Genomic DNA, 283,723 nt, shown 5'->3' with positions numbered 1-283,723 from the left:
CAGGGATTGAATTTGGGACCTTTGGCATGCAAAGCCAGTGCTCTACCACTGAACCACAGCCCTTCCCTAATAAAATTCACAAAGGTGAACTTTAAATTCCTGATTTCTCTTCTCATCATCCCTCTCACTTCCTGCTACCCAGGGAACTGAAACCAGAATAACTGTCAGACTGTAAGGATGCCAGTTGTTCACATATGCTGGAAATAATTCTGCTGGGGATTTATGAGCTAACCGATTCTAATGTTTTTGTAAGCCACACTGAATACCTTCAATGCTGTTTAAAAATCATTTGAATAAATAAAGAATGGGTATGGTTTGGGTCAGATCTTGATTAGTGAAGTTTTGACCACATCTCTGGCAGATGCTCACATAAAGTCATTAGACTGAAGTACACATTGAAATAAAGGTTTTAAAGTGATATAGAAAACAGTGAGCCGAGTGTACAGTCCTTGTTTCTGTTTTTGTCAGGAAATCTCTGAAAAACTAGCAGATTAAAAAAAAGGAAGGCACACAGTTAACACTATACTCTTAAACTGTTTTACTAGAATATCATCCTACTCAAATGTACCAGGATTTGTTCCTGGCAGGTGTACTAAAGATAGGCTGATACAAATTCGAATTCAAGGCTAATGAAAAATGAAGTAATGACATTCAGGCCTAGCCATCAGAACTGTTCTGAGTACCCAGGAAATCCTCCAGCATATGTCAAGTGGGAAATGGTAGCACCTAAATAGATACATCGTATTAAAGAAAAAATGGTCTTTTAATGCTTATTGGCATCTTCTCCTAGACCCCGGTACCTGTATCTACAGAGATATTTACTCTTCACAAGTTTGCTCATATTTGGCCATTGTGCAAGCATCATCTGGCAATATGGTGCAGGCATAAAGCTTTCCACTGACCTTCAACACATCGTATGCAAGGAGCTGCACTATTCAAATGAAGCCGAGAAAGGCAGATAGTGTCTTCCTTATTTGTTTCCCGGTGCAATACATTTCCCATTAGGCACACTGAAATAGATTGTCAGCATTTGTATGAATGAGAACAAATGTTCAGAGGGGGGGCATGTTTTACTAATGTATAGGAGTGCATGTGTTCATCAGTAAAACACCTCTATACAAGAGTCTGGATTCAGTCATATGTTCAGTGACATCAGGAATTGTTGATTTGGGGTTGTTGTTGTTTTTGCAATGTGGTAACAGTATACACATGCACACCAATAACATGGAAGAATACAAATTAAACGAAAGCTGTGGGCAACAACATGTGCCTGAATTCTGGAATTAAACTTTGAACTTCTAAGTAAACAGTAAGGTAGAATGGAATACAGGTACAAAATAAACCCGGACTGATAAAGAAACAGAACTAGACACTGTCCTTCAGTGTTACTACTCTGAAGATGCCTGCCACAGTTGCTGGCGAAACGTCAGGAAAGAAAATTCCAAGACCACGGTTACACAGCCCGGATAACCTACAAGAACCAATGAACTCTGACCGTGAAAGCCTTCGACAATATTTTGAAACAGAACTAGAGATTTCCTCTCCTCTCTCCTTATACCCTAGGTTTCTACGGCTCTTTCTTGGATATTCTTCCTTTGCCATTGGAGCTAGCACACAAACAGCACCACCTACCAGCCTATCTAGAAAACTACTGGGGCATTTCGGGGCTCACATGGCTCAAATATGTATTCAGTACCGCAAACATTCAGAAATCAGTTATCTTATACCTGACTGGCTCACACCAACCTGAAGCAGCTGGAGTCTTTGGAACAAATAATTCATCAGAAGGAGGCCATTACCATTAGTCACACTGATGACCGATTGCACCATTAACTTAAGCAAACCTCACGAACAACATATGCTCTATTTTCCTTTCATCTGTGATTATTGCAGCCAAAGGTACTTGGTAAGTGAAAGTACAATATGGGCATATCCCTGCTTGGGAAGGGCAAACTAAAGGGTTTGGGGGCAAAAACGCATGTCGCTTTATCCTCCTTTATTCCCTGTTTCAGCCAGGATTCAGCCAGGATCGAATGCATGCATTTTTGCCGAACATGCATTCGATCCTGGCTGAATCCTGGCTGAAACGGAATAAAGCGACCATGCGTTTTTGACCTTTGTTTGTTTGTTTTACATGGTTTGGGCACCATTGTTGTGCCTAACCCAGAGCAATCCTTCTTGAGCCAATTTCCTCTGCCTAGGGGCAGGACTCTGCAAAAGTATAATTTACACAATGTTGGTTGCTATGTAAATATAATGGATAAACTAAATGATACATTGGAAGATGTGTTTGTATTTCTTGGTATAAAGCATCAAAGGAGAGCCCTGATTCAGATTGGGCCCTGATCTCTTGAATCTGCTATTTGTCTTATTGGGGGTAACATACAGGCTGCCTGAATGGTTCTTTTATGTTTCCCCCAATGTTTCAAACAAAAACTTGGGGGAGGGGAGGAGGCAGTGTGAGGTCCCAGAAAAAGTGTAAAATCCCCTTAGCCTTGTGCCACAGCCCCTGTGTCTCTCTATACCATACTTTTATCCTGCCCTTCTTCCAAGGATCTCTGTGTGGCATATATGTTTTCTCCATTTTATTCTCATAGGACCCTGGTTAGTCTGAGAGTGTGTGGCTGGCCCAAGATCACTCAATGAGCTTCATGGCTGGATGGATGTTTGTGTCCGGGCTCACAGATTCCAGCCCAACTACCTGACACTCCTGGTTGTTCCGCCTACCAAGCTACTGATTCAGGCACTGATGGGCACAGTGGCCAGACAGGCTACACTACTATTGAATCACATCTATAGACAAACAAGACAGAAAACTTGTAAAGGTAACATGAGTTCTTAATTTCATAATCTGCACACCAAGATCTGGGTAAAACAGCATGCAAATCCATTTTCAGTTCTGCTTTTGTGCTCTGATTTGATTGTGAACAATAAAACTGCTTCACCATCTAAAAAGCAAAGGCTGACTTATTACTCAATGATGCTGCAAAATAAATCTGTCTCAACCATAATTAAAAGCCAGTTACATCCACACAGCCGCTGCAATGAACTCTAAATACATGGCATACAGGAAACAAATGTTTTATCGATTTCTTAGAGATCTCCAGTAAGCCATAGCCACTCCAGCATTCTGGAGAGGGGGAGGGGTGTTAGCCAAGGCATCCTCAGGGGGACCCCATGAATTTGGAGGAGGGAGTGTGCACTAATATATTCTGTCATGCACCTTTGATGCTTCTAGGTGCTCATAAAAGTCACATTAGTGGTGTTTACAAAACAGTTATTTTGCTTTTGGTTCATTTCTTGACATGGTTTGGTTTCATTGTGCTTATTATTAACAGTTGAATCCTAAACAGAGTTACACCGAAGACAATCAGCTTAAAAGGGTGCAACTTTGCTTCAGATTACTCTGTAGAGCAGTGGTTCCCAAAAATTTTGGGCCACCACCCCCTTGGTTCCGCAAACTCAACCCCAGCACCCCCTACCCTGTCCTATAAAAAGCATTATTCAAAATAGGGGTTTGCATGACACACTAAAGAAGATAATAACCATAAAATTTCAAAACAGTAACAATTGATTGCACATCTATTCAAAATCAAATTAAAACTTTTTAGTTGAAATTTATTCAACAAAACTGATGAACTTGATCCAGTGGTACCAGCTCTTCAAAGTCTGGAAAATAATTCTGATAGTTTCCACCAAATTTGCCAGCATGGTATCATAGCTTGATCTATTGTAAATTAGTGAACAACACAGTTGAAGGGGCCTGCATCTAACACCCCCTGCTGCCCCCTTGCCTCTTAGTGCCCCCCTAAGGTAATCCCACTACCCCCCACGGGGTGGTACTGCTCACTTTGGGAACCACTGCTGTAGAGCTATTATAGTTATTCCATTCATTTTTCATTTCCATTGATTTTAATGGGAAGTACATTTCTACCTGTAATTTTCTTTTATAAACAGAATGGCCAGAAGTAGTTAAGGCAATCCAAGAAAGCAGGTGGCAAGCAGAACAGACTCAAATAGTATGGTGGGGGTAGTTGTAAAAATAAATAAGCAATGTCATTGGATAGGCACCATGTTGAGCAGCAAAATGAAACCATCTCTGAACCATGGATAGGACTTGGTGAGGGTACAACATCAAGCACCACCAACCACCTCTGCTGCCCACTCTGTGACATTAGTGTGCGAGTTCTTCCTTCTTTCTCTTTCATTATGGCAGAACTACACATTTTATATATCCTGTGATCCTGTGATCTCCCCCCCCTTTTTTTAGAAAAAAAAACTGAGTCAGGTTGTGTCTGTTGGGCATTGTAATTGGTTTGTGTACTACTGAGTGAAATACACATACATTGTTGTGACAAGATGGCAAATGAGGCTGATGGCTGGGGCGAGGGTTAGAGGAGAAATTCGTTTTTGTCTTTAGAAAAAGAAGAGTTGGTTTTTGTATGCCGATTTTCTCTCCCTTTTTAAGGAGAATCAAGCCAGCTTACAATCTCCTTCCTTCCAGTAGTTGGCCACTGTGTGAACAGACTGCTGGACTTGATGGACCTTGGTCTGATTCATCATGGCTTTTCATAGGTTTTTATGTTACCCCCCTTCCATCCTTTTACCACAGCTGGACCTGTTTTTCAAAAATGACTCTGAATCAACATGTTCCACTGTCTGACCTATGATTCCCAAGCCAGGTGTACCTGCTTAGCCTGACTGGGCCTTCTGATGTTCAAGTTAACCCCTAGGCGGAATGAGGGTGCAGTTGCATCATAAGGGGTCTTCCTTCTGACATGTGTAAGCCATCAGCCCTGAAAATATCACATCAAAGTGAGGCCAGAAGGAATAATTGTTGATTTGAAATAGGTAAGCAAAACTGATTTTTTAAATTACTAGGCTGAATTAATTTTCAAGAGCCTCTTGAGCAGAGGATGGAAATACACAACTATAGTTGATATAGTAGCTTCGTTATGTGTTCAAGACATAGGAGTCTACCTACCAACACCCTGACTCTGCACTGTTCTGCACTGCTGCAAACTCTGTCAGTGTTAGCCATGACCAGCAGTGTCCAGAACTAATATCAGCCCCATGGAAGCCCCAGGAGTGATATGAGGAGAAGGAAACAGACCCAATTGATAGTGGTTTGTTGGAACTGGCCTAAAAAGAGGCAGAAGGCTAGCTAAATGAGAGAGGCGTACTGGTAAGTGGCAAGGGAAGACAGAACCCCTGCATCTACCTCAAATCCTGGGAAACACTGGCTGTCTTGGCTATGGAGCAATTGGGGTAGCTGCCCCAGAGATCACACTGTGGGGAAACCCAGGGACATATAAGGCCATTGAGGTCACCATGGAAAATCCCAATGGGCTGTTGCCTCTCCCTGAGCCCTCCTCCCACCTAGAGATTACCCCCCCAGCCCCCATCTCTCCATGGGTGCTCATCTGGCCAGGAGATATGTGCATATTTTCTTGAAATACATACTGCATATTTACTGGTACAATGACTGTTTGCGTAAAAAATAATAGGAGAAGGGCCCAAGTAGACAATCAAAATGTAAGTAATGCTTGAAGTCAAAGTATTGTTTACACTGAGCACAGACCAATGTATAGATAAAACAGCAAAGGAACATCCCACCAAATTTTGGTTTCAAAAGCTGCATTACAGAAAAAACCTGGAAACTGGAAGTATTAAAAGTATAAAATTCAGATTGAAAGGCTTGAGAGTCCTGCAGTAGCACACAGGAAACTGGAAGCCCAGTCATCTGGTGTTATCTGCTGTCAAGTAGATTGGTCAATTGCGTGAGAGATGTGGCAACTTTTCTCTTTATAGTGTCAAGGAAAAATTAAATTTCATTTCCCCTTCTTAAAAGTTTGAATGGTAGATGAGTAGCCGATGGCTATTAAATCTAGGGGAAAGGAAAGATTGAAAGACTGTATTTTAAGCCCTAATTGGAATGCAAAGAAGGAATCAATCAAAATAGTTAAAAACTATTGAATATTATAACAACGTGTTGCGTACGCATACATACACACATATTCATACACATGGTAAGGCCAGAATTATATAAGTTCAAGAAGCCTTTTAGTAAAGATAAAAACTATAGTTTTCTTTCCATTTGATGGCTTAGCAGAGAGGTTTAAACCCCAGCCACTTGTAATTCACCAGCAATATACAATAGGCTCTAGCTGAAGGCACTATAAAACTTGTTTATGAGCACTCAGAGAGTAAAAACATTGAGTTTTATTTTAAATTGTGCAGAAGTGTCAGCTTATAAACTCAAGGTCTGAGTCTGTGTTGCCTCACTGACTATGGAATCACTTGAAATACACAGAAAATATGTTGAACCACATTAAATTGTGTGTTTTCTCGCACACTGAAGGGGCTCAGATAAACCCTCAGGTGAGTGTATGGGAGCTCTTTCCCCCACCTGTCAGCCGCCCCACTGCTGGGGTTTAAAATGACACCAGCAACGGCATTGTTATTGGGATGCTTGGCCAACTTCTGGTTCGTGTTCTGCACACTGTTGTGAGCTGGGAGCTGACTTTTTGTATGGCAAAAGAACATGAGAAGAGCCCTGCTGGATCAGTCCATCAAACCAAGCATCCTGTTTCACACAGTGTCCAACCAATTACCCTGGAGAGCCAAAGAACACAATATAGAGTCTTTCCCCTGATGCTGCATCCCAGCACTAGTATTTAGAGATTTGCCGCCTCTGTGTATGGAGGTTCCCTTAACTCTGTTTCAACCAGTTCAAACCCCATCAGCATCAGGCTGTTTGTTCATGATGATTATGGATAAGACTGGTTGCTAAGCTCATGTGCTCCTGCTTTCTCCCCTCCCTCTTTCCATTGCATATGTAGGGAAGAAACCAACTTGTCCAAGCATATGAATCCAGACATCATGGCAAATGGGAGATTGAGGCAATGTTTTCCAATGCCCTTGGTCATGTGGAGTCAGAACAGAAGAGTGAAAAGCCCTTCCCCCCGCTCTTTCTGCTGATGAAAGCGAGTTGGGAGGGAAAACAGAATAAACAAGCACTTTTAAAGGTGAGGTCCAATGTACATCCATTTGAGAGTGCAGGATGAAAGTTACTTCCACTCATGGAACAGAGCTTTCTTGCCTCCTGTCTCCTCCCTGAGCTCCCCAAAATGATGCTTCTTGGGGTCAGGGCTCCTTCAGGAACAGCATGAGTAGAAATTGAGAATCTGCAATGGGGGAGGGGTGGAATCAGCAAAAATTGCCACCACCTTCCACAGGTGGAGAACAGCCCATTGATCCAACCCCCAGTCTTTTGCTGGGCCACCGTTTGTCTTACAAGCAAGCAAGCGATCTGTGGCAGGCTGTGAGCAGCTTTATAACACAGCGGTACTACTTCCTGCTGCATTAAGTTTCATTCTATACACACCTTCAGGCCACTGAGTGTCAGGAACCATGAAACTGTTGTGATCAATGCATTTAAACATGATCCACTCCTGCGTTTCACTCTAGAGGTTTGACTCCATTTACAAATTGATACACCTAATACTTCATTTGCCCTCCTTTTTGCTAACTGTTCCCTTTCTGCGTCTGCAAAAGACTGTGTGAAAGGCAGCACATGTCATTATAACAAGTTAGGATGTAGGAATGGGAGCCCCAGGCAGAGCTGCTAAATGCAGTCAAACGCTACCCATGATTGATCTGCCTGCTTTTTAGTTTTAGAAAGTGCTCTCAAGTATTAAATCCTCCTGATTTCTAGGAGGGAGGTAATAAAATTAAGTGTAATCAAAGCAGCAATGCCGGAGATCAGCTGGGGGGAGGAATGTGAGGAGGGTTGTGGATAGAGTGAGAATGAGTTTTGGAGTTAATCTATCCAAACTGGAAGTTTTGGATTAGGCAGACTGTAAATTATGTAAATAAATAAATATGAATATCTGTCCAGTCCAAACAATATCTATTCATAAATACCCTAACTGCTTAGAATCCAACAAGGGTCATTTATTAATTTATTTGAGTGCTTCATTATCTGGTTTCAGGTTCCCAGCAATGGGCAGTGAAAAGGCAGTGACTGACACAGGCATCATCCAACCAAAACAGTTAGCCAATCTTCCTGCTAAAAAGGATTGTTCCAGCTTGTGTGTTTGTGCAGGCTTTTTATTTTATTCTCATTACTTTGGGAGGACTTGGGGCGATTTTCATTCTCTTGTGCTGCACTTTGTACACAGGGTCAAAGAAGAAGAGTTGGTTTTTAAATGCCAACTTTCTCTACCACTTAAGGGAGACTCATACCGGCTTACAATCACTTTCCCTTCCCCACAACAGACACCTTGTGAGGAAGGTGAGGCTGAGAGAGCTCTAAGAAAGCTGTGACTAGTACAAGGTCACCCAGCTGGCTTCGTGTGTAGGAGTGGGGAAACAAATCCAGTTCACCAGATTAGCCTCCGCCCCTCATGTGGAGGAGTGGGGAATCAAACCCCGTTCTCCAGATCAGAGTCCACCGCTCCAAAGGCTTTGCCTGCACATGTACTACTCATAGGGCATTCTCCAAATGGGATCATGATGAAGCTGCATCCAAGTGAGGGGAGGAAGCTATGCTGTCTTGAAGGGAAAGAAGGGGGACCCAGCAGAGCTGAACACCTCCTCATTAGTCATCACCTCTCCAAATATCAATCAAATGGCCAACTTACTTGACCATGTGCAAACCGGAAAGCAAAATTGGGTCAACCGTTTCAGCTGAGGGCTGGTTACCATAGTGAGTGGGGATATCCCTGGCTAAATTATCTTTTCTCAGAGGCATGGATACAATGAAGCACCATAGCATTTTGCAGAAGTAGATCTTTTGGTTTTAGAGGGGGGGGGACAGAGAGAGAGAGAGGCCCAAATCCTATGCTTTGACTTTAAAATCCCCAAACTATGCAGAGGTATTGGCACCAGGAGGACATGCGACTCATAGTTATCCCTGATGCCACTGTGTGAATACTTGTGCCCAGTCTCTGCTATGCTGTATAAATGAGGTTGAAGTAGGGTTGCCAGCTGTGGGTTGGGAAATACCTGGAGATTTTGGGGGTGGAGACTGAGGAGGGAGAGGTTTGGGGAGGGGAGGGACTTCAATGCCATAGATGTCCAATTGCCAAAGCCGCCATTTTCTCTAGGGGAACTGATCTCTATTGGCTAGAGATCAGTTGTAACAGCAGGTGATCTCCAGCCACTACCTGGAGGCTGGCAACCCTAGGCTGAAGGCAAGGTTAATGATGGCTCTTTAATGGCTGTTAATGAACTAACTTCATATTTTTACATTTGTAAATTGATCAACACTGTTCCATCTAATGAATCAGTAAAGCTATGGAGCAGGCTCCTCCTAAGTACTTGGAAGTTTCAAGTCCTGCTGATTAACATAAGCAGTTTCAAGTCCCGCTGATTTCAATCAAAGATATATTAGCTAATTTTTTACTTTCCCATTGGAGGAATCACTCCAGTTTTAAATGATCAGAAAGTGATCAACGGCTGTAAGACCATATTGTGTATTCTGGTAAAATCAGAAGAACAGGTTTCTGTGTAAAAGTCTCTAGATGCAGTAGTCACATGTCATAAGCATATTGTATAAATGGCAGCTCATGCCAATAGTTATAAAGGAAGGCTCAGGAAGTAAGGCTGGTTCCATTCTACTAGTTTAGTCTAGATCTGCCATGATTTGTTTCCTCATGTTTTATGGACAATTCATAAAAGGTTGAGGATGCCCTGGTCAACCCACTGTACTCCACAGATTTCCTGTGGGTTTTTTCCCCCCTGTATATTTTTCAGATCTGATTTGTTGCAACGGGGAGAGGGACTTTTGCAGCCCCAGACTGTTCCATGTGGACAGCCATAGAGGCATTCCATAGCTGCCACTTTGGTCATTTATGCAGGGGTACTTGAACTCTCCTTCGCCTCCTGTCTTACTCGGTTGTTCCTTGGAATTCTGCACATGTTTTCCATCCATTAGAAATGACCTCGCTGCCAGCCCTCGCAATGTCTGGGTCTTCCCATTCCTCTGTTAACCCGACTCTTCAGCCCAGCTGAAATCTCCATGCAGAAGGCAAAACATGGGCCACAGATAGTTTGGCATCTCACAGCCAATCACAAGCAGCATGTAAAGAGGTGGGGATTCAAACGCTTCCTTGGGACTCTTTATGAGAAAAAAGAAAGGCTTTTTAAAACCGAGGGTTTGATTTCTCCCCTCCCCTTTCTTTCAGATGGCTTTGTTTTTTGTTCTTAAAATGCTTTTTTATGTGGCAGTTGGGTTTTGGAGTGGGTAATCTTCTCTAACAGTGAGAACTGCAAAGTAAGCCAATTACAAAGCAGCATTTAAAGGGGTGGGACTAGATTTGAGCTTGGAGACTGCAGGTGTAGAAATTCCCAACTGGAAAATGTGGGTCCAGCCAGCAATGAACCTCAGGTAAAACTCCCAAGCATAAATAACCTTTTAAATCCTTCTCCTTCCAACCTAATTAGTTACTTTGGCTGACCATTTCTCTAGTAAAGAAATGGTTAATTAACAGCTGTTATTTGGGAGCAACGGAAGAACCTTTTTTCAACTTTAGAACAAGAACAGTCAATTATCTTTTGTTTTCATGTTTTGTCACTGTTATTTTGTAGTTGTGTTATAATGGTAAACAAATAAAACTAAGTACAATAAAATGATAAGCAGTGATTCTGGCTTGCTACAAAGTTAGAAAACAACTACTTAATGCCCTCTTCCCCACACATAAGCTGATAATTAACCTTTCCTGGAAGAGAACAGGAATTAAATAGGCTAAAAACAAATAAAAGAAAAATGCAGGGAGAAGTTCTTTATTCAAGGGGATTTACTTCTAAGTAGCCATATCATTTGAACTTGCCCTGATTTTCTTTCTTTCTTTCTTTCTTTCTTTCTTTCTTTCTTTCTTTCTTTCTTTCTTTCTTTCTTTCTTTCTTTCTTTCTTTCTTTCTTTCTTTCTTTCTTTCTTTCTTTCTTTCTTTCTCCAACTTATATCCTGCCCCCTGTTCAAGCAGGGAATATTGATCTATATTCAATGCTGTGTGGAATCCTCATTTCATTTCCGCTTGCACCTTAACATGGGAACAGGATGATTCAGCCACGCAAAAGGGTCATTGTGCGGAACCACTCTTTGATTCTAAGGAACTAAAGGCCAAACTAGACACAATGATGTTTTAATCTAGACCTTTTCCAAACAGAAAGGCGGGGTTTTTAGCTCTAATGTTCAAAGCAAAAGAGGCACAAGGAGTGATGAATGCAGAGCCTTTCCTCTCACACACATCTCAACTCTCCCTCACCCACAAGTTTCATTCTCTGAGTGCTTTTTTCCTCAACAAACCTACACACTAGACATGTTCAGCTGGCAGAAAAGTAGTTAGAGAAGTGGGCTGCGAGAAGGGCACAGACGTGGAGAGAGTTTGGTGTTTTGTTTAAACCTACACACTCCTTTTGCTTCTAAAATTGAACCCCCCACAACATCATCTTTATGATTCGAACACAATGAACTGAGGCCATGATAACTAGTTTGGTCTTCTTTTCAGACAACAGACTTTCATCTGCTTTCAAAGAAAAGAGTTTTGGGGAGTGCGCCTCATTTTGAAAAGTGGAAATACTTCCTTGCTAGAAAACCTCCCAATACAGTATATTCTTCCAGCTACCATTGAGTTCTGTACTTCCTAATCAATTGGGATAGTGTGTCCATCTCTCCATTTAAATAATGTCACACATGAACAGAAGGCAACAGTTTACTGCTTTTGCCATTATCGGCCTCCTGTGCTGAGTTTTGGGAATCCCATATGAGACCAGAATATTGGAACATGGTAGCATATTGCACCATGTTTTACAGTCCCCAAACTGTTACAGCAGCCAATAGTGGCCACATTTCTGAGTTTCCCCTCAGGCATGCTTTCAGTGTATGCTCTCAATTTGGTCTCCACAATCTTTTTAATTAGGCAGCTAAGTGCCCATAAAATTTGTAAAACCCCACAGAATACCAAAACCCGATCACAGAACATGACGTTTATATATCCTGCCTAGTATATGGCAAGCTGCCATCTGTCCTTCTCCAGTGTCACGCCCCCCCCCCGGCCTGCTCTTTTAAAACACTGTGTTATCTTGAGTTGAGTATAATTTGTTCTACAAGGGTGGGGGGGCCTCCTTTGGCCATTGCTCTTTCTACAGAAACCTTCCTACTGCGTATTCGGTTCAGAATCTGAGTTGTCGTATCAGTGTTTGGTAGTTTGGCTTTATCAGTTGGTATAAGGGTGTTCTGCTGCTGCCGGATGAATCATAGACTCTGTTGCCTTTCTGTGTCTCTGACCTTGAAGCGTAGTATTTCAGATGGTCACTTGAGCTGCCTCCCTGTGTGATAAATAGACAACTATGAACATCTCAAAATTGTTTCCATTTCCGTTCTACAAAAAACACAATTTATGAGAATGAGCTCCTCCTCTGCCGAACTCTGGAAAACTACATAGGATTGTCCATAAACACTATGATCCCCCAAAGTCTGAAGCTGCAAAAGTCTAATTTGTAAGAGGTAATAAACATCTCGCCAATCTGGAACGTTTATTTAAAAACCAATATTGCAATATTGCCATAATATAGAAGTAGATATCATTTATTACATCTGTTTAGTACCAGACCTGAGCTTGCTTTAGATATGCAAAGCTTGACAACTCCTTGGAATGCAGCTGTCCATCACAGAGGGATGGACATAAATAACATGAATGAAAGAAGAGGGGAGTTCTAGTTTAGGGGAGAAGAGGGGAGTTCTAGTTTAGACAGAAAAATCTGTAGTAGATCAAAAGGTCATTGGAAGGGTACCTTGGTGACAGCAGTAGCATAATTACATTAATTAAAACGTCATAACGCAATCTTTGCATTCCTGAGGCATAAAGCAACTGTGTATACCATGCAGCAAACACATCTGTAAAGATCTGTAAATTGTGAAAGAAGCTATGTTAAATCACATATCACTTTTACTGGCATAGAGAAATATTGTGCAGAGGAGGTTCCTAAGCAATTCCATTTGATTAGCATGGCCTTTATAGCTTTATCAAAGTAGAATGGTAAGAAGACAGGGGGAACCAGCAATCATTATGCTCCCCCCAGAACCAAAGAGGCATTTCCAGAAGTTTACAACGGAATCACCAGGTTGGATCAGTGTGACCAGAAAGGAAAATGTACTATCATTAGGACAGCAGTTACAATAACACACAGCACTTTAATAAAAAAAAATTAAAATAACCATATTCATTTGGAGCATTGGAATGTGCAACAAACAGTTCAAATGATTTCATTTAATTTGATGTCAGAAGAAATACTTGTGCTATGTCTGTTGCACACAGAAAAGGTAATGGGGACACAATCCTTTTCAGTTAGCACAAGCAGATAATGAGGAGTCGTTTTAGTGCTTCTGTTTGTGCAAGGACTGTTGTGCAGAAATCTTTTGTGGGATCCACCCCAATATCACCAACAATTACTTCCTTGCCCGTGACTTAGCATTCCATTTCTACTTCTCCATCACTTTAGGTAATCTTCATCTCATATATTCATTGAGAACAACTCCCACTCTTTAGATGCAGTTGCACAGCACAAAAATACCACTACCAAATCTGTGAGACTTAGGCCTTTTATGCATGTGTTGTTTTTGTTGCTCTCTCAATGTACAGTAGTTCCAGTTGAATTCTCAAAGCACTATAAACAGGGGCTCCCCCCCAAAAAAAAAGAAATTCCTGGAGTAATCAGAGTAAATTATGCAGCAAAAATCTGGAGCTTCTGAATTAATGAGGGGGTGTCACAAATGTCATCATCGTTTACGCAGCTTGCCATACACCCTTTTGTTGTTCACACATGTGCTCTAGATTGCTAGATTGGCTGTAGTGTTTTTTTGAAATATGCACACAGACACGTTGTTAGGGGTGCCTGGGTGGCGTTGGTGCAAACAAAAACAATGGCATTCTTGCCTATCCTCAAGAAGACAAGTATAAGGGGAGTGTGACAAATTAGCCCAGCTCTGTTTGATCCCGCCAAGGTCTGAAATTGACCAACACTCACTGCAAAACTGACCAAATAAGCAGCCACATGGATCATTTGTTATTATTCCAGTGTTATATCACTAGTCCTGCCCTTGCAAACAAAAAAAATATCTGTTTGATCTGGCCGAGGTGTGAAAGTGACTAACACTCGCTGTAAAATTGACCAAATAGTATTCCGGCACTCACAAACAAACAAACATGGCTTAAAGGGGAGAGGCTGGATGAGGGGGAAAGAGAAGCAAGAATGGGCATGGGGAGAAAAACACAAATTGAGAAGTATGCACAGGACCAGCTTTCAATCTGGGATCGAGGCAGACTTTAAACTTGGGCTAAAACAGCATCCAGAAATCATGGGGAAAATGTGAGGGGAAAGTGAGGTGACTTCTGAAGGTTGGAGAAAATGTGCATAATGAAAACAATGCCCCAAAGTTGTCGGGGGGGGGGGGTTGATGGCAACAGAAGCAGCCCATGCATAAAAGGCACAGAATTCTCCTACTGAGGCTCCAGCGTCTTGATTTGTGGGTTATTTCCTTCCATCATCGGGTAGGCAGGACCAATTCTTTTGACTTCCTGTCTCCCCCTGGTGGGAAATAGCCTGCAAACCCCAGTTCCGTCCTGCCTCAGAAGGGTACGCAGGTCGTAAGCACAGCTCTGTGCTTGCTCAGCTTAAGTTAGCCTTTCAGGTTTTCTACCGTAGCTCCTTATCGATTTGTGTTTTTTGTCTGTTTGTTTGTAATATCCTACTGTTTGGGTGTTCCCTCCCTCCCTCATTGCCGTCCCTCGTTTCCCTTGTGAGATTGAGTGAATAGGAGCCCCGGTGTTAATCCCGGAGATTCCTATGGCAAACGCCTCAGAGGAGAGGGAGGATGGCCTCCTCTCAGTCTCGGACTACCAGCTGGTCCAGCCTACTCCGAAGAAGTCCGAGACGCCCACTCCCAATGCCCACAATGTTGGTGCCTTAGGGGGTAGGGATTTGGAAGGCTCAGCGCAGAGTGCGGATGATGCGCCAAAAAAAAAAAAAAGGCACGAAAAGCCGCCTTTGAAAAGTCGCAACGAGCTTACACGGCGTAAAAAGAAAGCGCTGTCACAGAGTGGGGGGGCATGTCGAGAGCCGGGAAAAAGGATCCCGTCTACTCGCTGCATGCAATCTCGCCTAGTTAGGGGCTACTCAAAGGAGGTAGTGATCACCATCTTAGTGGCTTGCAGACCCTCCGCTTGACTCATATACAATGCGTCGTGGAAAGCATTTGTCCGATGGGCCAGATGGAAGAAGGTAGACCCACTCCATCCGGGCATTCAGAGGGTACTGATTTTTTCTTTACAGGAAGGCCTACAGCTTAAACTTTTAGCCTCAACCTTAAGGAGACAGATAGCAGCGATGGCCACAGTTATTCCAGAACTGGATAGGGTACCTATTTCCAGGCACCAGCACGTCATCTCCTTTTTTTTCAAGGGTGTCTCTCAGACTCAACCACCGGTTATACATCGTTTTCCCTCATGGAACCTCAGTTTGGTCCTTAGAGCCCTCACAAAGGCTTCATTCGAGCCCATATGTACCATAGACATGAAGTTCCTTCAGATGACGGTCCTTTTCCAGATTGCAATCACGTCTGTGCGTCGGGTTTCCGAAATCAGAGTTCTGTCCATTCGTGAAGGTTTATGTACCTTCTATAAGGACAAAGTGGTTCTGATACCAGACCCTACCTTTACTCGAAAGATAAGTTCTCCCTTTCACAGGTCGCAGGAAATCAACCTACCTTCCTTTTGTCCTAAGCCATCAGGATCAAAGGAACAGGCCTGGCTTACCTTAGATTTACGTAGGGCTCTACATATATACTTAGACAGAACCGCTGACATCTGTCAGACTGATTATATGTTTATTGGTATCAGCAATCCCAGTAAGGGCAAAAGGATGTCGGCAGCATCTATTAGTCATACCCTTAGACTCTGCATCATACAGGCATATAAGGCCTAGGGAGTTATAGCACCACAGGGAATAACTGCTCACTCCCTGCATAGAGCGGCCTCATCAGCGGCCTTCGATAGACAGGCCCCGGTTGAAGAAATTTGCAAAGCCGCTACCGGGGCATCTATTTCTACCTTCGTTAAACATTATAGGGTTAACACGTGGGCATCGGCTCAAGCGGCCTTTGGCCGTAGAGTTCTTCAGCACGTGGTGGAATAGGGTGCTCTACCCACCCAGTTGGGAGCTCTTGGAGGTCCCACAAATCAAGACGCTGGAGCCTCAGTAGGAGAATGGAGCATTGTTTACTCACCGTGAATGCTCCTTCTCTCCTGAGGCGAAGGCGTCTTGCCCACCCGGCACAGGTTAGAATTCTTAGTTAAGGCGGAAACGTTAAGGTCAAGGTTCTGGAAAAAAATTTCGAGTTAGGTTCCTGAGATGACCGTTTTCAACCAGTTCAGTCCTCCTTGGTCTTATTACTGTGGTTGTTGTCGTCAATTATGTTTACATGATTTTTATCAAGGAGCTTCATTCCTGTTGATAGCTAGGCAAGACTGTAACTGAGGTTTTGCAGGCTATTTCCCACCAGGGGGAGACAGGAAGTCAAAAGAATTGGTCCTGCCTACCCGATGATGGAAGGAAATAACCCACAAATCAAGACGCCTTCGCCTCCGGAGAGAAGGAGCATTCACGGTGAGTAAACAATGCTCCATTCTTATTGTTGGGGCTGCTGTATTATTTAAGCAGCAGCCTATTTCTGTTACACTCATTTCCCTAAATGGAAGAATTTTCACCTACCTTATTAGTTCCAAATCATCTTGTACTGTGAGCAACTCTCCCATCAGGCAGAGAAGAAAAATATTCTCCCATAATTACTCAGGTTTATCATGATTATCATTGCCACCATCGCCTGCAGAAGGATTTTTGTTTCCTGCACAAAAGAAAGTGGTTAGACATTATTCAGGTCCCTGCATGAGTAAAGAGAAGTGGAACTGAATGAATAAATAAATAAATAAATAATGAAGGCATTCCCCACACACACACAAATAAAAAGCCTGCTTCATTTTAGAAGAACAGGAAGAGTTCTTATTTGTTTGTTTTTAAAACAATTATAGAAAGAATGCAGTGATTTGTGTCAAAACAATATTTAAAAATCATTAGAAATGCCCTGGGAGTCAGATCACTTCACCAGCTCAAGTGCAATCCACTGAGAATTGCTCCTGCATAGTCTCCATTCATTTCAGTAGGGCCCACGCAACAACCCTGCAGAAGCCCCAGTGAAGTGAATGGTGCTTGTACAGCAATTCTTTCTGAGGTTACATCCTCAAACTGTACAGCTTAGGTTTTCAGTTCCATATTCCATTTAGGTCACCTCAGTTGACAAAACATTAAACATAGGTAGGTTCACATCTAGGGTTGCCAACCTCCAGGTACTAGCTGGAGATCTGCTGCTATTGCAACTGATCTCCAGCCGATAGAGATCAGTTCCCCTGGAGGAAATGGCCGCTTTGGCAATTGGACTCTATGGCATAGAAGGCCCTCCCCTCCCCAAACCCCACCCTCCTCAGGCTCTGCCCCAAAAACCTCTCACCGGTGGTGAAGAGGGACCTGACAACCCTATTCACATCCCTACTCTGCCATGGAAGCTTGGTGGGTGGCGTGGATCAGTCACATATTCTCCGCCTATCCTACCTCACAGGGTTGCTGTGAGTATAAAATGAAGGAGAGGAGAACGATGTAAGCTGCTTTGGGTCCCGGTTGGGGAGGAAAGTGGAGTATAAATGAAGTAAATAAATAAAATCATTAAAGACATCTAAAGTTTATTTATGACCCTCAATATTTCTGCTTGCATAGAGACCCCTTCCCCCACTTTAGTATTGTCCTTAGGTAACCAGAATCTTGAACAGCTCAGCTTCCACTTTACAAGAAAATAGCTCAGCTTTCATTTTCTGAGAAACAATTGTCTAGTCCTTTTTACTGCAAAGATAAGCTTAAAATATCTTGAGAATCTATAGTCATATTTTTGAAATTGGTTAGTGGGTGGTTGTTTCAGGAAGTTTCCTAGCAATCGGGAAGTAAAGCTCTAGTGCTCTACATAGGCTGTTTTCTCTCCCTTTCCGAGCAGCAGAAACTTGATTAGTCGTGAAAAAGAACCAAATGTGTGCATATTTAATTGTTGCAAATTTTGAGTAACGTTGAATTATATTTTTCTCACTTCCAGGGGTATGGGAGATCTATTAAAGACTGAGACAAGAGCACTTTTGCAAGATGGAAAGCCCACGTATGTTGCCTTGAGCTTGGGGTTGCCATGTCTACTCTGTTCCTATTCAGTGCAACAGCTCATATACTCTTACAAATGCTGCCACCATCAGGTATGTGGATATTCTAGGGCAGCAGGGGCGGGGCGAAATCTTCTGATTTAAACAGATAAATCTTTTTTCACTCAACCTTGCCCACTCAAATTTACTACAGCCCTGCTCCCACATACCTTTAGTACATGCAGGTCCAATGAACCCCAGCACAGCATTTTGGGGTGGTCAGAGGGGGACTCTACCTTCCTTTTTCTCCCACTCCCAGGAGAGAAGCTGGTAAAATGTAATCTCTACTGTATAAGCACACCTGATCCTTGAATTAAGCATTACACAGACATCCTTTCTGTTAATCTCATAAGAACCCAAAAGTAATTGTTTGCATATTATTCCTCAAGAGGTTACCCCCCCTTTTTTTTTGAACTGGCATTTCCTGTAATTTGATTGTAAAAATTAGATTCTACAATCAAATTATTATCTACATTCTCTCCCAAGTTAACAATATTCACACAAGGCACCAATACTGTGAGAGGTTCAAATGCATTTAATGCATACTTATGTGAAATCTGCACCACCTTTTAATTGTACTCCATTCTAAAAGCAGCAAAGGTAGATCTGTCCCAAGGTGTTGGTTTATTCCATTTTATGCCAATTAGATCAGCCTTGTAAGGACGGTTCTAGACTTCATGATTGACGTTCTGAGAATCAGTCTCTTGTGATCCATACGTTCATGCTGATTTTGGCTCATGCACAAAGACTGTGAGGATCCACAAGGATAGACAATCTGATGTCAAAACTGCAACTGTAGCGCTCTCTCTCTCTCTCTCTCTCTCTCTCTCTCTCTCTCTCTCTCTCTCTCTCTCTCTCTCTCTCTCTCTCTCTCTCTCTCTCTCTCTCTCTCTCTCTGGCCGCCATCTGACTTATGGCAACCCCTAGCAGGGTTTTCAAGGCAAGAGATGTTCAGAGGTAGTTTGCCATTGCCTGCCTCCACATTACAACCCTAGTATTCCCTGGAGGTCTCCCATCCAAAAAGTGCCAGGGTCGACAGTGCTTAGCTTCTGAGATCTGATGAGATCAGGCTAGCCTAGGGCTATTCAGATCAGGGCAGCTCTAACCCCCGCCCCCAAATGGAAGTATCATTGAGCTGCTTTCTTATCCATGCTACTGTCACTAATCAGAACAATCTCTGAAAACATCATCAAATTGGTTCAATCTGGATTAAGAAAGGCATACTTCCTAGTTTTATTTCTTTCCCTAGTTATTTCTGAATGGACTGTTTCTCCTGGTAGAAGGACTGTTCATGTACCACACAGGATTTTTCTATACTGAATCAAATTCTTTAAGGTTCTTGTAGGTTATCCGGGCTGTGTAACCGTGGTCTTGGAATTTTCTTTCCTGACGTTTCGCCAGCAACTGTGGCAGGCATCTTCAGAGTAGTAACACTGAAGGACAGTGTCTCTCTTAAATTCTTTAAGGTTACAATGGATAAGTAAATTATCGTCTGATCCACTGCTTTTAAAAATTGATCTTTGTATTTAGAATTTTCATACAAATCAATAAATAAAGTGTAAACAAAAAACAACAACACCCTGAAAGCAAAACAAACTAAATAAAGTTAGAACTTTTACAATCAAACTTTAAAGGTAGATTAAAATATCCTTTGAACAAAGTTGGTCACATATCATTGTATTATCAATCGGATCTTTATGTGCAGCCTAAGTTACTGCCTTCAGACTATCATAAAAGTTGCCACACTAGCACCTTCAATTCCATTGTCTGCCCATATTAAACAACAAGATATAGTGTGTTCTCTTTATCTTCACATTTTTATTATTTTTTAAAAGACCATCCCCCCTCAAATTTCTGCAGCAGATTTGTATCCTGTGTAATGGCTGTTTAGTACTCTGTCAAATAAATCACAAAACACACCAGGTTTATGTTAAGTTTTATGTTGCTTTTCTGGCATCTGTAGCATACAAGACAGATAGCTCCAGCTGAACACTGTTCCGTCACAAGCGCCTTTGAGTGGCTGATCTTAGATCTTTAACATGAGCCATTAAGCACATGGTTCATCCTTCGGAACAGCGACTAGCATTGCCAGTGGGAGGATTTGCAAGGTAAAAACATCTTTGTTATGGTAGGAATATGGCTGGGTTGAAGGACTGAAAGCTCAGGGTGGACTATATTCTGAAGTTCCAAACATGGCTCAGGGCTGCAAAGAGCTACAGTGTACATTGCAATAGGATATGGTGCAAAAACCACAACAACCCCAAAACAAAAAAACAAAAAACTTGAAGCAAGCAGAATCAGGAAGATGTCAGCTCTCCTTATCCTGTGTCTGTAGGCTGGTATGAAAAGGTGGAGTGAGAGAGAAATGAAGGCATACCAGGTTGGATGATGGGCTTAGCAACACCTCTCAATAGACAGGTGTGTGCCGCAGCCTTCCTGTAGTTAAATCTTTTGCAGCTATAGAAAGGTTTCTAAAAAACAATTGATGCTAAAAATCACACCAAACACTACCAGGAAGTCAGAGCATCTGGCGTTTACTCTGCCTTCCATGTGCCCATATGGGCTGCGGTGCAGAACCACACTAAAAGTAAAATAAATTAAAATGCATTTGCTGAATGGAGAATGGTTCCAGCTTCACATGCCCTCAATCTGACTTTGTCCCCCTGAGTTTTGTACCCCCTGTGTCGCCCTCTCAGCAGCCCTGACATCGCTTACTAAGACAGTAAAAGAAGCCAAATAGGAATGTGTGTGCTTGGACAGAGCATGTATGTGCATTATTTTGTGACCGGGGTGGGGGGGAGATAGTCACAGCACACTCCTTCATCCTCTAAGCTGACCCCTCAAGAAATTATTCTGAGGTAGCCCCATGTCTTTAACGTCTGCACCACTACACTTTTCTTCAGAGCTTCAACTTGCAATGCCTCCGTAACCTCTGATCCATTAAAAAAAAAAAACGAATAACAACAGCAACAATTCTTTTTTAAAGACTTGAAGGAGGTAGGACAACGGTTTCATTTCAAGTCATTCGCATGTTTACTCTCCTGTTTTCACTACAGACTCTCACCAAACTGCTTTTCACAGAAACTTGTAAAAACGTTTGATGAAAGACTGTATGAATGTGTGATGGCATTGCCTCACCACTCTATGGAAAACTACCACTGTACCCATCCTAGGGTTGCCAACCTCCAGGTATTAGCTGGAGACCTCCTGCTATTACAACTCATCTCCAGCAAACAGAGAAAATGGCCGCTTTGGCAATTGGACTCTATGGCACTGAATTCCATTTGAGCAACTACTGCTAACCTAGCTACTTCATCACAAAATTATCATAATATCATACTACAAATATTATTTTAGGTTGAACATTCGCACAGTATACATACCTTTGAGGTTCAGAATGATTTTCTCTTTTGGTTCAGAACGCAAAGCTATGTCAAACATCTGATAGATGGCCCAGAGAGAAACTGGGCTGTTTATGCTATTCTTGTTCCTAGGGTAAGCACATTTTAATTCTAAAAAGGAAAATGTGCATATGTCAGTGATACTATGCTAGTGTTTTTAGTGTTGTCACTAAAATTTAACAACAAGTAAAAAGCTCATGTTTTCAGTGCAATTACACTAAAAATCACTGATGTAGGAAATGTGATGGATTCACACAAGGCTGTTTATACAGTTTCTTTTTATTTATTTTTTTAAGTACTAAAATAATTGAAGAAACTCTTGATGATGGTCAAGTCCAAAGCCTTCATAGGATACAGCAGGTAAGGGATCAGTCACTAGTAACTCAAAATAGTCATGCATTAGTTGTAACTATACTACAATTACACCCTGGTGCACATCGGTACACAAGTTTTCTAAAACTGTTGACACTTTGATCTAGCACTGAACAATAAGACTACATACTGCATTGCTAAGATGTTTCATTTGAGAGCCAGTCTTGGGCTATAGATACATTTTTGACAAGGGAGAAACATTCAAACTGAATGTTTTCTTTTGTTTGAAAAACCAAGCATCACTTAAATGGCTCATGACATACACACTGAAGAGGCACTCAAAAAAGAATTGTGATTATACAGCTTTTCATTTTCCTACATCGTTTGTGTGCACAGCCTTGATGGTAAAACTTTTCAAGACAACAAATCACTGATTATAACTTGTCTTTATTGTGTCGGAGCCAGATATTTAAAGAGGGATTAAACATACTGTTTAGCTACTCCCTTGCATTCTACACTGTTCCAGATGGAGTGCTTGCATTTCCTTTGCAGTGATGCTAGCATAATTAAGTAATAAGATCTCAATAAGCAGCACTTTTCTAGGACATATTCAAAGAGGCAGAGAAGATCTAGTGGTCATCCTGTCCATACATTAATCTTGACCACTGTAGTTGCCTAATGCCTAATTTGGAAACACTCAAGTTCTTCCTGCAGCAATCTACATATTTCCATGGAAGATATATTTCTGAACTATACTGACTGGATAAAGTTCTTGGGCAATAGCATAAATAAACAAACAAACAAACAAACAAACGTCCAGTTTTATCAAAAGTCGTGGGTAAATCATAAAATGATACAGGACTGGTGGGAAAATGGTGTTTTTGTGTTTCCTAATATCCCGTTTTATTGTTAGGCAACTAAATTGGGGTGCTTACCTGATTGGTACACAATACACAGTTACAGAGTTGCAGAGTTTGTTCAGTCAATTTACCGTGCAATCTTAAGCAGTGTCACACCTTTCTAAGCCATTGACCTAGATGCACCGTCAGTTTACTTTGGGTAGGTAGAGAAGAAATGCCACTTCAAATGGGTACCAAATACCATTGGATAAACCAAGTGATGCAAGAGTCTTAGGGCCAAGCTCCTCTCTTTATGTTCTCATCTGAGATTTCATGGAAAATGTGATTCAATCTAAGGTAGGCCTTTCCACTTACAGCTGATGCACTGAGATTTTCAACAACATAACTTCTACTTCCCCATTGATTAACTTAAGCTTATTCACCCTTATCCAGTCCATTACTGAATTGCACGTGTTCAGTGTTGTCACCTGAGAAGATGAAAAGGAGAAATACAGTAGATGTTATCTGATTATTAATAACAGTGCACCCAATAACTCTGGCTGACCTCCCGTAGCAGTATCATATATATGTGGGTAAATGTCACTAATAGAATGGATCTCTTAGAAACCTGGGGTGAACTGGCCCTTTTACTTACTGGATACGTATCCAGTTACCTGTTGATCTGAAAGGCAGCTGGTGGCGAAGAGTGAGCTGAGCCCAGCACATTTGCATCACCACAGGGGATGTTTGGTTCTATCACAGCAGCTATGAGGACAAAAGACACACGTACCCAATGCTTCCTCCCCCAGCGTGGTGTAGTGGTTAAGACTGGTGGACTCTAATCTGGAGAACCAGTTCGTTTCCCCACTCCCACACATGAAGCCAGCTGGGTGACCTTGGGCTAGTCACAGTTCTCTTAGAGCTCTCTCAGCCTCACCTACCTGTTGTGGGGAGAGGAAGGGAAGGAGATTGTTTGCCGGTTTGATTCTCCTTAAAAGGTAGAGAAAGTCGGCATATAAAAACCAACACTTCTTCACTACCACTGGCCAGGTCCAAGTCAAGTGGCCTCTGTATGGAGGGTGCTCAACTTAAACTTGGCCAGCAGTATTACAAGAGGTGGTGGTGGGCAAGTCTAAGTCTATTGTCACTGCTTGCTATGTGGAAGCTGACAGGCCCCTAGAGGCTGATTAGCTGAGCTTATTCCTGGACCCCTTTAAAATCGCTATCCACTCTTGTGAAAAACCTACAGAAAAATTCTCAGAAACTACTCCTGGAATCTGACTGTCCCCTCACCAATGATAGCAACCAGTGCAAAATAATCCCCTTCTGTGAGGCATTCTATACCCCCTCTTTGTCTCTTGTGATACTGGTTATCTACCAAGGCAGCCTCCATCTCAAAATCAAATTGAAAACCCAACTGAAATGCATGAAGCGACCATATGAGTAAGACCATTAGTCTATCAAGATCACCATTGTCAACTCTGACTGGAAGTGACAGCATCTCAGGTAGGGTCTTTCACATCACTTACTACCTGATTCTTTTAACAGGAGATGACAGGGATTGAACCTAAGATGTTCTGCATGCAGAGCAGATGCTCTACCACTGAGCCACAGTTCCTCCCCTGATAAGCAGCTTCATCCAAGAACACTTGGAGCTGGCCAGCAACCACCTTCTTGATCATTTAACCCCCATAGTAAAATTAAAGACCGTCCTACAATTATTTAGGTCAGCCAGATATAAATTTTTTTAAAGAGAGGCTTATACAGTTTCTTCAGGACATCCTTTGAAAATGAACAATTTATTATTAGGTTGACACAGCTAGCCAGTTTGAACTGTTTAAATATAGTTACCCATGAAGGATCCTGGGGGCAATTCATATCACAAACCTACCCAAATGCCTTGACTGAATCTTCAAGTAAAATCAACCCAAACTCATTTAAGCAATGGTGACTGATGGTTGACCCAGAGCTCTCAGACAGAGAATTAATAACGAAAGGCCCATCTAAGTCTGGTTGTTAGCAATAGCCCCTCTGAACAACCATTTGAAGTTATATAGTGTTGGCATAAAATAAGAATTTTTTACTACCATGAAATGGGCTTCTGGCAGTGCATTCATAAGACATTACACCCTGCAAAGCTCCTTGACTTAAATGTAATTAGGTTGAGAATTACAATGTAAATGGGCTCAGAACCATGAACTACCATGAACAACTGGATTGGGCTTAAGCCTTCTTCTGCCACTCATGCTATAGTTGCCATCTCTACTGTTTCTTTTCCAACAGATCCCTATAGAAGTAGGGAGAGTCTTCAGATCTACAGGCTGGAAGAAAACATCTAGTAGCAATGGTGTGGACAGCCACAGCCCTGTTTCAAAAATCAGCCAGGATTTCACCTGGGGAGTCTGTCAATTTGGCTGTAAATTCCTGGAAGACCATTGTCTATGGGGTGGACTGTCTGAATCATAGAATCATTCTATGGGGTGGACTGTCTGAATCATAGGGACCACCAGGGTCATCTAGTCCAACCCCCTGCACAATGCAGGAAATTCCGAACTAACCCCCCCACACCCCCAGTGACCCATACTTTATGCCCAGAAGATGGCCAAGGTGCCCTCCCTCTCATAATCTGCCTAAGGTCATAGAATCAGCATTGCTGACAGATGGCCATCTAGACTCTTCTTAAAAACCTCTAGGGAAGGAGAGCTTACCACCTCCCAAGGAAGCCTGTTCCACTGAGAAACTGCTCTAACTGTTAATTCTTCCTAATGTCTAGACGGAAACTCTTTTGATTTAATTTCAACCCGTTGGTTCTGGTCTGACCTTCTGGAGCAACAGAAAACAACTCGGCACCCTCCTCTATATGACAGCCCCTCAAATACTTGAAGATGGTTATCATATCCCCTTTTTCAGGCTAAACATATCTTCTCTTCTTCAGGCTAAACATACCCAGCTCCTTCAACCTTTCCTCATAGGACTTAGACCTGCCCCCCACATTTGTGGAAGTTCATTTCATGTGGAAATTACAATTTTACAAAACAATTACATTATTTTGTGACCCCATTTTTTTAAAGGACTACTTCTAGTTTCTAATACTCTAGTAATTGCTCCACATAATAGTGACAAATATCAGCAAAGATATTGAAAGTTATTTGAGATTACTAATTTGATATGGTACTTGATGTGATACATCCTTGAATGGTGTGTTTTCTTTTTTCATTGACATGATTGGTAAAAACTTTAATACATTACAGACATGACTGGAATCACCACACATACTGTACAAGTAGGATGATGGAGTTGAACCATGATGTAGTGGTCAGCATACTAAAAAAAAATCAGCCTGCTCACCATGTCAAAGTGATCATCATGTTCCACTCTTGTTGCCTCTTTGTATGTTGGAGAAGTTCTATACCAGCAGTAGTTGGTGAAGGAGTGTGGCATATAAACTACTTTATCAATGATCTAGTGTGAGTACATTACCTGGTTAGCATGGGTTTTCAGAACAAATTAGGCTCTAACATTTATATTAATATGAATTATATTAATATTGAGAAAGATGAGGTAAGAAAGATAAGATAAGTAAGTCAAAGGCCCTCGGACTGTTTGCCAGCTGCCCATTGTCAGCCATTGCTATTATTAAAGATCTCTCCCTAATCATCTCTGCTGTCGTAAAGATTCTCCATTTCTGACAAGACATTTCTGTCACCTCTAAACAAAAGTCTGCTTTGCTTCCTTTTTTAGTGAGGCCCTATTGGCAATCTGGTCATGTTCATTGGTCTCCAAAACAAAAACTATTCACTTCTGTGCAGTGTGTGCCAACTGGAAGAAGGAGCAGGGTTGAAAAATAGGTCAAGTCAGTTGGGAGGGGAACACTTCTCTGATACTTTAGGTTCTGAAAGCACAATCCTTTCCCAAAGTTTTTTGGGATAGGAGGATAAATAGGATCTAATAATATTCAATAATATCCATGAAATATACTGATTTAAAAGAATCATTACTGTGTATTAACCAAATCAGCTAGCTCTAATTACTTTCTTGCTGGCTGAAAGAAGCCAAACACACTGGCCAACACAAAATATGAAATAGGCCCAAAGCGTTTTGTTTTGCCCTTTGATTCGTTCCTATGTGTACCTGCCTGGCTCAGACTTTATTTTCTCTTACTTGAGGCTAATAAAGTTCTCTTCTTATAAGAAGAACAAGTAACCAAGGGGTCAAATTCATATCCAGAGGCTCACCACACATTCATTACGCTATTGCAAACCTCTTATTCTGTTCTGGAAAAGTGGCATTTCCTATTAAACACTGACATTTGGAAGTATGAACCATTAGTTTTTTTATTTGATGGTTAAGTAAATAAATGACATTAAGCCTTTCCCCTTAGTTGCATTTGTTTCTGAGGAAATATTTCAGAAAGCAATCACTGGTCCAGGGATGTACCCTTTCCCTCGAACTTTCTGGGGGAAAGATGAAAAGTTGGCCATGAGTTAATTAAAGCAAGTGACAATGAGTGCAACCAACCAAGCAGTGTTTCTTTAAAATGTTCCTTTATTTAAGTGAATGAATGGCGTTTGCAGTAGAGTGTCACAAAGGGTGACATTTTTGTACAGGGGAATTTAACCACAGGAGGAGGAGTTGTCCACGTGATTACCTTTGTTTATAAATGCACCACTCTATGTTAATATAGAGGTACACCCACATGAAATTCTTTTTGTAGTTACAAAGCAGCCAAGTATTATGGTCACAGAAAAAAGAAGAAGGATAACAGTTTAGGAATGAGTATGTGATGGAGGCAATGCTCAACCTCTGAAGGTTGAAAGGCAGCTACCTGAGGCAGGACATATTCTGTTGTAGCAACTCCTGTGTCAAACTATGTTGTAGGTATCTGGTGAAGGGAGCTTTGACTCTTGAAAGCTTATATCTTGGAAATCTTGTTGGTCTTTAAATGCTACTGGATACAAATGTTGCTCTTCCATCTGTCAAATCTGTCACATCTTTATCCCACCCTTTCTCCAAAAAGCTGGTGGGGGGGAGTCAGGTCTCCTGTGACTATCACCCCAATTCACCACTGGTGTTTCACAGGCTAGTAGGGCGGAAATGGGAGGCATGCAAGCTTCATGTTGGTATGCAATATCACTTCTATCAAAAAACCTAGATGTGATGTCATCACGTTGGCAAATCCTCGAGCGTTGACCTGATGTGATGATGTCATGTCCTGTTTTTCACCAGAAGTTATGTTGCACACTGGCATGATGTTGGTGCACCTTCCCCCCTCCCCAATTCCTCCAGGCAGAAACCCTAGCTCAGAGTGACATATATGGCTATACCCTGCCCCTCTGCTTTCCTATTCCCAGTCTAAACAACCTCCCATGAACTCCCTCCCGGCACCTGCTCTCCCAGCATTCGGCAGGTACACTCCACTGTATGATCCCTTTCCCCACATGGCCTTCTGTGATAGCTAGTCAGAAAACAGAACCTTTATTGGCATTAACAGTAACAAAACAAACATGTAATTCTGTGATAGCTAAGATTTCTCATTCTCATTTGGCTCTGGATGATTGATTCATTGGCATTGCTGTGTTATTTTTTATCACTACTGCTTTAGTATTTTGTGTGTGCTGTCATTATTGATCTTATTGTACACTATTGGATTTATGGCATTGATCAGATTTAGATTTGTACATATTTGATTTTATTTGTTTGTTACCTATGAGCTGCCACATGGACTTTTTTTATAAGGTGTCATAAACATGTTTCAATAACTCAATAAAGTATGAGGAGAATAGTACAGCTGAGTTTGTGGGAGGTAGTGTAAGGGAATGCACAGGTAAAAGTACTAGACAGAGGTTCCCATTTCTAACCCAACTGTGTCTGGGATACTTACATGCAAATTCAGACCTTTGGAGAACATAGAACTTAACTGACAGTCAATGGGATTTTCTTTTTGCTATGCAATTACCGTATATACTCGCGTATAAGCTGAGTTTTTCAGCCCAAAAAAAGGGCTGAAAAAGCAGGCCTCGGCTTATACACGGGTCAATACGGGAGGGGAGGGGAGGGGGGAGGAGGGAGGAGGCAACTTACCGCCACCGCCATCGCCGCCGCCACCGCTGCCGGGCCCATGCGGCTTCCCCCGGCCAGGAGTGCCCTGTGAGGGCCTCCTGCGGCCGCTCCAAGCCTGCGTGGCGGCCGCCGCCGGTCGCGCCTGCCTCCCCCCGCCCTGGAAGGGCTGGGGGAAGCCTGCTGCGGCCGCTCCAAGGCCACGCAGCCGCCGCCACCGGGCGCGCCTGGCTTCCCCCGCCCTGGAAGGGCCGGGGGAAGCCTGCTGCCGGGCGCTCCCGCCTCCCCCCGCCCTGGAAGGGCCGGGGGAAGACTCCTGCAGCCGCTCCAAGGCCGCGTGGCCGCCGCCGGGCACGCCTGGCTCCCCCCGCCCTGGAAGCCTCCTGCGGGGGGCCCGCCGCCACCACCACCGCCTTCGCCGGGAGCCCTGTCAGGTAAGCCTGCGGGGGAGGGGAGGGGTTATAAGCCGACCCTCGGCTTATACGCGGGTGCCTAATTTTTCCCCATTTTTGGGGAGAAATTAGGCACCTCGGCTTATACGCGGTCGGCTTATACATGGGTATATACGGTAAAATCAACACCTAAAGCAGCATCTCACTGATACAATACAAAATGTGCCATGGCATCCAATGAAACTTAGTATTTTTATTTATTTATATAGTTAAAAAAATACTCTGTATGGCTAAATATCTAAATATTGCTCTGCTTCTTTTACTATTGCAGGATAGGTCTTTTAAGAATGCCACCACGTGCAGTACATTAATAAAGCTTACAGAGACCCAGGAGAAAGCAACCTGCCAAGGATGAAGGGAACTAATCTGCATATTTTTATTTAAGTGGCTTTCAGTTCAATCAGATTACACTATTTATTCTGTAAAAGGCAAAAATAGGAATGTATATTACTTTGTGCCTTGTAATGGAGAATCATGGGATATGAAGAATCGGTGTTTCCCGCCCTTAAAGGATATACTCGCACGAAAAAGAGAAGGGAGGTAGTGCTGGTTAATGTTTTGTTATCAGTATTGATGCTGTCCTGTGACTTTTAAATGAAAAAAAAGCAGCTGAAATTGTCAAAATGGTATCTTGTGTTATAGAGAACTAGGAGATTGTCCTCTTTTTTTCTTAGAGCACTGATATCCTATGTTTTGCTTTTTGAGACAAGGAAAGACTACGAAATTTGACTAGGAACCAGTCTGTTTGAGGAACCAATTTTACCGTAGGAAATGAAGTCTACTCTCATGATCAAGACAAGATGGCTTCTAAGGAATTGGAATATTGTCAGCTGCAGATTTCTGGAGTAGTAATGAGAGGGTCAGCAACACATGCCAGGTTGTTCTTAGAATTAGAGTAATCCCTGTTTGCATTATCTGTAGTTGACCAATGTGAAGGAGAAGAGTTGGTTTTTATATGCCGACTTTCTCTACCACTTTAGGGAGACTCAAACCAGCTTACAATCACCTTCCCTTCCCCTCCCCACAACAGACACCCTGCAAGGTAGGTGGGGCTGAGAGAGCTCTAAGAGAACTGTGACTGGCCCATGGTCACCCAGCTGGCTTCATGTGTAGGAGTGGGGAAACAAATCCAGTCCACCAGATTAGCCTCCGCCGCTCATGTGAAGGAGTGGGTAATCGAACCTGGTCTCCAGATCAGACTCTACCGCTCCAAACCACTGCTCTTAACCACTATGCCACGCTGGCTCTCAAAAACCTGAGAGATGATACTAACCCATTCAGGTGAATGTGTTGGCTGTCTATATCTTTAAAAGACTGTGTTGTGTTACCCAAATGGGTCCTTGTGCCAGGACTGGCATATTAAAATCCAGGACATGGATTCCAGGGTAGGGATCATTTGTGTCCAGTTTATATAGAGTTTCCAGTCTGATACAATAAGTCTTCCTGGGAAGGAAAGAAAGAAGGGGACAGATATTTAACCAGAAAGTAAATTTTATTGGCGTTCCAAGTTACAGAATACAAAAGGGGCAGCAAAAGGGTGGCAGAATAACACAGAGAGACAGATGTATTATTTATTGTTGATGTATTAAATTGGGTTGTTCCATTTTTTAAATCACAATAATGAGGAAACATGACAAGGAACAAAACAAGAGAAAGAAACTGGACTATTAAATGGCAATACAATACAGTAGCAATTTGCTTGTGGCAATGCAATAAAACCATTCACTTTTTCACAATTTTAGTGTTCTGTTCTATTACTTTAAGCTAATACCCAATTAAAGTTATTTATGACACAAACTGTTCCTTCCATGTGACTAGTCCAGAGAAAACAACCCAGAGAGAAGAAACAGGTGTGGAGTGTCCCAAAAAAGGACCAAAAAGATGAGAACGAATGAGCATGGGTTCTTGAAGGTTATCCAGGCTATGTGACGGTCGTCTTGGTATTTTCTTTCCTGACCACGGTCACACAGCCCGGATAACCTGCAAGAACTGATGAACTCTGACCGTGAAAGCCTTCGACAATATTTTGAATGAGCATGGATTTTAGGGTAGGAAGGGAACAAGTCCTCAGCTAGAGCAGGATGCTATGGGGCAAAGTTGGTTAGCTGTAAGGCTAGTTGGCTGAGAATGGGAAACAGAAAGGAAGAGGCAAGGAAGCAGATAGAAAGACATGGAGCATCAACTCAGGAAGGAAAGCAGAATGGGAGAGAGAAAAATGTTCTGTTTTGAAGATAAAGACTAGTGGTTTCAGTTTTAGTAGTGATGAAGGCTCTGGAGCAGAACCAGCCACAAGCACCTGGGTTTAAATAGGCAGGAATATGAGCAGCAATGCTGTTTTGACATCAGTGCAGAAATAGTATCTGTGATGAAATTGGGCCAGAATTTCAGGATCCAGCTGCCTGTTGGTGGAATTTGGGATGCAACATCTTGGGGTAACATTTGGTTTACCTTTAGTTAATGTTGCATATCGTAAACCATCTGTTAATTATCTTTTCTTTGTCTATATGTATGAGCAGGAACAAGTAGGGACTGGTACAGGTAGTGTGGCCATGTTACAGTAGCATCGGAATTCTAGATGGGCAAATATTCAAGTGAAATCATTTCAGTCCAAATGAAAAGTGGTACAGTGACTGTGAAGCTCAATCTGTGTAATACCAGTAAAACATTTCAAGATGATAGAGTTGCTTTTTCTTAAACAACCACAACCATCTCCACCACCAGTTTAATTCAAGGGAATCTATGTCACTGTACTTTGTGTAGAACTGAATTTCTCAAGATCTGAGATCACGTTGAATTACTCTGAAGATGAAACTTTTAACATGTGAAGTGCAAACTATGATTCTAAAAGCATCTGTAGTTTGCAAATGACCCTATTTTCTCTCTGGCTCATTTGGCTTTTAGAGAAAACCAATGCTCATAATGAGCTAGAACAAGTTGTTTACACTAGAAACAAATTTGTTCAATGAATGCTGCATGTTTTCACTTAATAGGCTGACTGCAAAAAGTCACAATTTTTCCATAGATATATTTATGTAATTGTCTATTTTCTCATTAAATTCTTCATTGTACTAAATGTGGTTTGGTAGTATGCCTGAGGACCATTGCAAAATTCTTAGTCCTTTGCCCAGCAAGAATTGTTTAGAACTGTAGCCAGAAATGTGGAGCTGATGTCGGGGGTGGGGGAGGAGGGACTGTCGGTGCTTACAGCCAGAACCAAAATACAAATAATGACATGTGTAAAGTGGTACATGCACTTCTTTAGTAGAAACAGGGAGCAATTCTAAGCAAGTCTACTCAAAAGTACCATTTTATTTAATGAGGTTTACTCTCAGGAAAGTGTTCTGAGGATTGCAGCCATAAAGTTATTTAATTGAATTAAATATTCCTAAAAGTGCTTTGTGCTTGTCAAAGATGCCTTTGTACTTACTGGGCAGACCACAGGAGCCAGATACTGATTTTCATCTCACTTGGCAGTCGGGCAAAATATTGTTTGTGCATTTTCCCTTACACTGCTGTAAGGAACATGGATGAAAATTTAGTATTTTATTTGAGAGAAAACTGAATATTCAGGGAAGGGGTGTGGAATATCTCTGATGGTGCAGGTACTCATACTCAATGACTATGGCCCTATTGGTCAGCATAGGAGAAGGCAAAGCACACCATTTGAGCCTATTCAAATTTGAACTGTTTTCAAAGATTGCAGGGATGGGGATGGGGAGATTTTCTGTAAATGAAGTCTTCTTTACTTTGTGAAAGGAAACTACTGACCACAACAAAGAAGGATGGCAAATGCAGAGTTTTCTGTGAAAGGTAAATAAAGTTTATTGTCAGTCAGTCACTATCAGTCCAGGCTACTTACACCGACGTTAGTGGCCCCAACGTCGGTGGGAAGGCCCGGATGCTGGTCTCCAGGTGCTGCCACAGCAGTGTTGCACCAGGATGCTGCTGGGGCCTTCCGCCAGAGACCCACTGGCGTAAAGGCCCGTGCCGGCATTCCGGGGGGCGTTCCCAGGGCAGGCCAGGGGGAGGAGCTGCCATTAGCAGGCGAAGCCTCACTTTTATCAATGGGGCGAAAAGCCCCATTTTAAGAGAAAAGCCTTTCAAAGGTTTTTTTCTGAGCTGCTGGTGGCCATGGAATGGCTTAGAAGGCGCCACAGTGGTGCCTCCTTCCCGCCGTCCCTGTCCGCCAGCAGCTCAGGAATGTGCTGTCATTGTTGGTATATCTCACTACTTTCCCTGTCCTCCACTGTCAGTTCCTCCTAGACTTTGCCCAGCAATTTTTTCTAGAAAATTTAACAATTAGTGGAGCTTTTCCTATTATAAAACATTTTTGAATAGATATATAAATGAAATTCTAATTTATCTCTTGAATTCCATAGAATTCTCGCTCAGAGGGAGAAGGGCATCTTCATTATGGGTGTTTCCTTTTCCTCTTATCTCGGGAGGCAGGAACCACATATTTAAATTTTTCTGACCTCTGAGGGTAAACGCCCCCTTGTGATCAGTTCTATTTCCTGCCTTGAACGGGAGAGCAGCCTTCTAGCAGCTCTCTGCTACAGAAATAATAGAGAAACCTTAACCTTACTTATTAGACCTAAAAATATTCTTATTTTAACAAACCTAAACTTAACCTAACTAATCTACTACTCAATTCTATTTACTGTCTTAATTTTCTGCCTATTCTCCTCAGAAGGGTCTTTTCCCGCCAAAAAAAAAAAAAGGGCGGATCGGCATCAGGACAGCTATATAGCGCCTGCCAATTTAGACCCTAGCCTGCTAGTGGCCTTACCACTACAATTAGATGAACCCTCGGACAGTCACTCTGGTGACCTGAGGACCAAAACTCAAAAGGGAAAGGCAAAAGCGGCAAGAACGGCGCAGGCAAGTACAAACGGCTTGGCTCGACCGCTAACAAGCGCGCCAAATGCCTGCTGCAAAACGCACGCTGCTCTGCCGCGCCTGAAAGACGCGACTGCCAGATCGCAACAGAAAGCGGCCGGGAGAAAACAGCGGCGGTAGCCGCTCCTCCCACACAGCATGAACGGGGGAAATGAAGGAGGCTGGCGGCTCGCCTTTTTGCCTCGCCCGCCGTGCTCCGTCCTTAGGCGGCTCGCCTATTGTTATTCAAGGACGGGAAGCAGCGGGAAGCAGCCAGGAGAACACAGCGGCTATAGCCACTTCTCCCACACTGCACAAACGGGGAAAATGAAGGAGGCTGGCGGCTCGCCTTTTTGCCTCGCAATGCTCCGTCCTCAGGCGGCTCGCCTATTATTATTCAAGGACGGGAAGCATCAACGGAGACATCGACTGCCGGTAAGGTGACCTCGCCCCCCCCCCTCATAGATGCAGCCTGTTTTACTCCTGTAAGAGCAGAGCTCTCCGCCCTGATTAAAAACGCCTTCTCAGATGGCTTAAGGGCAGTACAACCTCCTTATCCTGCCCCATCCATACAGGGATCGTAGGGATCACACCCTCCAGCACCACAAACAGTAATCTGATTGCTAAAAGGGCAGAATATCAGCCAAAGCAGGGGAACGGCTGTGGCTCAGTGGCAGAGCGTCGGTTTGGCATGCAGAGGGCCAGTTCTGGTAGTAGGTGATGTGGAAGACTTCTGCCTGAGATCATGGTGAGCCGATCACCAGTCCAAGTAGTACCAAGAGAGTACGTGCTGGCCAGCCTAAGCAGCGCTGAAAGCTAATTCACGGTCACAAAATTGCCAATTGGTACCCAGACTGTCTATAGTATTTAACGCAGAACATTTCCTTCTGCATTGGCATAAAAACCTAGCTACTCTTGATCTCTCAGAGGACTCAGAGTGGGAGAAAAGACTCCAGATAGGTTTGTGCCAGCGCTTGATTATTTCTAACTCTGTTGAAAGCAGAGCGGGAGAAACCAATGGCACCCATACAATGCTCCACAGCCTCTAGGAAGCCTTTATATTTGGTTTATCGGTGCTTCTAAAATTCTAAAAGTGCCTTCAGTAGAATCACCTGTCACTGCCTTCACTCCTTCAACCTTGTTACATGGCCTTGCCATGATTAGGGACCCTACAGATAGGAAGGCAGAGTTAGCAGGCATAAATGCTCAGAGGCCTTGGCACTCACTATCAAGCGCTTCTATCACATCTGCCCTAGTATACAGAGCGGCAATAATTTGGACTAGGAAGTTATATCAACTTTTTCCACAGGAAGAAAGAAACGCCTTTACAGGAGTACCCATGTTTTTGAGAGTGGTATTCTTTCTAACTGATTCGAACTTCGATACCATGCCATATGCAGCTAGGACACTAGCCGCAGCATCAGATGCCAGAAGGGCATCCATGTTTTGTTTTTTTGAGAGTGGTATCCTTCCAGCTGATTCTACCTTAGATACCATGTCATCCATGTTTTCGAGAGTGGTATTCTTTCTGGCTGATTCCTCCTTAGATAACATGTCATATGCAGCTAGAACACTAGCCACAGCCTCAGCTGCCAGAAAGGCTCTCTGGGTATGCCCCTGGCAAGCGGAGTATATAGATCAAAATTGGTTATTATGGGCTTCCTGTATCAGGGAAAGACCTTGCTTGGAGACAATTTGGTCCCCATATCAGTGGAGACCAAAGACAAGTTTCTACGCAAGGAATCCAAGGGATCACTCCCTCTATGTCCTTTCGTGCATACCACATACTTCAAAGATACAGACCTGATCAACCTAGAAACCACCGGAACCAGAAAATTTAACAATTAGTGGAGCTTTTCCTATTATAAAACATTTTTGAATAGATATATAAATGAAATTCTAATTTATCTCTTGAATTCCATAGAATTCACAGATACATTAGTGGATGTAGGTTTCTGGGGATACTATATTTTCTGTCCAACAAATCCTGTCTCATTAAAATTCCCTTTGATTGTAATGTGAATAGCATCAGACTGATGCATGCATTTAGCCCTTCCAGACTGGCTGCTCTGGGAACACAGAGAAATTGTAGAACTCGGATGGTGAATTTCTCAATACATTTTGACAAGAAAAATATCTTGAAAAGCAAGGGGCTTTTTTCTCTCTGGCATTTTATCAAAGTCAAGGTTTCTTGAAAAGGCATATTCTTGATATAAGTATACACCCAGGTTAAATTGAAGAAAAATGTAGATCTTTTTTAAAAAATGTGTATTTGTTTTACTTGTGACAAGTTAAAGAACTGAATGCTGAAAATGTGTTTATTTCAGTGACACATAATTATGTACTTCTAGTTTGCACTGTCTGTTTTAAATTACTTTATGCAAATCTCATTTTCAAGGATTATACGGAGAGCAGAAGTGAAATTATCTTATGTATACATAATTATACTAACTTCCATTCCTAATGATGATTTGTAGACCCTATGAACACATTTATTTAGGGAAAGCAAAGAAGTTTGTCTATTTGTCACCTATCAATCCTCCTCAGAAAATAGTGATATCAAAAAGCTGCACAAATAAAAAGTTGCAGGTTGCAGTTTCACAATTTTTGTTAGTTTGGTTGGCTAATGAGTGAAAGGGAAAAACCCCTCTACATATGCAATTTAGCTAATGAGTTTTTAGGCATCGAGGGATTTGCAATGTGATTGCCTTACATGGAGAATGCATGGGGTGGGGTGGTATTTTTTGGTCTACTAATTAATGAAACAAAAATGTCATCCCTGAGCTAGAAAGTTGCAGAGATTAATACCCGGAAGATAGAAGTCAGCATTGGATTTGGGGTTTTCTCTGGGTAGAACCCACAACAGAATCTTGGTAGCCAGCAAATTTGGCTGTGGGTACTCCTTTCACTCCAACCTTACTAGGACCTGTCCAGAAACCCTTAGGTTCATGTTGCATGAATCAGGCTCTTCCACCAATCTTGGTATCCCAAGCTATTTTTTAAAGGGGGAGGAGCAGAGCCTACTCCATATTTGTAGGCCACAGCCCCTGAGGAGGCCCTGGATGTTTCTGCATAAACATAGTGTATCCAGGATTTCATGGTAACAGCAGGATAATACAACCCTGAACAATCCCAGCAATTCAAGGCAACGTTTACCCCATCTTACACTTGACAGGCTGTAAATTGTCCCTGTGAAGAGGAGCCAGGTCTTAGTGCATCAGCTTGCATACAGAGTGCCCAGGTTCAATCACTGGCATCTCTAAAGGGATCTTGGATAACTACTGTGCAAAACACCTTTATTTCCCTGAGTGCACAGAGAGCTGCTTCCAGTTAGAGTAGATAATATTGAGGCAATGGGTTAGCTCAGGATAAGGCAGCATCACATGTACATGGTAAGTTCTTCTTTCCACGTGAAAAAAGAATAGAAAGTCAACTTGTGTGTGTATGTGCCATCAAGTTGTTTCCAATTTATGATGACTCTATTAATTAATGTCCTCCAAAACATCCTATAATTAAGCCAGCATGGTGTAGTGGTTAAGAGTGGTGGTTTGGAGCGGTGGACTCTAATCTGGAGAACCGGGTTTGCTTCTCCACTCCTCTACATGAGCAGTGGATGCTAATATGGTGAACTGGGTTGGTTTCCCCACTCTTCCTCATGAAGCCAACTGGGTGACCTTGGGCTAGTCACAGCTCTCTTAAGAGCTCTCTCAGCCTCACCTACCTCACAGGGTGTCTGTTGTGGGGAGGGGAAGGTGATTGTAAGCCAGGTTGATTCTTCCTTAAGTGGTAGAGAAAGTCGGCATACTCTTCTTCTTCTTAACAGCCCTGTTCAGGTCTTGCATTCTGAAGCCATGGCTTCCTTTATTGAGTCCAACAATCTCATGCTGGGTCTTCCCCTTTTACTGCTGCCTTCAAATTTCCCTAGCAACATTGTCTTTTCCAGTGAGTTTTGCCTTCTCATGATGTAACCTCAGTTTGATCATGTTGGCTTGTGTAGGTTAGATGGCTTGTATTTATCTGCTAATTGGCAGACCACTAATATTTGAGAAGGAGGGTGAGGTGCTTCCGCCTTCCACTCACTCAAAAAGAGCCTTCACTGCCCCCATGATAGGGAATGGACACAGAAGCATTTAATTTATAAAGATTTCCCCTTCCAATTATAATATGCGGTATCATTCCTTACCTCTCATTTTTCCTTTGGTTTCCTGAAACTTGATGCACAAAAGATAGACTGATGCTTACAGATGCTGCAACCACTGAATCCCCTCCACTCCAGCAAAACTTGCAACTCCTGATCCAAAACTGCTTGCATGCAGTGGAAAAGCTCCTAATAATTATTTGAAAGGACTGTGACTCAGGCCCTCAAGAGAGGCAGAAGAGGTTGTTCTCTCTTGTCCTTTCATGTAGGCATTCAACTTGGCAGCATTCCGATTCATTTTACCTTTGCCAAATTAAATTATTCATTGGGCTAAATCTTTCTCCCTGGGGGTCCTTTCATAACTGAACACGGGAACCTGTGATTGAATTAATCCCCCTGCTTGTGAAGGCATAAAGGCGTTGCCATGGGGAAAATCCCAACTTCCCATCTCACTCCCCTCTCCTAATTGGCTGCAGAAAAGGAGCAAAGAATCTGAGCACCAGTCTAGAGTGTCCAGATGGGAATAACCACAGAATAATTACTTCAGAGACAATTGCTGGAAGAGAAAGGATATTACAACATATACCTCATGCAATGGGAAACCAGAGAAAAGCAGGATGGGAATAGAACAGGGGTGGGGAACATCAGGCCCGGGGGCCGTTTAAGGCCCGCGAAACCATTTGGTCTGGCCCTTCGTGAGTCCTGGCAGATCTCTAGCTCAGAAGGATCTAAGACTGGTGATCCGCCCCTTCCCACAGACAGGAATAGCCTCTATTCAAGGCGGATGTGAATTTGTTTTGCCAAGAAAAGGAACCTTTTTTCCCCCTTGCAGAAGAGTCCTTAGCTATGGAGCTGCTAGGACCGCCCAAGAAACTGTGTTATCCCTTTCCCACCCGGGCCATGGAGAAACGTATTCCCTCTGTACTGTAAGAGGGCTGGGGGCAGAAGTGGCGACAATGGAGGGGTTAAAGGAGGCAGGGCCAGAATGCACGGGGGGAGGGGGGAGAGTTCTTAGCTAGTGTGTCCTCATTTCATCCCTGCAGGCAGAGGTAGCAGGAGCTGGCTGTAGAATCCGGCCTGACCATGCAAAGTAGGAGCAACTCTGGCGTGTGGCTGGACAGCTACACCCAGCTGGTGCAACAAACCATCCTGTGCCACCAGGTGGGTGAGTGTGCCACTGGTTGGATGCCTGCTTGCCCACGCGCAAGGGGTGTGTGTCATCTGGGGCAGCTGCCTGCTTGGGGCTTGGTCAGCTAATTTTTAAGTTGATAATTTTGTATGGCCCGCGAATGATGTTATAAATATCCAAATGGCCCTTGGCGGAAAAAAGGTTCCCCACCCCTGGAATAGAACCTCAAACCCCCAGATCAAACAGTAGTCAACCTGTTTTTGGCCCAAGTGCCAAAAAATGCAAACAAAAGTTGGGAGGGGATGAGGATTTCTGAGGGCTGTAGACATGCTCGGAGCAAGAAAAGTCCCAGTGGTGCAGTCAGCATCTCAGGGATTTGCCTTGGACTTGAATGGTGGATGTGCATGTCTGAGAGTGATGATAGGCATAAGCCATACCTATTGCCTTCTCCCACATCACTGACCCCAGCAGCACTGTCCATGCTTCTGTTGCTTGGGCAGAGATCTGGCCCTAGGTACCAAACAAAATGTACGGAGTGCCACTGTCAGCATGTTTACAAGGGCTGCCTACCTCCACCCTAGATTATACAGAAATGCAGAAGCATCTAGGAGTGGAAACTGTGGGCCTAGAATACCTGTCTCTAGACAGGTTTTCACAAGCATGACCAAATAATCACAGAGATACCGACCACACTGTGGCTGGTTTAACACAAGGGAGCTATTGGAGTGATAGAGAACACCACCCCAGGTCAGCATCAAGCACTTTTGTATTTATTGCTAAGGGCAGAGAATTCCCCCTATTGTTTCTGAGGGCAAGAGGCAGTTATAGGAAGTTGGCTTTCTTTCAATTCATTCACCTGAGATGGTATAGACAAACTTTTCCTAAAGATGTACGAGACATCAGACAAGGAATGTGTACTGTTATCTCAGCCAATTGCTGATAGCTTCCAGGGCAAGAGTTTGAATGCTCTGTGACTGTGATCTAACATGATCTACGAAAGAAAGTGTTGGAATTGTACCAGGGAGACCCATATTCAAATTCTTGCTCGGCCATGACACTCCTTGCATGTCCACTGACCAGGCACTGTTTTTCAGCCTTATTTCAAGGCAGTGTGAGAACAATATATGGAGATGACGGAGAGGTGATATGATAGCCATCTTCAAGTATATGAAGGACTGTCATATAGAGGATGATACAGAGTTGTTTTCTGTAGCCAGTGTGGTATAGTAGTTAAAAGCGGTGTAGTGGTTAAGAGTGGTGGTTTGGAGCATTGGACTCTGATCTGGAGAACCAGGTTCGATTCCCCACTCCTCCACATGAGCGGCGGAGGCTAATCTGGTGAACTGGATTTGTTTCCCCACTCCTACACATGAAGCTGGGTGACATTGGGCTAGTCACAGCTCTCTCAGCCTCACCTACTTCACAGGGTGTCTGTTGTGGGGTGGGGAAGGGAAGGTGATTGTAAGCTGGTTTGATTCTTCCTTAAGTGGTAGAGAAAGTCGGCATATAAAAACCAACTCTTCTTCTTCCTCTTCTTCTGTTGCCCCAGAAGGTTGGACCAGAATCAACAGATTGAAATTAAATCAAAACAGTATTTGGCTAAACATTAGGAAGAACTTCCTGACAGAGCGATTCCTCAGTGAAACAGGCTTCCTGGGGGGTGGGGGTGCTCTCCTTCTTTGGAAATTGTTAAGCAGAGGCTAGATGGCCATCTGACAGCAAGGCTGATTCTGTGCACTCAGGCAGATCATGAAAGGGAAGGCAGGAAGGAATAAGTCAGTGCTGTGGCCCTTTCTTACATGCCCAGGGAAATGCCAATCACCACTTTGGAGTCAGGAAGGGATTTTCCTCCAGGCCAGATTGGCCAAGAATCCTGGAGGTTTTTGCCTTCCTCTGGGCATAGAGCAGGAGTCACTGGGAAAGTGGGGGTGGGGGAGGTAGTTGTCAATTCCCTGCACTGTGCAAGGGGTCAGACTAGATTACCCTTTAGGTCCCTTCCAGCTTCTGTTTCTGTGGGACAGAACTATGTGTGCTGCTCTGACTTCCTTAAAAGAAGGACAGGATCATATTTAAAATATGACTTAATACTTCTTTTCTGATACTGTGAGGTAGTGCAGTACTAACACCAACTGGCCACTCTTGTAGGATAAACCAGCTTCTGATGGGAATTCACAATTGCTGTCTGATTATTCTGGATATTTTCCTTTGTTTGGGGAACTGACTGTCTTACTGTCATGTATCTTCCATATTACATGAGCTGCATTATTGCTCCTTGATTCACAGTAAGTGAGAACAAGAGGAATGTCTGAATCAAGCATAAATACAACTTTGATATGCCAAGGTGACACCAAATTGGGAGGAGTATCAAACATCCCAGAAGATATAGAATTCAATGAGATCTGAACACACTGGAAAAGTGTGTGAATTTTATGTGAATAAAATGCAATTCAACAAGAATAAGTGCAGAGTTCTACATCTGGGAAACAAAAATGAGAAGCACGCATACTGGATGGGTGATACACTTCTGGGCTGCAGTGTTTGTGAACAAGATCTTGGGGTATGGGTGGACTCCAAACTAAATATGAGCAGTAAATGTAAAGCAGTGGCAAAAAAGGCTAATGTGGTCTTGGGGTGTATCAACGTAGGCATAACATCCAGATTGTTAGATGTCATAGTCTTGCTGTACACTGTATTGGTCAGGCCACACTTGGAGTACTGTGTGCAGTTCTGGAGGCCTCACTTCAAAAAGGATATGGACAGAATGGAGTGGGTGCAAAGGAGAGCGATGAGGATGCTCATGGGGCCTGCAGACCAAGCCCTACAAAGAAAGGCTGAAGGACTTGGGAATGATCAGTCTGGAGAAGAGAAGGTTGAGTGGGGACAGGATTGCCGTCTTTAAGTATTTGCGAATCTGCACTTATAGGAGGGCAGGGAACTGTTCCTGTTAGTAGCAGAGGATACAATTCACAATAATGAGTATAAATTATGGGCAGAAAGGTACCAGCGGGATACTAGGAGTTTTTTTTACAGTCAGGGTACTTCAGGAGTGGAATCAGCTGCCTATGGAGGTGGTGGCTTCCCCTTATTGGCAGTCTTCAAGCAGCAAACAAATCTCTGTCACGTAGTACCCTCTGTCTGGAAGTATTATTTGTTAATGATTTCTAACACATATCTCTTTAAATTAAATTACCCATATTCAGGTAATTCACCAGGGAAAGTTCCAAATCACATACAACTTAGACTTCAACTGTTTACATTTATAATTGAAACAGAAAACTTACAAATGACACAGCACACAGTTAATACAGTGGTAGTCACAAACAAATACACAAAAAGCTAATTCCACAGGTAGTGTTCTGTATTACAGATGGTGCTCTGTATAGTACACAATCAAACCACAAGTCAAATAATATATTTCAAAATAAATTCATTCATTCATTAACCTTTAATAGGCATAGTTCAAAAGACATCTCGTACAAATTCTCACAATCAAAATCAAATCACACCAACCCAAGATGAACAAACCAGGGCCCCTATCAGGCTCAGAATTATACAGAATATATAAAATACAAATAAATATGCAATATATAAAATACACCGCATTATTGAAATTAAGCAAAAGGTTAAAATAATCTGCCCATCCAGCCGGACTGTGATATAATACAATAAACAATAATAGTCGTAATCATTGACCATTCACTAGATACACCAAAAATAAATTCCAAATATAATGTATACTCTTATTACCTATAGATAGGTGGCAGCCAGAGACAGAGCTTTTTCAGTGGTGGTGTCAGACAAAGGTGTCAGACAAAGATGTATTTTATTTCCCATCTCTTCAATCTAGATGCAGGACGTTTCATAAAGAAAACTGGATTAGATTGAGATGAAGTGATGGAATGAACATTAACAATTTCAGATATGTAGATGATACGTTACTGGCAGAAAACAGGGAAGAGTTGAAATGACCGCTGATGAAGGTCAAAGCAGAAAGTGCCAAAGCAGGATTACAGATGAACATCAAGGTGACAAAAGTTAATCACCAACGGAGGATTTAGACAACTTCAAGGTTGATGATGAAGAAACTGAAATTGTTCAAAATGGTCTATTCCTTGGCTGCATCATTAACCAAAGGAGACTGCAACCAATAAATTAGAAGGAAATTGAGACTGGGAAGGGCAGTTACGAAGGCAGTAGAAAATATTCTTAAGTGTAAGGATGTGTCACTGGTGATCAAGATCTAGATAATTCATGCCATCGTATTCTGCATTGTGCTGTGACCTGGATAGCCCAAGGTTAGCCTGATCTCGTCAGATCTCAGAAGCTAACCAGGGTCAGCCCTGGTTAGTAGTGGGATGGGAGACCACCAAGAAGTACCAGGGCCATGACATGTAGGCACCAACGGCAAACATCTCTTGCCTTGAAAACCCCATGGGATTGCCATAAATCAACTGTGACTGGACTGCAGAAAAAAAAGTATTCCCCATTACTATGCATGGGTGTGAAAGTTGGACAATGAATAAAGCTGACAGGGAGAAAGTTTATTCATTTGAAATGTAGTGTTGGAGGAGAGTTTTACGGATACCATGGACTGCCAAAAAGACAAATAAGTGATCTCTAGATCATTAACCAAAAGAGAGGCTGCAACCAAGAAATTAGAAGGAGATTGAGATTGAGAAGAGCAGTTACGAAGGCACTAGAAAATATTCTTAAGTGTAAGGATGGGTCACTGGTGACCAAGATCTAGATAATTCATGCCATCATATTCCATATTGTGCCCTGCCCCGTGGTGCAGAGTGGTAAGCTGCAGTACTGCAGTCCAAGTTCTGCTCACGACCTGAGTTTGATCCCAACAGAAGTTGGTTTCAGGTAGCTGGCTCAAGGTTGACTTAGCCCAGTGGTCGGCAAACCGCGGCTCGCAAGCCGCATGCGGCTCTTTGGGCCCTTGAGTGCGGCTCTGGAAACCCAAACGTTTCTGAGGAGGAGAAAGAGGCGTGCGGCCCCCCCCCCACCAAAAGTTGACCACGAAACCTCTCCTCACTGCCCCATTTCGGGTTTATTCCCCCCCATGAAAGGGGCGGTGTGTGAGGTAAAGTGCCCTCCTCCCCCCTCCCCCTTTCCCTCCTTTCACAGTGCGGCCGGGTTTTGCATGCGGCGCTTGAGGGCCGGCGGCGCCAAGGTGGGCAGCAGCAGCCAATCAGCGGGCAGGATTTTTCGCGCTGGTTTTGGCTGGCGGAGGAGGCCGAGGTGTTGAGGAGGGGCGGACGGGCGGACAGCAGGCCGGCTGGGGAGGGAAGGAAGGAGCCCAGGCGGCGGCGGCGAGGAGGAGGAGGTCGGGACCGGGGAGGGGGGAAGCCATGTTTGATTCATGCACATTTTCCCCATCCAGATTCTCAAAACTCTGTACAGGGGGTTATTGGCCATTTATGAATGGGAGGTTTTGCCTTGGATTTGCCACTCAGATGTACATTTTCCCCATCCAGATTCTCAAAACTCAACAATAAGCCCCCCTGCAGAATTTTGAGAATGCAGATGGGGAAAATGTACAGTGTTTGTCAGTCATTGTCATGATTTAATTTTATGGATACCTTACTTACAATTTAATGTTTATCAATAAATAAGATCACTATTAAGTATGATATCAAGTTTTATTCAGTGTACCTATAGTTTAATAAAGACTTAAAATTTTAATTAAAGTTTATTAAGTTAATAAACAGTACCTACCGATATAGTTTAAGTTTAAGAAATTTGGCTCTCAAAAGAAATCTCAATCGTTGTACTGTTGATATTTGGCTCTGTTGACTAATGAGTTTGCCGACCACTGACTTAGCCTAACATCTGAGGTCGGTCAAATGAGTACCCAGCTTGCTGGGGGTAAAGGGAAGATGACTGGGGAAGGCACTGGCAAACCACCCCGCAAACAAAGTCTGCCTAGTAAACGTTGGGATATGATGTCACCCCATGGGTCAGGAATGACCCGGTGCTTGCACAGGGGACCTTTACCTTTTTAGATCAAATCAAGCCTGAACTCTCCCTAGAAGCTAAAATAACTAAACTGAGGCTATTGTACTGGTCACATTATGAGAAGAGTCACTGGAAAGACAATAATGCTAGGAAAAGTCAAAGGCAGCAGGAAAAGAGGCAGACCCAACATGAGATGAATAGTCTCTATAAAGAAAGCCATGGCGATGGCCGTCAGTTTGCAAGACTTGAGCAAGGCTGTTAACGACAGGATGTTTTGGAGGTCATTCATTGTCACCAGACAATGGTCACCAGAAGGGACTGGATTGTATTAAACACACGCACAATTCAGCTTTGGAATACCTTCTCTCTGGAAGCTTACTTGGCACCTGCCTTATTTTCTTTCAGGCGTCAGGCCAAAACGTTTCCACGTGCCCAGGCTTGAACAGTGGGTTTACATTATTTTTAGAGTCCGCCGCGACCCCAGGACTGTTCTATGAATATTGTTTTTGGCCGCTAAATGTTTCATGCTGTTCTGACGCTCCGGCTGGGGTTGCGATGGTTTATTGCAATGGTAATTTTATGCGATTTTGATCATCCCATTGTCTCGCCCATGGTACTGTGTCTCCAGCAGGTCCCCTGAGAGCAGGCGCGCCCGCGTTTTGAACCCAACGAGCACGGCTCCCACGGGATGGCCTGCCCAACGAAGTCCCGCTGGATCAAGCGGGCCTCCCTGCGGAGTGAAACGCGCACCGGACGGGGAGCGCCCTCGCCGCGGACGCACGCGCCCTTTCGGCCTTTTCTCCCGGACAGGCGCTCCAGGCGCTGAGCGGAGCCCCCCCCGCCTCGCCCCCCATCACGCGCCCGGGCCCCGTCCGGCCAAGCGTCCCGGGGAGCCTGTGGCCAAAGGCGAGCCGCTCCTCTGCGCTCGCTCTCTCTGGCGCGCGCGCCCCCCGCCACAATCAGCCACGCGCCGCCTCGGCGTCCGGCCCCCTCGGCCGAAGAAGCCCCGCCCCCCGCCCCCCGCCCCCCGCCCCCTGCCTGGGCGCCCTCTCAGCCCCTAACAATAGTCGTCCTCCCCTCCAGCGCCCCTTCGAGTCCCCCCTCCGCCTCGCTGCTGGGCACCTGCCGGCCATTTCCAGCCGCCTCCCCCCTCTCCCCTCTGCCGCCTCCCCCGCCGTCTCCCGCCTTCCCTGCTCACAAGCCCCCTTCATAGGCTCTCCTCGGCCCGCCACGCGCGCCTCTGCCCCGCCCCTCCCCGCCACACGCCCACCCACCCACCCCCCGAGCCGAGGGGCGCAGTCGGGTGGGCGGCGGAGGCTTGGCTCGGGGTCCCGCCTGCCCTCCGCGTCGCCTTCCCCGGGGCTGGGGGGCGGGGGGTCCCTCGAACAAAGGGAAGGGGGCGGCGGCTGCGAGCGCGCGGGGCGAGGCGAGGCGAGGGGAGGGGGCGGCCGGCCGCGGGGGGCTGGGTCCGGATGCGGCGCGCGGCGGCTTGAGGGGGACGCGGCGCTGCCACCATGGGCTGCTGCACCGGCCGCTGCACTCTGATCTTCCTCTGCACGCTGCAGTTGGTGAGTGGCTGCCCTCGGCGAAGTGGCCGGGGAAGGGAAGGGGACCTCCCCCCCCCCCGCGTCCCGGTCCCTGTGCCTGCTGACCCCCCTCCGCGCCCCTCGGGCATGGCCAACTCTTCTGCAGTTGTTCCTTTCTCACTGCCCAGAGCCGCCTCCACCTAACGGGCACTGGGCGGCTGGGGCTCCGTGGCAGAGCGCCTGCTTGGCATGCGGAAGGTCCCGGGTTCAATCCCCGGCATCTCCAGCCAAAGGGACCGGGCAAGTAGGCGATGGGAAAGACCTCAGCCCGAGAGCCGCTGCCCGTCTGGGTAGGCAGTACTGACTTTGATGGGCCAAGGGGTCTGGTTCGGTAGAAGGCAGGTTCGTTCATGGGTTTGCTTAGGGGAGGGGCTGCGGCTCAGTGGTAGAGCCTCCGCTTGGCATGCGGAAGGTCCCAGGTTCAATCCCCGGCATCTCCGGTTAAAGGGACTAGGCGGGTAGGTGATGGGAAAGACCCCTGCCTGAGACCCTGGAGAGCCGCTTCCAGTCAGAGTAGGCAATAGTGAGTTGAATGGACCAAGGGTCTGTCTGATTCAGTGGAAGGCAGCTTCATGGGTTCACGTGACAGTGCTCTCTGAGAGCGGAGGGTCCCTCTCACCTTGGAGGCATTAGCAACTGCCCCTGGGCACAGGTGATCCCAGGAGTGAATGAAGCTGCTGGCGACCTTTCCTTCGGTACAGTCTGTCTGCTGTGTGAAATCTCCCATCTCCAGGAGAGCAGCTGCAGAGGATGAGGGACGGAGACCCTCCCACACAAGAGGGGCTAGGGGAGTCTCAAGTGGATTGATGCTTGATTTTTGTCACAGCTCTCTAAGGATTAATCCCCCAATAGGGAGTCTGTTTTGCAGCTGGCTTCCCCTTTCCTCTTAGGAGCTAGAAATGTGAGGATCTAGTGCCTGTTTTTTAATGTTCGCTACCCAGTGTGGAGCAGGAGCTTAGGTGTAAGGAACAGTAGAAGCAGAAAAGCCACTGCATGTTTCTCATGAAAACAACATGTTACCCTTTCATGTTCAGAGCAAGGACAGATTAGTTTCTTATTCTGATTAAAGTTGTGAATGTGCATTTAAAAGAAAAGCTAATTGTGGCTGATGCAAAGTGTGTTCTTTTTCTGGATGATCATGTGCTCCCAGGGAATAAAAGGGCTCTGGGGTGATGCTCAGTTCTTCTCTTTAGTCTCTTGTGTATTGTTGAAGGTTCTCTATGCCTGCCAGTTCTCTTGGACTTTGAAGGTAGACTCCTGTCCTGGGTTTTAGTTCAAGGCAGCTTAAATATATCTTGTGGTGTGAGGAAGAGGTTTCGTGCTCCCCCCCAATGTGCTTAAATCAGATATTTAAATTTTACTCAGTTCTGTGGAAACCACTCTTATTTGCATTGTCTCTGCTTGGCAGCTGGGTGCTATAACTGCTTGGTGATCAATATGAGGTCAAAGTGTTCAGACAGCACTGAGGATCTGGTAATGAGGGTAATGCTGCCTTTTAAAAATGAGTTCAGGATTACTAGGTGAAATCTTAACTCTACTCAGACAATTTGTTTTCCTGCCAAAGTAGCATTTTATAGCATACATTTTAAAAATGGCATATTTTTGCAGCACATTGTGTGGAACTCTGCTCTTTATTTTCCAGTCATTTTCTTATCTTTGAGAGTCACTGACTTGTTTCCATCAAATGCAGGGGTGGGGAGGGGAGAAGAGAGGTTTGAATTGAAAAAAGCAGACATTTTTCTGGGTACTCCGTTGGGAGGAAAGCACAGTTTTTGTTCTAAATAAATCTTTGCTGGGTCTGCATGGCCAAAAGGTTGTAGTGCTGTGGGTTGCCAGATCAACTCCTACTCTGAGTAAATACATATGTATGCATGTCTCATTTAATTTCTACATTATTGAGTTTTCATTGTGTAGTATAGTTAGTATAATTGCTTCCATGAAAGTAATTGTTAGAAGATTTAATTCCTAGCAGGATATTTAAAAGAGCGTTGTTCCGTTGGGGTTTGTCTATATTTGTTCGCTTAATTCATTTATACCCCGTCTTTCTCCCTAACCTGCCTTTCTCATTGAGACCCAAGGGGGACTACACTGTGTAGAACAATACACTCAGATAGCCTGAGATATCTAATAAACAATGCAATAGGACTAAGATTACAAGAAAAAATTAGAGAGAGTGCAAAAACGAATCAAACATATGTCATTATAGACCATTATTGTCCTTTCTATGGATTCATGACGAGTCATGATCTGGTTTACCTGTTGGTTGCAGGGCCAGGAAGGGGGAAACAATACTCAAAGGTTGGTGTTGAATATGATATATTTGGGATTAAATTGCCAAAAAAGCAGTAGCTGGATCTGTTTAGAGCAGTTATGTCAAAATGTAACATAGGAATGGGTGACATCTGCTAAGGACATGCAACAAAAGTGTGAGGAGTTCACTAGCCCTGAGAAAACCTTTCCAACATGACTTCTTATCAGTTAACTCCAACTATTCCCTCAATCAAAGGGAAGGGAGTCCCTGGGTCCAATGCTATGCCTTTTCTGATTCTTATTATTTAGGATTATTTTTACAATTCCGTTAATAGACTTTGACTTGAGGGGCTGACTTGGTCAGATCCACAAAAGACCTGTTTTGGAATAGGCTCAGTGATATAATAGCATGGAATTTAAAGGCACTTCAAGACTGGTGTGAGCTTATAGTTTCTGAGCTCCTCCTCCCTGCCTATTTTGTATAGCAGCTTTTCTTAAAATTATCAAGGTGTTTCCAGAAATAATCCTAAGAAGCTGGTGATAAAGCCCTAGCCTCAGCTTGGCCTGCAAAATCTATCTTTATTATAAAGTGATCTGTATTTTTAAGGCTGTCCACCTCCTCTCTATAGCTCTTGTAAAGCTAGTTTTATTGTGTGTGTGCGCGCGTGTGTTTTCGGTGAGTGAAAATATTACATAGTTACACATTAATCAAATACCAACACTTCTGCACAGGTGGGTCCCCCCCACACACAACAGATTATACTTGGGATTCACAAGCCGAATGTGATCCAATCAGATCCAAAGGTGGTACAATCCGCAAGGTAGAAGTTGCACTGTAGGGGCACAAAGCCTACGCACAGTTGTGCCTTCTCCAAAGGTGGTATTTCATAAACTTGTGGTTTGTCACTGAATTGCCCATCAGGAAGACTGGAAAACCTCCAAATAGACATACGAGTATGCTAGGAGCAACCATCAGATAGCCTAAACCAGTCATTCATGTTTAATTGTCTCGTATTTTGTCTTAGCTGCTCTGAGTTCCTCTTCAGGTATTATGCTTAGTTGGCAGAGTAATCAACTGAGCATTAAAAGGTGATAAGATAGTCTAATGAGGAACATGTGGGTAGTTTGTACTTTCCATTGAATAAAGGCTTTCTTGCACACTGATTTTTACCTGGCTGAAGATCTCTACTAATTACGACATTCAGTTCTAGTTTTCTTCATCTCGCTGGTATAACAGAAAGAATAAAAAGTGAAACAGGCAATTTTTTTTTTTAAAAAAAATTGTAACTCAGCTCTGACAGTTGCAGTGGAAGTATATACTGTTCTGTTGGATTTCTTGGTAGCTATAAGGACTGTAAGTACTACTGAATGTGAATAGCCCCCATAATATGTAGAAGGTTGCATATAAAATTCTTCAGAAACCTACTGTATTTTATAACAGGCTCATCAAATGATTGAACAGCTTTCAAAACTGGTGCTAACTTAACAACTTCTCTCTATTCTAATAATACTTACATTATTTAATGCCCACTGTCAAATTCCATGCCCACTGTCAAATTCCACATCATTTTAGTAACCAGTGAATTCCAATCAAGACAAATGCTTTTAGAGGGGCATGCTTTCGTTTAAACCAATAAAACTATAGTACCTATATGTTTGGAAACTAACAGTGCATTCCTGAGTGGAATGCCTGCGCTGGGCTTAGGAGGCAACGCAGCGGCGAAACCTCTGCCCAGTCCAAAAAAACCGTGCAACCCTCATAGGGTTGCACTGGAGATACGCCACCTAAAAGGTGGCGTATCTCGGGGGAGGGGGGGAAGGGGGAGCTCCTGAACTGAAATGGCTCAGGAGGCCGTCTACTGGTGGCCCCTCCCCCTGGCCGGTGGCATAACGCCCCGGGAACACCTTCCAGGACGCCGTTATGCCCCAGGAATGCCTCCCGGGTTGCCGCCGTGGCCTTTGCCGGCATGTGGACGCCAGTGGTGCTGCCGCTGCAGCAGCTGGAGACTGGCGGGCGGCCCTGCATGCCGGCGCTGGGGCCACAAACCCCAGTGTGCGCCTCCCAGATGCCGGCGTGGGCCCTTGCGTTGGCGTGGGCCTTCGCCGGCCTCCTGACAACTTTGGTGCAGGCTGCCGGCGCGGCTCAGAAATGGGCTGTAAATTTTGATCTGGTAGCAACCACTTGTAAAGAGCCCAGGATATTTTTAGAGAAGAAACTAGTTAGGGTATTGAATTGATGTTTGCTGAAATTGTCACCACTATGTATGTATTGCTGGAGATCTGGGGTTGCCAGGTCCCTCTTCTCCACCAGCAGGAGGTTTTTGGGGCAGAGCCTGAGGAGGGTGGGGTTTGGGGAGGGGAGGGACTTCAATGCCATAGAGTCCAATTGCCAAAGTGGCCATTTTCTCCAGGTGAGCTGATCTCTGTCAGCTGGAGATCGGTTGTAATATCAGGAGATCTCCAGGTAGTACCTGGTGCTTGGCAACCCTTCCATTTCTCCCATCACTGACTTTAGTAAATCACCAAACTACAGGGTAACAAAAACCAAATCACTTCCTTTGCTATCCTCATGGATGCCAAAAAGAAATGGTATTTGCGAACAAATGATTTATTTGTGCTTGAGGAAAGAAAGCCCCACTCTACCAGGAAAACATCAGAACTTTCGAAAACAGTTTCAGCCTAATCCTGTGCAAGTTTGCTTAGAAGCAAGTCCCACTGAGTTGAGTGGCATGGGTAGTTCTACTAAGCGTGCTTAACGTTGCAGTCTTAGGACAACACTAGATATTTGCTGAAAGTTTGATTGCTGCCCAAAACAGCAACCATGCAATTGCTTATCTCTCTCCCTCCATAAGATATAGTTTGTGTCATGACATTGCAACATAGCTGTGCTTTCCCACCCTTATTCCTTACTGCTGGCTACTATGCGGGGGGGGGAGGGGAGAAAAATGTGACGAGGTACATGGCTATGGCTCAGTGTTGAGCAATTTGCTTTGTGTGCAGAAGGTCCCAGGTTCAATACCTGGTTTCTCTAGTTGAAAGGATTGGGTAACAGGTGATGTGAAAGACCTCTGCCTGAGACTCTGGAGAGCTGCTGCCAGACAGAGCAGGCAACACTGACCTTGATAGGCCAATGGTCTGACTTGGTATAAGGTAGCTTCATGAGTTCAAGTTATAAAAAAAACTTCATACATGGAGGGAGGGTTGTGCACAGTTGCTGTTTTCTGTGGCAGCATTGTATTTAGTGTAATAGCTACTAGTTTAGTCCTCTTAAATTAAAAAGTAGGTTTCCCTATTATAAATGAAACAAAACACATGGGCAAGCATAGGAGGAGAACTCTCTGAAAACTCTAGACTTTTATATGATGGTGAAAAGTATAGTCACCAGCTGATGTTTAGGAGCTGGTGTGGTGTAGTGGTTACGGAGTTGGACTGGGAGCTGGAAGATCCAGATTTGAATCCCCTCTCTGCAATTTAAGTTTGCTAGGTGACCTTGGGCCAGTCACACTTTCTCAGCCTGACCTACCTCATCAGGTTGTTGTGAGGATAAAATGGAGGCAAGGAGAATGATGTAAGTCACTTTGGTGTTCATTAGGGAGAAAGGTGGGGTTTAAATGAAGTAAGTAAATAAATAGATAGGTAGTTAACCATTCTCTTTAAAGTCAGAATTGCCGGTTGTATGTTGTGCCATATGGTTTGTGCCAGTTGCAGCTCCCTTCACAAATGTATGTTTCAGAAATGGTCTCTGTATGTAAGTCAGTGCTGTGTAGGTTTGTTTGTTGTCTGGAACTGAACATCTTTCAGGCCAAGTTTAAGAAGTTTCATTTCCCTCTTGGGATGTGTTGTTTATAGTTTCTGTATTTTGAGTGCCTACTCTAAAATAGAAAACAATGGTTATGTTGATATATAATGGTTTAATAATTTCCTTGCCACATTCATATCTGTTTCCCATCGTTTCCTATGTCTGTTTCCCATTGTGATTATTTCCAGATGCATGTGGGGAAAAGAGAATCCGAGGTTGTTGGGAGGTGGAATCAGGATTTGAAAACAGCTCTGAACCATGTATTTTTTAACTGTAGTTTTTTAATTTCTTTATATGTACATATTTGGGGAGATTTGATGGTTTGTATGGATAAAAATGACATTACTGTTTTGACATAATCAAGGTGTGCGTGTTTTATAATAACGTGTCAGAATCTGGTTTGTGGCTCAGAGCTGGTGTTAATCCGAGTGTCACTATCCATATTGTGACTTGAACACACATGAACACATGAAGCTGCCTTATACTGAATCAGACCCTTGGTCCATCCAAGTCAGTATTGTCTACTCAGACTGGCAGCGGCTCTCCAGGGTCTCAGGCAGGGGTCTTTCACATCACCTACCTGCCTAGTCCCTTTAACTGGAGATGCCAGGGACTGAACCTGGGACCTTCTGCATGCCAAGCAGAGGCTCTACCACTGAGCCACGGCCCCTCCCCATGGCCCCTTTGAAGAAGCTAGATCAGAAATCAAGACTCAGAGGCAGAATGGCAAATTGAAGACCTTTATCAAAAGAACAGAGTTGCCAGCTGGTGCCAGCCGTCAGGTGACATTTCCAGGCACGATTGGATTGCTGAAAAATGTTTAAAAAAGAAAAAAGTGCAAGAGTAAGTGGAATGCACCTGGAAAAAGAAACTGTAATTATGTAACAGCCTGGAAGTTTCAAGCACAGGCAAACAGAAGGAATGTGTCCTACAGTTTGACATATCAATAACACAGAGTAGAATACGGAGGTATTTCCCAGGCGTGCACAAATGTCTGTTGGTCTCAATAGCCTGCTATTATTCATGGCGAACACCTTTTGTTCCTCCTAGTATGAATTCTCTGGCAAATGAAGAGGTGAGGCCTTATCTTTTTTTGTGCTTGGTTGTGAAAAAACAGCAGAAGTCTTTCCCACTGCTTAGAAGAGACTCTTGCTGTTTTGTCATTCCTCCATACCCTCTGTTCACATATGACCCCAGCCAAGGAGATCTGATCACCAAAAGGCCAGCATTATGATTTCTCTTGGCAATCTGGCAAGTGGATCTGTAGATGGTTGTGTCTTTCTGTTCACCAGCTGTAGCTTGTCGCATAAATGTGCCCTGTTTCCTGTTAGGTGTTGAGCATAGGCCAGGAGTTGCACTGGCTAATGACACTCTTGGTTCAGTTAGAGTGGCCTGAGGAGGGAGTTAAGGAGGGGCTCAATGGACAACCGTATGTTTTGCATGCAGAGGGTCCGGCTTCAGTCCTTTCCATCAAAGGATCTCAGGTAATGAGTAGTTTGCCTGGAAAACGGGAACCACTGCGAGTCACAATTAGATGTTACTGAGCTAGATGTACGAATAGTCCAGTCTGGTACAAGACCGCTTAGTGTGTTCATATCAGGTACGTAAGAATACTGAAGACAAGTTGTTTGTCTGCTCCACACCATGTCCCGATGTGAATAGATTTTCGTTCTCATCTATTTGCTGGTCAATATTATGGATCATATCTAACATCTCAGAGACGTTTCATGGTGAGTTTGAATACATATTCAGGTTTTTCTTAAAATAGACCCTCTAGGTAAAAAATATTAGAAAATATTCAGATATTGATTTTTTGGACAATCAAGAGTTCAGGTTCAGAAGTTTCATATGGAGATAGTTAGCACAGACTAGTTATCTTGTGACATTATCTGATGTGTATGAGATTAAGGATACCTGGGGTGTGCCAGCTGCTCTTGCTCACAAGTTGCTAGTGAACTTGTGGCCCCATCGCTGAAGGGGCGAAGGGATGTCAAGGTGGAAACCCCCACTACTCAAAGAACACGCAATGACAACAGACAACCTTCTGGAAAGAAAATGGCCACAACTTTACTGGTTACAGTAGCTTTCAGAGTTTTGGCACAGCATGAGGCAACGGATCCTAGCATCAGCCAACCCGTCTGCTGGGATGGGGGCTAGGGCTGCAATCCTGAAGGGAGGGGGGGTTGAAGCTCTTCAGGAGCCGGCGTGACCCTGTGCTGGCGTAGGTGCTGCCTTATCACTGAATAAAGTGGCACCTACACTGGTGCAGGGGCAAACACACCGGTACCTGAAAGCCATGTTGCTTTGTGGGGCTCCGCAGCTGTGCTGCTATGCCAGCAGTGAAATTTCGGAAGTGGGGGCCTGCGCCAGTATGGGGGAGAGTTCCCGGGGCACTCCTGGGGGTGGAGTTGCCTCTGGGCAGCTTCTTAACACCTTTGGATCCAGGAACGCCTCCTTCAGCTGCAGTGTTGCCATGCCACCTTTTTGGTGGTGTAGCCTCGCTGTTTGCTATGGGGGCATTTTTAAAGTGTTTTTATTTTATTTTCAGCGGCAAGGAAGCCTTTGTGGAGGTGGTGCAGCTGTGTCGCTCCTGGTCACTGTGGGTCTACCCCTCCCTTAGGGGTAGCAGATAGTGGCATCTTGACTGAATGATTTCTGATAAAGCCCCACCCTCCTTCCAAATTACTATGCGGAGTGGTGGTAGAAAGTGCTGCCAAGTTACAGTTGACTTATGGCAACCCCGTAGGGTTTCCAAGGCAAGAGATGTCCAGAGGCAGTTTGCTTGCCTTGGCGTAGCAACTCCAGACTTCCTTGGTGTTCCCCCCCCCCAAGTTTTAACCAGGGCCAACCCTGCTTAGCTTTTGAGATCTGATGGGATTGGGCAACCCTGGATTTTAAGTTCTCTTGTTTCTGGAATTTCAGCCTGGAATTCTCCCTGTGTGTGCGTGTATGCATGCATACATTTCTCCATTATAAACCTAGTTTGAATACTAAAGTCTTTCAACTCTTTGAATTTTTTTTTAAAGTTCTTAGTCTCTATCTAATGTTAGTCATGAGTAAGTCTTGCTGGAACCAGTGGAACATGTAAGCTGCAACTATTAAGTCCTTCTGGGCCAACATTTTTGTTTTCTACTTCAGTACTGTTTTGGGTGGCTAAGAATGTGCTGACAGTGATAGGAGGAGAAGCTAACCTTTTACCCTGTACTGTTTTCCATATCGAAGTTGCTCCCAAGCCGCAGTTGGGTCTCTGGGGAGAAATACAAATGCCTGCTACAGTTACTTGGATGCATCTCTAGATATGTAGACTGGTTCTCAGCCTGCTGTGTGAACCAAACCTCCAGTATCCCATAGAATAGAATGTTCAGGATGTGTTAGCTCCAGCAGAAGTAAGTTTTTCAAGCAGACACAAAGCTTCATCAGACCAGAGTCTTTCCATGCATGGGGCTAGAGATGAGAAGACTGGGGGAGGGGACTGGAAAAAAAATCAGGAACATCCCCCCTTTCCTCCCAAGAACTACCACACTGTGGGGGGGGGGGGAACTCCCATGAAATATTTTCTGTTACAGAATGAATAAAATGCTTTTTAAAGCAAGATTCCCCCCCCATTCAAAATGTATAGTATTAAAAAATCTGAGGATTTTCTCCATTTTTCCAGTGGAAAATGATCAGGAAATTTTGAGGAGCGCTGAAAAAAATTCTTATACTGTAGACATATACAACATTTTCAGTATTTTTTGTTTAAATGTAAATTACTTTGGCAATAATTAATATGCTATCATGAGTTTAATGATAATACATTATTAAAGAGTTTGATATTTTCAGTGCTACAGTGTTTACCTTAATATCCAGACATGCTGGCAGTTCTGCCTACTGTGATTCTATGAAAAAGTCTCTGTCCAAATACTACAGAATTTGTATTCTGCCATCAACTTTTATTTTCCCTACCTCTCAGGTGGTAAAAAGATAAGGATAACTGCTGTGTTAACATATGGTACAGCAATTTGCAACTTTCTCAAGTATTGGGTATACTTGCAAGTTGTTTTTTTAAAGAATGGTACAGCAGTTTGCAACTTTCTCAAGTATTGGGTATACTTGCAAGTTGTTTTTTTAAAGAAAATGAAGATAGTTATATTGTTCAATTCCATTTATGCCAAATCATACAATTTTGTACACTAACTTATAATCAATGTATTTTATGTTGCTCAATCAATAAAAAATAGGTTTGATAGGGAAGTAAGTATTGCATATAGTTTAATTCCCGCCCAAATTTAAGCTTCCTCCCCAAGAAATGTTTCTAATGGTTTCAAAGTTTCCAGAAATTTTACATCTCTACATGAGACTCCCAATCATAGCTATCTCAGTGTAGCATACATTATGCAGTAGAAGTTTATCTTTGAGGCTACAATGCATTTTACAAAATGTTTATGTTTTGGTTTCACATTTTGCATTGGACAAATGTCAGTTTATTAAGAATGTACTGATAGAAGAGACTTCATGAATCCAGTAACGTAAAAACCAGATAAATATAACAGATACTTGTTGTGGGCCAATGAATCACAAGACCATTCTACTAGATAAAAATTTCCCTGTGTGTAGAGAAAAGAAGTGCAAACATTGGTGTAAGGGGTGAATTGATTAATAGTACTGACAAATGTAATGATTACAGGAATTAGTCTGTTGTTTTAATTAAGGGAAGCAGGTGCTGTGGTTCATTATGAGCTCAATTTCACTGACGTAGATTAGTATTTTCGTGGGAGCACTTCTTAGTGAAATGACCCCTTCACTCACATGTTTTCCGGGGTAGGTTTTTCTCTTTATTGTTACTTGACTAATTACAGGTGTATGTGGTATTGTAATTGGCTTAAAGGTGGGTGTGGGCTGAAACTAGTGGGATCATTCTAAGATGAATGCCAGGTCAACCACATTTGTACAGAGTCAAAAAGTTCAGATTTTGTGTATTTGTGAATTATTTAATTCAGTAATTATAGTGATTCTTATGTGGGATTGCAGCTATCAGAGTCACCAGTTTAGTTACTGAAGCACATGTTGTTGGTGACATAGTTCTTGGTTTGAACTGTTGTTGCATGGTGTGGTCAATTTGTTCATGGTTTTCATGTTTGATGAAACAGTCTGCAATCCGTGACTGTCATTCTTCCCAATAATACTCAGTGGTCTCTGTGATTCATTTGGGAAGGATGCAAACACTAAGTTATCTTACAGTCATATTTCTATTTATTTTGCTGTTTATTTTACTTCATTCATACCCTTCCTTTCATGAGGGCCCAAAGTGCCTTACATTGTTCTTTGCTCCTCCGTTTTATCCTTGTAAGAGCCCTCTGAGGTAGGTTAGGCTGAGAGTGTGTGTGTGACTGGCCCATGGTCACCCAGCAAACGTCTGTGGCAGAGTGGGGGTTCAAAACTGTGTCCCCAGATCCTAGTCTAACCACTACAACAAATACTGTACTAGCTTTCAAGTAGAGAAGAACATAAAGATTGTCTATGTTCTCCTAATTATTATTTGGCATATAAAAAAAAGTTTTGATTCTGAGCAAATGCTGTTCTGTGTCATTTCAAGGTTTGTATGGTAATAGAAAATTCCAAGTTATTGTCTTCCTACATAGTAGGTTATGCGGAGGCAGGCATTGGCAAACCAACTTTCAACGTCTTTTTGCCTTGAAAACCCCACCGGGGTCACCATAAATCAGATGTGACTTGATGGGGGGAAAACGGTAAGTTAAGGGTTTTGAGATGAATGAAGGAACTAAAGGGAAGATGTGAAAGATTCAGGTGAAGACTACGAAGGATTTGGCCCAAAGAAGATTGTTTAGGTCCTGTTGAAGTGCCCAACTCTTTTATCATTAATCCAATTGTATTTTCCGCTCCTGTGAATCAAGTTCTGATCAAGAATCTTGTAGACAAGTTGTCGGGTTTCATGCTATCTTGAACCACTGCTTAGCCTCTATCAGGGGGTGTAATACTTTTGTTACTCAATCATACTTACCTAGAAGTAATGTTCCTTAGTGAAGCAGCTGTAGTGCACATTGTGTTACCTGAAGTCATAAAAATACTTTAGGATATAGGATGTTGCCAGTTGATGCTGTAATTGCCACATAAAAGGAAATCGCTTGCTAAACATAAAATCAGCTTTCCAAACAGATGTCTGTATTAAAAATTTTTGAGTTTTGTTAAGAAAACAAGCAATTAGATTAAAAGAGGGAATGAAATTAAGTGTTAGTGGCATTCTCAGGTGAATGTATCCAAGCCAACCCAAAACTCCTCTGACAGCCCTGTTTTGAATACTTCCCCCTCCCCTCTGTAACAGTTGCCTGATAGCCTGACATCAGTTACAGTTTCCCTGCCTTTGGAAGCAGAAGTCAATGATGTGGAAGAGGAGCCCATTGCTTTAGAAGTATTTGGGTCTAGAATTCAAAGGAAAACAAATGCTAAGGAATTTTATCATATTAATATTCTATATGAGTGAGCCTTCAGATAAATTTTAGATGTAATCAATGTAGTTTAAAGTGTACCATTTTCAGGAAGGTTAGAATTATGTGCTGCTTCTGTTACTATGAATTTCAGTTCCCGAATAGACCAATGCTGGAGGCAATATCACAGTATTTAGAGTAATCTCTCCCCCCCCCTTCTCCCTTCTGTGTCCGCAGCGAAATCTTTCTGAGCTCTCTAAGAATCTATATCTTATAGCAGTTTCTATCAAAGGACACAAACCTCCTGCAAAGTACCATTTGGACCATTTTCCCATACTATCATTTTCCCATCCAGGGCAAAGGTTTGTGTCTCTTCTGCCTTTGCGTGAAAGAGAAAGAACAGAGAAGCTGCTGTAGAAGCTTTAAGAGGAAGGGTAAGAAAGTGGTTACTGTAGTACTGGAGGAGGGCCAGAGAGCTACTTTTAATTGCTTGGAGAGTGATTGATCACTTCCAGGTGACCTTCTGCCCACCCGTGTTCCAAGGGGAACTCTTGTTTTTAAAGAGCACAAAACAGGTTCAGAAGAACTGAATACTTCCTGGTACATGTTCAGCTCTTTACTTGAAATAGCAGAAGATGATAGAATGTCCAGTATCTCTTAGAAGGTTTTAGGATAAGGCCATAATGACTGCAACCATGTCGTTGAATGTGTTATGTAAGTGCACACACTATCAGGTATGACTATCAGATGAAGTCATTGAACCATTAGGAGGCCAAGCCGAAAAAAAGCACTCCCCCCCCCCCACAATCTAAAAATGTTATGGTTGAGAATACACACATAGAGGTATCCTTAGGGGATTTTTTCTTTCACACATTAATCTGACAGCCCTACTGTCTACCATTTCACTACTACAGTAGTTGCACTTTGTAATGTTTCACAGATATTGACACCATACTGAGTATCTTGGGTCATCTATTATTAACATGTAAGCAATATTGCAAGACTAAAATTGTATTCTCATTATTGATACTACTTTTAACGTTTCAGCTTTTGAAAGATGCAGGCCTGGCTTTGCTGTGTTTTTGTTTCTTTGCAACGAGAGCGAATGTCAGAACCTGCAGGCTGTCCTTCACGATGTATTAAAGGCAAGCTAGCTATCGATTTCCTAAAAACATCTCAGATTTTGAACCTATCCTGTCAAGTAATCACATATGCTTCTAACTGGTTATTTTAAGTTTACATTCTTCAAAAAAATATTCAGCACCCAACTGTGGAAATTGTACTGCTTTACAATAAACCAAAAGTGGGGAGAAGTTTATTCTTCTGCTGTCACCAAGTATATAGCAGCCATGGGTCTGAGCACTTATATCCAGGATTTGCACTGAAGAGTATTAGGCTGCATTCTTGTTTCATTAAAGGTATTTATGAGGCTTCTGGATGTTCTTCCATAGGAAGCTCCATGTCAATGACTGTACTGCATGAGGGAATGGTGACTATGTTGATTTCTTCAAGACTCGATTGTCAGTAAACTTCCACCATCCCTGAGAGGTAATTCTCCAGGTTATTAAGGTGATCGTACACATTACAGCAGTCACAGGGAATTACCGCACTGCAAAAGCATTTCCAGAGGCCTTTCAATGCATGGCCATGGCATAAGAATCCATTCTTGTATCCTCACTGTCAGCATGATGGAAAACTGTGCCAAGGTTATTACTTTTGGCTGTTCACATTTATAGCTAGCCATTGACACTGGTTCAGGGAGTGGTTGGGCTAAGCCAGATGTGTATTTATTTATTTAATTTTTTCTGTCTTATGTTATGTCCTCAGACTAATTGAAACTATTATGTTGTGGGGACAGAAAGTGTATCAATCCAATAAACATATAAATAAAAATATTTTAAAAACATGCAGATTAAGAAGAAGAGGAGTTGGTTTTTATACCTTGTTTTTCTCTGCTGTAAGGAGTCTCAAAGTGGCTTACAGTTGCCTTCCCTTCCCCTCCCCACAACAAGCACCTTGTGAGGTAGGTGGGACTGAGAGAGATCTGAGACAACTGTGACTAGCCCAAGGTCACCCAGCAGGCTTCATGTGGAGGAGTGAGGAATTGAACCTGGTTCTCCAGATTAGATCCCACTGTTCTTAACAACTACACCACACTTGGGTCTCAATTAAAATGCACACACTACAAAATTAGAAGCACAGAGAATTATAAACACATTGAATAAAAGGTGTGATGACTGGCATTTTATGAGTGAGCTCCCAGTTAGTTTTCCTTATCAGTTCAGATTGAGGACAGAGATATGGGCAGAGGAAGCTTTAACCCTTCCCCTGCAATAGTTTCCTGACCTGAAACAGCCCTGTGGAGCTGCTTGCTATTGTCTTATGAGACTATGTAAGAATACACAAGAGAAGGCAGCATGGTATAGCCTGGTCTCATCAGATCTTGGAAGCTAAGCGGGGTCAACCCTGGTTAGTATTTGGATGGGAGACCACCAACGAATACCAGGTTTGCTATGTAGAGGAAGGCACTGGCAAACCACCTCTGTTAGTCTCTTGCCTTGAAAACACCATAAGGGGTCGCCATAAGTTGGCTGTGACTTGACGGCACTTTACACACACAATAATGCACATGTACAAATTGATCTGGACAACTTAGCAGTTATTAACAGACACTGAGTAGTAAATCATACAGAGATACCAAAATAGTAAGCCTCAATTCAGAAATGTCAAATTTGCTTTTAAGTTAGAGATGGTGGTAGCAGCTGTGGAATAATGGTGTATGTGCACAGTTGTATTCCCCCCACCCAGTCGGACACATTTTAGCTGTTCAGGTACAGTCGAATGGTGTGGTGAATGTTCAGCTCTCATCATTGCAACTTGCAATCAGAACACGAGCAGGTGATTAAACATCCTTGATAAATGAAATCAGTTCTCCATCACAGTGGCTTACTTTGCAATGCAGACAGCTACTTTTATACAGACCTACTCTTTCTATTATAGGTATTTTATGTACCAGTCAGAATCAGACTGGATTGTGTGACACCAAAGTCTCATGCTAACCATGAGATGTTTTTTCCCATTCTTTTCAGCATTTCTTTCTGAGTGCTTCTAAAACGTTGATGATAGCTGGCCCTTAGGCGAACATTCCCATGCTCCATTAGCACAATGAGTTGCCTTTTAGAAGAATCTAGCAACAATATTATGCCTACTTGTTTACAGGCTGAAGGAACATGAAAAACGGTGTAGTTTTCCTTAGGAACCCACCCACCCCCAGTGCTTATACAAATCAAATCATGTTCGATTTTCTGCTATGATAAAAATCCATGGAGTTCTGCTTATAAGCAGTGCTGGATCTACATTTTTGAAGGGGGCAAGAGGAAAAAATGGTGCCCCCATATATATTTATTTATACAAACACACACACACATGTATATAATCAATGTTTATAATATACATAAACAACAACTCTTAAATGATAGAATAAATTGTGTTGATTTCTATTAAATGTTAATGAATAATTGCATTTTGAAATGTGGTAGAGAATTCACTATGATGGAGGAAATTTAAACTCCAATGGAGGGAGCCCGCTACCCAAATAAACAAAACCGATTCACATTCTTTATTCTAGAAAAACTACAACGTTTATTGGTTAGCCAAGGCAAGTGTAAACTATAAAATAATTATATTTATTACAAGGTGTACACTATAAATTTGTTAAAAACACAGGGCCTGGAATACAGGCTACATATAAAAGAAGAAGTTGGTTTTTATATTCCGATTTTCTCTACCACTTAAGGAAGAATCAAATTGGCTTACAATCACCTTCCCTTCCCCTCCCCACAACAGACACCCTGTGAGGAAGGTGAGGCTGAGAGAGCGCCAAGAAAACTGTGACTAGCTCAAGGTCACCCAGCTGGCTTCATGTGTAGTAGTTACAAAACCTCATACACAGTTGATATACATTTGATATAAGTGACCAAAACAGAACCATACATGTTTCAGCCTGAATAGGCCTTCCTCAGTGGTCATAAATACATAATTATTAAAAACTCATCCGGAAGTGAACCTTATGAGGTGAACCTTATCTTATATCCTAAGAGGCCTGATATAAACTTTTAACCCAAACATTAGGCCTTGCCACATGGAAAATTGCTCACACAACAGCCTGGTATAAACTATCAATATTTCCGAATGTTCGTACATCAACTAGTGATATTGGCCCTATAATTGCTTCCTTATAAGTTATAAGACACCCAATCTTCATCTTTAAACTTCACTGAACAAATCTAGATAGTTTATGCAACAAAAGCAACAAAAAAAATAACTTGTTTCCCCTGCCCCCAAATGGTTAGTAAAATCGTTTAAGGGAGGACAGGATTATAAAGATGGAGTACAGTAAGCAATACTGCATTTATTTTAATGAGCAAATTGTTTTATTTGTTTTATACAGTGGGAGCCCATGGAGTCGCTGCACTTGGCAGTTTTACAGTTCAGAGCTTTTTGTATCCATTGAAGAATGTTTGTTTGGCACATAGTCATGGTGTCTGAGTAGTGTTAATAAAAATTCAAAATGATAAATTCTGAGGGGGGCCTACATGGTTCTTTCTATACAACATTTTATTCTTGCAACAGCCCTGTCAAATACATTATGCTCAGAGAGAGAGTGTCCACAAAGTTACCTGGCACGATTCCTGGGACCTTGATTTCCACTGGCCTAGTCCAGGCAAGGCCATATCTGACTTTTGAGTAAACGCTGATTACACAGTTAAATGAGACAATGACTCTCAGTATCCATGATCCAGGTTTTTCCTTCCTGTATGGTAGAGCACGAGTCATGAAACCCAGTTGTGGGAAGCAGCAATCTTGGAACAAAAGAAATACAGGTTGTGAAGGGAGAAAGCAAAGGGAAAGATTTCAACACCAGAAACCCCCTTCTCTATCACTCACAGAGCTTTCATATGTTACTAATGTACAGATCTGACTTCAACAGGAAGAGAAATTTTTCTGCCTTGGCCAGTCCATTTCTTTTCCAGTATTTTCTCCTTCACCTTTATCCAAACCTTCGTTCTAGCCTTCTGCGTGCTCTACTTATTTGTGAGGGGTTTAGGTGTGGAATCTGAATGATCTTATAGTGTTTTTTTTTAAGTCCTTGGGTCCGAAGCCAAAGGAGACAGTCAAAAGTTTTTTGTTTGTTTTTTAAATGAGCCACCATAATATACACAGGTTTCAATCTACACTTTGCCATGGAAGCTTGATGGATGACTTTGGGCCATGTACATGCAGATGATTGATAAGGAAGGAAGTATGGGCTGCTGAGTTTCTTGAGATAGCACATTTGTATTATGATAATTGAAAAGGCCATCTACTTAAGATACATGATTGCTATGGTTTTGCATTTATGCAGCTTTAACTTCACTGCTTTATAAATATTAATGAATTAATCCTTCCATATCTCTGTTAAGCAAGTAAACATAACTATCCTTTTTATAGATTAGAAGATTGAGGTAGAGTTGTATATTTCCTAAAGCCACATTTGATGCTGACATCATAGTTGGAAACTAGGATTTATTACTTGCTTATATAAAGGGAACATACTCATCAATACATCTAATTCTCAATGTGGCCCAATTTGTGGATACTTAAATCCAGAGACTGGAGCCATGAACAAACAAGAAGGATCTTTTGACAAACCTGAATATCCCTTGATTTGCAGAAAAATCTGAAATTTAGAAAAAAATACACTGGTAGGTTTACCCCCCCCCCCAATATAGAAGCAGCACCTGTAGCTTTAAGACAAACAGTGGCCATTGTTAGGCAACCATAAATGTAATGCCAGCCTTCAAGCTAGGGTTGCCAGGTCTCCACTCACCTTTGGCAAGAGGTTTCTGTTTAGATCTTGTGTGCGCGCGCCAATGCGGCACTTTCGGTTGTAAACCGGAAGTGCCGCCTCACAAGGAGCCTTAGACCACTCAAACTCTTAGTTGTAAACCACCTCTCAAGGAGCCTTAGACCGCTCAAACTCTTAGTTGTAAACCAGAAGTGCCACGTCGGCGCTCGTGTGCACGATTGCCTTTCAGCCCTCAACTGGTCGACGGGTAGAGGGGCACATTACTGGAGGTTTGCTCGCCACCAGTGGGCATCTAGCAACCCTACTTCAAGCATTGGTTTCAGTCAATTAAAGGCAGGGGAGAGGGCAGGGCTCTTTTGGCTTTTGAGGGAGGACTCACGGGCCAGGCCTGGTAGCAACCACTGCCAAGCAACTTGATGCTAAGCAACTTGCATGACTCACTCCAGCACAGCTGCTTCTTGCTGTTCATCAGCAGCTACCCCATGAATGCTAGTGTATGTTAGAGTTTCAGTCTAGAATCCCCACTCTGCTGTGGAAGCTCACTGGGTGACCTTGGTCCAATTACCCATTCTCAGCCAAACCTACATCACAGCTAGGGTTGCCAGGTCCTTCTTCGCAACCTGTGGGAGGTTTTTGGGGCGGAGCCTGAGGAGGGCTGAGTTTGGAGAGGGGAGGGACTTCAATGTCATAGAGTCCAATTGCCAAAGCGGCCATTTTCACCAGGTGATCTGGTCTCTATTGGCTGGAAATCAGTTGTAATAGCAGGAGATCGCCACCTAGTACCTGGAGGATGGCAACCCTAATCACAGTGTTGTTGTGATGATAAAATGGAGGAGAGGAGAATGAAGTAAGCTGATTTGGGTGTCCATGTGGAGAAAGGCATGTTATAAACCAAGTAAATAAAAAATAAAGATAGCTGAAGATGGACAGATAAAAGGCAGGTAGGTTGGTGGGTGGGATGGAGAGCAGGGAAACGGGACTGGCAGGAGAAGGGAAAAGGAAATAGTGTGGGAGGAGAAAATAAATTGCTCTCTGCAAGTCCTTGTGGGTCCCCCACTTGTCAACGCCTATTATGGAGATGTAGCTGACAATGATCTGGTGTGAATGAACCCTCCTTTTAAAGAATTTATGGCTTGGTTTGCTGTGGCTCTTGTGATCTAGCTAGATCTGCTTTGCATTTCCCTTTCATCTTTCAGAATAGTAACATTTCTAAGTTGATGCAGCATTCTTTCCTAGTGTGTTTAAAAAGCCATTTGTAGGTTCCTTGTTAGAGCTGCTGGAAAACTGTGGTAGGGAAAACTGTGGTGTTGGCACACCTGAATGCATGCGCATGGTCACAAGGCCATGAGGACTGTAATTTCATCCAGTGTGTAAAAATGTAAGCTGTTCATATTTAGAAAAGCTGCTCCTCCCACAAAAATATGCACAGAATATATGTTGTGGTTTACAAAACCAGAAAACACATTAGTCCTGTAAATTGGGTGCCATGCACCAGTCTAAAGACAATGATGGTACATACTGATTGCAGTCGTGATATAAACTACAGTATCTGAATACAGTTTGCAAGGCAGTATACGCAAGTGTCCCTAACCTGGATGGCCCAGGCTAGCCTGATCTCGTCAGATCTCAGAAGCTAAGCAGGGTCAGCCCTGGTTAGTATTTGGATGGGAGACCACCAAGGAATACCAGGGTTGCTGTGCAGAGGAAGGCACTGGCAAACCACCTCTGTTAGTCTGTTAGTCTCTTGCCATGAAAACCCCAGAAAGGGGTCGCCATAAGTCGGCTGCAACTTGACGGCACTTCATACACACACACACACACACGCATATGCAAGTGTAAGGTCCTGTATCTTACCCAGCAGTCCAGAGTTGCTAAATTTAGCAGGGATGGCAAAGAAGGGAAAGGCATCAACTTACTTTATTCTATTCTAATGTATTTAACATAGGAGTTTACATGCTAATTATTTGGTTGACACAATACTGCCTGTTTTGAGGCCTTTAGTCCCAAAATGTCAACATTAAATGTTTATTTCATTTGGTGACATGTTTGGTAATGAAGTCATAGTTATTTGTAACATCTACATGTGAAAACTTACATAGCTGCCCTGAGCCCGGCTTTGGCTGGGGAGGGCAGGGTAAAAGCTCAATAAAAATAAATATAATATACTTCAGAAAAATCTATGGCAAAGATCCAAGGATCTGTGTCATGGGTTGTAAATGCACCAGTAACTTCTGAGACTTGCAGCCCAATCCTAACGGGGGAGAAGATAGGAGCCGGTGTGACCTCAGCACCGGAGTTAGTGCCACTTGCGCCAGCCAAACTGGCATTAATGCAGGCGCTGGGCACCTTACACTGGCTGTGGGGAGCCGCGTGGCAGTGTGAGCTGTAGGTGCCGGCACAGTCTTGCTGGCAGCGTTGTCCCGGTGCAAGGGATCACACTGGTGTCAAAGGGGTCGTTCCCTACCACACTCTGAAGCCATAGCTAGCTTAAATTTATGTGTATCAGCTAGACTTCTTTGATTGTCTGGAGACCTGTGCTGCTGATCTGTTCTCTAAAATAGCCTGTAAATGAATAAATCTTCTTTGTTATTTACATACAACTCTTGTGTCAGTGATCTCGATGTTCTTCTTGCTCACTGTAATGTATGCAGGTGGAAGCAAGGCTCATGTTGAGCTTGAAGCTGTCCCCAGGCTCCTTCGCATGTGTTTCTTATTGGACTATAGCCGCCCAATCACGGACTTGGCTTCGCCTGCGTTCTCATTGGACTATGGACCACAACTGCTCAATCACAGACTTGGGGGGCGTGGCTCTGGGTGGTTAGGATTGGCATATAAATCGGGGGGTCATGTGCTTACAGTTCAGTTCCATTCAGTTGAGTAAAGCAGCACAGTTCAGTAGAGTTCCAGTTCAGTCCAGTCCTAGGTTGTCAATAAAGCAGTTGTTGTTGGAACTCTGACTCTGGCCTCGTGTATCACCCACATATATATAACACTAACCACAGAATGTATTTCATGGCAGAGAACATAAAGCCTACTTGCTACTGTAAGAACATCTTATAACTGAGGAAAAGATTTACCATTCAAAACAAACCTGGTTCCCCCAAATCATAAGAAGCTGTGTGAGTCCCCTCAGTTGGTAGAGAAGGCCTGTTGCAGATACTATGAATTCCAAGGTCATGACATAAATGACTCCCTGATACATGTTGCAGTGTGTACATCAGTCTTTTCACAAATCTTGTACATATATATGAAATCTATTCAAGGAAGAAATACATTTGCACACAGGCTTAAGAAAAGTCTTCTGGGATACACCAGGTTTAATACAATCTGGCATGGTTTTCATAACCTAGTTCTTCTTTAAACACTACTCATATGAAATGTTTGTGTATAAAGATCAAGGATTTTGCTTTGCTCACTTAATTTTGTGTCTTGGTGTTTTGGCAAACATTAATCTGTTCTTTGTTTTTCTGACATTTTGTATGGCATTTTCCAAGCATTTAATGTTCTGGATGTATCTTTCTTACACAATGAAGTGTGACAACTTTTGAACTACTAAAGAGAATTAGTGGATCTTGCTGGAGGGATGAATCTTTTCCCTCAATCAAATGTCTATATGATCCTGTGAAAGAAAGCACTTTAGTTAGCTAAATATGAGAGTTGTTCTCATTCATTGTTAATTTAAAGGCTAAAGGTATCAATTATTGCTTTATTGCTATTCCAGCTAAAGTGGAATACTGTTGAGTTTTCATAAGGACAACACTGACCATTTTTGAAAGGACAAAACATACAGGTGATATGGATGATATTTGTGGCAGGGTGATATACTTAGGACTCTTGTTTTTCAAATGTTTGAGATGGAAGACTACAATTTGAGAGGAATGATATAAATGGGTTCTGTTAAGGATTCCTTATTGCTACAGTTTTCTGGGTTTCTTGAGGATGGGAAGGAGATCTCATGTTGGTTAAATGTTGTCAGGTTTGTAGCACTGTAATGTTCTTAGGCCCTGACCTGGATAGTGCAGGGTTCCTATGCAGAGTCAGGCAATGGCAAACCACCTCTGAATGTCTCATGCCTTGAAAACCCTATGGGGTTGCCATAATTCAGCTGAGACTTGATGGCACTTTCCACCACCAACTTTCTTGATATTTCATATCCATGACTTTATGACAGAAAAAGGACAATAAAAAAACCTATGTAGAGATTATAATTTCTTATGACTTTTGTTATAAGTGACACTTGGATCCTAGAATGGAAATGTTTTTAAATGAAATGCTAGGTGCAGACCAAATGTGTACAAATATGTGTTATTCACTGGTTGAAATGTTGTCTGTTTGAGTAAATGTGCTCTGATATATGTTAACCAGTAGTTGAGTTAATGTTTCCTTGGAAAGCAGCTGTAGTCTGTAATGACTAATTCTGTGACAATTAAGATGAAATGTGAGAAACTGCCGAATTATCTTTGAAGCAACATAATAAAATTGGACCACAATTTCTTGTGAGGAGTAGATCTTTTCATTTTAATTTGCGGAAGTTATCACAAGCCCCATGAAATATAGTCTCTTTCCCTGCAGATCTAATTTCTAGCTTGCTCAGCCCTGACTTCATGCATTTTTAATAGGACCCAAACAAAAAATGAAATTAGGTTTTTGGAGAAACCTAACTATATTTCAAAGCACCCTAGTGAGCTTTCACAGTAGGGATCATTGTGTTTAATTGCAGGAGAGATTGCCTCAAAATTATGGCTATTTTTCAGGATTAGTAGGTTAATGTGTCAAGGAACCCTGAAATAAAAATTTTATAGAACCAAATACACAATCTTGCATTTTATACTGATGATGGTCCTTTCAAAGTTAAGTATAGGTTTTGTTATGTAGAATACTGGGGTCAGAGAAAAAGTGGAATCTCCATCCCAAAAAAGGATCCCAAATACCTTGTTGAGTGATTTGTAGTAGAGCATTGAAGAAGAAGAGGAGGAGGAGTTGGTTTTTATATGCCGACTTTCTCTGCCACTTAAGGGAGACTCAAACTGGCGTACAATCACCTTTCCCTTCCCCTCCCCACAACAGACACCCTGTGAGGTAGATGAGGCTGAGAGAGTTCTAACAGAGCTGTAACTTGCCCAGCTGGCTTCATGTTTAGGAGTGGGGAAACAAATCCAGTTCACCAGATTAGCCTCCACCGCTCATGTGGAGGAGTGGGGAATCAAACCCGGTTCTCCAGATCAGAGTCCACCGCTCCAAATCACCGCTCTTAACCATTCCATCACGCTGGGAGACCCAAGTTTGAATCCCCAGTCTGCCACAGGAGCTTTGGCTTAACGTACCTCACAGGGATGATGTAAGGTGAAATGGAGAAGGGGAGAATGTTTTAAGCCACTTTGGGTCCCCATTGGGGAGAAAAGTGGGATATAAATGTAGTAAAGAAATAAGTTCTGTGCTATCATGATCACTCAGTAAAGCTTAAGGAATAGAACTTTCTTACTTCTTCCTGTTCTGTGCTTCCTCCAACAACTCTCCAAAACGTTACCCTTGGGTCTGGGAATCCTCAGTCCTAGGTGTCATGTCAGAGTCTGCAATAGGAGGACATAAATATGTCCTCACCATGATTTGGGTGAGATTTGGATTCAATGCCCAGTGATGGTAAGTAGAAACACTGAATATCAGTTTGTGAGGAGAAGTGGTAACAAACCAATGCCACCTTCTTGCTGCGCTTGTTAATGTCCAGAGACATTTGCTGGGCTAAATTGAGTATGCTGCTATGAAGCACCCCCCTTTCAACCACTTCAATATCCCACTCTCTCAGCCTGACTGTATATGCTGAGGGAAAAGCATTAGCCTGAGTGTATTCGTGAGGAGATTATTTTCCTTCTCCTCCAGTCCCACACCAGTATTTACCTCAGAGAGAAATATGACTTAAACAGACAAAACCCTAGTGACAGTCCCTGTCTTGTCCTCTCCTGGTTGGCAGCTCCCAGTGACGCTGCTCACTTGTGGGTAAATAGCGGGTGGCAAGGAGCATCACGCAGCCTGTCCTGTCTTGATGGCGGTGGAGAGGAAGTGAGAGCACCATGACAAGGAGCAGCCTGGGTGGATCAGGGAGGCCAAGTCCTTGCTGCCGTGCCCTTTTCAGGGTGGTAGATTGCCAGTGTCTGTGGAGACTCTTGCTCAACCATGAGCACCAGGCAATCTGTATTCTTTAAAGAGACAGAAGGTAGGCAGGTACAGTTTGGTGGTGCAATAACAGATTCTTTTTAAAGCAAATATTCTTTTTGTTTTCATGCTCTCAAAGGGTACAGCAAACACTTGTTTTTCCTGTAGGTAAATGAAGATATTAATGCTGAAGCCAATAGTGAGTTTTTGATTGACAGTTGATTGCCCTTTTTCGCTAGGTATGTAATTATTTCAGTGGTGGTGGGAGAAAGGGTGTTAAGTGTGGTGTGTTGGATATAAATTACAATGTCTTAAAGTCTTTACTGGAAAAATTCTAATGAGTGCCAACAATTACGTATGTTGATTCTAAAGCACAAATAGCTAAAACAATGTCTGACTAATGTTTTTGAACTCTCATGCATAGCATGTTAATTGCAGAGACCAGTGCAAATTATTTATGCTCAAGTCACTTACCTTACTAGTGTGGGATGGATACAGATTGTTTAATTTGTATGACTTTTAACCTACAGTAACTTTAAGGTAAGTATTTTTGATATCAGAAAAAAAGCAGAGAAAAAGAGGTAATTTGGTTATTTGCTAATGGCTAGATTTACCTTTACTGATTAGGAAGGCAACAAGTAACTGATAAAGGCCACAGTCTAAAAATAAGACAAAAAGACAATGAAATGCACAAAATATGGTTTGTCTTGTGTGTAGACTGAGTTTTGGTTCTTTGGTATAGAACCAAGTATTGAACTCTACACACACACCCATTTGTAGGGTGGAGATGATATAGAACCAAGTATTGAACTCTACAACCCCCAATTTTGCAAGAAAATGATTTTATCTAATAAAATAGTTCCTCCTCAGTATGAAGTTGATTGATATTTATGTCAGCTTGATGACTCAGAGATTTCTGCAAGCAGAAAAGAATAAATTTTAATTTCATATGGCTTCTTAATGCATGGTATTGGAAAACGATATACTGTGAGTAAATTTTAAGCAACAGTAGAGGAATATTTTCAGACAAGGCTGAAAAAGAGAAATTGGCTCACTAGCACAAGAAAAGGAGTATTGAATTTCAAATGAGTCAGCAGGAGGTAAAAGAATAGGGATTCCCTGAACTGGAAGAAGAATCAGGAAAAAGAAGGGCAAGAGAGAGGTAAGCAGAAGATTGATGCAAAAGGAGGGAGAAATATATATATATATATATATATATTGGGGGAAAGGAGACTTGCTTATTCAGTAGTAGTTACTACATGCTTATTATTCACACTGAATCTATTTCAGTGTTGTGAGAAAGGAATAGCAATTCAGATTCAGTCTTTTGACTCTCAGCTGAAAAAACAGTTGGTGCCCGAATAGGGCTGCCAGCCTCCAGGTAGGGGCTGGGTCTCTCCCAGAATTGCAATTGATTACTCTAGACTACATAAATCTCTTGTTATTTATTTATTTAAAACTTTTATTCCTTTTCTCCTGGAGAAAATGGTTGCTTTAAAAGGTGGACTGCATGGCACTATACCCTAGCACAGGGGTCGGCAAACCATGGCTCGCGAGCCGCATGCGGCTCTTTGGCCCGTTGGGTGCGACTCTTCGAACTTAGTTCGGAGCCCCTGCTCTTGCGCCTGCTCGTGCCGGCAGCCAGGCTGCAGAGCCGGTGCACCTGAAAGAGAGAGAGAGAGAGTGAGCACGAGAGAGCAGGCGAGCGGGCGCGCTGTCTCTCCCCCCCCCGTGGAGAATGGCCGGGTGCCCCTTTCCCTTGCCCTCAATGGTTGGGAGGCTAAAGCCTCCCCTCTGGCCGCGCGATTGCTGGGCAGGCGGCTCAGCGGTTCCTGGCCCGCCCCACCCGCCTATCAGCTGTTGGGCGGGGCGGGCTTCCTTTGGCGGCGCGTCCCTGGCAGCGGCGCTGGGCTGCGGCGCCCCGTCTTCTGCGGCGCCAACTCCATTCCCCCGTCGTCTTCTGGGCCTGCGGGTCCCTGTAGGGAAGAGGCACACTTTGGAACCAGCAGGGGCTTGTCTGGTAAGTGGAGGATGGCGGGAAAGCCCCAGGGCGCAGGGTGGGGGCCCCGACCCAGGACACACGTAATGGTACAACTCGGGGTCGTCTGCTGAAGCTGGAGGGTGGGAGATTCAAAACTGATAAAAGGAAGTATTTCTTCACACAACGTGTGGTTAAATGGTGGGACTCCCTGCCCCAGGAGGTGGTGATGGCTGCTAACTTGGAGGGCTTTAAGAGGGGAGTGGACCTGTTCATGGAGGAGAGGGCTATCCATGGCTACTAATCCAAATGGATACTAGTCATGATGCATGCCTATTCTCTCCAGGAACAGAGGAGCAGGCCTATTATATCAGGTGCTATGGAACGCAGGCAGGACAATGATGCTGCAATGGTCTTATTTGTGGGCTTCCTGGAGGCACCTGGTTGGCCTTTGTGGGAACAGACTGCTGGACCTGAAGGGCCTTGGTCTTATCCAGCACTGCCTTTCTTATGTTCTCATGTGTTTACTGCGTCTGTGAATCTAGAGAAAAGTTTACTCACATTGTTCACATTAAGTGTTTGTCAGTCATTGTCATGATTTAATTTTATGGATACCTTACTTACTTTTTTCCCTCCTCAGAGGCCATGTCTACCCACTGGCTTTCTTGGCGGTAGACCTGGCCTCCGGCTGAGTCCCATTGGGAGGCCAGGTCTACCAATTGGCTTCTATGGGCCTCCGGAGGCCAGGTCTACTGCCAAGAAAGCCAATGGGTAGACCTGGCCTCCCAATGGGACTCAGCCGGAGGCCAGGTCTACCAATAGGCTTTTATGGTGGTAGACCAGGCCTCCAGGCGAGGACTCCGGACGGGGAGGGGGAAATGGCAGGGACTTACAATTTAATTTTTATCAATAAATAAAATCACTATTAAGTATGATATCAAGTTTTATTCTGTGTACCTATAGTTTAATTAAGACTTAAAACTTTAATTAAAGTTTATTAAGTTAATAAACAGGGTACCTACCTATATAGTTTAAGAAATTTGGCTCTCAAAAGAAATCTCAATCGTTGTACTGTTGATATTTGGCTCTTTTGACTAATGAGTTTGCTAACCCCTGGCCTAGAGCAGTGGTAGAGAACCTATGGCACGCGTGCCGGAGAGGGCACTCAGAGCCCTCTCTGTGGGCACGCGCTCGGCCGCCCCAGCACAGAGTTCACCTGAGTTAGTTACTAGAAAGCCAGAATGACGCGGGGCTGGGCTGCTCCCCTCCCCCTCTTCACGCGCGCCTGACGGCATTTCTCACATCACCCGCCCCTCTGCCCAGCAGCCCAATGGGAGCGCTTCCTTCCTCCCCTGTCACATGTGGCAGGGTGGCTCACATGCTGAGCGGCTCACATGCGGCGTGAGGGTGATGGCAGCCTGTTGAGTCTGTGGCGAAGGTGATTCCCGTGGTGGGGTTGGAAAGGAGCTAGGCTGGAGGGGAGCATAGCTCACAGCGTGGCATAGCTGGAGTGGAGCAGAGCGCTCGGGCCACAGCGCGGGCTTTGCGGCGCCTCCCACCTTTCAGTGAAATCCCCTACTAAAAGAGGAACACCCACTTACCCGAGGCTGAGCAAGTCACATTAAATGCTCAAGTATAGTGTGGTGGACAACAAAAATGATTATTTTTGTTTTGTAAATTGTAGCTGAATAGTTTGCTTACATCTTTTCCTTTCTTCCTGAAGTGGTTAAAACAGACCATATCCAATAGATAGCAGGAAATACGATCCTCTTGTTGTCGCATACCATAATTATTTGATATATGCCTACTATCTTGCAGAAGAGAAAAAGAGCTCTATTCTGCATGTGTTAGCTGAATATGCTTAAGTTACTGAGATGTAAGTTAACCAAAGTGCTTCTACTTAACCAAAGTTGTAGAAAGTAAATTAAACTCAGAAATGTTTAGTGGAAGGCAGCTGAGTTGTGAAAGCATCAATCCCTTTGAAAACGTACCCGACAATAACCAAAAGTTATGATCCCCCGGGAGCCTCTTAATGCACTCATGTCTTTTACACTAGCTTGGGGAAAAAGACATTGGAAACATTGCATTTTCCTTTTAAAATAAAGCACCAACAGCTTTGTTTATGAGTTCATATCTGTCACAGGAACAAATTTGTTTGGGTTTATAGGGAGCTTTTTTTTCCTGTTTGCAAACCAAGCCCTGATAATTGTTCCCTTGAAATCAACAGAGGACTACTATAACTGTACATAATCAACTATTAATTCAAAAGATATTTTTTCCAAAATGATATAATTTGAAGATAATTAATAATTATTTTTTTCACTGGTGACACATTAACTGCTCATTATCTCCTCCCATTGTGTATTGATCTATCTATTATGGCTGGGGCTTCCATTCTTAAGCTGGGGTGGGGAGAATGCTTATCAATTACACCCATGAGTCTGGATTTATTGGAACAGTTAAATGACATTTAATGCACTAGATCTCGGAAACAGTGCCAGCAGACAAACCTGTTATTATACTAATGGAGTTTTTGAACTGCACAGCACTAAGCTCAGCATTATCTTCTAAAGTATTTTCAAACTCATTGACAGTTAAACACCTCCTGAATTGTGTACATTTCTGATTTGTTTGCTTAATAGGCCTACGGATTCAGACATTGTTTTCTTTTATTTCCAACTCAGCTTAAATGTTTTAAGATAGGCATGAACAAACCAATTGAGCAGTAAAGATATCACTAGAATCTTCTGTCAGTGTGTGTTTGGGAGGGGATGTGTTCAAAAATCTTGGAAAGCTGTAGAACAAGTCAGAAATGAGTCTTGGGGCGGGGAAGAAAGGTGATAGCTCAGTGTCTTTTCAGCTGGAGACAACTTGTAGTGGATTCCTGTTCAGCGCTATTCCAGTGTAAGCCCGTTGATTTAAGTGGGCTTAAAGTGGAGTAACTACATACAGGATTGCACAGTCAGTATCAGGCCATTGACTTGGATAGATCAAGGCTAAGTTGAAAGCTAAAGAGCCAGGTTGCAAATGCTTCTCCATCGTGAAATAGTCACTTGATGCTTGATGGTCAAGTGACTCCAGTGTGTGAGAAGTGGTCTTCTCTGAATTCCAGGCACTTAAAGGCCACCACCAGTGTGTGCAGCAATCACACTGAATTTTTACTGAAGTAAGTGTCAGAAATCCCCAGGAGCCAGTGTGGTATATGTCATAATGGGGACTTGAAAGGATCTTCTTGGTCCCCCAAAGAGGTCTGTGCCCACTCTACCCCTGCAAAAAAGAAATCAGGGACAGCACCAGACAGTGAAACATCAAGACGTGACACACAATCTTAAAACCAATGAAAATTACCCATATTCCATTAATACCACCCAACTGAATACATAAATTACCTGTGGAACTCACTACCACAAGGCTTGATAATAACTGCTATAAGACAGTTTTTTTAAAAAAAAGTTTTAAACACATCCGTGTCAACTAGTTATGACAACTAATTGAAGCAATATCTCTCTGAACCCCAGATATGTATTTGCCCTGCCTGTGAGTGTCCATGGATATTTTTTTCTGGCCAGTTTGGCAACAGGATGTTGACTCAGATGGACTTTATTTATTCATTTACTTCATTTGTACCCCAACTTTCTCCCCAATTGTGACCCACAGTGGCTTACTTTGTTCTCCTGTCTTTCATTTTACCCTCACACTGTGAGGTAGGTTAGGCTGGGAGTGTTACGACAGGCCCAATTTCACCCAGCAAGCATCCATGTCAGAGTGGAAATTCAAACCTGGGTCTCCCAGATCCTACTTCGCTCTAACCACCACCTGATCCAGCAGGGCAGTCTGCATACTAAGGAGCTCGTACCAGAACAGGATGAATGAGCGATCATGAGCACCACACTGCCTATTTCATGTATGCTAGAATATGTATGTTACTATCTATGTGCTAAATGTTGTTCCATGCGTAGAAGTCAGATGGTTACTGCTCAAGAGTATTTCCATCAGTGTCAATATTTTCCCAGTTTTTATGACAAAAAAATAAATGATTCCAATGGCAGGATAAGAAATTATCTTAATCCATAACAAGGAACACGTGACCATATACATTAGACAAATAAGAGAACTCATCTAGTTTATTACATTACTAATCTTCTTCGAGTTAATGAGAGCCAGAGTGGTGTAGTGGTTAAGAGCGGTGGTTTGGAGTGGTGGACTCTGATCTGGAGAACAGGGTTCAATTCCCCACTTCTCCACATGAGCGGCGGACGCTAATCTGGTGAACCGGGTTGGTTTCCCCACTCTTACACATGAAGCCAGCTGGGTGATCTTGGGCTAGTCACAGCTCTCTTAGAGCTCTCTCAGCCCCACCTACTTCACAGAGTGTCTGTTGTGGGAGGGGAAGGGAAGGTGATTGTAAGCTGGTTTGATTCTGCCTTAAGTGGTAGAGAAAGTAGGCATATAAAAATCAACTCTTCTTCCTCTTCTTCCTCCATATTTTTAAGTATCTAGGGTTGGGCAATTTCGACCTTCTGAATTATGTTACTTCTATGTTGCATACCAGCAATGGATTGAATAAACCATTTTCTTTATGCCACCTGTTCTTACATTATTGGGATCTTGTTGATTCTCTATTCTCTATCCAACTGTTATAAAGGTAAACAGACAATAAAATTGAAAGATGTAACTTTCTCTGTGTAGAAAGCATATGTACAGGAAAAAAGAGACATAATTTTAAAACAATTGTGAAATATCTTAGGTAGCATTTTCCCCACTTGACACTTTTTTCAGACAGTGTAACATTAGACTAATGCTTGAATTACTTTCCAGGGGTGATTTCATGCTCCCTGAATATACCTTGGAAATGGATTGGTCAGAATATAAATTTTAAAAGGAACAGAATAGCAGATTAAATACACAGCTTCTTGTTTAGGAGCAAGCTGACCACTACTCCACATTTTTCAGCAGTGAATGTCCCTTTCTGTTCTGTAGATCGTGGCATCACAGCCAGGCATTTGCCGTTCCCCAGCACTTGATGAGTTCTGTTTGTTTGCTCTTCAAATCCAGGGAGGCAGCTGAACACCTTTGCCCCAACACATGATGGGTTTGTTGTATATGGCCTCAAAGCAGTGTGCTGTGAATACCAATGTCAACTACACAGAGGACTGGCAAGTGAAGTCTCAATGGCATGATTTAGTGACACAGGTTTAGCTATGTAAATTTTGCAAAATCTAGTTAGAGGCTCAACTTGCCATTGGGAAAAAAAATCACATAGTAAGTCTTCTGGGACTTGGCTGTCTGTCATTGAGGTTTCACTGGGTATAGGAAGCAGGAAATAGGTGTGTTCCCATTGTCACCGCAGGTGAGGAATCTTGGGGCTGGACAGGACTGGTGACTGCATGGCTCATTTTCATTGTGAGTGTTAAGTGAGCCCCCCCTCTCTGGCAATCTTCAACAGCTGCTGGACGAACACTTGTCAAGGATGCTGTGATTCTCTGTGTGACACATCCTTACACTTAAGAATATTTTCTTGCTCCATCATGGTTGCCCTTCCCAGTCTCAAGCTCCTTCTGATTTCTTGGTTGCAGTCTCCCTTTTGGTTGATGATTGTGAGGATCCGTCCCCTCGGGCCCCGCCTCTTAGCCCCGCGGCCTGGCCGGCTTGACTTGGAGAGGGCTTCCTTTGGCCTCAGAATGGGCCTCCTGAGAGGATTTCCTTTCCTCCTCTTCAACCCACGGTCCGTTCCTGCTCGTCTGAGCCACACCAGCTCCAGGGACGCCCGGCACCGCTTCCTCCCTGGCCTTCCACCCCCTCCCCGTCATATAGCCAGCCAGGCCCTCCGGGGTTCCACCCCTTTCCCACCTCCCCTCCTGTCTGACAGGGGCTCCACCAATCAGCCCCTGGCAGCTCCGTCCATCCGCCCTCCCCCTCAGGAGGGCTGCGGCCCCGCCCCAGCTGATCGGCGGCTCGTGCTGTGCCGCTCCCGCTCCTGTCCCTTCGCCCCTCCGGCCCTTCCCCGCCCGGCTCCTCCTCTGCCGGGGGACTTCGCCCCAGTGCCTGGGCCGGCGGAGGCGTCGCCCCGCAAACCCTGCCAATACCGTGCGGCGTTGCCGAGTCGCTCGGCCCCAGCCCTCCCGGCCAGGCCGGCAGTTCTCCCAGGGCTCCCGCGGGCTGTGGCACTGTCGGCCCTGCCCCCTTTTCCCCATCCGGCTTCGTCTCCTCCTGCCCGGTAAGTGCGCCGCCGGGCAGTCCCGCGCCTGGGGCTAGTCTGGGCGCGGGACAATGATGGAGCCAAGGAATAGAAAACCTTTAACAATTTCAGTTTCTTAATTGTCAACCTTGAAGTGTGTAATTCCCCAGTAGTTTTTAACTTTTATCTTCATGATGTTCAGCCATAATCCTGTTTTGGCACTTTCTGCTTTAAACTTCATTAGTAGTCATTTCAAGTCTTCACTGTTTTTTGCCAGTAATGTGATGTCATCTGCATATCGCAAATTGTTAATATTCCTTCCACACATTTTCGCCCCACATTCATCTCAATCTACTCCAGCTTTTTTTATGATATGTTCTGCATATAGGTTGAAGTGATAGGGAGATAAAGGTCATCCTTATCTGACACCTTTATCACTTGGAAACCATTCTGTTGCTACATATTCTGTTCTACCAGTAACCTCTTGTTCAGAGTACAGATTGTGCATCAAAACAATCAGATGTTGTGGCACACCCATTTCTTTTAAAACTAGCCATAACTTTTTATGATCCACACAGTCAAAAGCTTTGGTATAATCTATGCCAACTTCTGGAATTACAACTGATCTACACACTATAGAGATCAGCTCCCCTGGAGAAAACGGCAGATTTGGAGGGCACACTCATTGGCAACAACTCCCTGCTGTATTCCCAAGAAAACACTGAATTTGGCGCCTGTTTATATTTCTGGCAATTGGCGTTGCCAACCTCCAGGTACTAGCTGGAGATCTGCTGCTATTACAACTGATTTCCAGCCAATAGAAATCAGTTCACCTGGAGAAAATGGCCGCTTTGGCAATTGGACTCTATGGCATTGAAGTCCCTCCCCTCCCCAAAGCCCGCCCTCCTCAGGCTCTGCCCCCAAAACCACCTGCCAGTGGCAAAGAGGAACCTGGCAACCCTACTGACAACACAAAATCTGGAAGGAAGTTTGGCTGAGACACAGTTCATGAGTATTTGTAGAATGAGCTCAGAAGTTTGAAAAACAGTATAAAGTAGCCTTTTCACAACCTGGTTCTCCCCCCACCCATCTATTTATGCATCATTTTCAGGCTACTAGTGTTGAATCATAGTCTTGGTAAGGATAAGGAAAGCATTTCTTCAGAGAAGTAATTGTTATCTTAGCAGGGGATAAGTTTAGAAACAAATTATGCTTTTTGATTTTGTAAAATAGCACCGTCTATACTTAATTTTCATAGAAAGCCAAAAATATCTTATTTCAGTTTTAGAAATTAGAAACAGGTTTTCACAGCCAGAGATTGCCTTATAATTGCCCTGAGTCCCGTATATTAGACTGCAGGTCAAACGGAAACTTGTGTAAGTTTAGGAGCCTCTTGAGTTTGTTGTTATTTTGAAAGATAAGAAATAAATTTCTACTTATTTAAAATAGAAGGTAAGCAGGTGCCCAATGCCAAAAGACAGCAGAACATGTCATATAACAAATGTGAGTGCAGTGGATAGTAATACTTCCCTCAGCACACTGATAAAGCATGAATGCGTACATATATGAAATCCCTTAATTGGATTTTGGCCCTTGGTACTTCATATCAGGAAATATCTTGTCCTTATTGCTGGGTGGGGATGGGGAATATACAGCTTAGTCTGTTTAAGGCATTGTCACCTGTGCATTGGTGAACAGCGACCCTCGTGTACAGCCACTTATTTGTTTATGCAGTGTGTATGCTGCCTCTCCAAGAGCAGCTCACAACAGAAACAATAAAACAAAACCAATGAACATAACAAAACAGTCAGTAAAATAAATCATGCAATAAAACAAGTCAATAAAAACAGCCAAGTTGGTAGAATACATGAATAAAAACAGATCAATAAAAGCATGCCAATAAAACATGTCAAGCCAATTAAAAAGAGCCGGAGCATAAAAGCACATAATACAAATAGAACAGTCTAAAATGATATTAATAAAACTGGCCTCAGGTTATGGAACTGTCAATAAAACAACTAGAAAGAAATCCCTTAGTTAAAAGCCTGGGTAAAGAGAAATGTTTTAGACTAACCCATAAAAGAAAGTATTGCAGCTGTTGGGTGAGCTTCAAGGGGAAAATATTCCACAGACAAGGTGCACCATTGAAAAAGACTTGTCTCTGATTACCCAGCGCTTTGCCTCTGAAGGCCAAACATGAGAGTGATTGTAAATACAAAAAACAACTCTATTATATATACAATAAAATTAAAAATGTAAAGAACCTACACTAAGAACCTAAGAACTTATTTCCCAGAGAGTAAAACACACCACACGAGTGAGGGATTGCACCTTGTTAGAGGGAAAAGGGAGGAAATTGGGAAGTTTCAGGGAGGAGCGTACAACCTTAAATCAGAGGGCTTGAGGTCTGAAGAGGTCCAGGGATCAATGCAGCGGAGGTCCAAGGAGCAGAGTGAGGAGCCGGCAAAGAAAGGAGAAAAACCTGCAGAAGGCACCACGGGTTCTCAGAGTTGTAACTAGCAGAGTTCCTGACCAGAGATCTGAGGAATGGTTTGTTGGGGCATGGGGTCCTTCTTTTATGGACAGAAGATTGGGCCAAGACAAGAAGTTTGAATCATACTGGCAGGTTTAAAGTTAACTGCTGTTATACTTTGGGGGCAAATAAAAGTACCTTGATACGGCTATTTTGAGCCAGCTCTGCATGGGCACAAATGAGATTAAGGATGGAGGGCAACTTAAAGACTTAAGGGCCTTCCTTGGTTGAGTCACTGACCTTGGGCTGGGCAGACACCTCCGGGGTGTGTGAGGGTATTGAGTTATGTCTTCAGCATTGAAAAGTCTTTTGTTCTTGAGAAAGATATACCATGAGCCGGGGAAGATTGTATGTAACCTGTTTTAATTCCAGCAACACCCGATCTCTTTCCTGGGACTCTCCTGTGTCACAGCTGAACCCAGGTCCCTTTCTGAGAGTCCCCAAATTTCAGATCCCCAGAAGTTAGGCTCTAAAAGGGGGTGCCTATTAAAACAACTAAGTCTGAAAGACAATGGGGGAATCTTCTTTCTAAGGGGTCTTGGCTGGAGAAGGGACGGTGTCCTTAAAAAAGGCAGACATACTTTCCTGACTGGGAATATACATTTGTGGCAATTTAGCCCATCTCAGAATGGTGGTTTATTCTTTTTGTTTTCTAGCGTCTCTTTAAAGGGAGAGCTGAACAAATAGATGAGAAAATAGAACAAGAAGGCTGTTACATCTTCTAGATATTATGAAGAGATTTTCAAAAGACACATTTTTACAGAAGCAACTGGATCTGTGTTGTCAATCTATGACCTATATAAATTATAAACAACTTGCAGGAACAAAGGCTTCCCCCCCCCTTCTTTCTTTTTTTCTTCCTCTCTTTAGTCATTCACAGTTGGAATTAACTGTGGAGAGCCCATTTTAAATAAGGGCTAACATATCTTACAGAAGTCACTAGCGGCCAAGTTTGGGAAACATGTAGTTGAAACTAATTAATGTGTTTCTTGTCAATACCCTGAAGACTTGAAGGTGGTAGTTTGATAATTACTGTTCTTCATATTTATAGAGAAAGTGGAGATGATTAGAAATGCTGCAGCACTATGCAGGTCAATTGTGTGCCATCATTAGTGCCGTTTAATGCATTTTAATAGTAGCTGATAAAGTGCAAAGTGCTATGTAAGCCAAAAGTAGGTGTTTTAGTCTATTATGCGTTAAATGTGCAGGCAGAAATAGACCCACGTTTACATTTTTTATCACCTTGTTGCAGTACCAAGGCTTGTTCATACATGAAGGCAGACCAAATAGTTCTTTGGGATGGTGCTTCTGCTGATGCCAGCAGCCCTTAATGTTGAGGTAACTTACATTTATGCAAGGCCAATTGACACACCAGGCTCAGGCAGTGAAGTCAAGAGGAAAGAGGAGTTTAATCTTTTTTGCTGAAGGCTGCTGATCCCATTAAAGGTTTTTTTGTTGTGGTGGTTCATTTCAGCTTATATGAGCCATTGGTACTAATTCACCCCACTTGTTGTGATACTGGAGGCCTTGTGATGTTGAAAGGCTTATGGTGTAGTGGTTAGCGATTCAGACTATGATCTGGGAGACCTAAATTAGAATCCCCACTCTGCTGTGGATTTCCCCTGGGTGATTTTGGGTCAGTCGCACACACTCAGCTTAATCTAGCTCACAGGGTTGTTGTGAAGATAAAATGGAGAAGAGGAAAATGGTGTAAGCTGCTTTGGGTCCCCACTGGGGGGGTATAAATGAAATAAATCTTTAGCGGCTAGCGTTCAGGAAAGGACAGCAGATGTGGTACAATTCAGTGATGAATGCTTAATGGCAAAGTGGTATGATGCAGGAGAAGACTGCACTGGTATTCTGTCCTCCGTACATTATGAAGACTTCGAGGTTGCTGAAGTTCTCCCAGTTCTGGATATTGATTCACATGGGGCTTCTTCAACTAGAGGAATACTACAATGACATAAGATCACATTACATTCTCCCCATATTGTCATCCTTTCCTGGGAGATTGGAAGAAGTTAAACTTTCCCTTTCTCTTAGCAGACTCCTCTTGGGAGATAACCATTCAAGTAGCCAAATTCTGCCTCCGGTCTAGTGGGATTCGTAAATGGCTAATTGAAAACCTTTCCACATAGAAGATCTTTCCTCCTCTTAACTGAACTTTGATTTTTATTCAGAGCTGATATTGTATTGAAATAAAACTTGATTGACTGAACTAGGGGAATAATGCCATATAAATAGCACACTGTGGAAACACTCGTAGTGCAGCTAATATCTGATTTGCAAAGTACATAAAAACTATTTTGTACAGGCCCAGAGTTATTCCTTTTTTCTGGTTAAGTTCAAAGGGGGGGGGAATACCATCTAATGTAGTTTGTAGGGCTTTCATGCAATGGTTTCTAAAAGATTTTGAGTAGTCCTATTTGAGATAAAGAATTTGAAAGTGGATTTTCTATTCTTGCAGCCGTGAATAGCAGCACAAAAGTACAGCCAAGCCAAATCTTCATGAGTTTGCATTTTGGTGCCACTCATGAAAATGTGGCTACTTCAACAAAGCCAGATGTTTCATTGTTTAATATCAAAATTGCTTGTCAGATAAGACAGAACGTCTTGATTTTCAAGTAATTTGCTTAATAGTTCTTTTTATTCAAATCTTAGAATAGGGGTAGGCAGTCCTTGGCACACATGCTGATCAGCAGTGCGCCAAACCATTTTGCTCAGCATGCAGGGTTCATTGCCTAAAAGACTGTGGCAAACACCAGGGGCTCAGCTTCTCCTGGTGTGTCTGCCCAAGAACAACCTTTGCCTCTCTCACTCCTCTCGGTTGGTTGGCACACCACCACCTTTGTAAATAGACATTGTGGGGGATTTGGCACTCAGAAGGAAAGATTGATTTGTCTATGACATTTAAGACAAAGCTGCCAAAAGCTGGCTCCAGGACAGTCCCTGAACTAACCTGTCTAACAATAGCCCAAACATATAATGCTGTAAATCCACTGAATTCTCTTTTAGTTCAGTTATTCCGATCCAGAGGTATATGCGTGCCACTGCATTGTGCAGGCAGGCACCTACACTGTGCAGAGGTGATGATGATCTTGTGTACCGGGTATGCATCTGCAAATTTGCATCCCGTCTGTCATTTCCTGCGCTCCACAGTCAGAACAATGAAAACAGCCCTGATTGCTAGCTGCTCTCTTTAAACCATGACATTTACTTTGCTGGGATTTGAGTTCAACATTTGAAGGGTGAGATTCATAATTCTTGAAATGACTTGTGTTTATATAGGTCCTAGGAGAGATGAGTTGACTGACACTTAGAGAAAAAAGGGAAATGACTTCCTGAGATGTCCACCTTGATTAACATCTTTACTGTGCTACTGTACTGCTTTTCCTTTTAACTTTGGAAGAGGTTTTAAGAGATCAAGTTGCTGTGTGGGGTCACTGGAAACCAGACAGGGGAAAGTGCCCCACTTCTCTATGTTTTGGATAATCACCACTCTCTGCTACCAATTCTGAGTTGTAGCATGACTGCTTCATTTTATTGCACTTCACTAAGTGCCCATCTAGTAGTAGGCACAACTCAAAGATGATTGCCTTGTCTAAATTGAAACAGTAATTACTCCTCTGACATACCCGATGTATTCTGTCCAATGTCTAATTGACGCTTTAACTCTACCGTTCTTTTTTCAGCATGAGTGAAAGAACTAAAAGAGTCCATCAGTGTGTATAACAGTACACAACTGATGTCTGTTCCTCTTTTCTTTTATCTAACAAGGCAATTCATACTTCTGCTGTTATTCTCCTCATCCCTCTGCCACAGGCAACTCAAATTATTACGTGTAGTGGAAGGGGAAAAAGTGATGTTCATGCGAATGTGACAGTAAGTTATTATATATGCCACATTTTGTTCCCATTAAGTGAGAAAATTAAAACCAATTTTACTTAATGTGGTGTAAAATGAATTAGCATATGGAAAGTCAATTAATAAGATGAAGTATGCAATAATGCCTTAAAGGTGCAATTTTTAAAAGAAATATTGCAGAAAATCAGATATGCCATGTTTTCTCTCAGAATCAGTATGGCATCCTTATTATAGCACAAGTGAAAGGTTTGTGAAATTTCATTGGTAGGATGCCATCTATATTTTCTGCCTTCTGTTTCTTTATATCCACCATCAGTTAATTCCTCCTTGAATGTTGAATGGGTCATATCTAAAAGCACAGAAGCAATTCTCAGTCATTCAAAGGTAGAGTGCAGTGTCAGTCATAACTTTTTAAGAATGACATTTAACAGACTGTAAACTGCAAAATGCTGATCATAAAGTGAAGCTCCTTTTAAAGTGATGTGGCTATTCTGAGTGTTGTCTCTTGTCCTGTGATATGAGTATGTAGTTAATGCTTTCTTTAGAGAATATGAACATTGCCTTCCCATGTTCTTTATAAAAAAAAGGTTTAGTAAATGTGAGTAATTTTTTATTATTTTCATACTTTTGCTCTTAGAAAGCACTGAGCATCCACATATTCCCTTTCCCTCACACTAGAGGAAGAAACCTATCTCAATTATCTGCCTTCCTCAGACTAAGCGCAGAATGGGACCCTTTGCATGATGACACCCACTTTTTGGATATCTCGTTCCTAAGAAGATGCCTCAAATGACTTTTTTACTTTTTTCCTGCCTATACCTCTAAGAAATATTAAGTTATCTGAGTTGTGACTATTGTAGTTTTTCCAAATTTAGTTTCTTCAAAGAGAACTGCGTTTCTCACATGGGCCTTGAATGACGTTTAGATTGTGCTGACCTTTATTTTTACAATGAGAGGACTCTTCCTTGTTGTTTACTTCTTCTTTGCATATGCAAGTGTTGTAATCTAACGCCAGCCACAATTAAATCATGGGCCTGCCAGTTCACACACCAAATGCTGGCAAGACTAGGCTTTAAGTTCATGACCTGAAAGATTTGCTTTTTTCCCCTACTCTGATTTTTAAAAAATTGTTAACATCTCGACTGGTGAAATGTTTGGGCTCAAAAGCTTGCACAATGTTTTGTGACATTTTGGTTGGTCCATAAAATGTTCAAGAAATTTGAGTACTACTATTCTAAACATGAATAGCTGCAATGGGTAGGAGAAGGGAGGAAAGATTAACTGCCCAAAAGACAATACTTGTGTATAACATCATCATGGTTTTTAATCATCATAGAAAATCTGGGCTGTTTAATATTTAATAAAATGTGGGTTGTTAATATTCACTATTAATTAATCAATATTGTGTTCAGAGTATGCTTCATCAACTGGATCATCAGAGCCAGGCTGAAATAAAAGGCGCCTATAATTGAGAGCCCTGTGGTGCAGAGTGGTAAGCTGCAGTACTGCAGTCCAAGCTCTGCTCATGACCTGAGTTTGATCCCAACGGAAGTCGGTTTCAGGTAGCCTGCTCAAGGTTGACTCAGCCTTCCATCCTTCCGAGGTCGGTGAAATGAGTACCCAGCTTGCTGGGGGTAAAGGGAAGATGACTGGGGAAGGCACTGGAAAACCACCCTGTAAACAAAGTCTGCCTAGTAAACATCGAGATGTGACGTTACCCCATGGATCAGGAATGACCTGGTGCTTGCACAGGGGACCTTTACTTTACTTATACTTGATCCTAAGCCTGGGGACTGTATTCTCCACATCAGGGTCCTCACACTTAGTTCAGGCCTGTAGGCAGGAATTTTGTAGTTAGGGTGCCTGAGTACCCTGAGGGGGCTAGGGTTGCCAAGACCTTATCACTCTAGACCCTGAGACCCATTGGGCAATGCCATGGGAGGGGATCCCACTAGGGTTGCCAACCTCCAAGTACTAGTTGTAGATCTCCTGCTATTACAGTTTATCTCCAGCTGATAGAGATCAGTTCACCTGGAGAAAATGGCCGCTTTGGCAATTGGACTCTATGACATTGAAGTCCCTTCCCTCCCCAAACCCCGCCCTCCTCAGGCTCCACCCCAAAAACCTTCCGCCAGTGGCGAGAAGGACCTGGCAACCCTAGATCCCACAGTGTCGGGGTGGGGCCTAGTAATGTTACATTGTTGTATTAATAGTAGTATTGCTGCACACCACTAGATATGTAGCACATGATAGCTCTGTGTAATCGTAATCATATGACTTTGAAGAGAAAGGCTATTTACCAGACTAAAAAACTAAAAAAAACAATAACATGGAAATTTGCTGTATGCAAAATGTAGTTGAGCTTTTAGTGTCGATTATTGCTTCCCGCAAGGAGGGATGGCAGCATGGTATAGCCTGATTTTGTCAGATCTTGGAAGCTAAGCTGGGTCGGTATTTGGAAGGGAAACCTCCAAGGAAGTCTCAGCAGAGGAAAGCAATAGCAAACCAGTTCTGCTTAATCAGTTGCCTTGAAAACCCCACCAAGGGTTGCTATAAGTCAGCTGTGAATTGATGGCACTTTATATACACACATTGCTTCCCATGTCCAAATTACACATGCAGTAATTAACACAAACTGGTATATCTTCGATATGGGACACCATCAGGTTCCCAGGGAAAAGTGATTTGCGTAAGATCACACTTTGAGTCCTTTGTTGATTTAATTAGCATACCAACATTCTTCTCTCAAAAGACATAAGACTTTGGGATAGGATTCAAACCTGCGTTGGGGAAACTTGGGGTGGTATATATAATAATTAATCACTGTCTTTCAGTGTTACTCCTCTGAAGATGCCTGCCACAGCTGCTGGCGAAATGTCAGGAAAGAAAATACCAAGACCACGGTCACACAGCCCGGATAACCTACAATAACCAATAATTAATCAGTTTCTCAATTTGCAAAGTGGAAGATTCTGAAGTTACACCTACCTGCAAATCAGTTTTTCCATCCTGGAAAGTATTCCCTAATTAAGGTTGCCCACTGGAAAAAAAGGCCTATCCCTTGAATAGAGGTATAACAAGCAGAAATGGGCAGTTGAGACTTTTCATGGCATTAAGTTAAATGACATCACCTTGTGATTAATTCAGGTAAACTGATATTAAAGCAGAGCTACAGGGACCAGTTTAAAAGTTGGCAACCTTATCCCTAATATTAGGTAGAGAGATGTGTGTGATTATTGTGTAGTGAGGGGAAAGTCCTCTGTATACATGCAAAATATAGTCTTGGTATTCAGAGAGTTGATTAATCTTGGCATGTATTTATTTATTTATTTATTTATTATTTTATTTATATAATTGGAGGGTACAGGAAGGGAAAAGGGGAAGGGGTAAGTGTTATCATTATAAAAACAATACAGTATTATAAGATGGTTTTTAAATAAAACATAATTACAGAATATCTTTAGTTTATTATACTTACATCAGGCTGATTTATAATATTTTAAGAATTCATATTCTACTTGGCAGTTAATTGAGATAAAAAATATAATTCAGAATTTATTATAACGTTTAAGCATATTACGTATAAATTAGCTGCATTTCATGTAAGTATAAAAAGACACCCACTTCTCCTCAAATTGCTCAGTGGATTCACTGAGTTTAGGATTTAATTCAAAAGTCATTTTAGCCATGGTTGCATATTCCAGAAGTTTTTCTTTCCAGTCATCAATTTCAGGTATGTGGATTTGTTTCCAGGTTCTTGCTAAAATTATTCTAGCAGCTGTTGTAGCATATTTGAAAACGTCATGCGATTTCGAAGGTAAACTTGACGGCACTATACTGAGTAAATAAAATTTTGGATCAAATGTAAACTTCGTATCTAACATCATCTGTAGTTCTCGATGAATTCTTTTCCAATATAGTTGTAGTTTTGAGCACGTCCACCAAACATGAAAGTAAGAGCCGTCTGACACTTGACATTTCCAACATGCACCTTTTTTCCCTGGAGTTGTCATATGGGATAGCATATTAGGAGTCAGATACCATCTGTAAAAAGTTTTGTACCAATTTTCTTTCACTTCTTGACAGACAGTATATTTCAATTCGGAGGAGCAAAGTTTTTCCCATAGGTCCATATTAATCATTTCTCCGAAATTTTGCATCCACTTTATCATGTTTGTTTTCACTTGTTCTTCTTCTGTGTCATATTTCAGGAGAAGCTTGTATATTTTTCCTAAAACGTGTGTATCATTTTTAGATATTAACTGCTCAAATTCTGTTAGTTCACGAAATGGTTGTGGATATAAACAGTCTTTTTGTAAATTGGACCTCAGTTGTAAATAAGTTAACCAATTCAACTTTTGAAATTTTTCTTGAAGTTTAATCATGGTCTTGATTTCTCCCGTGGGCTCTATCATATCATTGTAGGTAAAATGAACACCCGGTTTCAGTTTAACATTATCGTGATAAGCTTCAGTTGGTGACATTATGGGTGGCGGAGAAGGACTTATTCTCTTTTTGTATCTTTTCCACACTTTCAGTAACACTGTTTTGACATCGCAATCTTCTAATACTTTGTCTTTTTGAATTTTTGATTTAGAGTCCCACAAAACTTTATGGAAGCCTTGTCCCAAATCCGCCCGCTCTAAAATAACATGCCGGCTTTTAGGATGTTTTATCCATTCGGTTATCCAAGTTAGGCAGGCAGCGTGGTAGTATAATTTGAAATTAGGCAATGCCAGCCCTCCTCTTTTCTTTTCGTCCTGAAGGACTTTGAATCTGACTCTCGGTTTTTTCCCATTCCAAACAAATCGGTTAACTTGTTTTTGCCAGTTTTCTAGTATCCTGTCAAGGATGTCAATCGGCAAAAATTGAAATAAAAAATTTAGTCTAGGAAGAACATTCATCTTTATCGTTGATATCCTTCCTATCCATGAGATGTTCATTTTTGACCATAAACTCAAATCTTTTTCTATTTCTCCCCAAATTTTCAAGTAGTTTGACCTTAGAAGTGTATTGTTTTGTGAGGATATGTTGACACCCAAATATTTCACTGGTTCTTTAGTAATTCGACATCCGATAATATCTTCAATATGCTTGTCTTCATTTGCTGTTAGATTAAAAGTCAAAATTTTCGTCTTTGTTTTGTTAAGTTTATAACCGGAATATTTTGCATATTCGATGAGATGATTATAAACATATGGAAGTGTTTGTTCAGGGTTTTGACAAATTAAGACAACATCATCTGCGTAGCTTTTAATTTTGTGCTCTTCATTTTCTGTTGTTAATCAAAGGCATGTATTTATTTAGAGTGCCCCAAAGACCTGATGGGGCTTAAGGCAGCCAGGTTATAAAGCTGCATCAGCCCTTTGGTTTTCTGTTGTATTCCTTTTCTGTTGTGAAAGGTTTGGGAGTTCAAACCTGCCTGAGTGTGATGTCTCCTTAGCACTTTAGCCCTAAGTAGAGACTGCTTTAGTTTTTGTTTTTGCAAGGGAGGTGAGCTTGACAGTGATTATTCATTGGTGAGTAAAAGGCATGCTGCACATGCTCGGAGTCATGCATTCCATTACACAAGCAAGTTAAAACCAGGAGTTTGCCATGGATGATTAAAACTAGATACCAGCCTGTATGGAACTGGGCATTCATTTTCTGTTTCCGCCTCTCCGTGGCCCCTAGGGTAGCCATGTCCCTCTTCACCACCAGTGGGAAGTTTTTGGGGTGGAGCCTGAGGTGGGCAGGGTTTGGGGAGGGACTTCAATGCCATTGAGTCCAGTTGGCAAAGTGGCCATTTTTCTCCAGATGAACTAATCTCTATCGGCTGGAGATCAGTGGTAATAGCAGGAGATCTCCAGCTAGCACCTGGAGGTTAATGCAAGGTTTTACTTGTGAGCACCCGGAGGTTGGCAACCCTACTGGCCCCCCTACCCCTGAGGCAAAGTCCACACTACAAACAGAGGAGGCAACCCCCAAATATTATATGTCTCAGTTGAGTATTGTCCCCAAGGTTCTCATTTATCACTATGGGCATTAAAGAGGATGGCAGCAAACAAACAGAAAAGGGTAGAAAAGGTAATGGGATAGAGCAGACAACAATGTATTTGGTCAGAAAGGGGTTAACTGATTCAACTTCCTTTCCCCCATTCCTTCCCTGGCAATCTGGCCAAAACTGCTTGTACATTTTCCCTTATGTCTCCACAACAAAAAGAATTGGAGACCTACTTTAAAAATAAAAATAAAAGGTGGGAATTCAGAGATGGAGTGGGCCACCTATGGCCCTGGATGAGTTGCTTGAGATGCAAGCTGGAGCCTAAAGTACAGCAAGCAGAAAGTAATGTTGAACAGGCAAAGACGAAAGATGGCTTGGCCAATTTTTATATATATTTTAAAGTTGTGTATATAGAGTAACAATATACAGAATTTATTACACATATCCTTTTAAAGATAGAATTAAGAGTTTTCTAGAGGTGGCTGGCATTTTCCTTATACTTGGCAGATCTTATTTTCATTGTTTTATCCCAACATATTAAAGTTTTATCCTTAGAACAAGCAAATGAAACGCTGCCTGATCATATAAGCTTTCCTGTATGGTTGCATAGTTTTTACTGTGCTGACAATCCGTGGAAACCAGCCACAGTGGGAATTGGAAGCTAGTTTTAAGGATAATGTGCATAGTTACTTAAATTATGAGTGTGAATAACTTCCCTGTTGAGTCTGCATCAGAATGTGCTTGGGAATGGATCTGGAGAAGTAATCCTTTGAGAATGCGCTTACTGAGTATAACATGATATAGTGTTCTTTGAGGTGCTGCTTCTTTCTCAGATGATTTTGTCTGAAGCTCTTGATTGAATGGGTCATTGTATCAGAAAACTTAGTAAGTCAATTTATCATACTGATATTCCTGTAAAATGCATGAAAACTGAGCCACCAGTCACAATGTTTCAGCAGCCCTATCTGATAAATCAGATTGATTATTATTTGGCTAGTCTGCAAAGCAGACTCTGATGTAGTAATGCTAGTGGATGATTTTACTATATGTAATTTTTTTTTACACACAGAGACGTATTTTGTATAAACAAGTCACATACCAATTTAATCCAGACTTGTATTGGGTAAGGCACGATGATTTAAATTGAACAACAAACACAGAAAAGGATAAGGGGAGAGCAACCCAGAGGCTGAAAGATGTTCCTCCAGCCTAACAATGCAATCCTAAACAGAGCTGTACAGTTCTAGATTCACGAAAGTCAAAGGGCTTAGAAGGATATACCTCTGTTTAGGATGACATGACAGGGAGCCTTCTTGCAACTTAAATGGCTCTTTAGACCACAGGAACACTGTAAACTGGTTAGTGGAGTGATAGGATATGCCTAGTCACTGGAAATGTACCGTAGTGGGTTTACAAAACCTTTTAAATCTCTGCAAAACTGAAAAATTGTCACTCAAAGACATTTGGTGCCATGCGGAAACACTTTTTTTCACAAAGGCTCATCAAACTGCTGGAAATAGTCAGAAAGGTATTGATTGTTTGGTCAGGAAGGGGTTGATTGTTTGGTCAGAAAGGTATTGATTGGAAAAATACAAGACCTCTGGAATTTAGTTCTTAAAGAATTGGGGAATTTGTGGATTATTTTATCCCAGAGGTCCAGTAGTAGTTTTGAAAATGTTCCCTTTCCTGTAGATATTTTTTTATAATTCTCAGGAAGCCTGTCCTGGCTAGCAAGTAGCAGGCTAATGACATTCTTTTTGAGGCTCAGAGATTCACCAAAGGTGAAGGTCCCCTGTGCAAGCCCCAGGTCATTCCTGACCCATGGGGTGACGTCACATCCCGACGTTTCCAAGGCAGACTGTGTTTGTGGGGTGGTTTGCCAGTGCCTTCACAGTAATCTTCCCTTTACCACCAGCAAGCTGGGTATTCATTTTACCGACCTCAGAAGGATGGAAGGCTGAGTCAGCATTGAGCCGGCTACCTGAAACCAACTTCCATTGGGATCGAACTCAAGTCGTGAGCAGAGCTTGGACTTCAGTACTGCAGCTTACCACTCTGGGCCACGGGGCTCTTCAGAGATTCACTAGGGACATAATTTTTAATTAAAAAATTAACCCATGAACGATTAATGAGTTTGGTAACTGAAAGATAGAGGTAACCATCAGTTACTGATAAATTTACTTTTTAAAATTGTCATATATTTCTGTTTTACTCTCTATGAATTTTTAAATCATTTTTATTTGATGATTGTAGCATGTCATTCAAGAAGCAGGTATTCTTACTTTGAAAGAGTCTCTAAAATGTGACTATAATTTGATTGATCTGATAGGCATGAATTTTATTCTGCTGTGAACAGATAGGGGGCTAAAACATGCTGTACTTGTTCATGAGCATCATTTTTACTGTAAAGGAACGGAGGATCTGACTCATGGGCACATGATAGTGGTGGTGATCATATTTCTAAGAACATAAAAACATGTTGACACTTCAACATTTGTGCTAGGGACTGAAGCGATGCCCTTATGAATACAAAAAGCTATTTAACTATTTCTTTGAACATGAACCATAGTTCTGATTTTTGTTTTAGCCATTTACAATGATCCTCAAGTCTATGTTGTGCATACTTGGCTCTTTTTGGATGGGGGCCCTGATTTTCCAGTGGTAAATCCTGATGTGGTTTACCAAACTTCTAGTTATGCTTGAGAGAAGCATTAAAAGAAGTGCGGAGGTGCGATTCTGGAGTTTTATAGGAGAAAGTATCTGAAAATGTGGCATTGCTTGTCCTTGGGCCAGTCACATTTTCTCTGCTTAACTACTTAACTTGTGTACAAGACTGTTGTGAACATATAAGGTGGGGAGAACTGCCCCTAGACTCCTTAGAGAAGGAACATGATAAAATGTGATAGGTAGATAATCTCCTTGGTGTGCACCCTTGGCTCTGGTCATGGTCATGATGTATCTAAATAGTTTACTCCTCTCTGGGTATACAAAGATCCTCTCTGTAAAAACACACAACCTTCCACCTTAAGTCTGACCAGGTCTGGGGGAAATAAAATATTTTATTGGTATTCTCCTGATAGAAACAACTATTGTGGGATTGCTGCAGCATAAAGAAGGGAAGCAGACACAGCTGGTGTCCGTGTTTTCAACATGTCCAGGTAGTGTAGCATCTGGTTGAGATCAGAGAAATGTGGAGTCCTTTACTTCAGTGGTAGCTTTCACCTTCAGAGAGAGAATATAGTGTTCGTCTTCCAACAATTGACCCTGATACAGAAATCTACCATGTTGCTTCTCTTTTCTAATTATCTTTTCCCAGTTTGTTCTAGATAAATATGCAGGTCTTTGAAGGGATGCCAAATAGACACCTAAATAAAATGAATGGAAATGTTTTCTTGTGGCTGATAAGAATTCCTATCTTTTTTTTTCAAGTCCAGATTTGTATTGCTACATTCATTCAATTTCTTACTTCCAATACCATTCCTGTTGCCTTGTTAATTACTTCTTCAGTGCAATGTGTACTCAACAGTGTTCAAGGGAAATTATACCCCAATAAAAGCTTGTATGATGTTGTGATTAATGTGTTGGGCAAGGAAGTCTCAGAGGGTTTCTGTTAGGATAAAATAGATGCCCAATAATGCCACCTTGAGCTCCTTGGAGGAAGGACAGGATAATCATGTGATCAATAAGTGAGTAGTAAATGTGCCTAAGTTAACAGCCCTACTTCCTGCTCAAACTTTCCTTATACCTCTGTCCCCCTTTTTGTTGAATCTCCACTCCATATTAAGAATGACAGTTATAATATGGCTTGGTTGGCTTGTGTGTGCTTTAGCTTTTAAGTATTCAGTGTGATTTCTTTTTCTTGGTATAGAGGGTGTTCTCCTGATCAGCTATATATGTATGTAAGTCTGAATAGACATCAACAATGGGTCACTGTAATATTTGCTGTAGAGCCATTTAATTTCTGCCTGCAAGAGAGAGCTTTCAGCTGCAATATCTAATGACTTCTCTGTTTCCTCTTAACTAATTAATGGAATCACTGGTCTTTATTTCTTTTTAAAAAAGCTAAAAGTATAGTAAAATCCATTAAAGCTAATGGTACTGGATGCTGGCTGTGAATAGGAATAGAGCATATAAGCAGGATGAACAGATAAGGTGCATTAGTAAATGTGTATCTAAAGAACAGAGAGTTGATAACTGGAAATCTCAGAGGAGAGTGCCGTTAATGGAAGCTATAGTAGTAGTTATGGATTAAAAAGGGCTGCAAGCTAGTTTAGGGTTGCCAGCTCTGGGTTGGGAAATACCTGGAGATTTAGGAGGTGGAACCTGAGGAAGGCGAGGTTTGGGGGAGAGGAGGGATGTTATTGGTACATAATGACTCCAACGCAGTCATTTTCTCCAGGAGAACTGATCTCTGTCATTTGGAAATTGGTTGTAATTCCGGGAGATCTCCAGGCCCCACCTGGAGGCTGGCAACCCTAAACTGGTTGCTGGGGGCCAGTTCCTATTTCACATGCCAAATGTGTTGCTGCATATCCATCAGTGTTTTTCCCGTGTATTCATGGAGAAATGTACACCGGCTGGCTGGCTTCAGCTCTCTCCAGATACAGCCACTGAGTATTTGCAGACACTTTATGGTGTTTGCTGCTACAAACACTGGAGTGGATCTAACCAGATTTTTTGCTGACAGAAAGGGAGAAAGGGTCCCCTTTGACCACCAAGAAAGGTTACACTGAGGATCATGGGACCTACATGGACAAAAAACATGTGAGACGGGCTGGAGTGAAGAAGGGAGCTGGGTGAGATTGAGTGGGAAAGCTGGAAGGACCTTCCCCACTGTGTACATGGATTAGTGCATAAATAACCAGTTTTTAAGGTTGCTGCAGATCTGCCTTCTTCCATTTCTGTCACACAAACGAAAGGGGAAAGTGCATCATTAGTCCTTCTGAGGGTTTAACTTTGGAGTCAGTCAGTGCTTTTGGAAGTAGAGGAAAATCTGGAAAGGACCGTATCAGTCACTTGATCTGGGGTTCTAGCTAGGCAAGGCCCCCCCAGAAAAAGATACTTTGGCAAAGTAGTGATGTCCATGAAAATTTGCAAGCTTCAGATATGTCCTCGTTTGTAAAACCAATAAAATAAAGATGAATCATGCATAAATGTGCAACAGTCTTTCTCTGCTTATGTTGTCAAAAAGCTGAAATGGTGCTGCATTTTTCAGTGGAACTATAACTTTGTTTTTCAAACCGATAAGATCCATAGCTCAGTGGCAGAGTACCAGCTTTGTTCACAGATGCAAGTTCAGTCACCTGCATCTCCAGTTAAAAATATCAAATAATAGGTGATAAGGACAACCTTTGTCTGAGACTTTGGAGCAGGGGTTCCCAATGTGGTACCCGTGGATGCCATGACACCCACTATATCTTTCCTGGTGCCTGCACAGTATTTTTAGAAAGTGGGTGGATCCAGGTGGGGCTCTTGCCCAGCGTGGCTTCTGATTGGCCATTGGAGATCTGATTGTCTGTGCAGATTAAAATAACGTTGCTTTGATGGCAGCTGACACCACAATACTGGTTTATTCTCTTGCACTTGTCTTTCCCGGTACATATATTTTTATATTGCCTCTCCTCTCCCCTGCATTTGGATTGTGTATGTGTATGGTTCTGCCTCCTGTGGCAGCCATTTTGTGGTTACACCCACTATCTTGTGCTGGAATTCCAAAGGTGCCCACAGGCTCAAAAAGGGAGGGGACCCCTGCTCTAGAGAGCTCCAGCCAGTCACAGTAGACAATTGCTATGCCAGTTGTCTGACTCCCTATAAGGTAGCTTCATGTGTTCATTTGTAGGGTTGCCAACCTCCTGGTAGTAGCTGGAGATCTGCTGCTATTACCACTGATCTCCAGCTGATAGAGATCAGTTCACCTGGAGAAAATGTCTGCTTTGGCAATTGGACTCAATGGCATTGAAGTCCTTCCCCTCCCCAAACCCTGCCCTCCTCAGGCTCCGTCCCCCCAAACCTCCCACCGGTGGCGAAGAGGGACCTGGCAACCCTAGTTCATTGTCATGTGTTACTACTGGAAATTGTACAGTTTAAATTTCAGCACTCCATTGAACATTATGTTCTCACAACAAAATTGTTCCCATTTCAACTGTGAATCCTTCTTACAAACATTATACATGAGAAGTTACCATTATGTTTTCATATATTGGAGGAGATTTTCCATTAAGATTGAAAGATAATTGGATGCAGTACTCTAAGTTGGTATGAACATGTTATATCTGCCTAGCCCTACTTTGCAGATGTATATTCTGTATCTCAGAATAGAACTCAAGAGTGGAAAGTGAAAACAGTTATCTCAGTGGTTTTATGAAAAGTTGAACAAAAGTCACATTCTGTAAGTGTCTTACCTGTGTGATAAGGATTGCTAGCTTGTTGAAAAGATGAAAGCTTACAAAATACATGTCTATAATGTTTATATATTCCATTGATAAATGTACTCATGGAGGATAGGGCACTGGTATTTATTAATTAATTAAAATATTTATACCCCATCTCTCCCCTTGGCTCAAGGCATCTAGAATTTTGATTGGTGGCTTCTACAGAACCTTCCAGGAATGAAATGAATGGTTCCGTACTTGCTATAGCAGTGGTAGGCAAACCCTGGCATGCAGGCCCAGGCAACTTAGGTGAGTTAACGAGGCCCCGGCAGCATTGCCGGGGCCAGCAGGTGGAAGAAGGCAATGGGCAAGGCTTATGATGTCATCACCTCCCTGACCTTTGCAGCCTCCAGCTTTGTTCATAGTGAGCCTTGAGGAGCTTTCAGAGCTGCTAGGGCTTGGCTCGCTCCCAGGGCTTGAGGTCAAAAACATCCCTCACCTTTTCATTACCAACCACATTAGCATTTTTAACAGGCAAGTGCTACACGTTTTTCCAGCCCTTGGCCAAAATAGGTCACCTACCCCGGTAGCCAGTACCTCTGTAGCAAGTTTGGGATGTAGAAACATTCCACCTGCTGTGGAGGGACCTACACTGTGGTCTATAAAATCTTGTCATCACTATACAACTGCCAGCTACATTTTGTTGTTGTTGCTGCTGCTGAAAACACATCTACTAAAATGAGAAATCAACGCCCCTTTTATTCAGTTCTGGATCAAAGTTTGGTGGATAATCTCAAATTACTCTTCTCTGGAGAATCTTTACACTGTTAAGGAAGTAACTTCAAGCTTCTGAACAAAGAATTTGTATTAGAGAAAGACTGGAGAGTTAAGAAGCATTGGTTTTTATCTGAATTAACCAAATGTACTCCTTCAAAACTTTAATAACAATTGTCATGGGCAGCCTAAGGCTATAAATGTAAGAAAACTATGTCCAAAAGTGGCATTTGAGTATTTCACATTGATCTTATTTGGACAAAGCTGTATATACACAAGATAGCAGAATGATGCCCCAAAACATTTTATGTTCTGCTCAGGTAACTGTGCTAACAAATTGAGCAATGCAACATGACAGTTTCAAAGACTTTTCCTTTTCAGGTGGCAAGGAGGGGAGAGGCAGAAAAGTGGAAGCTGCTTTCCATAGAAAGTGTTTCCTAGGAGGCACAGCAGGTTGCTTGAAGCAAGGAAGGTGCAAATAATCCCCAAGAGCTAAAATGCAGAAGACAATGAGATGTTCTGAGTACAACCCATTTAACCGCTCAACAAATGATCAAAATAGTGGTTTTCAAATGAGTTTGAAGAACTATTTTGACCTTTTATATGCCTGAAAAATTGTCATAATAATTGAAGAAAGAACCCATTGAACCTGAGACATAGTATAAGACATATTTTCTTTGACCGCAGTGCATTATAATGGGTGGAATGCAAGAGCTGGCACTGTCAAAGTAAGTTTACGTGTTGTGTTATGAATTGACCCAAAGTCTGGAAGTGAGTCTAGGCTTGTAATGCGGATGTCTCCCTTTCTTGCTCCTTTGTATTTTATTGCCATCTATACACCACATTTCTCACAGAGACAAGGAGATTCCATTTTCTCCTTTCAAACATGTACCCCTAATGAATACATATTCTAGAGGCAAACTAAATGTTGCTAGCCCAAACCAGAACCTTTGCACACATATCTGAGATGAGACAAGGTTTTGCTCGCCATTCTGAAGGGGAGGTACAAAACTCATCCAATCCTGATGAGTTTTTGTCTTTGACCATCTGAGTCACTAAAAGTGAATTCCTGTTTCTTTTGGACTGTTCAAACTCTGCTTCTTCCTCTCCCCATAACTCCTTCAAAAAGTGCCAAGAAAATGATGGCATTTGGTCACCTTTGGAATAGCAACAAAACTCTGGCCTGTCTCCTTGGGAACTGAGTAAGTACAGATGGTTGACAAGTATTACTTAGTTGGAAACTTATTTCTTTGGGAACTGTGTTCTCTATTGTTTCTATTTTCATATTTCTCCTCTGTGCTTAATAAACTCTGAAATTGGGTTGAATACTCTCTGCTAGTTGTTGTTCACACACACCCTTTGTTAGAAGAAGTGGTTCTAATCCTAAGCAACGGGAACACAAATTGGAAGAGGCAGGGAATGGCTTGTCGTGTGCTTGAATCCCCCTCTCAAAAAAGCATTCATAAATTCTCCTCTTTGATGCAAGCTGATCTCTACCTCATAGTCAGAGGGTGCAAGTGCAGTATTAAAAGAAGTTATAACCCTGACATTCGTCTATTACAAGGGTATTTGAAGAGAAACCTGGAAAATTTGTCTGCAGTGCTAATATTGTCACAGAGAATATATCAGACCCAATTTGAACCTGCTTTCCAAATTACCACAGCTATTTTAAATTATTTTTCTACCAATGCATACCTTCGCTCAAGATTGAAAAATACCTCAAGTTTCTATGAATCATACATTTTTAAGCTAGCTGGTATACTTCCGGTCCTGCTTTGAGCATCCTTTATGTTTGGCTGTGTTCAGAAAAGAGGATTCAGCAAAGCTCTGGAAAATAGGAAAAGCTGATACGCTGGGTTAATAATGGCATCATTGACACATAAGCAAGAATTGGCAGACAGGGCTGAAGACCCATAAATTGCAGAATTATACATACAAATGATATGTCCAGGATGAGAAATGTCCTAGAGACTGAACATGACATTCAGTTTTTGTACTGTTGAGGTCAACCCTGGATGTCCTATAATCCTAACCAAAATATTCTGCCTTTTTAATTTACCAGGTGTTTTTACTTCCTAATATCTGTGATTCTTTTTTTCTCATGTGTAAAACCTAGACTCATCAATCTCCTGCCTTGCCCAAAGGTCATAACAGTAATACTCAGTATGAGTGACTTGGGATTAGTCCATAAACCTTACTATTGTTCAGACAAATGTGTCCTTTTCCCCAAAGAGACTAGTACAAAGAAGTGTTACTATGAGGCTTGGAGTTGTATTCCTGAAGTGATTCTATGGTAGGTAAATTGAAGATAGTGGCCTTAGGCTTCTGTGTTTTCTAAACCTCAGAAGTACATTAATGTTTGATCCTAACGTGTGTTAGGCCAAGTAGAGGGGTCTCCATTTATTTGGGGGAATTAGCTATGGAGACAAAATGAGCTTTGTGAGAGATTGGCACTCGAGATCTTTGAGCCAATTTCTACGAGGATGAGCACACCAGTGGAAGTACTCTCAATAAAGAAGCGTTGTATAAATTTTAAGGGTTTTATTAAAAATACTCAAATTGCATACACACTCACAGCAAAACACACAGAACCCGATACATTCAAGAACTAGGAAATAACAAGAAGGAGAGGGTGGCCATAAGGATGTGAGGTTCCCAGGTTAAATATATTTATCAATTAGATGAATGATGTCCAAAGATGGCCGCTGCATGAAGTGAGGAACGACCAGCATTTCTTGGGGGAAAAGCATGAGAAGCAGCACTGACAGCACGGCGTTGCTCATTTTGGATCCAGAAAAACGGACATGATTTGACATTGTGAGAGGGGAGATACTTATACCTGAAATGTATCTTGAGGCATTATGACCTCACTGGCAACCAAACATTGCCAGGGACAAAGGCTTGATTGCTTCTCGGTTACTTTAACTGTTTTAGTATGAAAGAACAGGAGGTAGAGCCAGTGAAAAAGAATACCTAGTTTTGCTTGATTAAGTACCAGTATAGATTTTTAGATGTGAGAAGAACATTTCAGGAATTCTCTATGGAAGTGGAGGAGATGACAGTTGAGGTAGTTTTGCAAGTATGATGTAGGTAAAGGGTGATTTACATATTCAGTACAGGCTAGTTGGTATTAGAATAATAGGTTCTGATTGCTGACAGGATTAAGTTGCTGGCTATTGGAGTGCTAAGTGTCTGCTCCAGTGCTCTTTATTACCTATGTGAGGAAGGCTGGGTTCTTCTCATTGTCTTGTAATCCGTTTCACCTTGGAGGCCAGGGAAAGTGCAGATTGCCCCTTCTGTATGTCAGCAGGCAACCAAAGCCTTTTCATACAGGTCCCAAAATGGTTTCCCAGAGCCCTGGAAATGTTGGTTCGTTTTGAGGAAGCCATGCCTTGCTCTTTCCTGTTAGCTTTGGTCCCATGTGCCCTTATGACATACTGAGGTGCTGACATAGATGGGGGGCCTAACATAAGAGCATAACAGGTATTCTTGGAATTGAGCAGGCATTCACAGTGTGGAGAATTTGACCTTGTAAATGATTCCAGATCTTCTGGAAAAGGCATCACACTGGAAAATGCCAGTAGGGTTGAAGGATTCAGCAGCCAACATGATGAGACTCTATAGTTTTTATTATGGATATGCATCTTTAATAACATCTGTGACTTCAGATAAGGTATAAGAAAGAAGTAAAAGTGTATTCATGGGTCTGAAAGCATATAATTATTCTGAGAAAAATTTAGATAAGACTTCAGTAATCCTAAAGAAAAGTTGAAATGCTTGTATGGCTTTGAGAAACCTTTTTGATATATTAAGTTTTAAAAGTTATTTTGCTTACTGAACCTCTTGATTATGCAAAGGAAAGCACCAATATATTATAATCATTGAACCATTAAATGGGAGTGCACCAGCCTATTAAAATTAATAGGGTTGCTTGGAACTGGGGTGGATGCAAAAGAAAATAAAACCCATGGTGATTAGCTGTCAGAATATTGCCTCTGTTTGTCAAGATGAATGGCATAGCCAAACCTTTCTGTAATGGTCTATCTATTTTTCTTTATTATAATTCCTGTGTGCCTTTCACCTTTAAAAAGTGGAAGATCAGAATTAAATGGAAATGGGGTATGTCCATCCTCTGCAACAATAGTAGGAATAATAATACCATCTGAAATGGTAAAATTGGTTTCATATTCAGCGCTCCTCATCTCCTTGCCAGCGGGATTGTAGGCAAGATCACACATATTACTAAACAGCATGTGAAGTTATAGGTCACGTGGATACTGACTTGCAAAATGTGGAATATATTGCAGAATGAAACGAGACATGCTGTCAGACTTTGCTGGTTGCGCAGAATGAAAGTGAGACCTGATAATAATGAGACACAAAACTAAACCAGATTCCTTGCAATAAGATGTAAAATGTCCAAACTTCTTCTCATCATCTGGAGTGTGCCATGGCATGAGGCCCTTCCTGCAGCCTAAACCACTCCAGGTCTGGATGGAACCTACCCCAATATCTATTTGATGATTCTGTGGAGTTGGGAGAGATGGAGGGGATACAGTGTTGGGAACTACAGGTCTCATGATTCTTGGGTGCACTGCACATTCATAAGAGCATCCAAGGCTTTCCTTCTATTTCACACTTCCTGGTTTAAATGGGAGTGTCTCTACCGTCTTCCTAATCCTGTTAAAGTACACCCAGGTGGAAATGGTCTATAGGCCAAGAGTTGTGTAGTCTGCAGGCAGGGGTCCAGTATATATACTTTGGCTCATGAACCATCACTGTTTCAACGCTTATAAGAGCGGTAGTTTATATGTTTACATTCCCCCCCCCCCTGTGTTCAATGCTATTTCAACCAAGGGTGCTTCCACATGGAAGGAATTTTCTGTGGTGGTCATGTTGCTGATGTGATTGTTGGTCCATTCCCATTTGCAACAGAGATTCCACATAGCATAGGCTAATGCAGTTTTTCCTCATTTCCTACTGTGGTTTCCAGCTCACAAAATATGTGTATCGTATCTGTTCTCTGGTGTTGCTGTCATGATTCTCTGCCCACTTCTGAAATTGTTTTTGTTGATGTGTGCACTACTCGGGAATACCACACTACTAGAACCATCAAATCGCTATGCTGTTTTAAAAAGAAGTGAAGTTTTCAGTGGAAAAATTGGACAGCATATTATTCCTGCACAAGTGGAGGATGGAATTGTGTGTAAGAAAAAAAAATACAACTCAGTTTGCTAAAATTGGGGGAAATGTCATTGTGGAAACACACCAAACATCACTTCAGTATTTCTTTCAGGAAGAACACCAGGATTGCTAACCACAGCTCAGTTTTTATATTATACCTTTCCATCTTTCTTGCTATATGGCTCTGCCTCTAGAAGCGTTTGAATTTCAGATGTATTAGAAATCACTTGTGCATTTCAAATCACATTAGTTTTTTCAATCATGTTCATATTTGTTTGATTGTAAGCAAAAAGGGGCAAATAACTTACAGAACCTTGACCATAAAAAGATCCAGGTGGCTATCAGCTTATGCAGTTTTTGCAAAAGAAGCCTGCATGGCACGTTTTTGTGAAGCTGACTTCTTGATAGTTCAGTCATTGCCTGTTTATTATAAGCACTGTGTGAGATATTGCTTGCGAGCTTGGACAGAGGAAAAATTCTGCCTGCCCAATGCAAACTGGTTAAAAAGACTGTTTCAAATACAAATTGAGTTGAATGGGGCATGTAGCTTGCACCCAGGACTCTCCTCTAATTGGCACGTTACAGTACCAGCAAAAGATAGGGCAGAGAAATCAGAAATGATAAAAAAAGAAGATAGCAGTTATTATATGAATTGCTGCTTTTAGCATTGCTGTTGATAACCAGTACAGAGTTTAATACATTGTAAGTGATCTGATATAGCACAGCAGTGATATCTGTTTCAGGGGTTTCTGTCTGTGTTTCCCATAATTGATTAAATATTGAAAAGCTGCATCAATGATGAAAACCTTTCCCCTCCATTTTCATCATAGCTTTGGGAATTCTATGTATATGTTGCTCTGGAGAAAGAAATGATTTCCCAAGATCTTTGGCACCTCCGTTGATTGTTGCAGATGTTTTGTATCCAAAGTATAATAATAGCCTCATCTTTACTGTACGGTTCTTTTTAAAAACAAAAACAAAAAACTGTTTACCAAAGCACATGGAAAGTAAGAAATGAAGAAATTCTAAGGGCAGGACAAACTTTGTAAAATATGTTAGGCAGCTATTTTTAGATATTTCAAGTTTTGGGGTTCTTTTGATAATCTTCAGTGGCAGTTTGCGTACTCATCCTTTCCAAATCACACTCAGTAGGTCCAGATGATTATGTTCTTTTTACAATGCATTCCCAAAGACAAATGCAAAGATGTTTCCCATGAGCAAAAAGTATCAAACATTGTAATTCTAAAATCCTATACATTTGCAATTATGCCCAAATTTTGCTATTTCATTTCAGTTCAGGGATATCCAAAATGGCAAAAGGCGCTCCTGAAATTTTGGAGCTCCTAAAATGTATATCCTAAAGTTTCAGGATTTTCCCCATGTTATTTTGGCTTCCATTGGAATCTGTAGCAGTAGACCTGGCCTGCAGAGTCCAGCCACCAGGTCTATTGTCTTGAGATGGAGGACAGATCTACCACTACCTGATATTCTGGAACCTGAAAAATGTGCCCAAAATGGATCCCCTAAATGGTATCAGTACCTCTGGAATGTTGGGGTAATGGTAATCATGCCCCCTATTTTGAAATTCTGAAACAAAATTTAAATAATTTTTTTGAAGTGCATATCCATATTTGAAAAGCATCTTTCCCAGAACCTCCCATATTAATCCCAGTTTACTGATTCTGAAGTCATTAACCTTTCCATGGAATGCTTATGTCAGGGGCAACTCAGAACAAAAATAGCATAACTGGATAAGAGCAGCAAGGCAAATGAAGGTGGGAAGGGAACAGAAAGACAGAAGTCAGGAGGGATACAGAAAGAGGTAAGGGTTCAAGTCGAATAAAAACAGAACAAGATGGGGAGCTACAGACCCAAGGTGCTCTAATGGGAGCTATTGATCAGACTGCCAGCAGCCTCTATCTGCTGCCTTTCAGAAGAGTTGCTAGGATGCTTGAGCCAAGGAAAGCAGAAGAGCTCAAGCGGCCTCAAGTGAGCGTGCATTCTAAGACAGGGCCTGAGCTAACACGTCCATTGTACAGCAGTCTAGGGAGAATGCAGTCATCACATCATCATTAATCAGACAACACAGAGTACAGCTGAGCCCCTGTTCACCAATAGCAAGAGCTAAAAACAAGCAAGAAAACCAGGCGAGACAGAGCAAAACAGTCAAAGACAAATTTGGCATTATATTATTGCTCTTCTCCACCTCACCCCACCATTGTCCTGAGCACAGTGGAATTCTATAAGTAGTCATTCTCCGGGGAGAACGCAGCATCTCCTGCTAGTTGTCCTGTTGCAATTTGATCTCATATCCAAGCATGGCCACTTAATAATACCATGTCTGCACAAATTCAAGATGTTAGTTGCATGTGCAGAGTTTTACTTTGCAGCTACCTGCCTCACCCACATTTCTGAAACTCCCTTTCTATGAATATTTTCTCAGATCCAAGGATGCCCATCTTTTTGTACAATCTGAAAGAGTTCTGTATTTGGGTTGGTTTATGTAGACAAATTTGCAAGATCTGAGCAAAGATAGGATGTTTTGGAGGACATTGATTCATAGGGTCGCCATGAGACGGAAGCGACTTGACGGCACTTGACACAACACACACATGTAGACAGTATCTAAGTGGGATGGGATGGGGAATATTCATTGAATTGGTTTTTGGTTGCCTCTACATTTTTATATGCTACCATCTCAAAAAGTCAAGCAGCTGAAGATAGATTGAAATAATTTATTTTTCATTGATGGAACCTTGTCTTTGGAATTCATTACCCCCTGAGGTTTACCTGGAGTCTTATCTTACACTTTAGGTGCCAGGCCAGAACCTTTCTTTCTCTCTCAGGCTTCTAACTGAGGGGTTTGATCTTTTCAAGTTACTTTTATGGTCTGCTTCTAGCCTGATGACTGTTTTATAATGTCTATCTGTTGGATGTTGTTTAATTATCAATAATTTTAAGGTGGTTATTTTAATAATTTTATTGTATTTTTTTACTTTGTGAACAACCTCTAGCATTTAAATTTTCTAAATAAATATTAACCTGCTAAAAAAGGGGGAAATATATCTAAATGGAAAGGATTAATTTAGGAATTGTTTAAAAAATGCTATACCTATGCATAGGTATGAATACATCATTTTATACAAATTGAGTGTGATTCCATTCCCCTCTGGATGCTCACATCTTGTCATACGGAGGGGCTTTGATTATGCCTATATACTTTTGTGTCTCAAATGTATTTGGTGAAATAATTTTGCTTCAAATATCAGATAAATGATTGGGAGGCTGATATTTTGTTACATTCATTAATAAAGGCTGGAGTGTGTACTGTTTCCTGCTTCTGGTGCCTCTCTAATGTTAGCAAACTAATTAGGGCAAGCCAATAATCAATGAATCAGCATTTGCTCTCTTAACACAAGATCTTGCAGCTTGCCAGGATGTTAATTTGCATAACTTTAATGGAAATAAGTGTTGGCATTAGCAGAAGGAAATTCAGTAGGGACAGAGGATGAGTCACTATCTGATTTAGATTTCCTCTTAGGTTGGTTTCAAAGAAATTCCATCTCTGTAAAATACATGAGGTATGATGATAACAAATGCACTGGGGAACATGTGCGAAAGCGTTTTGCACTCCTGTCGTAAAACATCCAACCTTTTCTGTAGTAAGGTACAAATGCAAAGCATTTGCAAGTGTCATTTAAAGGCTGCACCTACACAGCATTGTATGTTGCACTGTAGAAATCTTTCACTATTGGATCTTCCTGTGCAGACAAGACAATCCTGGAAATGAATGCATGTTATATTCCTTTTTGCAGTAGTGCATGGATGTTGCTTAGAACACCATGACTGTCAGTTCAGTTCTGAAAATACTTTCCTGGGAATAAGTCTCTTTGAGTATACTTCACAGGATTGCCAACCTCCAAGTACTAGCTGGAGATTTATTACAACTGATCTCCAGCCAATAGAGATCAGTTCACCTGGAGAAAATGGCCGCTTTGGCAATTGGACTCTATGGCATTAAGTCCCTCCCCTCCCCAAACCCTGCCCTCCTCAAGCTCCGCCCCAAAAACCTCCTGCTGGTGGCGAAGAGGAACCTGACAACCCTAATACTTAAGTAGGATTCTGAGTAGACTTGTTTAGGATTGTGCTGTGTGTCTCTGAATGGGAAAATTTACACAGTACATGCACGCATGAACCCCTTGACTTAATGATGTATTGCCCTTAATTTAATGAGATAAGGAGCAGGCAGCTCTGCAGTGTGGGGACAGGCTGGTACTTTTATCATGGTTTCTTTCTCCCCTCCCCCTTTTTATTTTGCTTAACATGCAACCTAGAGTAGAAGTCTGATAAACTTGATACAGGCTACTTCTGATACATGCGGCTTCATGATTTTCAGCTGGTTTTGTTTTACTCTCTTTTTATAGACCTTATTGTCTATTTCTGCTGGTGCTAGGGCATTTCTGGTTTAAAAAGGAAGATTTTTGCTGATTTTTGCCTCTGTTACCACAGACCTCTTCATCACACCCAGCACTGTTCCTTCGATTTCTCTGAATTGTGGCTACTCTTTTTGGGGTAAAAGTGAGGGGGAATATAGCAAGTGGGAAGTGGGAAAGTTCCACTACAGGAGCAGAGTTCTGCTGAGGCCATAGGATCTGTGACACCCCTTCTCCGTTCACACAGAGTGCCTACCATCCTCTCCAATCTCTCTCTCTCTCTCTCTCTCTCTCTCTCTCTCTCTCTCTCTCTCTGTCTCTCTCTCTCTCTCTCTCTCTCTCTCTCTGTCTCTCTCTCTCTGTCTCTCTCTCTCTCTCTCTCTCTCTCTCTCTCTCTCTCTCTCTCTGACAAGTTGGTCAGGATATCAAATTCACCACCCTTCTCGTCTCTTTTAAAATATGTAGAGAACCTTGACCATTTACCCTCTCAGCTCTTCTCTCTTACTCACTGAGACATCCACAGACAGGGTAGTCCAGCCTCCTTTAATAACAGAGCCTCACTCACACAGAGCTATTGGGCTGAGGCTCAAACACTGTTTCATTCACACACTGCCACCATTTATTCATATCTACCTACATATCTATATACACGGAGATATTAAACTGTGTGTGTGTGTTTCTTTCCCTATGCCACACAGCCCAAGGGTTAAACTAAACATTAAGTTAACTTTTATTTATGGTATTAACATAACACTGAAGAAAGTAAGGTAGAAGTTACAACGTTTCGCTTCCACCGAATTTTTGGAAGGTGCTCCTGTTCCTGCAGCTGGGATCCTATGGTTACAAATTGACTATTTTCAGCCCATTATAAGTAGCTGCTGTCCACAGTTTCAATCAGACATCCTCCTTTTCCTTCTCAATTCCCCAGCTGCCAACTCCCAACTCCTGTTTTCCAGCTGTCTCTCACTTACATTCCGTCAGCAATCATGGGTTCCTTTTAGGGAGAGGTGGAGCCTAGCCTGGCCATCACAGGATCCAACCCATGTTATTTTTCTAATGGACCATGTTATATCATTTCAAGTGAGGGAACCATGAGAACTGGTGTGTGTGTGGGGAGGCGCTTCATGTCTTCATTCCCACTCTCCTTGGTTTTCCTGTTTGCTGCCCTAGCAGTGCTTACACTCTCTCTGCTTTCCTTCTCTCCCACCCATCCATATACCTCCATTTTCTGTTTCTCTCCTGGTAGTGTCTGCCCCACTCACTCAGTCACCTACATTTCTGTTTCCCCTCCATCTTCAGCTGTCTACTTAATTTTTTTTCCGGCTCTTCCCCCCTCCAGCTTTACCTTCCATCCTTTGCATATTTTACTTTTTCTGTCTCTACCCCCCTCCCCACTCTAATTCTAATTCAGCAACGTTGGTTGCAGACAGGCTAGCATCCCCCCCAAATGGCTCCCAAGATCTCACAATATAGTTTGATACAATCTCAGTAGCACACTTTGAAGCAAACATTTCTTCTCTGATTTTGTCTTCTATCTCCCAATGTATATTTTCTATGTTTCATGCTTTTCTGCAAACCTGGGGCTTCCCCCGAGCTTGTAGAACAGTACCCCCTGTCTGCCCATGTCCACATTGTGTGGGTATTTTAATCCACACTCTGAGGCCCAGTTCAGAAATATATATAATAATATTTTGCTCTATACTATAAAGATGCTCAATGACTTTCCTCTTTCCAAGAATACCACAAACCCCTCCTTGTACCTTGAGGTACAAATGCTCCATTCTTCCTATCTGTGATCTAACGTTATATTTATAGGGCACCAGATCTGAAAGATGCTTTCTTAAAATATACAGATAACTGTGATGGTTCTTAAAATACAATTAACTCTACTGATGGGAGGTCATGTTTGTTCATAGTAACTGGTTCATGTCGGCGCATGTCCAAAACACATCCTTCCAATGAAGAACAAGGATAGTCCTTTTCTCAGATGTTGACAAAACATCTCTGTATACCTAGAAAATATCTTGTTTAGACATAGAATCATAGAGTTGGACCACCAGGGCCATCAAGTCCAACCCCCTGCACAATGCAGGAAATTCACAACTACCTCCCCCCTCCACACCCCTAGTGACCAGAAGATGGCCAAGATGCCCTCCCTCTCATCATCTGCCTAAGGTCACAGAATCAGCATTGCTGACAGATGGCCATCTAACATATTATATTGTAGAGAAACTGTGAACAAAATTGTGAGTTCTGTAGAAATAAGTTTTGTTTCCATCATAAAGGAGAGAGTTACAGCAATGCTTATCTTATACAATAAATTAAAGTGATAATTTCCAGGAGGTTTAGAATAAAACCAGTTTTGATATAGGATTTCCAAATGTTAAAAGGCTGAGAAGCTACCGAACAACTGCAGATTAGTCCTTTAAACATGTGCCTTTTTAATGGCAACTGAGAAATTAGGTCACCTTTGACTCTTTGATGTTGCTGCTAAAAACATATCACGCAGCATGTAGATGGCTAGCCATGGGCAAGATCTAAAAGGTGCATTAATTAATACCTTTTTTTTCTGACCACCAGAATAGGAAAATACATCAAAGAAAAGGATGACTTGACATGCTGCTGCAGTTGATATTTCTTATTAATCCTTTTTAATGCTCTCCTTTCATGACACCCACTGTGATGCACATGTTCTGTGAATGGTACTCTAAAGTCAATCCTGTATGTTCTGCAAAGCAAGCATAAAAATTATCCTCCAAAACAAGTAACAACGTTTTGTTCACATGCATCCCCAGACATTTTGTGTTAGGACTACTGGTAGTCCATTTGGTATAACAAATTAAGAGGGGAAAATTCCAATTTCTATTGAACCATTGGAATTGAACCAGAACATGGTAAAGAGACATTCAAGTGCCAAATTGTACTTCCTTAACTCAACTGAGTAGGTTACTGTCTTAGGGGAGGGATTAGGGTTTATCACATAAAGAAAAAGTCTATATTTTTTCATTAAGAAAATTCAAAAGACATTTCTGGTCTTTTAATTGTTCTCTGCCATTTGTTAACACTTTCCTCTTTCCTTTTTAAGACACAAGTGTCGTTTGTATATTTGCTAGCTTGCTGTCTAAAGAGCAATTCTATCAGCATCAAATGTTGAATAAATTGAAATATGTTACTTTAATCCTTGGGTAGCCCTAGTTTCTTTCCTAGACCGGTAATCTGACAATGGGAATAGCCCGTCTACTAGGAATTTCCTTGAAGAACTTCTGATTTATGACCTAGATTTACTTGCCTTTAATATTAATGGCCATGTGATTGGGACCAGTCCTCATTTAGATGTCAGTAAAAATTAGTAGGTGGACCAAGATGCGAATAAATTATTTACATGCAAACAAATGGATGAATGTTGATGCAGGGAGTGACTTCTGAATGGGAATGAAAGTGGATTAATGTGCCTACAGAAAGAGATGCTGCTGTGTGATATGAAAATATAGCTAAGAATTAAAAAGAATTTGAAAATCTGTAAAAACATCAATGACAGCCTCAAAATACAGAATTCTTATACTGCTCCATTGAATATCCATTATGAATATTACATGCCACTCTGTCCCAAGACATATAAAATATTTCCCACCTTTCATTCATTAAAATGTGAATAGGCACTTCATGCTAAAGGAGAGGGGGAAAGTTGATAGTCACTGTCCTCTTGCAGCTGGGAGAAAATTGAGAATGCACCCAAGACTCTTGAGTCTCCTTTGTCCAATAGCTTGAAATAATATTGCAATTAACATCATCTTTCCCTTTATGACCAAGAACAGCTGAAGTCCTAGGCTGCCAGGGATCAGCAAGGAAGTCCCACAAGGGGTGAAAGTTGGGAGACTATTTTGGATGCAAAATTCAAATTCCCCGCTTCTCCCTTCCTGTCTGCCTGATCAGTGACAATGGGTAGGAAGTTACCTCATTCTGATTCCCTTGCCTGATCTCCCAGACACAAAGCCTTTAAAGCGGGTTCTATGGAGAGGCAGGACTGATGTTTTCTAAACAAATAAATAATAAATAATGAGCAGGTGTTCTCTGAGCCTAAAGAGACCCAACCACCCTCTAAAAGTCACAAAGGCTTTTTGGTTTGCTGCAGCAAGGCTTCAGCAGAGATATACTGGGGTGCTGTAGACCCTAATAAGCTGGTATGGGAATTGTTCAATGCTATTGTAAGACTGGATGTACTTTCATCATAGGCTGCCCCATTCATGTTGACTTTAGAGTTTTTAAGAGCTACATTAGAAAGCTCTGAACTCTGATAGACATCTTTTCCATCCAGGTATTGAAATGTATCCTTACCTAGATGACATTGTGATTCCATCCTTGCACTAATCTAGGAGGACATACGAATTGCTGTCAGATGCCTTAAAATACTTGGGTGCATTAACAATCAGAATGCTTTTCAAATGTTACATGGTTTGTATCATCTGCTTACAAGGATGGTCCTGTTCTCAGATATTGATGAACACCTCTGTTTACCTGGAAAATAACTTATTTAGTCAAATTATATTGCAGTGAACCAGTGAACAAGATTTTGGGTTTTATAGAAATAGGTTTTATTATTTCATTACTGAATTTTTTTTTAAAAAAAGGTGTAGCAGTTGTTTTAGATAATAATTGTGTTAATAGATTTGGATATGGTTTTCCACCTCTCACATTCTGATTTCCAGTTTGGTCACATAATGGCTGTTGTAATTTGCAGGAAAGTTAAGATCTTATTTGCAGATCTTAATTGTAGAAACAAACAGTGATTTTCAAACTGCACCCTGACATTATCCTATTTGCCTTTACTCCAGTAACATCAATAATTGAGATAATTGAGATAATTGAAATTGGTAATTGATTTGGTTAGCAATCTGGATACAAGAGTAATTACAGAAGGCTGAATACTCACACTTTGGTTAACCATGTTAGGGAAATTCGATTCCATTTTATGAGGCTGCCATCATTATTAAATAGTCTGGTTTTGAAGCACTAGTTCCTAGAAAAATTACTTAGGATGGGGTCTATAGGAATGTTGGAACCACTACTCCCCTCTAGCTGTCTAATGAGGCTGCAGATGAGATTGGAATGGGAAAAAACAATGACACTGGTATAGAAAACTATATAAACATAAAAAGAGCTAAAAAGAATCAGACCTGGAATGTAGCTATCATCATTATGTTCATTGAAGATATATTTATCTATACTATATTGGTACGGTATTGAAAAGATTTCATTGACTCCATCTGGTCTCCTTGAAACATGATAAAGATGGACCACAGCTTGTGCATGTTTTAAAGCCCGCAGGGCTTCACACCACCCCAAAAGGCACTGTGATTGCCACGGGGTTGAATTGACAAATACTGCTGTTTTTTGTAAATCAGATAAATGCTTCAGGGTTAGCCAGCATGTGGTTAGGAGCGGCAGACTCTAATCTGGAGAACTGGGTTTGATTCCCCACTTTTCCACATGAGCTGTGGACTCTAATCTGGAGAACTGAGTTTGATTCCCCACTCCTACACATGAAGCTTGCTGGGTGACCTTGGGCTAGACACAGTTCTCTGCAAACTCTCTCAGTCCCACCTACCTGTCTGTTGTGGGGAGGGGATGGCAATTCTAAGCCGCTTTGAGACTCCTTAAAGTAGAGAAAAAGCAGGGTATAAAAACCAACTCTTCTTCTTCATTATCAATATGAGTGACAGTTTAGTATTTCTTAGGTGTCCATTTGTCATTGGAAAACAATGTAAATGTATTGGAGCATTTGTGTGGTCCCCCCCCCCTCAATTGATACCAAGTAAATTCAAGCTAGAAAGACTACAAGAGCCTAGTTCATTAGAGACTGTTTTAAATTGTGACCATTGTGAGGTTATGGTTGCTGACCCAGGGCTAAGTAGGGGTTCAGCGGCAGTTCCCACCTTAAACCTCCCTTATAACATTAACAATAATGACTCAGACGCTGATAATCTTTTGGAGGAATGGCCACAACTTTATTGGCAAAACAGCTGATATTGTGCCTTGGCGTAGCAAGGGAACTGGATGGCGATCAGCCGCCACCTTGCGGACTGATGTAATAAGTCCTCCCAATGATCCCGCTGGGAGGGGTGAAAAGGATGGCGGAGCTGGGAAACACCTGGGCTTCAGCAACTTGGTGGTTCCCCCACCACTTGGGTAGAGGCTGTGCACCATTGCCCCCAAGCTGGGCACCCATACCCGTGCCTCACCCAAAACCCCTTATTGGGGTCCCCAAATGGGCAGTGAGGGGCACACAGGTCACTCGCCCCTCATAACACATCCAGTCCCATGCCTACACCACCTAGTTGTGACGTAATTAACAAATAACTTTCAAAAAAGGGGAGAGTGGGTGGGACAAAGTTGGAGCCGGACTGAAGCTCCCTGCTGGTCCGACTCTTTTTTATGCTGAGCTGGAGGACCAGAGTGAAAAACTCTCCTCCAGCTCAGCAACCACAGCCCCGCCCCGCCCGTCCCAGGATAGGCTCATTCAAGCCTGCCTCTGGGAGCTGATTGGCTGAGGCCGGGGCAGCAACCCTAGACGCAAGAATTGCGGCCAGGATTTTCCCACTTCGGGCGACAGCTCCCAACAACTGCTGCCTCTTCTCTTTGCCTGGGTCCCCAACCACGGCTCTGGGTAAACCCGGAACCGTCTGCTTAATAAATTATGTGAAATATTAAATATTTTATATGTATAATTGTTGCCTGTATTTTTCTTAAAACATTTTAGAGAAGCAAAATATAAATATCAACTAAATACAGCATCTGAGTTTCTGATACAGTAGTTTGGGTCACATGGGTTTGCATTTTGGAGATATCCACATGTAGAAATATATTTTGGTGTATTTTGTGGGGATTATTGAAATCTTAGTGTGCTTTTATTTTTATAGAAAAGGTCATTGGGTTGAAAGCCTTTAAGCTTGAAAGCCAAATTGGTTACTTCAGAGAGACTAAAGAACCAACACAGTCAGATTTCTTTTGTGTAGTTCAGCATTGGCTTTCTCAGTGCATGTAACATATTTGGGTACACCTTCCCTTTCTTCAGCAGCCAGTGTAGGAACTGATCGAAACATTGATTGTATCCAGGAAGTAATAAGCAGAGCAAAGCTTGTGGAATAGAACTGCCCCACTTCCTTCCTCCCACTCCAGTCTCCCAAATTTTGCTTCAGGAGATTGGTGGACCCACAAGAACAGTGTGGGGCATAAAGTGGGGTCTGCAGTAGAAGAGAAATCAGTAGAACCCAGACCCTTTTTCCACTGTGAGATGTGCCCTTCCACAGGCAGAAAATATTGGTTCAGTACAACCCTCTGAGCATTTTATTTATCTAAATTATGGTTGGGTTTATACTTCCTCTTATTTTCCATTCACTTGATGTGCCTGGGTTGAGGAGCAGCTAATTGTAGTTGTATAATTAGTTATGGTAGTTGTAAAATTAGTTATAGACAAATGTTTCTTGTAACAAATCATACTCTTTGAGTATGTGTACACGGGTGTGAAAATCTGGGACTGCTGAAGAAGCAGCAAGTCATTCCCAAATGGATCCCCATAATAACAAGGAGGAGAGTTGGTTTTTATATGCCAACTTTCTCTATCACTTAAGGAAGAATCAAACTGGCTTACAATCACCTTCCCTCCCCCTCCCCACAACAGACACCCTGTGAGGTAGGTGGGGCTAAGAGAGCTCTAAGAGAGCTGTGACTAGCCCAAGGTCACCCAGCTGGCTTCATATGTAGGAGTGGGGAATCAAACCCGGTTCTCCAGATTAAAGTACACCTCTCCAAACCACCACTCTTAACCACTACACTACAAGAAAGGTAAAGAGATAAGGTGGTACAGATAAAAACAGGAAGAGGTAGGTAGAGTCTCCAAAAAGGGATTCAATAACTCATTTGGTTTGTATTCTGATGTTTCACAACTGTATTATTTTCGCAGGGTTGTAAGTTTCCTCCAGTATGTATATTTATTTTTTAATGTTATTAAAGATAATGGGATACTCTCTCTATGTCAGCTCTATTTGCCTGCCACTAGGTGGCAAAATCAAATGGTAGTATGCAGGCAGTGAAACTATTTTTGCCTATTAATATCCATTAGTGTGAGCTGAGCAGCAAATGGAAGCAATATCAGTTTGTCATCTCATTCATACAGACCCCAGCAGCTCAGATCAAGAGGGACAGAAAAACAGGGCTCCTTAAAGAAAACACCAAGAACAGCATACACCACTTATTTTATTGAACTATGGGGAAAACTGGACTCTGTGTGGCTTATATGTGAGAGAGATGTCACCAACTATTGCATTGTTTAATAGAGCCCAGCACATTTATTAACAAATATAAATTTAACTTTGTGAACATATGTTTCACTGTAATATATCTGAATTCTAAGGCTTCTTGACCCTCCTCCTCGTCTAGTTTTACTGTAAACTTTGCCCACAAATGTTTTTTGGTCAAATTGTTATATTAAGAACATAAGAAAAGCCATGCTGGATGAGACCAAGGCCCATCAAGTCCAGCAGTCTGTTCACACAGTGGCCAACTAGGTGCCTCTAGGAAGCCCACAAACAAGGCGACTGCAGCAGCATTGTCCTGCCTGTGTTTCACAGCACCTAATATACTAGGCATGCTCCTCTGATATTAGAGAGAGAATATGTATGCAACATGACTAATATTCATTTTGACTAGTAGCCATGGATAGCCCTATCCTCCATGAACATGTTCACTCCCCTCTTAAGGCCTTCCCAGTTGGCAGCCACATCCTGGAGCAGGGAGTTCCACAATTTAACTATGCATAGTGTGAAGAAATACTTGCCTTTATCTGTTTTGAATCTCTCACACTGGGTTGACATCTTCATTGAGCTATCCGCTACCACCCCATGATCCCTTTCTTGGTCTGTCACTGCCAGCACAGATCCCATCAGTATATATGTGAAGTTGGGATTTTTTGCCCCAATATGCATTACTTTACACTTGCTTACATTGAATCATATTTGCCATTTTAATGCCCACTCCTCCAGTTTGGAGAGATCCTTTTGGAGCTCTTCACAGTCCAGTTTTGTTTTAACCACCCTAAATAATTTGATATCATCTGCAAACATCTCAGTTTGTCTTTGAGTCCCATGATCCCTCTTGTCTGGGCCCAAAGGCTGACTTGTCAGGACAGTTTGTTTATCTTTTCTGTATCCTAATCTCATTCTAAAAAAGGATTTTCAGTTTCCCAGAAATATTTAATTTTGCTGGCAGAAAGATCTCATAGTTATACTTTTATACTGGTCAACAACACACATTCATTTTGTTTTCTTTGAAAGGGGCACAATTATGCCCTAAATTTAAAAGCAATGAACAATGCAATAGCATTGCATGCTCAACAGAAATAAGAACTGCCAATCAATGTTTCCTTTTTGTCAGCTGTCACACATTTCATGATTACCTTGACAGAAGCCTGGGGCTGTGAGGGAATTACAAGAGGGTAAGAATAAACCAGTAGGCAATATCTACCCTTGATTCAAAGCATTCCCTTCAGGATGGGTTTGTGTTTGTTTGTTTGTTTTTGCAGTGGGGTGGTACAGGGGAGGATAAACACACACTCTTTCACACATGTTCAAATCTCCCTACCCAGTATTTATTAGGCTTTCAAGGGCTGGATCATAACTATTTCTCCATCTCCCTCTGGTTATTTCCCTTTAACAGACTTAGCATACCATGCCTTTTAAAGCACATGCACTCCTAATGAAGCTTCGCTTTGTTATTTTTTCCTTTCAATTTACAAAATTGAGAAAATATTACAAGTATGTAAAAATTCCTTCCTAATATGTGGGCATCATCGAGTGCTTTCATGATAGGCACGAGCCACCTTTTTAAATATTAGGTATAGTAATGATTCAAGTGGTGTGCAGTATCTTATGCAGAACTGTCTTCTTGACTTTCCGATCTTATATGAAGCCAATTCCATTAAAAGTTGATTCTAGGATTAATGATAAATTCAACATTAAATATATGTATTGTGCATTTTATTAGGTGAGATCGGATAGGTTTATAATGGAAGCATTAGATTGCATTTCCAAACACCATGATAACTTCTTTCCTAATATCTCTAGTGCCCTTTTCCCTCAATCTGAAATGCATTAGAAATAATTACCTTTTACACTAAGGCAAGCAATTTTCCACTAATAAAATGTTTTAGAACTGGATTGAGGCCATCTAAACAAATATGACTTCTTTCCCCCCTTTATTGTTGGAAATTGTTCACTGACACAGGTTGAAGCCCCCCCCCCCCCCCCGAGATCTAATCCCAAACTAAAATTCCACTTGATTTTAGAATATACAAAGGACAGGCACGACAATTGTTGTAAAGACGTGAATTATTCAGTTTGTGAGAGGATTTCCTTTCCCCTACAATATAATATAACAGACATATAACAGCTCACAGATTCTAATAGTGCTGCTTGATTGAGGCAAGCAGGAAAATGTAAAATCTAGTAAGCAGCAACATATGATGAGAGTTTATAGTAGTCCTGTAAGTGTATCTCCACTTGGCAGGCCATTCATCATACCTGCTACCTGGAACAGAATGGTATTTGCAAGGACAGCTTAATCATCCAAAATAGGCCACAGAAATTTTGTTAGTGATAAATCTGGTCTCTTCCAGGCTCATATATTTCAGGGGGAAAACTCAGAAGAACTGACAAAACTGTTGAAAACAGACTGGTATGTTACCAGTCAGAACCTGTTCCTTCACATTGTTGTTGCATTATCTTCCTGATAATTCCTTGTTGTTGAATTATCTTCCTGATATTCCGAGAGATCAATGGATAGTTGCTTTACATATGATAACTGCAGCCAGAATGGTCTTTGCTAGACAGTGGAATCAGAAAGCTTCCCTAAGATATATGATTGGATATAAAAAAAAAAGAGGTCTATATTTTAGTGAAGTTAACTGCTTACCAAAAAAATGATATTAATAGCGTAGACCTCTTATGGACAAGAGTGATTCAAAGGATAGAAATGTCCATTTTGTAATAAGTGAGAAGGAGTTACTGATGTAGAACTGTAAAGTATTTTACGTGATTTTATGTGATTATGCGACTATCTGTTTTAGTATATGTATATATCTATTGTTGATTGTCCATTAAATTAAAAAAAAGAAGTTGTTCCTTCACAAAGAATTTGTACCCAGTGCCTTCCTTTGCTCCCTGTAGAATTAAATTTAACATTTTTCATTTAGTCTGAATTCCCTCTATGCTTCTTGTCTGTCCTATAATATTTCTGGATCTGCAGAAGAATTTAACAGAGCGAGGAATGGCTTTGAAATAACTTTATGCCCAACAAGTTCACAAACTACCAGTCCCCTAAAACTATTAAATATAAGAGAATAGCTCTAAATCATAATTTTTGTCTGTGCTCAGGCTGCAGCTAAAGTAGGGAGCAATCCTAAGCAGGTCTACTCAGAAGTAAGTCCTGTTTTATTCACTGGGGCTTGCTCCCAGGAAAGTGCTGTTAGAATTGCAGCCATAGTCTGATTGTAAGAGCCATGTCTTTTAGGACAGAAAAATTGGAACAAATGTTTTTGGAAGCATCTGTTCTGACCATGATAAGGTACTGATAGAGGAAAGCAAAGTGAACTACCTCTGTATCAGAAAAGAGGGCTGCCCTCACTTTTAATATAGTAACCCAGAAAATTCTTTGTGGTGTTGGTGTGACCCAAAGGTATGTGCATTAAAATTAATCTGTGGCACACAGTGCGTAATAGCATGATATTTGATGCCCTGCCATATTGGACTAATGCTTTACATTTTTCGTGCTGCCTTTGATCCTTTTTTGGGAGGGCAGAGTTCAGTGCTAGGAATAACAGCCTGTGAAGAAAACGGAAATCATTGGCATAAATTGTCCAAACATGGACAATTCTGTTTCGTTTTTTCATTGCTATGAAAGTGAACTTGCTTCAACTGCAGTGAAGGCATCACTTGATCTCTAAAGAGAATATGTATTAGTTACATTATTTGAGACTTTCTTGCAGTTGTGTTCATTATTCCTCCAAGAAATCCATGAATTAAGAAGTTGGGCCTGTCCAGTCAGTATATATTCTTGAAAATAATAAGGAATTAATCAAAACTGCATTCAGTTTTTACTTGATACACCTTGAGGATATCACGCTAACAAGGCCCTGAAGATGGGAAACTAATCTGAATTGTGGAATAACTTCTTGTAGAAGGAACACAGTATGAGTTCATACTTTACTAGAACTGTCATGTAAGAAAAGTGTCGTGGGATCCGACTAATGGTCCATCCAGTTCAGCATCCTGTATCCCACAGTTGCCAGCCAGATGATTCCACAAGGTATACAAGCAGCACACAAACCAAAGCTTCCCCTTTTGTTGCCTACCCCCCTCCCCAGGTCACTGGGTTACTAATAGTGCAATCCTAAGAACACTTTCCTGGAAGTAAGCCCTACTGAGTATACTTCAGTAGGAGTCTGCTTAGGACTGCACTGTTAATGGCGGTTCCACTGTAATGACTAATAACCATTGGTGGACTTAGCCTCTACCAATTTGCTTAATCTCCCTTTAAAGTCGACTGAAATAGTAGACATCACAACATCATGTGGCAGTGAATTCTCCAAACTAATTAATCTTAGAGTGAGGAAGTTCTTCCTTTTGTCTGTCTTGAATCCCTGCTCATCAATTTCATTGGTTGTCTGCAAGTTCTACTATTGTGGAAGAGGGAGAAGAAGCTTTCTCTGTCAATTTTCTGCACCTCATGCATGTTTTTATAAACCTCTATCGTGCCCTTCTTTTAGTCATCTGTGCACTAAGCTTAAAAAGTCACAAATTCCTTAGTTTTTTAAAAATTATATAGATAAGTCTCCAGTCCCTCGATCATTCTCATTGCTTTTCTGCACCTTAATTCAGTGCTTCAGTATCCTTTTTGAAGAACAGTGTACACAGTGCTCCCTATGTGACTAACATATAGATTTACTCAGGAAAGAGATTTATAATTTCTGGATATTTTGAAACCGTGTAGTTTATTTGATTTTGAGGAAACATGGAAATACATGCGATACTTTTTGAAAAATCAAACCAAAACTTAGTTTACTGCTTTAACAACATAAAATGAATCATACTCTTAGTGGCCAAAAATGCATGGTCCCTTAACCCACTTTATTCCCCATTTCAGCCAGGATCAAATTGACCCGGGCTGGGGGGAAACTGTATGCATTACCTTGAAAAGCAAGAACGAACCTGTGTGCAAATCCATCCATGTAAACAGAAAGTGTGGGAGACGTGCACAGTTCCTATTTAGCATGCAACACCCCCGCCCCCAGTGATTGGTCATTTCCAGGGGCAGGGAAGGCTGTCATTGGTCAATTTGAAACGACCAATCATCGCGGTTATGGGGTGTGTGCCAAACTAAACAGGAACTTCATGTCATGCTTTTCAAGGTAATGGTACAGTTCCACCCCCAGCCCAGGTAAATTTGATCCTGGCTGAAACGGGGAATAAAGGGGATTAAGGGACCATGGTTTTTGGCCAATTAGTTAGCATACAGAGTTGGATCCAACCCTCTTTCTACTTTATTTATGCAGAAATTAAATAGCACTAGTCGTAGTACTGATCCCTTTTGGGCAGCCCAATCTTGAAGGCTGCTGTGGTGGTGATGGCTAGCCATCAACATAATAGCAGCAGCTCTGGTGGGCTCCCTATGGACATACTGCTGGGGGGGGGGCGCTATGCCTGGCACAAAACCATTGTGAGCATAGCAGTGTCCCTAGCAACCCCAGCAGCACCCACCAATCATGGACCAGCATCTGATAACATCCCTCTGAGTAGTACAAATTGGTTCAACCAACCAGTGCCCACCAGTGTGGCCATGGCTCCTCAATGCCATGCCTCCTCCCCATGGAGTACACAGCTGAGTGTCCAAGTCACAGCATAGCCAAGTTGCCAGCAAGATATAAGACAGGAGCTCATTTGGAACACACAGCACCCACACCCAAGACGAGTGCCCCAACCACTGGGCCAAGCAGGCTGCTGCAAAGGAAGAATGCCATTAGGCCTTCCACTTCAGCTCTGACATCACCACCAACCATATGGTGTTGGGCAAAGAATCTCTCTCTCTCTCTCTCTCTCTCTCTCTCTCTCTCTCTCTCTCTCTCTCTCTCTCTCTCTCTGTGTGTGTGTGTGTGTGTATAGGCACGGCCAAGGTACCTAGTTTGTTTCCCACTGCAAAAGAGGTGGGGATACAGTCCAGCTGATGAGCTACTTGGGACTGGCATTTTGGCTGCCATGCTCTTTCACAACCCTTCTGTATCATGCACAAGAGCCTGTCACTGCCATCAGCTCTCCTATTTTCTTTCTGACATACAGAGCCTCTCAACCTCTGATTTGTGCTTCACTGTACTTCCTGTCCAGCATTTATCCATAAATAGATGTATCCCAATGATTTTACCTGTTCCACTAGGTTTCTGAGATATCTATGTTCTCATTAAATACTATTATCTACTGCCCAAGGAGCTTGATAAGTGACAGAGAGACATTGGTTATTCTGTTGTTGCCCCGAGAGAGTAGGATATGCAGTTTGGCTAAACATATTCCTTGTAAAAATATTGTCGAAGGCTTTCACGGTCAGAGTTCATTGGTTCTCGTAGGTTATCCGGGCTGTGTAACCGTGGTCTTGGTTACACAGGTTACATGGTTACACAGCCCGGATAATATTCCTTGTAAGTTTGCAAATGTTGTGCACCTTTTCAGTTCTGTCAGAAAAGAATTTAGAAGCTAAAGCAGATACTTAGTATTTCCTTTTAGGGTGTTGTGTTTATTGAAGTTAGCTTCGTTTGTATTGGCTTTATACAGTGGTTTCTTGCCATTGAACTGATTTTCAAGGGTAGGAAAGGTAGGGCAAAGATAATATAAATAAAGAACCAACATTTATATGTAGTTGACCTATTAATGAAATAATATGTTATCCTTCTTTTTGATAGAGGAGAAAAATATACAATTCCCAAGAAGTTATTTAGAGCATGCTGTAGGCGAATAATTAGGGGAAATAGATCCCAGAGACTGTAGATGCAGTTGTCTGCTTTCTAGGTAAAGGTAATCCCCTGTGCAAGAACTTGGTCTTTACTGATCCATGGAGTGATGTCACATTACTAGGCAGACTATGTTTATGGGGTGGTTTGCCATTGCCTTCCCCAGTCATCTACACTTTAACCCCAGGAAGCTGGGTACTCATTTTATCGACCTTGGGATGGAAGGCTGAGTCAACCTTGAACCGGCTACCTGAAACCGACTTTCGTCAGAATCAAACTCAGGTCGTGAGCAGAGCTTTTGACTGCAGTACTGCATCTTACCACTCTGCGTCACGGGGCTCTTCCTTGTCTGCTTTCTAGTCCTCTAAAAATCTTGCTTCATTCTAGAGTCCAAATAAGCACAGGCAGAACTCCTGGTAGAGGTTAAGAATTGTCAGGAGAAAAATGGACACTGATCTTTATACTCCTTTCTTATTTAATATCGGAGGGTTTATTTATCTTATTATTTTAAGAGCCATACATCATGTTTCAGACAAATAATCCTCAAGGTGTCTGTTGTTCCCACCACTCTGTTCAGCTCTCCTCTGTGTTGTATTAGTGTTATATTTTCAAGTGGATGGAGGCTGTTGTGTGGGTTCTGAACATCTGGGACAAAAAAATAAAAGAATGAGGTGTTTAGAGAAGCAAAACAAAAACATCAGGCATAGAAAAGTTTTAAAATATACAATAGCATTCTAATACTGTGACTTAGCAACATATTAAATGCTGAAAGGCAACATGAAATTATTCAGTTTATGGAAAGTTCAGATGTCCTATTCCATGTGAGAAAACTTTTTTTTTTTTGGTCTCTATCACAGATAGATGGAGAAACACATATAATTCAGTTTCTAAACACTAACAGACACACACACACACCAGTGGAGCCTGTTTCCTTATTAAGAGAAGTAGTACGTGGATGACTGATCCCTTTTGGGTAGAACTAATCACAGGCATTTGTTTCAAGTGTTCTAGTTAACATAGAGATGAAACACAGGGCAGGAACCTGGAATGAAAGTGGATAACTGGATGCCAATTCACAAGTTTAAGTATCCTTTCAGGGCTTTTGATGTTGTTGTCAATCAAGATAATGAGAGTAGAATCAAAGAACCTGGGATTTTTGACTTTCTGACTTTATACAGGTCTGGCAGACCAAGAATACTTCTGCATACAAGATGGCAAAACATTAACATACAATTCAGAAGTACTCTGTCCTTATCACCGAATGCAGTTTTTTCAATCCTAACCATTCCTGGCCCAGAAAATTGATTTCTGAATGAAGCCCATAGTACTGAATAATGGGTACCAACATAATAGGTCAGACATTTTTACTTCAAAAACTCTACTTAAGCTCTTATTTTTATTCATATCAGCAGTGCCCGCAGAACACCCAGTGCTTCTTCCTGGTCATGTGAAGCTCATCTTAATAAGTTATCCCTGATGAAGTTGTTTTAATCATCACTGCTGCAAATGTAAATTTTCAGCACACAAAGCTTACAAATGAGGATCACCGCATTTGAGGACTGAGGATTTAATAATTTACAAAAGTGAGTGAACACACCATAGAGAATACTGGAAAGCTGGGATGATAACATCAAACTGTATAATGAACAGTACAATCATTCCAAGAACAACAGAAAAACAGATAAGAGTGGAGCTTATCTCTGTCTTCAGAGAAACATTATGAAACAAAGTATAGATGTTCTTGTGCTCTTTCCTCCTTGAAAGGGGAAGGAGGAAGCAGTAATGTAACCTGAATAATTTAGAAAAGAAAAATTAGATTTGCCTTCCAGAATAAATTTCCTCAAGCTAGAAAATACAGGAATGATGCTAAAGGTTGCCAGAGAAATTACATGTCTTTTTTACTTCTGAAAAAGACAAGATTGGGTCAGTTAGTGCTGTTTGCTTCATCTAATAGTGACTATACCATTTTGTAGACAGAACACAAAGGATAATCCTAGACTGGTGTACAGCTTTAAGCACCATCCAGATGTGATTCTCTCTTTAGTTTCATCCATGCTCAGAAATCCACTCCATCTCTAAACATTTGAGCTGATACTAGGCACACTTTAGACACTGAAGTGAAATTAAAAAAAAGAAACTGAGCTACCACAACAAACCACTGTTCATGGTTTTGAAGGTCTTTTTAATTTGCTTGGCTGACTATTGTGCACCATCTGGGTTATGGCAACCACATAGGGTTTTCAAGGCAAGAGACATTGAGAGGTGATTTGCCATTGCCTGACTCAGCATCACAACCCTGGTATTCCTTGGAGGTCTACTATCCAAATACTTTCCAGGATTGACTCTGCTTAGCTTCTGAGATCTGACAAGATCAGTCCATGGTGGGGGGGAGGGGATAAATGTTTTAATTAATAAGTAAAATCTCATGGGATAGATTTGTAGAACTGTGGTTTGTTCATATTTCTACAACAGGTGCTATTCTCAATATTCTTTTTAAGTTCTCAAAATACGAGATAGGCCTCCATGATGAGGCTGGGCCTCTCCTCCCCCTTTTGGCCCTGGGCCGACAATCAAACTGGCTTACAGTCTCCTTCCCTTCCTCTCCCCACAACAGACAACTTCTGAAGTAGGTGAGGTTGAGAGAGTTCAAATGGAACTGTGACTAGCCCGAGGTCACCCAGCTGGCTTCAAGTGTAGCAGTGGGGAAACCAACCCGGTTCACCAGATTAGAGTCTGCCACTCATGTGGAGGAGTGGGGAATCAAACCTGGTTCTTCGCCACTCTTAACCACTGTATCACACTGGGTCTCAGTAGAATTGTCCATGTTTACTGTACTAACATTGGTGTGGTTCACCTGGTTGACTACTGTGTGAACAGACTGCTGGATATGATGGGCCTTGGTCTGATCCAGCACAGCTTTTCTTATGTTCTAAATATGGCTAATTCACATGTATCAGAACTATGCCAAAAGTCTGGTGGTGGTTGGGTAGTGTTGGGGGGGGGATGCTCTTTAGAATGCCTTTTGCCACACCTAGGCAAGGGAGAAGAGATCATTTCTAAAGCACAAATAGAATGACAACACGGGAAGATAGTGCCAGGACTATTTAGAATGTATTTTCAAAACCTTCATTCATCCACTGAAAAAGAGGACAAACTATGATTTTGTTAACTAGATATCATATCCCTCTACCTACTAGGATCAATAGGCCATGGAAGAATTATACCAGTTTATAGCTGTAGGATATGAGCAAATAAATGAATTCTTATTGTTTTATTTGAAAACAACTGTTTTGGAAGATTGGGTTGAAGAACTTACCACAGTTTTCAACTGCTTCATCTTTGGGCAGGAGAAGAGTGTTAGTTTAAAACACAAGCATATCAGTTGGCAGCAAATGAATTTGAATGTAGTGGGACAGTGCATTTTCCGTACATACCTGGAATGTGCCAAACATCTTAAGCAGGTGTATTAAGCAAGAGTTGACTCATGATCTCAACAGAAAATAGGAGCTCATTTGTGAACATAAGAATATAAGAAAAGCCCTGCTGGATCAGACCAAGGCCCATCAAGTCCAGCAGTCTGTTCACACAGTGGCCAACCAGGTGCCTCTAGGAAGCCCCCAAACAAGACGACTGCAGCAGCACCATCCTGTCTGTGTTCCACAGCACCTAAGATAATAGGCATGCTCCTCTGATCCTGGAGAGAATAGGTAGGCATCATGACTAGTATCCATTTTAACTAGTAGCCATGAATACCCCTTTCCTCCATGAACATGTCCACTCCCCTCTTAAAGCCTTCCAAGTTGGCAGCCATCACCACATTTTGGGGCAGGGAGTTCCACAATTTAACTATGTGTTGTGTGAAAAAAATACTTTTATCTGTTTTGAATCTCTCACCCTCCAGCTTCAGCAGATGACCCCACATTCTAGTGTTATGGGAGAGGGAGAAAAACCTCTCCCTGCCCACTCTCTCCAAACTATGCATAATTTTATAGACCTCTATCATGGCTCCCCTCAGCCGCATCCTTTCCAAGCTAAACAGCCCTAAGCGTGGTTTAAAAGGAGGACTGTAATAAACCTCTGTTATAAATTATGCAAATAAATTGGATGTAATTTTGTTATTTTGATTCCCCTCCCTTATATGTAGTATGGGAAAATTAATTTTTAATGCAATTTTCACTATAATATGAAGTAATGAAGTGGCACGGAAAACTGGAAAGAGCTGCTAAATGAAAAGAAGGGTTCATTTTGTAAAATTACCATTGAAGTTCACCTGTAATTAATAATTACAAACGTTTTTAAGGAAAGGGAGAAATCGAGAGCAAACAGCATGTAGAATTATTCTGCCCAGCTGCAGACAACTGGCAAAATGATTAAGATGTCCTTAAAATCAAGATTTCTTTTTTTGTAGTGTGTGAGTGAGATGGAGAGATGAAAAGTGTTTGGGTGCTTTCACAACAGTCAGAAAGCCAAATTTGGTACACACATGGGTTGTATTGTAAAGGGAGGCCATTATTCCAGCCGAGCCACGTATGAAAATAATGCTGGCATATGGGAATTTCTTCATCACTTAATTAAAGATGCTTCAGAATAGGGGAAGGTAATGCAAAGTGGCAGCCATTCATGTCATTGTTGAAGGGCTTTCACATTTCAGCAGTCCTTATATGTGGCTGCTATGAACAATGTTATAGCTAAATGTATTGAAGATATCTGAACCTGCCTGATGTTCACTGTCTCTCCACACCTACTAAGATGAAGGGGGGGGGTGTTACATGTATGCTATCTCCCATTTCCTCTTGCAGAAGGCCATTCTATTGTGAACTAGCGGTAGAGTTATTGATTTCCATTGCAGACTCCCACTTCATGGTCGCAGTGTTCATGGTGTCTGTTTCATAGGGCATACCAGGCAGCTGCAGGAGGCAGGGAAGTTTCCCTTCACCCAGCACTGCTCCACAACAAATAGGATCTATCCCAGAACCTTTTGGGTTATGATACCCACTCTATGATACCCACTCTTTGGGTTATGATACCCACTCTATGATACCCTTCCTAGTGAAGTACCTGGTAAAGACATTCCCAGGCCTTTGGTATAGGCTCCCTTCCCCCAGGAGTACACAGTGTCTTCTTTCTTTCTTGGTAGCTGTGTCTATACTGGTAGAGTAGCTGAGAAGTCTTCTCTTGAGACCGAGTTCCTGAATTTATAAAGCCATGGCTTTGTCTGGGCTTGCACAAAAAAAAAAAAAAAAAACAGCATTCACTAAAACACTGTGTGTGCAATTTGGCTTCATAGACAGCTGCTCCATTCAGATGACTGCATCCTGATTTCTTTCCACATTTGACTGGAAGCATTAATAAATGGTGAAGGTATAAAATATTCAAAACTCATGAAACATGGTGAATTGTTAAAGTGATCCATTTTGTACAAGCATCACTAGCCCATGTGTTTAATGACTGACTATGCAATTTATAGTCATCATAGCTAGAATCACTGTTTGTTTTATTTTCAGGGGACTGCATTATAAATGTGACAAACTTTTTAAAAAATCAGATTGCTCAGAGCAGTCGATGCATACAGTCATAATTTTGAAATGGAAATTAACTTGGGTGGCCAGTAGAGCTGACTTTTGTTCCCATTTTTGATTTGTTTTTAATAAAAGTAAATCCTCAGTTATCTTTATCTTGCTGATGTGTTGGCATGGTCTAGACAGTATAGAAGTTCAGAGAAAAATCAGTCATATAATTGTTAGAAAACTTCTCTTTGGATCTAAAGGAAATTCATTAATACTCTCTGTATGTGTCCCTTTCATATTAGGATTGCCACCTGTTGTTAGCAGAGTTTAATAGCAGTGATCAGAAAGAATGGAAAGGCGAGAATGCTTATTCAGTATATTAATGCTTATTCAGTATAGAACATAGTATCTTGGTAGAAACAAGGGGCGTTTACATATACCTTCATATTTTTCCAGTGCATTTAAGTACATTTTCTTAAGGATAATTCTTGTTTTCTAGGCTATTTCTATTCATATTGCATCCTGTTATTTGTATGCTGTAAAATAAAGATTATTCAGTTTAAAGAAGACAAATTTTGTCACAGCACTTTTAAAGAAGAAATAGAATAGAATTTAGATAACCTCATCTAAATGTAAAGTTGGTTAGAGGGAAATCCTACATATGTTTACCTGGGAGTAAGCCTCATTGAGCACAGTGGGACTTGCTTCTGAGCAAGCATACATAGGATTACACAGTCCATGTCTGAATAACATGGCAGTCCTTGGACAGAAAACCTTCTCTTTGACTGAAAGAAATTTATTTGTTGTGGAAAAGTGTTGGTAAGGTAGGGAGCTCTTTGCAGATTTTGGGATTTTTTGTTTGTTAAATAACAGTGGCATTGGCAGTAGTTTCATGGGTAATATTCTGGGCTTCTGAATAATCTGAAGCCGCTGTGAAATTTTTTTAAAGGGCTTGGGTTTCACCCACTTCATTTTGCTTTGTTTTTTCCTATTACCTGCTTTGATACAAAAGGTCAAAGGATAAATATTTGACTCCTTGGAGTTCATGACTGGAACAATAGCTAGATTTTGAACATAAAATGATCAAGCAATGTTATTAGCCCAGATATAGTGACCAGACTGGAAATCTGAGCACAGAGTGTTAAAGGTTATTTCTCTGCAGGAGCCCTGGGAACAGTAAACAAAGAGAATTTCTCTTCAAAGCCATATTTTCGTACAGGCTCCCAGAGTTCTATGGTTCTTATCTCCTGAACTCTGTCTTTCTATGCAAATATAAGTATGGAAACAGTATAATCCACAATACGTTGTGTAATGTCTATACAACAGCACTGACCTTAAAACTATCAGGCTGCAGCTTACAGAAGTAATCGCCAGCATCATAAGCCATTAACCAAAACCAGCAGTTCATGTTTCAGCAGCCAAAGATCATAAGACACTTACAGACTGATGTCAGAGTAACAAGTTGCCCATAATAATCTGACAGAGACAGCTGACAGGTAGCTGACAGATCAGAGGCATCTAGGATGATGCAAGAGGCAGCAATAGCCTTGCAGGTTCTAGGGTGAACTGCAACTAACCGGTTTAAGCAGTAGGATGATGTAATACTGTGGCCAGGTCTGCAGGTGGCCTTATTGGTTTCAGGTGGTGTTATGTATATAAGCCTATGTAACTGTAACTCTGTGTTTGGTGGAGAGAGTGTACGTGACGGTTTGTCTTTTGTATCTGTGCACTGTAAATTAAACAACACTGTTTTCTATAAAGCAAAGAGTTCTTGTGGTGTGTCCTGGATAACTGCTAATCCGCCTGCTTCCACGTCTACTGAAGGGCCGTCTCCCAGCACAACATCATTATGGATGGTTCTGCTCAGACCTCCCTTAGGAGGGCATTTCAGAGATGTTGCTTATTAAGCCGGCCTTCTGTCTTTTGTGATCTCTCAACATTCTTCAGGTGGTAAAAGCACACAGTGAAGAGGCTTTGACGATGATCTAAGTCTCAGGGCACTTAGAATATGGAAGAACATTTATGTATTTCTTTAAAATATTTATAAACCCACTTTTTCCCCAGGACCCGAGGCAGGTAACAACAATATAGAAACAAAATATTGTTGAAGGCTTTCACGGTCAGAGTTCATCGGTTCTTGTAGGTTATCTGGGCTGTGTGACCGTGGTCTTGGTATTTTCTTTCCTGACGTTTCGCCAGCAGCTGTGGTAGGCATCTTCAGAGGAGTAACACTGAAGGACAGTGTCTCTCCTGACACTGAAGGACAGTGTCAGAGACACACTGTCCTTCAGTGTTACTCCTCTGAAGATGCCTACCACAGCTGCTGGCGAAACGTCAGGAAAGAAAATACCAAGACCATGGTCACACAGCCCGAATAATCTACAAGTACCAAATATAGAAACAATTTGATAAAACAATAAGCATTAGAGCAACAGATAACAAGACATTAATTTTTTAAAAAAATGCCTTATGACTCCATCAGCAGGGGATTTCCCTTTTGCCCAGGTTAGGGTTGCCTCAAAAGATCTTCAGAATAACTGTTTCTTAGTCCTATCAGAAAGCCAGGAGATGAAGAGCAACTGTGACATCTTCAGCGAGGCTGTTCCAGAGGCTTTGAGCAGCCACTGACAAAACCTGAGCCTGGACTGTGGCAGTCATTGCTGGCAAGAATGGAGCAGCCACACGGGAACATTCAGGGAGAAGCAGGTGTGCAGGGCCCAGTCCATGAAGGGCCTGCACACCAACACCTTGAATTGGACCTGGAAGATAATTGGCAGCCAGTGAAGGGAGGTCAGAGCAGGTGTGACATAGTTATTGTCGGCTGACCCCTTAAGGACAAATAAAGTAGATGATCATTTCTGTACTGAGGCCACTACACGTATAGGCAGCACTTCATTGCTACAATATAAGTTGACCTGGATCATACCTGATAAAATATTGCGTGCACATAGTAATGAGCATTCTGCTCTTGGTCAAATACTTCATTTATTCAGAGTTAATCAAGCCCTGGTTGACATTGACTGAATAGTAGGACTTAATATGTGCCAGTTATCTGTTTTTAGTGCCAAGGCTCAGCCCTTGGACATACGACATACGAACAAAAGAAAGTGATTCTGAGCTGGGGCCTTGTGCACTTTTTTCAGCACTCAGATGTTGCAGAGAATCTCTATAAACTAAAAATAAGCAAACATAATAGCTGCCCGTTTTGTTTTTTTAAAGCACTTTTGTTTCAGTCAGTAAAGTGATAAGTGTTTGTGTGGGGGGGAACCATTGATAGTGAATTATTGAAAACAGACAATAGAATGGATTTTCGTAAAGTCTTACTACACACAAAGTAAAACAGCCTCAGATGCATGCCTCTAGTGGTTTGTGCACACATTCTGCATTTTTGGTATCGTATGGATTTGACAAAAAACAAGGAAATTATTTTTGAACCAAGTATTACTATATCAAGAATACATTATAAATAACCCTTGGTTCATATTTTACAGGTATCAAGAGCCATTATTCTGAACCATGCAATGTGATCATATACATGTGTATGCACATAGCAATTCTAGACTCCAGAAGCAATGTTATGTTCTTTTGACTGCCTGGCTCCCAGGACCTAACTCTCTGATTCTTTCTTTCTATCTGCTTCTTTGGCCCAGGCTGGCCTGATCTCATCAGGTCTCAAAAGCTAAGCAAGGTCAGCCCTGATTAGTACTTGGATGGGAGACCTCCGAGAAATACCTGGGTCACTATGCAGAGGAAGGCAAAGGCAAACCACCTCTGTTAGTCTCTTGCCTTGAAAACCCTACGGGGCTGCCTTAAGTCAGCTGCGACTTGACAACGCTTTACACACACAACTGCTTCTTTCCTGTATATTGTCTCTTTCGGTTCCTAACTTCCTATGTCTGATGTGAAATTTTGTGTCACTTCTACATATCCTTGCCCCCATTCCTTTTGACTTGAGGTTTTCACCAACCAATCAAATTTGCCTTGCTTCCTTTTAGACAGCCTCTAAGCTTCTCTAGCACTTCCGCATCTCTCCTCTTTGATCTTAACTTTCTCAAAGATCTCTATCTCATCAGCCTCTTTCCTCACTTCCCTTTATTCCCTGCCAGTTTCATAAAGTCTCCTCATCCTCCACTCTTCTTCCTTTAGGTGTCTCTTTCCCAGCCTCTTAGTACAAAGCCAACATGTTACCAACATACATAAAGCCATTCTCTTTACACTACAGTGTCATTTCTTTCCAGCAGTTTGCCGTTTTCCTTGCAGAAAATAATCAATAATGCAACTGGTTTTTAATTTACACCTGAACTGAGATACCATCAAAGAGACAGCTATTGTTAATAACCTGCCATATCTTGCAAATTGTTTTCTTGCATCATAATCATTAGGGGTTGCTTAATGTTCAATTAATTTCTGTTTATGTGTCATTGATATTAATTCTATTGTTTTGTTCAGAAATCACTGCAGTTACAGTAATAATTTATGATTGATTTTCAAGAATTTTTTAAAATCATATATTTAGATTGTGACTTTAGAGAATCTTTGTAGGTTAGTGGAAATCATGACAGTCCACTTCACTACAATTACTAGTTTCGTTGGTTTCTTGAGAAGCAAAAAATGATAATTACAAAACAGGCAATTATTATCAATTTCTTTTTACACTCATCTATCATTGTGATTAACTTTGCTTGCTCATTTACCTTGCTTTAAGTCAACATCTTCATTTTCCAATCTATATGTATCCCTTATTAAGACTGTGGGCTGATAAACCAAGCCCTGGCCTAATACGTGATACCTACAATAACACAAGCTTAACAATTACAGCAGTCTTATCCCTGGGAAAGCTGTCACGTCTATCTCTGATGAACGGAAGAAGTAAGCGTTGACTCATGAAAGCCTATGCCCTGGAAAGTTTTGCTGTTCTCTAAGGTGCTAGTGGGCTTGCATTTTTGTCTGCTATTACAGACTCACATGGCTCCCCAGACCTATATCTGCCTCAAGTGGCTCTTAACCACTACACCATGCTGGGTTTGCCACGTCTGTATATGGAGGTTCCCTTAACTCTGTTTCAATCTTAGTCGTACCAGGCTCACCAGCCAAACCTGGTGAAAGGCTCTCTGTCCCTGCTGCCTCCTCCTTATCCAGCAGCACGCCCATGCTGCAAACCTGCTCCTCTAGGGATATTGCTGCTCCATCCAGAGCTGGAAAAAATTCCATTCCTGGTGCTGTCCTTCTGCCCACTAGTAGCATCTTCATTTTGTTGGGATTAAGTTTCAGTTTATTAGCTCTCATCCATCCCAAAATTGCCTCCAGGCACTACCCGTTCAAGATTTACGCAGTCTCCCAAGGATTTCCCAAGGATCTGCTAGAAGGATCTGCTAGAAGTGTAAGACAGAGCTGAGTACCATCTGCATATTAGCGATAACTCAGCCCAAATCTCCAGATATGATATAACATCAGAATAACATTAATATTATTATATGACATTTAATAATAAACTGATGAAATATTCATTTATAGATTCGTCAGAATGTTTATTTGACACTTTTCTCCCCAAGGGGACCCACATCAGTTTACAACAGTAAGAAGGTAGTGAAAATACAATACAGAAATATAGTTAAATATTGGAACAACCAGAATAACCAAGTGTCTCTTGGGCTAGTCCTCAGTCCACTGGGATAGCTTGCCCAACCCAAGATGCCCTTTGGTCATTCCCAGTCTTCATACTTACGGACAGGACCAGGAAGAACGCACAAAGCCACAGTTTTAACATGGTGCAGGTGGCAGTAGAATTCTTCCCAGTCTGCTCTCCCTGCTCTCTTGCTGGCCATGCCCAAAATTATCAGCTGTAATTTTATTTTTATTTAGTGGATACTTATGTTTGAAGTTACCTCTTGCAGTGTTTGGATTTTTGCTTCTGGACACACAGTGCTCTATGCGGTAGATCAAGATGGGTAGCCACGTTAGTCTGTAGCAGTAGAAAAGAGCAAAAGTCCAGAAGCACCTTAAAGATGAACAAAATTTTTGGCAGGGTATGAGCTTTCGTGAATCACAGCTCACTTCTTCAGATACCACTTCTTCAGATGCTCTTTGCGGAATGATTTAGGCTCCAAGTTAATCCTGAATATAGCAAGACTTGCATTGTTTTGGATCAGTGAAATTCCTTTTGCTCTACAAATTTAAATAGTTGAGCTCATAATTTCAAGTCCTGAACAGTGGTGTCGCCATGTGATTAACTTTCTTTCTGTTCTTTTCCATTTTGTATTGTGTTATAACCAAGTTTATATATTATTGTTGTATGCTTTATGAAATCAAAGCCAAGTGATGGACCTATGAGAAGCTGAAATAGCTCTTGACACAGTCCTTATCTCAGCAATTCAATCTTCACTATGTAGAAATACTAAAGGCAATCATTTCGTATCTTTTTTTTAAAAAAAGCGTTTTAAGATGTCTCATGAAAGTGCTGCTATTAAAGCTTTCCTACTATTAAGCATTAAAGCCGTAAGATTTGATTCCTAATAGGAAAGGGAAATCTTGTATGAAAATCCTTGACTCTTTGGAATAAGCATTCTTTGGGTTCATTTGCTGAAGCAGTTTAATATGATAGAAATTATAATTTTCTTCTACTATAAATGGCAACTATCACAGTTGATTCTCTGTATGCATTTCTTGTTTCATAAATCTGCTACCACAGTTCTCATTGTGCCATGTAGTCTGATTTGCTTCATCTCCACATGCAACAGAATGATATGGCAGAATGAACTGTATTGGTTCAAACTCTGGGTGGAGAGACTATTTTTGAATGTTCTTCCACAATAATGCCCCTGAATATAGGTAATTAGCACATCAGAGACAAAAGTCCTACCCAATCCTTGCTATGTTGTACTTGCAGTGACATTTTTGCAAGGGAAGCATTCAGAAATGTAGTCTTCTACCACACTTCCACCTCACTCACCTGCATGTGCAGACTATGCCCCTTTCCTAAACCTGGGTGGGCTGAACTTCATAACACTGAATTGTACATGATAGAAAACCTCTGTTAATGGCTTTACACAAACAAGTGAACCCTAACTGCAGATTGTCATGTGTCAAACATTCTGGTCAATGAAATGTGTTTTATGTATTTTCTTCAAGACACATATTTATTTTAGACCTTTTTATGAACTGCTCTTCAACATGCCTTACACCTCAAAAACACCTCAAGATCAAATTATAATGAAAACCCAATAAAGCAGTTAAAAATTGAAACACGGAGGGACAACAAAGAACAACAACAACCCCCTTCTCTGCAGTCCACTGTCAACATTCACAGGTAAATTAAGTAGCTATAACCCATCACTGAAGAGATAAGCATTGCCTTCACTGAACGTAACATTGGAAAGTATGCTATACCTGTGCAGAAGACACTCTTCCCTGGCAGCTCCTGCCTGAATTCTGAATGTTCCGGGGGAGGGGGGGGCATCTGGAATAGAACTTCTAAAGCAGATCTTGAATTTTATGTAGCCATAGTCTCCCACTGTTTCAAATCATTGCAGATAAATGATCTAGCTTGGATGTCTGTTTTTAGACCAACTGAAAAGACTTCATTGCTTCCTCTCCTTCCCTCTCCAGTTTTTTTTTTGGCAGGGAGGGTGGGTACTTGATATCTTATTGCACAAGATTCTTATGCCAAATCATACAGTACTGAACAGACAATGCTTGCACTTGACTTAATAAAGGAATCAATTTGAAACTTGTTCTTGATGCATGCCTGAGCTCTGTAATAGAGTACCAGACATTGGGGTATATGAAAATGTCTTTAAAATGTCTCCCACCAATTAAATCTAATTTCCATTTTCAATCTGTGGCTTTTTGACTATTTGTACCTTTTGTAAAACCGTTTCAGATATAAACATACTACCTGCTGATACTGTTTGTAACTGCTAATGCTTAATTCTTCTTTTATTCAAATTAGACACCTCACAGTTATTAAAAAATCAAGACAAAAAACCCTGTGAATTATGTTTCCACTTCTTGCAGTTGTCAGCCTAGTTAATTAGCTCTTGGCATGCTTGAGAGTCTAAAGAGATTGCAGGAATGATTTGTAATTGTTCAGTGAAGAAGAGGCACTTAAAAATAAGGGAACACAATTGCTGGAGATGTGTATTTTTAAAAATCCAATTTAGAATTTTTTATTTTATCAGGAAATGGAAGGACTTGTTTGTTTTAAATTCAGAAATAATAGTGGGCCTGCTACCATACCCGAACTTAGCAAAACTATAAAACATGAGAGTGCAAACATGAAGAAATGACAGAATGTTGTAGTACAAACTGGCAATCTTAATGGATTTGAAGGAAAACTGTTTCAAAGTGGCTAGCACAAAATGATGCAAATGGCAAGCTAGCTAGAAGCCAAGTTTCATATTTGCTTTTGCACAGTTGTGATTAAGAGTGTCCTTAATAATTGCTTTGGCACCTACAGTGGCTCTTAGTGGCTGCCAACAGGGAATATTTATCATGAGGAGCCATGGCTGTGCTATTATGCACTGCTGATACAGGTTGGAGGTCTATCATGTGGTCACCATACGGATTTGCAGCCATTCAACAGGTGTGAGTTCTTCATGGCAACTCAATTTAGAAGTGCTGCAGGGGCCTGATTCAGCAGGTGGTGGCTTATTTGTTCAATGCAGTTGCAGGCAATCCTGACTCAGAACTCTTCGGGACCTGTTCTCAGTTATCATCAACAAATTGCCTTGAATGTGTTTAGTTTTATCACTAAGAAGCACACAAAACTGAAATACTAGAATCGGTCCTGGTGTCTGAAAAGCATCATTCATTTTTTCTTATGAATATGATTGGCTTAAATATTGGTTAATTTGTTTTCCCTCTATTGACTCACAAATTCAAATTCATTGAAAGGCCACATCTAGGCTTGCAACCTCCAGGTAGCAATCTCCCACTATTACAGTTGATCTTCAGATGATGAAGACCAGTTCCCCTGGGGAAACTGTCTGCTTTGGAGGGTGGTGTCGATGGCATTATACCCTGCTGAGATCCCTCACCTCCCCCAATCCCAACCCCAAAAAATCTCCAGGTATTTCCCAACCCAGAGCTGGCAACCCCTAGCCACATCTGATTTAAGGTTGCGTTGATGACCTCTTCTGGTTGTATTGTGTTATCTTTCGAGAGTAGGAAAACTTCCATATTTTATTAAAGGCAATTTGGAAAGACCAATTAGATTCTAATTGTTTGAACATCGGTATGGGTGTGTGGGAGAGTATGTTTACTGGTATAGTATTTATGAACCAAATCTTATCCAGTGAGGTCTTAGGAGGCATTTAGTGATTATAAGTGATGTTAGGTTGGGCCTTGTGTATATATGCAGATGTGGGCAGAAAATGTCTTTTAATTCAGGTGGAAGTTGATAATAGCATCACTACATGAAACCGTTCACTCTTCAAAAATCATTAATGTTCCTATCAAAATCTGGCCAGAATCTTTTTTTATTGTACATGTTTGCTAGGAGCTCTCACCAGCCCTTCAACACCTGCTGCCATTGTTACAAGAAATAGGGCAGGCTGAAAATGTCTGGGCTCATGAGAGAAGGGCTCATGTAAAAGGTTGGCCAGGAGAAGAAACATTTTTTTTCCTTTTGAAAAAGTGTGTTAGGTGCTTGCAAAATGAGGACAGATTCTCCCAAATGAGGGTTTCTTGGCTAGCTTAATACAAATTGTCATTTTGTGCGTATGTACATTTTTTTAAATTTATGTATTTATTTTTAGACTTGAATCTTGCTCTCTATCCCAGCCGAAGCTGGGCTCAGAGCAGATATCACCCATTAAAAACACAATACAGTAAACAGCAACAATTAGACAAAAATAAATTCTGTTCCAATTAAAACCAACACTTCCTGATATTAAAATTGAGTTGGCGCCCACTTATTGGCTCACAGGGAAAAGCAGTCAGGGTCCCTTGTAGAAAGCTTAAATGGAATGAAAGGAAGTGGAACGGAGGCCAGCTATGATGGAAACCATTGTCGCCCTAAACCATAGACTCGGCAGAACATTTCAGTCTTAGAGGCCCTGCGGAACCGCACTAGATCCCACAGAGAGAGAGAGTTCCACCAGGCCAGGACCAAGGCCAAAAAAGCCCTGGCCCTGGATTGAGAATAGCCGGACAGCTCTTGGGTTTATTGCTGAGCATAATGCTCTCGGGTTGAGGTGGGGTGTACTGGGAGAGAACTGTGTGTATTTTTAAACAAAACGTTCATTTTAAAAGGCATCCTGTTAAGCAGAGCTCCTGCCTGAAAAGTTGAAGTGTTACTATTAGATTTATTCTCACTTCTTGACATTTTGTGGCTGGCTCTTCCTCCCATGGCAGCCATTTTGTGGTTGCACCCACCACCCTTTGTCAGAATTCCAAAGGTGCCCATAGGCAGAAAAGGTTGAAGAACCCTGCTTTAGAGAGTGATAGTGAAACGGGTGCCCCAGCGACCTCCATGGAAGAGAGTTAAATTCTGTTGAAATAGATGACTGATCAACCACCTCCAGGTATTTAATAAATAATAATAAATAGTTGACAAAATAAACATGCTAAATCAGATCATGTTGTGTTTAAGCCATTGGGATTTTGGGGGGGAAATATTTCCAACCCACATCATTGCATATATTCTGGTTTGTTCTGAGCAGGAGATGATCTTCTAGGTACTATAGAGGTGCATATGGACACCTAGTTTGGCAGGGGCCCTCCAAACATGTTGTTCACGTTATATGGAAATATTTTTCACTAACAAAAGTACAATCTGTCTTTTTCATGTAATAAATGGGAGACAGTCTAAGAGGTAGATTACACTAGAAATCAATGAATCCATAATTTGTACATTTATAAAAATGGAGACTGTACAATTGCTAGTGACTACCAATATCCTAAAGTGCAGCTTCTTCTTGTTTATTAAATACTTGGTTTCCTAAATCCATTCTGTATCTACAGTAGAGGTTGCCAAGTTGCCTTGTTAATGCAAAGTTTTATTGTACTGCAACAATAGTGACAGATAATTAAGCTGACAGCATAAAAGACTTTGCAACGAGGCTTGTAGCATAAAACATTTTTCAGAAAAAAATATTGCAGTTGTAGAGTTGGCTGAAAAACAAAGCAGATAAAGCAAAGAAATATTCTACCTGACTTATTATTGCACATTTAGAGTCACTGTGGCTTTAGAATTATTTCTGCCTCACTTCATTTGATTGCTCCTCCTTTTATGTAATTTGGCTGTGAGAATAGCAAGCTGCCAAGAGGTCATTAATGCTCATCATTTCATCAAGAGTGCAGCGTGGTGTAGAGACAGAGTTTCCAAATACAGTTGCCAAAAGAAATAATATGTGTGAAGTTTTGAACATTTGAAAGTGCTATATAAATATTAAACATTATTATTATTATTATTATCTAAAACTAATGCTACGTGTAACTTAACAAAATATTTTATGGAAGTGGTATTCCAAGTTCTTATTGGAATCTACTCCATCAAACCCTGTGACGACGGTCATAATTCATCTGATTTCTAAATTGTGCAGCAGTTTTGTTGGATGTCCAAACATTACACCCTGGTGTACTGATGAGAGCTAGAGGAAATTTTAGGGGCAGAGACTTGGATTGAAGATGTGCACTACACAATATGCTTTGGGATTGTATTCTGTTAGCATGGGTTAAGCAAGCCCAGTTAGGGTGCTGCTAAGGCTGTCTCAGATAATAGACAGCCACTGGCCTCCAGGCCTAGGGCAATGTTGTTTCCCAAGAACCATCCGTCGAGTCCAGATTCGTGTCCTGTTTCTGCAGCTGAGGAGGTGTAAATAGGCGCTCTTCCATAATGTTGCCCCCCATCCATCATTTCCTCTAACAGGCCAGGTCAGAAGTGGTTCAAACTAGTGACCATTCAGCGTGTAGAATCTACCTTTAAGAAAACTGACATTTTCCGTAAGTCCTGGAAATATCGCCAGAACAAAAACTTTAGTTTGGATCCTACCAGGTGAAAGAAATAGATAGGGCCACTTTTAAACAGCAATAAAAAGGATCATAAGAGCCAGGTGGGCAAAAGCTACACAGAACAGGACTAGAACTGAGGAGGGAATTGAGAATGGAGCAGAAAAGTAGGTAGGATCTAATGCATTAATACTGGGCCATATTTGGAAAGTATTTAAAACTCCACTGAGAACTAGCAGATGCTAGTTGAACAAAATCTCTGCAACAGTGCCTAAAAGTTCTAATTCTTTCTATTTCCCAGAACTCTTTGCTCCAGGACAAAAGAAACATAGCTTGAATGTACATTTGCATCCCTGCAAATAGGCAGCAGAGGATGCAGCAAATGTAAGTTCAAAGCACTCTTTCCTACCACTTAAAATTTTACATCTGTCTTCCTTCTTCTGTTGGGTTCCACATCTTAGTTCTGAACTCTTCACTATCTGTACAGGGTTGCCATAAGTCAGCTGTGACTTGACAGCATTTCCCCCCACCAGGGAAGTATAGAACATTCAGAGCAACTTCAGTTGAGACACAGAGAAAAAAATGGAAAATGGGCAGCTGCACAACATTCATAGGTTCCTGCATTTGTGTTTTACTCCAAAGTCATAAAGTCTGTATAAAGCAGGACCATTTCACACAGTTTTATCTTTTGATTCATAAAAAATTAACTTTTTCAGCAGTTTATAGACAGAAGAAATAGGCAACCATGGAAGTTCAGCCATCACAAACCAATGTCTTTTTAGAATTATGAGCATTAAGTCTTGAGATTCATGGTAACACTATGATGCTGAAAAGAGGGGGGGGGAGATTCCCATCGTACCCCCAGATCTGATTTCATGAGTTTTATAGCCAGTGTCTCATTAGTCAAATATGATACTGTGTTAGCTAGTATGATCTGTAAAAGTCTTCTGTGTTTTTCTGAGTTACATAGAGTCCCTGGGAAATTGATTTCCTGTGAAATAATGAAAACAATGTTTTGTTCAAATCTTAGTATCTTGAAAACATTTCAAATCAACAAGAAAGAGGTTAAACAACCCAAAGTTAACACATTACATTAAAGTAATTTAGGAAGTTCATGCCTACAAAATGCTCATGCAGCAATAAATTAATTAAGTTGCAAAAGGATGTCTTGTGTACATTACATGACTATGACCCACTTTCTAATACAATTCCAGAGCAATTGTAGTATGTCTTTGAGCCCATTCCTAAAAGGGGGGATTCCTCATTATCATGGAATAAGGTGGCACCTATGCTGGCGCAGGGGCAGACATGCTGGAAGGGAAAGCCCATACCTGCGTGGCCCCCCCCCCCCGCATTTCCAAGGGTGAAGCTGCCTTTAGGCACTTTCCACAGCCCTTTTGCCCCGGGAACAACCCCTTGAGCATCAGTGGGGCTGCACCCTGTAGATCTTTCACATCGCTTACTACTTGATCCTTTCAGCTTAGGGTTGCCAACCTCCAGGTACTTGCTAGAGATCTCCTGCTATTACAACTGATCTCCAGCCGACAGAGATCAGTTCACATGGAGAAAATGGCTGTTTGGCAATTGGACTCTATGGTATTAAAGTCCCTCCCCTCCCCAATCCCTGCCCTCCTCAGGCTCCACCCCAAAAACCTCTCACCGGTGGCAAAGAGGGACCTGGCAACCCTATTTCAACTGGACATGCTGGGGATTGAACCTGGGACCTTCTGCATGCAAAGCAGGCTTTCTGTCACTGAGCCACAGCCCCTATCCAAGCTGCTATGGCTAGTATCACCTCAGAACTTCAATAATATTTTAGGTAAATTACTCCCATTTCAGTTATGTTTGCTAGTTAGGATTGAATACCAGCAGCACAAGGCCCTGTGCTCCAGAAAATGTAGCTTTGGAAAGAAAAAAAGTTTTTTGCTTTCTTTCAGGCATGTGGAGTAGATAACTCTGATTATGCCGATTTCCTAAAAGAAAGTACTTAAAGCATGATCTTTTGATTACTTGGAAGTAGGTCTTATCACTTTAAATGGGTCTAAGTCTCCTGGCAGTCTGCACAGAATTGCAACTTTAGTGTGTTGGAAGACTGTCAATATGGAGTACTGTGACTGGCATAAATATTTGTGCTGAAGTGTGTATTGTCATACAATTTGATTACAATCACATGAATAAACCCTTTTAAGAATGCACATTATTTTAATGCAATTAGTTTCTTAGTAGGGAATATTTCAATTTTCCTTTGTCCATCCCCATTAGAGTAATAATTCACCATCATAATACAAATAATGAATATTCTTAATTAATAGACAGGGGCATTAAAGACTCATGTTATTTCTGAAACTGTTCTACACATTTCATAATTAAGAATTCAGGGTCTTCTTGGTAAATTAAAAAAGAGAGACAACATCTCCCTAGTGATATTCATGTACTTCAGAACCCTGATGAATCTGAAGCCTTAAAAAAATAAAACAAAATAAGAAGCATTCATATGTGCATGCTGGAAGCCCCAAATCTTGTAACTTGTTTGAAAAACATTGATCTGGTACCAGTCTGTCACTTCAGTCTTCCTCTGCAAGTAAATAAATAAATAACACATACTTTCAATAGCCACTTAAAAATTCTGTGACAAACAGCTGATAAAAATGTGCTCGTTCGTCATATTTCATCTTACTCTAGAAAGAATAATATGCATATTCCAAGGGCAGATCTCCAAATAGATTAAGGCTTAAAAGGTGCATTCTTGAAGTAAAATCCCCATATTGAGTGCCCGGCACAATGGGAAGTTTGATGGAACAGGCTGCTATTGCTTTTCACCTGCTGAGGCCAGTGATCTGATCAGGAGAGACTGAACCCAGACTGTTCCACTGTCTTTCCTCAACAGATCAGTGCTGCCAAATCTGAAAGCACTAGTTATATGTTTTCATGAAAAATCTCAGATCCATGCACAAGAATCTGTTCATGGCACAGTATGCACCAATATATACAGCATGACAAAGTACACCCCTTTGGTTATACAAGAGGGCTTAAGAATTCTGTAGGTACCTAATATCTACAGGAGGCTTTGTTTTTGCCTCCCAGTAGTTTTGTGTGGAATTAGGTTAAGGCAATGCATGGAATTTCAGTTTGACAAAGCTGTCTTCTTAAGTTTCCAGAATGTATTTTGCTTTTAAAAAAATTTTTTGGCCATCACGTCACAGCTGACTTACAGCAACCCTGTAGGGTTTTCAAGGCAAGAGACGTTTGGAAGTGGTTTGCCATTGCCTGCCTCCACATCCTGACCCTGGCATTCTTTGGAGGTCTGCAATCCAAATATTAGCCAAGGTCCGGACTGAGAGTGTGTGACTGGCCCAAGGTTACCCAGCAAGCTTACATGGCACGAGTGGGGATTTGAACCTGGGTTTCCCAGGTCGTAGTCTGACGCCCTAACCCCAACACCACACTGGTTCTCTTGAAAATGCACATTTCTTTCCACAACTTAGTTCTTTTCGCTTTATTTATGATTAAAAGACTGCATGATAAATCCACCCAGAGACCTGACTGAAGTAGTAGATACATGACAATGAAAGTCTGAAATCTGGTGAATGTCAGTATTCACGTGAATGCTGACAGTGACAAACAACTTTTGTGACTGTCCAGAAGCTCAAAGACATGCCAGTGCAAAGTTGAAAGTCACTAAATATGACTGTCACCATTTACTGGTCTGTCTTCAAATTTGGGGAGATGTGTCTCTTTTTGGACATTTACACATTTATCTTTAATTGGAGGCATTCCTATGAGATTGCCAACATTCACCAAATTCAGTATAACAGATACAGACTTCATTATAATTTAAGATCTTGTCCTTCAGTCATTAAGTGCATCTTTAATCTTTTAGGATATAAAGCACCAATCTTAACTGAATTTAATTAATTGCTCATGTTCAAAAATATGGAGTTTTGTTTGTAGAATCAAAACAATGAGAAATTCAGTCCTTATACAACATAGTAACCATTCAAATTGAAAACATTCTAATTTGTTTTCTATTTCTGAAAAATGAATTTTGTGTATATCAGAGTTGCTTTTTCTCTATTTGCCAGGGGTCCTTCCTAAGACACTAGAAGTCAGGTGCACAGAGATGGAAGGATGAAGTTCCAGACAGGCCAGGGAGAGTCAATAAGATTCCTGGTCAGTGTTTGAGTCTGCAGAAGAAAATAGAGGCTTTCTCTCTTTTCTTTAAAAGACAGAGGCTCTATAGCTTGCTGATGAAAAGCAAGCTGAAACAAGGCACAACAATGGCCAAACACGCAGTCGTTTTAGTGGGATTGTATTGCAAGCTTTGTTCATAGTTCATCACCAATGGTACCATATCATATTCAACCAGAGCATGTCAATTGCTTCTGGGTCCCAAACTCTTTTCCGCTCATCAGTTGCCTTGAGATTGTTCCCCTTTACCATGCAATTATAAAGTTTATAAAACTTCCTTGGCAGCAAAGTACAGGTGTGCATACTGCAGTCTAAAGTCTCTGTAAGCCACATCTTTGTTTTGGCTATAATAATAGAGAATTCAATGGCTTGAGTGTTTTTGAGGCCTAAAAATAAGCATGCCCTACTTTTCTACATCCTGTTCTGTACAGGACCTTTTAAGGTTAACAATTTAATAAATCTCTCATTATTTGCTGTCACGACTGAAGTGTCTTCAAGTGACTGATAGCATCAAGAAGGATAGTAGTTTATTAATTTCAAAAGTAAAGCCAGAATTTATGGCCATGCTGATATCACTGACAGCACTGAACCACTAGAGTTTTGAATGGTTAAAAGCAACCATTTGGAATGTTCCTTGACCAGCCTCATCCTAGTATTTCAGTACACAAGTCTGATTCCATTTCCATCTGTCATAGGTGTGTGTGTGTGTGTGTGTGTGTGTGTGTGTGTGTGTGATGGTTGTACATTGAAAAATCAGAACATACAGCTTTCTGGCTTGGATTAACGAAGCTTGACTATTGTGTAAAAGGACAAGATGGACTTCCAACAGAGCACTTGTCTTGTTTTGCAAAGGTTATTATTAATTAAATTACTCATAATGTTGTAATACTCCAGCTAGTGTTAAAGTCACAGTTCATTACACATGAAAAAGGTCTACACTGTGCCAGAAGCAAATGATGGTAATTGGTTTGGTTAGGTATGCCAGACTCTTTGATTATTTCAAATACTAAAGCAAAGCCTTATGAGTCTAGAATACACTCTTTAAACTGAAAGACATTGTTTTATGTAGGCAATGAACCCAGAGGTTCAGGAGTAATGATGCTGGAAGGTGGAGGAGAGGAAAAAGAGGATTCTGATACATTAAATTTGGCCTGAGGCTGTTTAGATAGTTTTCTGCAACAGTTTTCAGTAGGTATGTAATATTTTGTAGGCTCAGAAAAAACAAGCTACATAACCTGCTTGTTAGAGCAAGAGCTGTGGACAGGAAATAACTGAATGTAATAAAATCTGAGGGAGGGAATGTGGCATGCTATAGCCACATCAGTTCTCAGAAGCTAAACAGGATCAGTACTTGGAAGGGAGAGCACCAAGGAAGACTCTGCAGAGTAAGGCAATGGCAAACCACCTCCACCTCTCACTTGCCTTGAAAGCCCCGTACTGGAGTCACCATAAGTTGGCTGTGACTTGACAGCGCTTTACACACATACACACTATAAAATCTGGAGAACAGGATTCTTTTTTCAGAACATCTCTGCCTTCCTGAAAGTGGTGACTTAACCTGCATGTGTTTAAAAAGGATTGTTATTGTTTGACAAGTAGGATTTGATCTTGGGTCTTGGGATCCTTGACCCAGCTACCTGTTTTCTGATTATGAGAAATAAAGATGAAAGTCTGATTTGTGGGCTGTGGATTCATGGTCAGTCATATAGCATGAATGATGTTGTTGAGTCATACACTGTTAGCATTGTACCAAACAGAATTTTATAATCAAAACATTTGGTTATGCAGGTGCTTTCAGGATTAGTACTCACTGTAGTTTTCAAGAGCCTTTAGGAAGCATAATTTAGGAGTGTGGTTAGAAATTGTTTGCACAGCTGTTAGGTGCTAGAAAGAAGTTAAATTTGTTTTATCATTCCTGAGCAAAATGAGGTGAGAATCAGTATGTTGATGGTATCATCAGAAAAAGACCTATTAAGGAAAGTGTAAAAGGAAAAGAAATACAGAACTCACGGGAATTGAGCCCAGCGAAACAAGCTGTTGACAGCTAGCTGCATTGTTATCCAGCAAAGCATGCAGGTCCAGGATGATGCTGATGTTTCCACAAGGTTTCTGGAACATAACTGTGGTCACACTTCATGTTAAAAGGCAGATTTTAGACATTCACTAGAACTATTCATAGATCTTCTCTGATATGGCTTTTACATAGGGTTGCCATATGTACCCAGTAGGCATTGCCTGCTGGCACTTCAGCAACTAGTGGGCGAAAAAAATGACTTTAAAAATGCTGTTGGCTTCAAAGCTATCATTGTGTCTACTGGCAAAAAAGCTCCTTGTCTGTTTGGTATAACATGCTGTGTACTTCTTTGGGGGAACCAAGGTTGGAATATGTGAGAAAATTACAATGTGCACTTGGATATGAGATTGATATGAGATTGATATGGAGTTTCCTGATGTCCAGAGGGCTATCTTCTTCAATTAGTCTTAGTTTAAGAGAGCATGCTATCAAGATGTTGCACCACTGGCACCTCTCTCCAGCTATATTGGCAAGAATATATAGTGATAGCAGCAATTGCTATTGGTATTGCAGTGAAGCCCATGCTGACTTTATACATGTGTGGTGGAAGTGTACTAGAGCTGTTAAATATTGGAAAATTGTCGTTTCAATGCTATCAAAAATTGCACTTAATGTGAAAAATACACCCACATTATTACTGTTAAATTATGTAGCTCTGAGGGCAATTTCAGAAGATAACATCATATATTATAGTTGCTGCACATTATAGTAGCCACACATTAGGTAAAGTGTGGAAGGTGAATACCAATGAGGAGAATCTTTCTAGGTAAGATCAGAGCTTTCTATATGGACATCAAACTTTCAACTCTTAAAAAAGAAGATAGGAATAAGGTTGATATAGTATCACAAGAAGTCCTAGACCCTATGGAACAAACAATGTGAAACTGAAACTTATATTAGACAGTAATATGTGACTTATGATATATTAAGATTTTCACTAGGTACCGTATAACAATTTCATGTATCTTTTTATTTACACCTTGTTTGATTAAATGTTTGATTAAATGTGACTGTAATAACCTTTTTTGTAATAAAAGTGTTATCAGTGACAGGGTAACATCACTTCTAAGAAAACCCAGAAGTGATGTCATGCTTGTCTAGAAATCGCTGGAGACTCTATGGCAAAATCCTAAAACAATGTTCTCTCAGACTGTTGTGATGTCACATCATTGATAACAGCTGCCCCCACATGTTCCTCCCTCCCCCCCGTCTCCCAGTGGTTGCCAGGCTGGGTCTGGCAGCCCTACTTTTACAGTCCCCAATGGATTAAAATTAGAGCTTTTCGTGTCTTTTAATATTCTAACATTTAATATATTAAATTTTGTTGTGAATAGGGTCTTGGATGCATGCAGGCTCTTAACACATTGTAACTGCATATATGACAGTAGAAAAATGTCCAAGACACTGCAGGCTACAAATAAGTATTTTGGCCACAGGCATTGGGATTTATTATTCCTCTCACCTTCATGCAGTTAGAGCTATGCAAGGGGAGTACAACACATTGACTTTTTGTTGATATGGTTACTGGTTGATCATACAGAAGAGGCACAAGATTTCAACAGTTCAGTGGCTGTCCTGACTGCCTCAGAAAGCAAACCTTTTTTTCTCCACTGAAATCATCTGGTTTGCACTCTTCTTGTTATAATTTTCTTACGATGCTTGGCCTGAAATAATGAAGAATTGCCCAGCACTAATGGGTGAGAAGCTCAGCAGATAAGATGGTGTTTTGAAGCCACTTTTGTTTGCAGACATCTAAACTGGAATATTGGTTAACCATACACACACAAAAACAGAAGTTTGCACACACACACTGTAAGAAAAGCATGCCAGTATCATATTGTTTATTGCATCTAATATGTCAGGAACGAATAATAATACAGCCTCAAATCTGAAAACCTCTGATGAGGATACCATGAGGTTTAATTGTTTCCCTGTAGGATATTACTGTGTGTGTGTAAAGTGTCGTCAAGTCGCAGCCGACTTATGGCGACCCCTTTTTGGGGTTTTCATGGCAAGAGATTAACAGAGGTGGTTTGCCAGTGCCTTCCTCTGCACAGCAACCCTGGACTTCCTTGGTGGTCTCCCATCCAAATACTAACCAGGGCTGACCCTGCTTAGCTTCTGAGATCTGATGAGATCAGGCTAGCCTGGGCCATCCAGGTCAGGTCTAGGATATTACTAGTAAATGTTAATGTTTAATGTTGAATAAATGTTTGACCATTTGCCATACCATGGTCCTATGCACATTCTTAGGAACTGTTGTTACAATTACACAAAATATTTATCACCTCATTTCTTGGCTGAAGAGGAGTTCTGTGCAACTTTAAAAAAAATGCAACCTTGTCATACCTACATTGCTAATTCAGTTAACAGTTGTCCTGTTTTTAAATTAAATGGATCTTCCTTTGAGACCAGTTTGGCAGGTTTTGCACTGTCTATTTATACTGAAAGTAAACTTTGCCTGATTTCAATGTGCCTGATAAAATTGTTTAAAATTTAAAGCACTTCTACTTTGAGGAGCATGAACATGTTACAGATGTCATTCTTTGCTGTGTGTGGATTTTTTTTTCATTTGGGGAGGAACTTCACACAATAAAAGTCATTTTCATCTTCTTTAAGAAATGTAGCATCATATGGAAGTCTATTAGGTATGTCAGTCACTATCATGCCTAGGATTCCCTATGATGTCCTATTTAGATATTTATGCCCCACCCCTTAATGTGCTCTAGTACAGTGGTCTTCAGCTTTTCCAGTCTGGAACTCATTAAACATGGCACCCACTGAGCTGCAAGCACGTGGCAGCAAGTCACATGATATCAGGATCATTTGACAGCAAGAGGGAAAGCCAGCATTATGCCCTCACCGGTGTCAATGCCAGGACCATGAGTTGCAGACTGAAAGAACTGGGGACAGGAAACACAAGCTGAGCACCAGAAGAAAACAAGCCAAGGATCAGAGCCATGGAGGAATACTGTCTACCGCTGAGTGACCTCACTTCACTGCCCTGATGCTTTTTTCAGGAGGCATAGCACCCTTGTTCTGTTTAAAAAATGGCAGCTCTGTTCGAGCTCATGACTAGGTTTGCCATCTCTGGGTTGGGAAATGCCTGGAGATTTTGGGGTGGGGCCTGAGGAGGGCGGGGTTTGGGGAGGGGGAGGGAGTTCAATGCCATAGAGTCCAATTGCCAAAGCAGCCATTTTCTCCAGGTGAACAGATCCTATCATCTGGAGCTCAATTGTAATAGCAGGAGATCTCTAGCTAGTACCTCGCTGCTTACTTCTCCGGGTGCCTTCTGCCAGTTTTCCCCCTTTTGATATGATGATTTATTGTTAATTCAATTAACTATGATTTCAAATGAAGAGAGAAGCAGCCAATGCAGGGGTGGGGGGAGAGGGAGCGTCGGATCTTAGCCTCCTCCGGAGGGTGCCTGGAGAAATAAGTATCCACATGGCTGCTTACCTCTCCGGTATCAATGACTTCCTGGGGCTTCGTGGAGGGGATGGCTGAAGGCTGGTAGGAGGAGGAGGAGTGGGAGAAGGATACATGAGAGTGGGGATGTGAGGGGGCGTGGGTAGAGAGACCCATGCTTTGGCTTATGCACAGTAATGGTGACGATTTGACCCGGGTTGACCTCAGAAAAGAACTAAGAATTGCATTAAAAGAGCATCAGGAAGACCCGGAGAGTGTGCGGGGTGGGCATGAGGTCAACTCTGAGGAATGGAAAACTCATGCATAACTCCAAGAAACAACTAAATCAGTCTGGGGGCAAATGTGACTCCCAGGTGGCAGCTGGTAGTCACCCTCCCCACCCGACCAGGTTCCAGCACACAGCCCAGATGGGTGTAAGTCAGGTGAGGGAGACTCAAGGCAGGGCAGAAGATGGGGATGGAACAGGGGCAAGAGAACCAATGGGATGGCAGCCCTGGTGAGTGGTGTGTGGGACTGCTAAGAGGCTGTCTCTCTGTGGGGAAAGGAAGGGCTGGGGATAGGTGGGAGAGGGGTGGGAGGAGACTGAGGGGAGGCTAAAAGGAGGTTCCAGGGCAGGCCAGGGAGGAAGTGGCAGTTGGCTACCTCAGGCTGTGGAGGGGTTGAATCCAAATGGGAGGAAGAGGAAGCAGGTGGCACAACCCTCTCCCCTCCCATTCTGAGTCCTGTAGGAACCTTCTGAGTCCTGTAAGAACCTTCCTCCAAAGTGTGTGCAAGATGGCAGACCGAGGTGAAGCAGGCAGAGCCTCACAGATACAACGCCAATATAATAGCAGCTGCTATGGTGCTTGGGGAAAATTTACTAATTTGAAATGTTCTTAAGAATGCTTCAGAATGCTTACGAAAATTCAAAGTTCTAGAATATATTTTAAAAGCCACGTAATGTCCTGTTTCATCCGTGAGGCTAAGGAGCATATTAACCCTCATCATTGAATCCTATCTATTGCTTATGAATTACCAAGCAAATAAAGGATTCGGATTGCTTCTAGCTGTTTCCTTGTATATATTATCATTGTATTATTTCAGACAAATGAGAAGAAGAATCTTAAAAACAAGCTCATTGGATTAATTAAGGATTTCTTAATTGCTTGCCATTCTTCCAGACAGTCCCTTTGTAAAATTTTGTGCTGCCATTCTGTTAGTCTTTGAGTTAATTATTGATTGAATTGATGAATAACCGAGACAAAAGAAAAATGTCTCAAAGGAGATGGACACCAATTACAAATTCGTCTTTTGCATTGCTAGCCAGAGGGGATGGGGAATGAGGGTTTCACTTAGGAAATGAGGCCAAAATGAACAAATTAACCTTCAGACTACATTGAGACTCTTGGTTTTCACTCTAAAAAACATTAATTAACCTCCACAGTGTCAGGCAGTTGTAACTGTGTAAAACTCTTAAGATAAGTACTGCATTTATCCAGTGTGCCATAGTAAAGCCTTCAGGATTTTCTGCTGGTTTGGCTTTCCCTTAAAACATAGCCAGAGTGATATTTAAACACTTTTATTCTAAAGTGCATTCCATCCATTCAGTCTGGAGCATAGCCCCACTCCATGCTTGCTACCAAGCACATCTTGACATTTTGAAAATGAACACAGCTCTCCAGAGGGTGGATGATGAGCATGCATCTAGCAGGTGTGTAATGTAGCTGTGTATACAGTTGTATTAAAAATGTATTAACTGCACTTCATGATTAACACTGACTGAAGAGCCGCGAAAAGCAGGGCCCACTCAGTAGCAATCCATTAACATCACCTTGGCTTATACTGCAATGAGTGATGTAGAAAGGGAGGGGGAACTGGTGAGCAGGCTTATGTAAACTACTTCAATCAAGACTAGCATAATGGTTTTGGCTGTGAGCCATCAAGTAGTCAACCCTAGCTTTAATAGAGAGCCTTGCAGGGAGAGTTCTACCAGAAGGCCTCCTAATGAGGGCTGATTGCATTAAAAAGTGCTTATTAAAGAAATCATACCAAAGCGTGAATTATAATCATCCTAACACTTACATTTGAAAGGAACACATATTAAGGAGAATGGAAATTATACTTGAACAAATGCAGTTGTCTTCATAAAATACTATTAAAATGTCAGAGAAACTGTTTATATGTTTAAAAGAACTCATTTGAATTTCCCCCCTTATTCCCTTTATATATATAGAGAGAGATGTAGAGGTTCATGGACTAGAGTAATTTTTCAGAATCACCAACTGAATTCCTTGAGCCATATTTTTTCTGAGGCAGAAAGCTTTTGTTTCAAGGCTAAGTCTAGTTTGGCTGCTTTTCTTGTTTAATGAGATTTTTGAGCAGCTGTGCAATTAAATAACCAAATTAATAAATTCTTTATGGTGTTTATGTGGGCTCCATAAATGACCTTGTAATGAATCTGTTCACATAACCTTTCCTTTCTCCCTTAGAAGCTCGTTGATTCATAAATTTTGAGCAGCATAGTTCTAAATCAATCGTTTAAGGGATATAAGGACTGAGATAAATTTTGCCACTTCCAGTGTAACCTTAGGATCACTGTCACTTAATAAATAAGGTATTATCTCCGACACAGAGATACTAGTTCAGCACAACTTTAACAGAAAAGAGGAGAGTTTAAGAATGAATAAGGCTTGGCTTCCTGTTCTGAAAACCTCCAGACTAACAAAGGCAACAGTCAACAATAGCCATGCAGATTAGCCTTGGATTACACACATTAATAGATCACTTCAGGATACAATGGTTCCATATTAACATACCATACCCTCATTAGCTAATTATCTTGATACTTACAGGACAATGATTACTTTTGCAGGACAGTACTCAGCTCAAACCCAACCCCTTTCTGACTATATATTACTCTTCCTACACACTTGACACTGAGAGACACTGTCCTTCAGTGTTAATCCTCTGAAGATGCCTGCCACAGTTGCTGGCGAAACGTCAGGAAAGAAAATTCCAAGACCACGGTTACACAGCCCGGATAACCTACAAGAACCAATGAACTCTGACCGTGAAAGCCTTCGACAAGAATAATATAATTTGCTCTTAGTTCCTCATATAAACTACATGCTAGGAGCACGTGTGCTAGAGAGTCAATAGAACCAGAAGAACACGGGCAGGTCCTTTCCGAATGTGGTAAGTTTGTGTATTTACCTTGCATAACCATAGAAAGGTTAGCACTTAATCTAGCAAGAAAAAAAGCTCTTAAAATGAGGAATTGTCAAGAAATAGGTGTAATCAGGCAGGCGAGGTGCAGGAGGAATTCCAAAGAACTGAGAAGAGCAAACACGACGAGCACGTATCGACGCCTCTGATTTCCCAAGATCTCTAATCATATCCCACAATATGCCCATCAATGAAAATTTCTCGCCAAAACCTTTTTGCCATGAGAATTTATACAAGCCATGTTTCACGAAAATTAGGTATCTCTTAGTGCTAAAAAAAACCCAGCCTAAATTGTAGCTTGAAGGCAAACAACCATGCCCTAGCTTCGAGAGACTTTGAGTAAAAACTGGAGCAGAGGATGATCAATAGACTGATTAACAGCATTTATCCAAATGGCAGCACCAAAAAGAATAATTGGAATAATTTTTAGATTAAAAACTTGAATAGTTCCAGGGTATATTTTCTACCTCTGGTATAAAAATAATTTACAATTGCCCCAACAGCAGGGTAGATTTTATTAGACACAGCCTTTTGATGGGAGTTCCAGCTCAGATTATAAGAAAAGAGACTACCAAGATAAGCAAACTCCTTAACCTGATCAGCATCAATGCCATCTAGTACCCAATGACAAGAGGGCAGTTCTCTCTTCATAGAGAAGATCATAATCTTTGATGTCTGGTGATTTATTGGAAGACCTTCCCTAAAACAATATTCAGAAAACAAATTGTAATGATCTTTGCAATCTAGCTCTTATATGGGACAAAAGAACTGCGTCGTCAGCATAAAGCAGGATTGGAATATTATGGTTTGCTAACTTTGGTGGATAACAAACCTCTTTCAAATTAACTGCTAAATCATTCAAATATAAATTAAACTATAAAGGAGCCAGAAGGCTTGTTGAATCTCCCTGACCAAATCAAAAGGCTCAGTCAACTCTCCTTGGTTGCCACAGCAGACTTGAGCCTTAACATCCATATAAAATTACTGTATGAGCCATAACAATATTCTATCCATGGTGGAATTTGATAATTTCCTCCAGAGTCTTTCCCTAGGAATAGCATCAAAGGGTCCTTTAAGGTTCATGAAACCAACATACAGATCACCATTGGGAGGGGAAGAATATTTCTCAGCTAAATGTGAAAGTACCAAACAATGGTCCATAACAGACCATTCTCTTCTAAAACCCATCTGCTCCCAGCCAAGGACATCATTTCACTCAATCCAATCAAGTAATTTCCTCAGCAAGTATGAAGAATAGAGTTAGCTCAAGGAAGATAATAGGCTAATTGAGCGATAACAACATGAGCCAGAATGCTGACTCTATTTAAAGATTCGAACTATTATGGTATGTCTCCATGATTTTGAAATGGCTCCCGAAGCATTGGACTGTATGAAAACAGGAACAAGAATATCAGACCACCAATGAGGGTTCACTCCAAACAGTTATTTGGGATTAAGTCAGATCCTGGGACTTTCCCTTGACGTAGATGACCAATGAGGGACTTAATTTCAGCAGGGGACACATCCGGCCATGCATGCAAAATGGTAGAAGTTACTATGGTTCCGAACCCTTTATTGTCTGGGGGATAAGAAAAAAGGTTCTTGCAATAAGTAACCAAAATGGAAAATGGAATACAGGCAGGGACTTTCACATGACCATTATTGGCTGAATTGGCAATAGACCAAAAGGCTGAGTTGTCATTGTTATTAATAGCTGTAGTCAGACGTCGCCAGTTCTTATATAAATCTCCCCTTTCCTCCAGTTAATCAAGCTCTTATAATTCTTCTTGAGAACTAGCAACTCCTTGAGAACACAGATAGTATTATTGCTTTTGAACTCTATGTTTCCAAGAAATTGCTCTTTTAATTGCTCTGTGCTTTCAATTAAACCAAGAGTTTTGCCTAGTTGTAATGAATGGTTTTGAAGTAACTTTCTTAATAAATAAAGATTCAAACGAACCAATTAAATTAAAGAATACATTTAAATCAATAACAGCAGTCTCTGGCCTAAGAAGAGCCATCCTTAGTGTTCATGTAACCAATCCTTCCAAGAAGGGAATGACTATATAGGGACTACACTGTCAGGGATTCCAGGACCTGAATCAGGAAACTTGGGGTCTGAGCTGAAATGTTACCTAGTGGGTTACAGTCATCTGTGTGTTTTTCCCCCCGAGTAGGGAAAAACATATATAGATCCAGGCTACGGCTGCCCACAAACCCAGCCTGTATTTATCCTACTTTTTTTGAGAGCAGGAGAATTCAAAGAATGGAGAAGGAATTTCCCAAATGTCTACAATTAGCATGAATGGAAATTGCAGTAAGATTGATGCATGCCCCCCCCCCCCCAAATGGCATGTGGGAATGCAGATTGGGGCCGGACATTGAATTAAGTGTAGGCTGCTTCTGCTACAAATAGTTTGTACTAGAATAAATTCTATGAACAGAGCTGGCACAATGATTATTGGCACTCCTTAAAGCCCCATGCTCCTTAAAACCTCCTTAAAACTCATGCCCCTAGATGAACACCTCAAGCACCTCTACGATTAGTCTGGCCCTTTCCATGAACAACTGGTTTGACATACAAACGGTTCCTAATTTCATTGCCAATCTCCTGCATGTCCTTGGACAAAGTACCGTATATACTCGGGTATAAGCCGACCCGAGTATAAGCCGAGGCACCGAATTGGACCAAAGAAAAGGGATTTTTTTTATTGACCCGAGTATAAGCCGAGGGTCAATAATGCTGCGCTCTAAAATGGCGGCTGCCATTTTAGAACAGGAGGAGGATCTCGCCCCTGCCCCGGGTCGCCCTCCCGCCCACCCCGACCCCAGCACCATCCTATGGGGGGAGGGGGAAGAGCCCTTGAACCCCCTACTCACCGGGAGAGGCGGCAATGCAGCCGGCTAGGGGTGTGTGCCAGAGGCCCCCACAAGCACCAACAGGCCTGCTGGTCAGCTGGTGAGTGGGAGGACTAGCCTGGGTGGGCCCCGGCCGGTGAGGCGCCGACAATGTTTCCTGGCCCCCGGGCTGGCCAGCCAGACGGGGCCACAGGGAAAGGTGGGACAACGCGGTGGGGGGGGGAAGAAACTGCTGCCACCCAGCAGAAGGTACAGGGCAGGGGCTCCCCAGCGGCATGTCCAGTGCGCAGGCCGGGTGATCCATGGGGGGAAGGGCAGGGCAGGAAACCTCCGGCGGTGTAGCCAGCGCAGAGGCTGGGGGATTAGGGGGAGGGCAGGGCAGGGGCTCCCTGGCGGTGCGTCCAGCACGCAGGCCGGGTGATCCATGGGGGGGGAGGGCAGGGCAGGAAACCTCAGGCGGCACGGCCAGTGCAGAGGCTGGGGGATCGGGGGGAGGGCAGGGCAGGGGCTCCCCAGCGGCACATCCAGCACGCAGGCCGGGTGATCCGGGGGGGAGGGCAGGGCAGGAAACCTCCGGTGGCGCGGCCAGCACAGGGGCTGGGGGATCGGGGGCAGGGCAGGGGCTCCCCGGCGGCACATCCAGCGCGCAGGCCGGGTGATCCAGGGGGGGAGGGCAGGGCAGGAAACCTCCGGTGGCGCAGCTAGCACAGAGGCTGGGTGATCAGGGGGGAGGGCAGGGCAGGGGCTCCCTGGCGGCACATCCAGCGTGCAGGCCGGGTGATCCAGGGGGGAGGGCAGGGCAGGAAACCTCCGGTGGCGCGGCCAGCGCAGAGGCTGGGGGATCGGGGGCAGGGCAGGGGCTCCCTGGCGGCGCGATCCGGGGGGGAGGGCAGGGCAGGAAACCTCCAGCGGCGCCGCCGATGTTCCCTGGCCCCCGGGCTGGCCAGCCAGACGGGGCCGCGGGGAAAGGTGGGACAGCGCGGTGTGGGGGGGGGAAGAAACCACCACCGCCGCCGCCGCCCAGCAGAAGGCGCAGTGGGGTAGGGTGGGGAGTGGGGGGGAGGCAGGACAGCCCGCCCATCAGCTGGCCGGCAGAGGGGGGAGCGCGCTGGCACGGCAGGAGACTCAGCGCGGTTCCATGCGTTGGGGGGAAGAAACTGCGAAATACCGTATTGACCGGCGTATAAGCCAAGTTGGGATTTTTCAGCCCTTTTTTTGGGTTGAAAAACTCAGCTTATACGCGAGTATATATGGTAGTTGTCATTTTATTGTTTTATTAGTACTAACTATAGTAGTATTGCTAAAGCCATGGAGAAAGAGGTCTTATGGACATACATTCATTAATGTTTGTGTATTCAGAGTCATATGCAGTATGAACACAAACCATTAAAAACCACATCAACTGGATTTTGCTAGGGGAAACAGAGAGATCTTTAACTAGAGTAATGAATGAAGCACCCTGCCCCACCAGATAAACAATCCTCCTTTTCAGTCAGTGAAAACATAATGAATTAGAGCACATGGTGAACATGCTTATTGGTTTGTTCTTACTCTGCAATTGCTACTTGGGTTTCCATTGCATGCTTCACCTTTTGTCAGAAGTGTGGGTCTGTAATGATTGAAATGACAGAAACAGTCATAATAGATTTCTGAAGAGGAAGTGATAGATGTGGAGGAAGAGTAATATAGAGTAGATAAAACTGCTGCATTTGAAGTGTAGTTTAAGATTTCTCAGCAGTCATTAGCTAGAAGATCCAAACGCCCCAGTATTAATGAACAATGAGGTCAGGCCAAGTTGAAGAACCCTTCATTTTCCTGAAAATGTCTTATTGGCTCTGATGCACATTTAAACTATCAAGTGTGATGGGATGTATATTAAAAATAGGAATTGTTCCACCTCATAGATATCCATTAAATTGGACTGTCTATTTATAACAATATGCTAGATCAGCTGTCCAGGGATTTGATGTCAGTGAGCAACACATAGGAATGCCTTGCTGGACCAAATCTCTGTGTGTGCTTTTCATTAATGGATGGTACAATTAATACTAAAAATTTCCTTTTTTCTAGGAACGAATGAGTTGTTCCTGTGGATGAACAAGTTTGCCATTGTGACATTAACTACCTGCCATTGGCAAGAGAAGTAGTAGCATCAACCAACTAATAGCTTCTAGGCATGCATTGGAGCTACCATAGTGGACTAGGGAGGAGGTGTCTTTCTCTTTTGGCTGAATTGAAGTCTAATTTGTCACCCTGGAAGGCCTGGATAGGGTCCTGCATTTCAGCATCTGCGGCTCATCTCTCAACTATCCTCAGTTCTATTTCTTCACCTAAACCTCTAACTTACTAGTCTGCATTGTTTCATTCTCCCTATTTAGCCATCTTGCCAGCTAATGGCTTAAGGAGAAGAGTCACTGTTGCCAAACCTTCCTCAATACTGAAGAAACGAAACCTGAAAATGCACTCGTAAAAAGTGAGAGCTTATCTCATCAGTGTCTGACAGTTTTGAAACACACTCCTTATTGTTCTTTTTTTAAGACAACATGTATCATTTAAACAAAACATTGTTTTCACTGATTGATCCAGCTCCAACTGTTTGCCTCAACCTGCTTGTCATACTCAAAACATTGCTGAAGATATAACAATTGACGAAAATGGGTATATTTGTTTGTCATCTAGACATTGAAACAGGCAAAAGAACAGCTGGAGTATGCTATGGCTCTGAGAACACTGCTGGGAGACATCATGGAGAATTCTATTGAGCATTATTCTAAATAGCACCACCTCTCCCCTCTATATGGGGAATGGTAAAGTGCAGCAGTGGGGCTAATTGAGTGCGGCTGGTAATGGGAAGGAACAGGGTGATAATTGCTAGATCCATGTTGAATGGAGCAGGATCTAGGGGAAGTTCATAATAGCATTGCAGAGAAACATCCTTAAATCAACAGAGCTCAATGCTGCAAAAGCTGTTTTGGGAAAGGAAAAAAAATCTGGCAAGAAAGTATGAGGGAAAATGCAAACTGTGATAGAAATATCCACAAACAAAAGCCCTGTAATACTTATTTTTACAACCTCCCCAAATGACACAAAACTATGCAAGCTTTTATGTTCTCCAAAACTCTTCATTAGGCTGGAATTTTTAAAAAAAAACAGGAAGAGGGAGAAAAAACAATGTTTCAGGCCATAATCCTAAAGCCTTTCTTCTGCATCATGTGCAGAAGGCCCTATGGATTAAATGGGAAGGTGGAAGTGGTATCAGGTTGTACCTTTGCCTTCTGGGAAGAAGACGGTTTGGCAACAGGTGCCTCAAAACGTAAATATAAAAACCAGTGCTTAATCAAATGCCCTCCTAGCAACAGACAAGAACAAACTGGCCCTTTAAAAGACTGAGAGTGGGGGAAAATGATAGTAATAGTTAGTAATTCTGGAGATTAACTTTAGTTGATGCACTTGGTAAAGAGTCAAATGAAACTCAACTGGGTAACATTATCTAATGTCGGTGGTGGGGAGCCACCCCATCAGTTGAGTCCATTCCTTGGAAATTTTCTTCAATGATAATCTAAAATAGAGAATCCTAAAACTGAGAATCTTAAAGTGACAATACCAGAAGGACCTGAAGGCCATCCAGTCCAAACCAGAGCAGTCAGTTGCTCCTGTGACATTAAGTATACAGTGTGAGCAAGAAAGCACACCTGAACAAATTATGCCCAAGACCTTAAAGTTTAAGAACTGGAAACAGTATATCTGTCATAGGGTATGCTGTAACATGGGAGAATGCAAGGAGTTATTTAAGAGGGCAGGGAGACTGCAGGGTAGTAGAGCTGCAAAATACATGGGCAGAGATATAATGAAGAAAAAGATGAATGAACAGGGTGCATTCAGACATGGGAAAATTTGAGGCTAAAGGCAGAGAATTGGTGCTGAATGAAGAAGGCATGGGGGATCCAGTATAAGGGCTTGGGGAGGGGTGTTAGTGAGGAAGATGTGGACAATGGGAGAGACAAGGTAATATTTTGGCAATGCAAATTTTTGTGAGGGGATGTAGATGTGATAAGGAGAGAAGGCTGCAGTAATCAATGCAAGAGCTTACCAGAACACAAACCAGAAGCTTAGCTAGGTGTTAGTGCAGATACATTATCATGAGTGGAGCACAAGTTGAATACAGGGAGCAAAAGAAATAAATATCAGATATGTAGGAGTGCATTTTGAGTGAGTCTCTTTTTCCTCAGTCAAACCAGCAGTTAGTAAGAGGTGGTACTGGGCCTCAGTCATTTGGACTTTCTCAGAGTCTAAGGTATAGGGTCATATCCTTTTGTGTTTGGTTTGGCCTCCCTTATTTTTATTTTTTTACAAAAAGGGAAGCATTTGGCTGGTTTGTTTACAGTGAGTTAAGACCTTGTGGGAGCTTTGCTATAGATTTTACTGAGTTGGATCCAAGGATCCATGAGTGCAGGGACGGTAGATCTTTCTCCACCCACTGACAGGATGAGGGGATGGCATGATTTCGCCCCCACCCCACCCCATTCCCAGTGCATTCCTCCTTTCTCATGCCTGTTATTCCATGTGGGGATTCCCACAACATTGGGAATCAACTTCTCTGGGGTCAGGATGAACTACTGCAGGAAGGGGGACAAGGGGAAGAGCCATATTTGTGCCTTCTGCTGATGGATCACTGGGTCCATTGTTCTTGGGTTCACAGGTTAAGGTGGAAATGTTGTGGCTTCTGCAGGACCACTCTGTCATCTCACCTCACTTTTTGCCTGCAAGTTTCTCCATTTCTCTAGAGCATAGCTTCTTAAACTGTGAGTCGCAACCCCATATGGGGTCACATAGCTGAATGTGGGGGTTGTGAAAAATTTGGCAACGGTAAAAGGTTTCTAAATTTCTTTATGATTTATTATCAGTAAATGTTTGATTTGTACACCTATTTTATATACCTATATACCCAAGGTCGTGTAAACATTTCTCGGGCGGAAAGGGGTCGCGAGTGGGAAAAGTTTAAGAAGCCCTGCTCTAGAGTGCTTCCTATTATTTTAATGAGATGTCAGGATGTATTTTAAATTCGAGGAGGCAGCTACATCCTATTCATAGAAAGAAATAGGGTGCTGTTTATAAATGATAATGTCTGCAGTGTGAAAGTATAAGTATAGCACCATTATTATAAGATGTGGTAAAATTTTGCCTGCTACATTTACTGTTGAAATCCTCTTTATGTTTAATGCCTCTAAAGTAGTGAAGTAACAAGATTAATATGCTAGTTCATTGACACTTATTGCCTTATTAACATTAGACTTTTCTCCTCTTAGTTTTCTAATACTTCGATAATGCACTGCTATTGGAATTTAACTTCAACTTGCCTGCAAGCTCCATTTGTAATTCATAAAGTAATTTGTGCTAAATATTTTTCTCCAGTGCAGTTAATGATACTCACTTGTATATAATTGACTGGTTGGGAGCAATAGGTGGGACAACATATACATAGCTAATGTAGTCTAGTTGATAGAATATTGAGCTAGGAGTGGGAAAAATAAATCCAGAAAATCCACTTCCAAATCCTATTCTGCTGTGAAACTTACTAGGCAGTATTGGACCACACACTATTTTCCAGCGGAACCCTTCTCACAGGGTTGTTTTATTTATTTATTTAAAACATTTTTAAAAAACATTTTATGCCATCTTTCTGCCTCAGGGTGGTGAACAAATAAAAAGATGTTATAATCAACTTTTAAGACATTATAATCTTGTGAGGTGCAGATACTGTCTTGTGAGGAGTCTTGTGAGGTGCTGATACTGCCGACTATTGAAGCTATCGACAAGGTTGCCCCTCTACAACCACTCCTGCCCCAGGGCATAAACTGCCCCCGTTTTACCACAGAATTGGTGATGTCTAGAATGACACCCACAACAAACCTGTACCGAATCTGATAGATTACTCTATACAGCCCATTGGAAGACCTATGAAGTGGGGCTGACGGCAGCAAAGAAAAGTTACTACACTGCTACTATAGCATCAGCTAGTTCACAGCCATCCTGATTATTCAAGGTAGCTCAGCAACTGCTGCCACCAAAATCTGAGCCTTTATTGTCTCAGGAAGAGACAATTAGCAGGGATGTGTTTGCCAAGTTTTTTGCTGATAAAATATCAATAATATGCTCTGATGTAGATGTCTGTTGTAACACAGGCACATCAGAAGACAGGACTAATACACTGCCTGGTCAAGTCATGAATCATTTTGACCCAGTTTCCATGATGGATGTAGACAAGATCCTGGGATCAGTGAAGGCCACTACTTGTACTCAGGATCCCTGCCCATCCTGGCTGCTAAAATCATGGAAGGATCACATCAACAAACCCTTTGTATCTATTATATATCAGTCTCGAACACAGGGCACCTTCATTCAACCACTCAAAGAGACAGTTATCTGTCCACTACTTAAAAAACCATCCCTACAGGAAAATGATGTGGCCAATTATCACCCGGTCTCTAAGCTGCCCTTTCTTGGTTAAGTGATTGAGAGAGCAGTAGCAGACCAACTCCAGGTCTTCATGGCTAACTCATCTGCTCTAGACCTTTTTCAGTCTAGGTTCAGGCTGGGCTATGGGACAGAGATGGCTCTGCTGGCTTTAGTTGATGATCTCCGCCTGAGTGTAGACAAAGGCATTGCCACTTTATTGCTATTGTTGAACTTATCTGCAGCATTTGATACCATCTTGTTGAGGCACTTGGAGGCAGAAGTAGGTATCAGGTATTGTGCACTGAACTAGTTCAAATCATTTTTCACAGATTGGACTCAAAGGGTTGGACTCAAAGGGTTGCTGTTGGAGGCCAGATACCAGTGTAGAACCTATCCTGTGGAGTTCCACAGGGTGCAATTCTATCCTCCATGCTTTTAAATCTCTATGTAAAGCACTTAGGACAAACCATTCATAGCTTTGTGGTTGAATGTCATCAGTATGCAGATGATACCCAGCTCTATGTATGCTTATCCAAATCCCCCGGTGATGTGGTAGAGGCCAGCCTGGCCTGGCTGATATGGTAAATTGGCTAAGCGTGAACAAATTGAAACTAACCCTGATCCTTGCTGACTCAGTTAAGACCCAACGTTATTATTGGAGAAGCAACTTAATGCAGCTGCAAGAAAGGCTTTCTTCCAACTCAGCCTTGCCCAAAAGATGGCCCCTTATTCTGAAATGGCTGATCTGGCTACCTGGATCCTTGCCACTGTAACATCGCAACTAGACTACTGTATAGGGCTGTCGATTCGGTTCGTCCCGAACTGAAAAACCGCCGAATTTCCCCCGATTTGGCGGTTTCCAGTTCGGATGGAACCGAACTCAAAAAAAGGTGGGGAAAGGACGCACTGAATTCGGTGAGTTCGGGGCAATCGCCGAAAAAATGTGGCAGGTTCGGCGTTCCCGAACCTGCCTTTCCCCGCCTTTAAAGACCCCCCCCCTGCGCCTTCACGGGGCTTCCCTGAAGGCGCCCGGGGGGCTCTTTAAACAGATCTGCGCCTTCCAGCTGGGAGGCGCAGATCTGTTCCCCCCGCGCGCCTTCACGAGGCTTCCCTGAGGGCATGCGGGGGGCCCTTTAAACAGACCTGAGCCTTCCAGCTGGGAGGCGCAGATCTGTTCCCCCCCACGCGCCTTCACGGGGCTTCATGGAAGCCCCGTGAAGGCCCGCGGGGGGGGGGGCGAATTTTCTTCCGAACTCCGGATCTCGCGCTGAATTTCGCGGATCCGAAGCGGGGGAGTTTGGACTTCGGCACGTCCTGAATTTAAAAGGGCCGAATTTTGCCGAAGCCGAACTTTACCTAATTTTTTTTCAACAGCCCTACTACTGTAATGCACTCTTATATTGGTCTCCTGTCAAACCAATTCAGAAGCTCCAGTTTGTACAGCTCAGCTACGGTTTGTTCATTAATGCTGGCCTCCCTATCTTACTCCACCTGGCCTGGAAATTTCCATTCCATCTGCAGGCACTGCATTTTATTTCAGCTACTGCAGGCCCTACTGCAGCCTTATATTGCAAGCCAAGCACCACTGGAATATCTGATGATATATATTATTATCTTAGAGGGCCGTTTTAACGAAACGTCCAATATATATGTCCAATAAAATAAATAAGTAAATACATAAATAAATAAAAATATTATCGGGAGCTAGATGGAGCATTCATCTTTGTACCACACTATTTTTCATTCTCCATCCTGCAGGCACCTCACTGGCTGCCCATCAGCTACCAGGCTCAATTTAAGGTACTGTCTATCACATACAAAGCCCTTCTTGGCCTTGGACCCTCCTATATGGAAGACCGCCTCTCCCCCTGTGCTCCACCATGACAGCTTTGCTCATCAGAGTAGGGTCTTCTGCAGGTGCCAACCTGCAAATGGGCAAAATCAACAACTGCCTGTGCATGTGCCTTTTCTGTTGTGGCCCCCACCTTATGGAATAGACTGCCTGAGGTGGTCAGGAAGGCTCCCACTCCCCTGGCTCCTGGCTTTCCACAAACAATGTAAAACTCAATTATTCAGGAAGCCTTTTCTATGCAGGAAATAGGGTAGCAGTGTTACAAAGGCTTCACAAAGTTACTTGGATAAATTATTGGGGACTGTGGTCTGTACTACTGTGCATAATTTGCTGTGGGTTGGCTCCTATTGTGTGACTCTGCATCATATAAAAATGTGTCATGTTAACACACTTGCTTCAGTTCTCTTTTTAGACCTCTGGTTGGTTCTATAACCCTAATTCCTATTGCATCTTTCACTGAATATCCCATCTGGTCAATTGTATTGACTCACTCTGTGCCTCAAATCCAAGTGAGAAAGGTGGACTATAAATAATGTCAATAAATTAATAAATAAAGACTTAAACAGTAATGAATCCATTTAGAGTGGGTCTAGAAGATGGCCATAGTAGAAAAAACAAACTGCAGTCATAGATGGTGCTATGTAAAGCATAAGAAAAACGAACATTTGTAAAGGATTACAGTATAATACAACATGATTGTATGATTACAACATGATGGAAAGAACCAGTTAGTGTCTCTAAAGGGTGGGCCCAGCTGAGTAAGGAAACCCAAATCCCTGTTTAAGCCAGAGGGAGAGAGTATTCAATCTCTACATTGAATAAGAAATCAGCATATATTCAGCCATGCATCTGAGTAATGATTCAGTCTTTCTGACTGTTTTTCATTGCATCATAGACACATTCAGATGCTCATTGTTCCGGTTCTTGCGCAGCTATCACATATTCAGGTCTTGTTCATGTGTGACTAGAGATGGCTCTAGTCCATGAGGTTTTGTCTTATGTTGCTCATAACAATGTTATCGGCTTTGTTGGAATTACATTCATAAATGTATATCACAGGATAATAATTTTAAAAGGCATTCTACATGAAAAACCTTGACTATCAGTGACTGGAAATCTCATAGAGAATGCTGGATTTGCAGCAAGCAGAAAGAACAAATATTTTATAACCAAAGTTCCACAAATGAAAATGAAAAATAGTGTGGTACAAAGAGCATGCTGCACAGATCACTGCCTTGCTCACAGTTTTATGTCTGCATCCGTAAAATGAAAGGTCATCACGAGTTTCAATTTTTCAAAGCTTGTGGGACTTCAACTGTCATTGAGTGAACTGCCCTGTGATTTGCGAGAAGAGTGAGGTACGAGAATCCGTGGATTCCTCCCCCCCCCCATTTCGCCCCTTTCCGGTTGACCCTGCTCAGAAAAGAATTCCTGAACCCAGCATGAAAGATATTTATGTACATTCAGACAAATCTGTCACATGTTTATCCTGGCATTCCTCAAAAGAGCTCAGAACAGTATTTCCACCTGTTCTAAAACAAGACTTCTCATAGTGGACCCAGGGAGATTCCAGTAAGGATGAATCTTGTATTGTGGTATCTCATATGTTGTCTTCTTCCCAGAGATAATAGGGCATGTAGAGGGGGATGGAGCTAATCAAGGATATATGTGAACCTGACATTTGTCTGCTTGTATATCTCAAGTGCTAACAGGGCCTTTTTCTTTTAATTGCACATATTGTCTCTCTCCAGAGTTGTGCTTCAATGCATCTGTTTTGTCTGGATACCACAACATGAAGTTTTCCGCGTAAGTTAAGTGATCCCACTATAACTTTTGGGCCTTCGTATTCTCTATAATAAAGATATTCTACAGAAATTGTATACATTTACTCTTCGGCTTTCCTTATCATTCTTGTTAGGTAAAGCTTCATTTTATCCATTGAATATAAACAGTCTTTCCAGAAGACTTAGAAGTATTTCAGCGGAGGGCATTATGGTGTATACAATAAACCTCTGTAGGATGTTCAGTTGTTCCAGTAGGAGTCGTCTATTACAGGATAGGAAGTTTGTATTTTATAGGGTGTGTAGAGCATGAAACATGGAATATTGGAACTGGTCTTTGGAACTTTTCTGCTGGTCTATTGACTGCCAAATTGTATGTATGTGTTTACATTCACCCTCAGATCTAGTATTGACAATTGCATACCATAATGTGTTTTGTGCTGGTAGAGTCCATGCTGTGTATTCATTTTGGAGGAACAACTGGATACTGTTGGACAAAGACTGGTCCACTGGTCACTTGAGAATCAGATTTAATACATATCTTAGGTCTGCTTCCGTAAAGGAAAAAGCATGAACCTTGTGTAGATTCTTGTATGTGGTTGTAAGCAGAAAGCCAAAATTGGCATGACAACACATGCACACAGAAATAAGTAATTATTTGTAATCATCATACTAGTCTAAATGCTGTGTCCACGCACAATACTTTTCCACATAGGAAATTCATTTTTGAAGAGTTCCTCTGTTTCAATTCTCAGTTAATGAGGGTCTGCTATTCATTGTGTTCCTTATATTTTTCCCTTACCTAAGGAGCTCAAGGCTTGGTTAAAACAATTTGTTCAGGTTCATTTTCATTTTCTTCATAGGGTAAATTTTACGTCTGTGTTTTGCCCATTTTTTGTGACTCTGTCAATTTTCCTCTGGAGTCATGGATGTTGTATATCTATTTGTTTTTAATATTGGTCTGTCTTATTACAGCTGCTGGATTATAATGTGAAGCTGACCACTGTAACTTCACTTAGGCTGTAGCTGACTTTAGGTTATAGATGAGAAAATAAATCCTGTCTTTAAGAGTTTGGAGTCAATGTTTATGTGTGGTCTATTCATATCACAAAGTTGCCCCAGGAAAACTGGACACCTAACCAAGCTTTTATACATGATACCAAATGTCTCTGTCCTCATATCTGTCTGTGTTTGATCTTCCCTAAGGAGGAAATCCTGTGCTGTGAACCACAAGTAAACATATTACCATGTTTTCCATACGTATTTGGAGAGATGTTTATATGAATAAGCTGTTTCTGATTATGGTCCCCTGTCAAGCCCCCAAAAAGTACACCAAGCAAAGTTGCATGTGGCTGCAAGAATTGTGGTGTTCCCTTCTGAGCTCGAGGATAATTACTTCCCATACAACAATCCTTAAACTGTATGTCAATTAAAGGGAGCCTGCAAAAACTGAAATCCATACAGATTAATCTCAGTCATACCACATAATAAGGGCCTCACCAGTACACACCATAGTGTGATCTGGTGCATGCACTGTAGCAGCACCATCCATTATCTCAGCTGGAGGAGCACAATTTAAAAGTCTTTTGCATATAGCTCAGGAGGTGTAATCAAGTATCCAGCTAAGCTTAATTCCTCCTCCTCTGGAGGCATTTGTGAAAAACTAGTTGTCCATACATTCTTGTGGCAAATTTCTCTTTTACATGAGTCCCTGAAAGTGTAGATATGAATATGACTTTAAAGTCTTCTTTCTAGTTCCATTCTAAGGCAAAAATGGGGGGTGCTTTGAAGAGAAAATGAGTCACAAATGCTTGTTATGGAATACAAATGATGACCAGACCGAAAAATAGTAAAGGTCCAATCTGACAAAAAGACAGAGCAAGACATTAACACAGAGTTTTGGCAGCTGTACTAAAAGTTGGGTTTTGTCAGCCCTTGGCCCACAGAACCAGAAATCACCACAAAGTCATATAGAGTCCAAACAGATGGCTTTTACTGATCAAATAGGCATACAGTGCAAACGAATAAAATGACAGCTATGAAAGGCTCACTAGCTGGGAGATATTATAAGGCAGGAAAGGCGGGAGATTACATGCAGGAATACAGTTTCCCAGGAGCTGAGTTTTCCCAGGCTTAGGCATGCGACCTTGGGGGGCAGACAATACAGCACAGAGACGGAGGCAATAACGAAACCGAGATAGCAGCCCTGGGTGTGTACTTCTCCAACCTAAGCTTCAAGAATACTTGGAAAAGTTATGTCCTTTTGTAACACCATCAAAACAAAAACAAACTGAAATCCTTTTTGGAATTAGCCCCTTGTGTAACAATGTACAAAAAGAGTCCCTATGTTGTACTCTTCTGCTAGATAGAAAGAAACAAAAAATGATGACCTTGAAAACTAACCATGTGTGTGTTAAAACAGTAAAAAAAAACAAAGGCTTTTCAGCACATGGGCAGCACAATCCAAAGGGTGGATAGTTTCGCTGCGGCCAGGGACAGTGCAGCTGGGCTGCCTACTGAGCAGTTTGCTGCCCTGAGGTTAGCAAGATGTGCGGGCAAATTCACCAAACCCCCATGGAACTGCTGTATGTAAGTTCACGCTGGCAAAAATGGGCGTTCCTGGGGTGAAAGGGCATAGGGAGCTGACTAACATCAGCCCCATCCCTAGGAATGCCCCCCTTTGGTGCCAAGGCAAGCCCCTGCGCTGGAGGAGGCACTGGCGCCTGTGCCTCGTGCTGCTGTGCTGCTCCCCGGTGCCAGTGTAAGCGGCCCAGCACCAGTGTAAGTGCCCACTTGGATGGCGCAAGTGCCACTTATGCTGCCTCCAAAGGCCTTTCAGCCCCCCCCTTAGAATTGCACTGTAAGGCAACTTCACCCTACCGCAAAACAGAGGCAATAGATAATAATGGAACCACTTCAAAAGTAGCCATTTGTATACTGAAATACTGGAACCCCCCCCCCCCCCGAAAGAAACAACATTTTATTTGTACAAAGACTAGTCTTGAGAGGAGTCTTTATGTTGTTATTTTTGTTTCTGTGGGTCGATGTTTCCTAATATCTCTGAATTCCTGGATTGCAAAAATTGCATCCACAAGACTGTAAGGGATAAATGGGAATCCCTTTAAAAAGTATACCACCCCACTCCGAATGTTCATCAGAATGGCCGTAAATCAGGTTTTGATCTGAAAAGCATTTTATGAAGGGACAGGTTAGACCAAGATTCAGTTGTGAAATTCACTCGCATAGGAATTTACACTCATTCCTGCTTATTATTTTATAATGACCTCCTCAGTTCATTTGTCTGAGCAGGAGACACTGAGGCTATGAATTGTGATTAGGTATCCATGTAAAGCACAGAAGCATCCTCCAAACCAAGAATGCTTATACAATTGTAGAGCATATATTTTAAAAAAAAGTTTTAGAAGTGTTGCAAATTTTGGCATTTTCTTTTCCAGTAATTGTGTATTTTCACTGAAATTTCATTCAGTTCTGTCATAAACACATTTACATTTCCCATGTTATTGAACTTATCTAAATATTCAGTTTGGGATTAAGTGACGAGTTCTTTTTAAATATCTATTTCTTTACTAATAAAAGTTTCTATGAAATTCAGCAATAATGGCAATGCACTGTAGGGAAGACAATAGCAGAATAAATAAAGCTCCTGAGATTTGTTTCCTTTTAACATTTGCCCTTTCCAGGTCTCCTTCAAGCCAACACTAAGTGGACTGTTTTCTATTTGTAGTTGTGAGAATCCCAGCTATGGGCTATGCCTCAGGGCAATGTGTTGGTGGTGAAGAGGAGCCCAAGGCAAGAATAGCATGAGTTATTCCCAAGAAAAGCTATAGTTGGACCTGCAGTCAGCTTCAAGAAGAACTAAAGATATAGTCAACAGTCTGGCAGAGAGAGGAATGTAATTCAGAGTCAGGATTAACCACTGAAGTAACTGTGTGGGGGAGGCATGTCTCAAGGTTTCAGTAAACTGTTATACCAGTGATATTCACTTAGTGGCTTAGGAGCCACATGTGGCTATTTGACATGTTGCAACCATTACTGACCCATGGGGTGACGTCACTTCCAATGTTTACTAAGCAGACAATGTTTATGGGGTGGTTTGCCATGGCCTTCCCCCGTCATCTACACCTTACCTCCAGCAAGCTGGGTATTCATTTTACTGACCTCAGAAAGATGGAAGGCTAAGTCAGCCTTGAGCTGGCTACCTGAAACCGACTTCTGTCGGGATCGAACTCAGGTCGTGAGCAGCACTTTTGACTGCAGTACTGCAGCTTACCACTCTGCGCTACGGGGCTCTATTGAACCCAGGTTTCCTCAGCTAAATATTGTCAGGTTACACGGGCTGAACCCACAATAATGGCCAGCAGCTCCAGAGCCTTGGTGTGTCTGCTCTCTAAGCTTGCACAGGGGGCTACCTTTACTTTACCTGGGTTCAAATCAGCAACAACAACAATAATAATGAATAAACTTTTATTTATACCCCGGCCAGGCCAGGCTAAGGACAACTGCCAACATAGTTAAATATGCAATAAACGAATCAAGTCACATTCCTTCTATCTAACCTATTTCAGAGGACTGTTGTGAGAATAAAAGAGGGAACCATATATACCACTAGATACAGTCCATATAGTAGGTTATAAAAAAACTGTATCTTTGGGAAAGTTTGATATGAGATCATGAGCACTGACAAATTCCATAAAGAGAACCCATATTGCAAAAACAAACAAACAAAAAACAATTGACTATGCTTATCTGATGGAATATCTTTTCAGTATCAAATAACAGAAAAAATCCATTTTAAAGTTAAAGTCCTTTTTTGCAGCCTGAATAACAACTAGATACATCCTTTGTGAAACAGTAATAATAGATAATTGCCAGTTTTATTAAAAAGGATCAGCGCAGGGTCTTAAGAATGATAGTATAGTTATGAATAGCAGTTTGATTTAATCCTAATTACAGCATTTTCCCTCATCTTTTGTTTTCTTACAGTTAGCTGCCCTGGAGAGACAGATCTTTGACTTCCTTGGATTCCAGTGGGCCCCCATACTTGGTAATTTTCTGCACATAATAGCTGTCATTTTGGGTTTGTTTGGAACCATACAATACAGACCTCGATATATAGTTGTGGTAAGTTTTTGTTTTAATTTTCGTTGATTTGTTCTGTAAAGTAGCTTTAAAATATATCATCCCACCATTTTAAAATGTTAGGATGACTGTTCATTTTGTGCAATCTATCATGCAGTGCAATCCTAAACAGAGTTACACTCTTCTAATTCCACTAGCATCGTTGCGCCTAGAAGGGTGTAGCATTGTTTAGAATCATACTGTATCTCTCTCCAGTGTGTTCATTTTATTTAAAACCTTTTATATAAGAAATCTGTTCTTTTGTAAAGTTAGAAAATGGCATAAAATTTTGGAAATACATTATTTATACCCAGAGGCATGTATATTTTTGTTGTTTAATTGGTTTAATTAGATTTTAATGTACTATAGTATTTTAATTTATTGTTGGTTCCTGTACACCCCTGAATAAAAGTCGAGGCAAAATATAAATTTTAAAAGTGGGGTTAAAATATTTGGGTTGTTTTGGACAATATCCTGGCCCTACACATGATGAGGAGTGGGGGGGATGTGTCTTGCCCACTAGGCACGCTGCCCCTACCTCTAATGCACAGGGACATAGTGTCCGTCTTGGCCAGATGTGTGATCTCTGAATCCTGCTCCTAATACTAGAAAGATGCAATAAATCTGTTTGAGACTGAACTGGCCTTTGAGGGTGTTCTCCTTTCAAGGCCAACTACCCCACTAACAGTGAATTTTTCAAAGATCCCAGCTTGTTCAATATATTTATATCCCCTGCATGTCTTCTGGGACGGTTTTAATCTGCAATGTTTTCATTCTCTTGTTAAGGTTCAGTTGATACGACTTGCAGTGAAAAGCAGCATAGGGAGGAGAACTGACCCTTACTTCTTTGCCCACCCAGCATGCCAGCCTCGGCACTGTTCCCAGTGGGCATAACTGCAAAGGTGTAATGTACAAATATAGCCAAACTCAACATGAGTAGGTCTCCGAACACTTGTTTGAAATGTGACATTTAACCTGGGAATTTAATAATGCATACAGAGATCACACATGTTGCATCTGGCCAAGATGAACACTATGTCCCTGTGCATTAGAGGCATTTAGGTTTACTGTGTCTTTCTAGTATTAGGAGCAGGATTCAGAGGATCACAGCGGGGATGGGGCACATCATCTGAGTCCAACTTGTCCCCCCATCCTTTAAATCCTTTCTTCTCTGGGCCCAACCTGAAAGACAGCAAATACCTGTCCCCTGGCATCCCTTCCACCTGGAAAACTTCAAGGAAAAACTTGCAGAGGGCTTGGGTTGTGTTAGTGTGGACTTGTATAAGGTATGCAACACAATTAGTTTACACTGGATGAATAATCTTCCGTATTCACCTAAACTAAGTATATTGGATAGCAAAAGAAATGGCTTCAGGCTATGTATCTGGCTATCTCTCTATATTTTATTTATTTCTGGAAGTGATGTAAGACTTCTTTGGATTCAGACAGACTTCAGTGACTGAGCCTGGGAGGCAATACAACAGAGAAGGTGTCTTGGACTTTTCCTTCAGCTGTGTAAACCACCATGCTTTTAGATGTAGTCCATATATAACTTTCTGTTGCTCAGATTTCCACTGAAAAACCGGGGCTCTCTATTACTTAACCCATCCAGAAATCAAGATTTTAAAACCACTGGAAAAACTAGCCTTCTTCACGTATTGCTGACCCTTGCCTGGCTGGAAAGGTTGAACATTTATTGCTTTTTCCTCATGAAATTGCCAGCATTTGAGATCTCTTTGCAGTTTTATTCCCCTTAGCTTTTGGGGTGTAAAGATCACTTCTTTTTTTGAAAAAAAAAAGATATCTATTGGGAAACTTCTGAAACATATTCTTAAAAGTTTATTTCCGCATTGATGATTGTATCCTATTCATCCATCATTTCTAAAATTATGACTGATAAAACCCATAACCAAGCCCTTCAGACCAGTAGAAAAGAGCAAGAATCTAGTAGCACCTTAAAGACTGACAAAATTTCTGGCAGGGTATGAGTTTTCATGAGCAACAAATGAGCTGTGACCCCTACCAGAAATTTAGTTAGTCTTTAAGGTGCTATTGGGCTCTTGTTCTTTTTTACTGCCACAGACAGACTAACACGGCTACTCATCATGATCTACCTTCAGACTAGAACCTTTGAAAACTGGCCTTTCAATACAGATAATTGTTAAACAAATATAATATCAAATGTTATTGTTTTGGACTTTAGGGATAACTTCATATTGACAAGAATGCTGAACTTAATAGCAGTGTGGTCAGTGCTCCCAGTTGGTGCAACTACGTCTATATCTCTCACCGCTAAGAACCAAGTCCAAGATCACTACCTCTCTGGTTGGCTCTGTGACTGACTGTTCCAGTGCACAGTCATTTATGACTTTCAGGGGGAACCTCATTCTTCCCCTGTATCCCCTTCCTCACATTATTTCCTCTTTCCTTCCTCCTGGCAGGCCCATATCATTATCTTCTTCCTTCTCTTGTTCTCATCAACTTACATTTTATCCACCCATCCCCAATTTCAGCGATAAATTTTCTTATTTATTTACTTTATTTATATCCCAAGTTTCTTCACAATGGAGACCCAACACAGCTTACATCATTCTCCTCTCCTCCATTTTATCCTCACAACCTGTGATAGTTTAGGCTGAAAATGTGTAACTGGCCCAAGGTCACCCAGTGAGCTTCTGTAGCAGAGTGGTGATTTGAACGTGGGTCTCCTAGATCTTAGTCTGAAACTCTAACCACTACATAACCTTGGCTTTGGTGAGGTGGCTGCTGTTGAGGAGTAGCAGGTAGCCGGGCCTGGGTGAGACATACAATTCTTGTGATAGCAATTTTCTAGTGGGCATGGCCCCATTGAGTCCTCCCTTAAAACAGTCAGAATAGCCTTGGAAAGGACCCTGCCCCTGCCCCCTCCATTTTACTGACAGAAACCAAGACTTGAAGGCTGGCAATACTGTAGGGTTGCCTAGCAAGGGCTATTCTCTTAAAGCTGCAGGTGCTGCTTCTATTATTTTGGGGGGGGGATTAACCCCCATTGTATTTTTTTTTTAGATTACAGATTTTTCTGCAAACCTGGAGTGTTTTTCAGGTTTGCAGAAATATCTGTTTGCCTGTTCATGGCTCTGATCTCTGGATTTAAGTATCCTCAGATTTAGCCATGTTGAAGTTAGATATAGAGATATTCATATATTGTGGGACATTCTGACCAATAGCAGGTTCTGAACATGTGCACATGTCTGTACAAACATGGTGCATGAGTAATTACAAGCATATGTTTTCAAACTAGTAAGAACTCTATTTGAATTATCTGTATAATGTATAGGGCAGATTTCAATATTAAAAATAATATATTTTTTATGTTCATTTAAAAAAATCCTGCCAGATTTTCCCATAGTATGGGACGCTTGGCTGTTAAAGTTGATTAAGGTTTTCACTAGCACTTCTGGAGCTGTACATCAAAAATCTGTGAACGTTTGAGTCATACAGCTAACACTGGCCAGACGTAGTCCAGTGCCCCCTCCCCCCAAAAAAAACAAATTTCTCTGCTATATGAAAATAGGACATGTTTTCCTTCCAGGAAAGCACCAAAGGTTTCTTATTTACATAGATAATTCTATTTTACCTAGTGTGCACTTGCAGCATTAGAATGTATGTAATAGAAATGCCTACAGAGAGAGAGTGAGATTAGTGGGAGGAAGAAATCAAATCTTTTGAGAGTAGTAAATGCAGTATCCACAAGGAGTGAAACCAGGTTACATGGATTTAAGCCAGGTTTTAAAATAAATAAAAGTAAAACTAAAATACTGGTCAAAAATATCACACTCTTACAGCAGCAAGAATTAGCGAGAATAACAGGTTTTGATATAGAACATAAAGTAAAATATCTGGGTATATGGTTAACTTCTAATAATTTTAATTTGTTTAAAAATAATTATGAAAAAACATGGCAACAAATAAATACCGATTTGACAAATTGGGAAAAAATACCTTTATCATTGTGGGGTAGAGTATCGGTAATAAAAATGATGGTATTACCCAGGATGCTTTTCTTATTTCAAAATGTACCAATTATTAAGGGGTTTAAAGTTTTTAAAATTTGGAAAAAGGATATCCAAAATTTTTTGTGGGGAAAAGGAAAACATAGAATAGCGTATAAAAATTTGATTCAATTAAGAGAAACAGGAGGATTAGGTTTACCTGATTTGCAACAATATTATGAGGCTTCCTGTTTTCTCTGGTTAAGAACTTGGATCAAATTAGAAAATTATCGATTATTAGAGCTAGAAGGGTATAATCTTCAATATGGTTGGCAAGCATATCTATGGTACGAAAAAGAAAAGGTAAATAGGGATTTTAAAATTCATATTATTAGAGCTGGGTTATTCCAAATTTGGACAAAATACAAGAAGATTTTAGAAAATAGGACTCCGGGATGGATTAACCCAATAGAAGCTTATATGAAGAGAGGAATACAGTTAAATTTAGATATAGAGATGTATAGGGGTATTATTGAATGGAAAGAGAGTAAATGGGTCTTAAAAAGCAGGGAAGAATTAAATATAAAAGACTGGTTTTTATATTATAAACTACAAGATATTTTTAATAAAGACAATCAACTTGGATTTAGCAAAAACAAATCCGAGTTAGAAAAGATATTAGATAAAGGAAATAAAGGATTGATTGGTAGGATGTATAAATTATTGATTACAATTAATTTAGAACAAGAAAGAATTAAACCAGTCATGATCAAATGGATGCAGAACTTAGGATGTAATATAGATTTAGATAAATGGGAAAACTTATGGAAAAGGGAGTTTAAATTTACAATTACCAATGAAATTAGAGAAAATCTCTATAAAATGTTTTATAGATGGCATATAACTCCAATTATGATATCTAAAATGAACAGTCAGGATAAAGGAATTTGCTGGAAATGTGGAAAAGAAAGAGGATCTTATATGCATGTTTGGTGGACTTGCAAAAAAATCAAAAAAATTTGGAAAAAAATAGTGAAAGAAACAAATAATCTGACTAACAGTAAAGTGAAAAGGAAACCATCATTTTGCCTACTGGGAATACCCACAAATGATATTCATGATCGGGATAGGATTATTTGCCAATATAGTTTTGCTGCTGCAAGGATTGTGATAGCTAAGGTTTGGAAAAAAACAAGTAAACCTTCAGTTTTAGAATGGAGAGAGAAATTGTGGTTATATATGAGGATGGCCAGATTAACAGAATTTCTGCATGGAAAGGATTTGGAAGAATTTAAGCAAACATGGTCTAAGGCCACCTCATATTGGGATAAGTTGGCAAAAATTGATTTTACTTTGTTATTTAGTGAGTTATAGAAAAATATGTTTTAAGTAGTATTATATTTTAGATAACTATTAATAAAGCTACCGGACACTTCTTCGGAAGTCATGGTGATGGGTCACTTTTGATGGGTGGGGGGAAAGGGTATTTTTTGATGACTGTATTAAAAAAAAAAGAAATGTATTGAATATGTTATGTGAATACCCTTTTATATATAGATATACTTTCTCTTTTCTTTTTTCCTTTTTTTGTATTGAAAAATTCAATAAAAAAATTATTAAAAAAAATATCTGTGAACGTTTGAGTCATACAGCTAACACTGGCCAGACGTAGTCCAGTGCCTCCCCCCCCAAAAAAACAAATTTCTCTGCTATATGAAAATAGGACATGTTTTCCTTCCAGGAAAGCACCAAAGGTTTCTTATTTACATAGGTAATTCTATTTTACCTAGTGTGCACTTGCAGCATTAGAATGTATGTAATAGAAATGCCTACAGAGAGAGAGTGAGATTAGTGGGAGAAAGAAATCAAATCTTTTGAGAGTAGTAAATGCAGTATCCACAAGGAGTGAAACCAGGTTACATGGATTTAAGCCAGCCTAGACAGGGAAGAGCAGCAAGGAAGGCAATTCCACACAGGCTTCAAAAATACTGTAAAATGTTTGATAAGGCTGAGGTTTTTCTATGGGAGTGATTTTGGTAAATTTTGAGCTGATGACTTTCATTTTCTGTCATATTGCTTGGTCGGTAATTTCCCTTGTCACTCAGATGCTGAGTTGGACTGGGTCAGGGATGATTGCAAAATGCATTTACTTCCATGTTATAGGAGGCTGTCACCAGCATTCTTTGCTAAACATCAAACTAACAGTTTACTGCATGCCTTCAAAGGCAGTGTAGCTAGATGTACGGTATTTCTTACTGACTTTAAATTTGTTGCTTCCCAAAATTCTACCCACTGACCCTTTTATTCTTTGCAACCTGCATTCTTAAGTAACAGGCAAGATTCATAGGTTTTCTATCTAAAACCAATTAATGTGCTGCAACCAAGTGTTGACAGTCTGTAAGGAACAGAGAAGGTGCAAACTCTGTGACCCCTATGGCAACATTTAAGGTACTGTGATGGATAGGGCTTCTAGTTCCACTCTCCAGGCATCACACCCAATCTCTGATTCCCTGCTACGTATGCAGATCTCTAGCATTTTCAACCAATGGAAGGATAGGGATCGGTCAGTGAAAGAGAGAGGAGGCAGAGGGGAAAGTGAGTGGGAAAATGGACAATAATGGCAAAATTCCTATTCCTCAGATAGTACTCAGACATCAATAGTGCTAGGTTGATAGGGCTCAGACATCGATAGAGCTAGGTTGCTAGGACATAAGCACCTATAGAAAGGCAGGATTAGGTTAGCTATGTTCTTAACCTAGCCTGCCTATCACTGGATAGCTAACCTAATCCTGCCTTTCTATAGGTCAGGGATGGGGAACCTCAGGCCCGGGGGCCGTATGCGGCCCCTAGGATATTTATTGTGGCCCTCGGGAGCTCGGGCCCCCCGCCGCAGAGGCATGGCATAGGGCGGCCCTCCCTGAGGGTGTTCCTGGGGCCACCGCTTGCAGGGGTGCTGCAGTGCCCTTTGGACGTCCTCTCGCTGACTGACGGCTGTTGGTCAGCGAGAGGAGGGGGAGGGACGCTTCCCCCAAGGTTGCCCCCTATAGCCGCAGAGTGCAGGAACGCCAGGGCACACTGTAAGCCCCTCTTGCTGCCTGTCAGCTGTTGAGCAGCGAGGGGTGGGGGAAGAGGCCCGCGGCTCCCAGCGGCAGAGCATGCACGCAGGAGCCGATCGGGCTTCAGGGGGCCTTTTGTGGACTCTGGGGTGGGGAGGGCATAGAGCCTGGGGCCAGGTCGCGTGGGGCCAGCGGGTGTGTGTGTGGGAGGGGGAAGGCTTTTATCTCTCCCTCTCTTTCTGTCTCTTTCTTTGTCTTCTCCCCCTCTTTCCGTTTCTTTCTCCCTCTCTCCCTTTTCCTCTTTCTCTGTCTTCCTTCCTTCCTCCCTTGCCAATCGACCGCGGGCTGCGCCTCCCTGGCGCCTTGTTTGCTCGGGCCCACCGCTGGCTGCCCTCCCGCCGGGGGGGAGGACCAGGGGAGCCCTCCAGGCCTTCTCTGCGTGGCCTCCCCTGGGGTTGCCAACCTCCAGGTGGTGGCCGAAGACCTGGCAACCCTAGCCTCTCCCCACCACCACCAGGAAATCTACATCTGGTGTGGCCCCCAAATGATGTTATAAATGTGCAAATGGCCCTTGGCAGGAAAAAGGTTCCCCACCCCTGCTATAGGTGCTTCTATAGGTGCCTGTCATCCAGCACGGGTGTTCTTATGTTCTTAACCTAACCTGCCTATCACAGGATAAGAACTGCCATGCTGGATCAAACCAAAGCCCCATCTAGTACAGGATTTTGTTTACACAGTAGCCAATTAGTTACCTTTAGGAAGCCCATGAATATAGAGACGGCAATAGCATCATCCTGCCTGTGCTCCCCAGCAACTTATTTAAAGAGGCATACTACCATTGGAGGTAGTAGGTAGCCATCATGATTAGTAGCCATTCATAGCCCAGTCCTCCATGAATTTGACCAGTCTCCTTTTAAAGCCTTCCAAGTTGGCCATGGCCACATCCTGTGGCAGCAAGTCCTACATATTTAACTATAAACTGTGTGAAGAAATACTTCCTTTTTACTGTCCTGAATCTCCCACCCTTCAGCTTCAGTGGATGGCCCCGGTCTAGTATTATGGGAGAGGGAGAAAAGTTTCTCCCAGACAACTTGCTCCATGCCATGCATTATGTTATAAACCTCTTATCATCTTTCCCCTTACTTTCATCTAGGGCTGTTGAATTAAAAAAAATTCGGTATAGTTCAGATTCGGCTGAATTCGGCCCGTTTAGATTCGGGATATGCCAAAGTCCGAACTCCCCCGCTTCGGGTCCGTGCAATTCGGTGGGAATTCAAAGTTCGGGGAAAAAATTCGGCCGAATAAAGCCATTAAAAACACAACCGCGCCTTTCCACGGCTCTGGAGGGGGCATTTTTGGGGGTAGAGGTCCCAAACTTTCAGAGGAGCTTCAAAGGACCCTTCTTGTAAGACCCCCCAAGTTTTGTAAAGATTGGGTCAGGGGGGGCTGAGATATGGGCCCCGAAAGGGGTCCCCCCACCTTTAATGTGCATCTCTGGGCAGAGCTTGCCGCCCACGCACAAAGCTCCCAGCCCCGACAAACAGCTGATGAGAGCAAGGGCAGGGCAGGTGCTAAGAACTTTGCAAAGCAATACAACTGCAAAGCAACACCTTTGCAAACATGCAAAGGGCGGGGCAGGTGTGAAGAATTTTGCAAAACAATACAGCTGCAAAGCAACACAAGCACGCAATGCAACAGTGCAAAGCAACACAATACAACTGCAAAGCAACACAAGCACGCAATGCAACAGTGCAAAGCAACACAAGCACCTTTGCAACAGTGCAAAGCAACACCTGACACCTGGGAGTTTGCAAACCATGGAAAGGGACAGAGACAGCTAGCTATGCATAATGAGCAGGAGGGGGTGGAATTTCTCCTTTTGCATTGGACTTGGGACCAGGCAGATGCATTCTTTAAGTCACCATTTGAAAACCAGTTTTGAGCAAGCATCAAAATAACCTAACTGATCTTATGAATGAGGGAAAACCTGAAGACATAAAAATGAAGCCCCCCCTCAAACCAGGGAGAGAGAGACTGGAGGGGGAACACACACCCCAGGCAGAACCGGCAAAAGCCCCCTTTGGCTTCCCCCACCCACCCACAGAAACTGCTCCCTCCCCACACACACACAGACTCTGCTTTCCCCCACACACACAGAGAGAGAGAAAAGAAAAATTACAGATTAAAGCCCCCAAAGGGGTCTTACTGTGGCTGTCTTCTGTTCCATCAGGAGGGTCTGGGAGGCTGGGTAATCCAATGATTCCATTTGTATCCAATATGAGATCCATATGTATGCATCTCTCGAGGGTGATCCATTAATCCCAATAGGGAAAAGGGGAAAGCCCATATCTCGGGGGGCCCTGACCCAATGTTTACAAAACTTGGGTGGTCTCTTATGAAGCCTTGTCTGAAGCTCCGCTGAAAGATTGGGATCTGCACACCCAAAAATGCGCCCCCTGCAGCCACGGAAAGAGAAAAGGGGGGGAGCTGATATTTCTGCCCCCACTGAACCCATCTTTACAAAACTTGGGTGGTCTCTTAAGAAGGCTTATCTGAATATCCCCTGAAAGTTTGGGATTTGTACCCCAAAAAATGCACCCCCTGCAGCCACGGAAAGGAGCGAATGTGCACAAGCACCCCTGCACACACACACGAAGATTTCCCTCTCTCTCTCTCTCTCTCACTGGCCGGGCCGCACATCAGCTGATTCCTCCAGTACTCAATCCTGACTGGCTAGAAGAAGACCCAGCTTGGCCACCGATTGGCCGGGGGAGGAGAATGCTGCTTACTGAAGGCTATGCTGCTTACTGACGGCCGAATTTGCCGGATTTATTCGCGAACTCCCGAACTCGTTGAATTCGGCCCCCCCCCCCGGTTGCCCGCCATTTTTTAGTTCGGTTCGTCCCGAACTAAAAACCACCGAATCAAGGGGAATTCGGCTGATTTTCAGTTCGAGCCGAACCGAATCAACAGCCCTACTTTCATCTTTCTATCATCTTTCCCTTTACTTGCCTTTTTACTAGGCTAAACAGCCCTAAGTGTTTTAACCAATTCTCATAGGGAAGCTGCTCTAGCCCCTGATTCTTTTGGGCTTTCTTTTCTGCACCTTTTCAAGCTCTACAATATCCCTTTTCAAGTATGGTGACCAGAACTGCACACATTATTCTATATGGTCTCATCACAGGTTTTTATAAGGGCAGTGTGATAGCTGGAGTTTTGTTCTCTATTCCTTTTCTAATTATGGCCAGCATGGAATTTGCTGTTTTCACAGCAGCCACACACTGGATCAACATTTTCATCAAGCTATCCACTAGCACCCCAAGGTCCCTTTCTTGGTCTGTAGCTTCCAGTGCAGATCCCACCAGTGCATATGTGAAGATGGGATTATTTGCTCCAATATGCATCACTTTATACTTGAATCTCATTTGCCATTTGCATGCCCATTCCCTCAGTTTGAAGAGCTCCTTTTGGAGCTCTTAACTACCCTAAATAATTTGGTGACTTGATAATAATTTGGTGTCATCTGAAGTTACCTCAGAGAAATAACATGTTAGTGACTTGTGAGGGGATTGAGCGGAAAATCCTGAGAGACAAGCTAACAGTATTTCAAGAGTTTGAGATTCTTGGGTTTAGTGAGCCATTCCAAATAAAATCCATCCATCTCTCTCTCTCTCTCTCTCTCTCTCTCTCTAGCAAAGACAGCCTGTCATTTCTGTAACCTTGAGTGTGATACTGTAATTCATCTACAGTAGAGCTGCAACTCTCCTTCGCTGTAAATAGTTGCTACATTAGTACCCCTCTTTTCTTGCCCACTGAATCATTCCTCATAAACTCTTCAAAAGAAAAGACAACACATTTATTCTTGAGTTGTTGAAAGAAGATGTCGGTGTGAATCACTCCAGGAAAGGGGAGGGGAAAAGGAGTAGAAATTATCTCACATACTTGTATTACACACTTCCCATGTCCCATCTGTAACTGCAACATGTTTTTTTTTAAAAATATTAGCATTATTATTTTTTTGCAGTAAAGTCACAGCTGACTTATGGCAACCCCGTAGGGTTTTCAAGGCAAGGGACGTTCAGAGGTGGTTTGCCATGGCCTGCCTCCATGTCACAACCCTGGTAGTCCTTGGAGATCTCCCATCCAAAAACTAGCTAGGGCTGACCCTGCTTAGCTTCTGAGATCTGATGAGATCAGACTAGCCTAGGGCTAGCCAGGTCAGGATTAGCATTATTGACCACTTGCAAAGATGCAATAACAAAAACTGCTTGGTCACTAGGTGTGACAGATGGGGAAACACCGAGGCAGCACCCTGCCGTCACAGCTACAGCTCATTCATCCTCCTCCTTGGCTTGTTTGGCTTTTACAGTGCAATCCTATATGCTCCGCTCTAAACCCATTGCTATCAGTGGACACCATTAATCTCATTTCCAAAGCCCAAATATAATTTCCACAAACAACCCATGTCTTTGTATGAGTTTTATGTGCTGTTAATTTTAGAATTTTGATGGCATTCAATGGAGATGGCGAATTTCTTTTCTAACACTGTGACTACCGTTGGCAGGTTGATCAAAATGTTTCTAATTGATTGCTCTAACTCATTAGTTCTAACCCGTTAGTTAACAAACCCATTAGTTTGTTTGTTAGATGTTCCCAATAGTGTGGTAGCATCCTTTCCTGAGCACTTAAGCTTCAATCTGCATGCCTCTCCATTATTTGATGGTCCGTTCCCCTTTTCCCACTCCTAATTGTCAATCCAATCTGCTACAAATCACCTCCTCCCAAAGCTGCTGTTCTCACATTGAAGCAGTTGCTGCATTTGCATGTATCCTGTATTTCTGTTCTTTGTATGTAAATATTATTCAGGAGCCCACATCTTTCCCCGGTGGATGGGAAAGCAGCTTGAGTAGCGGTTTTGAATGACCCAACACATGGAGGGAAAAGGTTTGCTAGCGGCCTTTCTACTCTCCTTTCCTCAGACTCTTTTCTTTAAAATCAACAAATAACTGTCAGTGGAAAGAGGCACCATATCACATCTGGGATGACCTTAGCCACATTTTCCTGTTGTGAATACTACAAGCGTATAAATGTTACAGCTCAGCATCCATATATATTACGGCATCCATATCTATATAGTTATTCTTCCTTGCATCACATGTAAATACTTTGGTACCATTGGATTAGGGCTGTCAAAAAAAAAATTCGGTACAGTTCGGATTCGGCCGAATTTGGCCCTTGTGGGTTCGTTACGTGCCGAAGTCCGAACTCCCCCACTTCGGATCCGTTCAATTCGGCCGGAATTCAAAGTTTGGAAAAAATTCGGCCGAATAAAGCCATTAAAAACACAATCGCGCCTTTCCGCGGCTCTGGGGGGGGCATTTTTTAAGGTGGAGGTCCCAAAATTTCAGTGGAGCTTGGAGGGACCCTCCTTGCCAGAACCCCCAAGTTTGGTTAAGATTGGACCAGGGGGTCCGGAGTTATGGGGCCCGGAAGGGGTCCCCCCCATCCACCCAAAGGAAAGAAAGAACAGAAGCCGGCTGCTATTCATGCAATGGGCGGGGGGGACCCCTTCCGGGCCCCATAACTCCGGACCCCCTGACCCAATTCTCACCAAACTTGGGGGTTCTGGCAAGAAGAGCCCCCCCAAGCTACCCTAAAAGTTTGGGACCACCACCTCAAAAAATGCCCCCTCCAGAGCCGTGGGAGAAACCTCCCTATGCCTGCTGGTGCTGAGAGATTTCTCATTAAGCTTGTTTCCTCTGCGGTTAACCACAGACGCCCAAAGTGTTAACCCCTCATGGGAAGTAGGTTAATGAGAAATCTCCCAGCATAGGCAGGCATAGGGAGGTTTTTCCCACGGCTCTGGGGGGGCATTTTTTGAGGTGGTGGTCCCAAACTTTTAGGGTAGCTTGGGGGGACTCTTCTTGCCAGAACCCCCGTGTTTGGTGAGGATTGGGTTGGGGGGGGCTGGAAGGGGGCTTGCCCCCTTCTCCATAAAAACCAATGCAAAACTTTTGGCTTAGGGCTTAGGGCTATCCATGGCTACTAGTCAAAGTGAATACTAGTCATGATGCATATCTATAATCTCCAGGGTCAGAGAGGTTTTGCCTTGGATTTGCCACTCTCTAGATGCACATTCCCCCCAGCCAAGTTCTCAAAACTCAACAATAAGCCCCTATGCAGAGTTTGGAGAATCTGGCTGGGAAAATGTGCATCTGGAGAGTGGCAAATCCAAGGCAAAACCTCCCCTGCTTAAATGACCAAGTGGTTTACCTCCCTCACCCAAGCCTGGGTGCCACTCTACCTAATAACTAGTGCACCCTTAAACAAAGTTAACCACCAACATCACAATTCACAAACAAGGCAGCTACCTTAAAGCAGATGGATCTCCCCTGCAAGCAGGAATCACACAGGTGGGGTGACTTTCCAAGGCTTTTATTTGTCCACAGTGTTTTTAGTTTTGATGTTTAGGGTTACCATTGGCATTGGTTTAGGCCTCTCTGGCTCACTGCAATGGATCATTGTTCACCCAGCTTTTACAATCCTGTGTGGTCCTAAGACCACTTCCAAGAATCTGTCTTCCCGGGACTCCCAGGAAGGCGAGCGGGAGGTTGGCAAGCTCCTCTGCTCTGCCTGGACAGGCAAAGCAGAGGGGTTTAAAGACCCCTCGCCTGTCTTCCCAGGACTCCCAGGAAGGCGAGGAACACACAACCCAGGCAGAACTGACGACAGCCCCCTTTGGCTTCCCCCCCACCCACAGAAACTGCTCCCTCCCCACACACACACAGACTCTGCTTCCCCCCCCCCACACACACACATACACAGGAGAAAAATTATAGATTAAAGCCCCCAAAGGGGTCTTACTGTGGCTGTCTTCTGTTCCATCCGGACGGGCTGTAATCCAAGATGATTCCAATTAGGCACGGAACGTTTTGCTCTGGAGAGATGCACACAGGATCGGATCGGCTGCCCTATTCATCCCAATAGGGGAAAGGGGAAAGCCCATATCTCGGGACCCCCTGACCCAATGTTCACAAAACTTGGGGGGTTCCTTAAGAAGCTTAATCTAAAGTTCCAGTGAAAGTTTTGTGTCTGCACCCCCAAAAATGCGCCCCCTGCAGCCATGGAAAGAGAAAAGGGGGGAGGCGATATTTCTGCCCCCACTGAACCCATCTTTACAAAACTTGGGTAGTATCTTAAGAATAATTCACTGAAGGTATGATAAAAGTTTGGGGGCTATATCCCCAAAAAAGCGCCCCCTGCAGCCACATAAATGGAAAAGGGGGGGAGGGAAAAGAGGGAGAACCCATATCTCGAGACCCCCTGACCCAATGTTTACAAAACTTGGGGGGTATCTTAAGAACACTGGTCTGAAACTCTGCTCAAAGTTTGGGATTTGTACCCCCAAAAATGCGCCCCCTGCAGCCATGGAAAGAAAAAGGGGGGAGCCCATATCTCGGGACCCCTTGACCCAATGTTTACAAAACTTGGGGGGTACCTTAAGAAGCTTCATCTGAAGTTCCAGTGAAAGTTTTGTGTGTGCACCCCAACAAATGCGCCCCCTGCAGCCACAGAAAGGAGCGAATGTGCACAAGCACCCCACACACACACACGAGGATTTCGCTCTCTCTCTCTCTCTCCCTGGCCGGGCCGCACATCAGCTGATTCCTCCAGTACTCAATCCTGACTGATTGGCCAGAAGAAGACCCAGCTTGCCCACCGATTGGCCGGGGGAGGAGAATGCTGCTTACTGACTGTTATGCTGCTTACTGACGGCCGAATTGGCCGAATTTATTCGCGAACTCCCGAACTCGCTGAATTCGGCCCCCCCGGTTGCCCGCCAGTTTTGAGTTCGGATCCGTCCGAACAGAAAAGCAACAAATCGGGAAATTCGGTTGATTTTCAGTTCGGACCGAACCGAATTGACAGCCCTACATTGGATAATTAATTGGTAGAGCTCAAGTACAGCTTCCTGTACTGTACAATACCTATGATTTGTCTTTGAACAATGCTTCCATGTGAAACAGCTTTAAATATTTGGTGTGCTTTGTTGTGGCTATAGTCTATTTAAATCCACATATCTGAATTCAACCTGCCTTTTCCTGTTGTGGTTGATTATTATGTTGATTCTCATGTATGTGTTCACATGCAAACAGGCATACATTGTGTTCATTTGGTATACTCCTAAACTTTCAGAAAGAAAAATGCTTATACTTTGGTTATCTGAATTTCTTCCTTCTGTACATTTACTGAGTCTTTCACTCAGCCTCTTTTTAACATAAACAAATGCTTGGAGCGCTCATATTTATCTGGTTACAAAACAGTTTTGGATGTGCCTCAAGCTTTTCAGCTAAATAAGGTTATTCTGTGATTGTTTCTTTAAATTTGTACATAAAGATATATCACAAGGAGAAAAGGGGACGCAGAAAATCTGTAATTGGGTCAATGCTTTGGAATTTACTAATGTCAGTAGGCTAATACCAAGCCATAAATATTAAATCTAACTTTTCCTGGAGTGTAAGAGCAGCAGAGAGTATTGGATTTGCAATTGGCTACAGTTCTAGGGGCTTTCAGCCAAGAGAAATCTCCCTGGCTACTCTCTGCTTGATGGTTCCCAGAAGTGCTGTACTTATTGATCTTTTTTATATTATTGATCTACATTGTGTACAGTATTTTCATCTTCACATTTTCTCTTCTTTTCACCCTAGTACTCAGTATGGACTGCTCTCTGGGTCACATGGAATGTTTTCATTATCTGCTTCTATTTGGAAGTAGGCGGGCTTTCTAAGGTAGGTTCATATTAATTTCTTACTTGGGAAAAACAGTGTTGCTTTGATAACAGTGTTATGGGAGAACGATTTATTTGGTAACATACAATGAGGGATGCAGTTTTGGTATAGCAGTATGTCCGTTTATGTATGGACTGCCTTATCTGCTGGTTTTGTTGGTGCCGGATGTGAACATACATGGTACAGAGTGAGTAATAGAGGGAGTTCAAATTATTTCTACAGCTGTACCTGTGCTTCAGTGTGTGGTTCTTAGATCATCAACTGCATCTTTTTGTTCAGTGTGGGAGGAATTTGTTAGTGGTTGATGGCTTCTTGAGTCCAGATGTACTTGTGGTGGCACTGGCCTACCTGATTAACTTCATTTCCATTTGCTCCTCACTTATTGTTAACGGTGAGGAAAACTTCACATACTTTCATTTGTCTCTGAACATTTGTGTATTAGAACAATTAAACAAATCATAAAGGGGGAGGAGTACACAACAATAATTGAAATGACCTTTTTTTCCTAGTAGCATCTGTGCCTGACTTTGACCTAAAGAGTTGAAGATGGGGTGAAGATAGTACACAGTAGCATACATACATCTGTGGTTTCTTTCTCTTAAAAAAAAATCACATGAATTAGTATAGCATGGCACATGGCTTTAAAAAATAAAAATGCATTATGTCAGTAAGGGGAGCTGAATGCAGTCCCCCCCCCCTCTCCCACTAGGGTCCAAAGCTTTCAGCATTTTTCTTCCAGCCCAGCTCTGATAGCAGAGGTGAGTCAGGCTGAAAGCAATGGCAAACAACAAGATATGGTGGAACTGACAAGCTTTAGCTCCCCCACCTGTGCCCTCCTTATTATTGGAAAAAAATGTATATAAATAGCTCCATATTGAATGGAATATATAAAAACAAGTACATAATTCCGCAAATCTTTCTACATATACACCAGAGCTAGTGAGAAAAAGCTAGAACAGCCAGCACTGTCATAATTTACCCTATGAGATCTGAGGCAGAAAGTCCCTGCTTTAAACTTAGTCTTTTACTTGAATTGATTACTATGATTCCCCTTACTGCCTCTGTTCCCACTGAAAACACAGCATGATGAGCAGAAGGTTCTTCCTTACAAATCTACTGACTCTGATGCAGTGCCATACCATACCAGACTGTTTCTAGAATATGATTCCAACAGGGCCCTATACATCTCTTTCCTCATGCTTTAGAATATGCTGTCGGAGTGTTAATAGGTGTGCTTTACTTACGCTGTTGCATTTCTGAGGACTTAATTAGAAACACTTTGCAGATGGTGCAAGTTTTGTATCTTCCTAGGTGACATTTGCAATGATTTCATGGCTTTGCATAAAAACAGAGTGATAAAACAGCAATATTACTTTAAGTAGAAAATTCATTTTTCTTTTGAGAGCCAGCATCGTGTCGTGGTTAACAGCGGTGGTTTGGAGCAGTAGAGTCTGATCTGGAGAACTGGGTTTGACTCCCCACTCCTCCACATGAGCGGCGGAGGCTAATCTGGTGAACTGGATTTGTTTCCCCGCTCCTACACACGAAGCCAGCTGGGTGACCTTGGGCGAGTCACAGTTCTATTAAGAGCTCTCTCAGCCCCACCTACCTCACGGGGTGTCTGTTGTGGGGAGGGGAAGGGAAGGCGATTGTAAGCCGGCTTGATTCTCCCTTAAGTGGCAGAGAAAGCCGGCATATAAAAACCAACTCTTCTTTGTTTTCTTTTTTTTAACCCCATGATATTCTATAACTGACAACCTTTCTGGATTATCTTTCTGGCATAAATGAGTTTGACAGAGCAAAAGGGAGAGCAACCATGAGTCTCTGTGTTAACGCTGGCAAAGACTTGTGTGTGATACCACTCAAATTCCCAGTTTGGGGGGCCGTTTATCACTCAAACTCGGAGTTTGAGTGGTAAACGGCCCCTTGCGATATGGTGCTTCTGATTTACAACCAGAAGTGATGTGGTGCAGTGGCAGGCGCACATGCACGCTTCACCCACCGACCCTCAGCTGGTCGGTGGGCAGCCAGGTGGATTGGCGGGGGTTTGCCCGCCACCACCTGGCACTTGGCAACCCTACTTCCGACTCATGGCGACCCTATGAATCAATGTCCTCCAAAACATCCTATCTTTAACAGGCTTGCTCAGATCTTGCAAATCGAGGGCTGTGGCTTCCTTTATAGAGTCAATCCGTCTCTTGTTGGGTCTTCCTCTTTTCCTGCTGCCCTCAACCTTTCCTAGCATGATTGTCTTTTCCAGTGAATCTTGTCTTCTCATAATGTGACCAAAGTCTCAATCTACTTCTGTCTCAATCTACTTCTGATATCTTGGTTGCAGTCTCCCTTTTGGTTGATGATGGAGCCAAAGAGAAAAAAGTCTTGAACAATTTCCAATGCTCTTACCTACAAGGTATTTTCCAACAACACGGGAGGGGCTATGGCTCAATAGTAGAGCATCTGCTTGGCATGCAGAAGGTCCCAGGTTCAGTCACCGGCACCTCCAGTTAAAGGGACTAGGCAAGCAGGTGATGTGAGACCTCTGCCTGAGACCCTGGAGAGCCACTGCTGGTCTGAGTAGACAATACTGGCTTTGATTGACCAAGGGTCTGATTCACTATAAGGCAGCTTCATGTGTTCAACAATACAATCCTGGCTTGATTCCAACAGAACACAAAACCATGGTCTGAGGTTGTGTCTGACATTTAAAGAACTCAGAACACAGCGCATAATGCTGATTTTAGCTGAAAAGATGCTTATAGAGGGAGACAAACCCATCAGTCCCAAGCCATGAAGGGCTTTACAGGTTACATGAGCACCTTGAATTGAGACCAGAAGCTAATTGGCATTTAATGCAATTGTTCAAAACTGGATGCATATTGAAATGTACAGTGAATGGAAGAGAAGAGCAGGTGGTGACTAGCTGCTAACCGAAGAAACAAGGGAGCATACTGAGAGAAGACACTATGGGGTTTGGGGGTTACAAGGTTTGTGCATGTGTACAAAGAAACATGATGGAAGAAATAGTTGAAAAGAATTCTTTTGAAAAAGATAAATTCAAGAAAACCTGAAGTGAAAAAAATCATGCTTCTGTGGTTGGCTGCTGAAGAGGTTCTTAAATAAAATTTAAGATACAAAGGGAGACAAATGGAAGCCCTTAGGGGGATAACCTGCTATTTATTTATTTAGAAAATTTCTATGTCAACTATTCAGAAAACCTGCTTGAGGCTATCCTTCCTGAAGCAAACAAGTTCAACTGTATCTGTAGTGCTGCTGAAGACATCAATTAAGAAGGAATACTTTGGCTTAACTATGAGGCATTCTTTGGGATAACCTGAAGGGAAATAACACTGGAAAAGGGGGGTGGAAAATATCAAAGGATATTTGTACAATTACTGTTGGTCCCTTGCCCTTTTTCTAGCCATCCATTTGTGACATGATATATATACTTTTCCACATAAATATTTGTTAGCTTTCCACTCTGTTAGTTACATTATTTTGGTGTCAGAAAAACTAACATGAAGGGTTAAGATTGGCAAAGCATACTCCTACTTCTTAAAATAATTTAAAATCGTTACTGAAATCTTAATGTAAAGAAAATGAGAAAATAGCTAGGGAAGTTTAGAAGGAGTTGTTTCTAACTATCTAAAAGCAAAATTCCAAAGCATTATCTGCAGAAAGGCATCAGGAGACAAAATCACTATATATTGCTTTGGTGCCAGCTGCCTGAAACATTTACGATCAAACTTCTGACATATCTTTGCAACAGTGGTGATATTTAAGAAATATATTACTGTGCTTTTGAGATGTAAAATGTCAGCACCACCACATCACATGAATGCCAAAAAAGATCATGTAAAATTTCCTTGAAAATGCAAATCTGTATGCAAACAATGCTTCAATACCAGTCGCAACAAGCTGAGATCTTAACAAGCAAAAAATAGAGTTCCATCTAATCTGTTTTTTTTTTAAAGCCCTCTACTAAACTTTATATCCTCACTCCAACTCTAGATCTCGGTTAACAGCTTTTCAGAATGACAGTTTAAATCAAGAAAATGTCACACATTGTATAGTAACAGCCCTAATCTTTCCTGTAAATTGCTGCCTGTGGTTTTCACAAACATAGGAAATTGCTGGCAATTGACAATGTGTCGCACTGCAAGGATAACTTGACTTTTGCACATTTAAACAAAACAGTCTTAAATAATTCATGCATATCATTCAACACTTAGGCAATTCGCAGAAACATCGATTTCAAAAACCAGGAGTCTTCCTTTCACTCTAGACTAAAATTTCTTCTTTCCTTTCGCATTTTACCCTTAGCTCCACAAGGTTAAGATTAATATTGCAGCCATTAAATACAAATATCTAATCATTGCAGGGCTCCTTCATCATGCTTAAGTGGTGAGTTTTTGCAACAAGACTAGCAATTACAAGAAGCACCATAAGCTGGCTTTTGTTTAAATGAAAGAGAAGACTTAAGAAGCAAGCATAATACAATGGACAAGAGATATCTGCTTTTCAAGAACACAAAGATCCAAAGAATTCCACTGTACTGTTTCAGATACTAAAGGAAAGGATTAAAATAAGCTGTGGATCAGAACAATAGAAGCCAGGATAGACATTTACTTTTTTTTTAAGTTGCCTTTCTGCAGATGCACGAGCCCTGTGGTCCAGAGTGGTAATGTGCAGTTCTAAAGTCAAAGCTCTGCTCACGACCTGAGTTTGATCTCAACGAAAGTGGGTTTCAGGTAGCCGGGTCAAGGCTGATTCAGCCTTCCATCCTTCTGAGGTCGATAAAATGAGTACCCAGCTTTCTGGGTGGAAAGTATAGATGACTGAGGAAGGCAATGGCAAACCACCATGGAAACACAACCTGCCTAGTAAACTTCATGATATGATGTCACCCCATGGGTCAGTAAAGACCCAGTGCTTGTACAGGAGACTACCTTTACCTTGTTTCTGCAGATACTTCCAGAGAAGAGCAAAGTTACCCGAATAAGACTGAGACTACTTTCTTCAAATCAGGGTAGATCCAATCCCTACTTCCACCAAACAACATTTATTTATTTTATAAAATATTTATATCCTACCTTTCTTTTTGGCTTAAGTTGGAAACCTCCCTCCAATCTAAGGAGACGTCCTACAAATTAAGTGGCTTTTTCTTGAAGGAAGAGCCCACTTAAGTTGGAGGAGGGATACTTGGAGGGGGTTGGATCCATCCCAGTTTTCATGGCTGCCTAAACATGCTGTTCCAGCAGTGTGAACTGAACTATGGACAAAATGTATAGGAGAGATGCACACAGTGAGAAATTGCCACAGGGTACAACCTGGAAGACAACCCATACTCTGCTCCCTTGGAGGAGAGCCAGTGCCTCCACAGCAGAGACAATGTGCTGGAAGGGGGTGCACAATGGGGTGCCATTCTAGGCAAGCCAAAAGTGGTGTTGGGCAACTGATATGACAACACAAGAAGCATGACCAGTGGGGAACATTTCCCAAAAACCTTCTAAAAGTGCAAAAACAGCCACTTACACATCTCCAAATATGCAACAGATAGGTGCCAGGGAATTTTATCTACCCTTCATTTCTAGGAATCATTAGATCTTTTCCTCCAGCTTCACAGAAACTGTCGGAAGAGTTTCCTCATAGAAACAGCCCCATCTGGACACCATACATATCTTGACAAGAATTCTCCTTGAAACATGTGGAGCCTTAGTGCTGGCTGTCCTAGCCTTTTCTAACTAGCCCTGGTGTGTAGAAAGATTCTGGAAAAACGTATATGCTTTAATATATTTCAACCACTATGGAGCCAGTGCCACTGGGAATTTATGTTATTTTTGAAAGTATATAGCATGCTTTTACAGTCAGATGAATACACAAAATATTTTCAAAGGCTTTCTGGAATAAAGTGTTTTTCAGGTTTCTCTAGAAGGTTTACAAAGAATAAGATAAATACTCCTCTGGGGGCAAATTTCCACAGTTTGGGGGTAGAAACCAAGAATGCCTGCCTTTTTTTTTTCTTTTTTTGTGCCATCAAGTCACATCTGTCTTATGGTGACCCCTGATAGGGGTTTCAAGGCAAGAGGTATTCAGAGGTGGTTTGCCATTGTCTGCCTCTGCGTCACAACCCTGGTATTCCTTGGAGGTCTCCCATTCAAATACTTGCCATGGTTGACCCTGCTTAACTTCTGAGATCTGAAGAGCACAGGCTAGCTTTTTTACAGATCCCCCCCCCAAAAAACCTCTGAATGTGTGGGTTCCCTTGACAAGGCACCTGCAGGAGCCATCAGGACCCAGACTGGTCCATATGGGTGACGTCTTTCCCTTGTCATTCCAGACTTTGGGGTCAAAAAACAGCACCTTATATTGGATCTAGAAACAAACTAGAAGCCGGTGTAAATGGGACAAAGGTGGTCTTCATCATTGCGTCTCCCTTTTTCATACTTTGGACTAGCTGAAGCGTCTAGCCTACTTTCAGGGGCAGCCCTTTATTGATCATGTTGTGTCCCAGCCAAGGATGTCAACCATATAGACTGCTCAGCCATTGATGAGCTGCACCTGTCCCTGGATGACTCAGCAGGTTGATAAGTTGTACCTGTTTCTGAATGGCTCAGAAGGGTTTTCCTGATAAAAGCAGCCAGGGAAGGGTGAACCAGCATGAAAGCAACTTGTTCACAACCGTTGTGTGCCTGCCATTGGTTCTTGTCTTGTTCTAGACCTCAGTGTGTTTGACCTTCTGGATTGTGTCTTGGCTTGTGCTCTTTGGATTTGCCCTACTGGTTTTGACACCTGGACTTCTAAATAACTGTGCTTTGAACCCTGGGCTGTGTTTTGACTACACTTGTTATCTCTCGCCTCAGGTGCCTGCCTGAACCCAAACAGGAACTCTCTCCCCAGGGAGATTCATCTGTCCCATTCTGTTGCCATCTTCCACCAGCGAGTGAAGACATTTTTGTTTCATTTGGCTTTCCCTCAGTGATCCCTCTTTCCTGCCCAGTGTTTTAATTGTTATTTTTATGTCTTTGTGTGTATTTTAGCTCTTTTAAAAATTGTTTTAATGATGTGTGTTTTGGGGGGAAGGTGGTTTTAAAATGTGGTTTGTAATATGTATGGTTAATTTGTTGGCCGCTTTGGTGACTCTTGTGGGGACAGAAAGATGGGATATACATTTTGAAAGAAAATAAAGGAATCATGACTGACCCATGGGGTGATGTCACAACCCAATGTTTACTAGGCAGCCTATATTTACGGGGTGGTTTGCCATTGCCTTCCCCAGTCATCTATACTTTCCCCCCAGCAAGCTGGGTACTCATTTTACCGACCTTGGAAGGATGGAAGAGTGAGTCAACCTTGAACCGGCTACCTGAAACCAACTTCCATTGTAATCGAACTTGGGTCATGAGTAGAGATTTGACTACAGTACTGCACCTTACCACTCTGCACCACGGGGCTTTCAAGTGGCATAGGATCTATTATTTGTAGTTTTGTTGAGTTTTCATTCTTTCACTTCTCTTTATCAGAATATTCTGCCCTTTGAACCCTGTTTTGTTGAGGGATGATTCTTCCCTGAATGGTGATTAAGCAGCCATGGAATTAACGATAGATCATACTTTCAGCATACTTCGACAGCTGTTCCTCACACTGGTGGATCCAATTTACATACAGTAAATTTATAATGGAATAGCAGAATGCTGATCTTTCAACATTATTAGCAGAGAAACATGTATTTCTTTCTCATTAATTGCACTAGGGAAATGATGGTAAGTATCTTCAAGGTAGGTAAGTTTGCATTAGAGACCTGGATTGATACCTAATGGAGTGCATTTTGAAGGGGCTTAAAACAATAATGATAATTCTTCAGCCTTTTATTGGAAAACATCATAGAAAATGATAGTTGCTAATTGCTTTTACTATGGATTTCTGTCTAATTGCGGTGCATCTTGTTAGTAACCAGATTCTAAACTGTTTACAAAAGTGAGGACAATAGTGCTCATCAGGAAAAAGAATTGTATGCTAACATATATACAGCTGTAAATTTTGTTTTCCAAGCAAGTTTTGTTTTTGTTTTTTTGTTATTTTATAAAAGATCTTTAATCTTCTCTTTGTGTGTCACTGTGAATAAAGAATAGCAAGCGCATTTAAAAAGGGATGGAAAGTATTTGTTTGGGTTGTCTTCCTGCAAATGCAGTTTGCATGGTGTCTTGTAGTTGGGTTCTTTTAAGACGCCATTACAATTTTGAAAAATGGGAAGACTCATTCCTCTTTGGCTGTTGGGAACATTTGGAGCTGATAAAGAATGACATTTTACAGACTTGTTTGTCAAAAAATGGGAAGTGGCAGCTGGTGATAAAGTTAATTATTAATGGAATTGGAGACTAAGCCTTCCCAGCAACAGGCACCATCCTCAATCTCATTTTGGCATTGGAAGAAAAAACGTCCTAACTAGACTCTTGGCTGAATCAAGAAGTTGCAGCTGTACTGTATAGCCTTGATTAGATTCCTGGAGATAGCTAATGCTTCAGGCTCTTGCTCTAACTAATGGGATTTGTTGAAGAAATTCTGAACATATAAACTGTTGGACTTGCCCTTTGGAAACCACAAATTCAGAGAACAAATGTTTCCACACCTAAAATTCTCACCCTTTTCTTCCTGCCAGAGGAACAAGGTTGCTTTTCCTTGAGATACTCCAAGGAAGATGCTAATAGTAACAGGATATGAGTTTATCCTTACATATCGATTTATTAATTGCTTGGTTTGGGTGTGGAGGAGATGACATGGGGGTAGCAAGACAAGCTCTAGGCAAGGAGTGTGACAGTTCCCCACAGGAACCAGACTGTCTCATAATTTGATGGCATTTTATTGCCCTTATCATGATTCCTTGGTTTGATCCAAGATGGGATCTGAATGCATCTTAGGCTGCAGGAGTGTAGAGGGTAACATTATTGAATACAGGAAAAACAATGTATGGCAGCAAACATGAATGCCCCAGGAATGCCCCCCCCCCTGGGATGCCGGCATGGGGATTTGGCTGGTGGGATGCTGGTAGGAGGCCAAGCCAGCATCCCTGAGCTGGGCTGCGTGAGCGCCTCAACGCCAGCATCCCTGCCTCTTGTGGCGGCCCAGGCACCAGCGCAAGCAACCCAGATGCTGGCACGCGCACTTGTGCTCTTCCCTGACCACCTGTGTGGTTCCAGCCAAGACTCCACGGCCAGCAAAGGACTCAGATGCAGCGAGGGAAGGCTGTTGTTGTTCCCAAGTCTCTCCTCCACAGCCTGGAGCCTCCTCCCTGGCCTGCCATTTGGCCCGTTATGTGGGCCAGGCTTAATTGCACACATGCCCAACAGCCTTCCCTGACCTCTCACACCTGTCCCCCTTTGGCCTGATAGCCTAGCAGTTCTGGCCCAGTTGCAGCTGCTGCTGGCAGCTCCTTAAAGAGGCCACTCAGTGCTGTATAAGAACTAGCTTGGAAAGAAGGCAGTTAAGAGGAGACATGATTGAGGTCTATAAAATTATGCATGGTATGGAGAGAGTGGACATGGAGAAGCTTTTCTCCCTCTCCCATAATATTAGAACGTGGGGTCATCTGCTGAAGCTGGAGGGTGAGAGATTCAAAACAGATAAAAGGAAATATTTCTCCACACAATGCATAGTTAAATTGTGGAACTCCCTGCCCCAGGATGTGGAAATGGCTGCCATCTTGGAAGGCTTTAAGAGGGGAGTGGACATGTTCATGGAGGAGAGGGCTATTCATGGCTACTAGTAAAAATGGATACTAATCTTGATGCATACCTATTATCTCCAGGATCAGAGGAGCATGACTATTATATTAGGTGCTTTGGAACACAAGCAGGACAATGCTGCTGCAGTCATCTTGTTTGTGGGCATCCTATAGGCACCTGGTTGGCCACTGTGTGAACAGACTGCTGGATTTGATGGACCTTGGTCTGATCCAGCAGGGCCATTCTTATGCATTGCCTGGTCTGGTGATGCCAGTGCTCTTACCATCAGGCTGGCCACAGAAGCTGTTGTCAGCCTGAAGTTTGGGGCCGGGGTCATGGCCATCTGCTGCAGCCAGGGTAAGTCAGGGAAAAGGTAAAGCCCTGACATAAAAATAAACCCTTCCTAACCACCAAATTAGTGGTAGTTGTAAAAACTATGACTCACTTCATTCTGAAGTTGGTTGCAAAAAAGATCCAGACAACCATTCCTTTTCAGACCAATGAGGGAATTCATCCAATGTTGTCTGTATGCCAGAAAATGTTGAGGAATCTGAAAAATTGACCTGTAGACAACATAAAATAAATTTCAGAAGCTCCAGTGATCTTTAGCGCGACATTAAATTTAAAGTTATAGGAGCATTCGTGTCATCCGAAAAAGCAGCCTGAAACTATCTGTAGTGAAGCTCTTTTGTAAGTGCCATAACCGATTACTGGATCTGTCTGCTCTGCCCTGCCATGGTAACATAGTGGAAAAGTTGTTCCCATGTTAACAGATGAGAAATGTCACTGGATTTGTCAAATCTATAATAACTGACTTTGTGGGATGTAGTAATAAGAGAAACAAGGGATCATTATACTGGGCTATATATGGACAATTTAAAGAAAAATGCCTGAACATTAGAAGAATAACTGCCAGACATGCTTTCTAAAATTGTTAGCCTGTTGGAAAAGATCCAAAAACCTACAGCACTTTTTAAAAATTATAAGAAATAAGAGACGGTTTTAATTTCTTTTATCTGAAAGTCAAAATTAAAATAAGAGCATATAATTAAAGCAGCAGAGCTATGGACGGGCTCTGTTACTTCGCAATGTTTAAACTGTCACAAACTATCCATTATATTTAGCTAGTGTAAAGATCCTAGAAAGAACTATTTCACATTGAAGCAATGTAAATAGTTACATTGTTGCTACTGATTTCTTGACATGGGGGGGCATTGACCTACCGATGCAAATATGGGGGTGTCACATGACAACTGCAGCATGTAGAGGTAGGGAAATTACCATTAGCCCTTTTGGAATCCCTCAAAAGTGGCTCATGATGCCAGGGAGCCTGCAGGATGGTGTGAGAAGTACAGCTAGTTGAAAAAAATCAAAAGAAATTAGAGGCCTTCCCTCTTGCACAAGAACCTCTTTGAACGTATTTATTTATTATTTTCTCCCCTTACTCCAAAGAGCCCAGGGCAGTATCTCCATTTTATTCTGCCACCATTATGTAAGGTAGGTAAGGATCAGAAGGAATGACTGGCCTTAGGTCATCCAGTAAGCTTTATGACAGAGTGAGGATTTGAACCTTGGTCTCCCTGGGCATAGTCCCATACTCTAACTACTACCTCAAGCTGTCTATCCAAACCCCTGTCTCTAAGTTCATAATATATATGGCTAACAAGGATGTGGCACTGCTGGAATTGTTTATGCTGCTCTGTCATACTTCTAGTACTGGAGTCCTACAGACCCAATGGGATTTAACATAGTGTGCACTTGGAAGTCCTCGGCCATTTATGCATAGGAAGTTTTGCCTTGGATTTGCCACTCTTTAGATGAACATTTTTCCCATCCAAATTCTCAAAACTCAACAATAGCCCCCGTGCAGAGTTTTCAGAATTTGGATGGGGAAAATGTGCATCTAGAGAGTGGCAAAACCTCCCATGCATAAATGGCCCTTGTTTCAAGTCCATATCCAAATTCACCTATTAAACCCTTGGTGGTTTTCTGTCTGCAAAACTAGAATAACATTGCTCTACCTTATGTGGTCTTTGTTTGTGAGTATCGGAATTAACTATAGTTGCTCTGCTGTTGATGATATCACTTAGCAGTCATGCCTAGTGAAACAGCTTTAGGCAGTTATCTTCTTGGACAGCAAGGCTAAAAATGAAACAATCATTAAATGATGAGTCCAAAAAAAATCTAGGCAAACAGAACAGCAGTGTCATTTCTCCTTATGTTAGTAAAAAGTGCCCCCCACAAGTGGGGATGCAAGGGGCACGTGGGGGAGGTGGCAGCCTAAATACGGGGGGGGGATCAAAATGCCACCCTGCCTCTACCAGGTATGGCTGTGCATGCATATTGCCCTCATTCTGTTTAAGAAAGTCAGAAGCAAAGAGATGGGGTTGGGAATTAGGCTCGCTGCTTGATTTTCTGCAACCTGAGGATCAACAGGCAGCATATATCTCAGCGAATTCGCATTCTCAAGCCCCAGTTTACCCCCACGTTTTTAAAAAGACTGTGAGTGGACTGCCCCTTGCAACCTAAAGAGTCACAAACAGGGCACATTTTCCTCCAAGGCCAACTTCCCTGACTTACATGTAATATATTGACAAAGAATTGACGCATCCATGACTTTTTCCATGACTTTTTCTCCAGGAGAACTGATCTTTGTCATCTGGTGTGATCCCAATCTGTGGATTTAGATATCCACAGATGGGGGCCACATGTCACTATGAGATGTATAGAAGATGTATCTTCTATCTTTGTACCATTCTCTCAGGGGAAAGCATCTGGCTCTAATTGAGTGTTGGGAGAAATACCTAACACACTGGTATCTGAAATGATTGATTTTTCTGTGTTGATCATCAATAAGCCTGGTACTTGTCACTGCTGTGCTCCATTACTGCATTGATTTAATGAGGAGAGAGATGCATCATCAGGGAAACAGAAAAGGTGTTTGGTATATTTTTAAAATATTTGGAGACAGCTGAGTGTCGCATGTTTAGCAATTGCTTTCCCTGTACTTCTTAGTCACACAAGGATGCTTTACAATAACGAGTTTGACGGTTTTTGTTACGAGAAGTAGATAGTAGGCTGCACTTCGTCTTACCGTTCAAATGGACCATCTTCATTTAGTTCTTCCTCAGGAGAACCTTCTCTTAAAGGAGCTCTTCTTTTGTTTCCCTGCAGTGTCTTAATTGAGCCTTTGAGCTGCATTAAAAGCATGTGTGCATATAGTCTCCAATAGGATGTATATTTCTGAGCTGAATCTGCATTTGAATAACTTTTTGCTTCCCACCAGCACCTGCAAAAAAAAAAAAAAAACAGCCTGTTGAAGAAGAAAAAGAGAATATATTTGCAAGTTTAATTTCCCCTGGGAGTAGTAGGCTTTTCAGAGCAACTTTGATATGTTTTCTTTTCTTTTTGTGTGTAACCTGTGGTTTAATTCTTATTCACATTTTGCATTCATATTTGCATGATAAAAGACTGCCACTTCTTTTTAAAAGTCCCCTCTTGAAAGTCTGGATTGTTCCTGAAGATTCCAAAGAGTAAAGGAAGAATAAAATAAATCTCTCTCAAAAATTAGCATAATCTTCTAACATCAACCACTTTAAGGGATCCTACTGTTGTCTTTTGGAAAGTGCATGAATAAATAGTGCTTGAGCGGTTTCAAGGCAATGTTTCAGTGTAAGACTGAAAATCCCTTTTTTAACAGAATCAGAATTGCCTCAGCGATGAAATAAATGTTTGGCCTTCTGTGTTAAAAACCTTTCCCGTTAATTCTGTTCAAACCAAAAAAAGAAACTGGGTTGCTTAACATTTTGAATGGGGATGAAAATTTCAGACTTGTAGGGAAGAGTAAAGGAGCCCCGTGGTGCAGAGGGTTAAGCTGCAGTACTGTAGTCAAAAGCTCTGCTCACGACCTAAGTTCGATCTCGACGGAAGTCGGTTTCAGGTAGCCGGCTGAAGGTTGACTCAGCCTTCCATCCTTCCGAAGTCGGTGAAATGAGCACCCAGCTTGCTGGGGGTCAAGGGAAGATGACTGGGGAAGGCACTGGCAAACCACCCCGCAAACAAAGTCTACCTTGGAAACGTCGGGATGTGACATCACCCCATGGGTCAGGAATGACCCAGTGCTTGCAAGAGTAAGTGGGAAAACGTTACAAAGGACACAGAACTGTCACTGTTCCCTCTTCTGACTTCCTAGTAGGATATAGTATATATAAATAAATAAATAGTGTAACACAATGCAGGATGTGACATCACTGTGTTGTATAATTCTTCACTTCTAATAATGTGGTATGGGACAGGGAAACACACGATGCAGTGGTGTCACATTGTATGTGTTCTACTGGATATTGAAGAAAGAGGAGGGGAAAAGACATGGATTGGTACCACTTAGAGTGTACTTCTTCCCTGAATGAGTTTTTTGAGAAATGTCTTGAAAGGAAATGAGAAATATAAAGTGAACACTTCATATTAAAGTCAATTTCTGTCATAATATAGTATACAGTTTTAGGGTATCTTCAGACACAGGATTTTTGTGTGTTCTGATTCTGTCTTCTTAACACCTACAAGCCACTTGGGGACTGAGGTCACACCCTTGCTGATGCTTTCTGTTCCACATGGAAAGCCAGGGGATTAGTGGGGCCAAAGTGGATATCCCGTTACAAATGGTAGATTACTAAGGAACAGTGGCCAAACTTTGGTCTTCATTATTCTGCTTCTGCTTCTTGGACTTCTGTTTTGGTGCTGTGTCATGCAATCAGATGTGTGGGAATAAACCCCTAGATGCAGCCATTGTTCCATTGTCTGTGTAGATATTGTATATATGCACTGTTTATTTTATTTTACCACTTCAGATATAAGAAACAGTTTTGACCACTAATAGTAAACCACTGTATATGGAGTAAAAAAAAGACTAACAAAATTTCTGGCAGGGTATGAGCATTTGTGAGCCACAGCTCACTTCTGCAGATACCGTATATCTATCTATCTATCTGTCTGTCTGTCTGTCTGTCTGTCTAGTAAGATACGGTATATATGGAGTAAGATACCATGTGTGTGTGTGCGTGTGTGTGTATATATGGAGTAAGAGATCGTTTTTGTGCCTGGGCACCTTTTAACTTATTTATAATTTCTATAAAAATAAACATAATATGATTTGTTAGTAGACAGTTCACTTACACTCAAGCCTAAGTTACAACCTTCTAAGCCTACCGGGTTCAATGGAATTAGAAAGCTGTAACCATGCTTTAGTATAATTTGTTATTGAGTATGTCTACACAATGTCATTACTGAGAAGAAAGAATAGCAGAAACAATTTTAGGTTCTGTAGTGGCGGGGGTGGGGGGGCAAGGGGCTTTTAGTCTCCGGTAACTATATTCGTCTGCAATGGAAATTCTTTGTTTGCTATTCCTGAAACTCCTGGAGCAGAACAGTATTATTCATGTGTGAGGTCCCACCCTTGGCCCTGCGCTGTGTCCGGCCCCCGCCCAAGGGCGCTTCCTTGGCCTCAGAACAGGAGTGGAGGAGGGACGTCTTTTCCTCGCTCCGTCTCCCAGGCTGTCCGCTCTTTCAGAGCCCAAAGCTCTCTCTAGCCACCAGCCACTTCCTCCCCGGCCTCCATGCTCTTTGGGGCTTATATGGGCCAGCACACCCCTCGACCCCGCCTCCCCTCACCCTCCTAGGGCTTCCAAGGCTTTCTTGGTTGGTTTCTGCGCCCCTCCCCTTTCTTCAGCTGAGCCGCGGCAGCTACTCAGCTGTCCGTCGGCACCTGCCCCGCCCTCCGGCTCCACCCTGCCCCTTTCCCTGTCCGACGAGGGAGGCAGGGGCCGTGCGCCTTGCTGCGGCGCCGCTCCCGGCATCGAGGCCTCTCGAGCCTTGCCAGCTCCGGGCGCCTTCGCCAGGCCGCCCGGCTCTTTCCTCCGCGGTCATGCTGCCGGTGTCTCCCGGCCTGTTGTGGACGGTGAAACGGCCCGCTTCGGTCTGGGAGCTGGGGTCCCTTGGGATTCCTGCCCGGTAGGTGGCTTGCCCAAGTTTGGGACATCATGTCTGTAAAATAACATGTTCATGGAGTAATTGTCATTAAGCATCTGATTGTAGGAATTAACAGCCACATGGGGGTGAATAAGAGGTCTGTTTTGCTAAGCAACTAATCACTATTGGGAAATTTGGGGCTAGACTCCATGAAGGCATGATATGAATTGTTGTACCTACCACAATAAGGTGGACATACAATGGCAATGTTTGAATAAACTAGTTTAACCCAATTCCTTTTAATCCAGTACCTAACTTCAGATCCATGGCATCTGTACATAGTTATCTTACTTTGAATTGGCTAAAGAAGCCTATTATGTAAGCCCTTGACAATAAGTAGTTTAGCATGACAAATAACTGGCTCCTGAACACATGGTGTTTCTTTACTGGTTGACAGTGAGTTACTGTTCTTTGGCTCGGTAGCCAACTTCCATTGTTTGATTTAGAGTAGACACTGCTTTGTAGGTTAGTATGACTTTGGGAATTCTTCCTTTGGCTTTGAATCTAATTTTCTAATTTGTTTGGTTATTGTACCTTCAGACTTGAACATACTTCATGCTGTTTTTCATGGGTGGAAATATGAGAACTGCTGTAGAACCTACTGACTATAGCCCTCCCTCCATTGCTAGCATTTACTGAAATGTTTGCAGAATATAAGTAGCAGCTATGTTCCTTCTCATGATCTTTTGGGATCTAATCCATAATTTTTTATTAATTTTATCTAGCTTTAATTGATTAGTAACATAAATCCATTGTGCTGCCATGGCCACAGATGCTATCATTCTTAGCAGTATCCTTTTCATATTGTGGAAATAGTGTGCACTGTATTGTTTGTCTGGCTGATTATTTTAATTTGACATTCATGTTGCTCAATGGATTGGATCCAGACTAAATTTTCCACCAATTCTATCAGCAGAAAAGAAATTTCTTAGATCTCAAGGGTTATCCTGGTGAGTACCAGAATTACAATGGATTTCCAGACTACAGTGATTGGTTCCCCTGGAGGAAATGGCAGATTTGGACAATAGACTCTGTGGCACCATGTTTCCACTAAGTACCCTCCCCTCCCCAAATTCTGTCCACCCCAGGCACTGCTTGCAGATCTGCAAGAATTTTGCAATCTGACAATCCTCCTTCTGCTGCAACCCACTGATTTCCCTGAAAAGGTGCTTTTGGGAACAGGGGCCTGTCAGGGATGAGAATCAGTCGTATTGGGAAGTTGATGGAAATTGTTTCCCTATTAGTGGAAAATTTAGTCTGGATCGCTCCCTGTATTTCCATAATATATAGATGGTTTTCTGGACTATTTATAGAGAAGAATTGTCAAAATATATCTTAAAATTAATGTAGCTATTACCTTTAGTTTCTCATATTTACCTGACGGGATTTGATACTTCACAGTTGCTGAACAAAATTTGAGTCCAGTCGCACCTTAAAAAGATCTACAAAATTTTCTAAGGTATAAGCTTTCATGATCCGAAGCTCACTTTGTCAGGTCCTGCATTTCAAGTACACATGTAAACGCAATATTAGGGATCTGGGTGTAAATCCAGCTAATTCTGTATGTACTTTCTCTGTGAAAAATGGTGAAGTCAATGAGGTTTACAAGCAGAGTTACCAAGTATGTCTAAGCCTATCCCTTTACAATTCTTAATGAAATTCTGACATTAGGCTGGCAGAATTAGGTGCACAGTCTTAGAATCATCATAATCTGACAGCAGGGATTTTTGATCTAGTATCCTGTTCCCGGTATTTTCCCTTTGTGCTGTTCTTTTAAAAGATTTCCATCACACTTCACTGTCATGCCATAACATGACATAACTCAGGGCAGAGAGATAGTGCTAAAGTGACAGGGCCATGCAGTGTGGACGCAGTTGAGTATTTAAAGTAGTTTGGGGTATGGTTGAGGAGTGGTCTTCAGAGGCAAAATGAAATTTAGGCATATGATACCTTGTGCGTGTTCTTTTATTTATTTATTTTTCTGTACCTAGATAACTGTATGTGAAAAAAACATTTCATATGAATGACACTGAAGTAGGAATCCCGATAGTGTTGATCAGGAGCCCATCAAGATCTGCAATGACATTCTGTGCACCAGGCGGAAGCAGCAGGGCTGTGGGATTTCCTGTCTAGGGATAGGCAGGTGTTCTGTGGGGACTTCCCTCTCCCAGCAGGGGGATCTCTGGAACACAAAAGCAAGATTACAGGCAGCAGCAGAACTTGTGATGTCTGGACTGGGACAAAACCGATCCAAATGACTTTGCAAGAATATGCTCCCTCTTATTCACCTTCACATATCTACTGCTAAAGAACTCTTGTTCACTAACATTCTCTTCATATATTCAGTCTATTCTAGAATTCTCAGAAAGGTTCTTTTTCAGGGTAGAGATGGCATAAAAAGTGTTACGTATATAAATAGTAGGGTAGTAAGCAGGGGGAGAACCTAGGAGCTTGAGTCCCAGGCGAAGGCTCCTAAACCTTGCTCGCGCGATTGGCCCGAGCCAGCGTGCCCCATTGGCCCTAAGGCGGGTCGTGCTATTGGCGACCCAGGGGTTGTTCCCCCCATCACGGATCAGGGGGGGAGTGGCCGTAAGCGGCCAGGGGGAATATAAGCGGGGCTGGTTTTCACAGTTCTCAGTTCTGTCTTGTACTACAATAAAGCGTTGTCGTTGGAACTCGGTCTCGACCTCGTGTGTCCTCTCCACGCGAACATAACATTGGCGACGAAGGCTGGTAGGCAGTTCGGCTTGCTACCGAAATCACTCTCGCTGAAATCACCTTTGATTCTCCACGACCTCGCAGTGCCCAGCAGGCAGTACGGCTCGCCTTGCTGAAATCCCTCGACACACCAAGACGCAACACTCCGCCAACCCCAGCGAGAGGGAGAGCTACATGGACGCCAACGACATTGACGATGTCGGCAAGCAGCACTCGATCTTCCTAAGCATGTGGGCCATGGACCTTCCAGCTCGCACAAAGACCTCCTTAAGGGCTTACCAGGTGTCGTGCTTGAGCCTGCTCATCCATTTCGATGAGCACCTACCGGTGGTTTTGACCTGCGACGCCTCGCCCTATGGCGTCGGTGCTGTCCTCAACCACCGGATGCCGGATGGTCGGGAGGCGCCCATTGCATTCTACTCTCGGTCTCTCTCTGCGGTGGAGCGCAACTACGCCCAGATTGATCGAGAGGCCCTCGCTGTCATGGCCGGCGTGAAGAAGTTTCATGACTTCGTTTACAGGTGGCCATTTGAGATCATCTCCAACCACAAGCCTCTCCTGGGCCTCTTCGTTCTACGGCAGACTCTGCAGATCCTGTCCCCCTGCATGCTCCGCTGGTCGATCTTCCTGAATGCTTACGACTTCAGGCTCCTGCATCGCCCCGGGAAGAGCATCGCGAACGTGGCACCCTCAGCTGCCTGCCACTCGAGAGTCCCGCCCCCGCCCCGACCCACGACGTGCTCCTGATCGAGACCCTACCGGAGCTCCCCTGCATGCCACTGACATCGCCACACACACGGCTAAAGACCGGACCCTTGCCCGCATTCTGAACTGGGTGCGGAAGGGATGGCTGGCTACCCGGCCAGATGGGGAGTTCACGCCATTTGCAGCCCACCAGCACAAACTGTCTTTCTGGGCTGCCTGCTCTGGGGGAACCAGGTCATCGTCCCGTCCAAGCTCCGCACGAGGGTCCTGGAGACTCTACACGCCTCCCACCCGGGCATTGTGCGCATGAAGGCACTGGCAAGGAGCTACTTGTGGTGGCCCGGCATCGACGCCGCCGTGGAGGAATGGGTCAAGCGCTGTTGTCCCTGTCAGCAGTCCCGACCAGAGATGCTGCGCACGCCGACCCAGCACTGGGAGTCGACGTGCAAGCCCTGGTCCCGCATCCACATAGACTTCGCGGGACCTTTCCAGGGCAAGGCATTCTTAGTTGTCATGGACTCCTTCTCAAAATGGCTGGAGGTTGTAGCAGTGTCCTCCATGACATCCTGGGTGGTCATCCGGGTTCTGTGGCAGCTCTTCGCAACACACAGGCTACCAGATGCGGTGGTCTCAGACAACGGGGCACAATTCACGTCGGCAGAATTCCAGGAGTTCATGGCGAACAACCTGATCCGGCACGTGGCCTCCGCCCCGTTCCACCCTGCCACCAACGACCAGGCTGAGCGCATGGTGCGCACGACCAAGGACGCATTGGGCCACATCGTCGGGGGTGACTGGGAAACAAAGTTGGCAAACTTCCTCCTGGATCAACACACCACCCCCAACTCCGCTACCGGCAAGAGCCCCGCCGAGCTCCTCATGGGCCGCCGGCCCAAGACCGCACTCGACCGGCTGCACCCAGACTTGGCTCCTGAGTACCCAATCCACAGGGACATGACCACCACCCTACGGGTTGTCGAGCAGGACGACCCGGTCTATGCCCAAAATTATGGGGCGGGGCCAGCCTGGATTCCGGCCACCGTGCAAGAGGCCCAGTCTCCTACCGGGTTGCTACCCCCAAAGGACGTGTCTTAAGGCGGCACATTGACCAGCTGCGCCGCCGCCCGGCTGACGCACCCAACCTCGCAACTGCCACAGAAGCTCCTGCGTCCTCCAGAGACCCAGGGCGAGGAGCACCTGCAGATATTGCACGGGACGAAGAGCGTCCACCAGCTGGCCCCTCTGAGGAGCTGCCAGACACCACCCTTTCCGCCGCGAGCGTGACCGAGCCGACCGCCATGCCAGCAGCTGTGCCCGCATCAGCAGCACCGGTTCCAGCACCACGAAGGTCGCAGCGGGTATGATCACGACCAAGCCACCTCAGAGACTTTGTGTGCTAGTGGTGTTTGGACTTAGGGGGGAGGGGTGTTATGTATGTAATTAGTAGGGTAGTAAGCAGGGGGAGAACCTAGGAGCTTGAATCCCAGGCGAAGGCTCCTAAACCCTTCTCGTGCGATTGGTCCGAGCCAGCACGCCCCATTGGCCCTAAGCCGGGTCACGCTATTAGCGACCCAGGGGTTGTTCCCCCCATCACGGATCAGGGGGGATAGTGGCCGCAAGCGGCCAGGGGGAATATAAGCAGGGTCGGTTTTCACAGTTCTCAGTTCTGTCTTGTACTACAATAAAGCGTTGTCGTTGGAACTCGGTCTCGACCTCGTGTGTCCTCCCCACGCGGACATAACAAAAAGGTTCCCAAGGGACATCTTGAAGCCTTGTATTCTCACTGTCTGCTTTTACTTAGCTAGTGAAACCAGCTGCCAGTTTTGATCCATCTGTCTAACCGAGACCTGCTATCCTGGACAAGAACAGCCTGGAAACTTACCAAGAGTTTAAATATTGTATCAAAGCACGTCGGTTACAGAAGGGTGTAGCATAAAGTTACTGTTTCAGAACTGAAAAAATAGTTTGACTATCAGCACACATTTACAAAATAGGTTAATGACCACCCCACCCCACCCCGGGTTCAGTAATAGCTAAGTATCAAAAGGCCAAAGTGTTGGGGAAACAAACCTGCTATTTAAAAAACAGTAAGTTCTAAATTACAGAAATATCCTTTAATAAAAAAAACCCAGAGAATGTCTCAAAATGTAACATGTAAAACACTCCTATTGTCAAACTGCAAATAGGAATTCAGCGTTGCACAAGGTGTTGGCTGATGGCTATCAGTAATTGAATGGATGTCTGAGACCTGTAGATCTGCATCTATTATAAGTGTACTTTTATAAAGAAAGTTACCTTGTCTAGAATGCTGTTTTTATGTTCATGGAGGAGAGAGCTATTCATGGCTACTAGTAAAAATGGATATTAGTCATGATGCATACCTATTCTCTTCAGGATCAGAGGCGCATGCCTATTATATTAGGTGCTTTGGAACACAGGCAGGACAATGCTGCTGCAGTCATCTTGTTTGTGGCCTTCCTATAGGCACCTGGTTGGCCACTGCTGACCTTGATGGACCTTGGTCTGATCCAACATGGCCTTTCTTATGTTCTTATGTCCTAGTTTATTACTTATAGCTTGAGGGGCATTCGTTAGAATATTGTGTACTTGGTGGCAAGTAGTAGATGAAAGGTTTCAGACCAATGGTCTTTCATTTCCTTTTAGATTTTTAAAAAACATTTTTAATGGTGTTTAGGCATTTCTATGTGCATTATAAAAAAACCTATGACATGCAAGAACACACATGTAATGGACAGAATCTACAGACCTCTCTTTAGGATTAATTCCTCAAAAAGCCAGAGCAGTACAGCACATCCTAAAGTTCCTCATTCAGTGACTGCAATTCACACCATTGGCCCAATTAATGTGGCAGGTATGCATCCCTTTTCCTTTGTCAGCCTCCTTCCCATCTCCAGCTGACTGGCCCAAAATGGAACTGATTCCAGCCAATACAAAATGCCCAGTGTGCGGCTGCTGTAAAAAAGGCAAATTCCATGCTGGCCATAATTAGACAAGGAATAGAGAATAAAACTACTGATATCATACTGCCCTTGTACAAATCTATGGTGAGACCACACTTGGAATACTGTGAACAGTTCTGGTCACCACACCTAAAAAAGGATATTACAGAGCTTGAGAAGGTGCAGAAAAGAGCAACCAAAATGATTAAGGGACTAGAGCAACTGTCCTATGGGGAGCGGTTAGGACGCTTAGGGCTGTTTAGCTTGGAAAGAAGGCTGCTAAGGGGAGACATGATAGAGGTCTATAAAATTATGCATGGTTTGAGAGAGTGGACAGGGAGAAGTTTTTCTTTCTCTCCCATAATACTAGAACACGGGGTCATCTGCTAAAGCTGGAGAGAGAGAGATTCAAAACAGATAAAAGAAAATATTTTTTCACACAACGCATAGTTAAATTGTGGAACTCCCTGCCCCAGGATGTGGTGATGGCTGCCAGCTTGGAGGGCTTTAAGAGGGGAGTGGACATATTCATGAAGGAGAGGGGTATTCATGGTTATTAGTTAGAATGGATACTGGTCATGCTGCATACCTATTCTCTCTAGTATCAGAGGAGCATTCATATTATTTTGGGTGCGGTGGAACACAGGCAGGATGGTGCTGCTGCAGTCTTCTTGTTTGTGGCTTCCTAAAGGCACCTGGTTGGCCACTGTGTGGACAGACTGCTGGACTTAATGGGCCTTGGTCTGATCCAGCAGGGCCTTTCTTATGTTCTTAACTTTTTTTGTTATTAGTTATGCTTATGAGGTTAATTTAGTGTTATTAAAAAAAATTGCAATTGCATGCAGCCTTGGGCATGCTATGATTTCTCCTACCTCTTTTAACATGCAAATACATTTTTTTTATATTAATACTCCCTCCCCCATTCACACAAAGTAAGTGTGAAGGTGATGAATCATACCTAGGCTAATTCAGTTCCTGTCCTATTACTGTGAAGTTCTCTGGTGTATAGTCTCATGAGTTTGATCTCACATTAATGACCTGAAAATAATAGCATTGACAATTGCTCCAGGGAAAATTTTGAACTTCTTGCTACAATAAAGCTGATAGCAAGAAAGTGTCAAAGAGAAGGAGATCACAGCTTTTATTGGACAAGAATTAAGAGTTAGTAAACTAATGTTCATACTCACTTTACATACACACAGTTTCCTTTATCTTGGTGAGTCTCAAAAGTAGAATCTTAAAACGAAAGAGTGCAATTTACAGATGATTATTGACATCATACTATAGCGATGTGCAAAAACAATCAGGTTTTTTTTATTTTATTTTAGATTTGGGTAAATTGGACCTGAAAAATATCAGTATTCCTGAATTCCAATACCAATATGGTATTCAGTTGTTGTTTTTCTGGGCATCCAGTAGCCCATTCCTGAGCCCTGCAGTAGGTGGGGAAGGCATGGCTGTAGCACTGCCACTGTGCCTCCACAGAGATTTCATGGCTGCTGCAGGGGTAAAAGGGGGCATTTAAAAAAATAATTAAAAGGGGGGAAGCCCCATAGAGAAAAGCAATGCTGTGCCAGCAAAAACCTGGCGCAGCACCACTGAAGTGTAAGGGGCGTTCCCAGCCTGAAAGGGGTCAGGAGTCTGCCTACCGGCAGCCCATCCCCAGAAATCCCTGGGAATGCCTCCCAGGACATCAGTGCAAGGACTTGTGCTGGAAGGATGCCGGCAAGAGGCCAGGCTGGCATCTCAGGGCTGTGCTGCCGTGGCAGTCCTGGGGGGCTGGCGCAAGTGGCACTACACCGTCGTCTGTGCCAGTTTGCACAGTGGAAGTGGCACAGACTTAGGGGCCTGGGTGCCTCTAAGCTCATTTGGCCCCCAGGCTCAGGAATGGGGTGCAAATTTTTTCATGTCCATTATTTTGAAGGCATAGGCATAAAAACTGCAACAGAGCTTCTCGTGTCTGTCCTTTAAATAATGGCCAAATTCCAAGTAGATTGAACCAAGGGGTCCAGTTCTATGGGCCCCTAAACAGGGTGCCCCCAGCTGTCCTCCATTATTTCCTACAGAGGAAATAAAAAGGAAAAAAAAAACCTCCAAGCTGCTTCCAGGCAAAAGCCACGACTGCAAGCAGCAATCACTGGTTTAACCATGCCTCCCATGGAAGAATAACAAGCCCAACAGAACTATTGCAGAGCCCAGTAACCCCAGGAGAACAACAAGCCAATGTGCCAAGCCAAACAGAACAGAACCAAAATCAAACCAGAGAATCTCTGCAGTGGAAACTCAAGGTAGGAGGAGCACTTTTGCAAGCCCAGAAGAATCAATGACAATGTACAGAATGCCCAGCAGAACCCCAGTGCCACTCTGGTAGTGATGCTCAGTGGGACTAATGTGCATCCAGAGAATCACAGACAACAGAACAAATCCAAGCAAAAGGGGGGGGGGGTCAGGCCCAGCAGAACAATGTGCAATGGCAATGTACAGGATGCCCAGCAGAACCCCAGTGCCATTCTGGCAGTGCAAGCTCAACAGGACTAATGTCAGCCAAATAACAAATCTAAGAACTGAGTGAGAAACAGTGTAAAAACCACGAAAGAAACACAAAGCAACTCTCAAAGGAAAAAAAACTTCCTGAAACTGACAAGAGCAGCCTAGCAAGACCATTGGACTCTCCCTAGACACAAAAACAAAAGGGGGGAGTCCTCAGGAGCCTGCAAATGCTAGCTCCCGATCTTTCCAGTAAATCCTGAATATTTCTGGGATTTTTGGGGACCTTTTTTTCGGTACCTGAAAAATCCTGGAAAAATTTGGAAGAGCCAAATATACCTCAAAAATACCGATAAGGCATTTCCAAAGAATATTTTCAGTTTGGATTCACCTGAATGCACATCCCTATGGTACTATGCATTTAATGGTTTTCCGGGACATCTCCAGATTTGCTGCCCCGCTTAACCCCACCATGAACGTCTCACCTGGTTCAGAGTTGATGCTGGAGACTTGGCCAATGCTCTGTGGGAAGTGGGAGCAAACACTGGCTCCCCTCCCTTCAGCACCATTAAGGGAACTAACAGCCCCGGGCTGAACACTCCAGATGACACTGAGAAGGTACAAGCATAGTCTGACACAGCAGGAACTTCCTGGGCTCAAAGCAGGGCAGCTGATGGCAGGGAAGGAGTCTTAGCTGGGGACTCTGGCCACTGATAACAAGGAAGCCAAAGCACAAATGGAGGTGGGAGGGGCATGTCAGTGAGAGCCCCTCCTGGGCACAGACCCTGAGGCAGAAGGACACAGGAAACAAACTGGAGGGAAGGGATAAAAAGAGAACCTTGGAGCCCATTGAGGATGAGAGTGTAGGGCCTGTCCGCAGAGTTGGTGCCACCGTTCCAAAGGGTTGGAAGGACTTATAGAGGCACACCTGGGTTTCTGAGACTGGCTGAGGACAGAAAGGGGGCCTGCACAACAGAGAAGGACACGGAGCCTTTGGCAGACTAGGAGGGAAGCCACACAAAGGATGGTGAGATTTGGTTAACTTTTTTTAAAGCTATTTTTCAAGGTTGCAAGCCACAGATCAGTATTCATGTCAGCAAGTAAGTTTTGAATTTTGCAGAATGTTGCTAGTTCACAAGCCGATGAGTATAATGTTTTTTTTATTTTACATGTGATGATAATATTCAGTGATACTGATTTTCTGTTATGCTGTCTATTTTGTTAGAAATGAACTGTGAGGATACTGATTTATTTTGAAGGTCTTGTAAGAAGTATTTAAAATAACTAACTAGCATGGTATCTAATTTGTGGGATGGGTCCTAATCCTTCTGACTCTGGAATACAAATTACAATGATAATACTTCCTGTCAAATCATATTTCCTCAGTTTAACAATGCAGTGTCTTGGTAATTATGGTGTACCAGTGGATGAAATTATACCTTTACATGTAGATAATTAACTCTTATTCTCAATCTTCTATAAATCAACATTGTCATAAAAATTGCAGGTTAGATGGTAATTAATCATTGAAAAAAATAGAGCAGTACAGAAATAACAAATTATTTGTTAAAATGTTGTAGATTAACGTGTAGAGACCCTCTGTTTATAGACCAGGGAAGAAAAATTGGAATTCAACGTCCTACTGCCTTAATTGAATCCCTCAGAGAACTGTCAGTGTTGAGGTTTCCCAAGTTGCTGATCCTGAACAAATTCACCTAGTGAAGGCACCTTGACAAGTACATCTCAGAACTTTATGGCTCTCGTGGCGCTTATGGGAATTTCCAAGTATGTCACCAAACCCACATAGGTTAGAAAGTCATATACTAAATTCAGGTGATTGGTGTGTAGGTGGTATATGAAAGCAACAAAACCCAAAAATACCTGCTGTAGCATAATTTCCATTAATTTACACAGAAGTTTGTAATAGAATGTGATACAGTCCCCTAGTATGACCTTTTTGTACGTTAGTGAGATGGTAGAGGAAATAATTGGAAATGAGCTGATGTTAAGTCCCATCCCATTCTACATTCTTCACTTCAGTCTTAATTATAACTGGCTAAACACACTAACTGAATTGTTCATTCAGTTAACTTGGTTATGAAACTGATTTCAGGAATTATGTATGTTATTTTCAACTGTACACGTAAAGATATTTTGAACTAGAGCTGAAGCTAACAGGGCATTCTGGGTTCTCTTTTGTGTCGTTGGACTTCTTTTGAGTTTCCTTGACATCTAACTTCCTGTTTCTTTGAGGGGCAGGTTTCAGTTCTGCAAGAGTTTTGCTCCCTGTAGTGGTCAATTTGGTAAAACACCAATTTTTATCAAGCACAAAATGCTGTTGATTTAAAATGCAGGGAGAAATGCTTCATCAGAGGGAGCAAAACGCATTCAGAACTGGAAAAAAAAAACCTTGAAGAAACAGGAAGTTAGATGCAAGAATATTGAGAATGCATAAAAGTCCCCTGGGACATTTTTACTTAAGCATGTGATGGTTTGGAACCAACTTCAGAGAAACCCCAGGCCCTTGCTCTTTCCAGCCCCTCCACTCTCTCTCTCAGTGGCCCAGCTCACTGAGAGCAGGGTGTTATGTGTGTATGTGTGCATTTTGAATAATTATCCCCTCCTGCCTTCTAACCCTCCAGCTTGGACAAGTGTTTAATCTTTGTGGGAATTAATGGCTAGGTCCCTGGGTGAGCAGTTTAGGCACAAACTGAGATGTTTAAAAGGTAAACAAGATCTTTATTTAACTAGAAAACACTCCTAACAATAAAGAACATAGAGGCAATGGGTATGCATAGCAGAACAAAGGTGTTACAGAAATTGAAGAAAAGGACCATAACAAGCAGTATCCTTGGTCACTGACTTTGCCCCGGCATTTCTCCCTGCAAAACAGGCACAAAAAAGCTAGAGCTTATAAACTGAGACCTCTGTCAGCTTTCTTGACAGTTCCCAGTTCCTCAGCTTGTGCAGCTTGCACTGAGTAAGCTGAATCTTTTAACCCTTGTCCAGTTGGACAGGGTTCAGTTTGACATATCTTAAAATGGGGACTGAGTCCCCAGGTTTCTCAGCAGCTGGCATCTAACTAATGAGGTTCATGGTGCTCCCCTGGCCCCTCCAGTCAGGACATCAAAAGTAATGGTCAAATGGGTAAATGATTCCTCCTTCTAAATGGGGATGCTTACCTTCCTGTGGATAGCAAGAGACTTTTATCGCCAGTTCCCCTATGCTCTGAGGCCACTGGGATTGTAAAACCAGCTTGTGTATGTTATTTCACAACACGCACTGCCCATACCATTAATAATCCAGTTTCACAAACTTGGGAAGTGAGCTGTATGTGTTTACATTTGTAGGGTTGGATCCAACCAGTTTTTCTGCAGGTGAAAAAGGGAGGAGAGGGTTCCCTTTGACCACCAAAAAGATAATGCTGGGGATTATAGGATCAGTGTGGAGTGTGGATAAAAGCTACGTGGGAAGGGGGAGGTTGGAAGGATGGGAATCAGGTGAGAGTGAGTGGACAAACAGTCATATACCCTTCCAGTGAAAATGATTATACTCTCCCCATACACACAAAGACACGCATGTATTCACTGTACAGATTTAGATCACAAAAAGCTATGGCTGGTTTTAAAGGAAATGGGTGTGCTACTACATCTGATTGATTTGATGCCCAACCTGTACTCTGGCCGCAGTTAGAGGCCACAGTTAGAACAGAATATGGAGTAATGGAATAGTTTCTAATTGGCAAAGGTGTGAGACAAGGATATATTTTATCTCCCTATCTCCTCAATCTATATGCAGAACATATCATTAGGAAAGGTGGATTAGATTTAGATGAAGATGGAGTGAAAATTGGAGGGAGGAACATTAACAATTTGAGATATGCCGATGATACTACATTAATGGCAGAAAATAGCAAAGATTTGAAACAACTACTGCTGAAAGTTAAAAGAGAAAGTGCCAAAGCAGGACTACAGCTGAACATCAAGAAGACAAAAGTAATGACTACAGGAGAATTACACAACTTTAAGGTTGACAATGAGGAAACTGAAATTTTCTATTCCTTGGCTGCACCATCAACCAAAAGGGAGACTGCAGCCAAGAAATCAGAAGGAGATTGAGACTGGGAAGGGCAGCCATGAAGGAGCTAGAAATTTTTTTGAAGTGTAAGGATGTGTCACTGGCCACTAAGATTAGGTTAATTCATGCCATCGTATTCCTTATTACTATGTATGGGTGTGAAAGCTGGACAATGAAGAAAGCTGACAGGAAGAAAGTAGACTCCTTTGAAATGTGTTGTTGGAGGAGAGTGTTATGGATACCATGGACTGCCAAAAAAAACAAATCAGTGAGTTCTAGATCAAATCAAGCCTGAACTGACCCTAGAAGCTAAAATGACTAAACTGAGGCTGTCGTATTTTGGTCACGTAATGAGACGACAAGAGTCACTGGAAAAGACAGTCATGCTAGGAAAAGTTGAGGCCAGCAGGAAAAGAGGAAGACCGAACAAGAGATGGACTGACTCAATAAAGGAAGCCACAGTCCTCAATTTGCAAGAGCTGAGCCAGGCTGTCAAAGATAGGACATTTTGGAGGACATTGATTCATAGGGTTGCCATGAGTCGGAAGTGACTTGACGGCACTTAACACACACACACAAACACACACACACACACACAGTCTTCTTGAGATAAAGGGGAAAAGGTGTCTGGGGAGGGCCTTTTTTTTTTTAAGTTGGTTGTTCTTCCAGACCATTCTTAATCTGACATTTGCTATTTTTTTAATACTTTAAAACACATACTCACTGCCCATTTTCTAGTACCAAAGCTAAGATTAATGTGTACATAGTATTAAAGCAAGTATTTTGAAAAGCCACTGTAAAAAATCCAGCAGCTGCAGCTTAAGGTTGTCCATGGTAACCTTCCATTAACCCTTCATAACTAACAGCATCTGACACTATACTAGACAGTTAGCTAGGGTGAAACAAATAATTGACACTTGTAAATGGAGATTTGTGTCTAGTGCTTCAGTTTTCCAAGTGAAGGAGCATTTTCTTCTGCTTACAAGAGCCGAGGTGTGCATGATCAAATACACAGATTTGGGTGTCTTGCAGCCTGTCCTTGAGAATGACTGGAAAGGAGTTGGTGAAATTGCTTTTCCAGGAGATCTTCAGCCACCACTCAGAGGTTGGTAACCTTATCCAGGAGTGGTAATATCGGGGAAATATATTCAAGTACCAGGTGGGGCTGCTGCAGCAGGAGCCTATGACCTAGAATAAGCAAACAAATAAACAAAAACATCACTATCTCTTTAAGGCCATGCTTTTCTTCTTTATACAGCCATTTCTCAATGGATCAAGTGAAAGCAATATCTCTGCAAATGTAGGTTGACCTTATATATAACAGCCTGGAATATATATTTTTTTGCAGAAGTGAAAGACAGGGTTAGACCTACTTCATTATAATTCAAGCTACAACTAGAGTTACAGATCCCCAAGGATCTTTGCAGTCAGATGAATGTAATGTGAGATATTGGTTAAAAGACACTAAGTCATTCCAAAAGCTACTGACTGTTTTATGAGGGTAAATTACTTTAAAGTCGTTGCTTACAGTCTTTTGAACTATAGGAATGTTCTAATCAATCTGTCATTGCATAGCAATTGATAAGTAATGATTACTCATGGCAGCAATCTATTTCCCTATTATTTAAGCTGTTTCTGTAATGTATGGATGTTTATGATGTCATATCCTGCACTTAACAGACATTTGCTTCTTCCACACTGAAATATCCTTATTTATGCGCATCCAAAAGCAATAATGCATATGTATCAGATCTCACCAGCCAAGGACATTCTGCAGCTTCAGCTATGGAAAACTTTTTATCCATCTCAATTTGCTGCATTTAAAAAAAATGTTTTAGTTCTTGGATTGTTTTGATTAGCATGATCTGTGATGAAATCAGTTACTTCAAAGAGAATTTTCACTCTGAATTTTAATGTGCCTATTGTATCTTCTTCTAAAACCCAATTGCAGCTCTCAGTAGGGAAGATGCTTGCTGATGCTCCCATTATTAAATTAAAAATGCCTGCAATTAGGGTTGTTTATGCATAGGTACTTTCACTCACATTCACCCCCCCTCCATCTGTCTCGGTTGTTCCTTGGAGTTATGCATGAGTTTTCCCTCCATTAGAGATGACTTTGCTGCCAGCCCTCACAAATCCCTGGACTTCCCCTCCCTCTGTTAACCCAATTCTTCCCTTTCCCCTGAGCTCAGCTCTCATGAAATCCCCATGCATTAGGCAAAGCTCAGGACGCAGAAGCTTGGTTTTCTCTCAGATAGCCAATTACAAAGCAGTGTGACAAGGGGCAGGGATTCAAATACTTCCTGCTTCCTCTGAGTTCTTTCTGAGCATAAGTCGTTTAAAAATGAGGCTTGGGTTTACCCCCCCCTTTCAAATAGCTCCGTTTTTTGTTTTTGTTCTTAAAATGGTCTTAAAATGTTTTTTTATGCAGCAATTGGGTTTCGGATGGGGGAAAACTTTTCTCTCACTACAGCCAATTACAAAGCAGCATTTCACGGGGTGGGAATTCAAATACTTCCTGATTTGAGCTTGGAGACTGCCGGTGCATAGACTCCCAACAAGAAAGTGTGGGTCCAGCAAGCAGCGAACCTCAGGAAAAACTCCCATGCATAAATGACCTACGAGTCACTTAGGCAATAGTTGGGTTTTTTCCCTTCTACAGAAGGTGGCCATTTGCCGTATTTCTGTCTCACACTGTTACTGTCCATGTGTTGTTTTAGAGCTGAAATGAAACAGGCCCACAGTGCAAATTTGATGCATCAGTTCCACATACTTCAGCATAACAGGAACAACTTTACTAATTGCCAACGCTCTGTGAACTTTTGCTCCCTAAATGCTAAATGCTTTTAATAGAAATAAAATGTTAAAGAGAAGATAAAGTAAGTTACAATATGTGGTACAAATGGTGAAAATGCTGGGTGAGCTGGCAAGCAAGACCTATTGGCCTCAAAAGAATCACCCCGGAACTATTTTCTCGTAGTCTTTGTAACCCCCACATCTGTCTTTCATATGAGTGAAGATTTTCAGGTTTAAAAAAATCTAGACCTCAGCATTAGCAGTGCCATCCTTAGCAGATGGACTTTCTAATGGATTTAAAATCATAACTCCTTTTAGAATAGCACTGTGAGTTGCTTAAATTATTATTGCTTAACTGCTAGTTTATTAAATATATACAGAACAGTTATACTGTAAAGTAGAGCAGGAGTAGATTTTCCAGCCAGGATTTTTCCAGCAAATGCTTATTATGTGCATATCACTGAGCACGTTCTTGAGAATTATTCCACATTGCAAAAAGCTTCACTATCAAAACGTTCTCTTTGTTTCTCATATTTTCCTTTTCTCAATTTTCCTAATAATTCTTTGGACTATTTTTTTCTCTTATTGACATTAACAGCTTCCAGTCAATTTTTGTATATCGGGTCTTCTATTGCTATCTGGCAGAATTAAGGGCAATTTGTTGTGCTACAATTGTCTCACACTTCACTTAGAATGCTGTGCCAATAATTTTTGCTTGCCTTTTCTGTCAATAGCATTTCACCATTGAAATATTAAGAACTTGCAATATAAGGAAACAGTACATTGCCAACCTCCAGGTTCTAGCAGGAGATCTCCTGCTATTACAACTGATCGCCAGCTGATAGAGATCAGTTCACCTGAAGAAAATGGCCGCTTTGGCAATTGGACTCTATGGCATTGAAGTCCTTCCCCTCCTCAAACCCTGCCCTCCTCAGGTTTGCCCCAAAAATCTCCAGGTATTTCCCAACCTGGAGCATGCAACCCTATGGGGAAATGATCATATTTTTAAAAGATAGAAATAGGCTAGCTGCCTGGTTTCAAAATAGGTAGGTCTTCCCTCTCTGTGTGTGTATTCTGCATGCATTTTTTTTATCAGGATTGCAAGGACTTAGATATGCTTCTTCAGTCTTTTACCATCATCCTCTTTTTGTTGCCAGAACACTCTTGTACTGACTAGTGAAACAACTGGCAAGAGGATAGAATGAGAAATGGGCCCACTGGAAGGATGCAGCTTCATCATATTTCACTGCTGCAAAACCTTTAGAGAATCTGTGGGTTTGACCTGGGAAGCCTATTTTCAAAGGGTAAATGCACGCAAGCGTCATGTTATTGGTCCATTATTTTTTCTTTGGTGCCACAGTCTACTAGCTGTGCTGTTCATCTATTATCTACTTGTTTAACAATACGTTGTCAAGGAATATTGTCAATTTTTAGTTGTATACCCGTTCACAGTAATTTTGGATTATGGTTCATTCTTCTTTTAATTTTTTTTTTGGGGGGGGGGCGCTATTGCAGATCAACACAACCTCTTCTTGGCAACACAGAGTTTCCTGAAACAAATAACCTAGCACAGGGCAATTCATGGAAGTATTTCTTAAATACCAAGCTCACTTGTTGCCTTACTGGTCGCTGGTTCTTCTTACAAGTGTTGTTCTAAGCATTTTTCTAAATGTTGCATGCTAAAGAGGCATAAAGGTGACATAGAGACTTGAAGAAGTGAGCTATGACTCACGAAAGCTCATACCCTGCCAGAAATTTTGTTGATTTTTAAGGTGCTATTGGACTCTTGAACATTTCTTGAACTACCCTATCACACTTTCAGGAAAGGTCAGCAATAAACCCAGTAAGTGAAGCTACAAATAGCAAGACTACAAACGAAACATGATGCCTTCTATGGGATTCTGGGAACAGGGACAGTTTACAAAAGGAACATTGAAAGGCACCAAAGTGTTCAAAGTATTTCTTGGCTCTTAAACAACATTGCAAATTATTCTTGAGTGCAAATGAGTTTACCTAGTAGGATAATTTTAAATATGTTCTAAGAGTGTTAAAGTAAGACATGTTATCTGGTCATAATAGGAGGTTAGCACAGAATTTTCTGCATAAGCTTTATGCCATATTTATTCTGTGCCACGTCGGCAATCAGGAAGTTTATTCCACTAAAATATGAAGCATAGTGTTCATAAGTACAAAAGTGGTGGTAACCTACTGGGTTCAAGCTCTGCTTTCTCCAAGCTTGAAAGGGGATAAAAGGAAGGAGGACAATTATAGAGACATGCATTATCTGTTATGTAAGTTTTAGTTTTGAAATAAGACCAAAAAAAACAACAACCACAATTTGGCTGAATGAGACCCAAGGGTCCATGCAGCCTAACATTCTATTTCTAGCAGTTGTCAGCTAAGTTGTTAGAACTTTCATTCTGTGACAAAAGAGCTAGTTCGGGCATGAGAAAAGAGAACATGAATGACTTGTGCTTCTTTGCCCTACATTTCTGAGTCTTGTCTCTTTCTCTCCTGTTCAGATATACCCAAGGTGTAGGGGGAGGGGAAGCACAAGTCATTCATCCTTCATGCCTTGCTGCTTCCTTGCAATATCCAAAGGAACTATCTTTCACACCTTCGGATTTACTTCATTGTTCATCTATCACTCATCCACTAACTTTTTTTGTTGCTGATATGAGTTCCCATCAAATGAAAACTGTCCAACAGACGTTACCAGTCTGGAACAAATAGGGCTCGCTTTATCTTAGTTGAAATTCAGTGGTATTAAAATTACAATGAATATTAGCAGTGTTTCAAGCTCTCCTTTTTCTTTCTTCATAAATACTTATGGGGTGGTCACATTTTCTTGAGAACTATGCAAGCTATTTTATCCTGTCCTACATCATAATGCATGAGAACTTTTATAGTAATGTCCCAGACTACATTTATTTGAACCTTTCATGTTTTTTTCCATTCCATAAGACCTATATAGGAAAATAAGTGTTGATTTTGGAAGGCTCGGTGTCCTTGTGACATCAGCACAAAAAAGCATGGAGTAGCATCATGTTTAAAAGCTGGACTGATTTATCTGCTCCTCTGGTCTGCTGCTTGCTCCATCCCAATTAGAAAAAAGGTGGGTGTTGTGGTGGTGAGATTGCTAGCCATGCCAGCACCAAAAAAGAAAGACAACCATTGCCGTAGAAACAGAAATTAGCATAACAACAATGATACCTACTCTCAAAGACTTTCTGGTTTCAACTTTGGGAGCCATTAGTCACAATAATACTTGTTAGTAGTGCTTCCACATTCATAGAAGACATGTGAGAATGGTCAGAATGTCATGGTGATGTTTCAGAAATGTATCCTTTCTATGATGTATCAGAAATGTATCCTTTCTCATACAGTGCATAAGTATTCCTCCAAGAACTGCCCACAGCACCACCCGTGTTAGAACTTCCCAGAGCCTAATAGTCAGGAAGTTGGCATGTAGAACCCATCAACCACAACCAGTACTAAGATGGGGCTTTTGTGGCTCCCCAGTGGCATAGGCCACGAAATATCACCTTCTCTGCCACCACTTATGCGTGCATGGAAATGTAGCTTAGTGTACTCTAGCACAGGGTTACTACAGCAATGTTCCCAGGTTTGATCAAGAGAATGAGCTGAGGAGAGGCATGCACATACATTTGAGACAGTATTGGTCAATAACTAGTAAGGGTCTCTATTATATTTTGTAGCTACTGCAATGTTGGCATATACTTGATTTCTTATATCCATTGTATTCCTGTACTGCTGTTTCTGCTAGGCTATCTAGATCAGGGGTGTCAAACATGCGGCCCCTGGGCCAGATCCAGCTCCCGGAGGGCTTTTGTCCGGCCCGCAAGGCAAGGCAACCAGCCCCCATTCCCCCTCCCTTTGTGGGTTTCCTGGGGCCGCAGCAGCCCCACTCTCCCAGCCAGCAAACCTCCCCTGTCCTGTTCTGGGAAGGGCCGCTCTGGCTTTGCTCACCAACCCACCCACTTTCTCCACACCCCTGTCCTTTCCAGGCGTAGCGAGGCCAGAGCAGGCTCGCACGCCCACCCCCACCGTCCTTCCCAAGAACAGTGAGGTCTGAGCAGGCTCACATGCCCCCCTCCTCCCCCCTCCCATTCTGGGTGCAGCAAGGCCCAGGCAGGCTCGCGCGCACCCACCCACCTCCTCCCTTCCCGTTCTAGGCGCAGCAAGGCCCGAGCAGGCTTGCGGTCCAACCTCCCCACCTCCCCCCATCCCATTCTGGGCGAGCTTGCCAGCCAAGGCAGCCCTCCCTGCAAGATCTGGGCTGGCGAGCCCTGATTCCAGCTCACCAGCTAAGGCATCCACTACCACCCCATCTGGATCTGGGCAGGTGAGCCCGCTGCCAGCTCACCAGACAAGGCAGCCCTCCCCTTCTGGATCTGGGCTGGCAAGTATCTCCAGTACCTGGCATTACATTGTATGGTATTTATTTGTTTGTTTGTTTGTTTGTTTGGTACATATAGTCGGCCCGACCAAGAGTCATTCATGTTATATCTGGCCCTCCTCACAAATGAGTGCGACACCCCTGATCTAGATAGTTCCAGAGAATAGTTTAAAGAAGTTTATATTTTCTAAGTGTCCAGCTCATCTCCACTAATGGCAGTATGTGTGAGGGAAGCATTGCAGCACACTATTAAGTGATGAGAATCTAATGACTCAATCTATCATTTTAACGGGGAATGAGACTATCTGATCTGAACATTTTGCTTTTGAAGGATTAATTTGCATCAAAGGGATATATTCCAGAAGTTCATTACCACCACCACCATCATCATCATCATGTTAGTGTTATACTCCTGAACACCTAGGCACCAATGTCAAAACCACATAAACAGGGAAGAAAAGAAAATAAGGAGTAACAATACACAGGTGTACAAAAAATGCTTGTACCGAACTACTTAAGTGAGAAGAAACAACTGTTTAAGGAGAAAAGGCCCAAGGGAAAAGGTTTTATAAGAAAAAAATGCAAAGTATTGGCAAGTAGATTATTCCTTGCATATGGAGAAGCTAATGTAATGGGAGAAGAAAATTGTGCAAATTCCATCTCTATTTAACAGAGAGAATAATTTCATTATTAGCAATGTACGGCTGTGATGTTTCTCTTTCTTTTAATGATGGCAAACAGATTGGCTTTACGTGTTACTTCAAGGGAGGAGGAAAATAACTCTGGCTTTGGCATGAACCAGGATCAGCAAACCAAACTATTATCCTCCCCTACCAGAAAATTCCTCATTTTCTTCTGAGCCCAGTTCCAAATTCCACACTTTATCCTGACCTCATTGGGAGCATGGCAGGGTACAAAAACCTTCTTTCAATACCTTGGGAAGTCCTTGTCCCTCTTGCAGTCCCTCAGCATTCCCTGTTCTGCCACTTCTGTTACCTTCCCATTTGCTTCCTGGAAGAAGCAGTAGTGATGTTCCTCTGGAGGCCTTCCTGTGTACCTTCCCTCCCTGGCAACTGGATCACTACCAACAAGTCACGGTCCCTGAGAAATGGTTATTCACACAGCCTGGGAAATGTACTATTTCTTGTAAGTAGGACAGAGATTCTAACAAAAGATCTTATCCTCTTTTTCCTTTGTTTATTAGGAAACTGACCTCATGACCTTTAACATCTCAATGCATCGGTCCTGGTGGCGAGAACATGGGCCAGGCTGCATACGAAGAGTGGTGCGTCCTTCAGCTCCTGGGATTTTAGATGATTTTTCCTATGTCTCTGTGACAGGCTGCATCATTGACTTCCAGTACCTAGAGGTCATTCACAGTGCCATCCAAATATTTCTCTCTGTAAGTGTTCATTCACCACTAAAATCAGATTATGCCATGCTTATGCTGCCTTCTTATAACAGTTACACATTTTTTTCAACTGCTGCTTATTGCCATACTTTTAGACAACTTTGATATTGGTATTAACTCAAGGCCCCAAAGTCACCACCACCCCACACTTTGTACTATGAAATAGCATTAAATATATCATCAAGGGATACATGTTTTTAAAATGTGCTTTAAAAGATCCAGCCATTTTTTTTAAAATCAAAACCGAATCACACCTTCACAAGTAGTTATTCTTTTTATCAGATGGCGATGTTTCACATTGGCTGCTTGATTTTGTACAAATATTCTGTACGTTGAAAGCGTTCATACTAGAAGCATCTGCATCTACCCTGGTGATAATAACCCCCAGATATATGTCTAATATTTGGGAGCAACAGACCACTTCTTTCAGTTTTCACAGCCAAAGATATCATAGAAGAAAGAATGGTAAAGACAATTCAGTAGCTGCCTCAATTAGTCAAAGTGGAATTATTTGCCAGAGCAGAAGCTTCAAAACATCAATGGAACCGGAATTTCCCAATGTAAAGTCATCCTATGTGGGATCGTCAGATATAGGTGATTACCTATTAAAATGTTTAAAGTGTTCGATTGCTCTGATGGAATGGCCTCTTTTCCTTCCTGTCTATGATCAAGAGAGGCTCACTTTCTGAATTAACTACTGCTTTTTCACTAGCATCTAGAATTTAAAAACTTGAACAGTAAAGTTTTGTGTGTTAGCTACAAAATCGCTGCCACAGAATGGCTTCCGTAGGAGGTGGAGCTAGCCACAAAATGGTCTGCTTAGTGAAGATCTTTGTGTAGTAGTGGCAGCTGCTGCCAAAATAACATTTTTTTAAAAGGTGCACAGACAAATCAAATCTCTGGTAGCCAAACAGAAGCCTTGCTGGGCAAAGCCCTACTTGGCCCTGACCAGTTTCTAAAAACACACGAAAGGTGTGAGAGGGCACTGTGATGCCCATGGGGACCACGTTGGGGACCCCTGCTATGAGGGATCTGTATCTCCATAGTGTCAGTCTTATACTTCCTTGGGTAATATGACTGTACGGAAAAGGTTTTTTTAAGAGCTGAGTATGAAGTAGGGTCGCCAGGGGGATGTTTTTGGGGCAGAGCGTGAGAAGGGTGGGATTTGGGGAAGGGAGGGACTTTAATGCCAAAGCGGCCATTTTCTCCAGGTGAACTGATCTGGAGATCAGTTGGCTGGAGATCAGTTTATAATAACAGGAGATCTCCAGCTAGTACCTGGAGGTTGGCAACCCCTAGTATGAAGGAACAACCAGACACTAAGGGAGGGATGTGGTATCAGGCAGAGGAACATCTAGGGACCAAGCAGAAAGGCTCTCTGCAGATGTAGCCCTCTGGTTAATAATGTTAATAAAGTATTGTTAACTATAGAATAAAGATTTCTGCATTATTTACTAACCAGAGAACACCACAATGACCTTCATTTTGCGAGCAGTAACTTTACCTTGATCATGTAGTATATATCATAATACGGGTTACAGATTATTGTATTAAGGTATTTTATTATATATTATATTTTGTCAACAGCAATACAGAAGGCAGAAAGTTGAAGTTTAGCAACAGATGTATTGAGTGAAGCTAGATTTCCACCCATTTGTGTTAACTAAGTAGATAATTCATAAATATATTTAAGTGTGTTCAAGTAGATCAGGTTTCTCTTATTAACCTGAAACACGTCTTTGTAATTAAGATTCTGTTAAATACTCTCCTGGGTAAAAGTTCTTCCCTAAAATGATATTTGAACCATAAAATGTAGTTGAACTATAGCCAAACATTCACAGATTTTTTTAAAAAAAACACTTCTCTGCATACATACTATTTTGCTTGCAGCCAATTGTAAAAATATAATTTTCCTCCTTGCACAGTTAGAACATAACTTATTTTCATGAAGCTGTAGAAATGTAACAAGCCATTTTACAATGTAACAAAAAAATTTATTGGTGTAACTAATAATTTTAACATGCTCACATTTGTACCGGTGAAATAGCAAAATAGTGAGCTTACTTAGTAAGGAACTTTAACATTCTTTGAAGACTACTGCATATAATTTCTGAGACTTTGCTTGTAACAGCAGTTTATTATATTCGTCTTTAAGAAGTCATTTTAATTCTAAACAATTCACTTTATGTTTTTATTACACAATGTCTATGAATCACTTTTGTTATTCCAACTCCAACACAGAGGCAGGAATCAGTAGACTACAGTAGGGGGGAGAAGTGGAAAGTCTTGGGGCCATTGGATAAATGCTACCCTAATCACCTGACGTGCTTAAAGAGATAATTTAAAGATTTATTTATCTATTTAAACATTCATACCCTGCCTTTCCTTGTGTTTCAAGGCGGCTTACAGTAATGATTAAAAAACATTTTCTGTTAAAACCAGAATAAAACAACAAACCCCAGATCTCTCCCTCCCTTCACCCTTAAAATTTGTCTGCCAGATCCTTACTTCAGATCCTGGATTAAGCAGGAACTCTAGCCATAATATCTGTCACTGAAAACTTTTTGTTAGAGTTCAACTGAATGCTGGGTATTTACACTTGAGAAAAGAGGGGACATAGCAAGCACATGATCCTGCATCCCACTCCTGTATCGTCATTGCAGTATAATCATGGAGCAGAATACTACATCTGCATCAGTCTACTGTTCAGTACAGCTCAAGATAAGAGGACAAAACATTTGTTCATGGCATACCATAAATTTCAAGCTGCCCATCTGCAACACTGAATCCTAATAAAACTATATTCAATAAATAAAAAACAACATAGGACCATCAGCGTGCTTGGCACTTTACAAAATACAAGTAAACCATTTAGAATTTAAAATTTGGCAGAGGCAAGACACAGGGTGGAGGTGGAGGTGGGGCTAAACAGGGGAAGGCTGTATAGTCAATCCAATTATGCTAGTGAAGGCTTAGTTTAATTTTAAACAATCCGCTTTATATTTTTATTACACAATGCCTATGAATCACTTTTGATATTCCAACACAGAGGCATGTATCAGTAGACTACAGTAAGGGGGGGGGCATTCTGTGCAGGATGGGCAGCACAGGGTTTGTGCTGAAGACATCTTGGGAACAAGCGGCTTTTGAAAAAAGATGGCCTAAGACAGATACTTTGGAGGCAATTCTAGGCAAAAGAGGCAGCGAGGGCAAAAGGGGAGTCTTTTGAGAGAGCAGAAGACCTCTGACAGGGGGCTGAAGTGTAACAAACTAGAGATGAGAAAGGTGCAGCTGTCACGACAACAGATGACTAGAGTGTGAACCAGAATTTTCACTAAGGGAACAGAGAGAAGGGCCGGGTGTTTGTTTGTTTTTTGTCACATTGTAAAGTAAAATCATGTTGCCATTTCTTTTTTTGCCATGGTGTAAAGTGGCTGCAATCCAAAACAATACCCTATGCTGTACTGAGAGTGACTCAAAACAAAATACAGCATGTAGCTCAAAATCACCTTATATATTCACTATATTATCGCTATAACTCAAACAGAGACAGATACTGAATGTACAGGTACACAATGCATACAACCACATGAAACCACATGAAAAACATGAAAAATACAACAAACCTATACCACCAACAACCTATAATGCCAACAATTCTAATATGATAATAATAATAATACCCTTCCCATAGAGTCCGTGTCAAAAAGTTCTTTAGACACTATATAGCTGTTCCAAACAAGCTGTATCTTTTGTGACACGCTGGAAAAAAGCATCAGCAGTCACTATGCCATGAAAGAGTAGTAGACTCTAGCTTGCGAGGCAAATGTCTTGCTTTATAATCCGGATCAGTGCCGCTGGGAGCTTTCTTGCAGCGAAAGCATTCACGCATGCTCCTTTGACTTGAGGAAGGTTTGTAGGCTGAAGAAGCCCTATGGTGAAATGTGATAAAAATACCTAAGATACACGTCATTATCTAAAACCTACAGCATTCAACCATTGTTGACCCATATCCCAGCAGCACTGATTTAAAAAACAAATTAATGCTAGGACATCTATAAGAAGTCCACTTCCATTTTTAAACTCTGAAAGATACTTCTTGAGTAACATCTGTAGAGTTCTTATGAAACTTAAGATAAGCTATAAGTGCAATTCTAAACAGAGTTGCATCCTTCTAAGCTCATTCATTTCAGTAGATTTTGAAGGGTGTAGCTATGTTTTTAGGATGGCATTGAAAAGAATCCCCATGCATCATGACAAAAGTTATTTTCTCTTTTTTTCCATAGCTTCAAATTGCACAATAAAAGATTTGACCCTCCTCAAGGTTTTTTACAGAAATGATTTGCACTTTTAAACATAATTGTTCATTCTTTGGCAGGGTATCATGTTGTTTCCTTGATTTTGTTAATGATTTCTACCCTACTGTGTTCAAAGCTTCTGCCTTGCATGGATTATTTATTGTGAAGAACAGTAATGACATTTTGTGGTCAAATGCTATTTCTTCAAAGTAAAATAATTTAATTAGCAACCATTTAATTAGCAAACTAGTACAGCAGCCATTGAAATGGAAAGTGTGAGGTACCTGTTAATTATTAAATGCTGTGACTTCTGGGTTCAAGATTGCTTTATGACCTTACTAGATTATTGTTTTAAAAATGAATGAAAAGTTGTTTTTCAGTTGCTGTGAAACAGTAGACATGTTTTCCAAGGAAGCAACTTTTCCAGAGGGTTAGATCTTACAGATCCATTCCATTAACAGTGGCACCTTATTCTAGCACAAGGAGCCTTTGGCTAGCAAAACATCGTGTTGCATTGGCAAAACTTTCCTTTGCCAAGAGAAAACACCATTGTTAGCACAGTGGATATGTAGGATCCAACACAATATTTGTTTCAATTAGGTAAAGTTTAATCTCCTTTGCATTTTGGAGGGCTGTGTGCAATGTGCAACCATGGGCATTTACTGGGTCTGATGATATCATGAATAATGTGTCACACATTTCCATACTACACTGTGCCCACATAACTTTGAGAACTTTTGAGGCCTTCATTGTGCTTTATGTGGTTGACCATTTTAGAAGCTGAGAGCTTTCCCACTGCATGACAGTACATTATGTAGCCATAAGACGGGGAAAAAGAAAATGTACAAAGTTTATAAATATGTGTTACAAAATTAGCTTTTTACCAGCTTATGATGTTTGGGAATTAAATGTCATTGTCTCCAGGAAGTTCTTCTCTGGATCAGAACTTGGTTAAGATTCTGCACACACATGGTCACTGTCCAGTGTGACATGGCTGATTCATAGGCACATGTGTATGATGATAAATTATTCAAGAATCACAGGGTACAGTGCTTGGAGTTCAGGCTGAGTTAGACAGAAGAGCTAAAGGATCTCACAGGCCAATGAGCTCACCAGACTAAGGTGGCAGTTAGCAAATCTAGGTTTTAAAGTGCCTGAGGGTTTCTGACTGGGTCCCAGCTCATGGTCCAAGAAATCTATCAGGTGATCTCAGAGCAAGGGGGAAAGGTAACCCAGGAAGAGTGGTGGTCATATGCAGGCTGCCATGGCTGCCTCTGTGATACAGGTTGAAAGGTGCTGAGCTTGGACTGCTAGGAGTCCCAGGTTGAGTTCCACCCTAGTATCTGACATACAGAATGCCTGCACAGCATAATTTATTTTAACATACAGCTAGTTGTATTTTGTGCATTGTGAAGCAAATTTGGGGGCAGTTGAGCATATGGAACTTAACAAGGAGGAAAGTTGTTTCTTAGAAAGAACTAGATGAAAAAAGTTAGCAAGAAATAAAAAAGTAGGCAAATACTGTTTTCTTTCAATATTCATGACTTTATACTAATAGTATGTTTTGGGATTAATTACTGAGTCAAAGGATTTATTGACTTATACTGAACTCAGATAATATGTGTAGATATACAATTGCTATATAGAATGACAAAACATACTCAGAAAATAAGATGACATTATTATTCCTTTGTTCCTCCTCACATGAAACTGAAGCAAGTCAAAATTTGGTCTCCAACAGTTCCTGGTTCTTCTCCTCAGCCCCTAAAGTGACATCTTCAGCTCTTGGAACTCAATTAGGGTTCTCTCTTCAGAAAGGCAGCCTGGTGGAGTTGCAGCTGCCTGGAGAAAAAAAGCCCCGTGGAGTCTAAATGTGGAGCTTCAGCTGCTCATTTCCACACATTAAGCCTCTACTAAAGGGTCAGGCCTGATGGCTACCCTAGTTACAGGTAGGCTAACCTATCTCCCATCCCCCACCAACTCTCCCCTGCTGTCACATAGGGATAAAACTGGGGGGGCGCAGATGTTGTGGCCATGGCAATATCACTTCTGGTCACTGCAACACTTCAGGAATTTCCCCAATCTCTGTAGCCGTTACCATAGAGATTGGGAGAACTCCTAGAGCGGGGGAGTTATGTCATGGAGGGCATCAGCAGCACTTCTCCTCAAACCCACACTCCTCCCTAATCCTGTGGTGACTCAAGCTCACAGGCAGAGGTTGACTGGTGCTAGGCTGCCAACCATGCGCTATGGCTCTGGTCCTGCGCCTGTCTCCAGCTCCGTGTTTCCCAGCATTCCAAGGGTTCTGGAGACCCTGGGGCTGCAGCGCTTCTACTTCAGTTTCGTATCCTGGGCTGCAGATCTGAGAGCATGGTGCGCTGACTTTGGTCTAAGATTTCCCCCTCTGCACCTGACAGAGTCTGTGCTTGGTCTGGCAAGTCTTCCTGCAGAATCCAAAGGCTGGGGCTAGCTTCCTCTGTCTCTTCCTCATACAAGGAGGTGTTGGAAGGTGACCCACAACAAAACCCTAGTCACAGGCTAGGCCCCAAACTCTTGAGATGCATTCCCACAATTCTTTTGTTTTGTCTTTCACCTGTCCTGGAAGGAGAGTCCTATCTCATGAGTAAATTTCTGGAAGGTCCAGTTGAACTCAGGCCCTGCAGGAGGCAGGGTTGCCAGTTTCTCATAAGGGGTCAAGGCCTCAGCAGGGCCCAGCAGACTGTAAGGCTTAGAGCCGCCATGTCTCCCACTATAGCTGCCAATCCCGCTAGCAGCTCCCACTATTGCAGCTACTCAGTAGAGTTTTAGTGGAAACCTAGAGCATCACCCCAACTTGATAACATCACTTCTGGGTTCATGCTCTAAGTGATGTCATGCCACTGGAGTGCTGGTGATTACATTTCCCCGCACCCACAACCGCCCCCCCCCCCCAGTTGCCAGTGCTTGGCTGGCTACCTTGTGCTTGACAGACTGAAGCAGGCAGGCCATAAGACACAAAAGGCGATCAGCTATATTGATAATATGAAGTTTTGGCCCTAGACTTCATTCCAGAAAATGCTGGAAATCTATATATCTAATTCCCACATGTGCCCCTCTGCCTACAGGTACTTAAATCTGCAGATAAGGGGGCACTCTGACCCCCAACAGATGATTTTTTTCAAACTTGAATGTTCTTACCTGTTGGAGTGGTGATGGCAGCCAGCACTGCAAGGATCCATGCTGGCCCGGTGTGGTTTCAGACGAGCGGGTGGGGGGAGGTCTTCCTTGCCTGCTCACCTGGAGCGACTTTGGGCGGGCAAGCCCCCCACGTACACATATAGCCCCACTCTCACTTGCTCGCCAAAGCCACTCCAGGAGAGCGGGTGAGCGAGTGAGGCCTTCCGCCCTGCTCTTGCTGGTTGCCCGAAGCCACTCCAGGTGGGTGAGTGAGCGCTGGAGACCCCAGACACGGTGGCTGCAGACACGTGGGCTCTAAGGTAAGTGGTTGGGGGGGGGGATGGGATTCACCGACGAGTTTCGTGGGGCCCCACTTGTTATATATAATCTCCTTATTACAACAACTGTGCAGTTTAGGAGCATTTGTGAAGAGACCTCCATTAACCTCTAGTGTGACATCACAGTAAATTGAAACAGAACTTGTGCATTTTTCACAGGAACAAGAACCCTTTTGTCATCCATAGCAAATCCAAAATAAAATGATAATAGTGGGAGCTCAGTATCCAGTGATAATAGTGGGATGATAATAGTGGGAGCTCAGTTAGGGAATAGGGGTTATCTCATCCACAGATATTAGGGAGACGAGTGCCCCTTCTCCATTATTTTCAAAGGGACTCCATTTTTATTGCTCCCCACTGCTTTTTTCCCTCTGTCATTTCCCCAACCTTCCTTCTTTCGCTATTATTTTACCTTCCTTTGTTACTGTGTATTTATTCTGACTTGGATAGCCTTGTTTCATCAGATCTCAGAAGCTAAGCAGTGTTGGCTCTGGTTAGTTCCCAGATGGGAAACCACCAAGGAAGGACAGGGCTGCTATGCAGAGGCAGGCAATGGCAAACCACCGCTAAACGTCTCTTGCCTTGAAAATACTGTGAGGTGGCCATGAGTCGGTTGCGACTTGATGACACTTTCCACCACCTCCATTTATTCTCCCTGTCCCTTCCTTTTTTGTTATTCTCTTTGGGTTACAAAAGCTTGGAGGCAAGGGGGCAAATGTACTAGCTGCATTTGCAGGAGGCAGGGTTGCTAACCCAAAAGTGGGACCTGGAGTTCTTCCAGGATTACAGTTGATGTCCAGGCTACATAGATCAACTGGCCGGAAGAAAATGGCAGCTTTGGAGGGTGGACTCTGGGGCATCACATCCCCAATGAGCTCCCTCCTGAAACGCCACAGTCCCCAGACACTGCCCCCAAATCTCCAGGAATTTCCCAGCTGCAGTTGGCAACCCTAGGTAAAACAGTTTAGAATAAACCCTGCTGCACAGTTCCTTACAGTGAGTCCTTTGCAGAATTAATGCAGGCTAATCCCATTGATTTCAATGACTGAAGGACTGCACTGTTAAGAATCTTTTTAATGATTAGTATTCCGGGATTTTAGCTGTGTTTATCTGGGACTGAGTCACTGTGAGGAGAAGAATCAGGGCACACAAGCCCAAATTATAAAATGAGAGAGATCTATTGGGGAAAGGTGTGTGTTCCCCCCAGAATTGTAAATCATTTTTGGTACACATTTTTCCATAGGAATAACTGTCCAATAATTCCTGTGCATAGAAATTATTCTTCCTCTGTTCTTCCAGTTATGTTTCTAATTTTGAAAATGTATGGGATGTTGTAAAGCATACCATTAAATACTATTTTAAAAGAAGAATCCATCACTCTTGAGACTAGGCTGAAGTAACAAATGAAGCTTCAAGTTGGGATGTGGCAGGTTGCCAACTGCTCTGTGAGTCCTAAACTGCAATAAAATGGCGAGGTGCAAAACCAGTGGGACCATGCCAAAGAGTAAAATTCCTCATGATGGATGGGTAACTTATTCACTCTGTTAGAAATAATACACAGAGCACGGGATAATTTGATGTTGGGGGAATTCGTACTTAAATAAAATATTTTTCCCTTTACATTTCGAGTTTCATTTTTACTACTTTTGTCTCATTAATTGGCTTGGAACAACAGCCAGGCCCAGGAAGAGCACACAAAAAAGTACTGCTGTTCTAAACAAATCCATGACCCTTGAATCATAGAACAAAAGAACACAGAAATGAAACTCTGTTTTGTAATCATTGTGGTGGAAAAAAACAAGACCGATAGTCACATAGTTTCGTTTAGCTGACAGGTTTCTCAAAAACTCATTAGCAGTATTGGAATATGTGGAATGGCTGATATTTTTAAAGAAAAAACTTCTGCATGACCAGTAAAGCTCTACAGGTCTCCATTAAGTCTGATGCAAACAAGAATTATGCTATTTTTATCTCCAATTTTGTTACACAGTGAATGGAACTTCTGCTACATGCAGTTTCTGTTATTCAGCTGGAACTAACAGCTAATTTTAAAAATCATGTAGCATAACAGTGAAGAAGACTGAGTAGGGCTGGAGTTCTACCAGGATTATGGGGTGTTGTAATCTCTCGTTTTATTGCCTTATTTTGTTCTCACACAAGTCACAATTTAGTTTATTGCAGACCACAAATTCAGCACACAGCTGACACTCTGTCTACATCACAGGCAGCAGAGTGTGTTGTGGGAAAGTCTTTAATGAAAATCATCTGAAACTTATGAGCTCGCAGGTCTCTTCGTCAAGGTTTACCAGTGTGACCCTCTTGGTCTCCTTTCTCTTGTGTTAAATATAACACGGCAGGTTCAATGGCAGAGCAAAGGAGTCCTGTGGTCAAATAACCACCGAATTTGCTAGCACATACATTGTCTTTCATGTACAGTAGAAGAAGGCAGGAAGAGCTTGTGAATCAAACTGCTTTTGATGCCACTGTATGGAGATGTGAGGGGTGTGGGGACTAAGTCAGAATATTATTATAGGGAACATAATAAAAAGAAGCATGCTGCTAAGGAACCTTATCTAAGTAATCCTGCACAGATAAAAGGTGTTTTTTTTTTAATGATGCACTGAGTTCACTGAAGGGAATATTTTCTCTTGTCTGTGAGGTCTCAGATTAGTTTGCAGTGTTCATTATTTATTTTATCATGGAAGGATTAAAAGTTCAAACTGGATTGTCATTTCACAACTGAGATTTCAGAAGCTTTGTCATAATACTTTTCTGTAAGAAACTATCTGGGGTCTTGCTGGTTACAGTCTTGACCATTCCAGCAGCACAGTCAAGCAGCAGTTTGGGGCCAGGGAATTGTCAGGTAGAGACTGTCAGGTATCATGGGCATCATGGAGGAGAGAAAGAGTTCGAAAGTACTGCTCTGCATAGGCTTGACACCATTTTGCCCAATTAAATCCACAGGTGATCTTCTGCTTGTGCATGTATCATAACAGCTAAAGAACTCACCTAGTTTAGTATTGCACAGATTCTTCTGCTGGATAGGAGGATATATTTTGGTTGAACTTTAGGAGAAACTTCCCAACAGTGTGAATGTTTGGACAATGGAGCCAGTTACCTGGGAACAGGGTCTTTCTTGCTGGAAGTCTTCAATCAGATGCTGGAAAGCCACCTGTCAGGAATTCTCTAGCTTTGGGTTTATCTAGCTTTGGATTGGACTAGATAGCCTTTTAACTTCCTTCAAAATCTATGACCGTGTCTCTCAAGACACACAGGTCCATGTTATTAATATTATTTGGGCTAACAGGACACAGACACACTCACAGGCATAGTGTACATTGAGACTGGTCTTTTGCAATGCACTCTACTGCGGCCCTTGAAGAGTGTTTGGAAGCTGCAGCTAGTGCAGGATGCTGCAGCTAGACTGCTGGTCAGGGGCAGCTAGCACGAGGATGTGACCCTGATATTACATCATTTACACTGGCTACCGAACCACTCCCAAGCCCAATTTAAGGTGTGGTTATGTTCTTTAAACATGGCTTGGGACCAGAGTTTCTGAAGGACTGTCTTCTAAGATCACAGGGAGATGCTCTCCTGAATGCCCCACTAATCAAAGAAGCTCGTCTGATGGGCACACGAGAGATGGCCTTTTCGGTGGCAGTCCTATGACTATGGAACAACCTCCCCATGGAGGTGCACCTGGCCCCCTCACTTTCAATCTTCGGGAGGAAGTGGAAGACAGTTTTATTCAAGACTGCTTTGACTAGTTTGTATTTTTGGCAGTCCTCATTGAGATTTTTAATTGTGGTGTTTTAGGTTTTTTTAAAAAAAATAATTCCTATTTTGTCCCTTTTTGCAAATTTTTACCCAACACTAGTCAATACAATGATTTTTCACAAGTAAAGGATGGAGGCTATTCCAAGTAGAACAGTTGATGGAAACCTGAATGAAGGTATGGTTGCCAGCTAACGAAACATAAACCGAGATAGATTTGTTGTCTTGTTTGAAGGGTTCAGTGGTTCTCTGGGCAAGTTACCAGAATGTTTTATATAAAAGGCAGAACTTGGGGCTGATTTTAGAATTGGTGGAGTCAGTGTCAGCATTTACACCGAGTACATACCAAGTATAAATACAGTCACGTCCACTGTTGCCAGACTGTAGAGCCCTGTGCCAGCTTATCCTGTAAAGTGCTGCATGATAGACTGTTGGAAACATGCATGCGCACTCCCTCTATAGCCACAAAACCGCCTGCCCTTTACAAGCCCAGTTGAACTGAGGTAGGCAGGGTAGATGTTGCAAAAACAACACAGCATCTCTAAAGTGACAGCAACTAGTTTGCTGTCATTCCTCCCTCCCTGTGCATCTCCTTCACTGTGCACTAGGATCAGGTGTAGGCTCAGTGCAGTACCATCCCCTTAAGACAAGACAAAGGGATCTTGTTAGTCCCTGTCCTCTGATCTACACCCACTGATCTATGCATTTTTTAAATCATAATTTGCATCCTCAGCAGTTTCGGGAGGATGCCTGACAATTTGCATTTCAGTGGTTGTGTGCATGACAGACGAGAGTATTTGGACTGCATGTTCTAATCCTAAATGAAATTAAATTGTTTAAGGAGAATAAAAGACATTTTAAATAACAAGACATTTTAAAAAAATTGAAGAAGAAGAAGTTATCATATTAGGTCCGTACAGATCCTGGGAACTGAATTTTATTTTGGCTTCTGAGAAGATGAATCATGAGCTTTGGATTCCAGTTTCCACAAACACCTGAAAATGCAAATTACAAAACTCAGTCAGCTCGCCTTCTGACTTTGGGGCACTGGTTGTGTTGCCACCACTCTTACGGTCAAGCATCACTCAAAACAAAAAGATAAAAGTTGCAGTTTAATTGAAGCGGTGCCTGTGCCTTTAGCCTCTGCAAAGCATTCCCCTTGCAAAATGGTGCCTGTTTCTATGCAGAACTAAATCTTTTACTTGAGGAACAAACGATGCTTGAGAATGAGCACACAAATCCTCCTGTGCTCTTTCTGGCTCTCTCTGCCTTTCATCTCATCTTTCTCTGCTTCCAATTTGTAGCTGAAATCAGCATTTTGGGCTTTTTCTTAGACAATGGCTTTTTTCTGATAATAAGGAACAACTTTCTTTAGTAATTGAACTACGGCTGTGTGGGAAGCTAAATAAAACACACCTAGAAGGTCTGCATCTCTAGCACAGTCAACGCATTTACACCTGTCAGAAATAATGGAGCTTTCCAAATGTTCCAGCCATGGCTGGGCTGAATTAAATTCATAATAACCATACATCTATCAGATCTCTTTATCTCCGCTTTCTTTTCTAATGTTATTAAAAAAAACCTGTAATAATCTAATGTATTTTTCCACTTCTGTACAGCTGTTGATTGTAGTTGGGTTTTACTTGCGGGAAATTTTCTCCTGAGGAGAAACAACATAAAAAATCATTGGGTTATAATTGTAGATACAGTAAATACGTTTTTAAATTTTGCCTTCTCCTTTTATTGTTCCCAAAAGTGTACCTTATCAATAATACAGTAAGTGGGAAAAATCTTATAACCATTCTTTGTAACCAGTCTGTTGAGAGCTTATTTTAAACCAGTAATCAGAATATTTTATATCATAAATCATTTACTTATACAGATAATCATGAGCTGAGTAAATATATGAGTATATATATGAGTAAATTATGGTATGAGTGTACACATATACATGAACAGATTTTATGGCAAGAGCAGTGAAGCTATAACATAAAACCAGTATTTGGTTATTTCTTAGTAAATTGGTTGGTGCAACTCCCCAGGTCATGTGCATAATGTACTGTTAGCTTTATACATTCAGTTTTTCTAAGGGTGGCTTCCCTTGTATATGCACAGAGGTGTCAAACTACTTTTCAAGGCAGCGATGAAGTGATAATCACAGAGCCTAAGTAGAAGTTACAAGCTGTATCAGTTCACCTCAGTTACAGCTGTACTGTAGCTGCTAGTTCCCAGGAGCAATTTGGATTTGGACCACTGTGCATGAGAAAGCAGAATTCCTGCCTTCTCCCCTGTGCTGTTTTCAGAGGCTGAAACAGCTAGTGGGCTGTGGGGGGGGGGGAGCATTATTTGCTCCATTGGGAACCAGCATGTGCTAGTAATGCAATACACATGCTTTTGATGAAATTACAAGTTATGAGCAGCAAACTTAAATGCTCAAAAAAGTTAATTCTTCAGGTCCAGGGATGGGGCTCACTGTAATCAGACCTTTGGCAATTCTAATGGAATAGCTAGTGTAGTGGTAAAATTTATAATTTAGACACATTCCTTTTTATTTAATAGTGTTAGGTAACTGGTAGTTTGAAGACTTACCCTAAGATAACACAACCTTATTTCTAGAACAAGGCTTAAAGGCTGCTGTATGAGATACAGGTTTGCCAGGGAGAGTGGGATATAACAATAACACTAATAATAATAAACAACTTTAATTGTTTTTGTATTAACATTGTTTTAAGCCATTTCTCATTCTGGTAGTCTTATGTGTGGACCCAGAAATATTACCCCATGCTCCTGCCATGAACCACTTACAGCGGTACAAAGGAAAGAAACCTCACATAAACATGAACACGTGAAGCTGCCTTATACTGAATCAGACCATTGGTCCATCAAAGTCAGTATTGCCTACTCAGACCGGCAGTGGCTCTCCAGGGTCTCAGTCTTTCACATCACCTACTTGCCTAGTCCATTTAACTGGAGATGCTGGGGACTGAACCTGGGACCTTCTGCATGCCAAGCAGATGCTCTACCACTGAGCCAAATCCCTTCCCCAGAAAAGTGGATCCCACCAGACTACTCTAACATGTAAAGAGTACCACTATCATAAGCATGGCACAGCCAGTGAAATCATGAAAAATGGAACAGTTAGGAATATGGTTGTTAATATTAAAATTGGCAATAATTAGTATGTGGTCCCTGCACTTAGTAAATTTGGTACACTGTTCTGTGATTCAGAGGTGGAAAATCCTGGGTTAAAGTTGTTTTTAACATGAATAACTGATGAGAAAAACACTGAAAATGGAATTACACCTGGCAGTGCCTTTGATGCTGTGTGCTGCAACAAGTGATTACAACAATGTGACATTTACTTGGCAATTAAAATCAGTTTCATTCAGAAAATGCTGAAGAGTTGTTTAGTTTCTACTTTGGCAATCAAGCCAACTTGCCATTATCACACAGTACTAATGAATGTCTTACGGGCATATACCACCTTGTTCAATTTAATAGACATTTCTGAAACATCTAATTGTATAGTCGGGTTTCTCTAATGACTCCGTAGGGACTAACATCTGAAGAAGACCTTCCGCCTCAAATGAGAATGGGAAATGATCCCAGTTTGAACGAATTCCCTTTGCAGTGATGTCATCATATTTTCATGAGCACATCCTTGGCTGGCAGCCTATTCCCACATCAATGTTTTCTTTACCCTATTATCTATTTTGCAAATGGTTTTACAGGTATAGGGAAGTTTATGAATACTTCATGTCTGGAAACCATTATGCTGTTAAATACAGCATATGAATTCAAACAATGATCTGGAAGTGCTCCCCTCTGCTTTTTATGCAGTTCTAAGGTCATGAACAAGGGCCGTTGCACTTTAAATAATCTTGCTATTTATAATAAAGGATCTGTTTATCATAGGATATTGATCAATGTCCCAAATCAATTAAAACCCAGTAAATCCAGTTGTTACTGGTAAGTGTACAGTGCAGCATAGCCAAGCCCTAAAGAATTTTCTTTTCTCCCATTTCCACTCTACCTTCTACAGATAAAACACAGTAATTTTATAGCAATGACCTAGGAAGTTCCAGTCCTCAGTGATGTAAGTAATAAACACATTTTCTTCTTCTTGTGGGCTTCCATATCCATTCACCAGAGAGTTTCATACAACTATGCATAATAGAATTCTCTGAACACTTAAGCACTTTATCACTAACCACTGTTGAAGAAGAAAGATCCAATACAAGGAATGAGCTACTATTCCCCTGCAGTTTCCTAAGTTCAGATATATAGTAAATGAGATTTGTTTTTAAAAGAGAAAGAAATCCTGGAACTAATTTTTATGAAGTGTGTATAATTTTACAGATTTTTGGCCAGTGACTGTAGAAGCTGAAAACTTTTCAGCAACTTGAGCTTGTACAAATCCGTGAACCCACCCCCTTTAAACTTCCTTCCTCCTCAGGCAACCCCCCCCCCCATCTCCAGCACCGGAGGTGGCAACCCTAGTTGATAGTGAAATTGGATAGACATTCAAAGGTCTATCATTTAAGCCCAGTCTGGTGAAGCTTCACAGACTGGCTCAGCCTTGCCTTGCTGCAATGTGCTGACTCAACCACTGGGCCCCAAGCATCATGGATCTGTTACTGGGATGCACTTGTAATGGGTGCCTTATGTTTCCATTGCATGTATACTAATAACCTGAGTCATGGAAGAAAATGTCCAAGTTTGTTTCTGAAATATTATCAATAGACAATGTCACACTTGTATTTTTCTAGCCTTGCAAGATCATGGAGGAAAACCAATTTCTCTGCAAGTTTACACTCAACAAACTGCAAGGTGATTTGAGCCTTCTCATGGTGTAGTAGCAACACCAGCAGTTTGGGATGAACTCTACTATAGACCCTGCCTCCCCCCCCAAAAAAAAAATCTGTCAAATTGTATGTATTTTACCAAAATTAGTTGCAGGATTCATTTATTTTCCTTTAAAAATTAATCTCATTTACTATGTGGGAACAGTTGAAACCCATATGTAGAATGAAGGTCCTCCCCTCCCTTTTCAACATTTTCTAAAGGACCATTTCTGGCTACTTGGTTTTTATTGTATTGATAGCCAGGCATGGACACTACAGATTAATACAAAGAAATAAGTTTGTGTAAACATCATCAAGTAGGGTTGCCAACCTCCAGGTAGTAGCTGGAGATCTCCTGCTATTACAACTGATCTCCAGCTGACAGAGATCAGTTCACTTGGAGAAAATGGCCGCTTTGGCAATTGGACTCTATGGCATTGAAGTCCCTCCCCTCCCCAAACCCCACCCTCCTCAGGCTCTGCCCCAAAACCCTCCCACCGCTGGCAACCCTAATCATCAAGCATGGTCTACTATTTAGCCTCAATTCTTCTCCTCAAAGCAATGATTTTGCAATGTGGATCAGGTCCTGACAAAGTACAGATACCTTATTCCCACCCACGTTTGAGGGCCTTCTTTATCCTTGTCGCACTGTAAATATAAGATAGAGAACATTTCAGTGGATTCAGAGCAGCCTGTGGGTCTTATTTATTTAGATACTTAATAGGACCATTTCTTTAGAGACCTGCTCAAGATGGCTATCAAATTCAAATTAATTCAATAATAAAATAATTTAAAATGCACAACAAAAATGCAAATCAGTGGCTTTTGAAGGAGTATGAATAGCAGGTGTCTTATGGGAAGAGAGGATTTTTGGGGGGGTTCTTTTTATTTGGTTTTTATCTATAATGTTTTCATTTTCATCCTCTTGAAACGAGGAAAGGCAGTGTACAAATATTTTCAATAATAAATAATAAAAGGGGCATAAATACATGGTAAAACAGAGTAGGTGCGAGGTAAAGCTTAAGACACGGGCATTCCAAAGGTGAGGCGCCGCTATCGAGAAAGCTGTGCCTATGGTCACCAGGCATCTTATTTCTACAGGAAGGGACAAAGAGAGCAGGGCTTGAGATGAAGATATTAACTGGCAGTCTAGACCATACAGGAGATGGATTTCCCCCTATTTATTGAGTGTTCAAAGTACAGTTTAGGAGTTTTAGCTTAATTCCTAGCTTTGCACAGTGCCTCTTTAACCTTATACTAACAGCACAGCCTTTGTCAAAAATGTTCAAGGAGCCGATCTGTAACTTTTCCCCAAGTGAAGCATTAGTGATGATTCCCAGTGGTAAGAAGAGAATACAAGGGATTATTCTCCCCAACTGAGTAGTATTTTTAGCGGAAGGATCTTCTTTTCTCTCTTCAGTGCAAAATGGGTAGGTATTTGTTTCTTACAGAAAACTTGGCTAATAGCAGGAGGTATCTTAAGTGCCGGGACCTTGTAAGTAACATTCCTTGTAACGAATTAGCATGCATTTTTAATGTCCAGGTTCTCGTTTCATTTGCATGCAAGCCCTGTGACAGCTTATTCATTTGAGCCTTATTTCTCCGTGCTCTGCGTAGAACAGATAATGACCCAGCATTTCAGAAATTAGCTTCCATTCCTGCAGACACAAGTAATTGTGAGCACTGATTCAAAAGGACAAGCCTCTTTGAGTGTAGCAATATTGTAAACAAGGACTTGACAATGGTAGGGCTTAGTGATTGCAAATTCCTATACTGGGTAAAGAGCCTTTTTTTTTTTTTTTAAGAAAAAGGAAAATAAAGGGAGTTTTGATAGTAACTCAGATGAAAACCGGAAGAAAAATAATAGGAGACCACTCATAAAATAATGACTATATAAAACATGGAATAGTCAGAAAACTCCTAAATGCTATTTCAATCTGCCCTTGTTGCCTGAATGTTAACAGAGATGGAGCACACTGAATTTCCCTATAGAGGAAATTCGACAGTCTTGGAGGCAATAATGGAAGACCTTTGTCTCTGTCAGCAGCCACAAAATGGCTTTCACTAACCTCAAATGAGGTCCAGTTACCACACTAGCATCTTGTTCTAACTGATGGATAAAGTCATATGGCCAGAGATGGAACATTTCAATTGCTCAAAATTTCCTCTTTGTACATCGCTTATGCTAACCCCATACTGTTACTGTGGGTCAGCTGAGGTACATGGTATTCCTGTATTTTGCCCACATGGCTATATGATTGCAGCCTGGTTACTGGGGGAAACGTAAGCAGAAAAAGATCATACCTCAAAATTGCAGATAGAATTGGCTTCATCGGCTCTCTGAAGCAACTACTGAAAACCATTTGTCTTAAAATTCCTCTCAATTCCACTTATAGTTCCCTCAGCAACTTTCAGTCCTTGCTTAACTTAGCTAGTGCTATTTCTATAATATGTGAAATGCTTCTAATTGACATCAGATTTCACAACTTTGCTAGTGAGGTGTGAAATCTGATGTCAATTAGAAGCATTTCACATATTATAGAGATCAGGAGTTTACATACCTGTTTGTTTAAAATTTTCTATGGAATGTGTAGAAGCCATACTTAAATTACAATCCTAAACAGTTATAGCCTTCTTTTTTTATATAAATTTTTATTATTTTAATAATAAAAAAAACAAATTATAAAAATCATAAAAAAGAAAACAGAAAAAAACATAAAAGATACAAAAATACAAAAAGAGCACTTATACAACAGTCAAAATTACACCATATAATATAAATTGTAAAATACACGGTGCTCTAATCCCCACCACCCACCTTAACAGTGTGTCCCACCACTAATAGACTTCCGGAGAAGTGTTTTGACAGTATTTAAAATTACCTTATACTATTATTATTATTAAAAAAATTACATTTTATCTATAATTCATTAACTATACTTGTAAAATTCATTTTCGCCAGTTTATCCCAAAATGCGATGGCCTTTAACCATGTTTTTTAAACTCTTCCATATCTTTACTGTGTAAAGAATCTGTAAGTTTGGCCATCCGCATATACATCCACAATTTCTCTCTCCAGTCCTTAATTGAAGGTTTATTTATTTGCTTCCAGTTTTTTGCTATTATAATTCTTGCTGCCGCAAAACTGTATTGACATATAACTCTATCACATCTATCCATATTGTCTTTAGGGATTCCCAATAAACAAAAAGCAGGATCTTTTTTTACTTTTATATTAATCAAATTATTAGTTTTCTTTAATATTAGTCTCCAAAATCTCTTAATTTTTTTACAAAACCACCATACATGCATAAACGTGCCTTTTTCAGTTCCACACTTCCAAGATAAACCCATATCGTCTTTCTTCATTTTACTTAGCAGTGCCAGGGTTATGTACCATCTATAAAACATTTTATATAAGTTTTCTCTTATTTCATTAGTGATTGTAAATTTGTATTCCCTCTTCCACAAGTTTTCCCATATTTCCAAATCAATATTATAGCCTAACTCCTTCATCCATTTCACCATCACTGGTTTAATCCTTTCTTGTTCGAAATTCACTTCAATTAATAACTTATAAATTCTTCCTATCAGTCCTTTATTTCCCTTAGTTAATATAATTTCTAGTTTAGATTTATTTTTATTAAATCCCCTCAAATTATCTTTATTAAATATATCCCTTAATTTATAATACATAAACCAGTCTTTAATTTTAAGCTCTTCTCTACTCTTCAACATCCAAACCCCTTCTTTACATTCCGTAATTTCTCTACAAATATCGATATCCAGATTTAGTTGTACACCTCTCTTCATAAAAGCTTCTACAGAGTTAATCAAGCCAGGGGTTTTACATTCCAAAAATCCTTTATATTTCTTCCAAGTTTGAAGTAGACCAACTCTAATAAAATGGGAATTAAATTCTTTGTTTACTTTCTCCTTTTCATACCATAAATATGCATGCCACCTGAAGCGTAAATTAAACCCCTCTAATTCTAATATTTTAGGATTCTCTAATAGAATCCAATTTTTTAGCCAGGTAAAACAAGCTGCTTGATAATACATTCTCAAATCTGGTAATCCCAGGCCTCCTGTTTCTTTTAATTCAACTAAGTTATTATATGCTATCCTATGTCTTTCCTTACCCCATAGAAAAATTAAAATATCTTTCTTCCAACTTTTAAATATCTGTGCTCCTTTCAAAATTGGTAGGTTTTGAAATTAAAAAAAGCATCTTAGGCAATACCATCATTTTAATAACTGAAATTCTACCCCATAGTGATAATGGTATTTTTTTCCCAGTTTTTGAGATCTATTACTATCTGTTGCCATTGTTTAATATAATTATTCTGAAATAAATTAAGATTATTCAGTGATAACCATATACCCAAATATTTTACTTTATGTTCAATATTAAACCCTGTCTTTTTGGTTAATACTTGTTGTTGTGAGAGAGTCGTATTTTTAACAAATAGCTTATTTTTATTTTTATTTATTTTAAAACCTGCAAGCTTTCCATAAACCTCCAAAATTCTATTCCAATTATCAATTTGCTCAGTAGGATCCGTCAAAAATCATACAAGGTCATCTGCATATGTTTTAATTTTATAGTGATTTCTCCCAATTCGGAATCCAATTAATTCAGTAGACTGTCTAATCTTTTTTAATAGGACTTCTAATACTAAAATAAACAACAAAGGGGAAAGAGGACAACCTTGTCTTGTTCCCTTTTGAATTTCAAATTGTGATGATAATATTCCATTTATCAACAAACTAGCCATCTGATAAGTATATACATTTTCTATAGCTGTCTTAAAATTTACTCCAAAACCCATAAATTCTAATATTTTTTTCATAAACTTCCAATTCACATTGTCAAATGCTTTTTCAGCGTCCAAAAATATCATGGCTACCGGAGTTGTAGTCTGTTCAGCATATTCTAAAAGATTTATTACCACTCTTACATTTTGGCTAATCAATCTTCCTAGTAAAAATCCTGCTTGATCTTCATGTATAGTTTGGTTTAATACCCTTTTTAATCTAGTTGCTAAGATGGCAACAAATAATTTTTAATCATTATTCAATAATGAAATAGGTCTATAGTTTTTTACTTCCAATAAATCCAAATTCGCTTTTGGTATTAATACTATATTCGCTTGTTTCCAGGTTTGAGGGATAGGTCCATTTTGCAAACAGGAATTTATCACACCTAATAAATAAGGGGCTAATTGTTCTTGAAATGTTTTATAATAAAATGCTGTGAGCCCATCCGCCCCAGGTGAGTTGTTTAGTTTACTTTTCCCTATTGCCTCCTTTAGTTCTTCCTAGTTATTAGAGAATCCAATGATTCCCTATTTTCTTGTGATAATTTTTCCCAGTGAAATTGACTGAGATATACATCCATTTCTTTCTTTGATACTAAATTCTTCCTGTATAAATTTGTATAATATTCTACAAATGTTTCCATAATTTTTTGTTTATCACTTGTTATCTTACCCTTCCTTTTAATTTTTAATATTGGTAATTTTTTTCTCTTTATGTTTAAGCTGCCATGCTAACATTTTACCCAGTTTATTGGCGTGTTCAAAGAATCTTTGTCTATTAAAAATAATTTTCTTTTCAATTTCATCAGATATTAAAAATTCATATTGATGTTGCCATTTTTTCAAATTATTAAGCTGTTCCTGTTTCAGTAATTTATCTTGTAATTTTCTAAGCTGTCTTTCTCCTTGTCTAATTTCCTCTAAAATATTTTTCTTCTGTGCCTCTCTCTCTTTGAACTATCTTGTATTTTGTTGTATTAGCAATCCTCTAATTACTGCTTTACCGGCATCCCATACTACATCACAGTTATAGCCTTCTAAGCCCATTGATTTCAGTGAACTTAAAAAGGTGTTAACACTGCATAGGATTGCACTGTTAAAGTTTTGTTTTTTTAACCCTATCTTTAATTATCTATACATGCTGTAGGGATCACAGCCAAACTTCACTTCCCAATAATACGTAGTTCGTCTAGTTTTAAAAAATAGCCAGATATGTTTCTCATATACAGGGATGAATAAGTATTATCCTGTCACTTCTATAATGTATTTCTAGGAGATAAAGATGTATGGTATCTCCCAATTCAGAGATCTTCTGTACTGCACCACATGGTGTAGTGGTTAGGAGTGGTGGACTCTAATCTGGGGAACTGAGTTTGATTCCCCCACTCCTCCACATGAGCGACGGACTCTAGTCTGGTGAACTGGATTGGTTTCCCCACTCTTACACATGAAGCCAGCTGGGTGACCTTGGGTTAGTCACAGTTCTCTTAGAGCTCTCTCAGCCTCACTTACCTCCCAAGGTGTCTGTTGCAGGAGAGAGGAAGGGAAGGAGATTGTAAGCCGGTTTGATTCTCCTTAAAAAGGTAGAGAAAGTTGACATATAAAACTCAACTCCTTTTCTTCTTCTGAGTAGACACTGTTTAAATTCTTACAACATTATGATCTGACCTACAGCAAAAACTTGAGCAAGGATTCTTATGTATTAAAATCATAACACTGAGTATAGGTTGCTGGGTATAATTTTGAAAGTTACTGAGATTCTGTTTCAGAAAGCTGTGTACATGTGAGTGGGCCTTTCTCCTTGTAGAAGTGTGACCGTCAAATATCTTTGCTTGGCAGTAATGTCTTCACACGTCTTCCAAGAAGGTTATATATAAAGTGTCAGCTCTAAACACCAACCATTAGTCTTCTGCATGGACAAATGAACTGGTTGATGTGTCTAAATGGAGATTCTAAAAGCTGGCTGGTAGTATTTCGGGATCAGTATAAATATTCTAGCAATCTTGGCTGTTGACATGTTTAAACTGAGTCTGTAGGCTATTGAATTCTAAAAAGAAATCATCATTATCCAGAGACATTATGACATATTGTTCTGGAGTCACTGAAAGGCACATTGAGTGATGGCTATGCACTTCATTAAATTGTACGTAATCTCTTTTGAAATGCCTACTGTATATTTCTTCAGGAGAAAAGTCTGCTTAGCTAGACTTGATTACAATGGCAATCCATATCTTGTGACACAAGTAATTAGTACTCTCTGAAAGCTCTTGATCAGAATTGACAAGATGGACTCCTCCTTAAATGATAAAATATAGACTCCAGGGCTAAACATAGATTTGGGAAAATGCTGGTTAACACAGATTAAACAGCGTGATTTGGAGTAAAGAACTATGTGTTTTAATGACCAGTGAATTTTTTCACTAGATTCAGCTGCCTTGGTAACCAGTCCTAGGGCAAAATCACCCAACTGGGTCTGGTTCTAGAAAGCTTACCTCAGTCTTGGATCAGCAAAATTTTCTATTGTCAGTTTTCGATGTAATTGCTGCCAAGTGTATCTCGACTTGCAACAGTGGCTTGACTATCATATACAGATATCATGTCCTAATTTACTGTCACTTCTGCATACTGTTCTTCCACAATGAATTATGGCTGGCACTGTCTAGTTTTATGTATATAGCAATCAAGCCAGGTAAGTTAGAATGAAAGAAAGTGATTTGCACAAATCATAGCTGGGTCCCACATTCAGGGTCAGTTCTAGTGGTTGCACCACACTCAGTTCTTCATAGTGTTCATTTCTTGATTCAGTAAGGAGGGTAGGTGTTTGCCTACCTTAGATGGAATATACTTAGTATTGGCTATTGCACAATTTCCATCAAAGTGAAGAGGATAGGCATTCTAACAGTGCATTCCTGACCAGAATGCCTGTGCCGGGCTTAGGAGGCAATGCAGCGGCGCTGCCTCCTAAGGAGGTTTCAGCCCGGCCAAAACCTCTGCCCGGCCGAAACCTCCGCCCTCATGGGGTTACACGGTAGATACGTATCTTGGGGGGGCAAGGGGGCGTCCCCGAGCCGAAACGGCTCAGGAGGCTGCCTAACGGCGGCACCGCCCCCTGTCTGGCACCGTGACACCCTGGGAACGCCTCCCAGGACGCTGGGACGCCCCGGGAACGCTTCCCGGGACACCGCCATGGCCTGCTTAAACACTAATTTTAAATTCCAAAGAATTATATACAAAGCCATGAAATTATTTTGTCTTCTAGGATGAGGCAGAGGTTGAAAACATAGATCAAAAATAAGAGAAGAAAGAGGACAACCTTATCTTGTACTGCTTTCAAGAGGGAATGGCACAGAAAAGATGTCGTTAGTCAGGAAGACTCTAGGTCTGGGAGATGAATAAAGAATTTTAATTCTCTTTCAATTTTTTGAAAGAGAATTTTAATTCTCTTTCAAAAATTTGTGAGGAAAGCCAAATTTTGTCAGTGTAGCAAAAACAAATTTCCAGTATATTTTGTCAAAAGTTTTTCTTGCATCAAGTGAAAGAATGGCAACTTGTTCACATTTCTTACTATTTAAGGCAATCAAATCAATGACCAACCTAAGATTATGAGAACCTTTCCTACCTAGTATAAATCCTACCTGGTCTACATGTAACCATCTTTTGAAGTCTGTTAGCAAGAATGCCGGTTAATATCTTAGCACCTGCATTCATCAAAGAAATGAGTTAAAAATTTGCACATTGAGCGTGGTATGAGTAACATGGGAATTACTCAGCACACACATATAAAGAAAAATCAAGTCTACACTTGTCTGGTGCTTGAGTCCAGTCTGACACCATCCCAACCCCGGCCAGACAAAAGGTAGCCACTTGGGTGCCCACACTTACTGTGGGGACCAAGTGGGGAGGCTTTGACTGTGGCTGCAGTGAGTCTGGGCAAGTCAGGGGCAGCCATGGCCTTGGGGAAGAGGCAGCAGGTGGTGGCCACCAGGAATCAGCTGTGGGATGTCCTGGCCATTTGCTGCTGATGTCATCAGTGGGTGATGACCCACTGGAGGCTGCGCTGGCCAGGAAGACACCTTGCCAGGAGCCAGCCGGGCAGGAGGTAGTGGCAGCTTCAGGGATGCAGGTGAGAAGATATGGCAACCAAACAATGACTGGTGGGGTGGCAGGAGCATGCCATGGCTGAGAGTGGACCAGCTCTCCAAACCTCAGGCTTACGTGTTAAGGGGCAGAAAGAGGGACAGCCCAGAGTAAGGCAGAATCTGGATACCTTCCTTTAATCACCTTGGGATGGGTGGCACCAGAGCCAGATTGGGCCCAGGCCCAGGGGTGAGCCCGGGGTTTCATTAAAGGGAGGCTCTCAGACCAGGCCTAGAAGGAAGGAAGGACTGAGCACATGAGGCAGGACAAAGAGTGCAAGAGTGAGCCAGTCCTGGGAAGGAAGAGCAACCGTTGGCAGAACCCCCTCGTCTTCCTATTCTGAGGCCTACAAGGGAGGGTCTGCTTGACCCCAGCCAGGACAGCAGAGGGTGGTAGGACTGGACAGGCAGGGGAGGAACCTCACAGCATTGTACATGGATTGTACATGCATACACTGCAGCTTATGAACAGGGCTATATAGTCATGGGTAAGGGAAAATGTACATGGAACCTAGCTTGTTACACATACCTCATTGCTTGCTCCTCCATCTTCCTTCTTGCACTGAAAGTCATGGTTAAGCACTGGTTACACATGACACATGAATGCAGACAGGTCAGTTAAATGGAGTTAGTTGCCCCCTCTAACTAGGATCGTAAACAACGATTGAACTGAGGCTTCAGATTTGAATGGAGGGGGAAAACCTCCATTAACTCAGGTGCCTGCATTCATACATCACCAATAACTGGGGTTAATATTTAAACGTGATTCTCAGCCAGGAGAAAAGAGGAAGAAAGACCAAGGAAAATGGCATGCATAATCACAGCAATGAGATGGGTTCATGACCATTTCCCCTTAACTGCAGCTGTATGTGACAACTCTGCTGAGTGTGTACATTGTGAGTACACGTATACCAGAAACTAGATACAGTAGCTGGTATTTAGCGCCTTCATATTTGTTACTTGGGATATCCCTGTAGTACCTTCAGATATTATAAAACTTTAACTTCTCTTGCAAAAGATTCAGATTTGAGGCTTATAGTGTTACAGGTGCTTAAAGATTGTCTTAAAATCCAAGTTAACTCCATTTTAAAATGCCACTAGTCATTTCATACCATGCTACTGTACAGGACATAAATTAATAAAAGCAAATGTAAAGTAAACTAAGCACCAACAGATGTCTGAGCAGTAGAAACCCTTTTCATGCTAAACTGTTTGAGTAATTGCCCAGCGGGCAAGCCTGAAGCAATATTGAGCACTGAAGGATTCAGTGGTATTTTGAAGAAGTGAAGAATAGTAAATTCAAGTACATTGCTGAAGAAACAGCCATTGTGGGGACCAATTATTTCTGCTCAGTATGCTTCCTTTCCTATCCTGTGTTAATCTTTCTGTAAATCATTTCACTGGGCAATAAATGGAAGTTAGGGCTAGATTCTGTAAGGACTTTGAAGCATTGTTTTTCAAATTCAGATTGTGCCTATCAGTCTCTTCCAGAATCACAATTTTAGAACAATATTTTTGTTGTAATTCAATCCTTAAAAGATACCAAAATTTAGTATGATGATCCTTTACTTAGTTCTATGTTATGGGACCAATCCAGATCCCCACATAAAGAATGACTTCTCATAAACAAAAGAGAATATTCCACTTGTGTAATAGAAAATTATTAGAAAATAATTAGCTAGTAATATTGGTAGGAATTTCATAGATGAAAGCAGAAAATATCTGAGTGTAGGGTTATAGTAAAAAGGTAAAGGTAGTCCCCTGTGCAAGCACCAGGTCATTACTGACCAATGGGGTGATGTCATATCACGACGTTTACTAAGCAGACTATGTTTACAGGGTGGTTTGCCATTGCCTTCCCCAGTTGCCTACACTTTACTCCCAGTAAGCTGGGTACTCATTTTACTGACCTCAGAAGGATGAAAGGCTGAGTCAACCTTGAGCTGGCTACCTGAAACCGACTTATGTCGGGATCGAACTCAGGTCACGAGCAACGCTTTGACTGCAGTACTACAGCTTACCACTCTGCACCACAGGGCTCTTAGGGTTACAGTATTGTGTAATCAATCAGCTATTTGCTGCATCCTTCCTTGAGTTTATGGAAAAGACAGAGTAGCCTTTTCAGGATCAGGGTTTTTAGAGGGAAGGGTACTGTAGATTTAGGTTGCGGTATAGATCTCTTTACTGCCATGTTTCAAACCTAAGGGGAAAAAACAGCTCATTGTGAAGCCATTGTAAACATGGGTGAATGGTGTCTCGGGTGAACCTCTCTAACTATGCCCAGCCAGAACCCAGCACTGCTTTTTCCAGCACTGCTTTGCTGATGGTTGAGAGACTCTCATGACAGGCTCTTTGCATTCCAGTCAAATGAGTTTTATGGGCTCCTTTCTTCAGTTAATGGGTATTTAACCATCTCATATGGTCAACAATTCAATGAAAAGACAATTTGATGCAAGACTATTTGCTGGGTCATTATACGTCCTGTTCACTTCAATGACCTTTGGATCAGACTCATCATTTGAAAAATACTGTAATATGATATCGGAGTTCATGCTTGTATCAGTCCTAGAGAGCAGTCAGATAGGATTTGACGCTGCAGATTGCAGGCTCAGGTCATAATGACTCATCTCATCTTGGTACTATGTAACATGAACCTCCTTGAGATGTTTCTACCTGAAGTGTCACTATTCATATTTGGAAGTCACTGTTCCACATCTGGAATAACCTATAAAATAAACATAGAAAATTTCAGTTTTAGATTAGCGATTAATGTTGATAGGAAATTGAAATTCAGATAAGTTGTTACAGTAGTTTAATGATCACAGAAGTACTGAAATATTGCTGATTGGGTATGGGGTGGATTAACAAAAGGAGCTGAAACAGAAGTTGAAATCTGTAGCGAGAAAACAGGAATAGAATTTGGAGGGATTTCTGAAGTCTAACAAATTGTTAATCTTTCCTCCTGTCTCCATTTAAGAATGCTGGACAAGACTTCTGAAGTGGGTATTCTTCATGGTTTTCATTTTTTTTCTAATTAGCTAAGATAAATGTATTTCCTGTTGTTTAATATTCAGAAAGATGAGTACTCTGCTAGTTACTGAAGATTGATACTTAAAAAAGACAGCCCAGACGGGGATATCTAAAAACAGAACCTTTAGTTTTGGCATCGAATAAACCACCATGGCTTTTGTTGAAACAATGAACACTGGGCATATTTACCTGAAGTTGTACCCTTTGATAAATAAGAAGCTTTTCAATAGTCAGATCTCTTACACATGGTTTAAGAACAGGAAGAAAATGAATAAATGCATCATGATGTACTGTTGCCTAATTTGCAAAGTTATGATGCAAAATTATTGAGGGAAAGGAAATTACACTTATTTTCCCAAGGTCCAATTAGACAAAATATTAAACTCGAGTTGTGTTGGGAGAAAAACCACATGCAACTTGCATGTAATGTGTGTCCTGGGGCTCATCTCAAAATGGGGGAGGGGGCAAATTGGCTTGCTAGTGTGGTGGGGCAGCTTCAACATTCCATCCCTTCCACCCCACTTTTTCTTGCAGAAAAGGGCCATGGGGGTCGGGATTTTTTTCACTGCCAGTTCCATGTGACTCCTGCAGATGGATGGGGGTTGCACTGAAGGAACAGGTACATAGTTTGGGGGTGCTGCTGGATAAGCATGTGATGCTGGTGTTCAAGGGTGCCTTTTAACAGTTTCAGCTAGTTCACTAGCTGTGTCGTTTTCTGGGCAGAAAAGTTCTGGCACTGTGGCGCATGCTGTGGTAACCTCTAGATTAGATTACTGCAATCTGCTGTACATGGGGCTGCCCCTGAAAAGGGTTTGGAAGCTTCAGGTGACAAGCTTTAGCTACTTGCATTTGAAGGAATTATCTCCCTTCATCTGCTATCTGACACTCCAGCAATTCCTGATCAAAAACTGGCATCTCATCTAGCTATGGCAGTTTGCTGTATTTTAAGCAATCCAGTTTTTGACCACACGGGTAAAATGAAATGATGCAAAGACCACTCTGTAATTTCTAAAAAGAACATATTTTTCTCCTCCTCTATAAATCACCTTGTCCTGACATTGTATGTGGTGTGTTTTCCTATCTCCGCATCATTTATTGTTGCATTTTGTTCATTGTAATATCTAGCTCCTAACAGGGGGAAAATTGCCATTCTGGTTTTATTAAATGGCTACTTGATAGCATGGACTGAGAATGTTTATGACCCAATTGCCAATAGTTTTTGAATGATGGCTCTTGCACTTGTAATGTGTAAATGTCAGCACAAGTGTCATTTTTCTTTGTTATGTGGGAAGTTACTCCATTGATTTTTTTTTTACCACTTACAGATGGAAATATATAAAGCAGGCTGACCAGATGGTAGTAATTGTAATCAGGGTGTGCTCTTATCTTAATCTTCAGTTTAACTTTTAAAAATAGGCTGTAATAACTTTTCATTCCAATAAATTGGTTGAGGACAGCCAGGAACCACCAGGAGATTGTCTCCTTAATAAATAAATAAATAAATAAATAAATAAATAAATAAATACAAATACAAGACACTGTTCCTCTACAGATTACCCCATTGCACCCAGCACTTCCCCATGAGAGGTCACTGTTTACAGCCTGCATCCCTTCCAAGATGATCCCCAATTTGCATAGGATCCACCACCAAAAGTGGTGCCAGCTTCTCCCACATGACTATGCAAAAACCTTCTCAGTGGGTTCATTTGGTGAGAGGCAAGATATAAATAATAAACTAGAGGGAGGGGCCATAGCTCAGTGGCGGAACAACTGCTTCACATACAGAATGTCCTAGTTTCAATCCCCAACATCTGTGGCTAAAAGGATTGGATAAAGGTGATGTGAAACCGTGTAACCTGAGAAACTGGAGAGCCAGCGCTAGTTAGAATCACTAGTGTTGGAGCATTGCATTGTAGAGAGTGGATGCTGCTTATGGGATAAAGGTCACACGAGGGTTGTGCTTTAGAAAAGAAATACAAGTATTGTAAAGGAATTCCATACTTTGACGGAAAAGGAAGAAAAGGCATAGGATAGAGAAAGGATAGGATAGAGAACGATTACAAAGAGCACATCTTACTCTTGTGACAGTTAAAAAGAGAAGCAAGAAACAAGGGAGTTGGCCATAAGGAAGGAACCCCTGACAATAGCACCATTCTCAGTAAACAAAGGAACAGCAGCAGAGCAAACTAAGGGAAGGATACAGGAAATGATCTGTCTAGCCTTGATAGCTCTGATGCCTATTCTGAAGCACTGGTATGCTCTGTAGCAAGGAACAGTGAACAGCCCTTCACTTCCAACGAGAATTGACAATACAAGAGCAGGAATCACAAGGGATTTGTGGAGGGCATCTCATTTTCCCCTTCATTTTCTCCCTTCTTTCCTTCCCACCCATCAACCAACTCCCTTCTATCTGTCCCGCCCCCACACCTTCACCTTTATTTATTTACTTAATATGTACCCAACCTTCCCAACAATGTACACCCAAAGCAGCTTAGATCATTCTCCTCTCCTCCATTTTATCATCACAATAACCTTGTGAGGTAAGTTAGGCTCAGAATATGTCACCCAAGGTCACCCCGTGAGTTTCTACAGCAGAGTGGTGATTCAGCCTAATCTGAAATTCTAACCACTATACCACACTGGCTCTCATGGGATGGCTGCTTTTGAATAGTAGCAAGCAGCTGGGCCTGGGTAAATCATTCAAGTCATGTGGTAGCAAGTCACCTGGTAGTTTTTGCCAGGCGTGGCCCTCAAAGACCAAGGCTTGACAATACTGTTGTGGTTGCCTAGCAACAGCCACTGTTTATTAAAGCTACAGGCACTCTTTTTACCATTTGAGAGGATTAACCCCCTCCTGTAATTGTTTTAAAGATTTCTGCAAACTGGGGCTTTTTTTAGGTTTGTAGAATGAGCTGTCTTGTCTGTCCATGGTCTCAGTTGCTAGATTTAAGTATCCACAGATAGGGCCACACTGACAATTAGTTATATTGATTGGCCTTGATAGGCCAATGATCTTGATTGGTATAAGGCAGTTTCATGTGTTCATATTAATACCTCCATGTCCTAGGAGATGATTGGTGTAGTGGTCCTCCCTCAGCCACTCTTGCTACCAAGTGCACAGGATCAAAAAAAAATAGCCCCTTTGCTTAGGAAGAGACTATTTTCTTTTGAGAACTGTGAAGCTGCTTACTTCATGTGTAAAGATGTCAGTATACAACCTGCCTAACTTTCTAATGTATAGAGAAGAGAGCTGGAATCTTTTTTTAATGTATCTCTTTAAATTCTTTCTACCTTCCCTAGTCTCTGTGTACTTTAATAAACTGCTTAATGAGAGACTTTATTCTAATTGGTGAATGTGCAGCCCAGAAACACATCCTCAAAAGCTTCTTCCCTTCCCACAAGCCCTGTTCACTTGCTGCTCCAAGGTAAATCCTGGTGAAATTAAATAAGTGCACAAACTTTCCATGTTCTGTTGCTGAAATCGTTTTTTAATGCTTTGGTGGTAGGGTTGATAAAGATATCTTCAGTGGTGCCACTCAGAGACAACAAAGGGTCTTGTAATATGATTCATTATAAGCTGATCCCTCCTAGCCATATATCAGTTCATAATTATAATGAGAACAGTTGCAGAAGAGTAAATTAACTGTGAGTACTTTTACTTTATTTTTCTTCACAAATGTGTGTAAGTATGCTATTACTAGAACAGTCACATAAGCCGCTGTATTTTATTTCCACCTTGAGAGGATCCTTCTCTTTGATACTCCTCTCTTCATGCACAGGAATCTATGAGATGTTTCAATAAATCATAAAAATGACATGCACAATTTTATGTTGGTTATTCTTCACTATTCTGAAGTTTGCAGTAGCAGGGAAGGCTTTTGTATGGAGAGCATAATCCACTGCTTTACTCGAAAATAAAGTGTTGCTGCGGTTTCAAATCATATTCAAGAAGAATGTAGAAAAGGGAAATTATATTTCTGTAGATATTTATACCTCACTTTTTCCCCAATGGGGACCCAAAGCAGCTTACAACATCATTCTCCCCTCCATTTTATCATCACAGCACCATCCTGTGATTAGTCTAAGGTCATCCAGCAAGCTTCCATGGCAGAGTATGGATTTGAACAAATACTAGTCCTAGATCACACTAAGGGTCACCTAGATATCTCCCATAAGAACATAAGAAAAGTCATGCTGGATCAGACCAGGATCCATCAAGTCCAGCAGTCTGTCCACACTGTGGCCAACCAGGTGCCTCTAGGAAGCCCACAAACAAGACAACTGCAGCAGCACCATCCTGTCTGTGCTCCACAGCACCTAATATAATAGGCCTGCTCATTTGATCCTGGAGCGAATAGGTATGCATCATGACTAGTATCCATTTTTACTAGTAGCCATGAATAGCCCTTTCCTGCATGAACGTGTCCACACCACTGTTAAAGCCTTCCAAGTTGGCAGCCACACTACACATCCTGGGGCAGGGAGTTCCGCAATTTAACTATGCGCTGTTAAGCAAGGCAGGACAGTCCTTTCTTGTTATTTGGTACTGGGGTGTTACATTCTGGATGGTAATGGAAGGCCCTTTTAATCTCTGGCACCAAAATGGCACCCCAAGGGGTCTGTCCTTGAATAGTGGCCATTACACAGTATCTGAAACTACTGCTATTCCAAAGAGTATTTGCTTTGTCATTTTGAGCTGGAAGTGCTCTAAAAATGTTTTGGTTCTTTGCTTCTTAAGCTCTCCTATCTCCTCTACATAGATGTTATTGTTTTGGTTTCTAAGATATTGTAAGCCAACTTAAGACCTGGTAACAAGCAAGGTGTAAGTATTTTCATAAATAAATGTAGTGCTTCTTATCTTTGAGGCTTTTTTAGTTTATGTGGCTAGTATCCTTCATAGGGTTACCAACCTCCAGGTAGTAGCTGCAGATCTCCTGCTATTACAACTGATCTCCAGCCGATAGAGAGCAGTTCACCTGGAGAATACAGCCGCTTTGGCAATTGGACTCTATGACATAGAAGTCCCTCCCCTCCCCAAACCTCGCCTTCCTCATGCTCCACCCCAAAAACCTCCCGCTGGTGGTGAAGAGGGGCCTGGCAACCCTAATCCTTCAGTAGGCCTATCTGCTATGACCTTGTCTGTAGCTGTATTGGTTGTTACTGTAAATGTATTGGTTGTTATAATCTTTTCAGTTTCACCTTTAAGTAATCAGAGCTAAATACACTGTAAGTTGGGTGAGCTAGTAACTGCCTACTTTCATTGCTGTTTTTACACTGACTTAAACATTTGAGCTGATACTCTCTTGAATGTGTGATAACTCTGTACATAACTGGCTAGTGTAAAGAAACTATCTACTTAGTATGATCCCTTGCTATGGGCTTGTGTTTAATGTGGAAAAAGAAACCCTAAGTTGTAAGCAGTGACCCACTTGTGACAAATCCTTGGTACTAGGTCAATGCCTAAAATTGGTAAGCATTAAGGAAAGTGATAACAAGGAAAGTTTCCTACTGCTTAGCTATTTACTGGGAATGTGGACTGTGGCTGAGGAACAGAAACGTGTCGAAAGTAGTCACGTTTCTGACCATAAAAAGTATCAGAATACAGGATTGTATTCTTATTTGCTTAAATTAATTGTGCCATCGACTAAGTAGATCATTCCATCCATCATTTCATTATTTATACCAAATATTTCTTAATTCAAACTATTCAGCCTGGTATGTCTCATCTAGAAAAGTTTAATTAAACCTTCAGGAAATCTGACATTTCAGATTCGGTATTTTAGATTATCCATCTGCAATTGATTTTATCTCAAGAAATATTAAAACGACGTTTCATTAACAGATTGCAAATGCTGGCATGTTTGTAGTTCTGCAAATGTCAATCTTAAAATCAGCCATTTGTCAGTGGGAAAATAAACACTTGGTGCTGCAGATACTTCCTGTGTAATTCCACTTGCTTTCAAAGTTGTTCCATTTGTTTTCAAAGTTGTTAGTTTCTCCAGTTTTTCAGATGTCTCATCCCATAATAGACCCACAGAATCAGGATGAATTTGTACTGACTGCCTAAGCTTGTCAGCTCTGGGTTGGGAAATTCCTGGAGATTTGGGGGAAGTGCCTGGGAAGGATGGAGGGGCCTCATCAAGGTATAATTCCATTGACTCCACCTTCCAATGCAGCCATTGTCTGCAGGAAAATTGAGCCCTGTAGTCTGGATTCAGTTCTAACTCTGGAGATATCCAAACCCCACCTGGAGGTTGGCAGTCCTATTGACTGATGGTAATACTACTTGGTCTGCCCCACCCGCTGATGGGTTTACATGTTACCAGGGGTGTGAAACTACTGTTGGAGGATCCTGAGGAACTTCAGTGCAGTTTTGATTCTTCAGAGAGGCTGTAATAATGGTTATGGAACAGAAAATAACACATTCCGTATGCTGTCAAAGTAGTTGTTTATGACTGCCTTTTTTTCAAAAACAGCATTTTCTACACCAAGTAAGGCAATGAGGGTAAATGTGGACTAGCAAGAAACATGAGCAGTAATTTAACCACAGGGACATGCCAGTATGAGCATGACAAAAATAAAGTAATTTAAGACTAAAGTTAATATGGGAATTAAGTTTTGCTTGTGCTTAAAAATACATGTATGATTGTGTTCTGAAGACATATCCTTACTCAGGTTGGCTCCCACACCAAATCAAACATATTTTAAGCCCCCTGTTCATATTGTTCTTTGTTGCACGTTTACATAACACAGAAGTGATGTACCTCCCCAAGGGACCATGCACCACTTGCATATTATGTAAATATTGCTTGAAAAAGAACCACGTGTAAAGATGTATCAAGACATACTCAGATTCAAACAAGACAAGTGCAGCAGTATTAAATATTTATTTGTAGTACTGATCTTTCATTTATTGTTCTTCTGTTAAATGCCCCAAATGCAACAGAAGCATCCTCTAACAGTGGCATCTCTTAACAGGTTGCTTCTAGCATCCACTATCAATTAGTCCTTTCTGTGTGAGGAACTGCAGTAGCACAGGAAAATTAATTGAATTAGGAATCAAAGGCAAATTAATTTTCAAGCTGGATTTCAGTCAAGGAACTAGTCCGACTATCCCTCTTTAGTGACTGCAAGAGTTAGGTCTAAACATCTTGGTGCCTTTAGTTCTCTACAAGGCTGGTGTTAATTATTGCTGTTAAGGAGCCTGTGGACAGTGCAGAGAAAAGAGAAATAGCCATTAAATAAGTGGAGTCACTTTGTCTTTGCATTGGCAGATTACATATAGCAGCCATCTGGGATCTGACACTGATCTGGGATCAGCTTCATCAAGGGACGGATCGACAGGTTGGGCTGGCTGAAATTAAACATCAACAGTTGTGCTTTTTCTCAAATTCTTTTTCTGCAGTTCTTGAGCATGTTTATACATCCCTCAAGTTTCTGATGCAGTCAAGGAGTGAATCAAAGTCAGGCATAATGTGACAGAATGTGTAACCAACCACTGGCAAATCAGTCCCTATTCAATCATCTTCTTCATCCTGGAATCTGACCATGTAAACCAGGGACAGGGAAGGTGATTGTAACCCGGTTTGATTCTGCCTTAAGTGGTAGAGAAAGTTGGCATATAAAAACCAACTCCTCTTCTTCATAAGATGAGATATACTTCCTAAGTCTGGGCAATTTGTAATTGAAGGGAGACCTCCCCAGTCTCTCACTGGCTGTCTCTTGGCCCTCATCTCATCTCCATTATTTGTTGGTCTCTCTAGCTGGGATGAGACCACCCTTGGCCAGTGCTTAGACCAGGCAACACTGCACTCAGTAGCAGCACAGCACTCAGATTGCCATGTGCATGTGCAGACCAGGCTGGTAGAAACAGTAAGCGTGGATCAAAAACAAGGCACAAATTCATCTTGTAAATCACCCTTCTAACTCAATGAAGAGTTGACCATGTTGAGAAAACACACCCACAGGTAGTGGTGCAAATCCAAGTGAAAATACAGTGTGCTCAATTATACACCGAGGCAGGCTCAAAGGGAGTTTTAGTTGTGGACAACATTCCGGGGGGGGGGGGGCACAGTGTACTGAATTAATGTAACAGGTATTTTGCTGTTTCTTAGGGTCAGATGCTTTTTAAAGGCTTAGGCAGATTATATTGCAAGTTATATGCTGAACTGAGTACTTGAAAACAGTAGAATACGGTTACAAATAGCAATGATCTAAATAAGCAAACTGATTTTGTTCACAGAGTACCAGGATGGTAAGGACCCTCCTGAACACCTATTTCCCCCGGTTTCTCCCATTTTGTTTTTAAAACTCTCATTCGTACCACATAACCTTTCTCTTCCTAAATCCTTGTTCTGGTGCTCTTTTTTTGTGGTTCCCTTGATCTTGAAACTGTTCATTAGCACATCACAGTGATGTTGTATTAGCATTTCAGTGATGCTCTGTCTGATCAGAAGTTCCTTTTGAAAGACTAGTCGTTTTCCTATGAAATTACTTTTTTGTCTGCCTTTTCTGTTCACGTTCTTTTTGATTCCCTAACTCTACACAATGACACCCCTTACTTTAATGCACAAATATTAATTATTTCAAAGGCCACTTTTATCTTCAGCCAACCCACAGAATCAAGGTGTTTGGTTTTTTTGTGTTTTCGTCCTATCTAGAAGTGCTCTGGCATGCTAGACTCCCTCTGCTGGCTAGTAACATCATTTAAACTGGCTATTAAGAAGAAACAAAACATCCTTTATGGCCTTTTAGTTTATTGCACACAAAATCTTTTGCAGTGGGTCTCCATGCCTTTCGGCAAGCTACCATGTCAGTTGTGTTCAGTCCTCCATAGCTTCTCCTGAGAAGATGTGCACAAGCACATCTGTCACAGTTCAGAAGGCCATTAGTTTTGTGCTGATGTTTGTGTGGTTTTATAATTATTTCGTTACAGGCTTCGTCCTCCTCTTCTCTAGAGTTAGATACTTATATTTAAAAGTGTGCTCTGCAGCAGAGTGCCCTTTTCAGCCAACATCCATTGCCTGGGAACAGAATACAGTTGACCTTATATGCCTTATATGTGTATATACCACCTTTTCCTGAAATTGTGCAGAAAACAGGTTATAGTTCTGTCCAGTACCTAAAGCATTTGGGTTGAATAATAACAGCTTTAAGAAAATGCATGGTTTAAAACTGTTTGTTACCTTACACAGAGAGAGAGAGAAAGAGAGAGAAAAACATGTCATGCATGTATCTATGCATCTTTATCATGCACTTTCTCTAAAGAGCTCATATTTACGTCTTTGATTTATCAGAAAAGAGCAAGAGTCCAGTAGCACCTTAAAGACTAACAAAAATATTTTCTGGCAGGCTATGAGCTTTCGTGAGCTACAGCTCACTTCTTCAGATACATCTGAAGATGTATCTGAAGAAGTGAGCTGTGGCTCACGAAAGCTCATACCCTGCCAGAAAATATTTTTGTTAGTCTTTAAGGTGCTACTGGACTCTTGCTCTTTTCTACTACTGCAGACAGACTAACACGGCTACCCACTTTGATTTATCAGTTGTCATAAAGTAGGAGGGTTAATATTAGCTATAGAGTTCAGGAAGAACACAGCCAGAAAAGATGTTGTGTTACCTTAATGGGCACCCATCCTGAGGGATAGCATAATGGAGGTAGCCAGCCCCCAATGCACTGATTGCCTCCCTGTGAACATTTGGCGGGGGGGGGGGGAGCAACAGGCACCCTTATGCATGGCACAGAATGCAGAGCAAGCGTGCAGGAGCCCATGGCAACCCCCACAACACCCACCAATCAGGCAATGGCACCCGATTACATCCCTCTAAGTGGCACATAACAGGCACAGCCAGCCACCAACTGCTGATGCAGACAGCATGTCTTAATGTCCTGTCCTCCCCCCACCGCCGTGCGCAGAGTACCAAAGGACAAGGAGGAAAGACCAAGCAACTGCACCACCTCAACAGGGGCATGTGGCTTGAGTATCCCCTCTATAGGCCACAAGGGGCGTGTGGCTTGGGCCCATGTTTACTAGGCAGGCCAGCCTGCCCCAAATGGTTGTGCCGGTGGTGCTCTGATGGGCTCCACAGTGTTTCATCTCTGGTGCCTGGCCACAGTGGATACACTGGGATGCAGTGGTTGGTCCGCCTTCCTAACTGCTTTCATTCCCACCCTCCCTGGAATGCATTGCTGATGTCCCACCTTTAGTGAGTCCATGGATCATTTGTGATAGAGCTGTTCCAGTAGTTTTGTTTGTAACTCTGGTGAGGTATTCAAGGGAAGGTTAGGGCCACGATGCACACCTCTGGGGCTCTTAAAGAAAATGCTTCTCAAGAATCAATTATGTCAATATTCAGAAAACCCAGTAAAGAAGTGTAATTAGAGATTATAATAAAGAAATGAAATAGCTTAGTGAGAAATGGCGTTGGGGATAGTGCTGGTGCCTAAACTGTAGTTCATAGTAGGCAAAATGATAGCAACATGTATTTAAATATAATCTAGGCAAGGGGTAAATTTCCTCCATGGTAATAGTGATGTTCAAATTTGCTTTTCTGAAATAGGTAAGAAGGAGAGGGAGTAAGATGCAAATGCTGACAGCCAAAATCCCTCAACGGTAAACTTCTCTGCAGAACTTATTACTAGGAAAATTTGTTTGGATTCCAGGAGACTCCGTGAGTGGTTTTGTTGATTCATTGTAATAGCTTGCACTACAGAACAGGATCACCCTTGGTGTTTGTCTGCGATGTATAGCATTTCTTTGACTTATAGGGCTGCGGCATAGTGCCGTCCAGCTCCGGTTGAGAGAGCAACAAGGGGCCCGCAGTCGCAGCTGTAAACCCAGCATGGAGGAATGGCATCATCTAAGTTTATGAGTTGTGACATTCTAAAGTAGTGTAAAAGATCACACTGGGTTACATATGACCTACAAAGGCAGTTTCTGAAACTCATTAGGTAGTGCAGCCTGACAGAAAGCATTGCTTCATTGCGGTGCTTGATAGTTTTCCTGCCCACTGGGAAGGCAACACTAAAGCCTTCCAGCACAAATTTGAACTGGGAATACTTTTGCAGTCGGATAAAACTGCTATTTTTATGGTGACTTTTTTCCCTCCTACTTTGTGACAGACGATTTCACAAAATGTGTATATGTGTATTTGTGTGTTGCAAACATTATTCTGAATTTACCAAAGTGAAATACTATGTTCTGTACTGTGTACATTCAAAGTGTGAGAATTCAGGGCTGATGTAACTGTACGTTCCAAAAATTACACACAAGTTTTCATTTTTTAAAAAGTCATGGGGGTTGTAGAGGCATTTCTGCTTTGTAATGTTGTTTTTAATGCAAATCAGTGTTTTATTTCAATGTACATTTTGTTCACTTTGCAAATGGTGAGACTCTTGCATGTATCTGTACTGGTAGACATCGTGTATTCAAAATATATACATTGTGCATGCTGCAAATTACACTGTGTTCATAAGTAGATTTTGCAAAGGCTGTGTGTACGATATTGGGCCCTTCTCATAGGAGTTAGTTTTGATGTGAAAATGGTGTCAGAAAAGATCCAGTCATTATTATTATAATTATCTCAAAAAAGTTAACACACAAGTAAAAATGGATACTAGTCATGATGCATAACTATTCTCCCTAGTATCAGAGGAGCTTGCATATTATATTAGGTGCTTTGGAACACAGGCAGGATAACACTGCTGCAGCTGTCTTGTTTGTGGGCTTCCTAGAGGCACCTGGTTGGCCACTGTGTGAACAGACTGCTGGACTTGATGATCCTTGGTTTGATCCAGCATGGCCTTTCTTATGTTAACAGCTGATCCTATACCATTTCTTAAGTACAGTAGTACAAATTCCAGGAAAATGTGTCCTTCTGAGGCTTTATCATGACTCTGTAAATATAACTTTCCAGAGGAAGGGGAAGGGTGAGTAGCCCCAGGTGAGTAGCCCCACTGAATCATGCAGGAGCTTTAACGAAAAACTGACACAGATGTGTAAGTGGCTCTGGTTGAAGCAAATAATCCATGTGTGTTTATCTCCCTGCCTTGGTCTTTCACATATGAGTATGTGAAAATCATAGTTGTTAAAGACAAACATGTGAAACTCATAGAAGTTAATATAACAAGTGCAGCAACAGAAATTTGCACACAGATTTGATTTATAGGCCCATGTAATCATACCTACATATTGTATGGGTAGCTGATTCTGTGTGAATGTCTTTGGAAGGTGACCAAGAAGGTATCTATCAGGGTGGGGTCCAATTATTCATTGGAATACAAAACAATCCTGTACAGTCAGGCAAAGAGAAAACACTGGTTAACCTCCCCCACGTGGAAATAAATCCAGGGAGCAGAAAAGTCAGAGGAAGGTAGTTGATATCTGACTGCCTAGTTGCTTGAAGCATAAATTAAGGAGAAACAACTTTGGGGCTTCTGAACTTGTTAGACTCTGTGACCTGCATTGATCCAGGCATGTGGTTTTAACCCTACCTACCTGGACTCGCTGCTTGTTTGCAACTGTTCCTTCTAGATCTATAAATGTTCAGGGACCTCAAAAGATCCCAGAGTTGCTTTCCTTGAAGAAAGCTGGCCCTTAATTTCCCATTGCTCTGATATACAAGAGAGTACAACAACAGTTTTAGAGGAAGAATTCTTCTAGTTGCTGCATTAAGACCAGGTTTTATAAACTACCTAGTCAAATGCAGATCATCAGACTTGCATCCACCAAAGCTAAAAATCTGGGATTTAACTTGTTTTCCTGTTGAGGAGGTACTGAAGTGATGCTTTCTGTGTAGTTATGAATTTTAATCTTCTGGCAAGAATTGTCTGGATGTGTTATTCTGTGATTTCAATTACTGCCAGAGCTTAAGCTGGTGTCTTTCAGGTTTTGAAGCTTGCTTTTGAAGTACATTTCTCTGCCCACTTCCCTGAAAAGCCTATTTAAAGGTTTCACTAGGGGGGCTAATAAAAGCCTGGTGAATGCGGAGAGAAATGCTACTGTTCACAGTTCATTAGATCATAGAACATTTTCTTTAAAAAGTTGATTTGATGGTGCCTTGGATTTTTTTTCTTGGTAATCCCCACCCTTGGCATATTGGGAAATATGGTTACAAATTCAATATCACTTATTATCCAAAGTTAGCTGAATATTCATTTTCTACAAATCTTTCTGGCTTGACTGTAAATTAATGATCTCTGATATAATATAGTATTCCTTCAGTGATTAAAAAAGCTAGTGTGCTTGAATAGACCTTAAAGTTATACCGTTGGGGTCTAAAAAGAGAAAGATGAGTAGCAACTAACCAAGTTATTTGGATTGTAGAGACACACAAAAGAATTTTTACCAAAGAATACGTGGACAGTCTTCATCTATGGGTAGAATATGAGAAAGACAAATCTGCTATTGACTGATGCACATGAAATATGAAGGCTTTTTTAAATGGTTCATAGTACTAGCTTTCTCAGTGTGGTGACCTGCCGGTATGCAACTGTGAGAGTTATGGCATTTTCCCCAACACCACCACAATTGTTGCAACACATCATTAAAAATGGCCTCCATATTGTGATTGTTTTTGATTGCCTTGTTCTTAGTCATATACTATTAGTAGCTAGGGAAACTAACTGGCACTGTAAGGGGAGGAGCCTCTCCCTCTGCCTCTAAGGAATTTAGGCCAACAGGACTTTTCAGGTCAGCAAATCGGATAAGACCAGGCAGCAAGTAGATCAAGCAGGTTCAGGACCAGCTCTCACAGAAGTGTTGAATCTGTGTTTGGGCTATATCAGATGTAAGACCACATGACTAAAAAAGAAATATCTTGTACATGGAAAATATGCATGTTAAGGAGAAGGATGGGTAAGATTCTTTGTCTCTGACATTTAATTTTCTAGGTGGATGAAGTTTGTAGGGAGAAACATTCCTCAGATTATTGTCGAAGGCTTTCACGGTCAGAGTTCATTGGTTCTTGTAGGTTATCCGGGCTGTGTAACCGTGGTCTTGGAATTTTCTTTCCTGACGTTTCGCCAGCAACTGTGGCAGGCATCTTCAGAGTAGTAACACTGAAGGACAGTGTCTCTCAGTGTCAAGGGTGTAGGAAGAGTAATATATAGTCAGAAAGGGGTTGGGTTTGAGCTGAGTATTGTCCTGCAAAAGTATTGTCCTGTAAGTATCAAGATAATGTGCTAATGAGGGTATGGTATGTTTATATGGAACCATTGTATCCTGAAGTGATCTGTTAATGTGTGTAATCCAAAACTAATCTGTATGGCTATTGTTGAATGTTGTCTTTGTCTGGAGGTTTTTCAGGGCAGGAAGCCAAGCCTTATTCATTCTTAAACTCTCCTCTTTTCTGTTAAAGTTGTGCTGATGTTTATGAATTTCAATGGCTTCTCTGTGCAATCTGACAAAATAGTTGGTAGAATTGTCCAGTCTTTCAGTGTCTTGGAATAAGACCCTGTGTCCTGTTTGTGTCAGTCCATGTTCAGCCACTGCTGATTTCTCAGGTTGGCCAAGTCTGCAGTATCTTTCATGTTCTTTTATCCTTGTTTGTATGCTGCGTTTTGTGGTCCCGATGTAAACTTCTCCACAGCTGCAAGGTATACGATATACTCCTGCAGAGGTGAGGGGGTCTCTTTTGTCTTTTGCTGATCGTAGCATTTGTTGTATTTTCTTGGTGGGTTTAAACACTGTTTGTAGGTTATGTTTTTTCAAAAGTTTCTCCATCCTATCAGTGACTCCTTTAATAAATGGCAAGAATACCTTTCCTATGGGAGACTGTTTTTCTTGAGTTTTCTGATTTTTGTTTGGTTCAATGGCCCTTCTGATTTCATTCTTGGAGTAGCCGTTTCATAAACATCAGCACAACTTTAACAGAAAAGAGGAGAGTTTAAGAAATAAGGAAATAAGAGGAGAGACAGCAAGAATTCTACGAAAAGCAAAGCCCCCTGTTAGCAATATAACACGCAAGGAGAGAAACGGCATCAAGACCGTCAATGCAGATCCAGAAATCATTATTCTACCAGCTGACAAAGGCAATGCCACAGTGATCATGAAAACAGAAGAATACAAAAAGAAGATTGAGGAACTTCTGGACCCTGCCACATACAAAAAACTAAAACGAGATCCAACTTGCAAAATTACCAGGAAAACTAGCATTCTGATCAAGAATTCCACTCTTCATCCCGACACACACAGAAAACTATGCAAGACTGAAGCACAACCACCACGATTATATGGACTACCTAAAATTCATAAGGATTCCGTTCCACTCCGACCCATCGTGAGTGCCATTGGTTCCCCAACATATGAATTAGCTAAATATTTGACCACCCTCCTACAGGACCACATTGGAAAAACCACTTCTTACATCAAAGATTTAACTCACTTCATCAACAAAATCAGTCCGTTAAGACTCAATCCAAAGGATATATTAATCAGTTTTGATGTTGTATCCCTCTTTACCAAGGTTCCAGTTAAAGACACAATCTCATTGATTAACCAGATTTTTCCAGAAGATATAACAGCCTTATTTCACCATTGTTTGACAACAAGTTATTTCCTATGGGATCAAGAATTTTATGAACAGATTGATGGAGTAGCTATGGGAAGTCCACTCAGTCCAGTAATAGCAAACTTTTACATGGAATATTTTGAAAAGACAGCATTAGAATCAGCACCTTACAAACCTACAGTCTGGTTCAGGTTCGTAGATGATACATTTACCATTTGGAGCCATGGTGAAGAAAAATTAATGGACTTTCTAAACCATCTTAATAATATCCATCCAAACATTCAGTTTACCATGGAAAAGGAAATTGAGGGTAAACTCCCATTTCTTGATACCCTTGTCATCCGTAAATCAAACCTTCAGTTAGGTCACAAGGTCTACCGGAAACCAACTCACACAGATCGCTACTTACACAAAAACTCCAACCACCACCCCCGACAGAAAAGAGGAATAATCAAAACATTAATGGACCGTGCAAGACGGATCCGTGAACCACAGTTTCTCAAGGAAGAAACTAACCATCTAAATCACGCACTGCTAGCAAACGGCTACTCCAAGAATGAAATCAGAAGGGCCATTGAACCAAACAAAAATCAGAAAACTCAAGAAAAACAGTCTCCCATAGGAAAGGTATTCTTGCCATTTATTAAAGGAGTCACTGATAGGATGGAGAAACTTTTGAAAAAACATAACCTACAAACAGTGTTTAAACCCACCAAGAAAATACAACAAATGCTACGATCAGCAAAAGACAAAAGAGACCCCCCTCACCTCTGCAGGAGTATATCGTATACCTTGCAGCTGTGGAGAAGTTTACATCGGGACCACAAAACGCAGCATACAAACAAGGATAAAAGAACATGAAAGATACTGCAGACTTGGCCAACCTGAGAAATCAGCAGTGGCTGAACATGGACTGACACAAACAGGACACAGGGTCTTATTCCAAGACACTGAAAGACTGGACAATTCTACCAACTATTTTGTCAGATTGCACAGAGAAGCCATTGAAATTCATAAACATCAGCACAACTTTAACAGAAAAGAGGAGAGTTTAAGAATGAATAAGGCTTGGCTTCCTGCCCTGAAAAACCTCCAGACAAAGACAACATTCAACAATAGCCATACAGATTAGTTTTGGATTACACACATTAACAGATCACTTCAGGATACAATGGTTCCATATAAACATACCATACCCTCATTAGCACATTATCTTGATACTTACAGGACAATACTTTTGCAGGACAATACTCAGCTCAAACCCAACCCCTTTCTGACTATATATTACTCTTCCTACACCCTTGACACTGAGAGACACTGTCCTTCAGTGTTACTACTCTGAAGATGCCTGCCACAGTTGCTGGCGAAACGTCAGGAAAGAAAATTCCAAGACCACGGTTACACAGCCCGGATAACCTACAAGAACCAATTCCTCAGATTTTTCACCATTCATGCTAAGGCCTCTTTGTCAGGTATAGCTGAGGTCTTCATGGCCTCCATGACAACACTGGGCTGTTCTGTTATTATGGGCTTCATGTATGTGGAAGTTCATGTGCTGGATTAAGTGTTTTGCACTGGGTTCCTGATGGCACGGTGATTGAAGTTACTGAGATTAAATTTTGCTGTGGTCAGCACATTACCCAATCAAGGGGCTAGCCGCTAGAGATAGCTCTGTGCTTTGGTGGATGTGAAGAAGTGGGGGTTCTGTCTATACAATAGACAGAAGTGTTAGGCAGCCAGGGGCAGCTAAAAGCATTTTGCCATCCAACTGCCCTCCTTCTATGCTGCCCTGTCAGTGCTTCTACAGCCTGCCTTGGAACTGGGGGTCAGTGGCACAGGTGCTGGGCATGCCCATCTCCTTTGCTGCCTCACAGGTTAGGTGGGCATCAGTCAATGTATCTGAAACCCACTTTGGAGATAAGCAGCATGGGTGCAGGAGGCTGCATACCTCTTTTTGCGCTAACAACACCAAATAGGCTCCCCAAACAGTTGCTTGGATCACTTCAACATTGAACCAGCCCTGTCATCTGCATCCTCTCCTCCTATGGAAGAGCCACAACTACCAGTGTGCTTAAACTGTGAGGACCAGGGAACAGGTAGGAGGGCAACTGGAGGGCAAGTGGTGTAAGACTCATAATGAATTTGACCAAACATGCTACAGACATCATTTGCAAGCCTGCTAGGTGGTAGTGAAGAAATCTTTCTTCTCCATCATCATTGAATCTATGGAATTGCATCCTGCTGAGCAGTTCCAAATGGCGAAAAAGGCTTCTATATTTAAAGAGTGATACACTGGAATTTTTTTGTTTACAGGTAAGCTCACCGAGATCCAGTATGGCTTACTTGCCACAGTTGTAACTGAGTCAGGAGGACTGTCAGAAGCAATCATTTGTTGCATTTGTTTGGATTATTTCAACCTAGATCCCTTCAACAGAATGCTTGGGGTGGTGCAGGCCATCACCTGTTGTTGAGAACCCCACCTGTTTTGGTCTGTGGTTAGTTAAGGTCTGTGAAGTAGAACTTGGAGGGCTACTGACTGGAACAAGTAAACGCCTCCTCTTTGGAAGGATAAGTCCCTCCTCCATTAAATGAGGAAGTCAAACCTCTGTTCCTGAACTAGGCTTATTTATCCAACTTTAGATCAGTCTTCGATAGCCCCTTTGAGAGTTAAGGACATTATGTAATAGCAGAGCAACTGCAAGCACATCTGGATGATGCATACATTCTCTAACCTACTGCAATAGGGCTTCTGACCTGCTTATGGGCATAAGACGACTGTAGTTGCCCTGGCAAATTATCTGCATTTGGAACTTGCCAGAAGAAATTCATGATACTGTTAAACTCCTCAGCAGCTATTGATAAGTGGATCATGTAATTCAGTTGAAAGCTGGTAGGGCTATTGAATTTGGATCTTAAACGATTCTGGGTTTTATTATCAGAATGCATCCAGAAGGTCATATAATGAGGCCAATAATACTAACATCACCTATAGGTATTGGATAGACTTCATCACCAATGCAGTTTTATTGACTATAGAAAACCTATGGAAAAGGTCATCTGGAATTTTGCGATGGATGTCATAAACATGCTAATCAAACCCAACTACATTTCATTAACCAAGTATTCAGGATTGGCTATCTCAATTCTAATCCAGCACATTAAAGTTGTAGTTGAACAATTACGTTCAGCAAACTGAAACTCAATTCACACATGTTGGAGGCAATGCCAGTTATCTGGAGAGGATAATATTACAGGGAGTCCTGTGAGAAAGGATACAGTGGTTTCCTGACCAGTTAGACTAGGAACATACATGTGCTCCTTAACATTCCTTTACAATCCAGTTGATAGGTACTGGCAGTTGCATCTTTTATTAATTTCATCTGATATATAGGCTATGCTCAGTCAGTCTTTATTGCAGCCCACAAGCCATACAGAAGCAGAAAAAACTCAGCTATTTAATTATCTACATAAAATCTCTACATACATCATAAAACCTGGTATATCTTATAGTTTAAGGGTTAGAATCTGAGAAATTTATACACAGTATGTTTGGTCCATATTTTCACTGCAGAGAATAGAAACATAGCCCCAGAGGCAGATACAGGCTTTACTCCTTTCTGGACAAGAGGAATCTTGCCATAGTCGACATGTTTTTGTGACTATAGGATTGACTGCTGTAAAGTATTTTACATGAGACCGCCTTGAAGAAAACTGTTGCCTCTGAAGCCCACAGTCGAGATGGTCAGCAGGGGCATGAGTGCAGGGAGATCAAATCCAACATATTCTGTAGCATCTGCACTGATAATTAACTTCTGGACACAATTAAAGCCTTTCATCCACATATCTTAAAGACCGCCTGTCTGTCATTTGAGCTTAGCGGCTGTTTATGTTATGTAGGGTGGTCTCTACGGATTTTTAAGGAGACAGGTGCAGATATCTGTTTTGTATTGCAATTGTGGTGAAACCACTGCCACTGAATGACTGGAAAATGATTGACTGAACTGCTTTGTTGACACAGAATGCTCACAAACATTCCCTTCCTGAACCATTGGAACAAAGCCTTCAAGTTGTCTGCAGTCCATATATCTGGGGGAAGGGGAAATTGTTTGTTTAGCTCATGTTAAAACCCCACAAAGACCCTAGAGACAGGAATATATTTGTGAGCAGCATGAGGTCTAATCTAGGGGAAAGGCCCAGGAGATAGAGCAACTAAAGGACAAGGGGGAAATATGCAAAGCAGGCAGCAGAATTACAAAAAAGAATCTGAAGCAGATGTAATAGAAAGAAACCTGAGGGAAAAGACAGCAGGTATGAAAAATGGGGACAAGAAAGGGTTAATAAGATTGGGAATCTGAAAGACAATTACAGTGTTTAACATCAGGAGGGGCTTATACAATTTGGGTGAACTGAGACAGGAATACTAGAGAGGCTGACCAAGAGAAATGTGGTTAAAATAAAGTAAAGTACTTTATGCTATTAAAGGTTTTGGTTTTGGTATTGGAAGTAAGGTATAGAAGAGCTGAAATGCAGAGATATGTGGAAATTGTGAGTTTGGGGGAGGTGGGGAGAACCCTGGAGCTGAGGAAAGGAAGAACCAAGTACGGCAGAACTTCACAGAGTACCCTAGAACAAGTGAACCTGGGTGATTGAAGGGAATGGTGTGCCTTTAAAAGTGTCCTAGAATGGGAATTCTGCCAGTGGTGGCTTCTTCTACAGCTACTGTAAAAAGAAACAAGGACCAAGAAGCACTGTTGTGTGAGGTGGGATGCAAATTCACATCTTGATTTGAACTACCATACTAGTTCTTTGACTGCTGTTAACTTCCAGTTAATGAATGTAACAAAAAAAATCATTGGCATAGCATAAAGGAGGAAGTGTCTTTCATGTCTTGTCCTTTTTACTGCTGAGAAGCAGGTATATGCCTGCCACACTAGGGCAGGCATTAAGTTAATTGGGTCAACATGACAACCCCCAGAATGCCTATCATATTAAAAATCACTGTTTCTGCTAAAGAGCTTGGGGCACTGTTGGGTTGAATCCACTAGACCTTGAAATACAACTTGTAGTCTGATTAGGAGCCTGTAACATCATTCCAAGTTTCTAGGTTAGTAGATTTTCAGGCACAAAATAAATTACAGGTTCAGGGAATTGTGTGTCCCAGGCTACAGATAGGCCATGGAACTAGACCAAACATGGTCTTCTCATAAGGGTAGCCATGTTGGTCTGCAGAAGAGCTAGATTCTCATCCAGTAGCACCTTAAGAGACCAACAAGATTTTTGGGGTATAAGCTTTCAAGAGTTAAATCACCCTTGTCCCCAAAATGTTGGAAGTGTAATACAGAAATTGGATCATTTCATCACATGTGGTGGACTTGTGATAAAGCAAAAAAAATTTGGGACATGATTTACAATGAAATACGACTGATTATCCAGAACAATATACCCAAAACACCAGAGATGATGTTACTTAGTATGATACCGGACAATATTAAAACTCAAAGATCATTTTTAATTTATGCCATCACAGTTTATGCAGCTAAATGGAAATCAACGGATACTCCAGAAAAAAAAAGACTGGATATTAAAAATGCTGGAACTGGTGGAGATGGAGAAACTAATGGCACTGATAAATCAAAAGGATAATATGCAATTTATGGGAGAGTAGAAGGCTTGGAGAAGTTATTGTGAAAATGAATTGCAATTGGGGAAAATAGAAGGTTATTCTTTGATCTGATCCATTTGTACCAATCTGTAAGACGGATATTTGAATTTTATATATATATATATATATATATATATATATATATATATATATATATATATATATATATATATATATATAAATTTTTATATTTTGAGTTTGGGATAGAATGCATTTAGTATATAACAATATTAGGATCAGAATCATATTCAAAAAAGTATTTGAATTTATTATGAGATAGACGGAGATGGAGGGGAAGTCACAGAGTATAATCAAATATGTTATTAGTACTCTCAACAAAAATTTATGGTTTTTTATTTTATTGATTTTTATTAATTGTTGATATATTTGTTTATACACTTGAAAAAATAAAAAAAAATATTATATTAAAAAAAAGAGTTAAATCACCCTTCAGATAAAGAGAGCTTTGTCTCTCAAAAGCTTATACCCTGAAAATCTTGTTGGTCTCTTAAGGTGCCACTGGATGTGGATCGAGCTGGATGTGGATCGAGCAATAAAATACAATTCTCAAATACTGCTGTTATCTGCAGTACATTATTATTGCTAATCCATTGGGGACTTTACACTGGCGTGCCCATCTGCTAAAGGTTTATAAACAATAAACAGTGAGTTTACCCAGTGGGCAAATAGCATCCACCAAGCCTTTTCAGATCAGGAAAATGGCAAGGAAGGTGTAAGTCCCCATTTTGCTGTCCTGATCTGAATTGAGTCCCTGCTTGTCTGGGACCAGATTTCCCACTGAGAATTCACAATGCACATCTGATTGAAAGTCCTTGTGGCAGAACAAGACACAACCTGAGAACTTTGTAACATGTAGTTAGGCCCTATCAGGCAGTGCTTATGACATGAGGAACAAGAATCTTGAGGACTGTCATTCTAGAAGGTGCCTGTGAAACTGTACAATCCAGCCAGTGTGGTATAGTGGTTAAGAGCAGTGGACTCTAATCTGGAGAACTGGGTTTGATTTCCCACTCCTCCATATGAGTGACTGGCTCTAATCTGGTGAACCAGGTTGGTTTCCCCACTCCTAAACATGAATCCAGCTGGGTGCACTTGGGCTAGTCACAGTTCTGTCTGAACCATCTCAGCCCCACCTACCTCACAAGGTGTCTGTTGCGGGGAGAGGAAGGGAAGGCGATGGTAAGCCAGTTTGCGACTCCTTTAAAAAGGTAGAGAAAGTCGGCATATAAAAACTAACTCTTCTCTTCTTCCTCAGTCCTATCTCATACATCATGATAGCAATGAATATATTATAGAAAAAAGTACTGCATTTCCCAAATAAGAGAAAATTGTATGTTGGGTATTCAGAAAATGCTATATCCCCGCTTCCGAAGTGTAACCTGCAGAGTAGATGTACTGTTCACAACACAAGTGAATTACAGATGCATATTTGTTGTTCAGAGGAAGATCAGCTCCAAGAAATGCTATGATAAAGAGTATTGATATCTGGCCATCACTGTATCTAGTACTGAAAGTGTAGACACTGTGGCTCTAAGTGGCAAAGTGAACATTTCTGGCTGGAAAGTGGATACCACTTACAGTGGTTCAAAAAAACCTGCTAAATGTAAAGATATCAGGCCTTCCAATTCTATATTCAAGACCTGGGAGGAAAATACATTTGGAAGAGGAGTGGGAGCATATCTTCTATCCTTACAAATTCACAACTGTGATATTCCAACTTTAGCAATCACAGGTCGTTTATGCATGGGAGTTTTACCTGAGGTTTGTTGCTCTCTGGACCCACACTTTCCTGTTGCGAATCTATGCACCATCAGTCTTCAAGCGCAAATCAAGAAGCATGGCAGTCCCCGCCCCTTGAAATGCTGCTTTTTAATTGGCTGTAGTGCTTACTGTGAGAAAAAAGTCATTGTGTGTGTGTGTCCCCCCACGGAAATTCAACGCCATGAAAAAAAGCATTTTAAAAAATGGAGCTCTCTAAAAGAAATGGGAGGGGAGGGAGAAACCCAAGCCTCGTTTTTTAAATCCTTTCTTCTGCTCATAAAGAACTCTGAGGAAGCAGGAAACATTTGAATCCCCGCCCCTTGACGTGCTGCTTTGTAATTGGCTGTAGTGCTTTCTGGGAGAGAAATGTCACTCCCCCAAGCTTCTGTATCCCACGCTTTGTCTTATGCATGGTTATTTCACCCGGGATGATCTCAGGAAAGTTAAAACAATTGGGTTAATAGAGGAAAGGGAAGTCCCATTTTGTGAGGGCTGGCTGCGAGGTCATCAGTAGTGGACAGAAAACTCATGCATAACTCCAGGGAACAACCGAGATAGACTGGGGGCAAATGTGAGTGAAAGTACCCATACATAAATGATCACATTCTGTTAAACAGAGCTCTGAAAATGATAATCAGTTGCAGTAGGCTTTCTTTTGTTATCAGTGAATACATGTTACATTCTACTAGCTGAGACCAGGCAAATTGCCAACCAAGGCTATTTTCATTAAGATATTGAGAAACCAAGCGGGGCAGACCACTGCAAATTGGTGATTAACCTAACAGTTAGATGGACTTTTGTGAGTGCAGCCCTATTAATTAAGTAGCAGTTGGGTTAATCAAGATACCAAAAGTAATTTGTTGAAATAAATATTTTATTACCATGGTCATTAATAAAGCAAGAAGGTTTATAATAATGTAAAGACTGTGTCTACTAGCATGTGAATATACAGACAGATATAGATAAATATAAGGACATTGAGTAAAGTTTAATAGTTGCAACTGTTCATTAATCAGGTTTCAGTCACCCAAATTTAATTACTAGTATGCCATTCCTCCACGAAATATTTGTGGCTGTTGTCATTTGGTGCACTTATCAGTAAAGTACTCAAGATTTTAATTTCTGTTGCCTTTTACAAAGGAGGTATGTTCAGCTTAATATTTTATGATGTGTTCAAGGTGAACAAAGCTGAAATTCCTTGGATTTTTATTTTTCCCCAGTGGGAATATATGCTACCAATGCACATGTGTCATCACATGTGAATATCTGTATGTGAGTTATACATTGTTTTGTGGATGGAGATGTTTTCCATGTAGGAAAACATTATCCATGAACCTATCATTATGTTCACAGTATGTAGCTGATCATATAAGAGGTTCACCAAAGTAGCTGACAGCTTAAGGGTCTATTAGTATTATCTGATACATAACACATTTAGTTCAACACACTTTGCAAAAATAATGCAGGCTGTGATGTCCTATGACATGAAACATGTTGAGTCATTCCCCAAACTGCAGAAGTACTGAAAATGTCCACTCATGTGGACTGAAAAATAAATTATGTGAAGAAAAATAAGTTATGTGAAGTGGTTGTTAGTATTACGGATTTAGTTTCACTGTATTGTAGATGCTAAGACACCACAATTTAGGGGTTGAAAGAGAACATCTGCATAGACATGAAGTGATTTGATTACTAGATTACTCAGAACTGAATGTATAATCTGACTACATTGCAATGCACTGTATTTGAAGTGAGATAGTAGGGGAGTTCTGCTTCATGTTAGTCACTACTGAACGGATGATGCTCACATGTGAGCCAGCTGTAAGTTCTGAAGCATGAAGGGGAAAGTTATGAAGTGCTTTGAATCTAGGTAGAGGGACGGTTTATTCTGCATAAATGTAATTCCATGTTTTAGGTGCTTTAGACCAGAGGTCCTCAACCTTATCCAGCCTGCAGGCCCCTTTGGAATTCTGATACAGGGTGGTGGGCGTAACCACAAAATTGGTGTCATGGGAACTGGAACTAACCACAAAATGTTAGGGAGTGAAGTTATGCATAACTCTAACTGTAATTCTTCAGTATTTCAGTCAGGAGCTCTGTTTAACAGGATGCCTTTTACAATGAACATATTGTTGAAAAAAAAATTATTGCTTACACACAGCTTACATTCAGTCATGCTGTAAAGATCCTTGTGTTGTTGTGGCAGCACTGCCAAAGCAATTAAAGCCCTCCAAGCTGGCAGCCATCACCACATCCTGGGGCAGGAAGTTTCACAATTTAACTATGCGTTGTGTGAAAAAATACTTCCTTTTATCTGTTTGGAATCTTTCACCCTCCAGCTTTAGCAGATGACCCCATGTTCTAGTATTAGGGGAGCCAGTTAACGCCCTGACCTGGATGGCCCAGGCTAGCCTGATCTCGTGAGATCTCAGAAGCTAAGCAGGGTCGGCCATGGTTAGTATTTGGATGGGAGACCACCAAGGAATACCAGGGGTTGCTGTGCAGAGGAAGGCACTGGCAAACCACCTCTGTTAGTCTCTTGCCATGAAAACCCCAAAAGGGATCGCCATAAGTCGGCTGCAACTTGACGGCACTTTACACACACACAAGCCGGTTAACACATTCTGGAACTACCTGAACCTTGATATATTCTGGAACACCTCACTATCCTTCATCTACAGAACAATATCTCTTCGAATGCAGCTTTCAGAACCCTCTATGTTTTGATGAGTTAATTATAAACAAGAATTAATTATAATCAAGTGGTAGTCTCTTCTAGTGATCACTAAAATATTTTTAGTTCAGAAGTCACATTAGAGTAAGACAGGTGCTGCATTCTGTTTCCTGGCATGGCTTATCCCCAGAACTAATGCACATATGCCTGATTTTTAAAAAAAATTGTGAAGAAGGCTAGTTACTGAAAATATTTTGAGAAAGCCCACCAGCAAGGACAAATCCAAGAATTCTTATGAGAATTCCTCACTAAGCAACCTGAAGGCGCTGTGATCTTTAGTGGAATTGGCTCCACTATAAAGCACATTTCAAGGGCAGTGCACTCAGCCAGGCTTTGGTTGCCCTGAGGGATGGTTCCTTTCTTGGACTGCTGCTAAGGAAGAATTTCGTCACTGTGGGAAGACAAGTGTTGAGATTCCCTGAGCTCCCATCCTTCATCTCTGCAGTATATATAATGGTAGACTAAGGTTTAAAAAGCAAGAGTTTAATAATATCACTTTGTTCTAAAAAAAAAAAAAATGCATCAGGTGTCCAATTTTCCTGCAATGATTTTCCAGATAGTCTATTCATTTTTATAATGTCTGATTGAACAACCTTCCAGAACTTTTTAAAGTTTGTTTGTCATGACATTGTCTTTGTAGCGAAGTTAATGCCGAAAAGAGTTGTTCTTAAAAAGCAGTACGTTTAAGAGTTTTTAAATACCATTTTGTTTTTTAATTGTGGACATTATCCACTGAGCTGCTATCTATTTTCCACTCCTTCAGCAGGCAATAGCCATCACTTTAGAAAAACATTTTCTGCACTTTAAGAGTTAAAACTTACAAACAGGGAGGGACTCAGAAGGATCTCACAGTTCAGGGAAATTCTATTTTTACCCACTGACTTCTGCTTTGCCTGCCCTGCCTCCGTGGGCCTACTGAATTTATATTGTAGAGAAAGTTGCTTATATTTAATAGTGTTAGGGAACTGGTAGTTGGTGGAGTTACCCTAAGATGACATGACCTTAGTTCTAGAGGAAGGTGTAGGGATCGCTGTACAAAATGCTATTCATATTGAAGTTGTTTCTAGCCATTCCACATTCTGTTAAACCTTTATCGGTGGGCCCAGAAATATTATAGCCACCTCCTCTTTCTCCAGCTCTCATTGCCTTCTTCTAGCCCCCAAACCTCATGATGCTGGCCATCTTCTTCTCTCCCATCCACCATCATAACTGCCTCTTCCTTCTGCCCCCTGTCACCAGGAGCCTTCTTCTACCATACCTGGTGGCAGCATTGCTGTCTTCTTTCCTTTCCACTGCCACCATTTTGGGGGGTTGCTAGCCAAAATGGTGGCCAAGATTATACAGCGAAGCATCAAGAAAGCTCTTTTTCCCCCGCTTTAAGTTGCAACATTGGTGCAAATACCTGTAAAGCAGGGGTCCCCAACCTTTTTGAGCCTGCAGGCGCCTTTGGAATTCTGATGCAGCATGGTGGGCTCAGCCACAAAATGGCTGCCACAAAATGTCTACCGCAGGAGATGGAGCCAGCCACAAAATGATTGCCATAGCTCTACTTCAGTCACACAATGAAATTCTTGTGCATTGGTGGGACAGCCAATTAAATCTCCAGTATCTATTCAGAACCCTTGCTGGGCAAAAGCCCTACCAGGTCCCACTCACTTCCTAAAAACACTTGGCGGACTTCAGAAAAGGTCCTGGTGGATCCTTATCTGAAGGATCTGAAGGATCATTGGATGATATTTAATATTCAAGTCATTCAAACCATTAGGTGCTAATTCACCCATGGACACCACACTGGAGACCATTGCTGCAAAAGTTTAAAAAGTAATTTTAAAAATACCCCAGCCTGTTAAAGCAATATCCGGCTGGGGATGAGGACGAGCTATAAACCCAAACGAATAAATAAATCACTTCAACAATCTGAGTTTTTAAAAGCTGGAGCTTTTTTTCCTTTACCGATTTCTATGCAGATCTGGGAAATCACTCCAGTCTGGGTCCCCCCTCTATTCTTATCTGCTTGAAGGGAAGGCATGTTCAGGATTAGGAACATAGATTCAAAAACTATACTCAAATTTCACAGAAAGTCAAGTTTTTCCCCAGATGAAACATCATTTATCAATAATGTCAGCAAACCAGACACAATTCAGGATTCCGCATCAACAAACTTCTAAGTATAAATACTTTTAAATTCAATTAACTTCAGTGGGATTACAGTGGGCACAGTTTTTTGTAGATTTCACCTAAATACTGAATCGTTTGAAGTTACATAATTCTTGAAATTGCCTATACTGTCATTCCCACTGTGTGATTTAATGCAATCTTTCACTAGCTTACCATGTTGAAAATTTGGTTTCATTTAAGAGAATAAAAGTCTTTTGAACAGGACACTTGGTCTGTACATTTGTGTTTTGGGACTAATTATTTTTCTTTCCTTGTTTTCTTACAGTTGATTGGTTTTGTCTATGCCTGTTATGTGATCAGTGTCTTCATGGAGGAAGAGGACAGCTGTAAGTACTGATACGCACCTACCCATCTCTGGAGCCACAAACCTAGGGTGAGATTTAGTATTACACTCCTAGCCAACTGTATGAAACTAGAGGGGGAAATGTTCAAATGTTACAACCAGTCTCTGTGAGTGATACAAATAAGTAAAGCTAAGCACTTAAATGCCCCACATTATCAACATCCTCTTTAAATTTTCACTGACAATAGGCATTCTAGTTTGATTGACGTTGATGTTAGGAAAGCCACATTTTTCAACACAGAAGTCTTTTCCAGCAGTACAATTTAATCATGACATGTTGTAAATATATGCTACCCACCCTATTTTCTCTTTCGGTCTGCACTTTTAAAGCACTGTGCTGGATCTACTAGCTTTTCTACTTAATTTCGCCCAATTCCCCTCCTTGCTGCTAGTTCTTTCCTGCATGTCTTTTATCCATGGGGGTTCCTTCACCCACAGAAAAGTCTTTTCAGAGGTCAAAACAGGCCCTTTATCCCACTTTTTGAAAGTGGAAAAACTGGTAGGCTCCAACCCACTGTTTACTGTGATATTTCTGAAAAGATGAACAATAGGACAGATAATCCGAAATGAGTATACTATTAAGGCACCAAAGCAGTTCTAATATCCAGTATTCCTCATGATTGGTTCACTGATGAGAGCTTTTGGTAAGAATGTTCTGATGATCTTACTGCATATGCAGTGCAATCCTAAGCAGAGTTACACACTCTTTTAAACTCATTAGCGCCAATGGATTTAGAAGGGTGTAACACTGTTGTGGGGTGCACTGTTATTCTAATAATTTACAGGTCACCCCAGTCCTTGAGAAAGGATAATTTGGCTTTTTGTTCACATTTTAACTCTAAACAGCACTGATGTTTTAACCACTATTTTTTAACCACTAAAGTGTTCACAGCATAGTCTGCAGTGAAAACTGCTAAAACTGCCCAGCATTAATTTAGTGCAGTGTATACCCAGACTTATTGGCTTTTAAGACTCTCCTTAATGAAATATTCCTGTGTTGTTCAGTTCACAAACGTTTGTGGACTAAAACCTGTCTGAGAGGCTTTAAAATTAATAACAGCCACCTCTTCCTTTGCTTGGCAAGGCTTATGTGGATCCAGGCAAGGCTCAACTTAGGAGCATAATCAAAAGGGCAATATATAAATATATAAAGGAATGTTCTTTACATCTGTTGTGATTTTGACTTTCATATCACATTGTAATTTATTTGCTGACATGTTTCTTGATTAATTTTAAAGTCTACACAAATATGAATCACTCCCATACAAAAAGGGCCGTAGTTCCTCAGCCAGAACATACGTTGGGTTCTTCTGTGGTCCCACATTCACTGTTTGTCATTAATGAATCTCAGGTTTCAAGACTCTGAAAGACCTTTGCTTCAAATCCTGAATAATTATCGACAGGACTTGACTGAACAGACCTCTGATGTAACTTAGACTAAGACAGTTCTTTATAAGAAAGCAGTTCCTTAGTTATATCTGATTTCAAATTGTACCCAGCCCAAGAAATGCCTGTTCACTGTGTGGTAAAGTTGCCAGGTCTCTCTTTGCCTGAGGAGCCTGAGGCGGGTGGGGAGGGACTTCAATGCCATAGAGTCCAATTGCCAAAGCAGCCATTTTCTCCAGGTGAACTTATCTCTATCGGCTGGTGATCAGTTGTAATAGCAGGAGATCTCCAGCTA

At 41.8% G+C, this 283,723-nt stretch overlaps 1 protein-coding gene across 1 annotated transcript; it reads left to right on the top strand.

The window, feature by feature from the left end:
- Nucleotides 1–46,938: 46,938 nt before the first annotated feature.
- Nucleotides 46,939–282,084, top strand: NKAIN3 (sodium/potassium transporting ATPase interacting 3). Its single transcript, XM_056854473.1, has 5 exons — nt 46,939–47,032; nt 172,170–172,307; nt 188,040–188,120; nt 225,231–225,428; nt 281,965–282,084. Exons 1-5 carry the CDS (start codon nt 46,979–46,981, stop codon nt 282,034–282,036), a joined length of 543 nt encoding a protein of 180 aa, XP_056710451.1. The 5' UTR covers nt 46,939–46,978; the 3' UTR covers nt 282,037–282,084.
- The last annotated feature ends 1,639 nt before the right edge of the window (nt 282,085–283,723 follow it).

The sequence above is a fragment of the Euleptes europaea genome, chromosome 8, assembly GCF_029931775.1.
Source record: "Euleptes europaea isolate rEulEur1 chromosome 8, rEulEur1.hap1, whole genome shotgun sequence".
NCBI lineage: Eukaryota > Metazoa > Chordata > Lepidosauria > Squamata > Sphaerodactylidae > Euleptes > Euleptes europaea.
This window is presented reverse-complemented; position numbering and strand designations above follow the sequence as displayed.

Coding starts and splice junctions, on each gene's coding strand:
- NKAIN3 (XM_056854473.1), top strand. CDS start 46,979: ATGGGCTGCTGCACCGGCCGCTGCACTCTGATCTTCCTCTGCACGCTG. Junction 47,033..172,169: donor TCCTCTGCACGCTGCAGTTG/GTGAGTGGCTGC, acceptor GTTTTCTTACAG/TTAGCTGCCCTGGAGAGACA. Junction 172,308..188,039: donor GACCTCGATATATAGTTGTG/GTAAGTTTTTGT, acceptor TTTTCACCCTAG/TACTCAGTATGGACTGCTCT.